The sequence below is a fragment of the Lissotriton vulgaris genome, chromosome 8 (genome assembly GCF_964263255.1).
Source record: "Lissotriton vulgaris chromosome 8, aLisVul1.2, whole genome shotgun sequence".
NCBI classification, from domain to species: domain Eukaryota; kingdom Metazoa; phylum Chordata; class Amphibia; order Caudata; family Salamandridae; genus Lissotriton; species Lissotriton vulgaris.
Genome location: NC_141696.1, coordinates 540,261,421 through 540,549,778, shown reverse-complemented (window position 1 = coordinate 540,549,778; position 288,358 = coordinate 540,261,421).

The following is a 288,358-nucleotide window of genomic DNA, read 5'->3' as shown; positions in this document are numbered from 1 at the left end:
GGAGGACACAGGAGCAGCAGGCGGCGGATGCTGTTCAACAGGGCCAGGATCGGGCAGGCGAGGGCTCCTCTGCTGGCCCCAGTAAGTTTTCATTTTAGACTAGTACCTATTTTTCCTAGCGTTCCTCATTTGACTTTTTTCAAAATTGTCTTTGCTCTTCTTGTAGACTGTATCTAAATTCTTATCCTGCCTCTACTATGACTCCCTGTGGTAATACTAGATTATTCTTATTAGTCTGTCTGTGTAGCTAACTAAGATTGCACGGTTGGCGAAACTCCCATGATTCTAGTCAGCAATAGCTCTATCAACTTAGTGCAGTCCTCTGGGATTGTCCATAATGTCTTTTGAAGTGTTCTATCTGGACTCATGCTTGCAAAAATTGCAAAACCTTTCGCTCAGTCACTCTAGTCTGGACCAAAATACACAGATTGTATTTAAGTTTAAAAGCTTTATTAAAAGTAAACACATTTATTAAAATGAAGTCATAATAAAACTAAACGTTTAACTGATAATGGAAAAGTGGTTAGTGCTGACGATTAATTGAAGACATTTCTTGTGGTCGAGCCGAGCTCTCACCTGGTTTCAACTTGATCTTGTTGTTAGAAGTCCATCTTCTGTCTGTGTGGAGAAAAATGGTGCGTGTTAAAAAAACAGCCTTCATCAGTTGTGCCAAAAAGTGCAGCAAGACAACCTTCCCTGGAAAAAGGGACATTTTTTTTAACTTTAACGTAGACAGTCACAAATTACATTGTTTTCACATGTCTTCATTCCTAGACCAAAGACTAGTGAGTGCTTTATTCTAACATTCTTAAATGTACTTTGTAGGTGGAACATCTGGTGGCGGGGCCAGTGTGGAGGTGGTGGTGCTCGACACGGAGGCGGAGGGCGATTCTTCAGGGGAGGAGGCGGCGGCTGTGAGAGTTGAGACGGTGGTGGTGGCGGCCAGAGGTAAGCTCTTATATATTCCTTACTTATTGAGATTGAAGACTAGCTGGGAAGGCAAGAATATGAGATGCATGGCTGGGTGAATGATGAAGCAATGATGGGTGGAAGGACAACAGCCTGGGTGGGTGACACAGAAACTGTATGTGTCCATATACCTGGATCATGCTACTATCTGACTCTTAGATAGCATATGTGTATCTAGAGCAGGGGTACTCATAGTACGGCCCGCGGGCCGGTGGTGGCCCGGCAAGCCTTCCTTGGCAGTGCGCAGACCTTGCAGACAATCACTGCTCCCCCGGCCCCCACAGAGCAGAGGCTTTTTTGTATTTCACCTGTTAGCGCCCCTGCATCTCCACTCTGACAATCACTGCTCCCCCGGCCCCCACAGAGCAGAGTGGAGATGCAAGGCCACAAAGAGGTGAAATAGAACAAAGCCTCTGTGGGGCCGGGCAAGCAGTGATTGTCAGGGTGGAGAAGCAGGGGCACTACAACAAACAAAGCCTCAATAATATGTTAATGGTCTTTTAAAGACCTGTTAAGTACTTTGGTGTTGTTGTCTGTGTGTGCGCGTTGAGGAAGCGGTCTCAACCCGGGCTGAAGGCTGACACAGATAGACACACACACAGTGAGATGACAGAGGGGGAGGTAGAGGGAGGGCAGGAGGGAGAGAGAGATGGAGAGGGAGGGCAGGAGGGAGAGCAGGAGGGAGAGAGATGTATGTAAATGCTGGGTCTGGTGGCTCAGTGGGTGAGGGCATATGCTGCAGGGACCTGTGTGCAACCTCATGGTCACAAGTTATCGTTTTGCTTTAGCCCCGCCCCCTATGACTCCGCCCCCACCAGTGCGGCCCTCGGCCCCAAACTACACTGTAAATGTAGCCCCTGAGAGAAAGTTTGTGAGTACCCATGATCTAGAGAGAGTAGACGGTCAGTGGATGAACTAAGTGTAACTTTGAAGAGCATGTAACACTGCACCCGCACGTCCGTTCCAGTGTAGGAAAGGCAAGGAAAAGAACTTTTAATTTTGTCCAAATACTACCATCAATAGTAGCAGTAGTTTGTATTGCAAGCACTGCATAGATCCGGTTATTACGGTGGCCACTCCCTACCTCTCTTAATAAGTTTAGTAGTACTCAGTCATTCATGTGTGGATGTATCACTGGTCACTCAATAAAAAGCAAAGCACCTAAAGTCATCCCATATATAAGCAAAAACATCCCATGTGAAGTGATAGATAATCAGATTATTTATCTTCTTCAATTTTCCATTTCTAGTACTCATTTCCACTGTAGGGTGAAAGTTAAATTAATTAAGCAGTAGCCCTTGAGTTGTAACAGAGTATTCTCAGTGCCACCCGTAATAGAAAAGTAAGAGCTTCACCACCTGCATGTACTGGACGGGTACAGTAACGCAACGCAAGTCTAGGTCACTCCTCATGGCGTGCGTCTCTTTTTCTCGGGTGCAAGTTTACTGCGCTGGCATTATGCCGGCTTGCAGAAGATAACGTACCAATTTTCCAAAACAAGAGACAAGAAGAAGAATAAGACTGGTGTACTTTCATAGTCGACTCCAATGGAAGTCCATAGTGCTCGTAGAATTTGTTCCTTAAACTCCCACTAATGTTAGAGCAAGGATGAAGAAGTGTGAGGTTAGATAGATACTGGCCTCAATAGTTATGTAATGCGTTTGCAAGTTGCTAGTTGTAGTGCAACACAAATTTCTGCTGAATGATTGAGTTAATCTTAAGGAGCATTGGTTACAGACTATGTCTTTCTTTCTTCATATAGGTTCTCCTTCCAAACGAACAAGGAGGAAGGAGCTGGCTAGAGCGGCCCGGCAACGGAGGATCGATGCCACTGTGGCCGAATATCGGCGGCTGGTGGCCCTGGAGGACGAAGAAAGTGTGCAGTCGACCACAACAACTACGTCGTCTGCATCGGCCTCCGTTCCCCCACGGGCTGCCAGTGCCACCCAGCACAGTGGTCCACCCAGACTGAGCCGGGCTGCCAAAGCCAAACGCCACCGCCGAGTAGCAAGGACAACAGCTACAGCTTCCTCTCACAGCCGTTGCACCTACAAGGCATTGAAGGCACGCCTGCGCCGCAGTACCCTGATGGTGTCCCGCCTCCAGCAGGAGCTCCACCACTTTTCCAACCAGTTGGAGGGGCTCCGCGTAGAGCACGCCTTGCTCCGCCAGGAGCATGATGCCCTGGCCCAAAAAGTTGACAGCATCCGCCCATAGTGTCCCTTGCCCCTTTTTTAGAGACTTTTGGGGGGTGGGAATTGGGAGTTGGGTTTTTGGGGACTTTTGAAGGACAATCGTTGGGGTTAGGGAGGGTCTTGCGGGAGATTATTTTGTTAGGGATATAAATATACTTTTTCAAACTTTATCTGAGCATACCCGTTTCTTACTGCTTGACTGGTGGGTGGGGGTTTAACGTTGACTTTGTTTTCCTGAAAGTTTAGTTCCATTTTCTTCCTTTAAGTGTAAATGCCCAAATGTTTTCAACACTAAGTGCCTCTCACAGACGAAGTGAATCCAAGAGTCCTAGGACTTTAGTAGTACTACCTTCAGTCTCTCGTCTCTCGTACTAATACTCCATTATACCCCCAAACCACCAAACGCTTATCTTACCTGTAATTTGTGTTTGAAAGTAGGGCTAGACCCAGGGCTGGCTCCACGGGAAACAGCGAATATGGTTGGCAATCTTGGTCAGATAAAATTTCCTCATAGCGGTGGTACTAGTGGTGTGACACAGTGGCAGTTGCATGCCTATGAAAAAAAAGAAAATGAAATCTGGTTTGTCCTCCTGAGCAATTCAACGGTACAACTGAGAATATAGCAGGTGACAGAAGTACAGTAGAACAGTGCCACATTGTAGCCTAACAAATGGTAAAGTATAACTACTAATTCGGTTGAAGTTCTTTCACATTAGCAATGGTTCTTTGTCAAGCAGAGTAAGAATATATCCTCGGATTTCTTCACCAGCCTGTTGCTATCACCTTATCCTCCCCAGCAAGTGTGTGGATTTATTGCTGTCATTTAGTCACACATCAATCAAAACCACACAGCCCGGGGGAAGAGGGTTAGGGTTTGAAAAATGGATGGGTACGGGGGTTTTTGGGAAAGGTTTTGGGAGACAAGAAAAAATAGCACAGCATAGACAAACAATTGTGAACATAAACAAATCTTTGGGTACAAACCTATCCATCAATCTTTGAAAGTGCATGCACTACTGCATACATGTCAGTGAAAAGTAAGTAGTACATTCGACAACTGTGGAAGAAAGAATGCGACAGTACAGGGCCTGTGTGGAATTATTGATAACGATATTCAACATAAGGTCTCTGTACTTAGCCAGATACCCGAGAGCCTTGCTGGTCACTATAAATCCATTCACAACAACACTCAATGGGGTTCGTCTGGAAGGTATAGTAGATAGAAAAGGAGAAATTGCTTGTTTTCTAGGTGTCCCCTCACTCACCAGGGTTGCCCCTTGGTGACATGCTTCATCATTGGGGCCATCCCAGTCCTCTACGGCCTGGGGCATGCTGCGACTTGCGAATTACGTAGGAGCACTTACAAATGACTATGTGTGGTGCAGATGTGATAGTGGAGTGGACTAAGTGATGTGTTAAGGGATCAATTTAGAAGCAGAGAGAGATCCAAGAAATGCAGTCACAGTCAGAGAAAAAGGCAAGGGATACTGTATCTATGTGGTTGTAGTGGTCCTGTTGGAAGTGGTAAGTAAGTTGCCTGCAGAAAAAAAATCCTCCTTTTAGCGGCACTCCTCCATTGCAGCCGACGCTTCGTCCATCGATGTTGGTCACCAGAAGACACCCTGTAAAAAAAAGCACAGCATAGACAAACAATGGAACATAAACAATTCTTTGGGTACAAACCTATCCATCAATCTTTGAAAGTGCATGCACTACTGCATGCATGTCAGTGAAAAGTAAGTAGTACATTCGACAACTGTGGAAGAAAGAATGCGACAGTACAGGGCCTGTGTGGAATTATTGATAACGATATTCAACATAAGGTCTCTGTACTTAGCCAGATACCCGAGAGCCTTGCTGGTCACTATAAATCCATTCACAACAACACTCAGTGGGGTTGGTCTGGAAGGTATAGTAGATAGAAAAGGAGAAATTGCTTGTTTTCTAGGTGTCCCCTCACTCACCAGGGTTGCCCCTTGGTGACATGCTTCATCATTGGGGCCATCCCAGTCCTCTACGGCCTGGGGCGTGCTGCGACTTGCGAATTACGTAGGAGCACTTACAAATGACTATGTGTGGTGCAGATGTGATAGTGGAGTGGACTAAGTGATGTGTTAAGGGATCAATTTAGAAGCAGAGAGAGATCCAAGAAATGCAGTCACAGTCAGAGAAAAAGGCAAGGGATACTGTATCTATGTGGTTGTAGTGGTCCTGTTGGAAGTGGTAAGTAAGTTGCCTGCAGAAAAAAAATCCTCCTTTTAGCGGCACTCCTCCATTGCAGCCGACGCTTCGTCCATCGATGTTGGTCACCAGAAGACACCCTGTAAAAAAAAGCACAGCATAGACAAACAATGGAACATAAACAATTCTTTGGGTACAAACCTATCCATCAATCTTTGAAAGTGCATGCACTACTGCATGCATGTCAGTGAAAAGTAAGTAGTACATTCGACAACTGTGGAAGAAAGAATGCGACAGTACAGGGCCTGTGTGGAATTATTGATAACGATATTCAACATAAGGTCTCTGTACTTAGCCAGATACCCGAGAGCCTTGCTGGTCACTATAAATCCATTCACAACAACACTCAGTGGGGTTGGTCTGGAAGGTATAGTAGATAGAAAAGGAGAAATTGCTTGTTTTCTAGGTGTCCCCTCACTCACCAGGGTTGCCCCTTGGTGACATGCTTCATCATTGGGGCCATCCCAGTCCTCTACGGCCTGGGGCGTGCTGCGACTTGCGAATTATGTAGGAGCACTTACAAATGACTATGTGTGGTGCAGATGTGATAGTGGAGTGGACTAAGTGATGTGTTAAGGGATCAATTTAGAAGCAGAGAGAGATCCAAGAAATGCAGTCACAGTCAGAGAAAAAGGCAAGGGATACTGTATCTATGTGGTTGTAGTGGTCCTGTTGGAAGTGGTAAGTAAGTTGCCTGCAGAAAAAAAATCCTCCTATTAGCGGCACTCCTCCATTGCAGCCGACGCTTCGTCCATCGATGTTGGTCACCAGAAGACACCCTGTCCACTGCCTGCCTGATGCTGAATTGTGGCTCGCTACTGTGAAGCCTGACTCCATCCTTTTTTCCCCATTGCAGAGACTGAAACCCGGCCTGTAATTATTCAACGAAAAACAGGAAGTGATATATTATTACAACACCACTGATAAATAAATATAAGGTATGTAGGCTGTGGAGTGCAAAAAGTCACAATTTGATTTTCCTAGTAGACATTACAATATTTTTGAAAGTGCGTACTCTGAGTCACCTTTTGAAGGATAAATAAGTATGGGCAAATTAATGTAGCGGATCTTGCCCCTCAAGCTAGGTGTACTGTAAACTGTGTTTTAGAACAAAATTAGATCTTCCTAGCAGTGCTCCCACCCAGACCCTTACTAAAGCCAGTCGCAAAAATGTAGAAGACCCCCAATCAAATCTCAAAAAACGAGGCCTAGCAGAAAACTGGTGACAAAACTTACTTTGAAAGTAAAAGTAGGCCGAAGTACCCCCTTCCTAATTACCCCTTACCCACCGTGGATTGCATTCAAACCACTTGCAAGCAACCAAGCAAAAGTAGCCATAGCCAGCATCGCTCCAAGACTCGAAATCCCCCCCACTCAAACACATGCAATAGAAATACTGCTAACCCTAACGAACCCTAAGTTAAGAATAGTGGCAAAGGCTTTCTTTAACTATGCCAAATCCCCCCTTTCCCACCATGGATTTTCTTCAAATGACTTGCAACCAAAATTACACATTCTCACGAGTGCTCTAAGACCCCAGAACTCAGTTGCAAAAATCTAGAACACCCCGAAACACATGCAATCCTGCTGCTAGGGCTAACCCTAACGAACCCTAAGTTACAAAAAGTGCCAAAAGGCTTTTCCGCGAGGATTTTGTCCCAACCACTTCTACCCGGTATTAGACCTTCCCAGGAATGCCCCAAGACACGCCAACCCACCCGCCAAGAAGCATAGCACCCCCAAACAGGCCAAAAGCATAATCTCTTACTTGCAATATTTCTTGGCCTTAGGTCCAAACGCGCTGCGTAGCTAGGCCATAAGTCGGGGTTGCCACGACGGATTTCCTGAAAAGCAAATGCAATCAAGATTAGAGTGTCCCAGCAGTGCTCCCAGACCACGAAAGTCACCCACAAACACCAGGAAGCCCCCCAAACAGGCCCCCGAAAACGCTACATTGAGCAAAATGTCAGAAATAGCCCAAAAAAAATCGGCCTAGATTTTGTCCCAACCACTTCCACCCGGTATTAGACCTTCCCAGGAATGCCCCAAGACACGCCTACCCACCCGCCAAGAAGCATAACACCCCCAAACAGGCCAAAAGCAAAATCTCATACTTGCAATATTTCTCGGCCTTCGGTCCAAACGCACTGCGTAGCTAGGCCATAAGTCGGGGTTGCCACGACGGATTTCCTGAAAAGCAAATGCAATCAAGATTAGAGTGTCCCAGCAGTGCTCCCAGACCACGAAACTCACCCACAAACAGACAGAACCCCCCCTAAGAGCACCTCAAAGGCAAGCAAGTCATCAAAAACACAAAAAAATTTCCGCCTGGGATTTGGTCCAAAACACTTTTATCCGGTATTAGAGCTTCCCAGCAATGGCCCCAGAGCCGTCAACCCAGGAGAAAACGAGTAGAAGACCCCCAAACAGCCAAAGAGCAAAAGTACAAAAATGGGGACTTAGTAAATGTTTCACAAATTTCACAAATCACTCCGCGCGCGCTCTGCAGCTAGGCCCTAACTCCCATCTGCCACCATGGATTTGCTTCAAACCTCTTGCAAAGTAAAGTATATATAGCCAGCAGTGCGCCCAGACCCCGAAACCCACCCACAAACACCAGGAAGCCCCCCAAACAGGCCCCCGAAAACGCTACATTGAGCAAAATGTCAGAAATAGCCAAAAAAAAATCGGCCTGGATTTTGTCCCAACCACTTCTACCCGGTATTAGACCTTCCCAGGAATGCCCCAAGACACGCCAACCCACCCGCCAAGAAGCATAACACCCCCAAACAGGCCAAAAGCAAAATCTCATACTTGCAATATTTCTCGGCCTTCGGTCCAAACGCACTGCGTAGCTAGGCCATAAGTCGGGGTTGCCACGACGGATTTCCTGAAAAGCAAATGCAATCAAGATTAGAGTGTCCCAGCAGTGCTCCCAGACCACGAAACTCACCCACAAACAGACGGAACCCCCCCTAAGAGCACCTCAAAGGCAAGCAAGTCATCAAAAACACAAAAAAAATTCCGCCTGGGATTTGGTCCAAAACACTTTTATCCGGTATTAGAGCTTCCCAGCAATGGCCCCAGAGCCGTCAACCCAGGAGAAAACGAGTAGAAGACCCCCAAACAGCCAAAGAGCAAAAGTACAAAAATGGGGACTTAGTAAATTTTTCACAAATTTCACAAATCACTCCGCGCGCGCTCTGCAGCTAGGCCCTAACTCCCCTCTGCCACAATGGATTTGCTTCAAACCTCTTGCAAAGTAAAGTATATATAGCCAGCAGTGCGCCCAGACCCCGAAACCCACCCACAAACACCAGGAAGCCCCCCAAACAGGCCCCCGAAAACGCTACATTGAGCAAAATGTCAGAAATAGCCCCCAAAAAATCGGCCTGGATTTTGTCCCAACCACTTCTACCCGGTATTAGACCTTCCCAGGAATGCCCCAAGACACGCCAACCCACCCGCCAAGAAGCATAACACCCCCAAACAGGCCAAAAGCAAAATCTCATACTTGCAATATTTCTCGGCCTTCGGTCCAAATGCACTGCGTAGCTAGGCCATAAGTCGGGGTTGCCACGACGGATTTCCTGAAAAGCAAATGCAATCAAGATTAGAGTGTCCCAGCAGTGCTCCCAGACCCCGAAACTCACCCACAAACAGACGGAACCCCCCCTAAGAGCACCTCAAAGGCAAGCAAGTCATCAAAAACACAAAAAATTTTCCGCCTGGGATTTGGTCCAAAACACTTTTATCCGGTATTAGAGCTTCCCAGCAATGGCCCCAGAGTCGTCAACCCAGGAGAAAACGAGTAGAAGACCCCCAAACAGCCAAACAGCAAAAGTACAAAAATGGGGACAGTAAATTTTTCACAAATTTCACAAATCACTCCGTGCGCGCTCTGCAGCTAGGCCCTAACTCCCCTCTGCCACCATGGATTTGCTTCAAACCTCTTGCAAAGTAAAGTATATATAGCCAGCAGTGTGCCCAGACCCCGAAACCCACCCACAAACACCAGGAAGCCCCCCAAACAGGCCCCCGAAAACGCTACATTGAGCAAAATGTCAGAAATAGCCAAAAAAAAATCGGCCTGGATTTTGTCCCAACCACTTCTACCCGGTATTAGACCTTCCCAGGAATGCCCCAAGACCCGCCAACCCACCCGCCAAGAAGCATAACACCCCCAAACAGGCCAAAAGCAAAATCTCATACTTGCAATATTTCTCGGCCTTCGGTCCAAACGCGCTGCGTAGCTAGGCCATAAGTCGGGGTTGCCACGACGGATTTCCTGAAAAGCAAATGCAATCAAGATTAGAGTGTCCCAGCAGTGCTCCCAGACCACGAAAGTCACCCACAAACACCAGGAAGCCCCCCAAACAGGCCCCCGAAAACGCTACATTGAGCAAAATGTCAGAAATAGCCAAAAAAAAATCGGCCTGGATTTTGTCCCAACCACTTCTACCCGGTATTAGACCTTCCCAGGAATGCCCCAAGACACGCCAACCCACCCGCCAAGAAGCATAACACCCCCAAACAGGCCAAAAGCAAAATCTCATACTTGCAATATTTCTCGGCCTTCGGTCCAAACGCACTGCGTAGCTAGGCCATAAGTCGGGGTTGCCACGACGGATTTCCTGAAAAGCAAATGCAATCAAGATTAGAGTGTCCCAGCAGTGCTCCCAGACCACGAAACTCACCCACAAACAGACGGAACCCCCCCTAAGAGCACCTCAAAGGCAAGCAAGTCATCAAAAACACAAAAAAATTTCCGCCTGGGATTTGGTCCAAAACACTTTTATCCGGTATTAGAGCTTCCCAACAATGGTCCCAGAGCCGTCAACTCACCTGCAAAGAGGTACAACAACACCCCCACAAGTGCTGAGTCTTTCTTCATTGGGCGTAAACCAGCCCTCTGGTTTGATGGAAATAGGAGTCTGGAGGAGGAGGATAGAGGAGCATGTTCTTCTGAACTTGTGAACCTGAGGAATGCAGACTGCGGCAACTTCAAATCAATTAGCAAACCAGCGAAGACAGTTCTGCTGATGGGCTTGATTTTGTGATTATCTGATTAAAGTTTGAAATATATTAACTGTGCACAACAAAGAAAGACAGACACACAGGAATAAAAGTGAATAGGGACGAAAAAGAAAGTTATTGATTCGTTGTCTCATTTTCAGGGCTCGGTATCACGGTCCAGGAATGAAAATAAGGCTTCGTCATCATACTCTGCAAATTCAGGCAGGGTGAGCTCAGTGTCACCTGACAGAGTAGAAATTCCCTCATCTATGTTGCAGGCCACCTCCTCTTCATCCGGCACGCTCTCTCGTACTCTGAAATCTGGTGGTATGAGGTGCTGATTCATCTTGATCATTGTTAACCTCTCCACATTTTTGGGTGAGAGGCGGCTCCGTTTGGGAGTTACAATGCCACCAGCAGCACTGAAAACCCGTTCAGAAGACACGCTTGCGAGTGGGCAAGACAATTAGTTTAAAGCCAGGTTGGTGAGCTGTGGCCACAATTCTTTTTTCCCATGCCAATACGCCAATGGGTCAGAATTAACATAGACCTCTGTTGAGTCATTCAGATAGTCCTTCACCATCGACTCAAGGTCCTCATCCAAGGTTCCTCCACTTTGCTTAGCTCTTGCTGTGCCTCTGACCTTTTGAGAACCAAACCCACGCAGAGCTAGCCAATCCTCTTCAGCCTCCAATGTTTCTGTTGTGTTTCGTGCAGATGATCCGGTTGCCGGTGTCTTTAACGGCTGAGAGGTCACTTGTGCCACAGCCACAGGTGCAGAAGTGGATTGTTTTGACTGGGGATGGCCTGCTGATGTACTGCCATTTCCTTCAATTTCCAGCCGTTCTCTTTCAAACCTCTTGGCTGACAAGGCTAGCCAACGTTTGTACTTTGGAACATGTTCATCATCAAAAGGAAAGAATGCTTGGCCTGCCAGCGCCTTTTTGTAGCGTGGATCCAGAATAGTAGCACAAATGTAATGCTGTTCTGAGTGGATCTTTTTAAGACGTTCATCACCTTGTAGGAGCTCTAATAATTGCTCAGCCAGAAGCAAAGAGTCTTGGTTTTTGTCATCTTTTTCAAACACAGAACACACCTCCTTCAGTTGGTCCTCCAGCATGTACAACAATGGGATAGCTTTTCCCAAATTAGAGTCCTCCTTGCTGACTGCACGCGTGAAGAACTCAAAAGGACGAAGCATGCGTGTCAGGCCTTGAACTATGTTCCATTGCGGCCCACCCATCCTCAGCTCCTCTGTACCCTCTGTAAGGAAATATTGATCGAGTTCCGTATACTGCTCATACAGACGCTCAAGCATGTAGAAGGTTGAGTTCCAACGTGTTACCACCTCCTGGATGAGTGCTTTCACTGGCATTTTACGTTGATATAGCAGGCTCCTCAGCTGCTTCCGGGCCTTAAAAGAATGGCTGAAATGCTTGCACATTTTTCGGCAGTTGTCCAATACACTGTACGCTGCACTGGCTTTATTAGCCAAGAATTTTTGGACAACCAGGTTTATACAGTGCGCCAAACACGGCACTCTGAAATAGTCACCGTCCCTCATGGCCTTAACTATATTGGCGCCATTGTCCGTGGAAACATAACCAACCCGGCGTTTTAGTGGGGACAGCCAGTTAAGGACCTTTGTGTTAAAGACATCCAAAATGTTTTCTGCTGTGTGACGTTTCTCCAAACCAAACATGGCTAGTGTTGCATGTTTCCGAGCAGCTTTAAAAACAATGTTCGTGTCAACACCTGTGTTTAGCTTTGCTTTAGCCCCTGAAAAAGAGACCCAGTGTGCAGTGATGCACATGTAATCAGCGCCTGCGCCACTGGTCCACATGTCTGTTGTCAGATGTATAGTGTGAACAGCACTCTTCTGCAAAGCTGCCCCAATCACCTTCAGAACATCTTCATGTAGTGCTGGAACCGCAACTCGGGCAAAATAGAACCGGCTAGGAACCTTCCATTTAGGGCAGAGCGCTGCCACTAATTCTAGAAAACCAACCCCTTCTACAAAAGAAAAAGGGAGAAGGTCCAGAGCTAGCATTTTAGCCAGCTTAGTGTTATACAGACGCGTCATTGGGTGGTTGCGTTCATATTGCGCTTCTGTAAACAACATCTTTTTAATGTTGCCCTGTACCAAGGATTTACGGGATGATGATGATATCTTCGACCCAGTTACGCTCGCTGATGAACTTTTCCGCATTGATGTCTCACTCTCTCCCACACTCTTAGTGTGGCTCACATGGGGTGTGCTGCTGACAGGGGTACTGGGTGTAAGTGAAGTGTTTGAATCGTCTTCTTCCTCCTCGTCATCATCAGATGAAAAATCAACGTTTTCATTGCGTGCAATTCGGGCTTCCTTGATCGCGTGTAGGTGCGCAAACCATTGGACATCGTGCGTTCTCCTAAGATGACCTCTCTGGCCTCCGGTACCATAGTTGGTACCAAACTTACCACGACTAACTCGAAGCTTACAAATGCTACAAATGGCTACGTTTTCCTTTTTTGGGCAAACACTAAAGAAGTCCCAAACTGGAGACTTGAAATGTCTTTGGGGGCCGGAGGAGGCGGCGATACTGGTGGTGGTGGTCCTGCTGCTAATGCCAGATGAAGTGGAGGATGTGGATTGCCGAACTTCAGTACGTTTTGCACTTTCACCACCACGAATTGAGGTCGAGGACGAGGTGGGTACCTTCTTGCGAGGAAGAAATATGGAAGCGGTAGGTTTTGGTGTACTACTTAAATCCAAATCTAATGATTCCATTTCCATTGCCTCCTCGCCGACATCATCATCACGCTCAGCAGCTTCTCGGGATAGGGTCAAAATGTCTCTTTGCTGCATGCCCGGTGGGGCTGCAGTGACCTTTGTGATGACTGGCTCGTCGTCATCGTGAGAGGCTTCATCACCAGGAGTATCTGTCACTTCTTGTTGAGCCTCATCACACTCCATAGGTTTGAGTTTTTGGACGACCTTCCTTTTACGCTTAGGTACCGGTGTCAGATCATGGTGTGCCTCACTGTCAGACCGCAGTTGTGGTTCCCAAGACAGATCACTTGCATCAGAACGAGGTGGGCTTGAAGAAGATGTAGACACCCCCCTTGATCTTTTCCTTGCTAGGGATGTGGAAGACAATGAATGTTCATCAGGAGGAGTGGCTTCCAATGATACCTCGGCTTCATTGTCGATTTCCTGATGTGCCCCTACTTCGGGAGGAACAACTATTGTGGGCACTTGTGAACCTCCATGCACCTTTGCTTGCGCATCTCCTTTTTCTGCCTCTCCTTCCACATGTACTTGGGCGTGTACTTGCACATGGTGTTGTTGTTGCGGCTGTGGTTGTTCAACACTTGTCAGATGAGTTACAACAACCTGTGTTGATTCAGGGACATTGCTGCTACTTTCTTGCGATGAGCCAACATCACTGGTCGATGGTGATTGGAGAAGTACACTGACTGCCTCTGAAGCACTCAAGGGCTTTGACTTAAGTTGGCGTGGTGGTGGAGGCACTGAACCCAATGGAGCAGGGGTGCTGCTCCCAGCTTGGTCCCCAGCAGATCCTGCTGCTGCAGGCGTACTTTTTTTTTTCTCCCAAAAAACGTGGCGGGTGGCACACCAGCCTCCTTGGTAACTTGCTTCTTCTGCTCCTTACTAGCAACTTTCTTGCTAGAGGAGCTACGGAGACCTTTCTTTGGGGCCATCTTCTTCAGAGCAGGTCAGACAGCAGGCCGCAGATGCACGAATTGTAGAGTTGTCTGAGGCCAGACGTGACGTCGCGTGACGTTATGCTGCACACAAACACCGCTGCAGGACTTCTTCCTGGCACTGGTGGTTCTCTTGAGTCTTGTGCACCTAAAAAAAATGGAAGACAGAGGAACATCAGTTCAGTTATACAGCACAAAAAAATCGAAAAACACTGCAAAATCAGCACAATCCCAATCCATCCATGCCCTCCATAATGTTTAAATTCAAGACAACCCACAGAAAGACTAGGCCCATGCAAGACTCACTACCCCTGGGCATAAATAAAGGTTGAAAAGTAGGCAAAATGGTTGGAGGCCTAACAACAAAGCCTGCATTCAAAATGGCCACTTGCCTGCCAGCACATGGCCAGTGCCTGTAGCTGCACTCAAAATGGCCACCAGCCACATGGCCTGTCCCTCCCCATGAACACCCCCAAAAATCGAAAAACACTGCAAAATCAGCACAATCCCATTCCATCCATGCCCTCCATGATGTTTAAGTTCAAGACAGCCCACAGAAAGACTAGGCCCATGCTAGACTCACTACCCCTGGGCAGAAATAAAGGTTGAAAAGTAGGCAAAATGGTTGGAGGCCTAACAACAAAGCCTGCATTCAAAATGGCCACTTGCCTGCCAGCACATGGCCAGTGCCTGTAGCTGCTCTCAAAATGGCCACCAGCCACATGGCCTGTCCCTCCCCATGAACACCCCCAAAAATCGAAAAACACTGCAAAATCAGCACAATCCCATTCCATCCATGCCTTCCATGATGTTTAAGTTCAAGACAGCCCACAGAAAGACTAGGCCCATGCTAGACTCACTACCCCTGGGCATAAATAAAGGTTGAAAAGTAGGCAAAATGGTTGGAGGCCTAACAACAAAGCCTGCATTCAAAATGGCCACTTGCCTGCCAGCACATGGCCAGTGCCTGTAGCTGCACTCAAAATGGCCACCAGCCACATGGCCTGTCCCTCCCCATGAACACCCCCAAAAATCGAAAAACACTGCAAAATCAGCACAATCCCATTCCATCCATGCCCTCCATGATGTTTAAGTTCAAGACAGCCCACAGAAAGACTAGGCCCATGCTAGACTCAAATACCCCTGGTGAAAAGGCCACAAGTACAGGCCCAAAAAACGAAAATCACTGAAAAATCAGCACAATCCCATTCCATCCATGGCCTCCATGATGTTTAAATTCAAGACAACCCACAGAAAGACTAGGCCCATGCAAGACTCACTACCCCTAGGCATAAATAAAGGTTGAAAAGTAGGAAAAATGGTTGGAGGCCTAACAACAAAGCCTGCATTCAAAATGGCCACTTGCCTGCCAGCACATGGCCAGTGCCTGTAGCTGCACTCCAAATGGCCACCAGCCACATGGCCTGTCCCTCCCCATGAACACCCCCAAAAATCGAAAAACACTGCAAAATCAGCACAATCCCATTCCATCCATGCCCTCCATGATGTTTAAGTTCAAGACAGCCCACAGAAAGACTAGGCCCATGCTAGACTCAAATACCCCTGGTGAAAAGGCCACAAGTACAGGCCCAAAAACGAAAATCACTGAAAAATCAGCACAATCCCATTCCATCCATGGCCTCCATGATGTTTAAATTCAAGACAACCCACAGAAAGACTAGGCCCATGCAAGACTCACTACCCCTGGGCATAAATAAAGGTTGAAAAGTAGGCAAAATGGTTGGAGGCCTAACAACAAAGCCTGCATTCAAAATGGCCACTTGCCTGCCAGCACATGGCCAGTGCCTGTAGCTGCACTCAAAATGGCCACCAGCCACATGGCCTGTCCCTCCCCATGAACACCCCCAAAAATCGAAAAACACTGCAAAATCAGCACAATCCCATTCCATCCATGCCCTCCATGATGTTTAAGTTCAAGACAGCCCACAGAAAGACTAGGCTCATGCTAGACTCAAATACCCCTGGTGAAAAGGCCACAAGTACAGGCCCAAAAAACGAAAATCACTGAAAAATCAGCACAATCCCATTCCATCCATGGCCTCCATGATGTTCAAATTCAAGACAACCCACAGAAAGACTAGGCCCATGCAAGACTCACTACCCCTGGGCATAAATAAAGGTTGAAAAGTAGGCAAAATGGTTGGAGGCCTAACAACAAAGCCTGCATTCAAAATGGCCACTTGCCTGCCAGCACATGGCCAGTGCCTGTAGCTGCACTCAAAATGGCCACCAGCCACATGGCCTGTCCCTCCCCATGAACACCCCCAAAAATCGAAAAACACTGCAAAATCAGCACAATCCCATTCCATCCATGGCCTCCATGATGTTTAAATTCAAGACAACCCACAGAAAGACTAGGCCCATGCAAGACTCACTACCCCTGGGCATAAATAAAGGTTGAAAAGTAGGCAAAATGGTTGGAGGCCTAACAACAAAGCCTGCATTCAAAATGGCCACTTGCCTGCCAGCACATGGCCAGTGCCTGTAGCTGCACTCAAAATGGCCACCAGCCACATGGCCTGTCCCTCCCCATGAACACCCCCAGAAATCGAAAAACACTGCAAAATCAGCACAATCCCATTCCATCCATGCCCTCCATGATGTTTAAGTTCAAGACAGCCCACAGAAAGACTAGGCCCATGGTAGACTCAAATACCCCTGGTGCAAAGGCCACAAGTACAGGCCCAAAAAACGAAAATCACTGAAAAATCAGCACAATCCCATTCCATCCGTGCCCTCCATGATGTTTAAATTCAAGACAACCTACAGAAAGACTAGGCCCATGCTAGACTCAAATACCCCTGGTGAAAAGGCCACAAGTACAGCCCCAAAAAACGAAAATCACTGAAAAATCAGCACAATCCCAATCCATCCATGGCCTCCATGATGTTTAAGTTCAAGACAACCCACAGAAAGACTCAGTCCACCCACCACTGAGTATCCCTGGGCAAAAGGCCCCAAAACAGCCCAAAAATCGAAAATTCCAAAATTTTAATTGCAGCAACTGTAATGCCCCAAACAAACTTACTTGTAAAATTTCTAATCCAACAGTGATCCAAAGAAAGTCAAAAAGGCCTCAAATCCAAATATCCAGCAGCATCCACAAAAAGTAATCCTTCCAGCTCCAGACCCAAATGAAAAGTGACCAGGAGATTGACAAAGCACTGGGAGGAGCCTGCTGAACAGGAACAGGAAGTTGAAGACTGTGGGGCACTTACTTCCTCCCACCCCCCTGCCCCCCTGCCCAAAATGGACTCCTCGCTAAAAAAGTGCAGGCAAATGTCAAACTAAGGAGTTATTCAGATAAAAATCATCATTTCTAGAAGGTTTATGCTGCTTGCTGGTGGATTTCTTGTGCAGAATTGCAAATTTTATATTTTCGCTCGCCGCATCTCAAATCTCGCAATTGCGAAGTACCGCGAGACGTGATCTCGCCGTACTCGCGTTGACAAACTATCGCTGGCAAGCCGCGATGACGTAATCGCGCTCGCCAATTCCCGCGGGATCACACAGCAAGATCCAAAATGGCGCAGCACTTGCAAACTATCGAGAAAAACAACTCGGCAAACAATGATAAACGCCGCGCGCCGCCCAAAAAATCCGCTGCGTGCGAATTTGCGGATTTTGCGGGAAATTCGCAAATCTCGCGGATTGCGAATTTCCCAAAAATCCGCAAAATCCGCGAGCGTAACGGATTTTCCGCCCATGCTTAGTTGAATCCAGTCAAGTCCAGTTAAGTTAGACCTTTCAAGATGGGCCATGTTTAGCTAGACCGGGCCTGCTATGTACCCCCGCCAATCACTGCATTCTCATTCAATAGACTTTCAGGAGGGCCAATATAACCTGAGCCTATTAGACACACTTCAGGAATATTGGTTTGTCAAGCCATATAACATCCAGGTGGACAAGTAGAATGTTACACAAGTTAAAGAGTGCACTGATGCCAGAAAAAAAGGAAAATAGGAGGAGTTCACTGATTTCCAGTGTTGATTGTGAATGGGTTGGCGGAGCTGGAGACAAAAGTGTACAAGTCAATAAATAATGCAGCAAATATAAACAGCATACCGTTGAACATGGCACAGAATTTTGTTTATCAGATTGGGCAAGTGAAGCTACACAGAGGTGTCCCCTGCTTCATCCAAACACCGTTCAAACGCCTCCAGTAAACGGACTGAGGTGGTGAAGGTGACACGATTGGTCATGCCGTAAAGGCGAGAATACCTTAAATCTATAATTGGTACTTATGTTGAGAGTGATAAGCAGCATGACAAAATATGCCACCATGCAGACCAGAACTTAAGAAACATGGAGAAGAGCTGAAGCACAAAGGCTGACAAATAGAACATGAATGGTTGCAGAATGCAAGGACAAGGCAGAGACAGAGGAAGAACAGAGTGAGAAAGGTTGGTAAATGTACCATATGTAGGGCATGTTTATACAACACAGGGACTGGCACCAAACCAAGATCATATTGGGTCAGAAAGTGAACTAAGAAGACAAAAGAGGAATAATAGATTCAGATACAATTGTGAGACAAAGTGCAGAAAGTAAGGCTGCATGCCAAGGGGAGTCCTGCAATATCTTGACAGAAGAGACAAAGAGCATAGGGTAGACAAAGAGGAAGTAAAGCTGTTAGGACAATAACCTATAAAACCCCCTGCTTTTTATGCTTTACTCCTAGTATTTTGTCCTTGGCTGGATGGGGACCCAGCCTACTAGAGTCTCACACACTATAAGCTCTGTTTAAATTTGATTATGAGCTGTAACCTGTAGGGCCTCTGTTTAATATACAACCAGCTGCCTGTCTACAGTAAAGATAAGGGACTTTGAATAGGTATCAAGGGACATGTATGGCGAGCGTGTATGCACAGTAGATGTTGCATATGGAGATTTTGGTGAGCATGGAAACCTGGGGCAGAGAAGCTAGTGTCAGGGTAACCCCCCGGACTGATGGAATGGAGAGTGGAAATAGGGTACATAACACACAAAGCTCTGTTCCCCTAATCGGACAATCACAGAGGACTGAGAAACCTCATGAACAAGTAGAGGACTCCTTGCAAGCCCCAAAGCTAGAAGTAAGGTCTGCTTAAGGCCCCTGCTTGGCATCTCTACTGGGCACTGATAGGCCCGGGCCTGGCTCTTGACACTGGCAGCTGTCATTGGCCTCTGTTAGTTGATGTCTTAGTGAGTAGAGGTTTCACCGGGCTAGGGTCAGAGGTTAACCAAGTGATGTAGGGGGCCACATCACCTTGTTGGCCATGGTGGTCCTGTTTGCCTACTGGGATGCATCTGTGTTAAACCTGTCACCTTTGGTGTGGTCTTCCCCCAAACGTTTTACATACACCCCTCCTGTTTTCTGATCTTTTTTGCTGGCATTAGGACTCTGTGCACTTTACCACTACTAACCAGTGCTAAAGTGTGATTAAAAATAGTAAAAAGTTTATTGTTTCTGATTAATTTAAACCATTACAAAAATACATTTGAGTGCACATGCCATCAATTAAAAGTTTTAAGATTAAAAAAAAAAGAGATCATGATTATTAATAGTTATACTAGTAAAACAGTGGAGTTTGGGAAGTGACCATAATTCATTAAATCTTGTCTGGAACATAATTCATTAACAGGTACATGCATCAATATTGCTTTTTGCGATTCCTTAATTGCAAAAAACAAGGAATCGCAATTAAGGAATTGCAAAATGCAATGCATCAAGAAATCGCTAAATACATTGCGATTTCTTAATATTCCTTAATTGCGACTCGAAATTTGGGAGTCGCAATTAAGGTATACCTCCCCATTCATTCCTATAGGCCTAGAGGCCCATAGGAATGAATGGGAAGACATTCTCAATTTGCGATTAGCAATTAGCGAATCGCAAATTGAGAATGCGATTTCAAGGGTGCAGGGGTGTCCAAAGGACACCCTGTTGCACCCCTGAAATCAATCTGTGCACATATGTTGTGCACACACATGCCCTAAGGGCATGTGTGTGCACAACATGAAACTTCGAAAAATGCACAAAAGTGCATTTTTCAAAGTTTTCGCAAATTACCATGAGGTTCAACCTCATGGTAATTTGCTCCCCCTAATTGCGAAATCGCAATTTTTAAAAGTTTCATGCATTGCATTTAAGCAATCGCAAAATGCTGGAATTTCACCAACTTCCCATTTAGTGACTGAAGTCCTGGATCAAAACAAGCAAGAACTGCTTGTCTGCGTGTGCGTATTCTGTGTTCGTAAAAAGACATTTTTAGCAGGGCTGCTCTTTCCTCTTTCATCCACAAGCAGGTACATAACAAATGTTCGATATCTTCATTCCCTGCGCCGCATAGCCTACATTTTGTCCCACAGTTCTTTCTCAAATTCAAATTCAAAGTTCTTTATTCGACTGTCTATAATACAGTCATAAAAGTACATAAAAATACATATATATACAGTACATATTCAAAAAAGTACAACAAGCAGTAAAAGCAGGTAATCACCGAGAAAGTAAATGATAACACGGTCAAATGAAAGTATACATATTAGAGACATAATTACTGGGGTAATACAGTTCAGCTGGGGGTCAGCCTTCCATGCTTTTTCTGAATTTCAGGGCTGTTTTTAAAAAGTTACAGGTAAAAAAAGTGCTATCACAGTGCAGCATTTGAAGATATAATAGTGCTGGCTTGATTTGCACAAAGTTCAGTTTTTTAAGCAAAGGTTTTAAAATTATATTCCGTGGTCTCGAGTAAAAAGTACATAAGAATAAAAAGTGAGCCAAGTCTTGCGGAGACTTGTTGTCGCAGCCGCAAGGTGGCAACACTTGACCTCTATGGGCTCCACTCGGTACGGCTAACAGCAGGTGATATAAACCAAAACGGAATCTGCTCAGCAGGAAACGCTCATATCTTGAGATGGGCCAAGATAAATATGGTTCAGATCGTATACAAGTCTTGGTTAAAATATGACTCATTACGCTACCCTTCTTCAATTCAAATTCTTCCCTAGCAAGCTGTCGATTTAATAGGAAAGTATCCTTTACATAGTTAGCATCTTTCTTGGATATATGCTGAGGTGTTAAATAGAGATCCAACGTGCCCAGGTCTTGGAGGCAGTGTCTAATGTATTTCAGCCAGGGTATCTTGAGTTGCCCTTCCCAGGTTAGGGCTTCAAGAAGGATATTATGGGTTAGTGGTATTGAGTCATTCAACCAGCAGTTCAACCAGCAGAGCAGAGGGTTTACAGCAATTTTATCTCCTAGGTGTGGTGTGCCAAGTTCCTCATGGATGGAGAAGTTAGCTATACTTTTTGGTAGGCACAGGACCTGTTTCAGGAAGTTATTTTCGAGAATTGTGAGGGCGTCCACTGAGGCAAAGCCCCATAGTTCGCTTCCGTAACAGGCAACCGCGATGCTTTTCGCTTGATATAGTTTCATTACGGCGGTCACTGGGGTATTACCCATTTTGCGTGCAAAGTCCATTATTCCAGCGTTGGTCCTTAGTAATTCACCTTTCTTTTTGTTTATGGCGGGGCCCCATGAGAGTTTATGATCAAACAATACTCCAAGGTATGAGAAGGTTTTTGCTGATGGTATTTTTTCCCCATTAACTGAAAAGGGGTAATGTTTTTTTGATCCTGAGCCTATCGTCATAACAAATGATTTGGAGTTGTTGATACTCAGGCCACGTAAGGTCATAAATTGAAGAAAGGAATCTAATAGTTTTTGAAGTCCGAGTGCAGTTCTGGATATGAGGACGGCGTCATCTGCGTAGAGCAGAACAGGGACGCCCTTTTTTCCAATGCGAGGGTAGTCCGTGTCAGTTTTTAAAAGGTGTTCCTCGAGACCATTTATATATAGGTTAAAAAGAAAAGGTGCTAAAATACAGCCCTGCCTAACCCCCTGGTTACTTTCAGATCTTTAGTGTAACGGACATTGGCACGTGTTTCATTGTGGAGGTCAGCCAAAAAGTTGATCAAGTTATTTTCAACGCCCATGTGCTGCAGAACTTCCCAGAGTTTACTTCTATCGACACAATCAAAGGCCGAGGAAAGGTCCATAAAGGCCATATATAATGTTCCTTTTCTGGCTTGGGTATATTTGCCACTGATTAAATATAAGTTCAGGCATTGGGTAGTTGTTGAATGCCCTGGTCTAAAGCCATATTGAACTGGAGCCATAATGTTGTTTTGTTTGGCCCACGTAGTCAGCCGGTTTAAGAGGATCCCTCCCACTACCTTTGCAACTGAATTTATCAGGGAAATTGGTCTGTAACAAGTAAGCATGGGCGGAAAATCCGTTTCGCTCGCGGATTTTGCGGATTTTCGGTAAATTCGCAATCCGCGAGATTCGCGAATCTCCCGCAAAATCCGCAAATCCGCGAGCAGCGGATTTTATGGCTTGCTCGCACTGTTCGCGTGAGTTCGCGGCTTCCCAGTACAACTTCGCGCCCCGCGAATAAGCGCAAAATTGCAGAAATACGATCTTAGCAAAACTGAAACTACTTACCAGGTTCAAAAGTTCAGGCTCATCATTAGTAGCCATTTCCTGTAGTGCTTCCTGAGGGGCCCCTCCAGAGTTCAGTTGCCAGTTGCAACTATTATGTGACCCTGCTCTGAACCTCAGAATAGTTACACATATGCCACAAAGGTCCTGAATTACAGCTAAGGGAGACAAGCAGGAGCCAGGCTGGAAGTTCAAATCCATTAATCAGCCCCTAATTCATTATTGTCAGTTGGGGCAGGGCAGGTGTTGTAACTAATTTTGCAACAATGAAAGCACTTAGCAAGTGCAAAAGATCACTAATCAGGAAGCACTAAGGAAGCAGGTGCCAGCTAAAAAAATATTCTGTGACACATTAATCAGCCCCAAATTAATTCAGGTCACTTGAGTCAGGGGAGGTGTGCTTGCTTTGCCACAATAATGTACACTGACTGGACAACCAGAGGGTGCTGTGATGAAACAGAGGGTGGCATGGGTGGGCCAGAGGGTGGCATGAGTAGTCAGAGAGTGGCAGTGGTGACAGAGAGTGGCAGTGATGAAGAAGAGTGTCCCAAACAGGCTGGACACATAGAAACAACAAGTTCGCGAAACTTGCGACCCGACAGGTAAGTTCGCATTTGCGAAATTGTACAAAACCCTCGCGAACTGGCAGAAACCCGCGCGAACACACAAAAAAAAAAATCAGCAAATTCGTGAGAATTCGCGGATTTTGCGAATTGCGAGTTCGCAAATCCTCAAAATTCGCGAACGCGAGATTCGCAAAATTCGCCCATGCTTAGTAACAAGCTGCTTTTGTTCTGTCACCCTTTTTATATACAGGGACGATAGTGGAAGCTCCCCAGGACTTAGGAGCCCCGATTTCGGCCCCAGCATTGATAACAGCTGTAAGAATTGGGGCCCAAAAGGGAATGTTAGATTTAAATAGTCCTGGAGGAAGACCGTCTGGGCCCGGGGCTTTATTACTAGTTAGACCATGGATCCCTATTTCAACTTCTTTGATAGTAAAGTGCAAAGGTGTGTTTTCAGGAAGTTTGAAAGTTTGCGTTGTCTGTGGGGCGTCACTCATAAAAATTGAACTGAAGTGAGAGATCCAATCGTTCTCAGGTATAACAGTTCCGAGGCTGACAGCATTCGGGTCATCAAAAAGTGGCTTGTTGTTTATGCTCCAGAACTTCGAGCTGTTGCCGAGAGTTGAGGGATCGAGCAGAGACTCCCAAATTTTAGTTTTTATAGTCTTTTTACGAGATACAAGGGCATTTTTATATTCTGCACGTAGGGCCTTGATATGTGCAAAGTCTCTTGGTTTGTTCTTGAGGGCAATCTTCAGTTTTCGATTAGCTGAAGAACAGACGTGATCAAACCAACGTGGTTGTTGGGCGGTTGTTCCCTGTGTAGATACGGAGAGCAATTGATCAATCCTTTTTGTCACCACTACAAATGCGGATAAAATGGATTCCGGGGGAGTGGAGTTCGAGCCACAGAGGTTGAGTTCGAATTCACAGTGCTTTACAACAGAATCGTGCAAATTATCGCTATTTATCGAGGTCCATTTCAGACGGCGATTGTTATTGACCGGCTTTAGCACTCCCGGGTCCTTGATATTTTTCCGAAGTACAAAAGGACCACGTTGTAGCTCAAGGCAAAGGGGTTTGTGGTCACTATAAGTGCTTTCGAGAATATCAAAGTTTAAAACCTGATTTACCACACCAGCTGAAAGAAGAATGTGATCTATAAAAGAACCTGACTCTGAACCTTTATAAGTTGGGTTTTTAAAGGTAAAAGAGTCGACTTTCAGAGATAGTGCCATAGTCAGGTTCAGGGCGTCTATTAAGGTGTTCATACTTGTTCCACGGTGGCAATGAGCAAAGTGAGGACCTGATTTGTTTCCACATCCCAAGGAACCCAAGGGTGTCGTAGATGGGTTTCCACAAATGTGCGTGTTGAAATCGCCAACAATTATTTTATCCTGAGACAATTTAGTCAGGTTTTCACATAGATGATTTTGAAGAGTGACAATGTTACATTCGCCTGATGATGTGACAGAGTTGTAGAAATTGACCAGGGTTATTCCTTTCTTCCCCTTTCTAAGATCCAGTATCTGGATGTTCCCACTGTCCAGCTGTATATAGTTTATCGTAGATTTAAGGGACAGACTAATAAACGTTGCTAAGCCCCCCTTAGCCCTGCCACTGGGTGAAGGGGATGCGTGGACAAAGAAGCTTTGGTATCCCTCAATAAAAACATTATTATCTACTAACCAGGTTTCCTGGAAGCACAATATAGTGCCATTTTTAACAAAAGATGCCCACATCGGGTCGTTTGTTTTGGCAGCCAGTCCTGCAATGTTCCATGACAGAATGTTAATAGGATTGGAATCATTGTGATCTGTTGATGATGCAGGGGTTGTGTTAGATGAGCGGTGCAGTAGTAAATTAACGTTATTTGCTGAGTTTATCACTTGATTTTTGGTAGTGAGTGAGGGTTGAAAGACTATAGAAGTAGAGGAGCTGCATGCTTCAAGTAAGGAAGGGGTAGGGTTGTGATCTGAGCTGAGGAAGGGCTATCTAAGTAAAGGGTTCTCGTCATTGTAACATTGTTGGCTAAATTGGCATCTGAGAGGTTAGAGGTTATTGATGGACTGACCTTACATACTGCGTTATAGTAGCCTTGGATATCCACCCAGTCAGGGCAGGAGGCGGAGGGCAAATCAGATGGCAGTCAATCAACCTCATCCAGTTGGTCATAGTTGTAGAGTACATCATATCTATTAGATGTTGGGATCCCATAGTTATTATGTTGTAAGTTAGAGTAGTTATAATCTCGATGGTGAATGGGCCCTGATCTCTCAAATGTTGCTGGGGATTGATAATTATACATTTTACTTTCCCAAGGGTGGACATATGGGTGTGGTTCAGAGCCCACTGGCAAGCCTTGAGAGGGAACAAAGGGGGCCGTCCAAGGTGGGGGATATAGTTGCGAGGTAAAGGGTCCTTCTTGGGCATAATGGTGTTTGTATTTATTCCTTTGGCTATCAGAGTGAGCGGGATAAAAGTAACTTAGACCCATTGTTCGGATCAGACTATTTGTCACAGGGCTCCTCCAGTTTGCAATAAATTTCGCCGCTCCTATGTTTTTAAAGGTGACCACAATGCAGTCACCCTCTGTGGATTTAAATTGTGTGCCCACCCACTCTACTCTCTTAACATGAGAGATGGTTCCTATTAGATTGGAGGGAAGTGGCCTGTGTGTAGTTAGCCATTGCATCACTTTGTTCTTTAATTCCACATAAGTTTCCTCCCTGTTTTCATCTGTTTTAGGGACCCCAATCATGACTATTGTGTAGGGATTAGACTGTGGTGGTAAGTTTATGTGTGAGGGTATTCGTGTTATGGTGGGTCTAGGCTGCTGTGCTCCAGTTACTTTAGTAGGGATGTTTACGTTTGGTGGAGCTAAATGTCTTGTAGTCTCAGCAGTGACTGTGTTTGTATTATAAGGGTAACCCTCTGCTGCCCACTCACTGTCATCGTCGTCCTCACGTACCTGGGTATTTTGCGCGTTATCTGTGGGTGTAACTGTAATCTTTTCAGTAGGATGAACTGTTTGAGGGTTTGACGTCAAATCAATTGTGGGAGGACCCTGATGCTGTGACTTTTTCTGATTACCTGTGTCCTTTGGCGGTTCACTTGATTTTTTTACGGTTTTTAGATTTTTAACATTGAGGGTTGTAGTGGCTGGGACAAAGGTAGGAAGTGTATTGGGTATTTTGAGTAGTTTAAGAATACTAGATGATATATCGTTTTGAGCCCTCTCGAACTTACTCAGAGCCTTTTCGATGTTAGCAATCTGTTGGCTAATAGGTTGTAAGAGTGATTTAATCAGGGTTTCGATCTCACTCATAGATGGTGTATTCGTGGTAAGTATCTTATCTATGTGGCCTGTTTCCTCGTTGACCAGAGTCCTCCCTGTGTTGTTCTTGACGTTACGGTGTGCATCATGAGCCTGTGGAGATGTTAGTGAGGGCCCCCCACAAGTTGGTTCAATAGGTTTCCCCAGGATTGTTTTCTGCCACATATCTTTAATAGAACGTTTGGGTTTGCCTAATAGGCAATGGGTTTTCCTCATAGGATGTTTTATTTTGCGTTTTTTCCGGGTACCCTTGGAAAGACTGGGTTGTTTAGAGATTTGAGTTTCTGTTAAGTCAGTAACCAATGGATGGCTCTCCACTGAATGGACGTCCGGAGCTGAAGACATAGCATTTTCATGATGTTTATTGTTTACACAGTTAGTTAGAATCAAGAGACTATTGTCCAAGTTATTCACTGTTGAGTCAGTGAACAAAGATTTAGGTGTGTTCTCTTTAACGTGCGACCTTGGTAGATCTGAAAATGATTGCATCAGTAAAGATTCCTGTGATGTGGCAGTATCATCCATATTTTGGGTATTATTAGTAGTGTGCGAGGACAAGTTTGGAAAGCATAAGTCTGGTGTCAAGGAGAGTCGCCTCTCTGTATCCTGAATGGCATCCGCCACGACACTAATAGTTTTTTGCAGCAATATGTCTATGGCGGTTATGGTGGGTAAAGGTGTACTCACGGTTTTCAGTGTGGTGGTAGATCTTGTTGCCATCAGTGTTTTCAGTGTTTTTGGTCATCCTTATGCAGTATTTGGTACTCCACGCTCCGTCTGTTATTTGTGGTGACTTTAGCTTACAAATCCTGCCGGGCGATCTTGGGGGGAGTGGCCCGACCCGGCCACTTCAGGCCTCTGAGGGCCACAAGTATATATCTGTCTAGGCTGGAGGCACATGAAACAAGACTAACGAGCCCCTTCAAGTGTACCTGAGAGGAATCTGACTCAGGATTGGCCACCCTCTAAGGGCACCTCTAACGGGCAGTTCTTTCTCAACCATGGTTGTAAATGTGGTATCACTGGTAGGATTCCTAGCCTATGTTTTGAAAAGGCTTCTTTTGTTTTCCTAGAGTCCCCCAGTCCAAAATACGCTTGTAACCCAGGTGATTTGTATGTACACAGAGTCATCCAGGCGTGACGCCGGTTGGAAAAAGTAGCTTTGCCCTCTACGTGCGAGAGTCTCTTTATGCTCTTATTTACTATGCGTTTGAATTGCGCATGCGGTAGTGGGGTTTCCCATATTTCTTCTAGTCCTGTAACAATCAAGGACTCTTCCAAGTATTTTTTCGCCGGCGTTTTGGAACAGCTGGACAGTTCTTACCAGAGCTGATGGTTCAGTGTATTCTCTGGTGAGTTCTTCATTTTGTGCCAGCACTTGATATATGATCCTCTCCTTGCTAGCATTTGGCTGATTAGTCCAAATTCTAACCCGATCTGCGCTTGTGAGGTATAAGATGGCAAGTTTAAGAGGAGTCTGTATGCTTTTGAAATGATTGTGTCCAGCAGTTTTGCGTCTGTGCCTCTTAATGCCTCACTGCCGTAGGTGATAGATGACTGTATTTTTACTTGGGCAATGTGGAGACGTGGTAAAGGAGTGGGGCCGGTCAGCTTAGTTTTTAGCTCTTTGAGTGTTGTCGCAATCAGTATACCTTTTCTCTTTGTAGCCTCATGATGATTTGAGAAGTGACCTCCTTTGTCAACTAAGATTCCAAGGTATTTATATTCAGAGCAGTTTGTAACTACCTGTGTTCCAAGGACCCAAGTGTGCGGCTTTTTATTCCCAGTTATTGACAGTACTTTGGTTTTGTCAATATTTACTTCAAGTAAATTCTCTTCGGCGTATCCATGCAGCGTGTTTATAAGATTCTGTAGTCCTACTTTAGTGTGACTAACCAGGACCACATCATCTGCGTAGGATATGCTGGGCAGGACTTTACCTCCCAGTCGGGGTGCGTGCGCATTGCAGGCTGCTAGGTCAGGTGGCAGGTCGGCTGTAAATAAATTAAAAAGGGTAGGCGCTAAGACGCACCTTTGCTTAAGGCCTTTTGTGGTCGGAATACGCCTAGAAAGGTGCGTGCCATTCCCAAGCTTTACCTGCACCTACGTGTTAGAGTGCAATTCGATCAAGAGGTTTAGTAGAGCGGCTGGGATCCCCCAGGAGGCTAGTTTTCTCCAAAGGTTGGCTCGATTGACATTGTCAAAAGCCGCCTTGAAGTTCACAAAGCAAAAGTGAAGAGTTTGTTTAGTCAGTTTTGCTTTGTCAATAATTAACGATAGTGCCAGGAGATTTGTTGTAGTTCCCGTGTCTCTACAAAATCCAGTTTGACTAGATGGAATTATGTTGCGCTTAGTTGCCCATTCGCACAGCTGTGTCAATAAAAGCCCTGCGAAGTATTTTGCCTCAATGTACAGAAGGGCTATCAGGCGGTAGTTCTTTGGTAACATTCTGTCCCCCGCCTTATAAATCGGTGAGATAACTGAACCCTTCCATGATGCAGAAAGACACCCAGAATGGCTGACAGACATGAAAAGGGGGGTCAAGGATTTTGCCCAGTATTCCGGATCAAGTTTGAAGAGGGCTGGAGAAATTCCGTTTGGCCCTGGTGCACCATCCTTCCTTCCTTTGGAGATTAATTTCCTAAGTGTAGCAGCATTAAATTCGATTTTAACTTTTTCTTGTAGTTTTATTGTTTGTCTGGGATGGCCCTCCTCGGCAACCTGAGGCTTGTTTGTCACTGCAGCATGTTGATTGAAATGAGTGTCCAAGAAGGATTCCCAGGAGCTTTTGGTTATGTACGATGTTATTCCACCATGTTAAGATTTAAAAGTTTGTTTAGCGTGGACCAAAATCGGGCGCTGTTATTTCCCTCAGAGTCATAGTGAAGTTTAGCCCAGAAATCTTCTTCATTAGATCTTTTGACCAACCATTTCAGTTTTTTGAGGTCTGCCCGGTGATTGTGAAGCTGTTTGAGAAGATCCCTTTCGCCCAGGCTTTTTCTCAATAATCTTAGGGATTTATTAATCGCTTTTTTGTGGTCTTTTAAGGCTAGTTTCTTGGTGCTTGAAATCTTCCTTGTGACCTTAGAGACAAAAGTTGGGAAGCGCCGTACTGTTGTTGAGTATGTGTTTGCAAATTGAGCCATAAAGATTTCCCATACGATTACTGGGTTACCCACAGGATAATTTAAGCTGGTTAATTGTAGTTTTGCTGCTTGAAGTACCCACATCGTGTTTGCGACTGAGGTTTTAATTTGTTTAAGATTTATGGTGTGACAGGCTTGTGGTCCTGTTGGATTGAGGAGAATTGAGTCCGGAAAGGCAAGAAAAGAGACTTTCTGGGGGCGGTAGTCGCTATCTCCCTTGTCTCCTAGGTTAAAACCCAGTATATGTTGAAAAAGTGGGAGGGAGACTAGTGTGTAGTCTATTGTAGAGGTTGCATTGCCTGAGCTGAACGAGGCCACAGATGGAGAGTCCTCGGGAAATCTTCCATTTAGGACCCTCAGGCCGATGTGCTCCAGGTCTTCCAGCAGCTCCTTCGCTGGCTTGGAGGTTTTACCTTGGCTGCTGAAGGATTGAGTTGGAATATTCCAGTAGTAGGACTGGGCCTGAATGTCACTATTTGAGGATGAGCCTAAGATGTATTGGTTGAAGTCTCCAGAAGAAATTAAATTGGGTGAAGTTTGCGAAGTCATGAAGTGGTATAAGTGGTCCATTAGAAGTTTCGACTCTTGTTTCTTCTTTTTTGGGTTGATGTAGGTGTTAATCAGTAGCTCCTCTTCTGTTTTTCCCCTAAGATTTTTATGTAATTCGAACTGTGTTAGTGGCAGGCCTTGGCAAGCGCCTTGGGACCCTCCGGGTAAGTAGTGCTCTATATAAATGCCTATACATTTACATTTACATTTACAGGAGAGTTGGTGGTAAATTCCTGCGCACTGCCGATGTTTGAGATTTTGATGTAAGTTGCTAAGCCACCCGCCAGCCGGCCGAATTTACTTTCTCTTATGGCTGGGGAGTGATAGCAGGTGTAGCCTTCTATGTGTGCTGGATCTTCCAGCCATGTTTCCTAAAGGGGGATAATATCAAATAATTTCACATATTGTAGGAATTCAGTGTCTGTTGCCTTGTCCTTGAGCCCATGTAGATTCCACGAGCATAGTTTCAAAAGTGAAGTGGCCAAATGCGAGCCTGGCTCTGTTGGGTTCCCTTGTCATTGTGGGTGACTTGGTGTGTTCCTTATTCTAAATAGCAGATGATCAACTGGATTTTCCAAGTTAGAGACCGTCGAGCTCTTTTGGGTAAATGTTGTCTGTATTTTTGTAGGAGATCGACCCAATGCGCCCCTAAGCACTGACGTTGTCATTGAGTTTCTTGTAAGTGGTCTGTACCAAAGTCTCTCGAGCAGGGGAAGCGGATATCCTATGTTATGATGGAGGGCAGGTTGAATCCCCCAGGCTTTGAGAATGTTTTGCTCATCTAGGATTTTATTTACAATTTCCGACGAATTCCAGGTCGCTTTTGTCGCTTCCTTGTCCTGTGTTGTGTCAGTTTTTATGAATTCTACAGATAGAAGGTCAGCTGAGCATAAACCATTTAATGATGGTATGGTGCTATGGAGACGAAGTAGATTACCTCTATTCAGAGTATTGAATGCACCCTTTGATTCGTAGTCTGGGGTAAAGAGGATAATAGTAGAATTCCTATTTTGAGTGCTACCGTGTGTGTGCTCTCTCACTAAAACATGTTTCAATTAGCTTATACCTGATTGCCGTATTTAATTTATCTATAGGTCCATAGTATATAGTATTGCATGAACCCATGGCCTGTAAATTAAATGATCTTAGGTGGCTTGCTGCCCTCATTGTGCCACCCACTTACGTAGCCCATTAAGACATGTCTCAGGCCTGCCATTGCAGCCTGTAGTGCAGTTTTGAAACTGCAAATCAACCTGGCAAAATAAGCCTTTTGCCAGACCTTAACTTTTCTTTAGACTTATATGTCACTCCTAAGGTAGGCGCTAAACAGCAGGGCAGATTGCACTGTATTTAAAAAGTAGAACTGGCAGTTTTAAGTTGTACATGTCCTAGTAGTAAAAAACTCTTAAATTCAATTGTCACTATAACAAGGCCTGTCTCTCCAATTGGATACCATTGGATTACTTTATTGGATGGTAGCTTTTGAATGTGTACAGATAGGAATGTTAGGTTTGGTCTCAAATGAATTGCAATTTAAAAATATCTTCACTGGTAAAGCCATGTTTTGAGTCACAATTCTGAAAATGCTACTTTTAGAAAGTTCAAAAAGTTGTGCTTCCCACTGACAAAGTGGAAGCATCCCCTGGCGCACAGCCGTTAAATCCTACTGGGAATCACCCAGAGTTCCTCAAAAGTTCAAAACAAATTTTTGAATGTTTGTATGTTTCTTTATTTTTCAAGAAATGTCATATTTGATTAAATTCATCAATTTTTTTACTTATAGATGCATTTTCGTAGTACTTAAGTCCAATGCATTTCGGTCATTTAGACCTTCATCTGGGACCACATGAGCTGAAACAAGGTATAACAAAAAACGTGTCACAAAAATAACACTACATAAAAAATAACATGATACATATTCATTAATCATAGTGACTAATTGTGAGATACACCCCAGTGCATGAACCAGCTTCTGTGTTATGGTGACAATTTATAACAAAGAACGCCTGTGTGGGCACTCACATTTGTAGTATTAGCCAGCGTCTCGTATCTTATGCTTGTGGTCGCATGGATAAAAACTGTCAAGGAGAATATGTGGATAACTTCAATACAAAGCCTACGTTCGTAATTCTACATGCTCGAAAACCGAATTTAAACTCGGTGTGTAATTGGCAAGTTATTCACTTACTTTCTCGACGCAAAAATCAGCGTCTCCTCTCTCCTAGTCTCGATTAAACAGCGCGGTTAATCTTCCGGCATCCATTAGACGCCGGGCCAATCGGTATCCATATAGCTCTCACTGCGCTAATAGTAATCCACACAGTTGCTGTGATTGGACGATTCCCGGTCATGTGATCGGGATAACGTCCAATCCTAATCTGTTTCTAGTTCAAAGGCGTGTTGACAAAACATTTCAAAACGTAAATACAAACCTAGGCAGTATGTGAATTCATCGAACAGTAAACGCTTTGATAATGTATGAACAATGTTAAATAAACAGTGGAAATAACAATAAAATGAATCATTTAGAATATTAAACAAAAATCAGAAATGGATGGCTATTGCATCCTCCAGTATGGGTAAGGCAAAGCACAGAATGTGCTTGATTCTACATATTACCAAGTTCATAAATAGCACATGAATTCTACCCGATCATTGAGTCCATAGGGCTTATGGGTATTCAACAGATACATCCAGCTATTCTCCCTCTGAAGGAGAAATCTGTTATTATCACGACCTTCTCTTTTCTCAATTACTTCCAGGATCGTAAATTGGAGTTGGGAAACATTATGTTTGGCTTCGTTGAAATGTACTGCTATTGTAGACTTGACATTGGCCGTTCTTATATTTGATTTATGTTCGTTTAGTCGTGTTTTGATTTTTCTAGTTGTTTTTCCCACATATGCCTTTCCGCATGGGCATTTAAGCATGTAGATAGCGTTGCTCGTGTCACAGGTGGCATTGACATGTAACTTTATATTGTGTCCCTTCATAGGATGTGTGATCGTGTTTCCTCTTATAATGTTATTACAGTGGCCACACTGCAAACATGGTCTTGTTCCTCGGCACATCTCGTCTTTAGAGGTCTTCTGTTTCAACAGTTCTCCTAGATTTTTGCTGCGGGTGAAGGCAAAGATTGGCTGTTGTTCGAAACTGGGTTTAAAGTCAATTTCCGCTCTAAGGATACTCCAATGTGTTCTTATGATTTTTTTGAATCTATGACTCATGGTTGAGTATTTCGATACCACTGTCATTCTTTCCTGTTTGTTCTTAGTTTGTGTTTTCAATAGTTCTGTCCTCGGTATCTTCTTCACTTTCTCAATGGATTGTTCAATAAGAGTATTGGGATATCCTCTTTTTCGAAATCTGTCACCCATCGTTTTCAAGGTAAGGTCAACTTTACTCTCCTCCGAAGTGATTCTTTTGGCTCTCATCATTTGAGATATTGGTAGATTCTTTTTTAGTGATTCTTGATGAAAGCTTTGAAAGTGAACTGTATTGTTTCTATCGGTTGATTTTCTGTGCATTTCCGTTTCGATTTTTCTTTCTTTTAGATTAACTCGCACATCCAGAAATGTTATTGTGGATTTGGAAGTTTCCCATGTCAATTGAATTCTGTCGTTTTTCTGGTTTAATTCCGTTAAGGCATGTTGTAATGTGTCTTCTGTATTTTTCCATATTAAAAATATGTCGTCTATGTATCGGACAAATATTTTTAAATTGTTTGTCCATGTTGGGTTGTTTAGTATGTGCTCTTCTTCATAAGCCTTCATGTACAGATTCGCATATACAGGGGCCGCACAATTGCCCATCGATGTTCCGACTAGTTGTTGGTACCAATCATCATTAACCTTAAAGTAACTGTGGTATAGCGTAAAGATTATCAGTTCTAGAAGAAAGATTTGCATGGATTTATCATGATCAGTTGCCAGGATAGCTTGTTCCATTGCTTCGATGCCACTTCCGTGGGGTATCGAAGTATATAAGGACTTCACATCCGCTGTACAAAGAATCAGTTCCTCATCATCTTTAAGTTCCAACTGGTTTAGCTTGGTCAAGAAGTCGGTGGAATCTCTGATGTATGTCGTCATGTTTTGAACTGAAGGTTGCATGTATTTATCTATGAATTTCCCTGTGGCTTCATGTATGCTGTTTTTTGTAGATACAATGGGACGCAGTGGAGGGTCCAATAGGTTTTTATGCACCTTAGGCATCATGTAGAACGTCGGACTGTTAGGATTTTCTTTCAACAGAAATTTCTTCGTTTTGTCATTTATAGTACCATTCTCCCTTGCTTTGTTGATTATTTCAGTCAGTTTTTTGGTATATTCTTTTGTAGGATTTGAGTTCAATTTAGAATAGGTATTAGAATCAGCTAAATGTTCTTCGACTTTTTGTTGGTACATAGTAGCTTGCATTATAACAAGGGCTCCGCCTTTATCAGCCTTGGTGCATATTATCTCTTTGTTCTCAGCAAGTTTTTTCAAAGTGTCCAAATCTTTATTGGTCAGGTTTCTGCGGGGTCTTCTTTCAAACTTTATCTTGTTCAAGTCTTGCTTCACCATGGTTTCAAATAAGTCAAGGGTTTTATGACTTGATGGTGCCATAAAAGTGCTTCTGGTTCGTAATCCTTTTAGTTGATCCTGTTCAGTTGCCAAGGGTTTATCCACTACATGGTCAAAAAAGTATCGTAACCTTAGTTTCCGCATTAATTTGAAAAAACTAATTTCCAATTCCAGTGGGTTCGTCAAAGTGGTGGGAACAAAAGAAGTACCCTTTTCCAAGACTGTGAGTTCTTGGTCTGTCAATTTATAGTTTGATATATTGATCACTAGGTGGGTTTTGGTGTAGTCTTCTTTTTCTCTTTCTCCTTTATTTTCGTTGTCATGCTTCTTGTATTTGGAGGTTCGTTTTCTCCTCCTGGATCTCCTTGTGGGTCTGGGCCTTCGGCTAAAAAATGATCCTCTGTGGTACCACCTGTTGCTGAGGTGGTAGGTTCTTCAGTGGGCCTATCTGTTCCAGTAGTTCCCTTCTTGGTGGTCCTTTCTTCATTGGATTGTGCATTCTGTGTTGTTTTCTTAGATGGATAGTTTCTGTTAGGAGGTGGTTTGTTACTGCTATCGCTTCCTGATGATGAGGTATCGGTGTATGGGGTATATGGGCGATTTCTTCTTCTTTGGGCGTACACATCTGCCCATGTGTACACCTCCCCAAGCTTGTAGTCAAGCGTGTCCCGTTTAAATTTTCTTAATTTTCTCTCATTAACTTCTTGAGTATGACGATCTATTTGTTCTTTCGCATCCTTTAAGGCTGCATCTAGTTCTTCCGTAGTCATCATTTTTGATAAGTCTTCTGTGAGTTCCTCCAGTTGTACATGTCCTAGTAGTAAAAAACTCTTAAATTCAATTGTCACTATAACAAGGCCTGTCTCTCCAATTGGATACCATTGGATTACTTTATTGGATGGTAGCTTTTGAATGTGTACAGATAGGAATGTTAGGTTTGGTCTCAAATGAATTGCAATTTAAAAATATCTTCACTGGTAAAGCCATATTTTGAGTCACAATTCTGAAAATGCTACTTTTAGAAAGTTGTCATTTTCTTGTCCTAATAATTTGGAGCCTGTTGCTTGTGACCTGTGTGACTTGAGTCTGAATAGCTTAGCAGTTAGCCCTTGTGTATTCTTTCCAGACAGTAAGACAAAGAGGGAATGGTTGTTGACAGGATGGGAGATCCTGCCAGGATGGGTGAGGCAGAGATTTCCTTGCCCCACTTACAGTTCAAAATGTTCAAAATGTTGCCTCAGCACACACGCAAATGGACCTGACACTAGTCTGTTGTCACCCCAGACTACTCGGAGCCTTGGCAAGGAAAAGGCTGGCACAGGTACAAATATTAGAACTCCTGGGCCACCTCTTCAATACACTTGTGAGCCTGTGGACTACAGAAGAAGGACTACCTTGTTCCCCAGAGGACTTCCCTGCTACTTGAGGCCTGCCTAATTCTCCAGAGTACTGACCTGCTGTTTGAGGCCTGCCTGCTCTTTGAGAAGGAAGTCTGGGCCTGCTCCCTTTACCCCAGGCTTACCTGAGTGACTCCAAAGAACAGCTAGCTGTCCTGTTCTGAGCTTCAGGGACACAACAAGCTCCAGAGGCATCCTTTCAAACTGATGTTTTGGGGTCTTCGTGATCATGAATAGGCTTGTTCATGCCGATACTCTGCTGTCATGAATCTTTGTGCTACAGCTCCCTCCAACGATGACCGGCAACACGAGATATGCAGTTCGTTCTACAACAAAGGCACCCCACAGTGACAGCCAACACAGCACTCTCGAAACTCCAGTCTGCAACACTGAGTGAATCTTTGCACTTCAACAATGACCGTCCAGGACACCAGGCCTGCTCTTCACCCTACAGCAAGGACCATCCATGTCACTGTCCCTGCTCCTCGCCGTGGCAAAGAACATGGTATCTTTTTAAGGCCATCACATAATCAGACTTAGCCTCCCCATCATATTGTTACCTCCAATGTCTATCTAAGGTTTGACAATATTTGTTTTCTGATGAGAGTTGTCAGAGAACCGGGGAGCCGGAGGGTGAATTCTGTCAGAATGTTTAATGGTAGATGTCAAGATAGTATCAAAAGCCTCATTGAGCCATTGATGTAAGACGGGTTGGTCCAGATTAGGCTGAAGTAAAAGTGTGGGCTTTGTGTTAAGAAGTTGCTTGTTTAATGTTGATATGTTAAGTTTGGACCAGTGTCTGGCATAAGATTTCAAGACAGGTCATGCTATGGGGTTGGAAGGACATTCCTTTACCACACAAGTCATGACAATGACTTACTTTAAAGGGCATGTTGTTGGACTGGTGTTGATTTTAAGTCCAACACCTTCCCTACTGATAAAATAACTAGAGTTGGTATAGTATTTTATAGTATTCCAAAGTCCAGCACCCCACTAAAGCAAGTTGTTGTAACAACTTGCATGGTAAAGGAACATGTGACAACGTGACAGTCGGGGTAGTGACTGTGGATTAAAGGCATGCACAGGAAATGTGTGCAGGGGTCAGTCATGCATCTGGAAATCAGTGCTTACCACATGAACACCCACACGTATCTGTCTGTGAGGGCGAGGTGTGGTGCAGCGGTCAGAGCGGCTGACTCCAGAGCACAGGACTCAAGGTTTGATCCCCGGCGGAACCTCAGCTCAGCACCCTGTGACTCTGGGCAATAGCTCACTTAATCTCACTGATGGCCCCCAGCGCCTTGAGACCCCTAGGGGGGATTAGTTTGTGCTTTACGAATACTGGATACAGTCTTAGCAGACAGTACCCCATGAAAATGTCAGCTGTTTGACTTTCTAACATTTACCTTTGAAAAAATATGTGAGGTGCAGTCATGACTTTTGTCAGGACTATCAGCCTTATGGTGGTCTTCCACTAAACGTTTTACCTATTTACCTCCCATTTTTGCCCGATTTTTGGTTTTGTTATACTAGGACTCTGTGCGCTTTACCACTGTTAACCAGTGCAAAAGTACTTGTGCTTACTCCTCTGAACATGGTTTGATGCATATACCTAATTGGCATATTTAATTTACTTATAAGTCCCTTGCTGGGTGCTATAAAATATAGTATGCAGTTCCTCATGGGACAGGAGGTGAAAAATAACGGGGCAAGATCCAATGGTGGCTAACGAGAGGGAGGATGGGGAATCCTTCCTTTCAGAAAGAGGTCCTTCACACAACCAGCCCGCTGGGTGTCATGCTTCATCGTCAGTGATGCTCCTCGTCGGGTTGGTGCTGCAATACCCGACGGGCACCCTCAGTCGGGGCACTTTGGCAGAGATCTTTTATTCCTTGCAGTTTGGTGCAGTGTGTAGGTTCTAGTAGACCATGTGGCTTAAAACAGGGAAATGGGAGGATCAGGGAGACTAATTTTAATGATCCTTCCTCCCACCCTGATTAAAATCAGTGTGGCGACTGTCTACAGTAATGTTGCAGGCAGTTGCATTTAAATTACTTCGGTCAACATGTTTCTTGCCTGTGTAGCCTGAAGAATACGGCAGCAATTCTTCAGGACCTTAATAAGATGATGAATCAACACTCAAATCAGTGGTAATTTGGTGTTTTGACCTAGTTTTACCAGTTTTGTTGCACCAGAGGGGTGTGGTATCCGTAGGTGCAGTAGCCAATCTAAAACAGAAAAATTAAATTGATCATGTAGTTCTAAGAGGATCACACCACCAAAATTCATGTGCACCACCCCAGTGTATTTCACGTGTCGAGTTGTATATATCACATTATTCGAACACTGATTATGCATCAATAAAGTTCAGTGCAGTAGGTAAAGTGCGTTTATAAAGCGTTAAAAAGTACTGTGGCAGCAGTGCTGTAAGAACCATAAACTCGGCGCGGTTTGACCCAATACCTCATCTAAAATATACTCAAGACTGGCCCCATTGAATTGCGGCATCGAATGGACATGTTAAAGAATCGATTGTCCTAAAGGAAGGGGCCAAAGGTGGTAAACTGTTAGAAATAACAAAGATAAAACGCATGGTTTCGGTAGATCCAGCGTTTGATGTAGCAATGGTGGAGTGCCACGCCCGGGATTAGCTATTATTCAGCGCTCCACCTCAAGGACTGTGGTCCACAGTCTAAGTGGCGTCAGGACTGCATGGAGCCAAAGGCTGAACGTGTGAAGTCCCCGGGGGGTCAAACACCTTGTCCGGACCCTCGGCTCTCATGCTGAAACTCCGTCAACACTCAGGAGGACTAATGGAGTATGTACCTTGTGGCAGTGTCCTGCTGATACCTGCGGGTGATATAAGAGCATGGTGCCTCGGGTGCTCGCCTTGTGCAACCAAAGCATTGAAGAGGTTACTTGTGTTAAGGAGAAAGCAGGGGTCCCAAGTTCTCACATTGCCTCATGCCCACTCAGCAGAGGACCTGCCCCCGAATCCAGGAGGTGACTTGAAGCCAGGTTCTGGCGGCAGATAAACCAGCAGAAATGGCACGCATTTTGGAGCTTCTACATGGGTCAATTGACACTAGGCTGTGAACCTCACACCGTCCTGTGGAGCATTGGCAGCGGCCCTGTTGGAATTCTCGTAGGGATAATAGGCACCATGTTGTAAGGTGTTAAAAGGGGCATGTAGTTCTACATGGTACAAGTGAGTGTTGCTCAGTCTTTGTGCAGACAACATATGGGATGTGGTGGTACCGCAAAGAATTGGTATGGCACAAAAGTAGGCACCATGTGCTTGAGAGTTAGTTTGTACATCGTGTGGTGCATGGTATGGTACATACTTTCCAAAGTTGGACACAATGGGGAACCAGGTATGTTGTGCAGGATCTCACACTAGGCAAGTAAGAGTTCTTCTAATGAGCATAATAAATTTCACGTTGGTGTAAAGGGGGCTGATTGTATGCATGGCCAACAGTTGGGATCTGTTGAGGGTGCTCCAGGGAATATCTTGGTTGAGAACATAGGTGTCCGTGGCCAAACAATGTACCCATCTCTGTTTGATTCTGAACAGTGCCTCTGGAGTGATGGATGTATGTGCTTCTAGAATCACCCATCTGAGGGTGTCATAGGCATGATTAATTGTTAAAAAGATGTGTGTACAGTCTTGTTTGGTCTTGTGACACCTGATATCGCCCTTGTATTCTGTAATACGCGTTTTGACTGTTCTTTTAGTCATGCCCAGGTATAAGAGGTTGCAAGGGCAGGAAAGTAGGTAAATGCAATTATTGGTATATCAGTTAGTGTGTTTTGTTATTTTCCAAGTGAAATTGTTAGCAAAGGTTACTTCTTTGGTTAGTTTTCTTTGAGGACAGACTGCACAGGATCCACGAAGTAGTGGCCGATGACGGGTGGTAGGTCCCATAAGCGTCTCTAAGTCAGCGCTATTTTGGTTTTGGTCCTGGTATGTATGAGTAGGCGTTTCAAGTTGTTAGTGCATTTGAACACAAATCTGCTTAATGGCAGTGTTAACTCACCCGTATAAAGGATGTCCCAGTGTTTACGTATAATGTTCCTAACTCTGATGGAGTCAGGTGTGTAGGAAGTTACGCATGTGATAGCCTCAGTTGGTTCTTTAAGGGTTTTTTCCAACAGAACCTCTCTTCATTGTCAATGATACTTTCTCCTGTGGGTATTCTCGTTTTTGTTAGGTCTGATGCCAGTTTTGTGGCTTCCACCTTGCAATCCTCAATTGAGTTACAATTCCTCATAATTCGGAGGAATTGGCCAAATGGTAGGTTCGTTTTGAGAGCCCTAGGGTGGTATCAAGAGCAAAAGGCTATTGCAGTCAGTAGGTTTTTTGCACAGTGTTGTGTTCAAAGAGCCTGTTCCCAGATTGATATTAAGGTCCAGGAAAGAAACAGTGTAGTCGGAGACAGTGTGGGTGAACTTGAGATATGGATTGAAGGTGTTAATCCATAAGCCTTCCTTTGCTGAACTAATTTTGTTGGCTTTTAGGACTCTCTGCACTTTACAGCTGCTAACCAGTTGTGGGTGCTTGTGCTCTCCTTAGTCCAGATAGTCCTAAAGTTAATTGGTGCAATTAATTTACTTTTAAGTCCCTAGTAAGTAGTTCTACATGTATTCAGGGCCTGTAAATTAAATGCACTAGTGGGTAGATACTCATTTGTGCCACCCACTAAAGTAGCTTTGCAAAACATGTCCTATGCCTGCCACTGCAGCCTGTAGTGCAGTCTTAAGCTGCCATTTTGAGCTGGCAAGATACACCTTTTATCAGGCCTAAACCTTCCTTTTTAAAACTTAAAAGTTACCCCTAAGGTTGTCCCTAAAGGCTCAGGGGGCAGGGTGATTGGTATTTAAAAAGTAGAACATGTGTGCTTGAGTTTTACATGTCGTGGCAGGGCAGGGAAAAACTCCTAAAGTCATTTTAATGTTTCACTGCTGTAAGTCTTTCTCTCGCATAGAATAACACTGAACTACCTGATTACACTTAATCAGTGATACTGTCAGTTTGGGACCAGATAGGAAAATGCTGTTTGCAATCAAATGAATTGCAATTTAACATCATCTTTAATGGAAAAGGCAGATTTTGAGTTACTATTCGGAAAATGCCACTTTAAGAAAGTCTGCATTTTTCGGTCCAAACCAACTGTGCCATTCTGCTAGTGTCCTGAGTTACATGCCTGTGAATGGCTCTCCTGTTGTGGGGTGTGTATTCTCTTCAGACATTATGACAAAAGAGGCCAGGTGTGAGGGAAGAGAATTGTCCTGACACAGTGGCTGGGGAGGAGTTGTGCCTGCCCTGATTATAATTCAAAGGGCCCTAAATTCAACACACAAAATGGAAGCTGACACCCGGCCTACTCTTGCCTTTGCCACCCTGACCATTTGGAGCCAGGACCAAAGGAAGGGGTAGAACTGACCAGAACCAGTTTTAGGGATAGGCCTGGGAATTTTACCACACAAAGATTGAAAGCAGGTATATAAATGAGACCTTCAGAACCTCTCCTCTGATCCTTCCTGGATCTCCGAAAGATTCATAAGAAGGACTACCCTGTTACTGAAAATAGAAAATCAGGCCTGGTTGCATTGTACCCCGGCTCCCCAGAAGTCACTCCAAGAGTCGGTTGGCTCAACTTCTGTTTGAACTTCTACAGGAACACAACACTCTTTCAGCGGTCTTCCTGCAACTGCCCAGCTGACCAGCACCAACTGGAGATGCCTGGAACAGCCGGAGCCCTGCTGTTGGCCACTGCAGGGCAGGAGTGAATTATGATCCCCGAAATGTGCCCCCCAGGTCCAGGATCATTGGCTGACATCATAGTGTACTCCTCTTGAAAAAAAGGTGAAGCTACAGACGTCTGAGCTACTCGCAACAGCAAAGCAACCTATTTATGCTGAGGAACGCCTACTCATGATGGCAGCCAACGTGAAGCTCCAGCCGGACCTGCCCTTGACTCCGACAGCAACCAACCACGACGACTGCTAATGAGAAGCTCCATCAAGACCTGCTCTTTGAAGTGAAAGTGACAGTCTACATCGACCACCAATGCATCCCTCCAGCTACAACCATCTCTTCCTGCTAGAACAGTGACAGGTCGTAATGCCTGACCTGCTCCTCTTGCAGACAACAATCACAGCCATGCCAACAGGAGTAGCAGTTCCTCACATGGACGTGAGAATGCAGCTTTTCAGTGGGACAAACCTGACCCTGTATCTGACACGTGCTCCATCACAGTCATCCTGAACTTGTGGCTTTGCCCTGGTCCAGTGCAACTGGAGAACTGAGAATGGCGCTTTGTGCTTTTTAGTGCTGTTGTCACTTAAAAATTTAAAAACTCAGATTCCATGTTCTACTGATTGAATTTTTGTCATTTTGGTATCATTTTCTTTATTAAAATGTACTCAATTTTTCAAATGTGCTTGTATATTGTATTGTGTTTTCACTTTATTGATGTTTGAGTACTGCATAAATACTTCAAACATTCCTTCTAAATTAAGCCTGACTGTTTTGTGTCAAGCTGCCAGAGATTTAGGCACAGGTTTACTTAGTGACTTTTGCAGTTCCCTCCGACAAGGATTATGTTTATTGTTTCAACCCGCTTAACTAATAACCCAATTTCTTAAAGTAGTTATATAATTCTTAAATTACCTTTCAATAGAAAGAAAAGTACTCTATTTAAAGGGCTTCCCAGTTTACGTATGAAATTAGGGTCATATCATGAACAGCTGTGCTGGCTCAACACAGAGCTGAGAACATGATTTATGTGTTTGCAATGTTCAAAACGCCTACATTCAATCAAGAATGTCTGCTAGTTACCTCATGATTTTCAAGCAGGATATCTCAGAAACAGATAGAGGCATCCCAGGTCACTGTTTTCACGCTGTGAATGCATAATCTAGCTCTGAGAAGTTTAGGGTTCCATATATGCAATTTAAACAATGCAAGTGGATACAACGAGGCTCTCCTCTGCAGAGAGCCTGCCAGTTGTTCATGATACAACCCCATATCTTTCGCTCTCTGTTAAGCTGGCACATAACAGTTCAATATTGCTTTTTACATCCTAGAAACCCAGTGGGCCAGCATCCTAGAGATGTCCCTCGAAGGAAAACCTTCATTTTGATACTTTACCTTTCATCTAAAAAGTATCTGACAAGATGTCCTAAATAGTTTCTAAATGTTTGCAAATAGTGGCAAAAGGAGTGCCTTAAAGACAACAAGTAATGTGGGCAGATCCACCATCTTTCAAGTTAACATTTTCTTCCTCAATGGTAAGTGTAATATTTGTATATCCATCTTTTTTATGCCTTTCAAAGCGGAAAATAGATACCTCTGGTGGCAGAGTGTGCTAAAGAACGGTGATGGATCAAACCCAGATCTTTTGACTGGGTGTGAGTGTTTGATTGATTCAGATGCTCCGTCCATCACCACCCCCTTTTGTACCGCTTTTGGCCGCCATAAGTGTGGCAGGGTATGCTCAGACGTGAGTCCCTTGATCACTTTGCCACTGGATTCAAGCAAGCCGGGCTGAAGACGGCTGGAATGCCAGAAACCGGTCCTCGGAAGCTTGTTTCCGGTCCAGGTAAGACATGGCTTGGCAGTTCGGCCTGGACTGTTCCCATGAGGCACAGGGTCAGACTGATTTGCATATAGCCATGTCTGAACTGGGGTGGCAGAGTGGGCTAAAGAACGGTGATGGATTAAACCCAGATCTTTTGACTGGGTGTGAGTGTTTGATTGATTCAGATGCTCCGTCCATCACCACCCCCTTTTGTATCTCCTCTGCAGAGAGCCTGCCAGTTGTTCATGATACAACCCCATATCTTTCACTCTCTGTTAAGCTGAATATTTGTTGCACATAACAGTTCAATATTGTTTTTTACATCCTAGAAACCCAGTTGGCCAGCATTCTAGAGATGTCCTTCGAAGGAAAACCTTCATTTTTATATTTTACCTTTCATCTAAAAAGTATCTGACAAAATGTCCTAAATAGTTTCTAAATATTTGCAAATAGTGGCAAAGGGAGTGCCTTAAAGACAAAAAGTAATGTCGGCAGAACCACCATCTTTCAAGTTAACATTTTCTTTCTCAATGGTAAGTGTAATATTTGTATATCCATCTTTTTTATCCCCTGCATCTCATTTCTACATTTTTGATGTTTGATCTGGTTTCCCCATCCCAAAATATCCACTCGTACACACCCAATACTATACCAACTGGAAAGTAAATCAGTCAAAAACCTAAACTGTTTTTACAACACTGCCAATACACCTTTTGTACCATGTATGCCTTCCTGTTAATGGATGGCTGCCAATAATGGTTCAGTGGCCAAATTAAATAGGAAAGGTGACATTCCTCATTCTAAGCAAAATTAACTAGTCACCATGGCTTTGACATTTTTATTTAGTGTTTACACTTTTATTTAGCCTAAATTTCACAGTGCATTCTCAAAAAGGTCCTAATGTACCACATCAAGTGTTTTTGCAATATCAGCAATTTTTTCTAATTATAACTTATGGATATAACTGCACCACAAGGGGCATGGCCGACCTCAGTGAAAGATGGCGGCGGAGAGTCTGTCTGCATCTGCCATAATCTTCTTGGGGGCCCTGTGGGTCCAGCAGTGATGGTGGAGGGCCGATGTCAGAGGGGGACCACAGAATACCCCGGAGTAGCCGCGGAGGAACTGCCCTGCACTCTGAGTGGGCAAAGAGTGAACCAAGTGCCAGGGCCAATATTCCCAAGATGGCAGCTGGGACCAGCTGAACGTAGCTGCAGGCACCAAACACACAGAGAGTCCTACAATGACTCTGCCGACGGCCATGGAGCTGCCCCACTGCCTGGGGGGGGGCCTGGGCTGGAAAACGCTGTGGGACCTTTGCAGGAGAGCAACCATAGCTGGCTGAATGTGGCTGCCCCTAATTGGAATGCTACATTCCCTCGGGTGATGATGGGGACTACCAGAGGAGGTCTGATGGGTGGCGGAGACAAGATCCTCGACCTTGAGGCGGCCAAATGGGTGGACCCACTCCCCCTGGAACCCAACTCGGCGTGGAGAGGAGCAAAACGGTCGGAGCTGCCACTGCAAGTAAGGTACGGATAGTCACTGTTGTATTTAGGGGTCCCCAAGAATACCTAAACAGTGGGGACATCCCTGCGACCCTGTGACTCTGCCTACCTGGGAGGAATGCCTAATTGATCCCAGGGATCTGAGTGGAGGTGCTGGGAAGGGGCTGCGAGTGGGTGAACAAAATAGAGATGATAGCTTATTATCAATGGGGAGGAAACAATCCATAAAGGACTTGGAAGGCACTGCTAGGCATGAGACCATGATGCCCTGAGACATTTCCCCACAGAACTGTATGCGCCTCGAATCAGCCTGACATTGAAACACGGAGGATAAGCTGGACAAGATATTGGCGGTGGTACATAGCTTCAGAGAATGCCTAGGGGCCAAGTTGATAAAGTGGTGCTTGACCTTGGCATACTAAAGGATGAGTACTGCAAACTGGTGTATAAAGCGAAAGGCCATGAGGAGGTAAAGGAGCTAGATTCATCCTACGATGGTGGAACTGCGATCCCAGGTAAGTGAATTTCATGAGTAGGGTGAAGAGCCTAGATAAGAGAGCTGATGATGCTGAGGACCGCAGCTGTTGCAATAAAATTAATTTGATGGGACTTCCAGAACAGATGGAGGGTGGAGACATGATCTCTCACTTGGAGCCATGGCTGAGGACTGAGGTCACTCCTGAGGGACTGTCAACATTCTTCTCCTTGGAAAGGGCACGCAGAGTAACAGTCCGGCCACCGCCACCATGGTCGCCATCCCGGCCGGTGTTAGCATGAGTCCAAGGACAGAGATCAGATCATTAAAAAAGCACGCACCAAGAACAACCTGCATGGGGAAAACAGCAGAGTACTCATCTACCTGGATTATACCATGGCCATGAAAAGATAAAGGTTCTCATTTATGGAGGTAAAGAGGGAGTTGCAGGATGTGGACATCTCATACATGCTACTCTTCCCCACATGGCTCAAGGTCATGGTAAATGACTGCACTCACTTCTTTGACACTTAATCAGAGGCATGGGACTGTCTGGAGCAGTAAAAAAATTGCGTAGCTGCGAATCATGAGGGAGGACTTCCCACTCCACAGTGCCAATGGCTCAGACCCAACTAGGATAGAACATGTGCATTTCCAGTGTTGCCCACCATGCTGAAGGACCGATGGTCAGTGCTTAAACTCCACATAAAGTGGGCACCAACAATCTTCTCTCCCCCCATCCCTCAGAGTTCTATTGCCTCTACTTAGCGCTTGGACGCCCTCAGGCAGCAGCCGCGCTTTACAAAACCCCTTCATTTCATTTCATTTGAAATACTTGAGGTCAAGGTCTAGCATGCGGATGGAGACATTAGAGATGGCAATTTGGGACCCCCTCCATCATTGCGGTGGACTGCAGTGACTTCCTGGCCAATGCTACACCTGCACGTAATGCCTAAAGTGATCTTAATCAAAAAAGTGAGATTTATATTTTTTTCCGGCACTACCAATTTGGATCTCGCTGATGGGGTTTAGGGCCATGAATACCCTCATGAGGAAACTCATATGGGATAGATGTCAACACAGAATGTTGTGCCCTCTCCTTCCGTGAACCACTTTAAGGTTGAAACCGATATCTGCTTTTTACAAAACATAGATTACCTCCATGTGACTGTAAAGGAGTTATCCTACAACAATTCATGAAACCCTCAAACTCTGTGATCCCTCGTTATCTGATTTATTTATGCCGTGCTTTTTACTGAATTTGTTTAAGGCTCTTAACGAGAGGGCCTTTTGAGCATACACCATGATCCCCTTGGTCCTTGGCTTGTTTTCTACTGGAGAAAGTGTGTCTTTCCATGGATTTGGCAGACCACTTAAAGATGAATGTGAGCTCCCTGTATCGCTCAATTGTTCAACTTGGATGACATTGGCCACTGTATATGTATTTTGTTTAGCACCCTGATGAAGGTTGCATAATACATCATAAGTGTGACTTGTGTACCGAAACGCGCGTCTGCACAATTTTCTTCTTTTCTTCATAATTGTGGATACAATTTTCATAATTAATAGGTTTATACATTTGTTTGTTTACAAGAAAAAAGGTGGAATAATTGTATGTTTACATCTATTGATGCAAATAGAATATTGCCCAATTGATACTACACTGGAATATACGTGGTATGTTAGAATATTGTTTTTAATGTTGTGCATGTATGGGTTGTCTTAGTTTGTGTGGGTATGATTAATTTCATTTGTCAGGATATGGCTGTTTTGGGCTGCTTGGGGATGCCCACAACGAGGGAGCACCGGAGGCCCTGATGCTGGGCAGGAAAGTTTGCACTCTTGACCCCGCGATTGTGATGAGGTGCTTAAAGGGGATAGCGTGCAGAACTGGGGATAGACCTTTCAATGCCCTGGCGCACCTGCTTATTCGGCTCCCCAATTCCAGAGTGTGAGGTTTTGAGGGTGTTAAATGGTATGGCTATGCTGCCTTACCATGGAATACATTCACAAAAACTGTCTGGAGTCACGTCAGGCTCATTTACACAACCTAATGCTCAACCCTGGGTAGCTATGGCTTCGAGCAGCAAGGCTAGAAAGAAGAAAATATTATAAAGCATTAAACAGTACCAAACAATGAAATAAAAAAGTCATGCAGCACAAAAGAAATACGACACCAATTTATAAAAATGGATTATATTTTTATGAATGTTAGAGTTCAAGGTGAGCAAAATCCACCAGAGGGCTCCAGAGATACACATTTTTAAAGGAAGCTTAATTTTTAATCCAACTGCGAACAGTCATAGGCAACCGTTAAGTTTGAAAACTTTTGAAAAGTTTGCAAAAGTTAGTTTGACTACTCTGGCCTGTCTTGTGTGACCAAAGACAACAAGAAGAATGTCTGGGGGGCCAATGGTGTAAATTTGGACAGTTACTTAGCCACCAGAGCATTTTCTAGTCCAGTTCCACACTTTACAGCACGACCACCATAGACATCAACTGAGTGGTCCTGATGTTGAGGATACCGAAGATGCTCAAGGATGCTCGGGCTGTGCTATTGGCGGGGATGCCTTTGTGGTTCATCCTCGGTCCACAGGTCAGGTGGGGCAACTATGGCCAGAGTTTTGGGTCCCTCAAATCCTCTTTGAGACTGTAGAAGTCCAGCTGTGACTGGGCTGCCGGTCTCTGTGTACAGCGATTCCAGTAAAATTGGGTGACAAATCTGGACACCAACAGCACTCCCAGGTCCGGCTGACTCAGGTACAACTTTTGGCCATCAAAGACTCGTCCCTTGAGGCACTCAGCAGCAGCTAGCTGCAAACCTTCTGTGCTGACTATCATCTTACCAGTGGGGGCTACTTCAGCTGTGCTGACCCTGGTGCAGATTCCACTGGGTCTATCCATGGTTCCTTTGAGTCACTCCTTTGGTCTGGGCCACAACTTTTCCCCAAGCTAGATGCTACAGTAATAGTCCTCTTTTCCCTAGTCCAAGGTGCAGAAGGTGCAGTCCAGCAGATGGTGCAGCCTCTCTTTATGCAGTTCAGGGGTGAGCAGGGCATTCCTTCTTCGATCCTTGTTCCAGTTCTGATGTGATATGAGGTAGAGGGTGCCAGTAGTGTCATATTCATTTCCAGAAAGTGCCTTGGTGGGATGGTGCAGTGACGAGTCAATGAACTACCAAGTCACCTCCCTCTTGGTGATGACTTTTCAGCTATGTGTGGCATCTCGCTATCCCAGAGTTCACTATTCTGTCCCCTCTCAAGATGTTGGGACCCTTCCTCAGATACCAGGAGCATGGTAGGCCAAACTAGAGGTGTGGCTGTTTGAGGGCTATAAGCCCACAAGAAAACTGGTTTGAGCACTGGGTTTCCCTCTCTGTCTCTGTCTCCAGACTGTCTACCTGAACAAAGGGCAGCCCCTCAGGACTTTGGATGCCATTTGCCCATCAAAGGCAGCTTTGCGTTTAAAGCTTACCTTTTGTGCTAACACTCTGAGTGGTTTCCTGTGAATGGGAGGTAACACCTTGCCCTTTAACAGGCTGCTATTGTTTCTAAGCCTGGGAGTCATTCACACTAAACCCCAGACAGGCAGAACGATGTCTGTAGGCCAGTACAGAGTTAGCCCACTGGACAACTGGGTCACAGAGTAGCAACTTTCTAAAAGTTACATTTCTGTAATAGTGATCTTAAATTTGACATGGGTATCAGGTTGACTTTCATGCCATGATTAATTGCATACCTTACAGTATACTTTACAATACCCAGCTAGGTTGTCCCATTCATAAGTTAGCCAGGCTGAGGGGTCAGATGGTAACCCTGTGTTACCAAATGGGGCTACTAGCCTTTCCACAGCAAAAGGGCAGCTTTTAAGCGTTGATGTTAGCACATATATATATACTACATGTCCTACTTAATAATATACAGCTCCCTGCATTAGGGCTCTATAAACCTGCCTTAGGGGAGACATATATATTGTTATGGGAAGTGGGGTCGCTGCGATTAGTTTAAAGGCAAACTCAAACTAGCAGTGTTACCACTGCCCTTCCAGTCGTTGGTGGCAGGCGGGAAGTCTTTTTGTACATTGTCACACACAGGATGGCACTTTGGCTTACATGCCCAGGTACCCTGAGTACCATACCAGGGACTTACAAATAAGTCAGTCCTTGCCAATTGGGGATAGCCAATTCGACATATACTTTGTAAAGGGTTAGAACACTGGAACCTAGGTCTGATTAGTGGCCTCAGTGCACTCTCACAGAGTTCATAAACCAGCTGAATCAGTCCAAATATTAGGTGGTGAACATGCAAAAAGAGACATTTGCTTGCACAGAGGAGGATACCTCTTGACCGGGCAGAGGGCTAAGAGGACGGAAGCTAGAATCCTCACCATAGGGGACTGTTGCATGAACCGTGAGCTGCAAGCTTTGAGGACATGATGATTGAGGAGAACTTGCCGTGGTCAGTTCCTCATGTATGGAACACTAATGGACTTTGTATAAGCTGATTGGGGGATGGGCCAAGCAGAATTTCCGTCACATGATGTTCTACAAACTCTCCTTATGTTTGGGGGTGGTAGGAAGTTGGTGTCCTGGCTATGTAAAACTATCCTCTTTATGGCAATTGCACCCATGGATGGGGTCAGGATGAAATGGGATGAAAACCTTGAACATGAATTGGTAGAGAGGGAATGGACAAGGGTTTCACAGCATATGTGCAGTGTAGAAATGGTAGTCTCTGGGGGGGGCGGAGCTTGCAGGAGCCTAAGATGGCCGCGCTTTGAGCGAGCTCCGCGAGTCATTGCTCCGATCCGACATTTATCCTACATCTATGCACTCCCTGTGAGTTGAGATTGGCGGCAGGAGGCTCCCAAGACAGCGCCATTGTTCAATGCAGTTTTAGCCATAAACTAAGCGCTTGGGGGTTTGAGGCGACTGCGGCCTCTGCTCGCGGCTCCTGCGCTGTGCTGACAGGCCGCGACACCTGCCAGGGCCTGCCTGCGTGAAGCCAGATTAGAGGGTCGAGGTGCCTCTGAGAGAACGTGCAGCCCGATCACGGCTGTGGGAGCGATATCCTGCCACATACATTGTTTTTGTCCCCTGGTAGTACACTGGTGAGCTGAGGGCACACGTCGGAGCGGCAGACCTCCGGGAAAGAGACCTGGCGGGCCGCGGCTACTGGGAAGTGTGGCGGGTGCTGGCTGACAGCCCTGAGGTCGGCTGCGAAGACTGGTACATGACTGAGGTGCGCTCGCCTGGGACCCACCGGGGAACTCGGGGTCCAAAAGTGTACTGTGCTGCCCGCCCCTGGATTGGAGACGCCATCCTGCTGCACAGAGACGCCTTGACGTACTGTGCCAGGATAGGCCTTACCGCTACGCAGCACCACTGCAGGAGATAGCCGGCGCTATCTGATTAGCGGGCCCAGCGGCTGGCACCCCACTGCACATGGCGGTGCTGATCTGGCCCTGAGAAACCCTGCTACCAGTGCAGAACAACCCGGATGGGACTCCCATTTGGCATTCAGGGGAGCACTGTCATGAGGATCATAGAGCAGGGATCTCCTGCAGTGGGTCCTGTGGTACCATCTGCTAGGAACGTGTACATAGCTCCCTAACTTGAGTGTTTTCGTGGGTGTACTTGGATTTGTAACCAACACAGCCCAGGCTCTAATCTGCATTGCTGCCCTGTAGAATCCCTGCCTGCACCCTGGATGGGTCTCCCCCCAGCTTGCCTGGGGCTCACTTCCTTGTGGCCAGCCCGGCGGAGTGCTGGTGAACACTGTGCGTCAGTTGCGCTAGAGTGGTCCACTCAACGGCATTGCCAGCAGTGAGAGCTTGGTGCGCCCGGCTAGCTGGTGTCCTCTAGTACTACATTGGGTCTCAGCCATTGAAGAGTGAAGCCCGCGTTCTTTCCCGATCCTGCGCCTGGCGCCAAGTATACTAGGACTGGGTGGTAATTGGGGGACCTCCCTCCCTGCGGCCCAGCATGGGCAAGGTGGACAGAACCCAATCCAAGTTTCAATTCGAGCAACATAAACTGAGATCCAGCGACACAAAGGGAGCCCACCCCCCTGCGGAGCAGGCCGATATGACGGAGGAGGCGACAGGGGACCTTAAGCAGAAACTCACAGCAATGCAAAAAAGCCTACAGAAAATCTTCTCAACCATAGACGATAAAATCGATACTCTTGCATATCGGATGGACAGAATGTCCGAGCGTCTTGACAAACACGAACCTATGGACATGACCAAGAGGAGTGTCTATGATGTGGAGGAGGTGCAGTCGGAGGTGGGCACAGCCCAAAAATAGCTAGCCAAAACACTAACCGCGCTGCAGAAGAACATAAATTATAATGGGGTGACCCTGTCCCCCTCAGAACCTGGGCGGGTAGTTAAACAATTAATAATGGTTCTGTTGGACAAGAATACCTAGTGATGTGGTATCCAAAATCAATTACTTCATCAATATGTCCCAATTGGGGTACATATACAGTGATATTTATACACTAAACAGAGACACCAACAACAATTGTAGAGAGTGTAATGGTTTAGTCAAATACTCTCTTATTTTCAAATATTAGTTATGCGGTCCAAGCAATAAATGATCATATACAAAACAAGACATAGGAATTGGTGAAAGACTGGTGTACATTCAAACATACATACATACATAGGTGATAAGACAAAATTTACACAATGCCAACTGTGAACACAATAGTCTAGGTAGGTCAATCAATTAGATTTTTGTTCCTAGTAAACTTTGTACAGTCTGATCTCCTAAAAGATGCGTCGACGTTTCGACCCTGGGAGGGGGGAGAATGCGGTGAGTTTGTGTATCAAAGACGGGTCTTCTTCAGGACTGAATGGATGAAGGACAGCCTATGAATGTAATAAACATGCGTGAGAGGTGTGGTCGGCGTGTGGGACAAAATGAAGATTGTTTATGTTTATTACATTCATAGACTGTCCTTCAACCATTCAGTCCTGAAGAAGACCCGTCTTTGATGCGCAAACTCACTGCATCCCCCCCCCTCCCCCCCAGGGTCGAAACGTTGACGCATCTTTTAGGAGATCAGACTGTACAAAGTCTACTAGGAATAAAAAACTAATTGATTGACCTACCTAGACTATTGTGTTCACAGTTGGCTTTGTGTAAATGTTGTCTTATCACCTATTTATGTATATATGTTTGAATTTACACCAGTCTTTCACCAATTCCTATGTCTTGTTTTGTATATGGTCATTTATTGCTTGGACAGCATAACTAATATTTGAAAATAAGAGAGTATTTGACTAAAACTTTACCCTCTCTACAATTGTGGTCGGTGTCTCTGTTTAGTGTATAAATACCACTGTATATGTACCACGATTTGGACATATTGATGAAGTAATTGATTTTGGATACCACACCACTAGGTATTCTTGTCCAACAGAACCATTATAAATTGTTTAGCGCTGCAGGAGAAGGAAGAAGATTTGGAGACGAGATTGAGGAGAAGCAATATACGTATCACGGGGCTGCCGGAATCCACCTCAGTCAGCAACATAGAGGTGTTCATTGAAAACTGCGGATCACACTACTAGGTAGTGAAACTTTCTCGGACATCTTTGTGGTGGAGCATGCACAATGCTCGCTTGGACCTAGACGTCCCCCGGGGGCCCCTCCACGCCCAGTGATTGCGAAGCTCCTAAATTACAGGGACAGGGATGCGGCCCTGAATCAGGGCAGGTCACAAGAAGCCCTGCAGTTCGAGGGTGCCACGATTTCATTGGGCCCTGACTTTACATTGAAGGTGCAGGAAGCTAGATGTCAATTTGCTCCTCTGAAACGGCACCTACGTGATCAAAACATTGATAACGCCATGCTCTACCCCGCCAGGCTGAGGGTCAATATGAAGGGACAATCCAGAATCGTCCTCGACCTTAAATCACTGCAGAAAGCCTTGAAGGGTGTTCCCAAGATGACGGAGCGCAGCAGAGAAACTGAGGGGCTGGATGAGGCATTGGTGATGTGACTTGTGAAGAGGAATAGCACGGCCTCCTATACATACCACTTGCTTAGGACTTGCAGGGGTGCCAGGTGCAATTCTGCCCTCCCCCCTCCTTAGTATCCAGCAAATAGTGACCTTAAGCCCGACTTTTTGCTCCTGTTCTTCCTGTGACATGAAGCCAGCGTATCGCAATTATTGTTTAATCAACACATTGTTTGGTGGGGTAGGGACTTGTTACACCTTCTTGGCAGTGGGCCCAGATGGCAGAAACTCAATCCTGTATGCATGGATGGTGGGCGCCGGACTATTATTGATATAAGGTCGGCTTTGTCATTAACAAGCATGGATGTACCAGCTGTGTATTCGATGACTTTACTATGTTTCTGTTCTTGTGGGGTCCTTGGTGGCAGCAAGGTAACATTTGCCCCTGTGTGTCACTCACTGTATTGTTCTGTTGGGTTTATGGTCCTTTTTTTGGGAGGATGAGGGTGGAAAGGTGTCATAAAGGCTTTGTTGGGGTTTGTATTTCGTGGGTGGCGGGTGGGTAATTCTCAGTAATTCTTGCTTTTATGTTGTTTTCTTTCAGTCACAAAGTGTACCTTGCCTTTATCCACTTCAACAGGGACTCCTCTAGGTAGGGGGGGGGTGCTGGGGGTATCCTCATCTAGATATAGATTTGGAATTCCAGCTGAAACAATCCCTTATATTGACACTGGGGCGATAGGCTAAAACTCCTAACTTGGAATATTAGGGGCCTAAACGATTTCCCGAAAACTAGGAAAGTGATTGCCTACCTCAACAGACACAGTGCAGATGTTGCACTCCTGCAGGCGACTCATTTAACCACTGACTCCCAGTTGCTGACTAATAGACGGTTGCATGGGGCCTTCCATGCTGCAGGCTATTCCATGCATGCTCGGGGGTGCTCACATGGATAAACCCTAGAAGCAGTATTTCCCTTGAGGCTTTAGAGACTGGTGGGGAGGGTAGATTTGCAATTTCCAAGACTGAGGGGAAAGGAATGGAGTTCATTTTGGTTAATGTATATGGCCCCAATTATGACAACCCACAATTTTTTAGAGAGGTTCTAGCACGCTTGTGGCGATGGGCATTGCTTCAGATGGTTTGTGGAGGCCATTTTAATTGTACCCTTAATCCAACTTTGGACCAATCCAGGGGCCCCGTGCGGCACCAATCGATATCGTCTAAAACCGGAAAGGATGCAATCACAGAACTATGTATGGTAGATGTTTGGTGCTCAAGAAATAGTGGAGCAGGGAGTTACACACACTACTCAGTCTCGCACAATCGGTATACTAGGATAGATTATTGGTTTATCTCTGGCTCCTTTGTTACTGCGGTTAGCGGGTGTGAGGTTCACCGACGCTCATACTCAGACCACTTTCCTGTACAATTAAACTTTGATACCCCATTGAAAAAGACTTCTCCTTTTACCTGGAGGTTCACGCCTTATACCCTACTAGACAATGTGTTCAAGACTGAAATGGCGGAAGCCATCAAGATCTTCTTTGACACTAATGTAGGCTCTGCTCCTCTGTTTGCCACAACATGGGAGGCCTTTAAGGTCTATATTAGAGGAATCGCTATGACCAAACATTCAGGAGTGCTCGACTCCATCAGGGACTCTCTGGTAGCGCTGGATAGGAAACTAGCCACTCTCGAGAGGGAGGTCTTAGTAGTCGGAGCTGACCAAGTAGCGAAAGAATTAAAATCTACACTGGATGAATATCACAAAACTGCCGATAGAGGCATACTTTTTGGTCTAATAAAAACCTCCCTTTGTCTCGGGAGGCTGATTAAAAATGCAAGCTTAAGCTCTAGACAGGAAAAATCCATCTTCTGTTTGAGAAGAACCTGGACCTATTTAGATTGTGTGGAAGAAAAAAGTCAGTTGGTAGCATTAATCCTCCAGAGGCTATATCAGGGGAGGTAAAAAAATTAAATTGTGAGATCAATGTCCTAATAACAGAACAATTTAAGCGGACTTCTGTGACTAGACAAAGGGAAATTAATAGATTAAAGCAGGCAAGAAAAAGGATTCAGGCATCAGAGCGTAGAGGAGTGGAAGACGCAAATTGGATTAAATTAAGAGAGGTAGCACTGTCCAGTGATTCGTGTAAATATTGGGCTTTAATAGCAAAATAATGTGATCATAGAATTAAGGCAAAAGCCATTTTAATGTCAGATGCAAAATGGACCTTATACATTTCACAGTTATATGCATTAAATCCCATGGCCAGGCCCAACACAGAACTAGTCTTGGATTCTCGTATGGGGAACAATTACGCCCCCCCTCGTGTAAGGAAATAGAGTGCGTTAGTAAAGGGGCAAGGTCTTCTGGCACGATGGGCACAGATGACTTACCATTAGCTATAATTAAACAAGCTAGCTCAGCATAGGCACAATTTCGTTGTCCCCTATTTTCTTATTGCTTTGCACATGGGACAATCCCGGCCTCTTAGAAAGGAAGTATTGTGGTTCCGTTATACAAAAAGGGTCCTGAAATGTCCCCTGCCAGCTTTAGGCAGATTGCATTATTGGATGCAACTGGAAAACTGTTTGCCAAGAGCATACTTCTCCACCTCCAGGATTGGGCTTTTGGAAATGGCTTTGTACCTGCAGATTCCATAAACATAGTGGCCCTCTAGATAATATTACTGCCCTGCAAACTCTAATCGAAAAATATCCAATGAGCAAGGTTATGGCCTTATATGCTGCCTTTATAGATTTCTCCATGGCTTTCGACTGGGTTGAACGGGGAAGACTGTGGAGGAAACTGGCTGCAATGGGGATCCCCATGCACCCGCTCAGATTATTCATCGCACTGCATTGTTCCACCAAGACTCAGGTCCTGATGGGAGGTACACAGGACCTGTTGAGTAAAGAAGAGACTCATAATGGTCTGAAACAAGTGTGCCAATCAGCTCCTCTCCTTGTCTCTCTTTATATTAATGATTTGCTGAGTAAGATGGCGCTCTGTAAAAGGGACTCCCCGAAACTAGGAACAATGAAACTGAGCTATCTGCTCTATGTGGATGACGCCATTCTGTTAGATCTAACTCCTATTGGAATACAAAGGCAACTTAATGAGTTAGCACTCTGCTCAGATGAATACATTTAAAAATAAATATCCAAAAAAGTAAAATTATGTTTTTTAGATACCGAGGATGTTAAGTTAGGAAAACATGCACTGTTTTTTGGGAAAGACAAACTTGTGGTAGTGAAGTTGCACCCGTATTTAGAAATAATTTTTACAAACATGTGCTCCAGCAGTGACCACAGTGACCAGTGCAGAAGTAAGGCAATATCTCAGGTCTCCGCAATTGGCAGGCTTTACAAACATTCCGGGCAAAGACACTTTGCACATGTCTTATCAGTTTACAAAATAAAAATTCCTCACATGCTGAGTTATGCCTGTGAATCAGTAGATGAACATCAGTGGGATTGCCTTGAGAAAGTAGAGGGGCGAATTAGGCACTAAATGTGTAATCTGAACAGCGCAGCCTCAATAGCAGCGATTCAGCTTGAATTCGGGCTACTCTGTGCTTACGTGTTTGCTATGGCTACATGCTTAGGATGGAGCAATGCACTACTGAATAGTGTCAAGAACCCCTTATGGATAGCATTGTGTGAGGAAATATTTTCTTCCCTGAAGGGGAAAAGTTTTCTCTTCAGCAATTACGAGAAAGCTGCAAATGTGTTTGAAATAAAGCACAGCGGTCCGGGCTTTCTTCTTAAACAAGTTTTGAAAACTCAAATTAAAAATATAATTTATGAAGTCTCTCGTAAAAGAGATATTGCATTGTGCTCGGCGCATTCAAATAACAATATCATAGCGGGGAGTAGCATTTATAAACAGCCCCAACCTTATGTCATATGGAATCTTCCCAATGGAGTGCGCAGAGCCGTCTTGTTCCTAAGGTTGAATTTACTTCTCTTACGAATAATAACAGGGGTATAGGAGGGTCTTCCTAGGCAGGATAGGCTATGTCACCTATATGGAAACTGGGTGCAGGAACCAAATCATGTCTTATTTGTCTGTTCCCTACCACAACCCTCACAACGTGGTTTTTTGAGACCACTATTCCTAAAAGACAACATTCTACAGCTGAGGATGCCCAGAATTGTCTTCTGGACCCCCCTCTGAACCAGTTTGCTTCAAAATCTATTGCTTTTTAAACAATTTTTAAAAATATTTTAGAGAACAACTATGGTGTTGAGCTTAGCTGTAGTTGGGAGCATAGGGCTCCTTCTGGGCAAAACCCAATGCATATTATAAGTAGAATTTCTGGGTCCTTTTGACCATATAGCTGAATTTGTTAGAGTATTTAATGGTATGATATGTTTTGCACTAAGTTAGGGTGGTACCCTAAAGGATTTATGTAATTTGTACTGTAGTCACGCTCTTGCACTTTCTACACCTTGTATGCTGCTATGAATTTTGTCAAGTACAACCGAATACATATTTGTATGTAATTTGCATAAGGCCTACCTATGGCAAAATTTACTCTTTGCCTTATTTATAGTCGTTTAAAGGATTTGTGAAATTGTTATCATACTTGAATACTTGCGCTTGATATCTTTCATGCTGCTATGTATCGTGAACTGTACATTAAAACTAGTATGCTGCTAAGAAGTTTTCACTGTACATGAAAACTTGTATGCTGCTAAGAATTTCGTATTGTACAATGAAATGTGTATCTGTTAGGCCTTTTGTATGTAATCTGTATAAGGACCATTTTGGGCCAAATGCATTCCTCACTATAATCAGAATCTCTTAAAGGATTTTGAATCTGTTATCACGTTCCATTACTTGCACTTTAGCCATCTTTTGTGCTGCTATTTACTTTGTACTGTACAACCAAATCTAGAATTGTTAAATCCCTTTGTAACATAATCATCTTTGGGTAAAATGCTTTTTTATAAATATATTTTAGGATCTTTGCATCACACAGTTGAGGTCATCAAAGAATTTAATGGTACAGCTCGATTTGCACTGGCTTAGTTAGTTTCATATTTTAAAGGACCCATGGAATTAATTTTGAGTTCGCAATTGTGCTCTTTTGTCTCCTGTATGTAACTTTGAACTTTGTATTGTTTTATGAAATCTATAAGTTGTGAGGTCTTTTGTCTTTTTTAGGTTGTTTTTAAGTGCAGGATGATTTGGTATATTGGAGTTGTCTGTGTACATTTTTATGTGGAACTCCAAATCAAAATAAAATAATTGAATTGATTATGTTTACAAATTCTTCCATACAAGTTCAACATTAGGATCTTATACAATTTAATTTTTGAATTGTCTGCGGTTTCATATTTTGGCGCAAGTGTTCAGTAGTCAGTTCAGTTCAAATAACTTTTTTTGATTCTTTAGGATCATAAAAGTTTACATATAGACATAATAAAAAAACTGTTACAATCATTTAAGAAGATTCCAAATGTTTCCTTCCATAAATTTTGGTGTACCAGTAAAAATGTATTCAGCTTTTAAAAACATCATACCCCTCCCTAACATAATTTATACAATTGACTAGTTCTAAATGATACCTACAAAGATTTAGATTCCTTTTCACAATTCGTAACGTTTTCTGATTGAGAGTGTGATTCTAATAAAACTAAGCACTGTACTTGAGATTGCAGCTGTAGACAATGACCTCAAATAGTCAAAGCCCTCCTGATAGGAACAGGGCTGAATAGCTTTCAGTATAGGCTTAATAAAGCATGCTCTTGGGTCTGCTTAGAGTGAGCAAAACAGCATAAAGTGCATTGTGCTCTATTTGGCCAGATTGTCACAAAGACAAGGGGCTAGTCTCTCACACCAGCCAGCCTGTTTAGGATAGGTCACTAAAAAGTGCAAAGTGCTCAACCGGAATCTAGTCAACAAAAAATGTGATTGTACATTTAAGATAAAAGACAGATAAAATTGCTGATGTCTTAACACCCCACCATCTAACATTCCCCGGTCCTGATTAGACATACTTAATTCAATACAGTATGCATTCTTAATAATCGTTTTCATGTTAGGTTGGATGGTATCTAGATTGTTGTAATATTCGTCTAGGCCAATTTTATAGAAAGTATCCTTAACATAACGTAGCCAAGGAAGTGACATTGCGATATCCAAGTTCATACAGTCCTTGAGGATACTCCTAGAGAAAGTGAGATCTTCTGAGGACCAGATTTTCAACCATAAGATCAGTGGTGCAATATTTATACTATCTTTCACATATTCCAGGCCCACCTCGGAATGAAAAAATAATGTTGAGGAGCTACTAGGGATCATTAATAATCTTTAAAAAAATGTATTCTCTAAATCCTGAATCTGGTAACTCTTATGGTAACTCCACACTCCGGCCCCATAGGTAGCCACTGAATATTTTGACTTGTATTAAGTTATCATTTCAGCTACCGGCTTGTGTCCTAATTTATAAGCGAAACAAAACAGCCTCTTTATAATTCTACTGGTCTGTTGGGCTCTTGTCAAGACCAGGTCATCCCACTTCAGTTTATTATTAAAAACATTACTTAAATCAGTAAAATTGGGCACCTTCTCAATAGTCTTTCCTTTCACAGTAAATTTACTAGTTTTCTTTTCCTGCCGCAGACCATGACAAAGGATTTTCTAAAATATATTTTAAGATCCAATGCTAGCATGAAATCATTGAAAGCGGTCGGGCTTTTTGTAGGCTGTTAGCCGTTTGAGTCATTAAAACGTATCATCGGCATATGATAACAGGGGGACCAATTTACCACCTTTTCTCGGAAAATCCAGTTGCTGTTTAATCAGGAATGATTCAAGGTCATTAGTATATACAAGACATAAAAAGGGGACCAGGATGCAACCCTGACGGACCCCCTCCGTAGAGGCAATAGGCCAGGTCTTCTCCCCTCCTGGGCCAAAGCGAACAGCTATGGTTGTGGGTGATGAGGGGTTATTCAAACCCTATTTCCCCCATGATCATCCATAGCTTTCCCCTACACACAGTGTCAAAAGCACTGGAAAAGTCCATGAAAGACGGGAGAATCGAAACCCCCCTGGTCTTCATGTACTTGCCCATCATCAGGGACAGGTTAAGACATTTCTCGTTTGCTCCCATCCCCTTTCTAAAATCGTATTGGTATCAGCCATCAGACCTGATGCACTAGCCCATGATTCCAGTCTGGCTAAGATCACCATCCCCATGACCTTACACGTAGAGTCTATCAGGGAAATTGGCCTTAAGCAGGTGAGGTCGTTCCTATTACCTTTTTTAAACATTGGTACCACCACACTTACCTTCCATGAAGCTGGGATATAGCCAACTATTACCGTCTTAAAAACATTAAGCAACAGGGTAAGTAGTCATCATCAGTCTGTATTCGGTGTCTTTAAAAAATCATAAAATAACATATATAGAATACAGATAAAAATATCCACAGATAAAATACAAGTTACAACAGTAACTATAACTGCTTGAGAAATGATGACATCATATCTTGTAGCAAATAAAGTCCTTCTCAAATGGACAGCTCCAGATAAGAAGAGAGCTAAATTAAAACAAGTAAACATATCCAGTAGTAACATTAAATAAAACAGTGCAGGGTGGACTTGTGCAAAATATTTAACGAGAAACAAAGGATATGACAAAAGACTTTCTTGCACTTTTGCAGAAAATGCAAAATATGATAAAGTGCATAGTGTCATGAGCTGAAGAATTATTACAACTACGTGGAATGGTGGTAGATCCTTATGCGCTCCCACAGGGAACTGCTAGCAAGTGGTGCATTACATTTAATCTAAAGCGCTTTAAAAAAATTGATAGCAGGCATGTTGTAGGTGAGATATGGTTCAATTAAAAAAGTGGTCTTGAGTGGTAAATAAGCTCTTACAGACAATTTATTCTTGGCCAATAATGCTCTCTCATTAACCTTAAGCAAAATCTCTCTTGGTACAAGAGTAATCCTCCGTAACTAACTACTCAGGATGATTACAAATTTCTAGGCGGCCCAGCTTAGTAAAACAGAGTTTAATTTAGCTAATCCATGGGATAATGGTCACTCACTCAAGGGACAAACAATCTTTTAGTATAAAGTGAATAAAATGATCAGCAGGGCATACCTACACCGAGTCCAGAGGAGCAAGGGTGGTACCCTCAGTAGGTCCTTTAGATAATCAATCCGTAGTTCATCTTGGATAATTACAAAGGATATACTTTGGGGGAGAGACAAAAGGTTTCTTAAAAACCTGTTTTTCAAGAACTTGCCATGAAGACACATTGAAATACCCCCATATGTCACTGCAATAAGCTTCTAATGCATAGATATCGATCATAGACTTGATAGACGTATGACCCAGCCTAGAGGCAAAATTGTACACAGAAGTAATGCTCCTACATATGTCCTCTGGCCATTACCAAGGAAGACCAAGATAAAGAAGAGTCAAACAGAACTCCATAACAAGGGAATATAGGAACTCAACTAAGGGGATTGCCTTTGACACAGTACGATCTAGACTTAGTGGCCCATGAACTAATTACCATAGCGTGGGACTTTGTTAAAATTGGTAATGAAATCAAGGCTGTCCATAAATCCCATGAATCGGTTGAGCAAAACTTCTAGAACCAGGCCAGTTTGTGATATAAGAAAAGCATTGTCTGTGTAAAGCAGTATAGAAGTCAAATGAGAACCAATTTTTGGCAAGTCCCTAACAACTTCTATCGTCGACTTTTCAAGGCTATTATTATATAATGTAAACAATAACGGAGCCAGAATGCAATCTTCGTGTACTCCCAGGTTAAGCTTAAAGTGCCCAGTGTATTTACCTCCATCACCAGATCTCACTGAAGCTGACAAGGTAAAATGTAGGTCATACAAAAATAAATCTAACTAGGATCATCCCCCATCTCCAACATGATGGCCCAAGGCTTCTCCCCGTTGACACTGTCGAGGGCTCTGCTAAGATCCATAAATGCACAACGTAAAGTCCCTTTTTAGCAATATTTTATTTGGCTATAATCATATACAAATTGAGACCCTGGTTGGTATTACATAGCCCTGACGGAAACCATACTGAATGCCAGATAAGATGTTCTGGTCAATGGCCCAGTCCACTAATCTGTTCAATAAGATGCGGCCTGCAATCTTGGCTGTAGAGCTAATCAGTGAAATGGGCCTATAGCACTTAGAGTCTTGATATTTGCCTTTCTTGTACATGGGAACAATCACAGAAGAGGACCATGCTTCAGGGATACACATTTTCACAACTGAATTTAAATATAATGTTAAAAGAGGAGTCCAAAAGTCTATGTTTGATTTATATAAGTTAATTGGACCCCCATCATGGCTGGGAGCCTTTCTCATTTCTATTTGCATCAAATCAGCAGTTATTCTCAATCTAATTGTAAATCTCATGGACAGTTGCCAGTCCTATTTCCAAAGGTTTGGAGAAAGAAATCCAAGCAGCACTAACCCAAAGCTAACTCTCTAACATTCCTTGAAGGGACAATAGCCAAGGTAACAATATTAAAGTAAATTTTAGACTCAAGAAAAATTGTATCATCCTACCCAAACCCGGTGTCAAGGATATCAGGCTCCCTAAACTTGATCTTAGCTTTGCAGAAGTGATGTGGAATTGACATGGCACAGCACAGGTAGAGTCAGCTAATGGGAGTAGGTCATTACTCTTGCTGACACCTGCATGGGAAAAGGAAAGGCTACTGCATATTAACTTGATTCCTTATGTTGTAGGGCAGCCAATGCCTGGACTATTTTGGGGAGAAGAATGATATCACTCTCCTTGTTGTGGTACATGTCAAACTTGGTCTAGAAAAAGAACAAGTTACAGGATGGGCAAGAAACATATACAATTAGGGTACCATAAATCAAAAACTCCATGCCTAGCATCCCTCTCACATTTACTTATAGATGCTGATGTTGCCTAGTTACAGCAACAGTGATAATAACACCCAAGCATTTTGGATTATTGTGACGGTATGTGGCTGTCGCTTCAACATGAATATGACTACTTGTTAAATGGGAGACTATAAATAAGGCACCCCATAATCTGTACCTGGAACAGTGACCTAGTAGAATTATTTTCTGGGTCCTCCTGGGAATCCATAACTATCCTGCTGCCTGGGCTAACAAAAAGAGCAATCAGGTCATGACATCATCATTGGGTGCCCGGCCTGACCTGTTTGGGGCTATGGTGCTGCTGGAACCCACCATGCTCTACACTGATGCTCACTAAATCCTCAAGTACCGCTGACCCAAGATCGCGCCGTTGGCTGGAGGGGCCGGTTAGCAGAGTGGTCCATCAGTGTTGCCTGCTGCACCCATTGCAGGTCTCCTGGAACGGTGGGGCTGTATTTAGCGGTGTGGGGAGATGCGACGGGAGCATTGCATAGCCCTGCTGCTGATGCTGCACCCAGAGACCTGCTGTGGCACTGAGACCGGGGTGGCCGCGCTCAACTGCATCCCCTGGTAGAGCTCCCGGGAGCCTGTGCCGCATCCGTTGGTGGACCCAGTCACAAATGAGGGCTTCTGCCAGGTGGCGTGCTGTGCAGCCGGGGGCCTCAGAGTGCCGCTGGCCCCCTTCTTTAGATTGCCTGACATGCAGGATTGAAGTTGTCCTCCTCTTGGGCTCGCAACCTATGCCTGATGCACTTGGGGCTGGGCCCTCTTCTCCCCCTGGCTTGGGACTGAGATGCGCTGGAGAACCATGTGCCTGGAGAAGACTGACACAAGGGACGCATTGTCGAGAGGACACCAGGAGGTAGTGGCAATATTGAGGAGTAGCTTTTTATGTTTGAAAGCTTTATTAAGGTAAATAATCAGTACAGCAAGGTGACATCAGCATAAATAAATGAGGAAGAGGAAATATGAGGTAAATAATCATAATAAAGCCGATGGCACAAATGAGGGACAAAGCATTTTGAATTTTAAGAGAGGGGGGAAGGGGGGGAGGGGGGATGAGAAAAAAAAACCTATTAATAAATCATAAATGGAAAAATTGCAATAATCATAAACAGCAATCACAATAAAGTACAGTAAATGCACAAATAACAGCAAATATGTGGCCTAAGGGCATTAGAGAAAATATGCATGAAGCTAATAAAAACAGCATAAGTGAAAGATTAAGGAATGCACTTATAAGCAGGAGTACAAATATTCAAGGGGGTTTAAAATTGGCAGAGGAGAACGTAGAGGGTTTCTTTTTGGTGGATTGATCCAAATGGAGAGTAAGGGGTAACCAGTACAAATCAACATTACGAGAGGGTTTGCAAGAGGCTGCAAAGGCAACGTCGAGCCTATGGGAGTGACAAAGTAAGTTCCACCAACATATTATGGAAAGTTTGTTTAGAGACTTCCAATTAGAAGAAATGTGTTGGAGTGCAAGGGCAAACATGAGGTCTAGGAGACCATGTGAGTGTGGAGGGAGGTCAAGAGATTCTGAAAGACTCCCCAGAAATACCAAAGAGGCTGAGAAAGGGATAGAGAGGTGAAAGATATGAGAAATACGAGTCCACACCTGTGTCCAAAAAAGACGAACTGAAGGGCAGAGAAAGAAAAGATGAAAGGAATCCACATTGGTAGCATTGCAGGTCCAGCAATTAGCACTAGAAGAGGAGAGAAAGTGAGACAGGGAGAGGGGAGAAAGGTAGAGTCTATGATAGAAGAAAAAGAGGGATTGAGTAAGAGAGGCATTGCAGGAAGTTTTCAGAGATTTAGCCCAGACTTTATCCCAAAGACAAATCGGCCATGTGGAATCTAGATATTTTTCCCAAGAGAGTTCCAGTTTTGATTTGGGGCGATCAGGGTCAGGAGCAGAGAAATATCTGTAGATAAGAGAGGCCTTAGGAACATTGGATAGAAGTGTAAGTAGGGAAGAGGATGATGAGGGTGAGATGTCCGATTCAAGAGAGTAGTACCGGTCAAGAACAGTTTCCATAAGAATGAAGTATTTCTTTGCAAAGGAGGAAGGACAGTGGAAGAAGGACTGAAATTGAGGAAAGGAACGAGGAGATAAACCATCGAAAAGATGGTGGACCCAGATAATACCCCTCGACCTCCACGTAGGCCAGGCAATGGGTCTGTTTCGTATGAGAATGAGTGAATTATACCAGATGGGTAATAACAGAAAGGATTCACGAGAAATAGGGGCAGTTGATACCAAGGGTCGTAAAAGAGAGGAAGTGTGCCTAAATAAAGGGGGGATAAGACATGGAGCTTTAGCGGTAAAATGAAGAACTTCCTGAAATGAATAAGGGAGTAACAGGTCACGTTCAACAGAAAGCCAAAGAGGTGAAAAAAGGGAAATGTCCTGTGACAACCAACGAGATGCTTGACGGAGGGAAAAGGATTTGTGGTAAAGACGGAAATCCGGGAAATTAGTTCCACCATTAATTTTGGGTTTACGAAGGAATGAGAGTGATATTCATGCTTTTTTCTGTTTCCAGAGGAACTTGGACAAGACAGAGTCAATACGACGAAAGTAAAGAGCTGGGATATGGCATGGAAAGTAAATAAATTAAGATTGGGGCAATCATCATTTTGATGGAGTCAAGACGACCCCACCAAGAAAGGAAAAGGGGATTGCAGGAGGAAAGTAGAGCGTCTATCCTAGATATAACTGCGTTCATGTTAAGCTGGACAGAAGATGAAATAGAGTTGGAAAAAAGGACACCAAGATATTTTATTTTCTTACTATTCCAAGCGAAACCAGTGGAAGAAAAGAAGTGTGGAAGGCAGAATTTAGTTAAGGGAAGAATCTCCGTCTTACCCGAATTTATTTTATAACCGGAAACCAAAGAAAAGTTCTCAAATTCAGCTAATAAGGAAGGGACCGAGGTAGTAGGGTCAGAAATAAATAGAAGTATGTCATCAGCATATGCAGATAATTTAAGTTGGTGGGGTCCGTACGGAAAGCCAGAGATGGAAGGATTATTGCGAATGGAGGTCAAAAAGGGTTCAAGAGCCAGGATAAACAAAAGAGGGGAAAGAGGACAACCCTGGCGGACACCGCGTTTAAGTGTAAAGGGTGAAGTAAGTTTACCATTGACTAAAACGGATGCTTTGGGCATAGAATAGATTAAGGAAATATAGGAAATGAATTTCGGGCCAAAACCATGCCACTTCAGTGAAGCTATCAAAAAGGACCAATCAACTCGGTCAAAAGCCTTTTCAGCATCAACTGAGATGGCTGCAAGAGGGATAGATAGGGAGGAGGCTTTACTAAGGACATTGAGGAGTAGTCTGGAGTTGTCCGAAGTGAGGCGACCTTTAACAAAGCCTCATTGCTCCTTCCCTATGAGGTGTGGCATAAGGGGATCAAGGCGAAGAGCTAGAAGTTTAGCAAACAGTTTATAATCTACGTTGACTAAAGATATTGGCCGATAATTTTTACAAAATTTAGGATCCCGTCCTTCTTTAGGGATGAGGCATATAGTAGCGTCTTGGAAGGAGCCTTGAGCCAGGCCGTCGGAACAAAAAGACTGAAAAAGGAGGAGAAGATGAGGTAAGAGAATGTCGGAAAAATGCAGATAAAATTCAACCGGGAAGCCATCGGGCCGGGGGTCTTGCCTTTGGTGAGAGACGTCAACGCAGTGGACAATTCAGAGAGGCTAAGGTCAGAGTCTAGAGTAGAAAAGTTGAGCTGGGAGGTATCAGGCGTAGGTAAACGATCAAAGTATGATTGAAGAAGATCTGGAGTAGGAGGATTTTCAGGGGAATATAAAGATTCATAGAAAGATTGAAATTGTTCCAAAATGTCTTTGTCTGTGTGTAAAAGAGTGTTAGAAGGGGAGTAAATAGAATCAATAATAGTTCGTTCTTTTCGTGATTTTAGATAGTTAGCAAGCAGTTTACCTGATTTGTTACGACCGCCATAGTAACGAGCACTACTTCGGAGGAGATAGGAAGAGGCTGAATCTGTAGTGAGTTTGTTAAAGGCAATTTTAGATCGAAGAAGTTCAGGAGACATCTGATTTGGAGAGGAGGTATAAAATTGGTGTTCTAGTGACTTAATATGTGTTAGGGTGACCTTGCGTTTTTGAAGGAATGCTTTCTTTTTTTTGGAGACAAAGTCGATAATGAAGCCGCGGGCCATGGCTTTAAAGGAATCCCAAAGGATATGCAGAGGGGTGTCAGGGGTAGAGTTGATTTGGAAAAATTCTGAGGTGAAAGAGTGAAAGGAAGAGGAGAAAAGAGGATCAGTGAGAAGAGAGGAGTTAAAACGCCAACGAGAGGATTTAGGAGCAGGAGGAAGAAGATCAAAGATAGTAATAATAGGAGCATGATCAGAAATTACAATAGGTTCAATGGAAGAGGAAAGAAGGTTTTGAGATAAGGAGGAAGAGAGGAAGATGTAATCCAAGCGGGAAAAGGAAGCATGTGGGGGAGAGAAAAAGGAAAAATCTATGGTTTCTGGGTGTGTGATCCTCCATGAGTCTACGAGATGAACCTGAGAGATAGTATCAAGGAACTGCTTGTGGGGCTTGTGAGGGGTGAAACGAACAGAAGACTTACGGTCTAAAAAGGGGTCAACAATCTGGTTACAGTCTCCGCCTAGTAAAAAGGAATCATCTTTGTATTGGATACATTTTGCTGTGATCGAGGGCCAAAAGGAAGAGTCAAAGCATGTAGGACCATAAACATTCAATAAAGTAATCGGGATAGCATTGATAAGTAATTTAACTAAAACCCAACGACCCTCTTCATCCTTCTCCTCAAGGAGTACTTTACATTTGAGACGTTTGTGAATTAGGATAGCAACACCATTCTTTTTATGAGAGGCAGGTGAAAAGAAAACATTGCCCACCCAAAGTCTTTTTAGTTTCAAAGATTCAGCATCAGAAAGATGGGTTTCTTGAATGAGGACAATAACAGGGTTGTAAGAGGAGAGGTGGGAAAGTACTCTCTGCCGCTTAATAGGATGATTAAATCCTTTCACATTCCATGAAATAACTTTAAATATGAAAACGCATAAAACTGTTCAAAAACAACAGGTGCAAAAATATACTGTACATGTAATAAGTCAAATCAGAGAGGGTAAGAACTATCACAACTATTAGAGGAGTAGAATGAAAAATAGGTGGGAGCATGAGAGAAAGGGAGAAGGGGGGAATAGAAGAAGGTAGAGAGAAGAGGTATAGCAAAGGGATGAAATGAAAGAAAATTAAGAAAGTATAGAAGACAGTACAAATCCAGAAGGATGACTGTAAAAAACATACCTGGAAGGGGGATACACAAAGGGAAGTGGGGAGGTGGTAATGCGTAACAAGACGGGTAGACCAGGGCCAGAGGTACAACCGCACCGAGACCTCACAAAGGTACAGAGGGTGAAACATGATGATGAAGGAGACGATCAAAAACAAAGCTGCATAAGGGGAGAAAAATTGCAATTAATACATTGTGATTAAAGACATGGTGAGATACATGACAAACACTACAAATAATAATGATAACAATAGTAAACAATCATAGCAGAAAGAGGGAGAAGATAAAAAGCCAAGGAGAACATGTTTCGAGAGAAGGATAAAGAAAGGGAAGAAGAATTTGCAACAGGGAGCCTGAAGTAAGCGAAGAAACATGAAAGGGAGAGAAGAAAAATGAGAAAAATTGAGAAAACAGTACAAAACAGTAATAGGTGCAAGAACATCAGTACAACAAAACAAGAAAGAGACATCTAGAGATCATATGCATGAGTAACGGAACATTGGTTAGCCACTGTTAGAAGGGGAGGATTCCATTCCATCGTTGTTGTGCAGAAGAAGGAAATTACGAAGTTCGCCAGGATCTTGAAAGGACCAGGATTTGTTTTGAAAAGTAACTCTGAAGGTGCAAGGGTGGAATAGACCATAACGAGCTCCCAGAGAACGGAGAGATGGTCGGAGAGCTAGAAATTCTTTACGTCTAGAAGCTGTGGCATTGGAAACATCTTGAGATAAGTAGACCCGTTGACCCTGCCAAGACAGTTGTCGCTTGGACCTAGCTGCAGATAGAATGGACAGTAAGTCTGTGAATTTCAAGAAAAGGATGATGACACCTCTAGGTTTCATAGAGGTGGTTGAACGTGATCCAAGTCTATGTGCTCTCTGAATGCTGATAGATGTAGAAGGTGGCATATCCAAGAGTTTCGGCAAGAAGGAGGTGAAGAAGGTAACTGGGTCATCACCTTCAATAGTTTCGGCCAAACCATAAATACGAAGGTTGTTTCTCCTATTTCGATTTTCCAAATCCTCTGTGTGATGTTGTAAAGATAGGACAGTCTTTTCTAAAGCTTCAATGCGTTGTGTGTTGGAATGGACCTCCGGAATTTGCTGTTCTATAGAGGAAATACGAGTATCCATGACCTCCCACTTGTCTTTCAAAAGTTGCATATCTCTACTTGTTTCCTCAATGAATGGGCGCAAGGCGCGGATTTCTTCTAAAATTAAGTCCATAGAAGGCGATGGAGGAGGTGATTCCGATGAGGGAGAGTCTTGCTTTGGCCTCTTGTTAGATGACGCTGCAGCAGGAGGTGATTTAGTTGATGGTGGTGATTTATTTAATGGCAGGTGGCTCGATGAAGAGCGTTGAGAGGAGGAGGTCGCCATCTCGGGGGGTTGTGGTGAGGGACCCAAGTTAGAAGAGTTCACAGAAGAAGATGCAGAAGGACGAAACACAAACTTGGGTTTGCGTAGATTCACCATAAAAGAGACCAGGGCCAGAGAAGTATAGATGACCAAAGTGCAAATGTAAAAGATATTGACCACTGAAGGTAAGAGAGCAGCGGGCCACCTACATTACGTTGAAACACTCCCTCTAGAAGGTTCTGCACAAGACCGCTAGTGCGACACTACCAGACAATAAAATTTTGAAATGCGGCACAATTTACACCAGCTTCGCCACAGCAAGCACCATCCACTCAACTGTGCTTTATAGGAGAAACTACTGCGTTGAAGGAAACATGCGAGTGACTGTGAATAACTTCAAACAAGAAAATCACCCAGAAGTATCCTGAAAGGAACTGTAGCTCTGTTCTAATGAGTCATTTTGCTGGTAGAAGCAATAAAATGGTTCACCGATGAGTTGACCTGAAAGGCTTCATTACCAGCATTGGACTGCATTCAGTTTGGAGGAGAGAGGAGGAGAAATAAAACATCATCTGCATATATTTGAATAAACCAACCAGATGACTATGCAATTCCGTCAGATGTTGACTACGACTTAATTCTGCCAGCATAAACGAGTGGAAAGCCTCAGGGGCATACACCGTAGTATTAAGCCTGGGTCAATAAAGCACGTTGCAACAGCTCCGCTCCGAAAAACAATGAGGCAGAAGGCATTGAAAGTCACAAAGAAAGCATGAGAGACTTCTAAATTGCGAAAAACAAAAAGTCGTGATCTCCACAGCAGGCGCGGGAACTCGAAAATGGTGGCTGCATATCTCCAAATAGGCAAAGCGTGAGCGCTTCAACAAGAGGCTGCAAGGCACCAATAACCTCAAAAAACGGCCTCAAAGGCTCACCTGCATGATAATGTGGCAGAAGACAGCGTTGGCGCGGTGAGCACTGTGGCAGGAATTCGGAGAGGCAAAGTTCGTCAAAGGAACCTCCAGAGCCGAGGCAGCAGACAAAATGGCGGTTCCGAGCGCCTCAGAACTTCAATCCAACAAAGAAGCGTCAGAACATGTCGGGAAAGGCTGCAGAAGGGCTCCGACTGTTCACGGCATGCTCCGGTTGTAGAAACTGCTGATATTCGTCGAAGACGGTTGAGGTAATATGAATTTTCATGGCCAGTTGTGTCCCCTATTGTAGACCCCAACGGCTCCATGTACGTGCTTCAAGTACATGTATTTTCCCTCCACTTCCAGCTATGAAGACGCAAATACATTTGCGTCCAACGTTAACATGTCCTCTTTCAGATCCACCATGAATGGGTCGAATATTCGGTTCCTAAGTGTGCCTTGCCAACGTCTTTATATGGTGCACTTTCATGTTTTTCTAGCTCTGGTGAGTTAGGCCCTGATTCCTGCCATCGAGCCTTTTCTGCCTTCTGTTTCTGAAACTACAGTCTGCTACTTCCTGACCTCTGCCTTACTCCCTGTGCGGCGAGCGGTGCCTGGCTCGGCCTGCTTGCCTGCCAAGACTGTATTCAGCCTTCAAGTTATCTGCTCCGCTCCTCGAAAATACATTCCTGTCTAGTAGTTTAGGAAAATATCCTTCCCAGCTGCAGAGCAAAGGGCCCGGCCTCACTGTCTCCAGGCAAGTAATTCATAGCTCCCGTTACCATGGTAGGCCCATGGCCCCTCGCATCTCATGTAGACACGTAGCCGCATATGCACGCACTAGCAGTCAGTATAGAATAGCCTCTGCCCGAGAGACCTTTCCTTCTAGATAATACAGTTCCTCAAACACAAGATATTAGATATGATTTGGGATTAGGTTGTTCTGACACCCCAGACTTCTGTCTCCTCATGTAGGGCTAAATGTCAAGTCCCCTTCACCCTCCAGTTCCACGTCAATCACACGTCATGCTGCTGCGCGCGCATCTCTGCCATGTATTTCTGCTGACACTGCAGGATTCTTCTATGGATCCACCCACCTGTGATACGTTTCATGTGACGTTGTCTAGCACACACCTCCGTGTACGCCCTCATGCACGCCTTCTGTTACGTACATGTGTTCTTATCTCGTTTCTCTCAGCTGTTACGCCTTCTGCATCTATCACTACTGTAATGCATTGACTATATATATGATGTTCTGTTAATAAATCATTGTACATGTCCATGTCCATTCCCTTCCTGAACCCTTGTGGTGATGGAACATGATACCTGGTTCGAACCAATTCCTTTTTAAGGAATAAAACCTGTACAAAACTCAGATACCACGGATTCTGCCTCTTATTTTTGACTGAGTTATTCTTATTGAACTTTACTGCATAAATTAAGTATAGGTAATTTAAATTTACCACATAATCGTCCCCACCGTCGGAAAATTACAGGGAGGTGCTGCGGTACGGAGGAGCTCTTCGCCTAGCCGTCCATCTTGCGCGGCACCTAAGCCACGCCCCCATTGAGGAGTAGCTTTGATAAGCAGGCGGCACCCTTGGACACCACAAGTGCACACAGTTATTACCGGGTAGCAGCACTATGAGACGACCAACATAGGGGGAGGCTGAACCCCCGGGACTAGCATCCCTAGACACTTGACTGTGGGCACCCCCCTCCGCGCCCTCTGAAGCTGCAGTGATTGATACTGAAGGGCTTCCACATGCCCTGCACGGAACAACTCCTCCTTCATGACCTCTGATCATAAGGAGGATATATTGTGGCAAAACAAACATTGGGAGTGCCTGACCTCCTGGCAGAATAACTCCCCCTGCCAAAATTCAGCTAGGCCTAAACAAGTTTATGAGTGGTCTTTTAGGTGTAAGGCAAGATACTCCGTCAGAGATTATCCATGAGGAACTGGATATGGGTTATTATGGAGCTCTACTTGGATTAAGAAGGCGCTACGTTTAAACAGAGTAATCATATGAGATTGTATAACTCTGGACAACATGTCTTATATTCCCTGGCTTCAATATATAAAGTCAAACTACCAAGCTTTAGGGTGAACAGGACAATGTATTAATCCTGATGGTATGACTAAGGCGGATACTATTCAGTGTAGGCAGGCCTTTTCTTCCCGGGTGGCAGCCAAGAGGGTGGCTTCTGCCTAAGCCAAACAGTCCATATGCCAATACTGCTTGGTAAAATCGGTTGATGGAATAGAACCTCATCTTTCATTAGAGATGTCTGTTCACCACCTGTACTTAATTATATATTTTAGATTGGGCATATTCCACCAGCTGTTGTTCATAAAAGGTGTCTGGTATAAAAAGACCGCCCTACCACCATATGCCTGTGATGAGGTTTCTAATCAAGATACCTTACATATAGTTCCTATAGCCCTAGAAATAATACTCTCCATCATCAATTTATTAGGCCATTTCTGTTATCCATGGATTTGGGAGAGGTCAGACCCTCCTATTTACAGCTTTTATCTACACCTAAAATTTGTTTTTATTTATCATGGTTCCTGCCTGGGGTTTTTAGTTCTATATATTAGTTTATTTTTAAATTGCAATGCCATCTGTTGCTGCAAGTGCTATTCACACCCTGGTTGCGATCTAGGACGAATTTTTAGAGTTCTTATACTTAGCAATATGTATTTTTTTTTGATCATCTGTTTATGGTGCTTTTTTCTTGATTTCCTGATGACATTTTTTAGACCCTATATTATATTGCTCCTTTGCATATTAGTAATATGTTATGATTATGAGGATAATGTAGATGATGATGACTCCCTCTGGCACCCACCATGACTCGAATGTTGGAGGCTAAACTGAATGCTATCCTTGCTGCCATAAAGTCCATCAAAGACACTCAACCAAATAAATGCACTGGTGATGGACCTGGTCTTACTGCGCGAGGACCACTGGAAATGCTGAATTGGGTCCGATGAGTGTAGCCCAAACTTACGGATTGAGTCCTTTTTCTAAATCACACACAGCAGAGCTTGACTCCTTGGCAAGGAAGGATAAAAAGCTGGAGGACCGAGAGTGCAGGGCCCAGTACACCAACATCAGAGTGATGAGCCTGCTGCAGCAGAGTTAGAGCAAATCAATGATCTCCTTCCTCGAATAATGGCTACAAGAGTTGGTTGCACCAATGGGACAATCAAACTCTATGCTCTTGAGTGTGGAGTGGGTGGCGGCATGCCCTCCTTCTCCTGGGGCAGCCCCCCTGTGAAGGCACACTTGCAATACTACAGAGACAGGGACTATATCCTGAGACAGGTGCACACAAATGGTCCCTTCAAGGTGGACAACATGTAAGTGTAGATGTATTCAGATTTTATATCTGCGGTGCAGCGCGAGAGGGCCTCCTTTCTGGACATCAAAAAGAGGCTGCAGGAACTGGGAGCGGCCTATGCTCTTTTATTACCGGCAAAGTTTCACATTCAGTAGGATGGCAGATCCACATTCTTCACTACCCTGGAGTACGCTTAGCAATGGATCAACATGACTCAGTTGCACCCCCCCCCCTCCCCCGATGCCGCAGTTTTAGTAAAAGGCAAAGGGAACGCCGAAACCAAGACCTGGTAGGACGCGCTGCAAGGGGACACGCAGCCTGCCTGCTCTCCTGCTCACCTGCATTAACGGACACACTGGTCTTCTTGGCACAGCTGGGTTCCTGACGCTGTGGTCTCCCCCGACGGCGAGCTGCTGACATCGCTCGGCCGTGGAGCGGGGTCGAGACTACAGCTCCCAGCCTGCCCTGGGAGATCACCGCCCACTTCCTGGTTGGCGCGAACGGAGGCGCAGAAAACCGGACAGCCCCCACAGAGGAGCGGGAACGCCGAAACCAAGACCTGGTAGGACGCGCTGCAAGGGGACACGCAGCCTGCCTGCTCTCCTGCTCACCTGCATTAACGGACACACTGGGCTTCTTGGCACAGCTGGGTTCCTGACGCTGTGGTCTCCCCCGACGGCGAGCTGCTGACATCGCTCGGCCGTGGAGCGGGGTCGAGACTACAGCTCCCAGCCTGCCCTGGGAGATCACCGCCCACTTCCTGGTTGGCGCGAACGGAGGCGCAGAAAACCGGACAGCCCCCACAGAGGAGCGGGAACGCCGAAACCAAGACCTGGTAGGACGCGCTGCAAGGGGACACGCAGCCTGCCTGCTCTCCTGCTCACCTGCATTAACGGACACACTGGGCTTCTTGGCACAGCTGTGTTCCTGACGCTGTGGTCTCCCCCGACGGCGAGCTGCTGACATCGCTCGGCCGTGGAGCGGGGTCGAGACTACATCTCCCAGCCTGCCCTGGGAGATCACCGCCCACTTCCTGGTTGGCGCGAACGGAGGCGCAGAAAACCGGACAGCTTCCTCCGCATCGCGGACGCGCGCGGGCGGCACCGGGCGGAGCCCGGGCAGAGGGCGGGCCGTCTGTGGCCGTCCGGGGACGCCGAGGGACGGGACGGGCCACCCCCCTTGGTCCCTCGCCTTTGACACCGCTCCTAGGTTCTGCACCCTGGTGATAGGGACCTTGCATAGGTCAGTGGAGCCCCTGAAAGTTTCACGCCAAAACCCCACGGCAGCACGCAACAGGTTAGGCTGAACCCAAAGCCGCACCTTGTTGTGGCGACAAGGAAAGAGACCAAGGAGGAATGATGTCCACTCACCCTAACACACGCTCGAATGGGTCCAAGCCAACCAAGAGAATAACCCCTAAGACAACAAGGGGGGAAATAAAGGAGGCTGCCCACGCAAAGGGGAACAAACCTACAGCAATCGATTTAATGTTAAAAAAAGTCACAGGGGAAATCGAACGAATGGAACGGAGTTTATCCTCCTCTCCAAATCTCAATGCCATCTCTCAAACACCCCCTTGAGACGTACATCTAATTGATAGTTTAAACACCCAGGGCAGTGTGTCACAAACAAATTATGACATAGTGGATGTCCCTTGTGCGCAAACCTCAGGGCTAGAATCCCCTGAACTTATTGACACGGCCCCCCGAAAAGCAAGGAAGCGAGTGGGGAGGAATAAGGGTCAGCAGAGGCAGAGGAAAGCGCCCCCAAGAACTAACTCCCCAATAAGCCTTCAAGAATATAATTCACAAGAAAATAATCCCGGAGTTGACACTATTCCCCCAGGGTGGATCGAGATAGTAGTATCAGATATCAAAAAACAGCTAGAATCCTTCATTGCGGCACAATTAAAACCCATCATAAGTAAGGTGGATAAAATAATGTGTGAGTTCTCCAAACAATCTAAGTCATTAGAACACGCACTTGCAAAGACTTCCGCTGACCAACCACAACCGACAGTGGAAACTATAAATGATAAGGTAAACACTAAGAGGGCCCAAAATAACAACTGTGTCAGCCATGACCAACAGGCCATAGCTCAGATTCATGAGCCCCCCAGCACTGCCCAAAACCCCATAGGGGACACAAACGGTAACCATAGAGGGAGACATCAACAAGGTGCGAATAACACACAGAGGGAAAAACCTCCCATACAACCACTAATGCAATGGAGACAAGACGAGCGCCTGCAAAGTGAAGGGAACTATAACCACTGTTACAGTTACCCTGATCCCTTTTATGACACTAGCATCCAGGCACCACACTTAGATTTACCTCCCGAGGCGAATCCCTTTGTAATAATCTTTGCAGGGGTCCCAGAAAATAGGCCTAACGAGAGAGAAACACACCCACAACTGCTCTCTAAAATTTCTAAATGGTTGAACATTCATAGACCCTTAGATAAAGGGGAAAGAGGAGAGATTCTAAGCGTAAGAAGGGTAAACTGGGTTGGGAGGAGAAAGAAAGATATCAGAGGTGACTGCATAGTCGCAAACTTCACGGACACTAGTCTGGTAGAGTATATCCTAAAGAACTCCAACAGGAACCAAACCAGTACGATTTGTGCCCTCCCACTTGGGTATTTTTACCCAAGGACACGAAACAACAATCGGGGGGAGGATGAGGGAGGATGGACGCTGGTTAGATCACAGCGCCCACACAGACCTAGACTAGCAAGCCACCTCGAACAGCCCTATCCCCAGCGTAACTACCCCCAATTGAGAAACAGATATGCCCCATTTCAATCTCCAGAGGACATAGATTGACTCGAACCCACTCCCTCCACCCAAAAGAACATAACAGGAAGCCCGGGCACTAGTAGCTATCTTGGCCCACTAGTGGGGAATACAGGGGGGAGCGTGGAGAGTATATTAACCAGGGGATTAGACCCACCCTGCCCCCAGAGGGAAAAGGAACATACAACTGAACTAGATCTCCCACTAGATGGAATAGATGGAACGGAGAGAGCAACTGAAACCCACATGGCAAGAGGCAAAGAAAAGCGGGAGGGCCTGACCATCCTATCATGGAATGTCGCAGGGTTGGAAGCCAAATTAAAAAACAAGGAATGGCTAGAATTCATCAAATGTTTTCATTTGATAGCGCTCCAGGAAACATGGGCAAGAGACTCGGGCCCATGTCAATTGGAGGGCTACAAATGTTTCTTTAAACCCGCACAGGGCGCAAACTCGGGAAGAGCTAAGGGAGGATTAGTCCTATATGCAGACTTAGACATGCAGGGTTCCTGGTCATTTCCCGACGGTCCCTCAGATAATGTACAAGCAGTTAGACTTACTCATCAGGGGGAGTGTTTACTGTTTGTGAATTTTTATAATTCCGGACCGGTGGAAGGAAATTTCCCAGTCCTAGAGCAGTTGGAGACCTGTTTAACCAAGGAATTAGATCAAAGGGTGACGGGGCTTGAACCAACTGTCCTAGTGATGGGGGACTTTAATTGCCATCTATGCCCCAAACTACTCCCCTTAACTCCTGATTGGTCAGCTTGTCCTTTAGAAAAGGGCCCACACTTCACACATACCAAAGAGGGTAGCTTACTGATGAAGCTATTAGATAACTTTGCCCTCACAAAGGTCATGGATTTATCCGCTCATAAGGCAGGTGAATCGCCAATACCAACATTCAAGGGTAAAGGCGGGGGTTCTATAATAGATTACGTTATGATATCAGCCTGGGCTAGAGAAAGAATCATAAATACCAGGACAGAGTGGAGTCCCTTTAGCGACCATAACCCCATTATAACAGAAATTAAAGGGAATGATTTCATTAAAAAAGTCCCAGGGGTGATCCAACAAGCAGAAATCCATCCAACAGATCAAGGGAGACGCCTAAGGTGGTCACTGATCAACCCCCAAGACTTTTATGTTAAATTAGTAAAGGAAGGGAAAGTTCACATAGAGACCTGTCTAGATGCCAAAATAGAGGGCAGAGGAGTAGTAGAGGCATTTGAATCCCTAACCAAAATCGTAGCGAAACTCCTGACAACCAGGAAGCCCATAAACTTGCAATCCATGCCCAGATGGTTCGATGCTAACTGTTCAAAAGCGTTAAGAGACCTAAAACAGAGCCTGAAAATGATACCAAGGGATAAAAATGAAATCACCCGTTGTAGGCAAAACTATAAAAACCAGATCAAGATCAGAAAAAGCACCCTTCAAAAAGAAACCTGGGCAGACTTACGGGAGGCCGGCGAAAACAAGGACTATACACAGTTCTGGAAAATCATAAATAAACCATGTTTTCACGATTCAAGCTCCCCAGTCATTAGCTCAAACATTCTGCCGGAACAATGGATTGCCCATTTTAAATCGTTGTATAATCAGCAGGATATAGTCATTGGTGACGGAATATGGAGGGGGCCAAGGGCGGAAAAACTCGAATTATCCTTGGATGAATTTCTAAAGGCAATACTAGGGCTAACACGAAACAAAGCCCCGGGCCCAGATGGAACCCCCCCGGATCTCTTTCTGAGTAACACGGACCTTTGGGCCCCAATGGTAACGAGAGTACTGAATGAAGCCATCAAAACGAGTCTGCCGAGATCATGGTCCACTGCGGTGATTGTCCCGATTTACAAAAAAGGCTGTAGGGACAGCCCGCAGTGTTACAGACCAATATCGCTCATTGACGTCTCTGCCAAGGTACTGGGGAGGGCACTCCTTAACCGCCTACTGGACTGGACTGACACCCATAACATTCTGGTGGACACCCAGTATGGGTTCAGCACGGGGAGATCAACCACCGATCAGTGCCTCAACCTGTACCTGCTCACTGCTAAGTACACTAAAGCGTCTGAAGGTACCATGTATATGGGGTTCATGGACTTAGCAGCGGCGTTTGACAATGTAAATAGAGCCAAACTATGGTCGATCATGTCCAACCTGGGAATTGACCCGGATCTTATCAACATCTTGAGGGAACTCCACTGGAACACCACTGCCAAGGTCCGCTACAGCGCGGGGGGGTGAGTACCGATCCCTTCCTGTGCTCGGGCGGGGTAAGGCAGGGGTGTATCCTGGCACCTTTTCTGTTCTCCCTCTACATAAACGGCCTGGAGAGCGACCTAATAGCACTAGGAACGGACTGTCCAAAGGTGGGCTCACGTCATATGCCAGTACTTCTGTATGCTGATGACGCCGTCCTCCTAGCCCGTCGGCGGTCGGACTGCAAAATCTAATTAAGGGCTTCGCCGATTTTATGCGGAAATTGGACTTATCTGTAAATATGACAAAATCCTTTATCATGACAGTGGGGAAAAAACCTCAGAAGAAATTTGTATTTAAACTAGGGGCTCATGTTCTGGACAGTGTCAAAACATTCCCATATCTGGGTCTCCTATTCGATGAGAAACTGAAGTTCGCCCCGCTGGTAGAGGAGAGGGCGAGGAGACTTGTCTCAGCAAATGGAGCCATTTCAAACTTTGCTCGCCGAATGGGAAGGTGGTCACCTGAGCAGGTGTTGACTCTGTACAGATCAGTCAGCACCTCAAAAACAATATACGGATCAGAAGTTTGGGGTTTCAGAGATGCTCAATTAATCCAAAGTGAGGAGGAGAAATTTTTCAAAAAACTGCTTAAACTTCCGCGGAGCAAACCCGCCGCAGTAACACACAATGAGCTGGGAATATCTTATATTTCAGACTTGATTAAACTGAGACCCATACTGGCCTGGATCAAAATTTGGCTTAACCCCAACGCAGAACTATCCAGACAGATTATCAAGGATTGTTTGACAAAAGAAAAATGCCTCCAAATCCCTTGGCTGAAATATATTAAAGATACCCTAGGGGAAATAGATGAACAAAGATTATTTTTTGACCCATCCCTGGTGGACATATATACCAGTCACTCGATACAAGGCCAATTGCTGGACAAATTTGGTGACAGGAGGAGGGAGCTTGATTCTATTAAATCCTCCGTAGTGGCTCACTCGTTAGTTTCGAATCAAATTGGCATGGAACCATACCTCTTTTTATTGTATAGTCAGCATGAGAGGTTTTTAATGACTCGTTTTAGGCTCAACTTGTTGCACCACAATTTAGCTCATCCATCAGGGTTTACGGCAACAGTTGAGCAGAAGGGTGCCTGCGGCTGCGACAATAGGTCTCCGCAGGACACCCTTCATTTTGTATTATTGTGTTCTTTTTTTAAAATACCTCGCCAAAGATTTCTAGTGGGGGTTTTAAAAGACTCAAAAATCACCCATGCCAAATCTGCTTTATTGTTTCTACAGAGAGCCACTGAAATGCGAACCCTATGTGCTATTATAACTTTTCTTAAAATTGCTTTTAAACTGACAAACACTATGGGCTGTTGAAACTGGTTGGCAAGGGAAATATCTATTATATGATGCGGAGCTTTTGTATCTCATCTGCACTTTGGTCCTTTTATTTGCAAAACCCCTTTTTTTTTCTTTAAAAATGAAGCCCCTTTTTCCTCCCCTTTTCTCCTTTTTTTTTCTTCTTTTAATGAAATGTTGCTAAAGAAAGTTTGTGATCATGTTTTTTTACTGTGATGTATTTTCATGATGGTTTTTAACCTTCGAAATAAATAAACAAACTGAAACTGAAACTAGTAAAAGGCATTCTGTTCTTTGCATTGTTAAATTCTAAAAGTCTGATTATGCCGTAAAACTAGGCGTTATTGCTTGAAAATCTCTACCTCACTAGCCTGCGATGTCCTCTTTTTTGTTTTCAAGTTGATGATGGTTCAAAGTGATAAGCAGGTTCATGGACTCTGACTCTACAGATGGTAGGACTGCTATAAAAAGGGACTTGATAGAAGTGGCATAAAGAATATGAGAAGAATTTGTATTGAGAATTCTCATGCACTAAGTATATAAGTGGAGAACTGAGGACCCATTTACGTATTCTGCAGCTACAGAAGCCAAGTCCATATATGCTTTTTGTGGTTACTTACACAATCCATCCACACCATAGATGGTCATTGCTTCTCTCCGGAAGCCATCTGTGCTCCTGTGAGACTTTGCAAGACTTTGTGTTGTTGAGTGGGTTATGGGACCCAAGAACACCGGAGATGCTTTGGACAACTCTATTGCAGTTGGAGTTTATGTGAACCAGGGTGATGGGTGGATCCATCACAAAGACTGCCCTAGTGGGGGCAGAAACTAATGTAGTGGTGACCACAAAGATGGATTTGTGGGCTTTAAGCCGCCTAACTGTTACGCTTGGAAAGGTAATAGTGTAAAAAAAATCTTAATATTACTTATAGCTTGGCACCTTGGGGCCTTATTTATGAAGGCCTTGCGTCAGTTTTGCGCCGCCGGTGCGTCACTTTTTGTGACACACCAGCGGTGTAAAAAATGCACCTCGTTGCGCTATATTTAAAAAGTGACGCACTCCAGCAATGCGTCACTTTTGCGCTTACTGATACGTCAGAAATACTGACGTATCTGTAACTCCTTGCGCCATGATGCGTCATACTGCAAATATGACGCATCACGAATGTCGCAAGGAGTGCGCAGTGAAAAGTGACGCATCGCTGTTTTCACGCAGCGATGCGTCACTTTTCATAAATGAGGCCCAAGGTATCTAAGCCTTCATAGAAAAATATACAGTTATTTTAGTTTTTAATTTTAGATTTGTTTGCTTTTGGTTTCCTGATGCTGCGAGTGATGAAACTTCTAGTTTTTCACTCCTATTAACCAACAAACTGACAAAGCTTCTTCCTGTTTATGAAATATATGCTTTTTGTAAAATAACTTCTTCTATATTACCTAATTCCGCAAAGGGTTTAAAATTAGATCAGCTTCAAATTTTGCATGGTCTTCATTTTTTTCCCCAGCTATTTCTGTTTCATTTGCCATCTTGGACTATTAATAATTCACCCTCTTAGAACCTTCCGGCCCAACTCAAAACAGAAACAAATCAACCGAGCCAGTATTCATTCAAAAATGAAACAAACAAACCACACATGCTTTTTCCTCTGATTAGAAATATTTACACATGCAATGACCCTTTTTGCTCCCATATTACCAGCGAACCACTTCAAGTAGAATTAGAAATGTCACCTCTGTGTGTGCCTAAAAGCTAAACAAAATCCCATTTGACATTTTCAAGAAAAGCCATTCAGGATTGAGTGTGGCACTTTGAAACTGAAAATGAGAAATCTCTGTCATCAGGATGGCAGTGACTTCAAACAGAGCCTGCAGACTTTCACTAAATTAGTCACTTTAAAAATGGCAGACGTTCTTAATTTGACCTAATTCTATCTGCCCTCATTTAAACTAATGTGTACATAAGGTTATGCTTCATAGCTTTAAAATCTGAACCTAAAATTATCCCCCTTTTTCAAAGATAACCTACCCTCTAAAAAAATATTAAATAACCCATATGCAGTGTTGGATAGAATTAACTCGGCATTTATTTTTATTAAATGTGTTGAAAACGTTCAAACACATAAAAGGACTATTGAAACCCCTCATATTCCATGATACAATAGCTAATAATGACACAATTAAAAAATGTAACAGACCCACCGAACTACGTAAAGGAAAAACAAAACTGCATTTTCATAGATAAAATATACATATAACACCTTTGTGTACACAACAAAGATATACAATGACATAAAGATAAACTATAAAATGCACCCTAGTTGGAGAACATCCCACCTCCATCTACCCTCTCTTCAGATAGCATAGCCCCAAGTGCATCACATATTTTAAAGCCAGTGTTTGTTTATTATCACATCAAAAATTAAACTTCAAGTATTGTTCCTCTACAACAATATCCAAGAGTCTGAAGTACAAACTAATTTTGTGATCGCAAAATCTGCAATTCACAAAAAACTGCGAGTTTTGCCCACTCTACGTTACCACCCCCCAGGGCCGACTCCAGCAAAGTCCTGGGGTGCCCATCCCCTAGGACATTGCTGTTTGCAATGGCGTGCTTAGCAAACTCTTCTTTGCTTCATGGAAGCAAAAGCATGAAAAGTGTTCTAGCTTCCATTAAGCAGAGCAGAGTAGAATTTCATTTGGGCAGAGGGAGCTGCATTTTTGCAGCTCCCTGTGCCCAAAAGCAATAATGGCGCCCGCAGAAAGTGGGGAGCCGTCAGGGACCATGGGGGCCTTGAGGCTTCCCCCGTGGTCCCCAATAACATGGCCAAGCGCCAGGGGATAGGATCCCTGGGACAATATCGGCCTGGGTAGGGGGGCCATGCAGGACCCTCTACCCATTTTTTTGTTTTTAAAAAGATAAGGCCTGGATAAGGAATGGGGTCCCCGGAGCCAATATTGGCCTCAAAAGGGGGGCCATGCAGGCACCCTTCCTTAAAAACACCAGCTTGGGGAGGGGGCTGCATGGCCCCCCTCCCCTTTCAAAAAAATATAAAGTAACAAAGGCCCAGCCCCGGGGTTTGGGCCTTTGTTAGTTTTGGGGGCAGAAATAGGCCTTGGGAGGAGGGCCGCGTGGCCGCACTCCAGTTTTAATAATAATAATAATAAAATTAATAATATCACTTATAAAGCACCTTGGTACACCAAATGGTGTGTACCTGAGCTGAGACCCCTCTTCCGAAAGGGGATAAGGTGCTGGGCCTGAGGAAACACAGCAAGATGGAGTGACAGAGAACTTAAAGCTGAAAAAGCCAGGTTTTTAATCCTTCCCTGAAAAGGTTCTCCGATGAGTCAACGCTGAGTAACAGAGGCAATGTATTCCAGTTTTTAGCTGCCAAATGTCCGAATGTGCGTGTGCCCATTCTTATTCTTTGGACTTTGGGTATTTTAACCAGTTAAGTTCCGGTCGATCTGAGATTACGTACTGGGTTATAAGGGACAAGTAAGTCCCAATGGTAAGTCGGGCCTTAAAAATAATTCTTTTGTTTATAGGCAGCCAATGTAAGGAATCAAGAGCTTTCCTAGAGGAAGCTTTCCTGGGTAGGTTCAGAACAAAGCAGGCGGCCGCATTCTGGATACATTGCAGTCTATGAAGACATGTTTTTTTGCTCCTATATATAGGACATTTCCGTAGTCCAATTGAGATGTTACAAGGGCGTAGACCAGGATTTTCCTGGCTGAGGTAGGGAGAATGTGCAAAGTTTTTCTTAACAATTTAAGAGTTCTAAAACACTTCCCAGCACCTTCCTGGTATGTGTCACAAAGGAGAGAGTAGGATCCAGCCATACTCCTAAGTTTTTAACCACCTTCGGGTTAGGAGCAGGACCCAAGGACCAGATGGAGGGGGATTTCCCCACTACCAGGCTCTCTGTTTCACTGCCATTCAGTCTGAGGCAGTTATTTGCCATCCAAAAAGCTAGGTCCTTCAGGCAAGATGAAAACTTACTGGCTCCTTCCAACAAATTATGGGACAGGGTGGCGACAAGCTGTGTGTAATCCGCATAGGACACAATGGTGACACCATGTTTTTCCACAATCCCTGCCTGGGGTGTGATGTAAAGATCAAAAAGAGTTGGGCTCAAAGTTTAGCCCTCAGGAACCCCCTGAGGGAGTGCAATGTTTTTTGAGATATGTAGGTGTTATGTAACTTGGAAGCTACGATCCAGCAGGAAGGAGGTCATCCCTTTTAAAGAAACTCCATCAAATCCACCTAATCCATTGTAGGAGTAGTTTGTGGGATACCATATCAAAGGCTGCATTGAGGTCCAACACGACCAGTGCAACCGTCAGGTCTTCATCCACATGCCTAGGCATTGTCTTCATGGCATGGAGCAATGCTGACTCCATAGAATACGTAGCTCTGAGGCCTGATTGCGTACAGTGAAGTAGATTGTGCTGATTAATATGTGCAACATTTGTGTATTCACTACATTTTCTGCTTTTTTAGAGAAATAAGGTAGGAGTGAAATAGGGCGCAAGTTATCCAGAAGATTTAAATCTGCTGTTGGTTTTTTCTTGAAAGAAAAGTTCCAGAAGCTGCTGCACAAATGGCAGTATTGTATCTAGCACTTCCCTCATGATTTTTTTGCATGGTTGGGTCTGTTGGGGAGCCCAATGTGATGCTCAGAGCTATCTCTTTCAGATCTTCCTAAGAAGGGAGGGTGAATTCTGAGAGGGAATTAACCCCACACTCAGGGGGCCTCTCAGTTTGACTGGAAGTGCCATTGCAAGCCTTATCAGGAATGGCGTCATATATTTTAGATACCTTTGCTGCTAAATAGTTGTCAATTTGGTTACACGACTCTAGCGAACTAGTGGCCGATGCCATAGTTCTCTAAAGAGAGGATAGGTCTTTGAGAATAACAAATAGTTCTCTAGAGGAATTATCCGCTTGCTCTATCCTGTCATTGTAATAGGCAGTGCGTGTTTTCTTAATGAGGGAATGGTAGCATTTTAAGTTTAACTTATAGGCAGCCTTATTATTATCCCAAAAGTCTGTCCTTCATTTACGCTCTGAGCGCTTACAGGATTTTTTTGCTGTCCTTAGGGCTTTTAAAAACCCTGGGGCAGATTTAGTGCATCTGGGGCAGACGCTAGAAGCCCATGGAGCAACCACATCCAATGATTCAGTAATCCACTTGTCCACTACTCTGCTTGCCACATTAATATCCTTTCCTAAAGAAGGTCGACTTTGTTGTACAGCCTGAAAAAAAGCTCTCAGAATTAAATCTGGACCATCTCCTGTGTGTGGTGCTTCATCCGGTTCTAGCTGTAGGGGGAGGCTTAGATAAGAGAATAGAAAATGCTACAAGGTGGTGGTTGGACCAAGGAACTGCAATAGGGGTTCCACTTCTAAAATCTGCACAGTTGGAAAAAATAGGCTCCAATATGTGACCTAGTTGGTCTGTCGAGTGTGTGGATTTAAGCACTAACTGGAGGAGGACAAGTTCCTGTCGTGGAAATTGGGCTTTGTCACAAGTGTGGTTGTCACAGTATAGAATTAGGTCACCCAAAATGGTCAGATTGCTGTGGCGTAGTGCTGGTTGGCCAACTAGTTCAACCAACCTTGAGATAAATCCAGTGGCCACACCAGGCGGTCGATTAATCAGAAAGCCTTTAACTGTGTTGTTGTCAGTCACCCTCATCATGAAAGAGGCTGCTTAACTTTGGTCTACATCAGCTGTGTTCATATGCATTTTAAAGATAGTTTAAAAATGATTACTATTCCTCCTCCACGTTTTTTCAGAAGATCCTGTCTAAGGATGCTGTAATCCTGCGGGAAAGCTTGCAGTATCTAAGGGGAGAAAACTCGTTCAAACATGTTTCTGTAAGAAATTAAGCATCAGGTCGTTTTTCTAAGATACTATTGTGGATTTCAATCTTGTGTTTGTTAAGAGACCTGCAGTTAATGAGTAGCAGTTTTAGCTTATGCTTTCCCCCAGGGTCCGCCTTAGGAGTGGCTGTTTTGAATGAGCAGTGCATGCTGCTCAATGGCATTGTCACCACGGATAAGGTGTGCTTACATGAATCTGGAAACGATGGTTCCAGTTTTTTAGCCGCCCCACCGAGTACTTCAGGAGCTGGTCACTTCTAAAACTTGCAGGCATTTTGGCCCCTAGCCATGGCTGGCCACGGATGGGCGCAGACGGGCTTGCCTTTGGCATGCCTCCAGCACACTTGGGGCTCGCCGTCCTGGCATGTGCTCTAAATAGGCGGAGAGCTGCCCAAAACTAGACTTCCGACTTCCCTGAGGAAAAATGTCCTGAAATAAATTGTGCTTTACTATACAATGTGCTTTACTATATAAGCGTAGTATAACTATATCATTAAAAACACATCCGCATAATTTACCCCGTTTTAAAAAGAGGTCATGTCGGCTGCTAGCAGAACCTGCCACTGTCTGCTAAACTGTGTGTCCGTCCTGGCATGTGCTCTACATAGGTGGAGAGCAGCCAAAAACTAGACTGCCGACTTCCCTAAAGAAAAATGTCCTGGCAGAAGTGAGGGAGATACTCAACCCAGCCCTCCGCTCAAAGAGCACTGCAGCCACGGCAGAACAGGGCAGGTAGTCACCGGGGGTCAAGATTTACATGAACAGGTGAGCAGGACTAACATTAGCAAAAACCAAAACTTAAAGATACAAAATGCGTTTTACTAAACAATGTGCTTTACTATACAAGCGAAGTATAACTATATCATTAAAAACACCTCAGCGTAATTTACCCTGTTTTGAAAAGAGGTCAAGTAGGATGCTAGCAGACCCTGCCACTGTCTGCTAAACTGTGAGTCCGCCCTGGCATGTGCTCTAAATAGGCAAAGAGCCGCCAAAACATTAAAAGCTAGACTGCCAACTTCCCTGAAGAAAAATGTCCTGGCGGAAGTGAGGGAGACACTTAGCCAAGCTCTCTTCTCAAACGGCACTGTAGCCGCAGTGGAACAGGGTGGGTAGTCATAGGGGGTCAAGATATACATAAACAGGTGAGCGGGACTAACATCAGCAAAAAACACAACTTAAAGATATAAAATGCGCTTTACTATACAATGTGCTTTACTATACAAGCGAAGTATAACTATATCATTAAAAACACCTCACGTAATTTACCCCGTTTTGAAAAGAGGTCAGATCGGATGCTAGCAGACCCTGCCACTGTCTGGTAAACAATTGAAACATAAAAATTGGTCAGGTCCCGGGGAATAGGATCCCCAGGGCACAAAAGGGGAAGGGGAGGGGGCCACACAGCCCCACTTTCTAAAATAAAACAAAAAACGGAAGCCGGCAACTCGCCGAAGCCTCGCCCCCTTTCTCCACTACTCTGCAAACGCACCTCCTGGCATGCTCTTGGTTGAGGTATGAAGCCCCCTTCGCTGCTGAATGTCCTTAAGGGCCAACTAGCACACCTGTTACCTCCAGTAAGCACCACACAGAGGGACTGCTGACAGGTGATTGGAGGCCATGCCCCTTTTTTCACCACTCTGCAAACGTGCCTCTCGACACACTGCTGGTGCGGCGATGAGTTCCCCTTTCCTACAGAGGGCCTCAGGAGTAAAGTGGATTTCATACCCCAAGCAGCAGTGCATCAGGAGGCATGTTTGCAGAGTAGCGTAGAAAGGGGTGTGGCCTGCGACCACCTCTTAGCAATCCCACTGTGAGGGGCTTACTGGAGGTAACAGGTGAGCTAGTTGGCCCCTAAGGACCATCAGCAGTGAAGGGGACTTTATCCCCCAAACAACAACACTCCAGGACGCACGTTTGCAGGGTGGAGGAAAAAGGGGGCATGACCTACGATCCAAACTCAGAAATACTGCTGTGTGGGATTTACTGGAGGTAATAGGATGGGTAGTTGACCCCTAGGATGTCCTTGGGGGCCAACTATCCCTCTTGTTACCTCCAGTAGGTCCCACACAGCCGGATTGCTGAGAAGTTGTCAGAGGCCACGTCCCCTGTCTCCACCACTCTGCATATGTACCTCCTGGTGCACTAATAGTTGGGGTTATAAAGTCTCCTTTGCTCCAGAGGGACCTTGGGGCCAAAAATCCCTCCTGGTACCTCCTGTGAGTCCTATGCAGTGGAATTCCGGAGAGCTGGTTGGAGGACCAGCCCCCTTTCTCCACCACGCTAGATACGTGACTGTTAGTTAATAACACCTTAGAAATTCCCTAAAAAAATACAAAAGTTACAGGGATGCTATATTTAGCAGGTAGAATTTAAAAACCTTAGAAATTCACTAAAAAAACAAAGGTTACAGGGATGTTATAGTTACGAAATTAAGTTTTAAAAACTTTAGAAATTCACAGAAAAAACAAAGGTTACAGGGACGTTATAGTTAGGGATTAGCATTTAAAAAACCTTATAAATTTACAGAAAGAAACAAAGGTGACAGAGACACTATAGTTAGGCTGACATTTCACTTGTACAAAACCAGAGAAATACAGCTGTTTTAGCTAGCTGAGCTAACATTAACCCGCGCCCCCGCAGTGCACTGCTGATGATGTCACATATTACATCACTCATGACATGGTCAGTGACATCACTGATGACAGGTCAAATGGCATCACTGAAGACATTCCTGATGACATCATCTAGTGACTGTGAGTGTTTCTAAAAATTTTAAGAATGTTATATATATGCCAAGGTGTATGGAAGAATAGGTGGGTGTATACATGTCTGTATGATTGATGTAGTGGGTGTGTGACTATTATACATGTCTCATTGAATGTATGGGTAAATGACTAATCTGTGTGAATTTCTGTATCAATCTGTCAGTTGGTGTGTAAGTGGCTGCATGGGTTGGTGAGTAGGTACATGAGTGTCTATATGGGTTAATGATTTGTTGTCTGAGGACCTGTATGGATGCCTGAGTGTCCGTTTTGGTGGGTAAGGGGGTGTGACTCCCTGCATGGATGTGTGAGTAGCAGACTCCTGGGTGTAGGGGTTCATGAGTGTGTCTGTGTGGGGCTGATGAGTGAATGAGTGTGCATATGGCTGTGTTGGTGAGTGAATGGATATCTCAGTGGTATATTGGTTAGTATGTGCATATATGAAAGGCAGTATATGTTAGTGTTAGAGTATTAAAATGGCTGTATGTGTGAGTAAGTGATTGTGAGAGTGGCTGTAAGGGTGAGTGTGTGCTTGTGTGAGTGACTGTATAAGAGAGTGGGTATGTGTTAGTAGCTGTATGAAAAGTGAGATGTTGTGTGTATAACTGTATAGGTGAGTAAGTGGCAGTGTGATTGACTCTTTGGGTGAGTGAATAGGTGTGTGAGTAGCTCTATGGTTGACTGATGGTATCTGAGTGGCTGTAGGGTTGTATGAGTAGATATATCAATGGCTGTATTGGTGAGTATCTGGGTGTATGAGTGGCTGTATAGGTGAGTGAGTGGATGTGTACGTAGACCTATAAATCAGTGAGTGGGTATGGACATGTATGTATTGGCATTTATATAGCGCACTACTTACCCGTAGGGTCCCAAGGCGCTTCGACCGCTGCGAAACCCTTCCTGGCTTCCCTGAGAGATGGTCCCTTAATGGGTATCTCCAGGGTGAGACCAGGCATCCCCGGCAGTCTGGTGGGGCCGTTAGTGAAGATGAGGCAAGCTAATGCCCAGAGTTGCCGAGTGTGATCGCTGATCAGAGTGGGCACCGAGGCGAGAGAATTATCGAGTCCGCTGACCCTGGTCCAGAAACCTGCCGCACCGGGAATCGAACCCTGGTCCCAGGCCGTCCTCTGCTCTCGGGTCTGCCGCCTCTAACCAGTGAGCCACACTGCTATTGGTGTGTCAATGGTTTCAAGAATGATAGTCTGAACTTTGGAATGTGTGTATGAAAGGTTATATTGGAATGTGTGTAGGTACATTAGCGATTATGTGTATGATATCATCGGTGATGTCATTTGAAATGTCATCAGTGATGCCATCAGTGATGTCACTGACCATGTCATGAGTGATGTAATATGTGACATAATCAGCTATGCAATTGCGGGGTTGAACTTGCGAGTTATGGTTAGCTCAGCTAACTATAACGGCTGAATTTCTCTGGTTTTGTACAAGTGAAATGTCAGCCTAACTATAACGTCTCTGTAAACTTTGTTTTTTCCATGCATTTCTAAGTTTTTTTAAACGTTAATTCCTAACTATAACGTTCCTAAACCAGTGTTTTTTCAGTGAATATAAGCATTAGTACATTCCCACCAACTGTATGACCTTGAACTGCATTCAGAATCTAAACATGCATTACGGTTCTGGGATTTCATGACATGTGTGATACCTTAAACTAATCCCTGCTTCTTCAGCATCACTAGGCATCAGTGCTTACTTAGGGCAGGTGTTTTCAGCTGATTGGTGAAAGGAGCTGTGTCAGTCCAGTAAGTGTTTTTCTGTAGCTTGTATCAATGTTGAATTGTAGATCCTCAAAATACCTTGAATATGACACCAATTGTGTTAGTGTTGTATCAGACTTGTAAGTACATCTTACTCTGAAGTGTCTGCGAAAAGTATTGTGTCCATCTGTGACGTGCTTTGAAAACAGTTTGCATGAAAGGTGTTGTGTCTATCTTTGAATGCTTGCTATTTGTGTGACTGCAGCATCTGTCAAGTGCTTTGTGGAGCTTGGGAATTAGTAGGAAAAGGGAGCTATATTTATACCAGCATTTTCCAGAGATATTGCTTTCGTTTCAGTTTATAAAATGGTCCTGCATGTGTATAGGCAGGATTTGCATTCAAAGTGTTGCATTTCTCTAAAATGCAAATTTCAGGGGGAATGGAGAATGGATGTCAGTAAACAACTAAATCAAAGAAATTGCAAACTCCAGAGAGAAACTAGCAGAAGTTTGTGAAACCTTGGTTTATGTGCATCCGTTAGGTACACCTGGTCTGTAACAGGGACAGTGCAACTACGATGGGATTAATGGTGATACTGTGCTCCCCTGGAAAATTCCAGAAACAGGGGTAAAGATTGGATCTTCCACCAGTAAAGACCATTTTCAGAAAGTAATTATAGCTCAGTACTTTTGTGCTCTCATTGAGGCCGTTTATTTGAACCCAACTTGTAGCATGCATGCTTGCACCCAAGGGAGGACACTGCCAGATCACCTGCAGGCACAGCCCTCCATGTTCATGTCTTAAATGAGCAGAAAATGTTGATTTTTGGAAGTTCTTCATTTTTTAACCCCTTCGCTGCTCATGACGAGCTCAGCTCATCATGAGGCACAGTTGAGCTGTGCTCATGACGAGCTGAGCTCGTCATGAACAATGGGAATTCAGAGAATGCAGCACAGGAGGGGAATCTCTCAAGCACCCAAGGTGTTAATGTTACAGAGGTGAGTGTTATATATTGAGTTGTGCTTTAATAGGAACAGCAGCCACTAACAAGAAAAAAGAAACACAAAAAATGAATTAAAAAATCTGGTAAACCAGGGGGCAGACTACCGACAGACGCATTTCACGGCTGGGCTGCATTTTACAGATGGGCTATCTGAATGGTGCTCTCCTTCTTAATGCCTTTTTTCTAGAAGTCCTTCAAGTCTATGAAAGAAAGTAGAAAGGAGCAAGAAACAACAAATTCGAAATCAAATAACAAATGTTATCCATTTCCTGTCCTCAAATTCATCTTCATGATGATTGTAAGACTATGTTAGTAGAGATTAAAAGATAAAATAACAACATGCTTCAAATTAATATTAAAATGAAAAAAACGCCACAGTTAACACTAATAATGGCACTCTTTTAGATTTTTGGAGCACCCCTGACAGATCGTCGGTGGCGGTTCGCCCAAGTCCAGGCCATCGGTCTGACCACCGAAATGCAATACAGGCGGTCGGGGGAATTATGTTGGGGGCAAGACTGACACCTTTGCAGGCACTTCTTTAGGGATTAGGATGACCCTTTCTGGCTGCCTTTTCATGGTGGTTCCACTGCCAGAAATGGACCTCAGGGGCCCCAAACAGGGCCCAATCTCCCGTTGGGCACATGTGGTGCCCCCCCCCCCAAAGCATCCATGCACCATGTGCTAGGTATCATGTGGTGCCTGGCACACAGTGCCCGGGTGTTTGAGAAATGCCCCTTTCTACTGCAGCTTGTGCTGCAACCCTTTTTCAGGCCGCAGCCCAAGCGCAGTAGAAAAAGGCCATTTCTGTCCCCCTGCCGTAATTAGGCCCAAAGATAGGGAATGGTAGATTAGTTCAAACAAAACCCTTTGATAAAAGTTGGCAACAGTTGTGAGCTCATACTTGCCTCTGTCTTTAGTATATTTAAGAGTTTCCTACATAAGAACTTGGAATATCCACATTTTATGAAACTTTATGAAATACTATGAATTATGCATGATCAAAGCACTTTATTAGCAGATACAAAAGCAGGAGGTATGGATTTATGATGAAAGTCTATAAGATAGAAATGAAATTAAGGATAATCTGTTATATGACAAAATATCATGAACAAAAATGTTGCAGTACACAAATATTGTGGAAAGAATATAGAGAGCAAAATATTATGTTTACATACTTTCTATGTAAACTATTGAACTTATTGACATCAAACTACCAAAGACAAAGAGTATCATCCCAAACCAGGTAAGAATATTGAGTTTACTATATATAGCATTATATTGAACTACTGACTGTAAAAAACACTCAACTCTGGAAGATAAAGATGCTAAACAAATTGTCACTTGTCAGACATTTGTCAAAATGAGATTGACATCTGATTAAGGTACCAGCTAGACCAGAGTGACCAGCAGATTTGCAAATTTTCTTGGAAACTGGGGCCCAGGCATTGTTGATGAAGGAAGCGGATTCTGTTGACAGTCATGGGCCAGAGACGAGTGCTTGGTATTGATATTACCTCAGCAATTGCTCCGTAGATGATTGTAAGATGGAAGGAGAACTTGATAGTCCACTAACATTATCAGTACGTCTTGGAACCAACTTTGAGATCTCCAATCACTGTAATAAGGCCCCCTTGTTCCCTCTGGATCTTTGAAAGTCATCTGGATATGGTTAGAAGCAGAAGGAATCAGTAGGGGAGACCGGAGACCAAGGAAGAAGAAAAGTGTCCAAAGTTAGCTTTTTGGGATCTGGCCTCCAGCTGAAACTAAAGACATTGAGTTTAGAAGCAAATACATTGTGGAATGAGACCCCACCAAATTCCGAGTCTGTGGAAGGCTGGAATGTGTAATCGTCAGTCATTGTGATCTGACAAGTGACGAGGGAGCCAATCTGCTGAGGATGTATTCCACCCACACAGAAACATGATGTTGATGAAAACATTCCCCAATTTTTTTGCGAGTTCTGATTTGATTTGGCTCCGTCAAATGGTTTATGCATTGAGTTGTTTTCAGGTAGTCCATCTTGAGGTGAACTAAACAACAGAAAACATATTTTGTAAAGGTTTAGATTGCAAAGGACCTAGCAAGCAGTTCTTAAAAAGTTGATGTGCATTAATGACTCCTTAATTGGCCATGATATGTCGGTCAAGTACTGTTCACAGTGAACACACCAACCAGACAGAATTTCATCTAAATTTAATAGAAGACCTAGGGTGGAATTGAATACTATTATGCTGTTATAGGCTTAGATGTGTTCTAAACACCAAGGGCCAAATGTAGGTGGCCAAATACCGGTCGGTAACGGCCGATTTTGAGTTTCAGATGTAGGTGGCCAAAATATTACCGATTCTGTAAATTTACCGATTCTGTAAATTTACAGATTCTGTAAATTTCCGAATCGGTAAATTTACAGAATCGGTAATATGGGATGTAGGTGGCACTGAAAACAGTGCCACAGGCCCTTAGGAATTCGTTATTTACCATGAAATACAATTGCATGGTAAATAACTAATTCCTGTGTACATGCACATCTGTGCATGTACACCTGTGCCATGTGGCATACATACATGCCCTAAGGGCATGTATGTGTGTCACATGGCACACAAGCCAGAATCAGGGGTGCAACAGGGTGTCAAAGTGACACCCTGTCCCCCTTGACAAATCGGTAATTTTACCGAATCGGTATTTACCGATTCGGTAATTGACATTGATTCCTATGGGCCTCAAGGCCCATAGGAATCAATGTCAATTACCGAATCGGTAAATACCGATTCGGGAATTACCGAATCTTACCGATTCGGTAATTGTTACCGAATAATTACTTACATGGCATTTACCGATTTGTAAATACCGAATTGGTAAAATATATGGCCCCAAATTGCGTCTTCCATTGTTTCTAAATCTAGGGGCACTAGCTCTGAATAGGTATGACTCTTGTTCAAATTATGCATTTTCAATATCTGAAGAGCTTGCTAGTGGAGATGGCCTGGGAATATTGCCTGAATGGAGGAGGATAGAAGATGCCATGCTCTGGCCAGCTGCCTCAGAGTGATATGAGGCATGGAAATAAAGAGTTAGGAGTTAGAGTTCATTCTTTATTGAGAAATCTTTGATTGAAGTAACTGGAGTTTGGAGGAAATAGAATTTACTTCAAACACTAACAATTCCAGAAAATGGATGAGAAACAGAAATAATTTCTCTTTACTGAATGCAAACCCCAGATTTTCTAGCAAAGAAATTGACATTTTTAGATGCTGGAGAAGAAGACTCCTGTCTTGAGCTAAAAACAGAATATCACCTATCTAAATGATTTGTTTGATGCCCTGAGGTCTGAGTTAAGTAACTGACGTTTGAGAAACTTGGAGAAACACCACAGAGATATTGAAAGACAAAATGAAATACTGAAGAACTGACAGAACTGACTGTAGCATTGGTAAACCAATGGGTAATGGAGGATTGCTTGAAATTTCATTCTGCTTTTGGCATACCTTGGATATCATATGTTAAAATTACTCTGGAGGAAATAGGGGTTTCTGATCTTTTCACCTCACTAACATCATGCCTCGCATTTAGTCAGATAAAGTTGAGGCAGAACGTTTTAGCCTAGGCTGTGTTAAAAAGATTTGAGTCCAATAAAAATTTAACTGCAGTTATTTCTTGTTATCTAATCCCCCCCCATATAGGCTTGCAACCCTATTTGACTGCAATTCTACACCAGCAGCACTGTTTTGTGCTAACTAGTTTCTGTCTTAACTACCTACCGTTAATGCTGGGCTACCAAGATAAATGCTACTTTGTGAAGTAGTTAGGTCCATGCCAGTGTGGTGGAATTTCCACTCAAACCAATTTGCATATCATGTTCTTCTGTTTGATGTATGAGACCCCTAGGAAAAACCTATTGTGCCCCTCCTTAAAAATATAACTTCAGACAGTGTAGACCTTCCCTGCACTTTCTGCAACAACTTGATGGTCATTTGGTCTGCCAAACTGTTGCACTTTTCATCTGGCAATGCCTAATGTTAAGAAGATGTGCTATTAAAGGATATCAGAGGGGACATCACTGTTATTGCACTTAGTATGTTTGGTACTTTAAGGACTCGTATGCACTTTACATTAATGCATCTATTATAAGTGTAGATCCTAGAATGGTCCCACGTCTTAGTGTAACAGTGGAATAACGTTTAAAGAATTTATATGTCTATTGTAGAATGTTTTTCTTATTGATGTAATCTTTTAACTCTTACAGTTTTAATTGTACTGGATGTGATGGTTAAATTCATAATTTGATATCTCATAGTGCGGTATGGGTTTCCCAAGACGTTTTCATCAATTAGGAGGACGTTATGTCATTTTCTGCGGGCAAAATGAACTTAAATTGTATTTTATTTTCTGTTTTAACGTATTGTGTACTTTTATACTGCGGAACCAAAGTGAAATAAAGTTTTGATTGATTGATTGATTTATTGACTGTAGCATCATTCCCAGCCTGGGAACCCACCAATGACTTTGCCACACATGGAACTTGGCATACCACGTCTATATTCCTCTACTTGAACCACAAACTCAACATTCTAAACCGACTTAAACTTCACTACTCTCTATCCCTTACTTCACAGTTCTACAGAGTCCACCAGGAGCAAAAAGGTTCCCATCATTGCAGACAACACTACACTGACAATACCAGGTGAATTGAAGATAACACCTGCAAGGTTGGAATATTGAAACAGTTGGTAAGATGCGGATCTTTTTCATCCAAATGAACCATCCAATTTTGGGTTGTGGCCAATCTTTCTGATGGATAATAGTCTCCATCTTGAAGTGTTGGTAAACCACAAACAAGTTGAACTAACAAAAATGTATCACCAAGCAAGGGTTTTTTTTCTTTTTAAGTTGAAAAATATTGATCAAAAAACCCTTGGTCTAATTCTGTATGTTCCACTGCTACCTTGCAAAGGAGAATATTTAGCTCTTTATCAGCGAGAAGAGGGTCCTGATGTAAAAGACAAATTAATCTGGATAAGAAATATGAATTGGTTCTTAAATATCTTAAATGCCTCATGTACTCAGCATAGATCCTTTGACATGGTGTGCAAGTTTAAAAATGTTAAAAAATGAGCAATCAGACCTCTTAAAATGGAAGGAACTAACAAACACTTACTGTTGTCAGCAGTGGCTCCTAATGGCCTCTGTTGAACTGTTATCTGAAGTTTCTACTCTACTGCAGAGAAAGTTTTTGTCTTGGGTACGGGTAATTGGCATTTCCTCTGAAGTTGTTGATGTCGGCATAGAACTATCGTGACAAGTTGTCTTAGGCAAAGTGATCAACAGAGTAGCCACTGCCACTAACAGTCCAAGCAAAAACCTGAGGGCCAAAAAGCCTTCCAAAGGGAAGGTCGAACTTTGTCTATTGAGAAAATTGGTGGAACATATTTCTAAATGTCTTTAATAAAATGCTCCACAAAAAGGAAAACCAGTGTTCAAGGTTTTTTTTGAAGGGACCCAATTCTATTAATTTGAATCTCTCTCCAATAGTAGCCCTTTGTCTCATTCCTGAGAAATAGCATCATTCATGTGCCTACAAAAAAAAGACTCTGTACCCAATTAGATCAATCTGTGGGATCAATCAGCACATTTGTTTTCTTAGCAAGTTTGGTCATTTCAAATAACCTTATTGCAAGATCCATGGCATTAAATAGCGTATCCTGACATGATAGCTATGTCCTGCCAAATAATGAACAATGAGAGAAGGTTCAAATAAGGGGTTATCCAAAGCATCCAAAATCTCCAGGTGAGCAGAATCTCTTCTATTTTAATGTTCAAATGTTGACAATCTGTGTTGTTGTTTCTTATTTAGACCAATACAATGTATCGAGGTGTGTCATCAGAGAGAGTGTGACAGGTATAAGCTTGACCGTTGATTTCTATGTTATCTTACAGTACAATATTAGATCTTTTTGTAACCTTTTGCCCTTCCTCAAGCCTAGGGGGGTCTGAATGTTTCTGGTAAACCAGAATCTGGGGGAGTCACAAAACAACCAGCCATGTTAGCATTATGTCTAAAGTATACATATATTTTTTAAATGTATATATTTATTTAATATATATAAACGAAACTGAAGAGAAGATTCTACCAGCAAATCCTTTTCACAGTAGGAAGAAGGCTAGGGGGATTGTCTCTTTAGTTGGATTGGTTGCCATGGCCCAATCCTACATCAATGCCATTCCCAATCCTAAATGTTTACCATGGCCCAATCCTACATCATTTCCTCAATTCTAAGAAAGTTATCCTGCATAGAAGGCCTAGTTTAAACTTTATTGAGTCACAGCTCTCTATTTTAAAATATACTGGACATAACTTAATCACTGTGAAAAATCAAGTGTTTAGTTTAGACAAAACACCATCGAAAAGGATAATCAAAGTCTTCACAATGTAAATTATTTTCTTAATTAATGTTGGACATTTATTTAAAGTGATTTATTGTACATGGAGTAGTTGGCATATGCAATCAAAGCAGGGCCCGTGATGTAGAACTACTACCTCCTCAACTTCAAGGTTCAAGCATTACAACTTTCAACCACCAGCAAAGAGGAGGATCCAACCCCTTTGGAGACAAACTCCGTAAACCACCAAAATACTGAGCAGAGAATGCCAAGCCCACTGTGGGGATGGTAAAATTGAACACCACCAGCCAGGCCAAAGTGGGACATGAGCTCCTCAAGAACAAGAGTTCTCAGTGGTTTCCTGAGGCACCATCATCTGGGCCTGTAACCCCCCCTTAACTCTAAAGCCCCCTTTACCGATGGACCTTCCAGCTACACCCCTGCTGTACAACCTCGTTGCCCTCCTCCAAGTTCCCACTCAGAACAGCAGCAGTCGGAAACAGAGAAACCACTCCACCTTTATGCGTTTGTCATCACCCCTCAATGACTATCAATGTCTACTCTCAAGTAGATCATAAGGCACACAATAGATGGTCAAGTAGCAATCTCGAAGGATATGTGGAGGTTGTGAGTTAATAGGTGAAGAAAGGGCACTCTGAAAGAGGCTATCTGACCATAACAGAGATCTATGCTCCCTCCTGACCATCTTTATAGTGCGTCCCTCCACAACCCACCCCATCTGCTGTTGTAACATGTCCCAGTTCATCTGTTTTAATTGTTTCACCCTTTACCCTTGTGAAGCACCTTTCCTAGGGGGTGGCCAGTCCAACCACAGCCAGCTATGTCTGCAGCCAAGGTGAAAATTAATATTCTGATTGTGAAAACGTAACCTGATTATGAGCAGACATTTTTCCCCAAGCCAGAAACTTTCTTCTGATATTGCATCTGCTGTCAGGTAGTGACTTTATTTTTGATTTGGACTATTGACTTTATTTTAGGACTTTTACCTATGACTTTTGAGATCTTAAATTGGAAATATATTTTTACAATGGTTTTTTTTTTAGACCTGATGGTACGTAGATTTGGTTCCTGATTTTCCCACCACCATCCCGGTTGAACTTTCTCCTCCAGGCAAAGTTCCTATATATTTTTTTAATTTTACCCAATCCCAGAACTTTTTACAATATTTTTGTTATATTTGAATACTTATATTTTATTTATTAATATATAACATTTTAAAGATAGTTATTTAATGTATTCTTGATCTTTTTGGAGTAAATGGTTCCAGATGTACTAATATTAAATTGCTTGACATGATGCTAGTAGGCATAAAGATGTTTTTATGATATCAGTTCATACATACTACCTGCAAAAACACGTAACATGGCAACAAACACATAAAACGTAGGTTAGGTATAATAAAACAATATTTCCAAATCTGCTCACTGGCTAGATTTTTACGGATCTGGATTAATGAAAGGTAGAATCTAAAGTAATTTTAAATGTGCATATGAGTGAGTAAGGTGTCAAGAGATTAGTAAAGTGAATTATGAAATTCACGTCCACCCATTAGTGTCTACATCATCAGTAGTGCAATACTGATTGTGTTTCTGGTTGTGGTAATGCTTGTGCTCATGGTGACTAAGGTAGAGCTGCTAAGTTTGTGAGTGTTGCAGGGGGATTTACATTAAGGTTTGTGGGTGGTGTGGGCCTGGCAGGTTGTGGTGTCTCAGTTGAATTTTCTACATGTCTTGGCCCTACGTATTGACAGTGATACTTATTTGGCATTGCCTCTGTTATCTTCATGGTTGAGGCATGTTGCTTTACATTCTCTTCCTTAAAAAAACGAAGAGGTTCACTGTGCATCTTTGCCATCTTTTGGTAACATTTAAAACGTTATCCAAGGCCCAGGCCTGCTTGTCGACCATCTCAGGAAGTCCGTTAAAATGGTCCACAATCTAAAGTACAGTTGACCCCTTGCCACAAATATCCACCCTGCACAGTGAACTGCTGATGAACAAATTCTTCCTCCCAGAGGGCAAGATTTGGCCACATCAATTCCCATGCATGTTTGGTCATTTGATATGGCCAGCAAGTTGCCCATCACGTAGAGAGTTGTCTTCTGGGAGGTCGTTGGGGGGAAATATTGATGAAGAAGAATATGCACAGGACAAGACGTGTACTAAATAGTTGGTGAATAGTCAGGGCCTGATTAGGAGTTTGAGTAAATAAAAGACCAAGGGGTAACCCAGTATCCCTCAAAACCTGTGTATAAGTTACATCAACTGCAATTGCTTCTGTCGGTTACACAATTCCTTTATAAGTCTAGTTCCATGTTATAACGTGATCAAATTGGACCCCCCTCCCTCCCCTCTCTAAAAAGATATGATATTTGTTAATATATGTACAGTATTCCATCACTAAATTGTATAGTACACTGAATCTGTCATTTTCACTGTATCCACCATGTCACTTTGAGTCACTTTTTCACTTGTGTCGTTTGAGTATTTGAATTTAACTGACAGCCATGTGATTATTTAATAATAGTTTTTGAAATGCTAAGTAAAAAGACTATTGCTTTCTGGCATATTCTGTGTTTGTGCGTTTATCTGTAAATTGTCTTTCTTGAATTTTTTTGTTCATTTGGCCTCAAACAAAATTTGGCATAATTGCAAATGAGTTGATTTAGACTTACAAAGGAATTGTGTAACCCAACAGAACCAACTGATTCGAAGTTTGGCATTGCGGCAGTACGCCCCCACGTGGGTGGCCCACACCTCCAAAGCCATGTGTGCATTGCCTGCCAGATTAGGAGTTTCCTTGTGTCTGGCAGACTTTTTATGATGGTCAAAAGGTGATGCATCCGTAAATGGCCATCGCAATGGGAACACCAAAAATAGTTCCTGCACAGCATGGACTGTAAAGTCCATGTCGTGCAGGAACTGGGGCACATGATCGCAATGGGGCACATGTTGTGCCCCCATGCACATGGGTAATGACCCCTTTGTTTCAGGACCGTCAGCCTTTTCATGGAGTAAAAACCTCCATGAAACCACTGGCGGTCCTGAAACTCGCAATGTGCATGGCGATGCTGCAGCAGCACCAACAGCGTATTGCTGAGCACCTGACCACCATGTCACCATCAGGGAACAGCTGGTGGTTGCAGCAGTGCCACAGCGGTTCGGCCACCAAAGTTGTAATTAGGCTGCCTGACAGCTGGTGTGACGACCCCGTGAGCCTGGCGGTCCTCAATCCGCCAGACTCATAATTAGGCCCTTGGTGTCTGCGGTCCCTCTTTTATACACAGGTGTGCTACTGAAATGGGGAGAAGCTTCTAGAGGTATGCCTTTGAAGTGTACAGATGTTCTGCCTTCCCTGTCCTGGCTCCACACTAACTACAGGGGGAATGAGCACTTTGGATGTAGGCAGGACATGGTCTATTCAGGTGTAAGTGGGGCAGTGCCCAGCTCGTCCCTCCTATCCTGCCTGTGATGGCCCATCCAGGCACATCTAAGCTCCTTATTGTGTGTGGCTGTCTAGGAGGAACACACAAAGCTCAACTGTCAGTTACACACAGCAGTGGCGGCTGGTGACATTTGAAAGCAGTGAGGCGTAAAATGATTGCCGTACTGCACTATGGTGAGCGAGCCTGAACAACTTAAGGGGGGTTCGGGGTCCCCCCCTATGAAAATTTTGAAATAAAGAGTAGACAAATGGTGCATTTTCCAGAAAACCTGAGGAAGCAGGAAGGTTAATAAAGCAATACGATTGCAATATTTATCAATTAAGAAATTGCCAATTTTAATGAGCTTTTACTAAATACCCTAAAGAAAGTCACATTTTCATCCTTCCCACTGGTTACCTGGAAGATTTCAGATACATAGCGCTCTGGTCAACAGCCTCAGGTAATTAATACTCCAAGGCCAGCCCATGGTACCCAGGGTACTGCGCAATTTCCAGCCCACACCTGTTTGCTATGCCAAAGGGCCAAAGTAAAGTAGTGTAAAAAGTTCATCCATGGGGGCGTGGCCGAACGGACTTAACCCGTCTCGGCTCCCGTCCACCCATAGCGGCGGTCTCAGCGATTCTTACCTGCTGCGGACGAAGGTGTGAGAGGCGCACCGATATACGGCATCAGCAAAGAGGGACAGGGTAGGTGAATTGTCCCGACAATCTCTTTATCTGTCTCTGCTGTCTGCCCAGCTCAAGATGCACCCACTCAAAATAGCAGCGCGACCGGTGTGCTGCCTCCAGATGGCGTGTCCCAGCTGAGAGTGCAGGTCCCAGCATCCGACTTACATCGCAGGCAGCAAGTGCTGCTTAATCTGGGGGCAACAGTGGCAGTTTGGTGAAGAACAGCTCAACCGACCCCAATCTCTCCTCCGCGAGTGCCTGACTCCAAGATGGCGGCCCCATGGCATTTTCTGAATGTGAATCTCCGCGCGCTGTGCCTGCTGCCTGAATCTACACGATGACTTTTGCTTAGAAAGGAATTCCGAACACTGCTACTAACCTCACTCTTTGTCTGGACACAGAAGCTTTTTGGCGGCGGTGCGCAGGGGTGGTGCGAGTGCGGTGCAGCTATCTTCATCTCTGGGCCCTGGCCCCTCCCCCACTGTGAGGATCCACGTGTGATGGTCTGGGCTCGAGGCATCACCATCGCGAGCTGTCGCCCTCTTGCCACCATAGCAGCAGTGTCCAACGAGAGTGCCTTCATAAGACCTGGCTGTATGCCTGACCCCACTGCCTCCACGTGGTGGAATGTCATCTTACTAGAGGCTACCCGGCTGAGCTCTTAAGAGGGCCCTGAGGTGTGCAATCGCATATTAAGAAGGCTGCCCCTCGATTCGCTGCCCACGGGCACTCTCTAATCCAACACAGGAGCCACGAGTTCACTCGTGCCAACGCAACTTGGGGGGGGGGGGGTGCTCTATCCCGCCTAAGAAGGCAACGGCCAAGACTCCCAACAAGGTCTCAGATTTTTTTCATCAGCAGAAATTCGATCAACGCTGCTGGGAGACACAAGCGGTGCCACAATGGCCCTAACAAAAGCGGATCTTTTATCCATGTTTTAAATATTTCAAAACCGAACTAGGCAAGGACATTGGCCAAGACATCAAGTCCTCCATTGACCAGCTACGATCTGACTTGACGGATTGTCTATCCTTCCTGTAACAAGACGTGGACTCCATAGGCAATAGGGTCCTCGAACTTGAAGCTCACCAGCAGGAACAGGAGCGACTTTCCACCGAAGTCCGAGAAGACGTGCGCTCGCTCAAGGAGCAATTACTCCAGACGCAGCTCAAGGCGGAGGAATTCAAGAACAGGGCTAGGAGAGAGAAAATACACATCATAGTCCTGGAGGAAGGTGCGCAGGGGCCAGATCTGGAGGCATTCGTTATAGGCCTCTTCTCAGAAATTCTGTCCACACAGACTGTCAAAATAAAACTGGACAGAGTCCACCCAGTGGGGTCTCTGCAACAGGGAGAGAAGAAAAGGTTGCGTGATGTCTTGGCTAAATTTCACTCATATAAGGTGAAGGAGGCGGTCCTGCAGGCGGCTAGGGCCAGAGAGTCCGTTGCATTCCAGGATCACTCCTGCACCATTTGCCAGGATGTCGCGCCATCGACTCTGGCTCGGAGACAACAGCTCAGACCCATTACCACTAAGCTAGGCAACGACAAGATTAGATACAGATGGACCTATCCCTTTGGACTCAGCTTTGACTTCCAGAACGAGCGACGCTATATCACAGACCTGCAGGAAGGCCTGTACTTAATGGGCATTTCCTCGGGAGAAGAGGCTCTGGCTCGAGGCGGGTCAGGTGAGGCTGCCAAGGGAACCTCGTCAACCTCGGCCTGGTCACGCAGGGGGAGCCGCTGATTGCTCGTGGGTACACTCACTGGTTGACATTTGTCATCTAAGACTTACTTGCAGTTCCGGCCGAGGACCTCTGCTTGGCTGAGGGTTACGTGTCAGGGGCCTGCATCTACCTGGAGAGTTGGGATTGGTGTTCCCTATGCCCCGCTGCGGTCCCTGTGTTTTCTTCATTGGACATTCCTTGATCCGGGGTGAGGTGTTGTGAGCTCTGGCGGCCTCCCACGTAAGGCTGTTGTTTTAGTCTAACCATCGGGGGTGGGCCAAGCCGAGACTCTCCTGCCTTTTGGTACGACCTGGGACTTATTCTATCGCTGTCTACTGTATTCATGAATGTGACTGTGTCTCCTCTTTCGATTGCTATGCTCCTTCAGGCATGGACCAATGCGGGGTCTGGTTTGTTGTCTTACATACCTGCATTTTTCCAATACACCGCACCATTCAGCTCTTGGTTATGCTTTGTCGAGGTGGGCATGGATGGGGTCCTCGGACCTGATGGCCCCCTTGTCTTTCGAGGGGTTACTTCGACCCCGTCGAGGGCTGATGAGCCTGTTTGAATGTTCTTTTTGTTTTTTATTTGTTGTTGTTTTTCATGGGTGTTCTGGGTGGGTTAGGGAGGGTTGAGGTGGCAGATTTTTTACTACGGCTTCTATGAGACTTGCAATGATGGGGGTTGATCATGTTTGTCGGCTCTGGTTGTGCGTTATGAAGAGGGGAGGCGAGGAGGGGGGCAATTTGGGCTAGCCTGGGATGGAGGTAGAGAATGGTCCGTTGGGTGTAACGTGATGCTGATCGTCATTGGCTCCTGGAATGTTAAGGGTCTCAACTCCCCACAAAAACACTATAAAGTGTGGGAATACATTATAGACCACCACCTTGACATTGTGGCCCTCCAAGAGACGCATCTGGCTACAGCTGAAGACTTGCGCCTTCGACACAAACACTTTCCACTAATCTACAGGTCTTCGGCTCTTATGAAGCACAGAGGGGTACCTATCCTGTTCCGCGCTTCCACACAATTCCAGCCTTTGGGGGTTCAGACTGATAAGGATGGGTGATAGATTATGATCAAGGGTTGTTTAAAGAGGAAAATCTGTACTTTTGCGCTGTTATATTCCCGAAATAATGTCCATGCGACGTTCTTGCATTAATTCCTGGGGAAACTAACCGTTTTTGCAGAAGAGCCACTGATCCTTATAGGCGACTTTAACCTAATATGGCACAAGGAACTAGACAGTACACATACACAACTGTCATCTATGAGCTCCTTCTCCGGGGAGGTACAACAACGATTACACGATTTAGGGCTTCGAGATTCCTGGCACGCGCTCCACTCACAGTCACGTGATTACACGTTTTACTTGCATGTTCTTCGTACGTACTCTCGATTCGACTACATTTTCATCACCCAATCTTTACAGGGTATCTTACAGGCCGCTAAGATTTTCCCGCTCTCAGAATCCGATCATAGCTTATACACGGTTTGTCTCAACTGGTCTGGAAACGTCTCAACTACCCCCAGATGGTACTTTCCGCCATCGCTCATTCGTGATAAAGAATACTGCACTTGGCTGCGATCCACCATCACTGAATTTTTTAAAGCTAACAACCCAGAAGATACCTTGGACTTCACTACCTGGGATACACTGAAAGCGGTCATTCGGGGGGAGTGTTTTGCCCTCAACTCTGCATTAAATAGGCAGCGGGCAGATGAGAGAGAAGAGTTGGAATCTGAGCTGACTACACTTGAACATCAACACAAAGCCCCCCAGGCAAACACTACGCAACCTTACGGCCCTTAGAGGTAAACTCCGGGCCATCTATAACAACAGGGCAGAATTTACACTTCTTAAACTTCGACACTTATCCTATACCCAGGGCAATACAATTGGTAAACATCTTGCCAGACAATTGAAGGATTAAAGGGAGAGAGAGTACATAGGAGGGATTTTGGGCCCCAGAGGAGAGGTTACAGATAACAACGAAGATAAAGCTGCACTGTTTGGGTCCTTTTATGAGGATCTATACACCGGGGACTCTTTAGATAGGGAGGCTCAGCAGAGGTACCTTCAATCACTGCCTCTGCCCCAGGTATCTGCAGCCTGGAACGACCAGCTCCCCGCACCTATCACCTTGAAGGACGTCACATGGGCCATCAAAAGCTTAAAACCTCACAAAGACCCAGGGCCAGACAGTTGCACGGCCCTTTTTTACAAGACTTTTGCCCCTGACCTTCCCCCTACCTTGTGCAGCTTTTTAATAGAATGGCGGAGGAAGGAGTTACCTCCGGCACTATGTCCGAGGCAGTGATTTCCGTGATCCCCGAGCCCGGGAAGGATCCCCAACGCTGTGACTCATACAGGCCAATAGCACTACTCAATCTCGACGCATAGCGATACTCTTCCATCCTTGCCAAACGCCTAAACGACCTCATGCCCGCCCTCATTCACCCGGACCAGTCAAGATTTATTAAGGGACATCAAACTCATGATAATACCCATAGAATCATCCACTTAATAGGCAAAAAGCCAATAGAAGCCTAATCCCTGCGGTCCTAGTAGGCTTAGAGGCCGAGAAGGCCTTTGACAGAGTGGACTGGGCTTTACTGTTTAGCACACTCTCAGCATTTTTGCTTTTCGTCCAAATTTATCAATATGGTAAGGGCTAACTATTGTCTTCCCAGCTCCAGCGTGGTGGTTAACGGGATGCAATCGCCTACCTTTCTACACTCCAGAGGCACAAGACATGGTTGTCCCCTTTCTCCTTTAATTTTTGCGCTCAGCATTGAACCCTTGGCCTTAACAGTTCGTACCAACCCAGATATTCAGGGCATTCCGTTTATGGGGGAATCCCACAAAATATCCCTCTTTGCAGATGATATTCTCCTGTCGCTGTTCAATCCTGAGACGTCCCTTCTGAATTTGCAATCGGATCTTGAACTCTTCGAACTGGTGTCGGGGTTCAAAATCAACCTAGGCAAATCATACATACTTAATCTCACTCTCTCACCCGCGGAGGCTCTAAAGCTTCAATCCCACACCCCGCTAACCTGGGCGGCCTCCTCCATACAATATCTGGGGATCCAACTTACACCGAGACTGGAGGGGTTGTACGCTGCCAACTTCCCACCCATTCTCACGCGCATTCAGGCTGCACTCACGAAATGGAAGCCTCACTTCCTTTCGTGGTTAGGGCACAGACATGCAGTAAAGATGACACTCTTTCCTAAGCTTCTCTTTTTATTTCAAGCTTTACCTATCGAGCTAGAGAGTGATTTCTTCCTGAAGGTGAAAGCTATTATATCACGCTTTATCTGGCAGGGTGAACGAGCTCGCTTCTCTTATTCTCTGCTACGCCGCTCTCGTGCTGTAGGGGGGGTTGGCCTTGTAGACATCCTTCTACACTATAAAGCGGCTCAACTGAGGGTCCTAGTAGAGTGGTCCCAGCAGGAATCCGAGAAACACTTGCTCCATATGGATCGCTGCATGACGGGATGAACCATTTGTGATTTGGTATGGCGACCTCGTAGAGATAGACCCCAGAACACATATATTAGTACCCCCACACACACCACTATTAAAGTATGGAACTCTGTTTTGAGCGACGATAGGTGGACCACATTCCCATCCCCGTTTACTCCTATCCACTTTACTCCAGCCTGCCCACCGGCTCAGCACGAGGGGGCGTTTGACGCCTGGAGAAAAGGGGGCTGGTTAGCGTTAACGCATCTGTTCCATAATTATGATCCCCTTACCTTCGATCATTGCAAAAGGGATTTTGAATTAGAGGACACAGAGAGATACCATTACACCCAATTGATGCACTGGGCCCTTGCCCCCTCGATACCGGAGGCTGCCACCCGACCTTTAACAAAATTTGAGGTCTTTCTTACCAAGTCTGCCACCATGAAAGGGGTGATCTCATTCATCTACAGCTTTCTACTTAAAACAGTGCTTTCCCCACACCCCAGATACATGTACATGTGGGAAGACTTAATATACCGTCCTATTTCCGAGGAGGAGTGGACGCATCTATGGTCTGATATGACACACTATAATCATTCTTCAGAACTCAGGGAAGCCCACATGCAAAACATGATGGACTGGTACTTACATCCTTCCAAACTTCACTGGAACTTTCCCACCTCTTCAGACAGGTGTTGGAGAGGATGCGGGCTACTGGGGGACTTCCAGCACATCTGGTGGGACTGTTCCTTTGTTTCATAACACATGTTGAGATACGTCTGTCTATGCCTTTTGTTTTTCTCTAAAACAGCACTTCCGTGGCGCACCTCGGAGAAGATATTATCACAGAAGGGCGCCACGAATCCTTTGGACTGCCTCTATGCTTCGTAAGGTTGCTTTATCATTGTTTTCTTCCCAAGCTCCTGGTCATTTAGAAGCTGGATCTACTATTGGGCTTACTTATAGCGGAGAGGGGATGTTTATGTTGTTCAATGCACTATGTATAATGGTTTTCTTCGGCTGAAGCATTTTGCTCCCCTGCGTGGGATTTAAGTGATGATGCAATTCCGTTTGTGGTTGGTATTAAAATCCAATAGACAGATTTTTGACAAAAGTCTATTCATCTTCTAAGTGCATGAGGTGGCATCATATGTACAGGTCTTTCTCGCAGCCTGCATTATTCCAGGGGTACGCGCGGGGGGATGGGGCCTTCGGGGCCTGGGGGTAGTTAAATACAATAAAAACAAATAAACCAAACTTACCAGGATGAGGCATCTCCTCAGCCTGTCCCGCGTCACATCATGTCTCCAAGTCCAACGGACAAATTATAGGACTGGGGGCGGCTACCTCGGCAGTATCATGTCATTTGACAGGGCATGGGGCGACTATACGTCATCGCCCGAGCAGGAGCCTATCTGCAGACTACTGCACTACACTAGGCATGCGCAGCATGCCTAATGTAATGTCAATGGAGTGGCGGTGCTAAATACAAAGCGCCCCTCACGGATGTGCAGTAGGAGTCCACTTCTCTGGACTCCTGCTGCTCTCGCCTGCATGCATGCACTGTGCGTTATTGTTGAATGACGCATGCGCACTTGAAGCTGTGAAGCAGCTGCCAGCACAGGCCGGAAATGTAAACAGACAAATTAATTGCGTCTGCTAATATTTCTTGCTGCCTGCCTGCCTGCCTGTCAACGTTACAGTTTGTCTTGTTGATTGTGACAAGTGGGGCGCTGCCCCTTCGCCCCTAAAGGACCAGCGGCCACTGACACACAGTCATGTGACCAGAAACAGGTTACAGCCACTAAGTGGCTAAGGCAAGAAAATGCCAACTTTCTAAACATGGAATTTTCAGAATTGCAATTTAACATCCAACTTCATCATGGGTTAGGATTTTTTAAATTGTGATTCCAGAGACACTGAGCATGGACTAGTTATCTCTTCTCATTTGGAAATTATGCTTATAAAATGTAATAAGACAATTCCAATGTTATCCGATGGGACAGGTAGGCCTTGCAGTAATTAAAAATTAATTTAAGAATTTTTCACTTCTAAGACATTTAAACATTAAAAGTATATGTAATATTTGTTAAATAACAGTGCACCCTGCCCTCTGGGATGTCTGAGGCCTAACCTAGGGGTGCCTTATATGTTTTTAAAGATATGGATTGGACCTTGTCAAATGTTTATTTTGTAGAAAATTATGAGAATTGCACACTCCTTGCATAACTTTAATAGATCCTGTTTTAAAGACACTTTCAGCAGTTTTGAGCCTGCTGAACTGGGCCGGAAAGCTGCCTGTCTCCCGTAAATGTTATATGTCTGTATGTTTCAGGTAAATATGTACCTGCATTTCTATGCGCACTGCTAGGAGTTTTTAACATTCAATGTTTAACAATGTACACACATACGGCTTGAATATTTAACAAAAAAGATTCTTCAATGTTCATAATTCTCCAATACTTCATGAATATTTAACATCCTGACACAAGTCATTAACAGTAATATTTAATAAGCATAAATATAAATACAATACCATAATTCTTGTTTTTGTGGATTCCACTTGGTTCTTGCATCGCCCGCTGCGTTTCGGGGCATTGTTTCCTTCCTCAGGGGCCTCTGTATCAGAATAAATCCAACAAAATAATCATGTCAACCAAAACTTACATTACAAAAGGAAACAAATACATCTGACAACATTGGTGATTATGTTATTTTCTTGACTAGTGGTCAGATGAATTTCACCAACATTATTCGCAACCCAGTTGGAGAATATTGTAATTACTATACCGTGTCCGGAATGTGTTGATTTCACCTCCATCATGTAGCTCCGAAGTGTCAATAAATGATGCATCCTCATGTGTGGATAGACGCAACTTCAACTGTCTAACGTGAACCATCAGACAGTTACCAGTCTCTATCACCCTATGTATATACCATCACTTATTAAAAAAAATACTCACAATTCTATTGGAACCATCTATGACTTCAAATATGAATAAACAAAACACAGTCCCTCTGTGAAGTAACACAATCCTTTAAGGCACATGTTCACAATTATCCACTTATATCAATACCATAATGAACACAACCATAGCTTAAATTGTGAGTTCATTGGAAAAACTTCTGTAGGGATATGTTTAAGCTCAACTACCTCAAATAATCTATAAAAACCCTTAAAAGAAAAATAAGCTCCAGTTATCAGCTAGTACCCAAGGATAGGCTCGCCAGTAAGCCTAGACAATCTCTGCATGAACACCCAATGGTTTTCTCAGTTAGCGTAAGCACTCCTTTTTCTCCTTCAATGACTGGCACAATAGTTAGTTCATTTCCATGCTCTATACAAAGCCTACAGAGTTGCGTGGTGTCAGTGTCTTCCATGTAAGAAACTAACTACGCACTACTGAACTACGGACTAATTCAAAGTTTTAATGTAGGCCATCTTTTCACTATACAACTAGAAAAGATGTTACCTGAAACCACATTAATCACCCTTATGTCATGCAAAGTGTTAATCAAAATTAGTTAATCACTTCATTTTGTGAAATTAATTGCCGTGTTCAAAATTCACAGTGTGATCTGTAAAATTAAAGTAGGCAACAAAAGTCATGTATCCAACCTCATATCATACTCATGGGTCAGAACCTCATCTTACACAGTCCGTCCTCAGTCTGGGTGAATGTTAATACATTTATTGATAAAAATGTCATCAACACAATTCTCACCATTGCTGCACATCTTTGTTCTTCATATCAAACATGCATGTTCAGTGTAGGTAAAATCGGCAATTCCTGTATATTTAATCAATAGATCTAATTGACATGCTATCATAATCCATCCAATTATGCAGCCTCAGGTGTACATTTTTAGTGATAAAGTTGATGTATTTGTGGATGTGAATTAACTATGTCAAGCTGTTATATGTGTGCCTCAACATTTCACAGGGTATCTTTCTGTGTTTTCTTTGTGCTATAAGAAACAATTCATGTCTATCTTGTCATTGAGTCCAAATGGACTCAAGGTGTTAAACTTTTTTATCCCGAAAATTTCTCTTTGTAGCAGTGTTTTAGCAAGATCAACACCCTCTATTGTGGTTACTGTCTCTAGTATTAGAAACCTTAACTGAGCAATATTACGCAGTTTTCCTAACCAGTGCTCCACTAGATTAGAGTTGATGTTCTTGTTGCGGATCATTCTTTTGTGTTCAGTGAACTTGATTTTTACTATCCTTTCTATTTTGGCGATATACAGCATTTCACATGGACATTTTATGCAATATTTCACGTTAGATGTGTTAAAATTTGCCGAATGTTTCAATGCCACTGACTCGCCAGTTCTCAGATGTGTTATGCCATTTCCCATGATTACTGTTTTGCAATTAATACAATTATGGATTTTTTTTGTAACTTCTGCGATTGTGTTTTGTGATTTCATTTTTGATGACAACACTTCTTTGATATTTCTTGTTCTAGTACAAGTAAAAAAAGGTCTGTGTTCAAATATTCCTCTAAAATATGTCTCTGTCTGTAATAAAAGCCACCATTTCTTGATGCATTTTGATTTTGTTGAAAACTTGAATGTAACAGTAATGTAAATACTGTTTGGTTCTATTCAGATTTCATTTGTTTGCTTAAAAATTATTTCCGTTCACGAAGCTTGATGCATTCTTCAGATTGTGCAACAGAGGTCATGGGACACCCTTGGTGTATTTACCCCAAGGGTATCTCATGACCACTGAGGCACAAACTGAACAATGCATCAATCTGAAGAACACATCAAACTTCGTGAACAGAAAGAATTGTTAAGCAGACAACTACTTAAGTGGATAGCACAATCAGTGCTGCAGTCCCATTAGTAGCATTCATTTTACAGGCCCTGGAGACTTATAGTGCCACTAGGAAATTATATGTGAATTAAATATGCAGATTCTGTATAAGCTAATATTACATGTTTATGGGAGAGAGAGCACAAGCACTCTTGCACTGGTTAGCACTGGTAAAGTGCACAGAGTCCTAAAAACTACAAACACTAATACAGCAAAATGAGAGAAGGCAGGCAAAAGGTCTGGGGATAATCCTATAGAAAGGGCCTGGTCCAACAGGTTGACACTGAACAATCCCGCGGCATATCTTTCTTCCCAAATTCAAGATGCAAGGACCTTTCTTACCTGGGACCGAGCCATCGGCACACTCCTGAGGTGTGTCAAGTCTAATTAGCCACCCCTTCTGGAAAACCTGTTCTGCAACATGTTTTCTCCCTCTAGGAAAGATGCCAGACTTTCTAACTACACAAAAGGGTGGGCAAGCTAAGGTGTGATTCACATTTGTGGTAGCCCCTTTGAAGCTGGGAAAACCTGGAAGGAATTGATCATACTTCCTTCCGTCAGCAGACCCTTTGTTCTCCCTTTCTGAGAGCCCTTTAGCGCTCACCATTTAGCAGAAGGACCGTAGGCTATCTCAGCAATAACTGCTTTAGTCAACCAGAAACTGCTGTTAAGAGTGTGGGGCAAGAAATCTATCACTTTCTAAAGTCACCTTTGCATTAAAAGTAACCTTAAACACAATATGTCAGGTTTAATGTAAGAATCGATTTGATACTGTGAATTACTATATTCAATGGCCACAAATACAAATTAGAACCTAAACTATAGGCTAACGAAACCCTATGTTAGCTGATGAGACTACCAGCCTTACTATAGTGAAAATTACATTTTTGAGTTTTCACTGTCAGGACACGTACATTTTAATTTCAGCATGTCCTCAGTTTAAATATCTGGCACCCTGCCTCATGGTCTACTAAGGCCTGCCTTAGTGGTGACTTACATATAGTAAAATAAAAGATTTGGGCATGACAAAAGGGTTATTTTGTCATATTGAGTGGTAGTTTAAAAGCTGCCTGACTAGGCTGCAATGGCGGACCTATATAAAAAAAGGTGAGAAGTTGCTCTACTGTCCCAGGGAACGGATAAGAGGGCTCTCACCAGGTTTCCCCCTTGAGTACATAATTGTTGGATCTGCTTAGATAACAGATTATATATCTGTGTCCATAGGGTTTCCTCATGAAGACTGATTTTGATGTTTTTAATTGTGTAGATTTCATGCTGTTGTATTGAATCAAATTGTATAAGGCCAATGACTGTTATCTGTTTTTAATCACTGTGCTGGAAGGGCCTGAATTTGTGCTAACTCTATCGTATAGATAACTGCTCCCTTTTTTAATTGTTTATATTGGTTGTTTTAATAAAATCATACATTTGTAAGCGCGTGCATCTGAATTTGAGGGATTTGTTGTGTGCCTCCATACTAACTTTAGGGGGTTCCCTTAAAGAAAAATCATCAATGCTCTAGTGGAATGATGGGTAATAAATGTGAGTGATCTATTTGATTGCTACAAGAGTAGAAGTTTATGTGTGTGTTTCAGGGGAATTTGGTGTGTTTTTCCATGGCAGTCCGAAAGCCATGGTTTCACTTTGTCACAGCAGTGGTGGCCCAATAAGTGCTGCAGTCCACTGGTGCTTTTTAGCTTTGGGTAAACTCTGTACATATACTAGGGACTTAGAGGTGAATGCAATATTCTGATCAGGGATTCGCCAATCACGCATACACTTTGAGGGGTCCCAGCATGTGCACTGGGTCCTGGTCAGCAGGACCCAGTGTACTCCAAGTTCAAAATCCAGCAGCATCAGCCCAAAAATTGGGTTGATCATGCAAAAAAGATCCCTTTTCTTTCAACCTTCCATTCAGAGGTCCTTACCTAGGGGACCGAGGTCCCTGCTTTCATTGCAATGTCTTCAACCCCGTGGTGGCTATCTCCATGAAATAGGTGAAATGCAAAGCTTATTTGTAATGTTACTTGCAGTAACTCTACGTACACACATTCAGTTATATGGGGCTCCACCCTCTCATTGCAGGGCATGGCAAGACATAAGTCTACACCCAGTGGTAAATCTATACTTATAAATTGTGAATAGCAGAAATGTGGAGAGTAACACCGATGTGTTGAAGTAGATTTGTGTGTGATTAGATCTACATAAGCAAACTTACCAATATGAATCAGGCCTATATTCTCTTTCCAAAATGCACACATGGCAATGCCTCATACAGGAAATGTCAATTAATTTAGTTAAATACCTTATGGATATCATATTATAGCACAACTATTAGTTCTAAGTCATCCCTGGTGCTATGTATAGTATCTAGTGACTGTTGACTATTATTGTTTCATGATGGTCCTAAACAAAACCAGATTGCTCCTCACCCACAATTTCTCTCTAACCGGTGTGCTCTCTTATTCAGTCCTTCAACTTAACGGAATGCGTTTATGCTGATGATAGACAGAATCTTCTGAAACTGGAACAACACTCAGGTCAACGCAAATCTGTGCTTGGATCCCGCCTTGTCATCTTCCAAGACTGGATGAGAAAAAGTGATACGAAACTAAGTGTCAGCAAAATAGATTTCTTAACTTAGGGATCACCAGCAGTCATAATGCCTCAATGACAGATGGTCCATGGAGTTAAGGACTCCATTGAGATTGCATCATTCTGTGAATAACGCTGCAAATATTGCTGAATTCCCAACAACCTTTACAGGGTGTTTCTCATCCTGTTAAGTTTAACCTGGAAAACCCAGCTGTAGCTATCTTTCTAGCATAATAAAGGAAATAGTTAATATGGGTTTTTGGGAAAGCAGACTTTACACTAGGAAATTGGGGAAGAAAAAAAACTACTTTTCTATATTTATGCTAAGCATACAACAGAAGATGCTCTGTTATTCAGAGAATCCCCAGTAGTATATGGACGAAAAATGACCTTACAGAACTACAGTTGTCATTGATGATTTTTATGGCACTGCTTTGTGATTCTAAGAATCCCCAAAAATGTGCATGTGTATACAGATTGTTAGAGTAAATCTACAATGTTTGAATGTGTGCATTTTATGTGGACCGATCTCCAAGTGCTCCATTTCTGCTCCTCAGAAACTATTCTGTGTTTTTTCCTATGTATATCTGGTGACAAAGGTGAAACAGAAAGGTTGCATAAAAATGTGGACTAAAGGCCTAGATCTCAAATCACTGACTTTACTGTACTGCAAGAAGACCATATATGAAAGAAAATATTTTATAGTCTAATTGCTGCTATGTTTGATAGGAGGTGAAGAAATTGTATAGAAATCTTGGATTCCTAGTGGCTAGGGCCATCTCCTAATGCCTAAAACATTTATGGAACAGGCTGCGGGAGTGTGCAAAGTTTTCCATTTTTGCCTGTTAAAATAAGCAATTTTTATTCAATGGTTAATAAAAACCGTTACAAAAGATACATATGTAAAGGGCTGATTCCCAAAGGTAAACTAACTAATTTGTGTTAGTTTACTTTTTTCGATATTCACAAAACCGCAATTTAATAGTAACTTTAAAAAGGCGGAGACACCGCTGTCGGAGCAGGAGTCTCCACACATAAAAAGATAGGACAAGGTTATATTTTTATGTGCGGAGTTATCTGCCCCGACTGCAGAGCCTCTGCCTTCGGAAAGTAACTGTTAAATTGCAGTTTTGGGAAAACTTAAAAAGAGTAAACTTACACAAAGTGTAAGTCTATTTTTGTGAATCAGCCCCAAAACAGTTCAAGTATAGGACAGTCTAAAAATAATGATGTATTTTTAAAAGAAAGGAAAAATTATTAGTTGTGAGATCTTGGAAATGTGCAATTATGTCAGAGAGGCAGTTGTAAAAGTGGTAGGCTAAAGTGACATTATAGTTAGGTATGGTAATAATATGTTACTTAATATTTAAAAAAAACTCAGAAATTCACAGAAACAATCAACTGTTAAAGTAAAGTTATGATTTGGTGAAAATATCAGATAAAAGTATTGTTAGAAATGTGGGTCTCTAGTTGGCAGTGGCTGGCACCCTGTCCAAGCAGGGGCCCGTCCTTCTAAACAGGGATAAGTGAGTTAAACACCCAGATAATCCCTGCTCACCCCCTTGGTAGCTTGGAACGAGCAGTCAGGCTTATCTCAGAGGCAATGCGTAAGGTATTTGTATATAACACAATGAAAACACTACAAATGGAAACTACCCCAGCTTAGAACATAAAGTATCTTTATCTACACCAAAGAAGACCAGAACGACAAAAATCCAACACACATAACTCAAAACATGACTTTTAAAAGGTTTCAAGCATTTCTGTCCAGAGAACTCTGTGGATGCAGTGATTTTACACAAATTGGGAAATGTCTTTAGGTTGAAGCCGGAATCACTCTGTGCATTCACAGAACAAATGCATCTTTAGCACGCAATTGTTCGGCAAGCAAGTTGCTAACATGACTTGCTTAGGGGGGCAAATAGGTGGAGTGGTGTTGGAATTAAAGTGCAACACCTTATCTACTGTTGCACAGACTGGAGTTGGAATAGTAAATTAAACTATTCCAATCTCCAGCCCGCCTCCCCCCCCCCAAGGCAAGTCATTAAAACTATTTGCATGCAGAAAAAATGAATGCTACAGATACATTTGTTCAAATGACAGAGTTCCTATGGCATGCATGAAAAACGCATGCTGAATTCCATCATGCATTCACACAAGTTACCTCAAATGTGTCAAAATCCACAATGCAAAACAGCCACAGAGGAGGGAAGCATCAGAAAGCACAGCGATGCTTCGTTTCCTGCGTCCACAGGGAGGCAATGCATCAGGTCTGCTGCAAGCAGGAGAAATGTTGCATCGATCCTGGACTGTAGGGTGAAGCGATGCATCAAATCCAAGATGGTTCTGTTCTGCAGGTGCGCTGCGTGAAAATCCAGACACGCTGGAGGTCGATGCACTGGCAAACAGGTACTACGTCAATTTCTTCAGCTGCGGTCCCACAATGCATTGATTCTTTCAGCCGCGGAACAGGGCCTGCATCCGAGTCAGTGTGGGGCTCTTGGACTTTTGAGATAGTGTGCTGAACACAAGCTGAGGCAGGTTCTTCGGCCAATGACAGGCACTGCATCAACTTCTTCAGCTGCACGGCAGAGATGTGTGGAAGCTTTTAGCAGCAGGAACAACCTCTAAGGCCCCAGAACTAGAACTGGCATCACAAGGAAGGTCAGAACTCCCAGCAGTGGAGATAAAGGATGCTATAGGTGATGTATTTGTGTCCCTGAGACTTCTTAACAGGAGACTAGCTCTACTTCAAGCCCTTGGAGAATCTTCTGAAGCAGGATACAGCAAAGTAAATGTCCAGCCCTTTCCACTGCCCACAGACAGAAGCAGCAACTGTAGGCCAACCCAGCAAAGCTACACTCAGCAAAGGGGCAGTACCCCTCCTGACAGCTCTTCAGTTCTTCTCGGCAAGGTCCTCTTGATGCAGAAGTGTTCTAAAAGTCTGGGGGTTTCGGTCCAATACTTATACCCCTTTTAACCTTCCAATTCTTTGTAGTTTACAAGTTCCCCCCTTGGCTGGCCTTGGCTCCAGACACACTCCAGTTGGGTGGAGACAGCATTGTGGGAGGACAGGCACAGCCCTATTCAGGTACAGGTGACAGCTCCTCCCACCATTCTAGCTCAGGAAGGCTCATCGGCCTGGTGATGGGTCATCAGCATATGTAGGGCACACCTCAACTCCCATTGTGTGACTTTCTAGGATGAATGCACAAACAGGCCCCTGCAAGTCTGAACCAGACGTTGATTCAACAGGCATGCAGCGGTGCAGGATGGTTAAATAAGAAAGTGCCATTTTCAAACACACAATTTAAAAAACACATTTCTAAAAGTTTTATTTTTAAATCATGAGCTCAGAGAACTCAAACCCAAACCTCTAACTTTTCCCAATTAAAAGTTACACTTGTAAAATGTACCGCATATCCCACAGTATATAAGCCTTTATTGGAATATAGATCTGCACCTACATATGTGTATTGTTTATTATAAATGTGTAATAGTTCTGCTTAACAAATGTACATATTACTTAAAGTTACATTATTCTATGTTTAACATGTATATAAGTGATTACATAAATAAAGCAGACACTCCTCAGATAGGCAAGCGCCGTCTGCCGGTCCTCTTATATGCGAACGACGCAGTCCTCCTGGCGAGGACAACAAGGGGCTTACAACTTCTTCTCAACTCTTTTGTTTCTTTTATGGGGAAGCTGGACTTATCAATGAATCATTCTAATTCATACATTGTGCAAGTGGGCCCTGGTAACGCGAAGGCAGAACAGCCCATTTTTAAAATAGGATGTTCGCCAATACCTAAAACAAATGTCTTCTACCTGGGAGTAGTGTTTGACGACTCCCTGAGCTGGTGCCCTTTGATTAACCACAAGAAAGGGGACTTAGTGAAAGCCTCTGCAGCCGTTTTTAACTTTGCCAATAGAGTGGGAGGGAAACCAATTGGGGCCCTTCTGAAGATTTACCAAGCAAAATGTATCTCTAAGGTTAGGTATGGGAGTGAGATATGGGGTCATATTGAGCTTGGGGCCGTGCAGAGCACTGAGAATTCATTCTTGTGAAGAGTTCTCTCTGTTCTGCAATGTACTCCATCTTACGTTGTTCACGAAGAAATGGGGGTGTCTTTCCTTACTGATGAGCTAGCTTTCCGCCCTTTGTCCTTGTGGCTCAAAATTTGGTCAAAGCAGAAAATACACTTAGTAAAGACAACATACGGGATTATCTCTCTCTTGATCATGCCTCACGTATCCGCTGGCGGGAGTACTTAAGAGTTGGCCTCGCCAAGCTAAGAAGAGTAGATCTTAACACTAACCCAGAGGGTATTTGTAAAAGGGACCTCGTCTGGGCCAAGGAGGGCTTTTTAAGAAATTGTAATTGTGATAGAGAGGATAAAGAGCAGTGTAAACTGAGTGTGCGAAAGTATGTCACATTGAAAACTGTGCCTACCACTGATCCTTACCTTCTAGGGCTCATTCCGCATGTGTAAATATGGGGTTTTAGATATTTCTTTTTTGTAATACACAGTGTATTACAAAAAAGAAATATCTAAACCCCATATTTACACATACAGATCTTTTTTTACCGGAATGAGTCAAGAAAAACACTTCCTGGGATAGACACCGCTTGGGTCTTCTAAAAGAAAGGCGAGTATATAATAGGAATGATGGCTGATGTGGATGTGAACGGAATGGAAAACTAAAAAGTAAGCCCAATATCTAAATCGACGATTTATACACCCAGATAGATTTAAAGTTTGAAGTATATCAGCGGAACGGATAGAAGTTAAAACCCGAATGAGATCTTTCCCTTCCCACTTTCCCCATAGAAGATGAGGAGCCAATAGAGGTGAGAATGAGTTTATCAACGGTGTGAGTTTATATCTAAAACCACCACTAAAATGTAATGGAGGAAATAGAGAGTACTCCTTAGGCTCAATAAAATGGGAACTAAGACTAATGAGAAACAATGGAAGTTAAATACAAAGAAAAAAGTATTCTTCTCTCTCAAAAAATATCAAAATGTCATTTGGATATGCATATGAATGTGATAACAAATAGGGGTGAAGTAAATAATATGTTATGGATGATGATAAGAAAAGATCATTTAAGATGTTACCCCTTTGACATTTATCTTTCTACATATACAGAAGGATATCCTCAAATTTTGGAAACGATGACCCCAAGATTTATCCTGTCCTGAAGAAGGTGTTACAATATCCATGTGTTTGACACCGAAACGCGTTGACGCACTGTTCTGTAAATAAAATCCAAATAGAGCCCAGGGAATAACAGATATCCACAAATTATTGGTACTGTACTCCCCAAAATTAGAAATAGATAGGCTTCTTTGGATCATGTAAATGTGTAGCAAGAATATTTTAAGCTACTGTGAGCAAGGGGTTCTTTACTAATGTACTGTGATTTTGTGATGATTATAATTCTTCTAAGTTTTAAACTGTGATCATTTGTTATACTGTGCTGCTGTAAAAAATTGTTCTCTTTTGTTTTTATAAAAAAGGAAAAACAAAAACAAAAATTTAAATTTGTATACGCTTGATGAGATACTGTCAATACTTTTATATAATGTCATGTCATGTATTGTCCTTTTCTTTGATGATGTTTTAATAAGGTACATTTTCAGAAACTTTCTCTGAATTTTAAAATAGGAGAGATAACGTTTCACTTCCATTTTATATGATCAAATAAAGAAGACTGTAAACGTTACATTCTAGTGTGGTTAATTAATAATTTCATTTACATTAAGGTTCAACTGTATGTATGAGATATACAATAAATGAGAGAGTGAGTACAAAGGTAGTAATTCCAGGGATTCCCCTTTGACTTTGTTGTCTACTGTACCCTGTTCCCTGGAACTAGTGGGGTCTTCTCTCTTTCCTCAACTTTTGTGAGAGTCTGCCTGATGCTGGTTTTCAGCCTCCTGTACATCTAACAATGCATTAAGACCCCCCAGGACAGACCTGGCCTCACCAGGGCTAGTCCTGGGGTGCTCTGATCTCAGAGCTAACAGCTAAGATTGCTATCAAGGGATCTGTTTAAACACATATTACTGATGCATAAATTCATAAATCATTCAGAGTGTCATTAATTGATACTGCAACTTAATTAAAGTTTATTTTCAAATGAACTGAAGAGAAAAAGAATTTCAAGAGCAGGTGTATAGATTCATAATTTTTGTATGGAAAAAGACAAATCTTCATATATACAGTAACAGAGGTTCACAAAAATAAATCTCATGACACATTAAACATGGTAATTGCTGGGTTGTATACAGATTCAAGTAACATATGACAATTAAGCCAGGGCGGAGCTGGCATAGTGTCTCTACGCGGAGTTCAACGCGCAAGACGTACAACGTAGGGGTTTCCAATGGCAAGGACAGCAAGGACGAATAAGTAGAGTGGCCATGATGAGGAGGAGGCAGCCACAGCAGGTAAGTTCCTTTTAAAAAAAATTATAATTAATTAAGGAGCGTGGAGGGTGGAGGGGCCGGCTAACTCCGCTCCGCCACAGAGACAGAGTTTTGCCTAAACTCTGCGTTCGCAACAGAGCGCGGACCAGCCAAAACTCTATAAACTTCGATGGCAGAGCAGAGTTAGCCACCCGGGGTTAATGACAATGTATAAAATATCCACTTCCTATATACAAAGGCTCTGGATGATATGTTTAACAATGACTAAGAAGGAAGTTGGATTGTGCGTCGATGTTTCGGTCTCCGTCGCTATGTATCGGTGAGACCATCATCAGTACTGTAGGTATTTCAAGATGATAAAGGGCCCCTCTCTGAGGGCCAATAGCAATAAGTTACTGGGACTGTGAATGCGTGCTAAAAGTGGCATCATGCAGTTTGAGACCACGCCAATTTATAATTTCCGTGGTGTTAAAGTTGCTCAGTTGTACATTATTTAGTGGTTTCACAAGAATAGACCATGGGCCCGATTCAGACAAAATCCCAACTTAAGTTTAACTAAAGTTAGGATTTTGCCTTACGACCAAATCCTATGACAAAATCCTAACTTTACTACTCCTAAATGCTTTTTGTGAATAACGAAAGTCGTAAAGTTAGAATTTTGTCTCAGATTACTTTTGTGAATCTAGCCCCATATGTCTTCCTCCGGGATGTAGAATTACAGTCTATGGGGCCATATGTATCAAAATGTTGTTTTGCGATTCTCAAATTGCAATTTTCAGCGGATCGCAATTTGAGAATTGCAAAATGCAATGTATGTGGGATTTGCTAATAATTTTGCGAATCCCACATATTCCTTTTTTTCGAATCGCAAATTGAGAATCGCAAACAAGGAATACCTTCCCATTCATTCCTATGGGTTAGGAAGCCCATTGGAATGAATGGGAAGGCATTCTCAATTTGCGATTAGCAATTAGAGAATGGCAAATTGAGAATGCAATTTCAAGGGTGGCAGGCTGTCAAAAGGACTCCCTGTTGTACCCCTGAAATGTGCATGTGTGCACATATGGCACACATACATGCCCTAAGGACATATATGTGGGCCACATGGCACTTTAAAAAATGCAAAATAGTGCATTTTTAAGTGAAATTGCAATTTACCACCAACTTGAAGTTTGTGGTAATTTGCAATTCCGTAAGGCCAAATCGCTCTTTCTTATGTGCTTCTTACATTGCATGTAAGGAATTTGCGATTCCTTACATGCAATGGCAAAATAGGGAATGGCAAAATTTGCGATTCCTTATTTTGCGAGGGGCGTTTTGTGTGCTACATTGCACACTGCTAATTTGCAATTGCCAATGCTGAAATTCTGCGAATTTCTTCTTTTGCGATCGCAAATTGGCTTCATACATATGGCCCTACGTCCCGCGCATTCAGTGTGAATCTGACACAGCGAAGAAGGCAGAGGCACAGGATGGTTAAACAAGAAAATGCCTACTTTCTAAAAGTGGAATTTTTTTTTTTAGAGAATGCACTCCTTCCCTTATGTAAACTCGTTCTTCAAAATTTTGGTTGTCCATTAATGCGTGCAAAACAGGTGTTGTGTACCGTCCCAAGGCATAGCCTATGTAATCAATGTATCCTGGGGCACTTGTGCGCGCCCCACCTGCCGCACTGCGAATGTGGGGAAACTTCCCTCCCTATGTCCATTTCTTCCAACGTTATCCAATGTAATCCTCTGAAACCCACAGTAATCATCATTTTTAAACACTTTTCGAATATTATTAAAACGCTGCTGAGACAGCAGCCTTTCACCTTCCATCTTTATTTTAGCGTCTTCCAATGTTTACTGAGTGCCCGTCGAGGCTTTTTCTCATCAACATATATAATGAAAGGAGAAACACAGAGTAAGCTCATCGCGTTATGTTCCCAATGCATTTCGAATCTCATGGGCACTTCGTCAGGTGTTTCTACAAGAATAAAAAACAATTCAACCAGTTGTACCCTGCTAACCTTCCCTATTAAATCACAGACTTAATAAAAACGATCATGCAACGCTCACCTTGTGCCTAAGCCTGTTGTCGCCCACTCAGCCCAAAATGCCGTTATTTCTTCAGTAATTAACCCACTTAATCAAACAGCATGCAATCCTCTCCCTCCCCTTTCCAACTCTGCCTTCCCCTCTCTCACTAAACTCCCTGAAATAACAGATACACTGATGTCTCAATCCCGATCTCCGGTGCTCAAAACCCACTTTTAGAACTTCCGCCCTGTTGTCATGACCCTAGTGCTTGCTATATAACTGCACTTATAACTGCCAGTTTAGTAGTAAAATATAGCAACATTTGGTTTTTAGTAGAGTTCTGACAACGTTTGGGTCTGGTACTACTACACCTGCTGCACGATTCAAATCATTATTCTGTTCTCTGCAAGGTAACTGCACTTGTGACTGAATGTTTAGTTGTAAAATATAGCAATTTTAGGTGTTTAGTGGGGTGCCTACAGCTTTTGGACCTGGTGGCACTGAACCATTGTAATCATGACTCTGTTGTCTGCAAGGTAAGTGCACTTGTGGTTACCTGTTTAGAAATAAAATATAGCAATATTAGCTCTTTATTGGGGCGTTGGAGGTTTTGGTTCCATTGCCACTGCACCTGCTGCACTATTGAAATCATGAACCTAGTGCTAGCTAGATACATGAAATTATGACTGCCTGTTTAATTGCAAAATATGTAACAATATTAGGTGTTTAGAGGAGTTCTGACAACTTTTGGGCCCTGTGCCCCTGCACCCGCTGCACCATTCAAATTATGACCCTAGTGCCTGAAAGACAACTGCATTTGTGACTGCCTGTTTAGTAGCAACATTACGCAATATTTGGTGCTTAGTGAAGTTAGGACAACTTTTGGCCCGGTGCCACTGCACCTGCGGCATCATTTAAATCAAGCCATTTTCAACTGCAAGGCAACTACAATTGTGACTACCTGTTTAGTAGTAAAATATAACAATATTAGGTGTTTAGAGGAGTTGTGACAAATTTTGGGCCCGGTGCGACTGCACCTGCTGCCCCCTTCAAATCATGACCCTGTTGTCTGCAAGGTAACTGCACTTGTGACTGTCTGTTTAGTAGTAAAATATAGCTATTTGAGGTGTTTAGTGGGGCGCCTAGAGCTTTTGGTCCTGGTGTCACTGCACCTGATGATTGCAGTCATGTGGCACTGGTTGTGTCCCCCACACGAGTAGCCTTATAAACCTGTCTCAGGCCTGATATTGCAGTGTCTGTAAGCACAGTTGTAAACTGCCATGTCAACCTGGCAACTTGCCTGGCCCAAACCTTCCTTTTTAATACATATATCACACCTAAGTTAAGCCCAAGGCAGCTCCAAGGGCAGGGTGCAAATATTTAAAAAGTTGGATATGTACTTTCAAAGTTTGACATGTCTAGGTAGTGAAAAACTCTTAAATTCATTTTTCACTACAGCAAAGCCTATCTCTCCCATAGGTTAATATTGGAGTTATTGTATAAGTGTAGTTTCCAATTGTGTAAAGATAGGTATTTTGAGTTTGGTGTCCCTGGACTCACAATTTAAAATCACAGCTTATGGCAAAGTTGGATTTTAAGTTGCAAGTCTGAAAATGCGGCTTTTAGAAAGTTGGTGCAGCAACAAATATTGGACAGATTGGTGAAGGAATCAAGCAGTTATCCCCAGTCAAGAGATCTGGGTTAAATCCATTGTTCTTGTGTTCGCTACACCACACCAGATCCTTATGACTGGGGGTGAATGTTTGCATTGTTCAGCATTCTGTCCATCATTTGTTCCTTTCGCTTTTGTTGCCTTAAGTGGGAAGGGTATGCCCAGACGTGGGTCCCGTGCTCACCGCACCACTGGATTCAAGATAGAATGGCTGATGAGGGGTGATGCCCTGAAACTGGTCCCATGATGCTTGGTTCCGGTCCAAGGAGGACCTGGCATGGCAGTTCGGGCTGGACTCTTCCCATGAGGAACAGGATCAAGACTGATTTGCATATTGCTGGGTCCAAACTGGAGTGGTGTGGTGAGCAAAAAAACAATGGATTAAACCCAGATCCTTATGACCAGAAGTGAATGTTTGCATTGTTCGGCATTCCACCAAGCATGTGTTTCTTTCTCTTCTGTTGCCCTAAGTGTGAAGGGTTATGCCCAGGCATGGGTCCCATGCTCATTGCACCACTGGATTCAAGCTAGCCTGGCTGATGAGCGGTGATGCCCCAAAACCAGTCCCATGATGCTTGTTTCTGGTCCAGGGAGGACTTGGCTTGGCAGTTTGGGCTGGACTTTTCCTATTAGGAACAGGGTCAAGATTGATTTGCATATGGCTGGGTCCAAACTGGGGTGTTGTGGTGAGCAAAAGAACAATGGATCAAACCCAGATCCTTATTACTGGGGTGAATATTTGCACTGTTCAGCATTCTGTCCATTATTTGTTCCTTTTACTTTTAGAAAGTTGGCATTTTCTTGCTTCAACCATTCTATGCCTTCTGTCTGTTTCTGAGTACATGCCTGGGTGGGTGACAGCTGGGCTTGGTACATTTCATCTAGACAGCTACACACAATGGGAGCTTATGTGTGAATTGATGGGCCTTAAGGGCCCATTACCTGGCTTGATGGGGGTGGATCTAAGCACTGCCTCAAGTGCATCTGGATAGGTTGTGCTCTGACCACAGACAATAGGTCTTAATGACTCTGCATTGTCACTCCAGCCAGCTTGAAGCCAGGGGAGGTAGGACATTGTGCACTTCAAAGACACTGTCTAGAAGCTCCTCTCACCTTCCAGAACCAAGGCACAAAAGCATAAATAGGGGACCTCAGACTCCACCCCTTCAATACACGTCTGTACCTATGGATCCTCTGTCAGGAAGAAGGACTGATATGCTGTTACAAGGACTGCCACTCTGCTGGATTAGTACTCTGCTGGACTCCTGCTTTGCTGTGATGATCTGCTGTTCTCTTGCCTGAGAGTGAGAAGGACTAAGCCTGCATCTCTCCACACGAGAACCAAAGTGATTCAGAGAGCTTGTCTGCTTGCCTCCTGTTCTAAAGTCTCAGAGACATCAGAACCTTTCAACCACCCTGCCACAGCTCCTCAACTCTGCCATATGTGGGTCTTGCCTTCCAAGTGGTGTCAATTCAGTCCTGGGCCATAGGAGGTTGGTATAAAGTGCTGCTCCTCTAGAACACCCTACTTCTTTGTTGACACAACCAAGATTAAGGTACTTTTTGTTCAGTGGGCCTCACTGAGTCCCTGTATTTGGCCCGTGCTCCAACACAGTCTGCTTGAACTCTTGACCTTGTCCAGTGGAACCAGATAACCCACATAAGTGCTTATTATTATTTTTATTTTTTTTGCAGAGTTTAATATAGAACCGGAGGTATCAGAGTGCTTTACATGAGGATGTAAGAGAAAATGAGTAACCCAATATACCCTTGTAGGCTTGGGCGATGAATAGTTAAGGTAAAGGGCGTCTACAAGGGATTTGATTTGTCTATTTACTAATAGTCAATTGATGAGTTAGTTGGCAAAAAATTTAAACTCTAATGTATCCAACGGATAACTACAAGACTTCACTTTGATAAAAACCATCAATGATGTTTAAAGGAAAGAAGAAGCACACAGAAAAGTAATTTTATCTGAAAAAATATATTGTATTGAATTGATCAGTGACTAAATATAAGGGGATATGATGAAACAATCAAATGCAATCAACAATGTTATGGACAGAAATGTATAAATCAGAAAATCAGTTCATAACAGCTCATCAACTCCTGTAAATCATAAGCAAAAACCAAGTCAAACAATGTACGATGGTTAATTCTTTGTGCAGCTGAATTGCTTGTGGCGATGATGGGGAGGTCGACATTTTGGTCTTGTGAGCAGATGTCTATAAGACCATCTTCAGGACGGAAATGTTTTTGCAAGAAAATGCCCTTAAGTTTAGAGGTGAAAAGGTGTTTTGGGAGGGTGAGTCACCGTAGATGAATATTAATGACGTTTTTTAATCTGTTTGCAAGGAATTGCCCAGACGTAAAGTGACGAAATAGTTCTGGCAAAGTGCGACCGGCAAGTAAGTCTGGTCAGATAAACGCACAATTATTGATTTGGCAAGCTTAGAGACGAGGTAAACGAATACCGTGCAGCAAGTAGGAAGGCATCGGTCCACAATTCCTTGCAAACAGATTAAAAAACGTTATTGATATTCATCTATGGTGACACACCCTCCCGAAACACCTTTTCACCTCTAAACTTAGGGGCATTTTCTTGCAAAAACATTTCCGTCCTGAAGATTTGGAATTAAATTAAAATTAAATTAATATTAATAAAATTATATACTTACCTATAATTACGTTGTAATGGCATGCGTTGTACTAGCATCTGCGTTGTAATGGCATGCGTTGTAATAGCATGCGTTGTAATGGATCTTGCGTTGTAAAAGTTGTGTTGTGATGGTATACATTGTGAATGTATGCGTTGTAACATCATACATTCCTACAGTTACATCAGTTACAGTTTCAGTTGCAATTACAAGTATAGGCTTAGGAGAAAAACATAAGATTACGTAGCATAGCCAAGACACGCATCTTATGGGGAACGGAAGGTAGGGGTGGAAAGGTAAACAGGGAAGAAGAAAGCAGATAGTGTCAGGTCGACAGGAAAGAGGAAAGTACTTCAGGGGGAACAAAGCAGTCAAAGAGAAAGACAGATCAACCCGTGAAGAACCGTGATAAACAATGTCCGATGTCCGGCTCGGTAGGTGACAGCTGAGGGGTGAACCAGAGCCAGACTCCTCTATAGCTGCATAGGACAGCTTCACCGGGCCACAGCCAAGGGTACTCGGGCTTCGCAGTAAGTACAAACCGTTTTGGTAACCACCCATGAGGCATCGTCATAGTTCATAGAAGGCAACGGTCCTGGACGATTCTGGTTCCATCAGGGCTCCTAAAACAGCACCACGGGGGCCCGGGCACTCGGCTTCAACAGTGCTCTAGGATGAAGCAATGCCGCAGGGCGGATTAAACCTTCAAGCCAGCAGCACATCCAGGATCTCGGCAGCTGGGAGGGGGGAGGTGAGGTGCGCTCCCTACTTTGCCAGATGATCATCACTGCAGCAGTAGGAGCTCGGGTGTGGTGAGAGGCAGGAAAGAGATTCACCCAGCTTATTACTTCTAAGCTCAATTTTGCAGTTGATTTTTACAAATTCACATCTTAAGTTCTACTTATTGGATTTCTGTTGCTTTGATTCTGCATGGTTCATTACATTAACCTCAATTATGATACCCAGGTGTGGTGCTTTTTTGTGGTGGTTTCACTGTTTTACTGTTTGAATTGTTTTGTGAATACTTTACATATTGCCTCTTAAGTTAAGCTTGACTGCTCTGTGCCACTGTGCTACTATAGGGTAAGCACAGGTTAAATTAGAGTGTGCTTCTGACTTACACTGACTAGGATTGTGGTTCCTGTTTTGACAGAGTGTATACCTCTGCCAACCTGAAACCTCATTTCTAACATTCAATTTTTTGGCATTTAAAGAATTCTGGATGTTCTAGTCCCACCCGGGACAACCACTGTTTTTTTGTTATAGCGTTTTGTTTGGCTTGCACAGGATCTGGCATTTTGTTTTTATTTAAGGGGTGCCTTGATGACCACCTAGGGCATCCCAGACTATTATTCCCATTAGTGGCTGCAGGGGAAGTCCCCCTCCTTTTTTTTAAAGTGGGGTGCCCCAGGCCCACCCAGGACACCCCACAGCTGCCCCTCATTTGTGGCAATGGTATGAGGCATAGGACCCTTGCAGCCCCACCAACTCCCTCTCCTGCATCCATACTGCTGCAGAAGGAGCCAGCATTCCTCCCAACCTGCAGGAGCAGTATATACTTTGATCCGACCAGCCAGGGACCAATTATCTCTTTTTTCCCTGTCAAAGAGCACAGGCAGGGAAAAGTTGTGTTCCTCCACTACTGGTCTGGAGCAGCTTTCAGGTACACACTGTATCTGGCCTGGTCCCCAGTGAACAGGGGCCCCGGGGCAATTGTATGCCTCTGAGAGGAGTGGCAGAGGAGTGGCACATAACTCTGCTTCCCCATCTAGTGATTTGCTTCCCTGGAGCATGGGTTCCCCAGTGTCTTGTGAGGCTCAAACAGGGGACGACCACCCCTTCATTAAAATATAGACCCTAGGGAATTGAGTCTCCACAGCTTTTTTAGCCTTGGGGCGACATGCCCCCTCCTATTTAATAATTTATCAGCCCTGGGGGATGGGGTCCCCAGGGTCTTTTAGAGGCTTGGTCAGGAAGCCCCATGCCCCCCTACCCCTAACTATCATCTATGCCGTCCCCCTGTGCCCTGGACCACCCCGTTGGGGGTTTCTTAGAAAATTATCATAGATTTGTTAATCCTCCTCGAATACTGGGTAGGCTAAAATAAAACATTTTTGGAACCTGGCAGGACTTCTCTGGGACTCCACCACCAGGCCTAGGGGTCAAGGTATTACTATCATGCCACCTTATGTTTTTTTAAATGTTTTTCTCAGAACTCTGGACCAAGTCTTAGGAGCTAAAATGGTTGCGGTTGCATCATGGTTGATGTGATGGCAACTAATCAGATCTCACCATGAGGTCTGTCGGCACCATGTATCCTCCATGGCGTGATATATGCTACCTTTTTGAGCATTATTTGCTTAAAAACTGCTGAACTGATTCACACCGAATCACAAAAAAGCACTCCTCCTCGACCAAGATCTAGCTTTCTGCTGAATTTGGTGAAAATCTTTTCAGCAGTTTGGGCTGTAGCTGTGACTAAAGTTTCCTATAGAAAAATGAAAGGGGAAAGCATGTTTTGGGATCCCTCTTTTTCTTGCCCCCCATTTGACAGAATATTCCATGCAATACTAAACAAAAAGTTGCACTTTTTGAGAAAGTTTCAGGGAGATTCGTCATACAGCACCAAAGTTATTAGGAACACAAAAAAGGCATTTCCTATGAAAATGTGGTCCTAACTATAACTACCCAGTGGCGACCACCACTGGGAAACATATATATATATAAATATTTAAAGGGCAGCAGAATCTATTAATTTCTCACTGAATATCTCATGGCATGTTATGTGCAAGTGCCTTATTTATTACCGGATTTCATTCTTCATTCTGATGTAGTAGTTTTGTGTTTTGCAAGTCTACAAATATCAGAAAGAAAAGAAAGATGAATGCCAGTAAGCAACGAAAGATAAGGCATAGATAAGCTACTTCCCCATAGACATAGAATGGGCAAAACCCTTTGATACATCTGGCCCTAAATGCTTAGGCCTCAAAAATGAGAATACACATCAGGAAACCCTTATTAAATGTCCTCCTTTTACCATTTAGCCCTGCCCCCTAACAGGCCTCAGTTAAACCTCTTTACCTCTCTCCTCCTCCACTACGTTACTGATTACGTTGGGCAGAATTGTATTCTCAGCTATGGCTCCCACACCTGGATTCCCTGAGTGCAGATACACTGGACTCAGTTATATCATCTAGAAATCCAGCTGGTAAAATCCAATGAGACTCCGCATTACAGGCCACCAGGGCTCGGCCCCCACCTGACCCCTAACTGTGGGCCCAATTCACAGAATGAACTTAAGACTCAATCCTAAACTTACCACTATTTTGGTATTCACAGAATGCACTTACTACTTTTGGTATTCACAGAAGTTAGGATTTTTTTTGTCTTAAGTTTGTCTTAAGATAAACCTAAGACAGACTTAAGACAGACTTAAGTTAGGATTTTGTCTTAAGTCTGTCTTAAGTCTGTCTTAAGTTTGTCTTAAGTGTGTCCTAAGACAAACTTAAGACAAAATCCTATCTTCTGTGAATACCAAAAGTAGTAAGTGCATTCTGTGAATACCAAAATAGTAGTAAGTTTAGGATTGAGTCTTAAGTTCATTCTGTGAATCAGGCCCTGTGACCCGAGGGGAGCAAGCAGGATTCCCCCTGCCAGCTCATTGCCTCTGTAATGCCCTGGCACCCTCAGCCTAATAATACTCACCTAACGGCGGACCGCAAGTTTAATTTACCCCACGCTCAGAGCAAGTGGTAAATGGAAGCGTGTTTGTTCCAGAAGGGGGACACTGCATGCTTATGGCAAATATGGGTACACATGTTGGTCCCCATTCTGGGGTCAGATACTCATGGTACTCAGATTTATATTCATGAATACCAACCAGAAATGTTATTTCCCATCTCATGGCACATAAACTTGGCAACTTTGTAATAAGGGCCCTGGGGTATATTTACAAGGGCTATGTGCCACCAGAGCATCACTTGTTTAATGTTCCAGTGGCGCAAAATGATGAGCCATATTAACAAGCCCACCACGCAAAGCCACCCTGAGTTTCATCCTTGCGCCACTTTAACACCTCCCCTGGGGAGGCGTTAGAATCTGAGCATTCCCAGGTTTACGAAACCTGGTACATCTGGGAATGCGTCAGAATACATGGGTGTTGCATGGGAACACCCACAGCAACATTCACGGAACGCCCCTTTCACGCAGAGTAATGTGTAAAAGGGGGCCATATTTACAAGGTCATGAAAAGCAGGGTGGCTTTGCGTGGCCTTGTAAATATGGCTAAGCATTGCGCGCCACCGGAGCATCAAAAAAGTGACACCTCGGTGGTGCAAGGGACTTGCAAATATGCCCCATGATGTTTAACTCCTTGCGTGCTCGGGACGGCCCCGAGCCGTCATGTCTCACGTTGGGCGTGTGCGGAGGACGGCCGCGGGCCGTCTGAATCCCACTCACTATTCAAATCTGATGAAGTTCAGGGGCAAAGTTAAAACTTGGCTTTTCCCTAGAGTACAGGCCGAGACTAGCAATCTGTGAGCGTGGACGTGTGATGTTGGAGTATTTGTACCGCAGCGCCAGGATGCGCGTAGGGTTACAGCGCGCTTTATAAATCTGAAATACAATACAATACAATACAAATCACCTGCATAGCGCAAAAATTCAGGCCGCATGCAAGGGATTAAAATGGGTATATTTACAAATAAAAATTGGTTCATGCAGTGCATGGCATGCAAAAAGAAAATACCTTACTTTGGTGCTTTTGTGTTCTTCTAAGGGTGGCATTCCACCAAGCATCATTTACCTCCGAGCCATACCGGCTTCATTTTTTGAATCTCAAAGGAGTGTCAAAGGAGGTTGAGATTGAGTGATTTTGAAGGGTGAAATCAAAGTAAATGAAACACATTTTGGAAACTGACGAAAGATTTAATGTGGGTGACCCACTCCCACTTGACTCCATAAGTGGCATTTTCTATATTTGGAGGTTTACAATTACTTCTAGGAGGGCGAAACTCTCACATCGAGAGTTGAGAGGTATGCCCCAATCACTTCAATGCACTTGTGGTTACATAGAGACATTTTCTCAAGCTTATTAAGCTGCTCAGGCCGGTCTCCAAGGCCTAGGAAACTCAGAGGCAACATTGAATCACTTGTAACAGGCATTGCTTGTTGTCCATAGAGTCTCAAGAACCGGATACTAGGGCAAGCTCCCAAAATGCCAAGAACCTCTCTGTTAGTCTGTGGCTCTAAGGGGACATTGATGATGCTCAGTGAATGTTTCAAGTCAAGTCAACAAAGCTTTATTTCGATATAAAATATCTTAAAAGCATTCTTACAATTAAAACACATTCCATAATAAATAAGGTTAAAGGAAAGGATTACATTAACAATCAATTTTTTACGATTGAATAATAAAAGTGCATTAAATTATAACAGCTTTGATAAGGTTTTAAAATTAATAATCATACAAATTCATCATATGAATGTTTCATCTTGAATGCTGGTGTGACTGTTGCATATTAAATATATAAGTATACAACATGTATTAATGGGTAATGTTTACATCGCAGTTTAAATGCTGTTATCTTCTTAGCCTCACAAATGGTTTAATCAGCTCTTTATTAGCAGACAATCGGACTTTCTGAGGTTAGCAGATTGAATATGTCCGAAAGCTCAGGAATAAGGGTGGTACATAGGTAAGGTCTCTGATCGGTGAGCCAAGTTCTACTGTTCTGCGTAGGAAAACATTTTAAGCGTTAATCTCCTCGCTGGTGAACACACGGGACAGGTTAAGACTTTCACAGGCCTCAAGTGCTTCTGATACATGCTGTCTCAAGGCCATAGCAACAATGCACATGTCTGATGCATGCAGTATAGTTTTCTGTGTGATTCAGCATGCAACAGTGTACATGTCTGATGCATGCAATATGGTTTCCTGTGTGATTGAGCATGCAACAATACACATGTCCGATGAATGCGGTAAGGGACGACGGTGGCAGCTTCTCCTGACCCTGCTTGGCGCCTGCAAACTACTTAGAGCGGATGCTCTGATGAATTACTGCTGAATTGTTTACTGGTTTTAAAAATACGCACTTCTTTTAAAATTGATTAATAATTTTAAAAACGATCTTTTAATTTACTCAGCACTTTGCACTTTGCACTAGCGGCGGATAGCTGTTGAAATTGATTACGAATTTTAAACTGTATTCACCTGTGTTGCCATTTGCACTCTGCCGGGGCTGCTAAGGGTCACATTGCATCTGTCAGTCGTCTGTGCTTGATAATCCAGCCTGCCCGCCCCGGTCCGACTCGGTAGCCAATACCGTAGTGCGGAGGGCGGGACAGGCAAGAGCCAGACACCCACAGGAAGTCGAGCAGTTAGCGTTCTAGCTGCTCACTTCTGAGGGCTATTTAGCCCCTCGTCGGACCTAGCGCGCAGCGGTAGCGCGCAGCGGGGCGCCTTAGTCGGCGCCTAAGACAAGCCAAAGACCTGCCCGTCTGCGCCCATCCGCGGCTGAACGGGGCCAGGGGCCGGAGGCTATGACAGGATACACAGGTACTCCACTGACATATACCTCTCAGGCATTAATAAGAATTCAAAGGCTTCTACCTAAGATATGTCTAAACAAGGTGGAATCCAACCTAGAAGGCCCTTTCTCATGCCTCCACTGTAAAGACCAGTTTGAGGCAAGCTCTGTGGTTAGTAACACCCCGCCTACCCCTTTTAAAAACTGCCTTCCTAACAATATTATAACGGACCACTACCCTCATACTACTAAAAACAATGAAAACCCCATTCCTCTGGCAACAAAAAATCTGTTATGCAACTTCAGATCTCTACCCAAACATACTGTGGAAGTATGGGATCTGATCACATCTGAAGAGCCTGATCTATGTTTCCTGACGGAAACATGGCTTAAACCTCACTCTGTCCCTGCTATAACATTGGGAATCCCCAAAGGGTATAAAATTGTTAGACTGGACCGCCTCATTAAAGTCGGCGGTGGATTAGCAATCGTCCAGAAACAAGAAATCAATGTTACGGTGTTAGATGAAATATGCACCCCTAATCTAGAGCTACTGATTTTTAAAATTCAGACTTCAAACAAACATAGTAGAAAGGGAGGATTAGTATATCTATTACCCTAATGGAAGCACTAGCACCCCACATACAAGACAACTCTGACTTCCTCTTGTTAGGTGATTTTAACATTCACAGTGAACTAGATCGCAATAATGAAGCACAGACCATTCTGTCAGACCTTGCCACCCTGGGGCTAAGGCTAATAAACAGCGAACCCACCCATCAAGCAGGCCATACGCTAGACCTTATTTTAACCAATTCCCTACAGATTGATTGCAGACCCCCGTACCAAGTAGAATGGACGGACCCTTTTATAATCAAATTTTATACCCCTGAGTCCTCCTCACATGTAATCGGAAACACTACCCTAGCACATAAAAGGAGACCTTGGCACAAACTGACTCAACAAAACTTTAACAAAAAGTTTGTAGCACCTATATTGAATACTAATGAGAGCATTGACGAGGCCCTACACAAATATGAAAAATCCTTGCTCCTAACCATAGATAGCATTATTCCACTAAAATCTTTTAAAGCAAGACCTGCACAAAAACAAGAGATCTGGTTTTCAGAGGAGCTTAGACTACTGAAACAGGCCACCAGAAAATTGGAGAAGAAATGGAGGGCTTCCCGCCAAGATAAGGACAGACAACTTTTTAAAAATTCCATGAAAATATACCATAAAGCTATACGAGCTGCAAGGAAAAATCATATTGCTTCTCAATTACTGGCAGCCGGTAATAATCCCCGGATGCTTTACCAGATTTTACAGTCCTTTATCAAACCTACAGCTTGTGAAAGCGCAGAAGTAGCCTCCCAACTACTTTGTGATAACATCTCTCAGTTTTTTAATCAAAAAATAGACGCTATCTATAACAAAATAACACTATCTGACCAAAACAATCTAAATGACAATGACCTCATTTTAGAACAGGACATCGAAAGCCCGAGTATGCGCTCCCTTTCAGTCTTCCCCCCCGTCTCTATCGAGGAGGTAGTGGGAAGCATCTCTCAGATAAAGAGTGGCTCCCCGACAGATACCATTCCTGCTAGAATTATGCCTACTCTAGCCACGGTCCTGGGGCCTATGATCCAAAAACTAATTAATCTTTCACTGAGTGCAGGCCAGGTCCCTAAAGAATGGAAAAAGGCTCTGGTAAAACCTCTTAGGAAAAACACTGGTATTCCTTGGGAAGAGCTAGCCAACCTTAGACCCATATCCCTGCTCCCGTTTCTGGGCAAAATTGCAGAAAAACATGTAAATAACAAATTGTCCAAATACATCGAGTCAGCTGGAGTGTTAGATCCATCTCAGTCTGGTTTCAGGCCCAGACATAGCACGGAGACCGCTCTGATGTCAGTCGCAGACGATCTTCACATGTACCAGGATAGGGGTTTTTCTGTTATCCTGGTACTGTTGGATCTGTCTGCGGCATTCAACACCGTCTCCCACTCCACCTTGATAGCCAGGCTAGTCAAAATTGGCCTGAAGCAGGAAGCCCTAGCATGGCTAAAGAGTTTTCTGACTGACCGTACCCAGCAAGTTGCTAGGGGCACCTACAGGTCAGAGGTGGTCGGAATCTCTAAAGGGGTGCCACAGGGCTCTTGCCTGAGCCCCACCCTTTTCAACATATATGTGGCAACCCCTGGCCAACATCATGAGAAGATATGGATTTACCCCCATATCTTATGCGGATGACACGCAGCTCCTCTTTCCTTTTAAGATCTTTACTCCTGAGGTCAGAAACTCCTTCGCCCAGGGCATGAAAGCAGTGGCACGATGGATGTCTTCAAACTATCTGCAATGTAACGTTGGGAAGACTGAAGTAATGCTGTTTGGGGAGGCAAAACTGCTCTGGACCCCAGACTGGTGGCCACAAGACCTCGGACCGGTACCCAACCCCAAACAAACTGTTAAAAACCTAGGGGTCCGGTTAGACCATGAGCTTAATCTCAAACAACATGGCAACCAGGTAGCAGGAGCCTGCTTTCACGTAATCGGCATGATGCGGAAAATCTTCCCACTATTACCTGACAATACCGGGAAGACACTAGTCCAGGCGCTTGTTTTAAGTCACCTGGACTATTGTAATGGCTTGCTCCTGTCTGCCAATGAGGGAGTTATGAACAGACTTCAGGTGGCAACACGGCTGCCCGTCTGGTTCTGAATGCCCCTCCCCGTACGCCGTCGAAACCTCTGCTGACAAAACTCCATTGGCTGTCGGTCAAACAGAGAGCAAAGTTCAAGGTATGCTGTACCATCCACAAAAGCCTGAATGGAATGGGTCCTGCATACCTGAATACTAAATGTATTCCCTATATACCATCTCGGACACTCAGATCAAGTGAACAGGGCTTCCTGTGTGTTCCTAGAGCAAAGAAGACAAGACACCGAATGAGAGCACTATCCATAGCTGGACCCTCTCTTTGGAACAGTCTCCCGATATCCCTTAGGCTATGTGCAGACAATCTTCCTTTTAGGAAAATGCTAAAAACCTTCCTGTTCAAACAGTAGCGCACATAATTTTCAGGGCACTCTCCCCTCTCAATATGTACGTAGAAGCCAAAAGCGCGGAGATACTCCTTCGGGAGTGAAGCCAGCGCGATACAAACTCTCAAATAAATAAATAAATAAATGCAGCATAGTGTCCTGTGTATTTGAGCATGAAACAATGCACATATCTGATGCATGAAGTATAGTTTCCTGTGGGATTGAGCATGCTTATGCACACGGTCAATTTTCTGTGCCGCCATGTGTGTCTCTGATGCTGACCCACTATGTGCTTCCAATGTATGTGGTGAGGTTCTTTAAAGTAGCAGGCAACATGCAGAGAGATTGCTGTTAGTGGTTGGGCTGGTCTGACATTCCCATAGCCACTGTCCTTTCAGCAGGCCTGCTATTGTTGGGTGCTGTGCAATGTGCAGCACGCCTCTGAGGCCCCAATTAGGTGCTGCAATGCAGTCCTACAGTGTGGTAGGCACACACAGCAGCTTCCTGACCTCCTGGGGGATGGACGTTTCCCTCGGGCAAGCCACACTGCAAACAAGTTTGTCCCAATGGCATATTGAGCACTTCTCTATTAGTCCTGGTGGCAGCTGGCAATAACAATGCTTCTCTTTACAAGGTCAGCTTGTGCTGGAGTGAATGGTGTCATATGTTTGAGGTCTAGGCAGCAGACAGGTTTCAAGCAGTGATCCTCACATCAGGCACTAGTCCAGCCAGGTTTTTGGTTTTTTTGAGCTGGTGAAGAAGCATCTTAGCACAGAGGATAGTTTTTCACCCTACCTCCTAAAGTCCTCGGTCATTAAATGTCTCCACTAATCTTTGATTCTGGTTATGATAAGATGGTGTCCCTGGTACAATTTTTCCCTTGCTTGATACTGAGCTTTCACTGCATATGCCAGGCCTAAACTGGGGTGGCATTGTGAGCAAAAGAATTATGGATTTAACCCAGATCTCTTGACTGGGGGTGAATGTTTTGATTTGTTCTGCATTCCGTCCATCAATTGTGTATCTTTTGCTTTCTCACCCTAAGTGAGCCGGGTATGCCCAGACGTGGTTCCTGGACTCTGTGCCACTGGATTCAAGCTATCCTGGCTGATGAGGGGTGAAACCCTGAAACCTGTCCTAGGATGCTTGTTTCCAGTCCAGGGAGGACCTGGCTTATCAGTTCGGGCTGGACTGTTCCGACGAGGCACATGGTCAATACTGATTTGTATATGGCCAGGTCTAAACTGGGGTGGCATGGTGAGCAAAATAATTATGTACTTAACCCAGATCTCTTGACTGGGGTTGGATGTTTTGATTTGTTCTGCATTCCGTCCATCAATTGTGTGTCTTTTGCTTCACTGGAAGCAAAGCTGAACATTTTCATGACTCTGAGGATCAGTTTATATCCTCAGAGGATGGCAGTTGTGGGACCCAACTACTTCAACGTTTGGAAGATTCAAGTAGATCTTGCTTAAACCTGATTTTAGTCTTGTATAAACAAGCGCCCCATAAGGTTCCGTCAGATTCCATAGTGATGGCATCTCTCAGTAGCACCCTGTTTAGCGGATTCATCTCAGTCATTCAGCCAATCCCAGGTACTTACTCTTGGCCTGAGTCCTCCTCTTCTAAGGGTTGCCTAAAGGGGGTGTGCATTAGCATTCATTACATTTCCTTGTTTCAGCTGCACCTGTGGCCTTGCCTTTGGTTTCTTCTTATGCTTTTTTCCAGGCCACAAGCTTTGTTCCTTCTCCTTTGTAACCCTGTAAAGACATCCAAGGGAGACTACAATCTGTGTAGGTCTGCCTTCTAGCCATGGCGACCTTCTTTCTTTGGGTTACAGACAGATTGGGATACCTTATCCCCTTACATACACCTCATTCATGCTACCCCTGCAATTTTTATACATGCAGATTTCCAGTCATGGAAGATTGAACAGATTTACCAGTGATATCCAGTAACCAATCTCTCAAAATGGAGTCAAAATAAGAAGGCCATTAAGCAATCACTATAGGATCGGATTCCACAGACCATTAGCCTGTCGTCGCCCGGAAGTGGGGGTGCGAGTCATTCACCCTAAAAGGACAAGTTTCCAGTTCGGTACTTAAATATGTCAGTTAACCAAGTCATGTAGGCGGTATGAGTTTCCTATGCAAGAAAAGTAGTCAGAACATCTGAAATGATGAAATAAGGAGAAGGGAAGCACATTTAAAGTGCACAGGAGCCTCACTCATTCAGCTCTTCTGAAAGGAGATAACTTCCTTAAAGGTTCATAAAGTGCACTAAATCAGTCACTAAATCACCTGTGTAGAGCTGAGCAAAAGGGTAAATGTGTACTGTTTCATATTAAAAATACGTTGCTGGCTTGGCCTGAGGCGACAAGATGGTGGTCGCACTCTAAGAGTGCTCCGGGACCCTCATCCATCATCCGCTTCGCATCCACCGCCAACAGCCACTACCCACCTCTTCTATTTGCCCATGGTGCCTTCTGATATCAGTGGCTCAGCTCCGGTCCCTTTCCCGGGCGGATTGGTGCTTCAGCGGCCCCAGGGAGGCTCCTCTTCGGCCGGCGACCTCTGCTCCACAAAATGGTGGCCCACTTTTGCCCCGATCCCGGGGCTGACAATATCTCTGGATGGCCCGTTTCCCTGCCTGCGGTGGGGCGACAGCGGTGTCTGGGGCTCCTTTGCTTACCTCCAACGTCTGAAGTCACCTGACGTGATCCTCTGGCGCGGGAGCCCCCGCGGCCATGCCGGCAACTGATGCCGCGTGTGGTGTTCCATGGATCGGGGGTCGACCGGTCTATGAAATTGATCTGCTGGCCCTCTGGGGGTTGCTGCAGAGCACCTCAGTCCTCGCCCACCATTGTTGGGTGGCAGCGAGGAGGCCTGGGCCGTCTTCAGGCCTCACCACGTGTGTCTCCCCCCTGGAATTGTTCTCTGCAGGCCGGTGGTGGATGCCCTCTGGACCCAGCGAGGGGCACTGCTTCTAGGCCTTCTTGGGGCTGCCTGGGGAGCAGTGGGTGCTGCGATGATGTGACCTCTGGCAGGGCCTCTCCTGGTCTGGGCATGTGAGCCGCCCTGGGCCTGGACCTCCGGGGCCCGGGTCTACCTTCTAGCTCATGCCAATGTGGCATCAGCAGCGACTTGCCCTGGGGGCACCTGAGACTTTCAAGCAGAGTGGCGGCGCTATACCGGTGAGTGGGGCCTGGGGTGGGGGACCTGCCATCTTATCAGGTGGCAGGGCAGAGGGACGGCCTGTTGCTCTGCCTCCCCCAACCTCCATCGCTCTCCTAACTCCCCCCACGGTCTTTGCCTACTCCACTGGGTCACCTTCACTGTCGTCCACAGGCCTGTAGTTACTGGACCGCCTAGAGTCCTGCGTGGGGCTGTGGGCCTCCCGTGGTTGTGGTCTCTGGCAGTTTCCCCTGGTAGCGGACGCTTTGGCTGCCTTGGACATGATAAACAGTTAGAATCCACTCCCTGAGATTAAGGGTGTCTCCTCCACAGTGGGGAACACCTTTATGTTTTAAGGTCCCCTCACACACCAACAGGCCCCTTGGTGTCATGCTTCATCATCTGGGTCATCGTACCCCTCTACGGGGTACGGCGTGCTGCGACCTATGGAGATGTGGGAGCACTTGTTAGACTATGTGTGGTGTTGGTGAGGGGGTGTTTGAATAAATGTGAGCGTATTGTGGGGTTTGGGAAATAGTGATAGTTAAAAAGACCCTGGCTCGTGGGGTGACTAAAAATTATTTAATAAGCCCCCGGGCTGGTGCTGTTAAAAATGAGGGTGGGAGGTCACTACGCTGACAATGTGCGTTACCTCCTTTTTGTGTGCGTCGACATGTTTCGGTGCCAGAAGCACCTTCTTCAGGACAGGGTGCACAAATCCCCACCTTACTCACGTTTCTCTAACTAATACCAGAATTTTCTAATAAAAGTGAGGAAAATTACAGTGCAGGTAAAAGTAGTGTACCTAGCAAAAAAAGACGTTGTCTATTGATCAACCTGTAAAGGAAAGAAGACAAAAAAATCTTTTCTGGTGGTCTCTCTCTCCATATCCATAGGTAAAATGTCCAGTGGTTACAGGTGACATAAAATAGCTGTATTCCAGTGCTTATAGTGGGATAAAAATATTTTACAAAAAACACACTAGACTCACTGACACACAACGTAGAGCACACACACTTAATGAGGAAATTTTTGATCAGATGTTTTTAAAGCATTACCTGGTCGTAACACTATTGTTGGTAAAGAGGAAAAGGACAAAGTTTGTGTTATATCCCTGTAAAGTGAGGAGGAAAAATTTCAATTTCATGCCATTACATATTTACAACATACTGTTTTGGAGTTGTAGATAAACCTCATGAGCCAAAACATCAGGATCTGGTGTGCTAACTAGCACCTGTTTGAGAAAGAAAGGCATATTCAGGTCTTGGTTTAACTTACATTCATGTTGTGGTGGCAGTGCTCACAATCATCAGACCTTTCTACTCACGATTTCTACGAGGAAATACCTCCCGCTCGATCCCTACGTGGCTCCGGTGATTATGCCAGAAGGAATTTTGAAACCGGGGTTTTATACCTTTTCCCGGGTTGGAGTTAATTAGTTAATTGCATGGCTAAGGTTTCCTTATGGCCATATATTGTCATTGTCGGTTTTAGTTAGTTAATTGCATGATTGTGATTTCATTATGGCCATATATGGTCATTGTCGGTTTTAGTTAGTTAATTGCATGATTGTGGTTTCCTTATGGCCATATATGGTCATTGTCGGTTTTAGTTAGTTAATTGCATAATTGTGGTTTCCTTATGGCCATATATGGTCATTGTCGGTTCCTGGCTCGCGGTCATTGTTTTCTTGCGTCTTTCCTTCACGCATGCGTCCATGCGGTGTGTTTTGTCCTGCTGCGCATGCGCTGTTATGGGTGTCTTTGTTACCCGTTATGTGCATGCGCTATCCTGCGCTTGTCTCATATCTCATGATGGTTAGTTATGGCAATACGAATGATGTTTTTCCTCCTAACGGACACAATGTGCATGGCGTTTCGTTGGAAAAAACGCCCACTTTGTTCATAATACTGCGTTTCATTGTTTTCTTGTTTTCTTTTGCCAAGGGGCACAAAATACATATTACCAGGATGAGTGGATATATATTCTAGTGATGAATGAAAGATGCAGACCCCCGGGCATATTATGGTTCGTCTGGTAGATGCTCATGTGGGGAAAGTCTGGAAATCTTCATGAGACACTCTGTTTCCATAAATTGTATTTACGCTGCGTTGAAGAGGACATTCATCAGCGCATCATCTAAGTTAACTGACCCCAGGGGATATTGTCATTTAGACCTGTAGTGTTAGTCCCCAGTCTAAAAACCCATCTCTGCTCTTTCTCAAAGAGTCCTTGTTCAGATGGGAGTTGTTCAACTACTGTCCACCTGATGTCATTCATACAATGTCCATTCTTAATGAAATGTGTGGCCATTTTTGTCATCGTCTTCTTACAACGGATATTGCTCTTATGTTCCCCGATTCGTGTTTTCACTGGTCTTTTTGGCATGCCAATATACTCCAAATTGCAAGGGCAGGTTATCATATAAATGGCATTTTTGCTGTTGCAGTTGGTTAGTTTCCGTTGTTCCCACCTCGTTCCATTAGTAAAAGTTAGATTCTTACTTTTCTGAGTCAGGTGACAGCTCGCACAGTTACCACATGGGTAGTTGCCTCCCAGTCCTTGTGGATGGAGTTGTGGCATTTGTTGCATTTTGGGTGTGTGTGCACTAGCATGTCCTTGAGATTTTTGCCTCGTTTGTGGGCAAATAAGGGTTTCTCAATGTTTAGTTTGCCACTTGTCAGGATGCGCCAATGTTTATTCAGAAGTTTGGAAACCTCATTGGTTTGGGGGGTGTAGGTAGTCAAGCAGATGGGTCTGGCTGATGCCTGATTGCTCTGGGCTTTGTTTTCCAGTAGTGCCTCCTGATGGTTATTTCTCACCCTTTTCATCTCGTTTTTGATGACCTTCTCTGGGTACTGTCTTCTCTGCAATTTGATTTTTAAATCCTTTGCTTGTGCTTTGTAGTCCTGGATTTGTGTGCAATTATGTCTCAGGCGTAGGAACTGACCATACGGCAAATTGGTGCGTAAGTGCCGTGGATGAAAGCTGTCATAGCGAAGGAGACAGTTCCTCGCCGTTGGTTTAAAGTGGGTATTGGTATGTAGTTTCCCGTCTTTTGGGAAGATGTTAAGATCCAGGAACACCAATGTTTCTCTTGACACTGTATGAGTGAACTTTAAGAAATGGTTCTGCTGGTTTAACCAAACCATAAACTCAGATACAGATTCTTGGTCCCCATGCCATATCACAAGCACATCATTGATGTACCTTCTCCATGTGTGTATGTGATGTCTGTATGGGTTGTCGGTATGTAGGATTTTTGTGCTCTCCATGTGGTGGACATACAGGCCCGCCAGGCTCGGCGCGAAAGTGCTGCCCATACTGGTGCCATGGCGTTGGAGGTAGAGGGTCCCTTCATACTCAAAAAAGTTTCTCGTTAATGCAAGTGTGATGCACTCCATTACCACACCTCTCGGTGTTTGGTATTTCCAGTCGGTACTGTATAAAACCTCTTCTATGATAGCCAAGGTTTCATCGTGAGGGAGGCTCGTGTAGAGGCTCTCTACGTCCAGGCTAAGAAGTAGTTGATTTTCTGGATCAAAAGTCAGTTCTTGTAAAAGCTGGAGGACTGCTTTTGTGTCCTTCAGGTATGTGTTCGTCCCCTGGACTAAGGGGCACAAGAAGGCATCAGAAAATTTTGACAGGGGCTCAAGGATGGAGCCTATCCCCGAGACGATGGGTCTGCCTGGTGGATTTTCTAGTCTCTTGTGAATTTTCGGGATAATGTAGAAATACAGTGTTTTTGGTGTATTCTGGGCTAGAAATTCAGCTTCTTTCTTTGACAACCAATTATTAGCCAGTACTCCCTCCACCATGGCTCCAATGGTAATTCTAATGGATTCTGTCGGGTCTTCGTTTAGGATGGTATAATTCCGTTGATCCGACAGTAGCCTAAGGCATTCCTTTCTATAGGCTGTTGTCTGGATTACCACAGCTCCCCCTTTGTCCGCTGGCTTGATTGTTAAGTCTTGGTTGTTAGCCAGGTCACGAATGGCTTCGTGTTCATAACGGTTGGTATTTTGGAATCCTGGCGATTATCCTTGTTCAGGGCTTGTAACTCAGTCATCACCGCATTTTCATAAGCCAGGACTTCTATAGGTAGTGTATTGTCTGGTGGGACAAAGGACGATTTCGGTCTTAGTCCTGTATCGGTTTCCATGGGTTTTTCCTTACCTTCAAAGAAAACCTGTAGTTTTATTTTCCGTATAAATTCATGTACTTCAGTGTGTAATTTGAATAGGTCTAGCTTGTTGGTGGGAACGAAGCCTAATCCTTTGTTCAAGACCCTCCTTTGGGTATCAGTTAGTTCATATGGGGTAATGTTTATTACTAAGTCCACCTCCGGCTGGTGGGATAAAAATATTTTACAAAAAACACACTAGACTCACTGACACACAACATAGAGCACACACACTTAATGAGGAAATTTTTGATCAGATGTTTTTAAATCATTTCCTGGTCGTAACACTATTGTTGGTAAAGAGGGAAAGGACAAAGTTTGTGTTATATCCCTGTAAAGTGAGGAGGAAAAATGTCAATTTCATGCCATTACATATTTACAACATACTGTTTTGAAGTTGTAGATAAACCTCATGAGCCAAAACGTCAGGATCTGGTGTGCTAACTAGCACCTGTTTGAGAAAGAAAGGCATATTCAGGTCTTGGTTTAAATTACATTCATGTAGTGGTGGCAGTGCTCACAATCATCAGACCTTTCTACTCACGATTTCTACGAGGAAATACCTCCCGCTCGATCCCTACGTGGCTCCGGTGATTATGCCAGAAGGAATTTTGAAACCGGGGTTTTATACCTTTTCCCGGGTTGGAGTTAATTAGTTAATTGCATGGCTAAGGTTTCCTTATGGCCATATATTGTCATTGTCGGTTTTCAGTTAGTTAATTGCATGATTGTGGTTTCCTTATGGCCATATATGGTCATTGTCGGTTTTAGTTAGTTAATTGCATGATTGTGGTTTCCTTATGGCCAAATATGAAACTACATACCAATACCCACTTTAAACCAATGGCGAGGAACTGTCTCCTTCGCTATGACAGCTTTCATCAACGGCACTTACGCACCAATTTGCCGTATGGTCAGTTCCTACGCCTGAGACGAAATTGCACACAAATCCAGGACTACAAGGCACAAGCAAAGGATTTAAAAATCAAATTGCAGAGAAGACAGTACCCAGAGAAGGTCATCAATAAAGCGATGAAAAGGGCGAGAAATAACCATCGCGAGGCACTACTGGAAAACAAACCCCAGAGCAATCAGGCATCAGCCAGACCCATCTGCGTGACTACCTACAGCCCCCAAACCAATGAGGTTTCCAAACTTCTGAATAAACATTGGCGCATCCGGACAAGTGGCAAACTAAACATTGAGAAACCCTTATTTGCCCACAAACGAGGCAAACATCTCAAGGACATGCTAGTGCACACACGCCCAAAAATGCAACAAATGCCACAACTCCATCCACAAGGACTGTTAGGCCACTGCCCATGTGGTAACTGTGCGAGCTGTCACCTGACTCAGAAAAGTAAGAATCTAACTTTTACTAACGGAATGAGGTGGGAACAATGGAAACTAACCAACTGCAACAGCAAAAATGTCATTTATATGATAACCTGCCCTTGCAATTTGGAGTATATTGGCATGACAAAAAGACCAGTGAAAACACGAATCGGGGAACATATGAGCAATATCCGTTGTAAGAAGACAACGACAAAAATGGCCACACATTTCATTGAGAATTGACATTGTGTGAATGACATCAGGTGGACAGTAGTTGAACAACTCCCATCTGAACAAGGACTCTTTGAGAAAGAGCAGAAATGGGTTTTTAAACTGGGGACTAACACTACAGGTCTAAATGATAATATCCCCTGGGGTCAGTTAACTTAGATGATGCCCTGATGAATGTCCTCTTCAACGCAGCGTAAATACAATTTATGTAAACAGAGTGTCTCATGAAGATTTCCAGACTTTCCCCACATGAGCATCTACCAGACGAACCATAATATGCCCGGGGTCTGCATGTTTCATTCCTCCCTAGAATATATATCCACTCATCCTGGTAATATGTATTCTCTGCCCCTTGGCAAAAGAAAACAAGCAAACAATGAAAAGCAGTATTATGAACAAAGTGGGCGTTTTTTCCAACGAAACACCATGCACATTGTGTCCGTTAGGAGGAAAAACATCATTAGTATTGCCATAACTAACCATCATGAGATATGAGACAAGCGCAGGATAGCGCATGCACATAACGGGTAACAAAGACACCCATAACAGTACATGCGCAGCAGGACAAAACACACCGCATGGACGCATGCGTAAAGGAAAGACGCGAGAAAACAATGACCGCGAGCAAGGAAGCAACAATGACCATATATGGCCATAAGGAAACCACAATCATGCAATTAACTAACTAAAACCGACAATGACCATATATGGCCATAAGGAAACCACAATCATGCAATTAACTAACTAAAACCGACAATGACCATATATGGCCATAAGGAAACCTTAGTCATGCAATTAACTAATTAACTCCAACCCGGGAAAAGGTATAAAACCCCGGTTTCAAAATTCCTTCTGGCATTATCACCGGAGCCACGTAGGGATTGATCGGGAGGTATTTCCTCGTGGAAATCGTGAGTAGAAAGGTCTGATGATTGTGAGCACTGCCACCACAACATGAATGTAAGTTGAACCAAGACCTGAATATGCCTTTCTTTCTCAAACAGGTGCTAGTTAGCACACCAGATCCTGACGTTTTGGCTCATGAGGTTTATCTACAACTCCAAAACAGTATGTTGTAAATATGTAATGGCATGAAATTGACATTTTACCTCCTCGCTTTACAGGGATATAACACAAACTTTGCCCTTTCCCTCTTTACCAACAATAGTGTTACGACCAGGAAATGATTTAAAAACATCTGATCAAAAATTTCCTCATTAAGTGTGTGTGCTCTATGTTGTGTGTCAGTGAGTCTAGTGTGTATTTTGTAAAATATTTTTATCCCACTATAAGCACTTGAATACAGCTATAGTATGTCACCTGTAACCACTGGACATTTTACCTATGGATATGGAGAGAGAGACCACCAGAAAAATTGTTTTTGTCTTCTTTCCTTTACAGGTTGATCAATAGACAACGTCTTTTTTTGCTAGGTACATTACTTTTACCTGCACTGTAATTTTTCCTCACTTTTATTAGAAAATTCTGGTATTAGTTAGAGAAACGTGAGTAAGGTGGGGATTTGTGCACCCCGTCCTGAAAAAGGTGCTTCTGGCACCGAAACATGTCGATGCACACAAAAAGGAGGTAACGCACATTGTCAGCGTAGTGACCTCCCACCCTCATTTTTAACAGCACCGGCCCGGGGGCTTGTTAAATAATTTTTAGTCACCCCACGAGCCAGGTTCTTTTCAACTATCACTATTTCCCAAACCCCACAATACACTCACATTTATTAAAAATACCCCCTCACCAACACCGCACATAGTCTAACAAGTGCTCCCACGTCTCCGTAGAGGGGTACGATGACCCCGATGATGAAGCATGACACCAAGGGGCCTGTTGGTGTGTGAGGGGACCTAAAAACATAAAGGTGTTCCCCACTGTGGAGGAGACACCCTTAATCTCAAGGAGTGGATTCTAACTGTTTATTTAAATATGCCCAGGGAGAATGAATCCATTCTGATTTCTCTCTCTCCCCCCTCTGATTGTTAATTATGCCTTGGACATGAACCATTCCACCAGCTACCCCTACGAGGACACACTGGCTCCACTACTGCTGTCATGTGACTGGGCCCGGGGACGGGTGAGAACCTCCTGTCGCCCCTGCCGCCAGACCACTGGTGAGTGGGGTGTGGGAGTGGGAACCGGCCACTAGGTCGGGTGGCAGCGCAGGGGACTACAGTCAGTGCCTCCGCCACCCCTCCTCCTCCCTGGTGCCTACTCTCCCCCCTTCATACACCACGCTTCTCGTCGGGGGAGTGTCTACCTTGGAACAGTTTGAGTACTTCTGTTCTGGCTGACCGGTTTCGGCGGCGGAACCCACCACAGAACTTGGCTCCTCCCTATCCCCTTTTTGTTTCAAGCTACCCTCTCTCTCTCTCTCTCTCTCTCTCTCTCTCTCTCTCTCTCTCTCTCTCTCTCTCTCTCTCTCTCTCTCTCTCTCTCTCTCTCTCTCTCTCTCTCTCTCTCTCTCTCTCTCTCTCTCTCTCTCTCTCGAGAGAGAGAGAGAGAGAGAGAGAGAGAGAGAGAGAGAGAGAGAGAGAGAGAGAGAGAGAGAGAGAGAGGCCATCTCTGCCGGACAGGGGGTCTGAGAGAAGGTTTGTTGTTGTAGATACTAACTGACCCGGCCCAGCAGCCTTCCACTGGAGTGCTCCATGCAGACCCTGCACCGGCGATGGGGCTCTGAATCCATCTCGCTGCTCACAGTGGGCTCAGGGGGATGGACCTGGGCACCCAGACTTGAGTATTGACGGCCTGGGTGACTGGGGACCCCCTCCTCCTCTGCAGGGCCGCTGTTTTTTTCCCTATGTCTGGCATGAGGTCGGATCCCATCCTTGGTGGCGATGGGCAGGAATCACACCTTACAGAATCCTGCCCCTCCAGCTCAAACCACAATGGATCAATTTACCACGTCGGACCAGGATCCTGGAGGTGGGGCATCCAAGGCCCCTACCCCCGCCGGGGACAATCTCTCCACCACCCTTCAGGTGATAGGCACCGCGTAGGCCTCCGTTGAGATTAAGATTGGCAATGTGAGGGTGGATGTGGCTCTTATCTGCCAAGACCTGCACAATGCCATGGCACAAATCACAGAGGCAGAATCCCGCATTTCCATGGCAGAGGATGACATCGGCCAGCTTAAGACACAGGTGGCCCGCCTCCAGACCCAGACCGCAAAGCTCCACTGATGGGTGGAAGACGCCGAAAACAGGTCGAGAAGATACAATCTGCGCCTGATAGGCTTTCCCGAAGGTACGGAGCAAGGTCACGCTGACACGTTTGTGGAAAACTTTGTGTGTTCCTGGATGCCCAATGAGTCCCTTTCACCCTGGATCACCGTTGAGCAGGCACATCACTCTCTGGCCCCCAAGCCTCCACCCGGGGCTCATGATAGACCCATCATCCTGAGGGTCCTTAATTTCTGGGACCAGGACGCCATCCTCAGGGCGGCTAGGGATAAGGGCCCTCAGCTGTTCCAAAACTGCAAAATCATGTACTTACCTGATTACACCAGGGAGTTATAGGCACAGCGTTGAACCTATGACGAGGGCAAGCAGAAGCTCCGCAACCTGGGTCTTCGATACTGTCTTCTCTTCCCTGCCCTGCTCAGGGTGGTTTTTCAAGACAAGGCATTCTTCTTCACTAGTCCCCAGGCGGCATGGACCTGGCTCACAGAAGAGCAGCCCCTCCTGAATCGGCCAATCTCCTCCCCTACCCGGCAGGCTCCCCCGCAGGCCCACCCAACCTTGCCTAAACCCCAAAGATGCTGGACTCAATCACGTAAGAAAAACGACCGTCGGGGGAAGGCATCCCACTCACCAGGTGCTCTGTCTCAGCACCTTCCCTCACACACTTCAACTCAGAGTTTGGCCACTCCCAGTCCAACTAACTCTCTTATTAATTTGAGCCTTGCCTCGGACCCCTCCAGGGCCTTGCGCCCCTCCCTATCTGACTCAGGCCTGTCTAGGAGCTCTGCTCTTCATGGATCCGGAGATGATGGGGGAGCTTGAACTGCTGCCTGAACAGGAACTCTCTACTATGTTTCCAATATGGCACCTAAACTCCCAACTGTTTGCCAACCTGTATAGTGGGTGCGATCCATCTTCAATGTAACCAAAGCTCGGTGAACTGTTTCCTATTCCAGTTCCTGAACTTATGTGTACTTCTCGATTCATATTAGTTTAAAAGTAATTACAGCTGTTGACAAATCTTTTATCCGGCTGTATGGAAGGGGGTCCATCTCAGCCACGTCCATGTTCAGCTAACCTTTTTAGCTTAGCATCTAAGACTCACTAGTGGGTTGTTGTTTTGAGTGTTTTCCTTTTCAGGGCAACAGATGCTTTGTCTTCAGACGTGTAGGGTGGGGGGAGTTGGGGTGTGAGGGAGGGTGGGTAGACCGTTGTCTCCCGGTTGTTTGTTGTCTTTAGTCGCCTACGGGCTCCTGTTCCTCGTTTTCCTTGGTAGCTACCCACACATGTATGCCACTGATAACAACATGAGACTTACCAGAACACACAACTTTTACCCAAAGATCCCGGCCATGCCACGCTACTTCCCTTGGGACCCGGGTCGATCTGCGCTTGCATTACTTCTTCCATGCACTTTCCACCCCGATGACGTCCACCTTATATAGACCCCTCCACATCCTGTCGTGGAACGTCAACGGCCTATTAGACCACATAAAACACACCGCTGTCCTTCGTAGCACCCAGCGACATACGTCAGATGTCTTTTTCATACAAGAAACACACCTTATGGGCACCCAATGCAATTTCCTCGCTCAGTATGGGTTTGACAGGGTCTGGCATTCAGGTTTTGCGCGGGGTTCCCAGTAACCCTGGGCGGAGGACTTCCTATGCCCACGGAGTGGGCGAAGTGCTGCCTACTCCGCCCTTTGCGAAGTAGGCGTAGCCGGCAGCACTACGCCCACTCAGTGGGCGTACTGGAGTTGGCCGCCACCCGCCTCCCTCCCGCCTTCCCCTACTACTTTATTTTTGTTACCAGAGCCATAATAAAGTCAATAAAACGTACCTACCATGTCCGCGGGTCCGGGGCTCCCTCTTCTAATCGCGTGTCACCATCTTGGATCCCAATACGCATGCGCGGCCGTCCCTCGGGCTGCAACTGAGGCATTACTTTGCGATTAATACGGACTCAGTCTCCTCGCCGTGGACGTTATGGGAGGCCAGCATGGCCACCAGGCAGGGGTGGCTGGAGGCTTGGTCCACACAAAGCTCACGGAGCAGACAACCCGACTTATTCAGTCGGAGGCCCAGGCGGCACAGTTGGAGGAGGCCCTGGCATTGACAGCGATGAATCCGATGTTCAGCTTACATTGATCCGGGAAGAGATCTGCCAGATCTCACTGGAGTCCGCTAAAATGCTCTGGCGCTCCTCTGTGGCACGCGTGTATAGCTGGGGCGATAAAAATGGCAAATTACTTCACAATTTAGTGTCCTACCCCAAAGTCAACCGCATTATCCCTGAGATCTGTGACGAGACCGGGGCTCACAACACCACCTCCGAAGCTATTGCCCGAACTTTTGCTGGCTATTATACTGCTCTTTATGCGGCTCAACCTCCCAGGACCACCCTGGCTCATTTGCTATCCGAGACTGGGACTCACCTGCCCTGCCTCTCCAAAGCTGTCTCAGAGACGCTTGATCTCTCCTTCACCCCAAAAGAAATACACGGGCCATTACACTGTTGCACTCCGGCAAAACGCCTGGGCCCGAAGGTTACCCCCAAGAAAACTTTGTGACTTACCGTGATTTACTGTTCTCACATGTAGTGGAGCTGTCAAACATATAGTAAACACGGGGTCTTTCCCACCTGAGACAGACGTGGCCATGATTGTGTCCTTCCAAAGACATAGCCGCCCTCCCTTGCCTGTGTGGACTACTGCCCCATATCCCTCATAAATACTGAGGTAATAAATTTCGCCACTACCGTGGCCCAACGATTCCACCCAAACTTACAAGATTTGGTTCACCCGGATCAATGTGGCTTAATGCCTTTGCTTTAGGGCACCCGGCACTGCAGACGTCGTCTCCACCTTGCCCTGGCACACTGTCACCACCTCACCCCGTATCTAGCTCTGCTTTTTGTTGATTTCGAAAAAGCATTTGATACGGTGGACTGGAACTACCTTGGGGACGTGTTGGAAAGGATGGGTTTCAGCTCTCTGTTTTGACGCCTTATCTGGGTCCATTACTCCTCCCCTAGGGCAAGAGTCCTCATTAACAACGTGCTTTCGGAGACGTTTCCCATTCGGAGAGGGACCTGTCAAGGCTGTCCGCTCTCACCGCTATTATTTGCCTTAGCAATGGAGCCTCTGGCCTCCCTCATCCGTCAGGATCCCCTCATCCGAGGCTGGGCCTGGGCCCCATACCAGATCGATAAGATTGCCTTGTATGCCAATGATGTCCTCCTTTTCCTGGCCGACCCAGAGACCTCAGGACCGAGATGCTTGGACACCCTCCTAGCCTTTTAATGGGTTTCTGGCCTCCAGCTCAACCCGGCGAAGTCCACATTGGTTCCCCTGCACCCATCCCGGGCGTGCTCTGACTGGCAAACTACCATCCCCCTGCGCAGGCAGTCATTTAAGTACTTAAGACCTCGAATGGGCCCTGAACATCATGCCCCTGGTCATTAAGGCCAAGGTGGACCTCAAGAAATGGCAATCCATCCCCTTAATACCCTTGGTAGGAGTGCCCTTTTAAAATGATGGTCCTACCCCGTTTTCTATACATTTTACAGAATATCACCCTTCATCTCTAAGGGGGTTGGTTCAGAGAGATAGACAGTGCCCTTACCCGGTTTCTGCGGGGTGGCGGGAGGTCACAATTGTCCCTGGAACACTGCTACATACCTCTCTATGATGGGGGCATGGGGATAACCAATCTCCACCTATACTACCTAGCCATGAAGCTCATTGTAATCCATGACTGGTTTGCGGGCGGCTGGTCCGACCCGGTGTACCGGGTGGAACTCTGCTCAATAGATTTCTCACAGCTACTAGCCTACCAATATGGGACCCCCGTGCCACAGGTCCTCCCCCACATCACCTTAGCGGCCTGGTGTACGGATTACACCAAACCAAATGGGACAGGAAGCTCACCAGGCAGATGCCTCTGTGGAGTGGTGTTTGGCTGGAAGAGGTCTTGTCCCTCCGCCAATGGGACCACATCGGGATCTCGTTGCTGGGAGGCGTCTGGGTGGGGGACCACATTAGATCATTTGCAGACTTACAACTCTGCCACTCCCTCCTCTCCTCCCAATTTTACAAATATTTACAGCTAAGGCATGCCCTCCGAACACACATTCCATCTCTCACCTCCCTCCCGGAATTCAGTCCCATGGAGGCCCAAGTGATGATGGGGAACCTAAGCAGAGGGGGGGTGTTGTGGATTTACCGCTCCCTGGTGAACAATGGCCCTGCATCTCTTGACCTGCTGGGTGCCCGCTGGGAGGGGTGGTTCGGCCCCCTAGAGGATGCGACCTGGAAGGATGCCCTTATGGCTCCCAAGACCCTGACGACCTCCTCCAAGCTGCGTCTAGTCCATCTTTACTACTTCCACACGGCATACCTCACCCCAGTACGCCTATAAAGCCCCGTATGCGGCTGTCCCCATCCTGCGCGTGATGCAACCACTTCTACCACATGACACGGTAATGCCCCGCTCTTGCACCATTCTGGGCAGGGTTAGAGCTAAAGCTTACACAGACCTTGGGATGGGAGGTTCCCTGTTAGACCTGGCATCTTTGGCGTTGTTTTCCCCTATTTTTTTGCCTCTACCTCCTGATTTTTTGATGCTGTGCTGGATTTCGTTTTTGCTGGTTTAGATGCTGTGGACACTCTGCCACTGCTGATCAGTGCCAGAGCGTAAGTGCTCCCTATGTAAACTGTTATCATGATTGGATATACATGATTGGCATATTTGTATCACCATGAAGTCCCTAGTAAAGTGCACTGGGTGTGCCAGGGCTGGTGATGATAAATGCTACTAGTGAGCCTGCAGCACTGATTGTGCCACCCACAGGAGTAGCTCTAAAATGGTGTCTCAGGCCTGCCACTGCAGTGCATATGGGCAGTTTAGAAACTGCCATGTCCTCCTGGTCAGTGTCCCCACTGACCAGGCCTAACCCTTCCCTTTTTGTGCACATCAGTCACCCCTATGGAAGGCCCAAGGTACCCCCCTGGGTAGGGTGCAGTGTATGTGAAAGGTAGAGCATGTACTGGTGCAGGTGACATGCTCTGGTAGTGAATTACAGCCATTTTCGTTTTTCACTATTGTAAGGCTATCTTGCTCCATAGATTAACATGGGGGATGCTGGCTACAGTGGTTAACATCATTTCTTCCCATTGGAACAAGATAGGACATAAGTATCTAGTATCCCTGAACTCAGAATTTAATAACACATCTTTTAGGAAACGTTGGGGCATATTATCAAGCCTGTGCGCTAAAATTATCGCCGCTTTATCGGCCGAAAACGGCCGATAAAGCGGCGATAATGGGCTTGATAATATGCTCTGTGGAATTCCAATCGAAGCCCATGTTAGATGTCTTCACATCTAACATGTGCTTCGATTGGAATTCGATAGAGCATATTATCAAGCCCATTATCGCCGCTTTATCGGCCGTTTTCGGCCGATAAAGCGGCGATAATTTTAGCGCACAGGCTTGATAATATGCCCCGTTGTTTTTAAATCCTATGTTTGAGAACAGCACTTTTAGAAAGTTGCTGTTCTCTTGTCTGACCCTTCTGTGTGCCTTGGTCTGTTTGTGTATTGACTGTCTGGTTTGAGAGTGACAGGGGCTGGTGTTTCCCCAGGAGGCTGTTTGAGTCAGCCCTAGGCTGAATGACTGCATTTGCAACCTGAGTGGTGGGAGGAGTTAGCACCTGGGCCTGAATAGGGCTGTGCCTGTCTGCCACAATGCTGGCTCCACCTCCTGCTGGGCGGCTGATGACCCTGCCCCTCACTCTGAAAGGAAAGAAGAAGCCAGCAAAACAAAGTACTCAGGAAACACCCAGAACTGGTTCAGACCGGGCTCAGGGCCCACATGCACAAAGAGACTAAAGACTTTTAGGGGTATAAGAACAGGACCCCTGACAACAGAAAATTAGATCATCCTGGAATCAAGAAGGAACATCTGCCAAGGAGAAAGCTGAATCTGAAGAAGGAAAACTGTCCTGCTGTTGCTCTGCTGGACTGACCTGTTGCTTTGCTGCCAAGGAGAGGGGAAGGACTTTGCTGTGTGCTGTGTCCCCTGACTTGAAGGAATCTCCAAGGGCCTGAGAAGAGCTGGCTCCCTGTTCTGAAGTCCCAGGAACAAAAGGACTTCACTCCCAACTTCCCTGAACTCTGCTGAGAGAGTTCTGTCCTTCATAGAGTGCTTGATCCAGTTGTGGGGCCTCTGGAAGTTGTACCTGTGCTGGGAAGCTTGAAACTAAGCTTGAGAGACTTTTGCAATTGAAACATCTCGACAGTGCGAGAAGTTTCCCGCCGCTACGAAGGTCAAGATCGTCGCAGCGCCTGATTGCGGACCGCATCACGTCACTGCGAACATCGTCGCAGAACCATCGCATTGAGGAGCTGCGAGAGAGAGGATCCCCGCTGGACCACGCATCGTCGCCCTGGAGATCGTCGCAGCCCCTACGAGATCGTCGCATCGTGCCTTTGCGAGAACAAACCTCCTACGGAACCTACGCACGGGAATCCATACAAGTGGCCTTCCTCCCCATACAGACCGGATTCGTCACAAAACGCCCGCTGCTGCAGCGGGGCTGTCGCATCGCCTCCCCAGGGTCTCAGGAGCAACGCATCGCTTGTTTTCCACCGCACCATCTTCTGCTTTCGGAACTTTGTCGCAACTAAAAGGTACTGTGAGTAAACGTGACGCAACTGTGAACTTTATACGCATCTGTGGATTATTTTATCGCAACTTAAAGAACTTTGATTACAACCTTAAGAACTCTTTTGAAACCATATTCTTGAACTGTGTATGTTGGATTTTTGTCGTTTTGGTCTTGTGTAGTTTAGAATAAATATCTTTATTCTCCTAAACTGTTGTGGAATCAGTTTGTGGTGTTTTCACTGTGTTACTGTGGGTGTTGGTACAAATACTTTACGCATTGCCTCTGGTTAGCCTACACTGCTCGGGCCAAGCTACCTAGAGGGTAAGCAGGGGTTATCTCAGAGGGTTATCTCCTTGCCCTGACTAGAAGCAAGGGTCCCTATTTGGACAGTGGTACCTATCTCTGCCAACTAGAAACCCCCAGTTCTAACATTCCCCATGACCCGCTACGCCTGATCCTGGGTGTGTTCAAGGGCCTCGATGATTCTCGGGCCGATAGGCGCTTCCTCGGAACAGCAGTGGCGAAACGCGACATTACGGTGCTTTGGTCTCAGGCCAAGCTACCTACTATGCGGAAATGGAGACGGGGAGTGGATTGGTGCGGAACTCAGGAGGAACCGCTCTTTGAGGTCCGGGTTCGCCCCGAGTTTTTTGGTAAGATTTGGGGCAAGTGGTTCAACTTGGTGCCCTGAGGGGCGCGAATGCATCTTGTATAAGAATGTCTACATGCAAGAGCTTTATTCCTTCCCAAAGTGTTGTACGAGTCTCAGTCGTCCTTCTTCCCAATGTAAGTTACCTCTATACCGTGTCTGATTGTGCTGCCATTATATTTTGTGTTTTGTTCTCAAAAATACCAATAAACTTGATTATCAAAAAAATATGAAGCAGTTGATACTGAAATAAATAATCGCAATGAACGCAAGTATTTGGTGTGTTTACAAGTTGGTAAACTTGCTATAGCATCGTGCTATGGCCTAAAGAATGAGTTAGCATTGTCTTGCATGAGTGTGGTGATTGAATCTCAGTACAATTCCCTTCCCAAACACAAAAACCCAAGGGTAACGTGCATAGTATCTGTTTTTTTCACAAACATTACACATATTACGCATACAAGCATCACACTATTTCCTTTTCACATTGTTTGAGACTGATTTCATTTGGAGCTAGTATTCCACACAAAGCTAGGTTGCATTTCTCTGTGTGCCTCCAGTTAATATGACTTTCATGGAACCCTGGAGAGTTTGAGATGTTCCACTTTGCATGATTTTGTTTGTGGTTTTGTCAAATGCAATGTGGTTAGTTCTTTCTCTCACATAATCTTTCATCACAAATATCCTTTTTGAGCACAGGTTCAGGAATAGCCCTGCCTTGCATTAAAGAGAGAGGGAAAAACTGCGACCCATCTAGTAAGATATGGCACATGTTTTCTCCCTCCCAGCATGTGGGCGTAGGTGGGTGCGTGGGAGTGCACAATGTAAAGAAAATAAATGAATAAAAATAAACACTTACCTTACCGCGTGGCCCGCTTCTCTTCTCTTGGTCCCCTCGTCGGACTCGAGGAACAGGAAGAACAGTCAGGCTCCCCTGACCAATCACAATGCTGCAATGCAGTGTTATGATTGGTAAGCACCCAGGCTCCCCTGACCAATCACAACACTGCAATGCAGCGTTGTGATTGGTCTGAGCATCTTAGTTCAACAATCAGCCAGCGAATTGGGGCCTGGTCATGTTCTTAACGCAGGCTGTAATTCAGCCTGCATGGAGAACAGGGAAAGTGAGCATAACTGTTTTGGATGGCCCAAGTGGGCCGGCCAAACAGTCATGTGTACTTAGGAGTGGTCAAAACACTCCTCCCATGCCCTGATCCGAGAGCTAAGCAGCCCTTCACCCGCCGGCCCACAAAGCAGCACAGAAACCAGTACTGACAGAAAATTAAAATGATAATAACTCAAAGTTATTATTATTTTATGTTTCCTTTACTTTGCACTGCTTAAAAGCAGTGGGGCGACACTCCTCCGCCAAACCGGAGAAGCCGCCAATGCACTTGTGCCATAGCGCAAGAGTGTTTGTGTTCTCCAAAGTATAGGTTTTATATAGGAAGAGAACCCTTCTAGTACAAAAACTAAGGAGCAATGAAAACATTGAACCTGGTAGAGGCATAAGGTTTTGGTGCAAATCACTCTCAACAAATGTTAGCATGTAGGGATTTGCGTCAAAACCCATGGGTGACTGCATGAGAATGCCCATGTAGCACCAATGTAATGCCCCTTGACGCAAATTAGCACAAAGTATCACATGGTGAAAGTTTGTGTTACTTTGCTGAAATTTGCAATACAGATACAGGTTTGCATTCAATAGTAAATCCCACCCCAATCTTTGCACCAAGCATTAGGAAATCTGCACCTTAGTGCTGCTTTGCTTAATGCAAGTTGCAGTGCGAGGCGATAGTAAATCTGAGCAAGGGAGAGCAAAGGGCAGCGTGTTGCATCTTATGCAGTAAAGAAAGTTAGGTGGTCATGCCCAGGAAAGCAATGTGAGTGGGACAGCAGTTGCAGGAAGTCTCCCTGCCGGTCAGCCCTAACTGACTGAAGCTCCTACAGGGACATTGTAATGATTTCGGGGCCCCTGGGCAAAGCGTATGTTGGAGCCCCTGTTCTGATCCGCTTTGTATTTATAGTCCAATTTTACCTATTTCATGCCCTGTTAGGCTAGGTCACTGACAGTGGTCTAAATCCTAAGGGGCAGATTTACACACCCCTTGCGCCTCATTTACTCCGCCGTTGTGTCCCTTTTGTGATGCAGCGGCGCGCAAATCCAGCGCCATGGTGCGGGGTACTTACAACGTGACGCATCTGGGATATGCATCACGTTGTAAAGCCCGGCGCCACATGTAGGCGTTCCTGCGCAGGGGGGGTGTTCCGGTGCAGGAAGGCCTCCTAAAAGTGGCTGAGTGAAATCTACAAGATTTCACTCAGTCACTTTTAGGCCCATGCTGCGTCAAAACCCTGCGCCTGCCTGAAGCAGGCGTAAGGATTGACGCAGCATTAACTAGATAGGGCCCCCAGAGCATTGCTGGAGCTGCGTCCCGCTTGCGACGCAACTCCAGCAATGCGCCACTTTTACTGCAGAGATGCCTGACACATCTGTGCCGGTTTTGCCCGATGGTGCGCCGCATTGTAAATGCGGCGCATCCATGATGGCGGAGCTGTGGCGCACAATAGCTGGCGCATCCTTGCTGATATGCAGGGATGCACCAGTTATTGTAAATATGCCCCTTAATGTGTTTACATCTAATATTCAGGGACAGAGATGTGTGATATCAATATTATAATACAGCAGCAGGTCAATAATGGTATTACAAATATTGTTTGTGACGCCTTCCCATTTCTCATATATGAAGTCCTGTTTTGATCTAAAAGAAACTTTGTTGTGGGTGCAGCAGTGTTGAAAAACATAAACATGTATCCACAAAGTATATGTAATAGATTTGCATACATCACCCACATCAAAAAAAAATTCAAGGAAAACAGTATTCAGGGGCTCAGCTTCAGGGCAGGTGTTTGGCGTGTTAAAAACCCTAATAAATGTTTTTTGTCATAAATAGTTGGGTGCAGTTGCTTTCATTCAGGTATGGTGAGGTGTCTGTCTGATTTCACAAATAATTCTTACACACACAGACAAAAAGGCACACACACTCTCACACTCTCTGGAAAGACTCAGGGGCATTTTATCAAGAATGGAGATAAAATTATCGCCGGTTTAGCAGCAGGAAACTGCAGCTAAAACGGCTATAATGGGCTCATTAATATGCCCTTGTGAATTCCCATAGCAGCCCAGGTTAACACCAGCACCTGGGCTGCTATCGGAGTTCACAAGGACATATTATCAGCACAGGTTAACACCAGAACCTGGGCTGCTATGGCAATTCACAAGGACATATTAACAGCACAGGTTAACACCAGAACCTGGGCTGCTATGGGAATTCAAAAGGACATATTATCAAGCCCATTGTCGCAGTTTTAGCGGCAGTTTCCTGCCGCTAAAGCGTCGATAATTTTATCGCCGTTCTTGATAGTATGCCCTTTATTTTTTTGCGGTGTTATTTCACAAAATAATGTGCTTTTTCTCACTTAGGGGCATATTAACAACAACTAGCGATAATTTTTGTCTCTAACTTGTTTAGATACAAAAATTATCGCCGCACATCGGCGATTTTTATCGCAGATAAACCTTGCTATTAACAAGGTTTATCGCAAATGCGATAAAAAACGGCCGAAATGCATGAATATCGCTGAAAAGTCAGCGATATTCATGCATTATCGAGCAAATGCTCTTAGCCATGTTATCCACCTCCCATTGGATAACATGGCTAAGAACTGCTCAGGGCAGGTGTTAGCTTTTGGAGATATTCCCGCTTAGCGCGAATATCTCCAAAAGTTGGTAATAGGAGATAGCGATGTTAGCGACTGTTTTCAGTCTCTAACATCTTGGCACGCCCACTTTGCATCTCATTAGTGATAAATATCACTGACATGCAAAGTGGGGCCCAAGATGGTCGCTATCTCCTACTAGCTGTCGCTAACTGGTGTTAGCGACAGCTTGGTAATAGGGAGATAATTTTATCTCCGCTTTCTTGGCTTTTAGAGCCAAAAAAGCGGAGATAAACCCCCTTGATAATATGCCCCTTAGTACCTCTACCAATATGCATTTCTCTCACTTTCCGCTGCCCTTTAACCCCTCTCGTGCACCCTGCTTGTCATATAAAGTATTTTAACATTATGTGCCAGCGTGATTGTTGAGAAATCTGAAGCTCATCCCCCACGCCCCTCGCCCCTCCCCCCTCCCAATCTTACTGACCATGCTAAGCCCCTGACAGTATTTAAAACAATCTGTTTATTAATTATTCAAGGTCATCAGGGCAAGACTGTCTGTAGAACAGAGCTGGAGTGGAAGGCGGGGGCGGGGAGGGTTGTTGTCCCGGAAAGGCTGGGGCTTGGGCCAGAGCCCACTTTGCCCATGCCTTAAAACGTCTCTTCTTACCTTTTCAAAAGTCCAGCCACTTCTTTTCAGCCATTATTTAAAATCTATTTAAATCTTTTTCTGCAGATCTGAACTACCTATCCTTCATTTGAGTTATCTTTTTACAACGTGTATTGGTGTGGATCATGAAATTCTAAATAACAAAGAAAGAATACCCTCGAGGTTTTAACTACAGAACAAATGAGAACGAAAGGCCATTGTGCTGGTTTTACAACAAAACTGCAAAGGCAGTGCGATATTGTATTGCCATTTAGCATGTAAATGCTGACATCTAGTGTACTTGTTGTGTAATAACACTCTAAAAAGTGGTCGTTTTCTATTTATATAGCTGCTAACATGCATCGTCCATAAAGTGCAGTGGCAAAGAAATAACTCACAATCACCCACACACTCCACACACCTTTGAAATTCGTTACGGGCGTTACCCTTGTGTTGTATATTTGCACGTGTAAACTCATTGCGAGGTTGTTAAAGGTACATACAGATCCAAGCAGCCAGAATGTGTAAACCATAAGTGCGAAGGCTATGAAACTTGTTCTTCAAGCTCAGCACTGTCTTCTTACTTATGCGCGCATGCGTAAAGATCAAGGGCCCTTATTTATGAGGCCTTGCGTCACTTTTGCGCCCCGGTGCGTCACTTTTTGTGACGCACCAGTGGCGTACAAAATGCGCCTTGTTGCGCCATATTTAAAAAGTGACGCATCTAGGTAGATGCGTCACTTTTTAAACCCCTGCGCCACATTATACCTGCGTCAGGTATAATGTATGCAGAGGGGGCGTTCCCCCGCAAAAAGCCTCGTAATAGTGACTTAGTGAAATCTATGAGATTTCACTGCGTCACTTTTAGGATGCTGTTGCGTCAAAATCTTGCGCCTGCCTCACAGCAGGCGTAAGACTGACGCAAGCCCTTTCACATGGGGCTTTCCCCATGTGAAAGGACGCATTGCTGGAGTTGCGTCACTTTTGTGACCCACTCCAGCAATGCGTCACTTTTGCGCTTACAGATGCGTCAGAAATACTGACGTATCTGTAAGTCCTTGCGACATGATGCGTCATACATTAAATATGACGCATCATTGGTGTCGCAAGGAGTGCGCAGTGAAAAGTGACGCATCGCTGTTTTCACACAGCGATGCGTCACTTTTCATAAATGAGGCCCCAGGTCTTCTACACCATTCATAAAGCCTACTGGGGCACTGGCCCACAACATCTACAAAGTATCTCCGTAATACCTCTCAACTGGAAAACTTTGACCACTGATTTAAACTTTGCCTAACCAATAAACTTCATAAATAAGGCCCTCAGTTGTTGAACTTGGGAGCATATTTATGACCATTGTAGCACAGGGCAGCGCAGTAAGTCACCTTGCTGCACTGCCCAGCGTGATGGGGAAAGGGCTGGAATGTGCCGTATTTATCCAATACTGTGTATCCCTATCCTTTTCCCTTGCCCCTTTGCACCATGGTGAAGGGTGCCTGTGTTGTAGGCAGGATTGTTTTTTGTGCAGGAAGGGCCACCTTCCTGCACAAAAACAAATAATGGAGCACACATAGAAAGAGGAAATTACGAGGAGAAACAAACCAATCGTTCCTCGATACGCCTCCCTTGGGGAGGCGTATCTTTTTGGCACATTCCCATGTTTACAAGGTCTTGTAAATCTACGAATGCATCAAAAACGATGGGAGTTGTGAGGGTTCGCCCTCGCAATGCTCATGGAATGCCTACCCAGGGCAGAGTAGCACAACAAAGCGATTCATGCTGCGCTACAATGCATTACTCAATATTTTTGGAGCCACTCAAAGCCACGCAAAGTGGCTTTGCATGGCTCCAAAAATCTGATTTAAGATTTAAGTCGTTCTTGCACCACGTTGCTTGGCGCAAGAGCAATGCAAACCAGGTCATAAATATGCCCTGCAGGTTTTTGATAAACCTCACATTGCTCTCTAGTACCAAATGTAATGTAAAGCATTAGACAAAATCCCAAAATAAATATATTTGATGTCCTGAAACATTGAAGAACAGTGGCAGTGGTAACTGCTTATTTCACACTGAGCTCTAATGGAATGTGATAGTTTGGCTGGAAATGTAACAACATTTGTTGAGATCTGAAAAATAAGATACTTTACATTGTAATAATAGGATGCCATACAATATAGTAATGTGACCAAAACCCAGAATGACAGAAATAAACAGAGAATGGGACACCAAAACAAGGATGTATGTTGTTACTACGCATGGTTTTACAACGCATGCCTTTACCTCGCAGGTTTGACAATGCAAGTCGTTACAACGACTTGCGTTGGGGGGCGCTGGATAGTGAATAGTTTAATTTACTATTCCAACTCCAGTCCCCGAGAATAGTAGGGAAGGTTTTGGATAGTAAATTAAACTAATCCCTAGCCTACAGCGCCCCCCAGCACAAGTCGTTGTAACGACTTGCGTTGTAAAAGTTGTGTGGTAAAGGTACTGCGTGGTAAAGGTTGCGTTGTAAACGCTGTTCCCCCCAAAAGAACCATTATACAAATAATACAAAATACACAATAAAAAATGAAAATAAAAAACACAAAACTCATCAACACTGTAACACATATTACCCCACAATCAACCAAATACACAACTCAACACAACAATGAACACTAACACAACAGGAAAATACAGCAAAACGCAACACATCCGGACACAACAAAATTGGATTAATACATTAATGTTGTGTTGGGGTATGATGTCATCAAAGATGCCTTTTAACATGTCATAAGTGATGTAATATGTGAGGTCATAAGCAATGGACGACGGGGAAACAGGTTATCTATTCAGCTTACTAAAATATAACTGGTAAATTTTAGAGAGTTTTTGTTTTTTAACCATTGGTTTTTAACTTATTTCAACACCTAACTATAACTTACCTTTAACCTTTGGAATTGTCAGTGAATTTCTAGGTTTTTTAACGAAAGCTAAAATCGTATTGCCATACTTAACTGTAATATAACTTTAACCTCTGTATTTTCAGTGAATTTCTATTTTTTGTTAGGTGTTAGTGAAGGTCATATTTACATACCCGACTATAGAGTCTATTTCACCATTGTTTTTTAGGTACATTTATATGTTTTTTTTAATACATATTCAGCCACACCTCTATTATGCACAGCCTTTTGCCATTCACAACTGGGGGCTGGCACATCCCCCGCTGGTAGCAAAACTCACCCCAGCCAACCCTCCATGGTCTGCTTGTTGCCCATGCCCCTGCCCCCTCCTGCTTGCCCTTCATTCTCCATCTTTGTGCCCCTATCCACACCTTCTGCACTGTGTGGTTAGTTTGCTGCCTCTGCCTAACACTCCTGGCAGTCCTCTGTTTTCTGTCTGTTTTCCTCATCCCCCTCCTGCCTGTCGTGACCTGTGTTTATGTGCATGAAGACTCTAGTGGTCCTCAGCAGACTCCTTTGAAGCATTACGTAACTTGATGGGTGTGGCTGGGTGTGCTAATAAAGTTTGTGACACAGTGCATTCAGTTAACTGTTGCATGCTAAAGAATAAAGACATGCAAACCAGAGCTCCATGTGTGGTGTGGTCTGTTACATGCTCCTGGGCTGGGGAGGATGCTCCACTTCCTGCCATCTATGGTCAGGTTTCTTCCCCTGGCCCTATCCCCACTACCTCCATTCTGTGAGTGCTCCTGCCCCCTCTTGCCTGCCCTCTATGCTTCATTGTGCTGCAGCCCCTGCCGTTCTGCCCTTCAGATTTCCAGCCCTGCCCCTCACCCCTACCATTTTCTTCCATATGTATGCCCCTGCCCCCTAATCCTGCCCTCCATGATCCATTGTGCTCACCCTGCCCATGCAGGCCTACTCTGTGTGACCAGATTGCTGAACCTGTCCCCCTTCCTCCTGACCTCCGTTCACCATCTGCATGCTCCTGACTCATCTCATAAGATCTCTGTTGACAGCTTACTGCCATAGCCCCTTCCAGCCTGCTTGACATGGCCAGCGTTGTGCCCCTGCTCCTTCCCCCTTCACCCTTCCTTTCATTCTCTGAGTTCAGACCCCTGCCCCCTCCCTCCTGTTCTTTATGGTCCAGTGTGCTTGCCCTTCTCATGCAGGCCTTTCCTCAGTGGTAAGCTTTGTGCTCCGGCCCTCTTCTTCCTGTCCTCTGTTGTCCAAGTCTGTATTCAGTCCCTTCCATCATGCTCTGGGTAGTCTTTTGTGCTGCCACTGCCTTTCCTGCTTGCCCTCCATTTTTAACTTGTGGCCCCTACCCACCTTCAACCTGCCTTCTGTAGTCAGTCCATCCTCCTGTACCCTCCCTTGAATATATGATGTGGTGCAATTTCTTCTCCCATTTTCCTTCCTTTGTCAGCCCGTTGTCCCTGCACCTTTCCCGTCCTACAATTTGTGCTCCATGCCCCTGTCGCCTCACTCCAGTCCAAGCTCCCCTCACCCCTGCTCTCTAATCTGTGTTGTCCAAGTCTGTGCCCTTATTCATTCTCTCCTGCCTTCCATGGTCCATTGGCAAGCCACTTCCCCCTTCATCTTGCCCACCATGGTCTGTGCTGTCGTCACTGCCCCTACTGCCTGCCCAGCATGGTCAGCTTTGTCACTGCCCTCCAGTGTCCATGTGCATACCCCTGCACCCTCCCTCCTGCTCTAAATGGTCTGTTGTACTGCCACTGCCCCTACCACCTTCCCTGTGTGGGCTGCTTGCCCCCTCCACCTGCCCTCCATTGTCTGTGGGTGTCCTCCTGCCCTCTTCCTCTTGCACTCTATGGTCCATTGTGCTTGTCTACCCTGTGTGCTCTGTTGTGCTGCCACTACCCCTGCTGCCTACCCTGCATGGTAAGCTTCATGCACTTGCCACTCCCCTCCCTTCTGACCTAACATGCCTGATGCTGTGCCCCTACCCCATCCCTCCTGCCTTCCAGGCTTCATTGTGTTGCTACAGCCTCTCTCTTCTGTCCTGCATCGCTGGTTTGCTGCCCTTGCCCACATTCTCTTTGCCCTCCAGAGTCTGTTGTTCTGCCACTTCCCCACCCTGCCTGCGTGTAGTTTGTTGTGCTGTTGCTGCTACTCTCACCTGCCCAGGATGGTCACCTTAATGATTCTGTCCCTGCTCCTTCTGCCATGCCCTCTGTTTTTCAAGGCCATGCTCCTGCACCCTCTCTACTCACAGTGTTTTAATGTTTTAATAATAAACAACTAGTGCATTAACATTCTGGATTTATGACAAAACTGTGGCACACATGAAGTGATATTGATAGAATCAAAGCTGTAAAACCTAAAGTATTTCCTTTAGAAATGAACAAAATAAGGGTTTTGCTTCTCATAGAAATTCTGATTAGTGGTCTAGAAAGCTAACAATAGGACACAGTTTCTGAGTCCTTAAATGGCACCAATGGGTTTTTAGGTCTCGCCTATGCAGCGCGCAGGCACTGCATAGGAAGAGACTTTAGAAATCGATTCATTTTTTTAGGCAAAACAGGCACGCATTGCATTGCTTTGAACGGCAACGAGTGCACGTTTGGCAATTCCCTTGCGGGAGCGAGCTTTGAAACCATCTGTTTGTAATTAACAGATGTTTCCTGCTCGCTCACCGCAAGGGAAGCAGGCGCAGGCCCCCTCCTCTCTCCCCTCCTCTCCCAGTCAAGCTTTTTTATAATTGCAGCATGCTTGTTCTTTGATGAGTTTGTCCTACTTGAGGCACGATGTGCTTTAATTGCATTCAGCATGCTGTGTGTGCGCTTTAACTTTTTGAGCTGCCGGGACAATTGCGCCCTCTTGTCTTTCTTTGTGAAGCACTCACTATTAGAGCCCAATGTTCGGCGAAGCCCGCCCGTCTCTCTCTCTCTCTCTCTCCCTGCGGGTATCTTATTCGCATTGTGCAGCCTCCCCCTCTCCCACTCTGGCTTCGACAGAGCACTGCTGGGGCAAGCTCTCATTGATTTACAATCTGCCTGCCTGCTCCAGCTCCACTGCGTCACTTGCCGCCAGCCGAGCCTCGCTGTGGACCTGTGGCTCTGCTCGCGAGAGCCGCAGCCGTGGGCGGTAAATACAGGTAGGTGGGGAGTGTTGTGTGGCATCTGCAGGGCACGGCGAACCTGGGGCGGGCATCAGACAGGAAGGGTCCAGCCAACGGACAGTGTTGGGAGCTTTATGCACTCCGGTTCTGCCCAGGCCTGCACTCTCCCTCTTCCTTAAGTCCACTGATAAGGACCACCTGGGGGATACTATTGTTCTCCGGGCCTGTCCTGCCACTGAGTCGCCCCTGCTTGAGCTGGGCTCACCATGATGATAGCCTGTATCTAGGCACTGTGCAAAGCTCCTGCCGGGATAGACGGGGACGTTTGAGTACCAAGCATGGGGTTCAAGCTCATTCTGGCAGTAGGGACAGATCCAGGGACAGATCCAGGTGTCAGTGCTTACATCTATTTCAACATTGGCGAGCGTATTCTGAGCGATGTGCAATGTTTGCAGATTTGCTGTTTTAGTCTTGCTGTCTGTCTGTACCATACCTGGCATCATTGATGGAGAAAATTCTGATTCTGGCATTTTTTGTACTAATGTGCATTGTTGCCTGAAAATTCGTAAGAGGTTTATATATTTTCATATAACGCCTTCTAAAGCAGATAAAAGTGTCAATCAAATGTGTTGATAAGCATGGTTTTCTTAAGAGCAATGCTTAAAATGGGTTGAGAAACCTGTGGGAGTCTTTGAAGGGGCCTATGAAGCACACCTAGAATTCTTTTTGAAGATGCATGGTTTTTGTAATGAAGTCTGTGTGAATTAGAAACCTGTGCATGACGCATCGTTCTGTCTGAACACGTGCCCTTTTGAGCAACACAAGTAAAAGTGCTTACAAGGCGGAATGCGGCGACATCTAAAGAGTTTTTGCTGTCCATGCGTAGCCAGCTTTGCAGTTGCTTTTTGTAGGGCAGCCTGTTCTATAAGCAACATGTCCAAAAAATGTCTCCTGTACTCGGGCAGCGCAGAGTAACCCAACCCGCAAAACTTGTCGGTCTCCGGAAAGACACACTAGCTTGGAGTTGTCTTCCATAACCTAACGTTAGATTTAGCATAGAGAGTTCTTATACATGAGGCAGTCGTCAAACACCTGTCATGGAACAAGGGGGATAAGTGCTGCATTTTTGTAATTTCTTTAGTGGGTAGCTTTTCCTCATACCCTCTCCACTTTAGCCTCCCTCAATAGGTCCCAGTGTATTCTCTTTAATTTATACCTCTTCTTCCCGTTTCTCCCCATCGGTATTGCCTGTTCCCTCTGGAATAAAATGCTGTTCTCTGCATGGTGCTTAGGAACCATAGCGCCACCTGTAATTTCACCTTCTATTATTAGATCTCCTCTATGCGTCTGTTTTTAGTAGCAGTTTGGCTCTCAGTGCCTGTAGATCATGTTAATTAATTTGCATTATTTCGCTTATTTAGCATATTGAGAGCAGTGCAACACGTTGCTGTTATACATATAAGAATGGCAGTATTATAAGTGTTGCTTATATATGTGTGTTGGCAATCGCTTGGGTACTGTCTGTGGAATTACATTTGACAGTAGACATTCATCACTTTTAGGTTGCCTCATGTAAACAAATCCTATAAATAAAAAATACCTATATATGTACATAGTAGGTGCTTTGCTACTGCCTTCTTTATTTATTGGTGTGGTCAGCACTCATTAACACTTTTGCTTCCGCCCACCACAGCATTCAACAGGGGACGGTGGGACTGCTCACATTGGCCCTTGGATCTTTCTGATCACACTTGCACACCTTTCTAACAAGCATTTGCAATGCAATAGGTCTTGCATTTGCTACAATCAAGGCTGGCAGTAAAAGAAGCCCAATACTTGCCAGCCTTGCTTTTCATAAGCAACAACTATGAGTACAAAGTATGTGTTTACGCATCGCTTGAAGGTTTAAAAAATATATAAATAAAAGGCATCGTCATTTACAACGCCACTATCTCAAAGTATTAAAAATGCGAGACCTATTGCATTGCAAATGCTTGTTATGCTAGTTGCTATTTTTATGATTCTTTTTATCTAGTTGATCACTTGATTATTTGTTGCAAATATTTCTTAGGCATATAGCACACTTCTAACACTGGACAGTATAACTAGATTTTGAGACACATCTGAAGCGCAAAGCTGTCCAAGTAAAAGCCCAAATTCAGCTCAACATCAGTCCAAAAATCAGCCCAATGTTGCATTTCTTAAATTATGCAAAAATAGTCTTCCAAAAATCTTTAAGGGATAATTCTAGATTGTATCCAATACACAGGTTATAGCAGGAGATTATTTGGGAACGTGCACTTTTCAATCATGCTTTAATTCTATTATTAACTACTAATTTTCAAGACCAGTCCCAACTGTCACCTATTGTGCACTTCAGTCACAACAGATCCAAATATGAACCTGACATTCATGAATTAAACTCTACAAGAGTATAAGGTAGTCCACCTTAATGAAGCCTGAGAACAGAAACATCAATGTATTTCAACAGGTTGGCTCAAAAAAAAATACTGAACGGATCTTTCAGAATTAACACCACTTAAGGTTACACATCGTTAGAATTAACCCTTGTATTAAAGTAGTTTCAACACAACTTGTTTGGCAAGGTTTGAATTCTATCTGGAAAGAGTTCTTCCAAGCACTCAAAAGTCTATAATAGTAATAAGTCCTCCAAACGTAATTTATCAGTTGAGTTGTTCAAGTTTATTCCTCCAAAGAAAATGTGATCCAGCAGAGTTCAATAAACAAGCACTGCCAAGCACAGCTAACACGTGTTTCGTCTAGTCAATATACGACATTTGACTTCTTCAGGGCTGCAACCCAAATGACAAGTATGAGACAAGTAAAATAATAATACATAATGTAGTGTACCATTGTACCTCAAAGTTATTCAAAAGGTCTATAAGGGATAAACCCTCAAACCACACCATGCATCGGTGCAATAGTATGAAAAGAAGGATAGAGCCACGCCAATTTCCAAAACGGGTACACCAACGTATGTGCAAAAACAATAGTAACTACTAGAAGGAAGACATCAATAGGTTCCAGAGAAGATGTATAGTGTAAGTAAATAAGTAAATAAAGTACGATACATGCTGAGAGACAACTACCAACTACCAACCTTAATAAACTACAGTTGAAGTCAAGTTAGGTAACATGTTGAAGTGAGCTGGTCCATAATCGTCAAATATATAAAAACATGTTCAAAAACCTAAATCGTATAGTAACAAGGATGCACCACTCTAGACAGAAGTAGCAATACCTCCGTTCAATATATCCTATAAATCTGAACACACCCTCTATGGCCAGTATCCCTCCCATAATTTCCATATCCCTCGTTATAAAACGATCACGAGTGACCCCGGTTAGCCAGCGTACCATGTCAAATTACACCAGTAAGTCAGTGGGGTTCCCAATTAATAACAATTCTCACCTCAGTTTAATATGTGTATCTCGTAATTAACAGAAATATCTTCCGTGTTCCAATATATGTATCTCGTAATTCCTCAGTAATGTCAATTTCTAATTTGCCCAAGGTGCATAAATGTCGCGATAGACCATCTGGGATTGGTGGGCCTACAGAGAGGCTATCCCAATATGTGGACAATTTCCTTAGATTACATGTACATAATTTGCCCTCTTTTATTGAGGATACAAAGCATGTACTCAACATAATGAATGATATGGTATGGGAAGATGGTATGATCATGGTGACACTGGACATAGTGTCACTCTACACTTACATTGATCACCGGCTAGGAGTATTTGCATTGGATTAATTCTTGAGTCATAGATCGGCTGAGTACTATGATCACACTCAGATGATTCTGAGGATGACAGAAATTGTATTGAAAAACAATGTATTTTTGTTTGATGGACACTGTTTTAGACAACGCCTTGGGACTGCTATGGGTTCCAGATTCGCTCCGTCTTTTGCCAACCTCTTTATGGGTTGGTTTGAGGCGGAGCGAATCTGGGGCCACAAGGGATAAAGATGGATACAACATATACACTACTGGGGGCGCTTCATTGATGATTGCCTATTAATATGGACTGGCTCAGTGGATGAATTAAAGGCTTTTTTGACTACCTAAATGATAATAATTATAATTTGAGGTTTACAACTCAATATGACTATGATCATATTACTTTTCTTGATATTGAATTATTTGTTGATGGAAATAGGCTAGGCAGCAGGATGTCTAGAAAACCAATGAGTTGCAATGCTGTTCTCCATGCAAGGAGCCGTCATCCCAGTAGTCAAATCAACGCCATACCATATGGGGAAATGGTACGGGCGAGACGAAATTGTACAAATGATACTGATTTTATGCATAATCTATAGGACATGTCTCGCAGATTCACCAAACGTGGATATGATCAGGATGTAATCAGGAAGGCGGGAACTAGAGCTAGGAATCTTAAACGTTCAACTACTCTTGAGGAAAAGCCACAGGGTGATGGTACTAAGGGGGTAGACAAAATACGTTTGATTACTAACTTTAGTGCGGACAGTAGTAAATTGTACTCAATTTTGAGGAAACATTGGTACCTGCTTCGGACAGACAATGATTTGCTACCGTTTCTAACCAGACAACCAGGTCTATCTTTCAAAAGGGGACTTACACTTGCCAATTTAGTCAGCCCAAGCTATCCGAGAAAACCCGAGAATGTGTAATTTTTACAGAATAGATTTAAGGGTTTTTACAAATGTGGCAGGTGTGGGTCATGTAGATGGGCAATGAATAAGGTAAACACCTTTAATTATAATGACTCAGGAGACTATGTTATCAACATGTTTATTAACTGTGAGACCACCTACGTGGTGTATGTTATAGTGTGTTCCTGCAATAAGATATATGTAGGGAGCACTATCAGAAGATTGAGGGACAGAATGATGGAGCATTTTAGAGCTCTTAAGAAAGGAGATACTCGCTACCCCATTGCATCGCACGCTGTCCAGAATTATGAGAAGAAAGACGAACATGTTTTCTTTTTCCATGGCATAGATCACGTCAGACGAGACCCCAGAGGGGGAAACAGACAACTTCCGCTCAGGAGACGTGAGGTTATGTGGCTTTTGAAATTGAGGGCCGTGGAACAGGGCATGAATATAGATAACGAATTTCAATACTTTTTGGGTCAGGATTGAATTGTTATTGTACTATCATTGTAACTATTTGTGACTGTCACGAATAACTGACTACCCGTTCAGTTTCTGTGTCCTTATGGAACATAGGGATAACAAACTATGACAATGTGTACTTCAAACAAATGAACTTTTGTCTTATTTTTACTGTTTAGCAAGATCTGTACAGATTGCTGTAAGTACTTCATATGTATATGTGCATTTTATACAAGTGAATCTGCTCTGCACATGTCCTGTTTAGTAAGATGTATACTGAGTGCTTAGAGTATTTGTTCACACTTTAATTCTCTCAGATAGGAATTTACTTTTCTCTGTTTAACTTCTTCTGTCTTCAAATTATTCTACTGTCTTGAACTTATATTTCTACTTATTACTATTACTGAGACACTACCCTATAATAATAAGCTTTGTGAATGGTGTTGATCGAATTGGGCGGAGATTACCTCATCACACTGATGGCTTGGTATCATCTCCCATAACTACCATGTGTGTTATACACAACTTTATATTGTACTACGCATATGGCATATATGATTGTGCGTACTATATCGAGTCTGTGACTGATTATGTGACATGGACAACTTTCTCTTTCTTTAACAGAATTTGGAGGTAATATACCGATTACTACCCTATCAGGTTATGTTATTAGGGCAACAATGTTTTATTATGGACTTGTTAGAGTATACATTAATTTCCTCATTTTGGCTCGCCTCAGTTTTTCGTTACAATGTGGACAATTTACGTTGCATGTCAACGAGTACTTTAGGGTTTTAACGTAGAACCTTTGCATTTGATAGGTTGTTAGCTGTCACATGCTTGACGAAATTATAATTGATACGGTTCGTAATGTTGCATACTTTTTTGACGAACTTGACAGCTGTTAGGATTATTGATAATTTCTCTGCGGTTGTCAGGTATTTCGCTTTCTTTTTGTTATTTTATTCAACTTTAGTCTGTTTATAGTTGAAATTGTGATATGGTGGCCACTACAAGATGGCGCTCATGGTTTTATACTATATATAGGATATATAGGAAGTCTTATATGGCAGCCGTGTAGAACGCCGGTTTTTACTGTCTGGATTGATACGCTTTGCGGGTAAGTTCGGTGACTCGGGGTTTGGTTCTAACTTGCGGGCGATTTATGTAAGTTACATCTACACCTGACTTACTATTATAACTATATACAATTTATTTTGTTTGCAGTAAGCGAACACGTGTTATGGCAAATTAGAAATTGACATTACTGAGGAATTACGAGATACATACATTGGAACACAGAAGATATTTCTGTTAATTACGAGATACACATATTAAACTGAGGTGAGAATTGTTATTAATTGGGAACCCCACTGACTTACTGGTGTAATTTGACATGGTACGCTGGCTAACTGGGGTCACTTGTGATCATTTTATAACGAGGGATATGGAAATTATGGGAGGGATATTGGCCATAGAGGGTGTGTTCAGATTTATAGGATATATTGAACGGAGTGATTGCTACTTCTGTCTAGAGTGGTGCATCCTTGTTACTATACGATTTAGGTTTTTGAACATGTTTTTATAGATTTGACGATTATGGACCAGCCCACTTGAACATGTTACCTAACTTGACTTCAACTGTAGTTTATTAAGGTTGGTAGTTGGTAGTTGTCTCTCAGCGTGTTTCGTACTTTATTTACTTATTCACTTATACTATACATCTTCTCTTGAACCTATTGATGTCTTGTACCCATTTTGGAAATTGGCATGGTTCTATCCTTCTTTTCATACTATTGCACCGATGCATGGTGTGGTTTGAGGGTTTATCCCTTATAGACCTTTTGAATAACTTTGAGTTACAATGGTACACTACATTATGTATTATTATTTTACTTGTCTCATACTTGTCATTTGTGTTGCAGCCCTGAGGAAGTCAAATGTCGTATATTGACTAGACGAAACACACGTTGGCTGTGCTTGGCAGTGCTTGTTTATTGAACAGAGCTGGATCACATTTTCTTTGGAAGAATAAACTTGAGCAACTCAACTGATAAATTACGTTTGGAGGACTTAATACTATTATAGACTTTTGAGTGCTTGGAAGAACTCTTTCCATATTGTTTAACTCACCGCTGTGGGTTAAGTTTGGGGTTGTGGTAACCGACCCCTACCTTCCTGGAGCACCTCATCTTACCTTCGCAAAATTGATTACCTTGATTTACTGTGCGCTCTTTGTCTATCAACTGTTACCAGTTTGTTATTTTTGAAGTCTATCTATTTGCCTAAACATTCAAACAAAAACAGTTCTACAAAGACAGTATGGGACAGTAGTAAAAATAAACATTCAGTCAATTTGAAAAACAGTTTTGTACAAAAAAGCGTACGTAAATGTGAATTAACAGTGTGAAAACTTCAAAGATTAGTGTGAGGGTTTCTGCAGTAGCACAAGAGACCCACGCGCTTTGATTAAATTGCACTGAAAAGGCCAGATAAAAGAGTCACTTACAGGGACCAGTCCCGAGACTTGGCTCCAAAGTCCTTCACCATGACAGCTTACTCTGGTAGTAAAACCTAAAAAAGGGCATTTGCCATTGCCCTCATGTTGTAGTGAAAACTTGACAAAAGCTCCCAGCCTTTGCAACCAACAGATGGGTTTGCTTGGGATCCAAATGAATGCAAGTCTGTTGGAGCAGAAAGGAAAAAGACAAATTTTCCCAGAACCTTTGGTGACAAACTTCCCCAACATCTAGATAATAACACTCTCTCATATCTGCAGATACTGTCATCACTCCTTTTGCCCCATCCCAGTCCGTTGCCTTTCATCATTAGCGCTGTCCTGCTATTACACTACTGATGACCTGGGTAATCTCAAGTGGGCTTCAAGTAGGGGTCAGCAAAATATTCTGTTTGCCCTGGAATTTGCGAATTTTGGTGACTCCGCGTTACTCTCGGAATGCTAATTTCTGGTCAAGTTCTGCCAATCTCCGTGTGGCAGAATTTATTTTCATGCGCAGCTCCAGAACAGTAACTTGGTGAACTTGAGCGAGGTTTTCATCCCATAGCGCAATATCAAGTCAATCAAAGGATATCCAGCAAGATTTTTGTAACACAGGCAGTCAAAGGGTAGAAATAGCAAAAATAGCCTTTGGTTTGTCATCAATTTATATTTTGGTGCAGTATCAGAAGTATAACTGGTATAAGGTTGAAAAGCAAAGTGTGTGTCAAAGAATGAAGGTATCATTCTAATCAAGTAATAACTTTCAACCTTAGCTGCCTTAACATATGCATGTAATTTATAACTCTCTATTTGAGCTACAACCTTTAACTCTATAGGCCTTGCAAACTGTGAGGGCTAAGGTGCACAGGTGCTCATAGAGTTATGCTAGTAGAGGGAAGGACTCTTAGAAATGGTTTGCGGGAGAGAATCTTCCATATGACTTTGGTACAAACAAAAAATACAATTGCTGTCTTAGACTAAGCACTAGAGCTAGAAGTAAATCCGATATTAATCCTCAAGGCAAAATATTACGTTTAGCAATTTCAGAAAGCTAAGTTGCAACTCATCTGAGTGGTGTTTGAGGTTATTGGGCCTACTTGGCATCTTCCAGACCTTTAAACCCATAGGAGTTTGCTAATATAAAGGTAATTATAACTATAATTTGTTTGTGGAACAGCAGTTCCTCAAATGGGCACAAATGATGTCCTGAAAACCATAAGCTCGACTGATATGTTTGAAGGTGCTCTCATGTACCGTAGAGGTAGGCTAGCCTCTGAAATCCTGAGCCAGATGAGGTCCTCGTGTAACATTGAGCTCAAAGTGAGCCAGTCTTTCAGATAGCTTCTGTCTGCCATTCATGTTCTTCCCTGATGTGCAAAGAGTTCAAATTAAAGCATTAACAATGGAGGTACAAGGGAGAGGCAAATAGATACCCATTTAGTGACTGATTTGTGCAAAGTAAAACCAAAAAACCAGGGCTCAATCTTGGCTTCATACTTAACCTAATTTTGTGATATTAGGCAAATATGTATTTGCTGATTTTCCTTTTACTTCATTAACACATATGTAAGTTCAGAATATGAGTGGTACAAATATATATTGTGTCTGATGTAAATTGATTGTAATGTTGCTCTATCTATAAGAATGTGAGCCGCATTTAGGGTGCACATGACTACTGATTAGTCTCTAAGAGGCATATTTACAAGCCCCGTTCACCACGACAACCTCACTTTTCAGGATGTTCTAGTGGCAATAGGGGCTTCGCCTTATTTACAAGACTGCGGTAAGGCACATAACATGGTATAACGCTGCCTTGTAAATGAGTTATACTTAGCTAGAAAGGGGAGGGAAATGGGTGCTGTGATGGGTGTTCCACCGCAACACCCATTGATTTTGATGCTGCCCCCTATTTGCAAGGGTGGCATAAATAGGAGGCAGCAACAAAATTAAGACCAGGGAAAACCTGGTCTTAACCTGGCGAAACGAGGAGAAATGTTTAATTTCTCCTTGTTTTTGCTGTTTTCATGTGTGCTGCTTTGTAAACAGCAAAACGCAATTGATTTGTTATGTGCAGGAAGGGAGACCTTCCTGCACATAAACAATCATTTTTTTTGTTGTTGAAATTTTGCAACTTCTATGTGCGCTGCATTAATTAGCACACATAGAAGTTACAAAATACCATTTAAAGAATGTTTATGTGCAGGAAATGCGACCTTTCTGCACATAAACTATCTTCACCTCAACAGCAGACACCCTTGGACTATTGTGCAAGGGTATCTGCGTTGGAGCTAGGCTGCTAAATTTAGTACCAGCGCAGAGGGAATCGCAGGGCTGCACCATATTGTTGTAAATATGATGCAACCCTGCATTTCAGAAGTGGCTGAGTGCAGCGTTAAGCCAGGAAGGCTAACTCTGTCACTTCCTAGTAAATATGCCCCTCAGTTCACTAATGGCACTGTCACCAGGGTGGGGGTGGGAGCATTGAGAGGTGTGATTCTACATTCATGTTTAAAACAATCACTTTAAAAAGTATCTCTCAATGTGGTGAAAGAATGTATTAAGGTCAAAGCTTCCATTTGTTATGGAAATTAACTTGTTTGAATTTTGAAGAGGCTTTTATGTGATGTTTGTCATAAACTTGGCAATCATTTGCAGGGCTCAGCTCGTGCATGAACCCTTGTTTTTGCTCTCCCTGTTAAATTGGTGGCTTACCCACCTCTAATAAACCACACTTTCAATTTAAATATTTTCTTAGGATCAGACAATTTATTCAAGCAGCATGCATCGCAGCATTTCACTGGTGCCCCACCTCTGATTGTGCAGCTGCATTTGTAAATTACTCACTCAAGACAAAGGAAGGCAGAACATTAATGTAGCAGGGCGAGCGAGTGCCTCGAGGTAATCTGTGAAGAGGAGGAGGGCTGTGTGAGTGGGAACCAGGATACAGTTAGTTAGTGTGAGAGGAAAAAGAGAAGGAAAGAGTACCCTAGTGAGACTGGCCAGAGATGGAAAACATGACAAAATATGAGAATGAAAACAAACTTAGCCTACAGCACACAGGGCCACATAAAGCCCAATTTTGTGCACCCCGCATGCAGTTATTACCCGCACAAATCTGAAAAATATCGCTCATTTGTGTGGGAAATAGCCCAATCCTACATTTGAAATCCCTGCCCCCTTGGACGGCCATCTTGGTAAACGTGTTGTTATCAAGCACCCTCATTTCAAAATGTAATGTCGTAGCCTCTGTAGGAAATTCTCTCAGTCTTACAGTCTTGATTCCATCACGATGGCATTCAGGTGTACCAAACTTTTGTCATAAACATAGAATTCAATTCTCTGGTTGGTTATTAAAACACTGTGGTAAAACTGCAGTTGAACACCAGGAAATTAACTGGGAGGCCACTGTGCTGTTGAAAGCACATGCTTCAGTCTGCCTGTCAGAATGTTTTACTGAAACCGATGAAGGAATACATTTGAAAACTCATACAGAAATTGTCCTAATTTTGTTTTCTACATCACTAATCAACATTTCTTTGAGAAAAGGAACCCTCTCATGGAATGTTTCACGTTTTACAGCTTAGATTCAATAATGATGACTTCAGGTGTGCCACATTTTTGTCATAAATAAGAATGTTAGTGTTCTAGTTGTTCATTAGAACACTATTGGAGGCTGCAGTAGAACACTGGGGAATCAACTGACAGGCTGCTGCTGTTGAAAGTGCATATTTTTCTTGGTATGTCAGACTTTATTCCAACATGAATGAGGAAGATCAGCGACATATACAGAAATAATGCTCCTATTTTAGCTTCTGAATTTCTGATGAAATCATGAGAGAAAACAGTTTTCTCTCAGTCAAGGGACATCAAATCCCAGAAGAGCATCAACATTATACACAGGTAAAATCACCTTAGAATACACCACAATTCCTAAAATGTGTATGGTACCACAAACACATACTTTATATTGTGTCTAAAATCTGTTATCACCCTTCATGTTTGCTCCATTTGGTGCCCCTCAAAAACAGGTTTTCACTACAATGCATTTTAATGGGCTCATGTCCCAGAGTTCTGTAATGGCTGCTACTTGTTGTCACTGTTGTGACCAGCCAATCAAAGGGAAATACCCCCCGCCCTACCCCCACAGGCTCTGTGGATACACGGTGTACTCACCTGGCCTCACATGTATTTTTTAAATTCATTTTCAGGACATAGGGACCATGTACCTGAGAAACAACAGCTTACAAAAAAAAACATAGAAAAAATACATATGTTAACCATAATCAACCTAGAGCAATATGGAAAGTATATGATGTATGTTACCAACCAGCTGGTCTTTTACAGCTGGCCAATATCTTAAAGGAGAAATGTATGGATCCTACCTATCCTTGATATTGTTATTATTAACCCCAATACAAGTTCAAAAATGATTGAAAACCTAATTTTCAAAGGGGATCAACACTTCATACCACATGAATATTATACATACTATGCATTTCCTTAATGGCAAGTAATCATGGCAATCTATCTAATCAACTTTTGATTGGAACCCAAGCAGACTCACATATAATCTCCTAGGTTCATATGTCTCTGTGCCAATTCTCATATGATTCTCAAGTGCTAAAGAGCATTTAGAATCATTGTAGGGCTACATAGAGCGCCAGAAAATATGGGCCTCGATCATGTGTTGGAATCCTGGTCCAATCACAATCCACTATCCATGGGTACATCATGTTGCTCCAGTGAGCTAATATATTTTGTCCCCCAGCGATGTTCATACATACCTGCTTCCCTCTACAATTAGACATAATGAGGCAAATCTTATATTTAAACCCCTACTCTTATCGGTCCTATCTACTCAACATATTAGGATATGAGAATGGCACAGAATACAATAAGGTTAGTGTAAACAAAGAAATGTTTAGTTCTCAACTCGATGAGGTACATTGACGCCATCCTTCTCAGTGTTATCTCTCGATCACCTTGTCTGACATTGGAAAGTACTCTGTCAACATAAAGAAAAGTCTGCATTTTTGTTACTGGAGCTCTCAAAGTGTCTGACAACTGGAAAGCTGTGTTTGGTGTATTTTATGGTTCTTTCTTTGAAAACCTATTTGAGAATTGGAAACATAGTGATGCCTATAAAACTTAAATTGCACAGACCTTCTAAAACATACATACAATAATCCGTACCACTTGAAATGAATTTTCCAATGCATTTCTACTTCCAATTTGGAAGAGTACATATTAGTGCTTGTTTAATAGGCTTTACATTTGCCACATTTTCTGAGTCTTTTTAAGTTGGAAGGCCAATTTTTCTGTGTTACATGCCACCAGATGGCCATGGACTTACCTGCCTCTCAGGAATTTTGCCTTTCTGAATGTAATGGAGACATTAGGAGTAACCTGCTAACCAATTAACTTATTATCTCTCACAGTCTTCCAGTGTATGGATAAGATCTTCCTGACGTAATTAAATCTGGTGAAAAATTTTGTTATACATATAATGACATTATTAGATTTGGAATTGGGTGTACAACTACTTAAGGAGCCCCAAGGTAAAGAACGCGAGATTCTTTGTATGCTATAACCTTTGGACCCCTCTTGAGGCGAAATAGCCGGGAGGTAGATTGGACTGCACATTCATTTGTGTTTTATTGCTGAAAACAAGCATTTTTAAAACGGCGTGTTTTAATTCACCTACTTGTTAGCACTAGCCTAATCATTGCACTAAACATAACGTGAGCCTGCACTTAGTCGGTGACAGCCGATTTTCGGGCTGAATACCGATCTCTCACCTGCAAGGTCTCAAAATACGGCGGACATCTTGGGTAGGGGCGTGAGCCTAACAGCGCTCTAGCCACCACTACTTAAGGACACGTAAACTCTCCGCGATAGCGGACGCGATTTGTGGACGCGCCTGCATCAGCGCCGGAGTCACGCCTGAGCCAGCCCGTCTGCGCCCGTCTGCGTCTCGGACGCGCCCAGCGGCCATGACTCCTACTCCCCAGCTAAATTTACCGGTATGTGTTAATAACCAAACAATTAGTGATACTACTGCTTCCCCTATTATAAAATATAGTGCAAAGCAACTTTTAGCTTTAAGAACATTTAGACAACCAGATTGCTGTCTCTTAGACCTAAACAGACAACATAACATATGTTACGGCTGTTCACTGACAACGAATGCTGTTAGAATTAAAAGGCTTGAGACCCAAACCAATGCTATATGCATTAAATCCAACTCTAAAATATTCACCTTCTTCAGTCTGAACTGTCGTTCTCTGCCCAGACATAAAACTGAAATTTTTAATTTCCTACTGGACGAAGCCCCTGATGCATTGTTCATCACTGAAACCTGGCTCCATGCAAGCTCTGGACCGGATGTGGCCATGGCCCTCCCAGACTCATATGCGATTATACGCCTTGACAGAATAAATAAAACTGGAGGAGGCATAGCTGTTATTTTTAAAAAAAGTCTATACCTGTGAGTTTATAAACCTCCCATGTCCTGGGTGTGAAGGTGCCACCTTCAAAATTATACTCTCACCTAATTTCACCTTTTCCGGTGCCCTTATCTACCGTCCACCTGGTGCTGCTTCAAATTGGCTAAATAACATTTCAGAATTTCTAGGCCCTTTCATCATGAATACGACCAATTTTACAGTTATTGTTGATCTGAATCTTCACCTGGATAACGAGCATTGCTCCAAGGCCACTGAACTTATTGATGACTTCATGTCCCTCAATCTAAGTCTTAAAAATTCTGGCCCTACTCATACTGCAGGTCACTTACTGGACCCAATTTTTTCTAATATTCAGAATTTAAACACTTTCCCAGCCCTACCAATCCCTTGGTCAGACCACTTTCCCATTAAATTTTCCTTTCAAATGCCAACATCCAATATCCCTCCTATGGCGCTGCCTACCATGGTGAGAAAATGGAAAAAGCTAGACATTAACATTCTTAATACCTTGCTAGAAGACACGATACCATGTACCATTTCAGGAGTACAAAATCTATCAATCTCTGTTCAATCATGGCTTTTAACAGCCATTGACTCCTGTCTTCCTCAGACTAAGCTAAAAGGCATTTACCAACGTCCACCCGCTCCGTGGTTCAATGACTCTCTAAAGTATGAAAAAACCAAATGTAAGAACGCTGAGCGTCAATGGAGAAAGTCCTACTCAGTTGAGGCTAAAAATGAATACAAAAATCAATTAAATCAATACCAAAAGCTGTGCAGTAGAGCAAAAGCCAACTTTGTCTGCTCAAAAATTACTGCAGCTTTAAATCAAGCTAAAACACTTTTCAAAACAGTTAAAGAGCTAGCCGGCTCAAATACCTCACCAACTCCACCTGATTTAAATAAAACTCAATGTAATCAACTTGCCGCATTTTTTGTCGACAAAGTCGATAAAATCTATCAGACTATCCAACTTAATCAGGACAATCATGAGGAATATCATTATGACGGTAGTGATGCTAACAGACCAGACAGTGAAGAGACCAATTATGCCACCCCTTCTGATAAAACCTCTACCCCTTCCCTGAGTGCTTGGCCAACACTCAACGTTGACACTGCCACCAAACTTCTAAGTACGATAAAATCAGGTTCACCACGAGACCCGCTACCCTGTTCCATCTTAAAATTACTTAGTAGTAGTAGTAGTAAAGCTTTATTTCGATATAGAAACATTTCATAAAAGCAAAACATGACAGCATAAAAAAAATAGTCGAAACAAAGCAATTTACAATTCATATTACCATTAAAAACATTTCATATTTACACGAGAGAATCTTAAAATTTATGGAAAATGAAAAAGGGACACTTTACTGTATCGTCAGTTGTTTAGCAGATCTTATGCGCCAAGCCCAGCCTAGGAATTTAGCCAAACAAATGGCAAAAAAGGGTCTTGTATCTGAGAGCAGTATTCTTATAGCTTCCAGATGTGAGCGAGTTCCCAGGCTCCTACAAAGAGGCTTCAACCACCTCCGTCTAGGGGCCATATACACTCGACACTCAAATAGAAAGTGTGCGAAAGATTCAATTTTTAGCTCGCAGAATGGGCAATAGGGTACAGTTTGCAGTGGTAGTTTCCAGGTAGAGGTAAACTGACATAAAGGTAAGACCCCAACCCTGAATTTAAAATATAATGCCCTATCATGTGAGCTGTGAATCAAATCCAAATATGGTTCTCTGGAGGGGATATCTTTAACCATCAAGAAATTGGCAACAGATCTTGGGTGATTTGATTTACCAAGTCTCTCGTTATCCACCCAAGACCAGTAAGTCTTCTTCAGTTCTTGTTTAGGAGGTGCTGTTTTATTTTCCCACGCAGCTCCTAGACCGAGTTTGTACAATGCCCTCTTAACCTCTCTGAGCCTGGTGATCTTATGCCAGCCAGGTAGGGACAGTACATCTTTTAGGGCGTCTGCATAGCTGTGGAGTTCGGGGATGTTCCAAATTCTAGACCATAGTAGTAAAGGGCGTAATTTAGCTTGCTCGCAGATTGGACGAGTACCTGCGTCAAGCAAGAGGGGGATTGTGGGGGTGCTCTGGGGTAGCCTCATCAGGTCTTTATGAAATTTATTTTCTAGGTGGGCCAAAGTATCCACTCTCTGGGTACCCCAAAGTTCTGCGCCATACAGTGCTGCACTCACAACCCTACCCCTATAAATATCAAGAAGTGCCCCAATAGGTTTTATGGAGGAAGCACGCTGCTCTTTAAGTAAAGCACCAACAACCCTCTTATGGGTTAGAAACACTTTTTGGTGATGGGCCTTCCAGCTCATACTATCACAAAGACGTATGCCTAGATAGTCAAATTCTTTGACCCGTTCTAATGTGACAGAGTCTAGAGTGGGGGGTTTAACAGATTTCTTAGGGGGGTTGAGGACAAGAAATTTGGTCTTGCCAATATTTATGGCCAGTCCCTTGGTGTCACAGAAGGCCTTGAAGCTGGAAAGTAGTGACTGTATGCCTGCAGGTGATTTCGAAATCAGGAGGGTGTCGTCCGCAAACAGGAGCGTCGGGATTTTCCTTCCAGCCAGGGATGGTGCATCTGCAGGATGTTGAAGAAGGTGCTCCACCACTCCATTGACGTAAAGCGAAAACAGAGTGGGGGCAAGCACACACCCCTGGCGGACGCCCCTGTCTACTGGAATACACGGGGTTTTTTCTCCCTGGGCACCCCATCTGATTTGGGCAAAGTTGTTTTCATGGAATTTTATCAACAAGGCCAACAAGTAGGGAGGTAGACCTAACTCGTCAAGGACCTTCCACAATAATGCTCTTGGAACCAGGTCGAAGGCTGTTTTTAAGTCTATAAAGACTAAGTATAAGCTGCCCCCTCCTAGCACCACTACCTTCCAATAGAGCATTAAAAGGCGGAATGTCTGCTCGACGGTGCCTGTCCCTGATCTAAAACCCGCTTGGAAATCAGACAATATCTGGTTTTCATCCACCCACTCCAGAATCCTGCCCAATACCACTTTCCCCGCTACCTTTTGCGTCGAATCCAGCAAGCTGATGGGGCGGTAATTGGCTGGGTCTTCCCTGCTACCCTTCTTGAAAATGGGGACTACTTCAGCGCCCCTCCAAGAGTCAGGGAAAGACCCCCCCAACCTAACCTCATTAAGAAGAGCAGCAATTAATCTGCTCCAAAATGGGGGATTATTTTTTATCAGGTCGCCCGGGATCCCGTCAGGTCCTGCCGCTTTGTTAGAAACAGTACACCTGATTGCCTTCTCTACTTCCAAGGTGAAAATAGGACTCCATTTGGTGGGAGATCTGTGGAACTGAGCCTTGGGAGCGGGTCTGGTTGCGGAGGCCCTGTCTGAGCCGAATACAATTTCGAAAAGTGGGCAAACCAGGCAACACCAGGGATATTACAAGTCAGTTGTTGATCAATGGGCTTGTCTCTTGATCTTAGCAAGTCCCAGAACCCCTTAGCATCTTTCCTTGTGCTCGCCTCCGTTAGGTCACGCCAAAAGTTGAAATCATATGTCCGCTTGGCCTCAGTCACGGTTTTCCTATAAAGTTTCCTTGCAGACCTGATGGTAGCTTGGTCTTTTCCTTTTACTGCAGCAACAAGATCACCCTTAGCAAGTCGACACTTTGCTGTGAACCACTTTTCACTTGTTCTCAGGGCCCCCTTTGAAGCAGTTCTAGAGCTGGGTTTGGAAATGATGAACAGCCCACTTAGTGCCGTTACAGTCTCCGTAAATAACGATAAAAACATCTTGCTATCGCTATTAGTGCTATCAAGCCTGGATTCAGCCTCTAGTAAGATGGTTTCAGCTTGTGACGTCCTAGCCTCATCCGCTGAGACTCTTGCCCATTTAAGACGTCTGCCACAGTTTGAGGGAAGAATCTCATGTGAAGCTTTCCATAGCTGGTTGGTAGTTTCTTGAGACCCAGTTTGCCAGGGGACAGAAATGGTTAAAGCGAGAGGGTTGTGGTCGCTGTCACAGGTCTCTATAACCTCCATGTCTTGATGATATGGCCAGAGGTTATAGTTAAGCATAACAAAGTCAATTCTGGATGAGTGGCCCGTCCTATTGTATGTATGGGCGCCCATGAGATCTGATTTAGAACGCCCATTCGTTGCTCTCAAGTTATACTCCATGCAAAGAGCATTTATATCGATCGCCTTTTGTGTCCATTTAGGGATCGGTTCGAGGTTCAAAATAGGGATGCCCCTCCAGTTATCCTCATCGTTGGTATCCAGAATATCTTCTTTGGCTAAAGGCTCAAAACAGCAATTAAAATCGCCAGCCAGCAGGACGAGAGAGTCGGCGTCACAGGCAGACAGGTTGTTGCTTAAGCCCAAAGAGTTTAGAGATCCTCCGTTCCTGTTGCCCCTTAAGTAGAGATTAAATAGTTCTAGTTTCCTTCCCCCTTTGTAGTGCAGTGTTAGCCATTGAAGGTCAGACGTTTCGGTGGTCCTTTGAGAAACACTGAGGTCTAGTGCTATGTTGATCCAGATAAGAAGACCACCGGATGGGCGTCCTTTAGAACCTTGGTGACATACAGCCGGAACATAGAAGGTCGAAAACCCCACTCTATGTCTAGGTTCCTGGCACCATGTTTCCTGTAACAAGCAAATGTCATAGGGTGCCAGGAAGGTGTTCCATTCCGGGTTGTCAAAGTTACGTGCAAGGCCAGCCACATTCCATCTTAAGACCCTCAGTGAGGAATCGCCTGGAGAGGCAACTCTATCAGGCCGGTCGATCTCCATTGGATTAGGTTGTACAGGAGGGGGGGGGATCGAACAGGGGCTGTCAGGCCTCGTTTCCACTCTTTTGCAATCTAAAATAGCCATTTTGATCGGTTCCATGCCCCGGGGCAAGAGAGTCAAAAGCCCGGCTTGGCTAGTTGGAGGGCCGTTGGTTGGATTTCCAACTATGTCTGTAACCTGTGGAGACGGTGCTTTTTCTAGTTGTGGGCATGCTGGGAACATAGAAAGTCAACCGACCTCCTCCAGGCCTCCAAATCTATTGTAGGTTGAAAGGCCATTCCAGTGTAAAAGAGTATTCTTTTGCCTCGTGAGATGGGTGTTCCATGGGTGGTGCTGCACCAAGGACCAGTTATCCGCTTGGGTATGCAGTTGGCGTGGGGGATAAAAATAGGATAGCGGCCTTGGTATGACTAAAGAATCTTCACTAGTTGGCCAGGAGCAGATATGGTGCGCCGTATGTGGGTCTTCAAAAGTTACAACTACACAGTCCCCTTGTTTAGATTTCTTGGTTGGGCCCACCCAGGGTATTCTACGGACCATCATTACTCGGCTTCGTTTGCCATTGGGAATCGGTCTGTTGACGTTAAGCCAGTGCATAGTTTTATTTTTCAATGACCAGTGGTTTTCGTGTTGGTCAGTGCCGATCGCAGGGACGCCTGTCAACACGACCACGTAGTCATTGGCCTCTGGTGGAAGGTCTATATAGCCTCCTCTAAAATTTTCTTTTGGACGAGGACCCTGGGTTTCGGCAGGATGGGGTCTAGCGGATGCTACCAGGTTTGGATTTACTTTTTCAGGCTTAGAGTTCCGTGTGGGAATCTGCGGTTTGGTAGCCTGAGGTTTAGCGGTTATGGAAACTTGATCCACAGCCACAGTCCTCGGCTTAGGAACAGGCCTTACAGCAACAGGTACTGGTGGGGGGTGCTGCTCAGCTTGCGAAACAGGGGCTGGCGAATGTGGGTCAGATAAGGACACGCCCTGGTTTTCAAGACTTCTCAGGCCAAGAGTGGCCAGAGCAATAATGCTCTTCTCCATCTCGAGTAGATTGTTTTCTATCCTAGACAATCTTAAGTCGAGTGGTGAGAGAAGTTTTTTTAGTGTTTCCCAGACTTGATCTATAAAGTCCTTATCATTCCTTCCCTGGTCCTGTACCTGCGCCCCCTCGTCTTCTGGGATGGTGTTGGCTGGACCCTCTCCCATACTTTGGCATACTGACTGTGTGCTCGAGGAACCCTCAGGTAAAACATTACATGCCTGAGCATTGGTCAATGTGAGCTGGTGGGAGACTGCCACCTTTGCCTTTTTACGAGAATAGGCTGAGCGTGATTGGCGTTTTCTTTTGGGTTGTGCACCACTAACACGGGAAGTAGTTGGGAATACTTGGGGAGGGGGATTAAGGGTGGGGGTCTGGGCGTGAGAAGGTGCAGGGAAACTTAGCTCTTCTGTAATGCGTGATTGTTCTAAGGGCGGAGTGAGGGTGGAAGTAATCGGGGGCTGGTGTAAATCAACCTGAGTGGTAATACTATTTGGGCGGGCGGGGCGTGCTGGAGTGACAGCAGAGGCTATATGTCCTAAGGATGATTTTTTCGAGAGGGCAATTACCTCGGACAGCCTACGTGCAGCTACCAGTTCTAGGGATACCCGGGTTTGAAGTTTAGATATTTCTTCATCGATGGCTATATTTGTGCGGGTGATGAAGTCGTCCATAGGGCCACAGATTAGTGAACCACCTTTGGAGGCTTTGCTACGTGTCATCCTAGTACTCATGGTGCTTGCGATGAGATCAGGGACGTCACTCGACTTACTAATTAGGGAGCTTCAGTTTAAGCTAACCTGTCTCAGCACGATGATACAATAACAAGCAGGTTTAGGAGCAATAAGGGGGGTGGGCCAGGGCCGTCCTCTGCCGTCCTCGAACGGCCTCAAACGGCCCGCTCTTAGCCCGGTCTTTGCTCCGGGCTGCGTCCCGCGCTGCGGGAGGAGTAACCCCAGATATAGCAGAGTCTGAGGGCAGTGGGCGGGCCGGCAGGGAGAGCGGACCGGAAGTGATCAGCGGTCTTTCAGGGACTCCTGGGAATTGGAGTCCCTGATACGCTCGCAGCCCTGCAGCCCTCTGCTAGCGTTTGTCTCCCACTCCACTCCTCCTCTACTTGGCAGGCGAAGCGGCACCCGCGGAGCGGGTGCGGCGAGCTTCAGGCAGAGTCCTCCTCCAGATATCCAGGCACAAATGGCAGGTAAGCGCGACCCAGCTATGCGCTACACAGTTAGGGTGTCCCAATGATGGTTATACTGGCGGGGCTTTAAGAATCCCTCCGGTGGGCAGTGGGCGGGCCGGCAGGGAGAGCGGACCGGAAGTGGTCAGCGGTCTCTCAGGGACTCCTGGGAATTGGAGTCCCTGATACGCTCGCAGCCCTGCAGCCCTCTGCTAGCGTTTGTCTCCCACTCCACTCCTCCTCTACTTGGCAGGCGAAGCGGCACCCGCGGAGCAGGTGCGGCGAGCTTCAGGCAGAGTCCTCCTCCAGATATCCAGGCACAAATGGCAGGTAAGCGCGACCCAGCTATGCGCTACACAGTTAGGGTGTACTTAGTAAGAAAGCCTTATCTACCATCACAGACATTCTAAATAAATCCTTGCAAGAAGAGTGTGTCCCACAGGAATGGAAGCATGCCATGATCCATCCCCTTCTAAAAAAAGCCAATGCTGACCCGAAGGTACCCGCAAACTTCCGACCAATATCTCTCCTACCTATTTTTGCAAAAATTCTAGAAAAGCATGTCCATCGCTGTCTTTCAAATTATATAACGACACATGACCTGTTACCTCCCCATCAATCTGGTTTCCGAGCAGGTTTTTCAACAGAAACCACTCTCCTAGGTGTAACAGAAAATATTCGTTCAATGATAGACAAAGGTGAAACAGTGGCACTGGTGCTTTTAGACCTCAGTGCCGCATTTGACACTGTTTCACATGCGGTACTAATAAAAACTCTTCGTTCAATGGGCATCTGTGGCCCTGCTTTAAATTGGATCACATCCTTACTCGAAAATAGAACCTTTCAAATGTTCTCAAATTCCGCGTACTCTGATACCTATACCTTTAAACATGGAGTCCCTCAAGGCTCAATTTTAAGTCCATTACTTTTTAATTTATATATGAGCCCTCTTGCCAAAATAGCTAAGGATACCGGACTGATAATGTTCTCCTATGCTGATGACTCTCAGCTTCTCTTTTCCCTTCCACCAACAGGCAATAATGATCCTTCCACCTTGAGAATAGGGCTTACAAAAATCGCTGGATGGATGAAAAATAATTTCCTAAAATTAAACTGTGAAAAAAACGAACTTATAATCCTAGGAAAAAACAAAGAACTCTGGGGACCTCAACACTGGCCCCCGGAAATGGGCTCTCCTCCTATTCCAACCAACCAGGCCCGAAACCTTGGCTTTGTTGTTGATGACACACTTAGTATGCACCAGCAGGCCATAAAAACATCAGCCACCTGCTTTGTCATCTTGAAGTGGCTAAAGAAAATCTGCTGGATGCTACCAGATCATACTAAAAGAACTGTCATTAACGCCCTAATAACATCCAGATTGGACTATGCCAATGTATTATACTTAGGGTCCAACAAAGCCACAGTCCGCAAACTACAAACTGTGCAGAATGCTGCTGCAAGACTGTTAGGTAAAATTCCTATCGATGCACCCACTACCAAACTCATACGTGAATTGCACTGGTTAAAAATTGAGAATAGAATTAAATTTAAATCACTGTGCTTTATGCATAAAATCTCAGCAAACAAAGCTCCCAAATATCTGCAAAGTCTGGTACAACGCTACTGTCCATCCAGGACCCTGAGATCTGCAACAGCGAACAAATTTGCTGTGCCTAAAATAAGACTATCACGCATGGGAGGCAGATCCTTTGCTTACCTTGGTCCCTCCCTGTGGAACTCCATGCCACAAGCTTTGCGCTCAGAGGTTAATTATATCAGATTCAGAAAAGCCATAAAAACCTGGCTGTTCAACATCTAAGTCAGCTGTCCTACTCTCTTCACTGAATCATAAGCGCCGGGAAACCCTTTGTTGGGTAGCTGTTTGCGCTATACAAACTAAATAAATAAATACAAGGTTTGAATATTAACCTCTCCCTTGTCGTAGGCCTCACTTCCTGCTTGTGACCATGGTGTCATTGAGAATCTCAGTATACTTGCTCACATAATTAATCACTCTATTACTGAATCATAGGTAAATTTCAGATTTAGGTTATTGACCTATTACTTCCTAATGAGGCCCCCTTCGTCCTCCATGCTGCCATGTCATAACAAAAAAGGTCAACTATGTACCTAATCCAAATCAGTACATGGTTTGTCATGCCTTCATTGTGTGCTGTCCAGGCCACCTGCTTCTCTCACCAGCCAATGAATACATTTCCATAGCTAGAGGTTCCCTACCTGGGTTAATTCTACCGCCAAAGGATCAACACTTTTTGGATCACATCAATTGACCCATCGATGCCAGACCAAGACTGGGCAACAAACATTTCAGCTTGCTGCAAAAGCACCCGCTAGCTCCAGTGTTTCCTGAAAGATGCCACATCATGAAACAAAGAGATCTTTGAAGAACAAGGGTGAGGGGGCTCCCAAATGGGTCCGTCAGAAGCTCCTACATCAGAGGAATTTGCACTAACAGATCTCATGAAAGATCCATCAGAGTTCGAAACCAGGACTGAGATCGTCATAGAGTGGTCATAGGGATAAGATTTGCTCCCAGGCGTCTCACCTGAGCTGCCACTCAAGGAAATATTTTGAATGGTAGAAAGGCAAACAGTAACCTGTGTCTTCAGTCTTGGAAGAAAGCATTGGTTGCTAAGGTCAGATCGTCCGGCCTCCTACTGAAGAATTGGGGATTCTGAGCATTTAAATGAGACGCAAATAAATCTATCTTGCAAGGACCTCATAGATGCTGAAGCCACTGAAAGATGGTGGGAGATAACCTTCAATCTCTGGAATCTTTCAGAAATCCAGAATTTGAGTCTGCAATCATGTTGGAGCAATCGGGCAGATGTTCTGTTATCACCGAGATCCTTACACTGCAATTATTTGGCAATCTTCGCTATCATGCCAGATCTGATCCACCCTAATTTGTTGCTATAGCAGACCACCAACACATTGTTCATACTCAGAAGGATGCAACCGGAGAACTTCTGAGGAGGCAGAGCCTTGATGGTAAAAGAACCTACCAGGAGTTTCAGACAATTGAATGGAGCTGAAGTTCGCTCTCTGACTAACACCCCCACAATCATGATGTCCAGGTGACCATTCTTTCTCTACCCTGCTTTCCTGGGAAAGGGTAACTAAGTCTACATAGGACAGCCCCTTCAAGAGATGAAGGATTTTGAGCCTGATAATGAAGGGGATCTGGAAAGATGGCTTGAAGAGAGGATGCAAGCAACCCCGCAATTTGAGCCATTGGTCTCAAAGATACCACTACCTTGGACAGAAGAGACTTCAATTCCTTCTTGACAGCCTTGACCTTCTAAAGAGGCAATAATAATTGTGCACTCTCTGAATCTATCTGAAAACCCAGGAACTCTATCAATTGTAAAGGAATAAGCCAAGGCTTCTCTGAGTTCAGAAGGAAACTGTTGGTGAAGACATTTGGTCATGTTCAGGTGTGACAGGAGGAGCTCTCTCTCCCAGGTCAAGATAAGGAGGTAGTCCAAATAAATTATACAACGTACCCCATGAGTTCATAACATTTTAAGTTGGTGAACCTCCAAGGGGCCGAAGACAGACCGAAAGGCAGAACCAAATATTTGAACCTGTATTTCTGACCATTGGAACCAGATATATCAGCAGTGAGAAGGAAAAATCGGGACCGTGAGGTAAGCGTCCTTCAGGTCGTGCTGGCCCATCCAGTCGCCTTCTCCGAGGAGGTCTCTGAGGAGGTGACTACCTTCCATACGGAAATGGCAGTAGCAAACCCAGCTGCTGAATTCTCTGAAGTTGAGCGCCAGCCTGAGCCTTCCTCCCCACTTGGGAACCAAGAAGTTGGTCCAGCAAAAATGTCTCAGAAGTTCAGACGCAAGTTAAATGGCAGAAAGTTCTACTGAGGATTTGGATATGTACAGTATAAGGCGCTCATACAGTGCAGTGAAGGTACAAATAAGTAGTGATGGATAGGAAGGACAGGAATTGGACGGTGCAACCAGTAGAGAGGGAAACCCGAAACCTCTCAGAGGCGGTCAGGCATACGATGCCTAAACACCACACAAAGTATACAACAGGTACTGGGCACACGTATGGTACAAACAACTTTAAGTAATTTGGTCGATTTGAGACAAAATAATGGACACCGGTTGTATGGTGAAGACAATATATTAGACTTTATATACGTCTTCTTTCATTGGTATGTTTACAGAACGCCAGCCGACACGTGTTTCATCAACAGGGCAGTGCCTGTGACTCATCAGGGCTGTAAAATATATCATGATACATGTATATCAGTGAAATTGCAAGACCAACAAAAAACAAAAACTGGGATTCAAGACTTAAAACAGCAGTCCTAAGAAGGTACGCGACGTGTGTCATGTGAAAGTAAAAACGGAAATGAAATACTAACGCACTTTATAGAAGCATGGGCGAAAGGTAGCAAAGGGAACACCGGCGTGAGGGATGGTGTGGTGATGGATACCGACCAAAAACGTGTTCATGCTAGGATGGGGAGAGGTGAGGACATGAAAGGTGGATATGTAGCACTGGCAGGGTCGTGGTGAAGGATCATGGCTCAGTAAGTGGATCCCCGGCCCGTATTGAAAGCCATTGATGGATAACCAGATGGCTCGTTGGTGCACGGTCCATGGCAAAAAAGAGCTGGAAAGAGCGGATCAGGATTGGTAACAGGAAATAAGGGGTGTCTAATAGAGGGAAGCGGAATTAATGTGCAAGTGTGGTGTTGCTATTGGACAGGGATAAAGGTGGTCCCGTACGGTACAGGTGGGTGAAAATTGGTGTGTATAGCGTGTATCGTGACATGGAAATAGTAGTGACAATAAAAGCCAATCCATAATAGTCAGAATATTCAGTTCAAAACACAGAATCCTGAATGTGCAAGTTGTAATTTTCCAGAAAAACACGTAATCTTATTGACAAAGTTGTTCAAAACCAACGAGCCATAAAGTGCAGGAAGGAATCTCAATTGTATTGAGGTGGTAAACAAACAGTGAAAACAAATGTGAGTAATAACACATGTGAAGAGAACATTACGGTACTGTAAGAATGGTTAAGACAAACATGCGTGAAGAGGAAAAACGCACTGGAAATTCAAGAACATTGGCTGTGAATAATATGACGGTACAAGAGTGACATCGCAAATAGTTGGTAACTGTTGAGGGGCCAGGTGGAAGCCTGTGTCATACACCGTACTATTTGCGAAAAACATTAAAAAGAGATGCAATGTTCAGTACAAATTACATTACAGATGCCGAGTCGGCCTATGGCTAAAATATGATCCCAAATCGAAGTGCCCAATGGCCGGTGAAAGTAGTAGAAGGGGGTCGGAAAGGCAAATACCTGAAATGGCGCTTGTGTTCTGATCTGTAGGGGCAGAAACGGGAGGGAATCAGAAGGGCTGTGATGGTGGTTGGCGGGAAAATAAAGACAATGGTGTAAAAATAATAACCTAGGACTGGGAGAGTCCTTATGTAACTCACCAGTCGATCCGGTGAAACAGGGCAATCTCAATAGGAAAATGATGGGCAAGGGTCATCAATCTGACGGATGACTTGCACGCACCATTGGGTATGACTGGGGCGTTGTCTCCTGGAAATGGGAGAAGGTGAAGAGTATTAGCGTCTCTTCAGTAAACACATTACCGGGCTTGAAATGAGATGAAAGGTCGGGCGGTTAATTACCTGGAAAAGTGTGGTGGCTTCACGTCTCGTAGGGTGGAACTGGAGTGGAGAGCACGGTGCTTGTTAGGTGATGGTGAAATAGCAAAAACCCGGGGGTGCGCACGCGCATTGGCGATAGAAACAGGAAGTGAGTATACGTAACAAGTGCAACTAGACTCTTTGTTCTGGTGCACTGTCGAAAGGGGAAGGGGGCTGAAAAGGGTGATAAAGAGCAATGTCCGGACGTGATCTAAAATAGATAACTATAGTATTAAGTGTGTTCAGGAGGTGCGCCAAGGGTGGGATCAATTTTTGCACAAAACGGAACTCTTGCCTAATGTAATAACAAGACAGTGGTAGGAAAAAAATATTTTTATAAATGAAAGAATTGTGAAAACATGTAACAGAAGTTGTGCCAAACAAGAAAACATGTTGAGGAATGTCAATGGTAAAAATATGATTTAAGACACAACATTATTAGACCTCCATTCCCCCTCGGACGTTGGAGTCGAGGTACCGACGGACAGAGCGGGGCCTCCCTTTTTCCCGAGTGGGTACCGGTTGAGGTGAGGCGTATTCCCACACAATGCTGGGAGATACAACAGGTTCTGGACTTCCTACAGTATTCATCTGGGCTCAGAGGAACTGGTAGGACTTATCCAATGTACATAGCGTAAATAGTCACTTTGATTTGCAGTCGCAGTTTCCCAATGGTCCTGAAGAAAGCTAAGACCAACAGTCAGTACAGCTGAAACATGTCGACCTCCACTCACTTTGCCTATATATAGTTATTATTTCAAACTACTTTTGGCAATTTTTAATCTTGACCCGAGCGCCATACTGATTAAAATTTAATTTTGGTTCTTGGAGTCAATTTTATCTTCACGTTTTTCACCTTAATTTTTCCACTTGCACTGCACCCCATTAGCACCACCAGTGAAGCCCAGTGGTCTGAACTCACATTATGATAATCCATCTCTGCACCATGACTAGGTGCACTGTTTGAGATTTGGATTGGTGACATCTCCCACATGACGACATTCCACCAAATGGGTGGGCTGATGGGAATTTCTTTACCAGACCTGGGTCATCACTTCTAGTGTTACTAATGGCCTTGGGGATATAGTTCAGTTGCGGCACACTTACAGTTTTCTGACCAGGCCACTTTTTCGTGTTTTGATAGTTATTATTAGGGCGTGAGTGGTCTTGGTCGTTAAATATAGCCCTTTTTGACCCTCCCCACATTTATCCTTTGCACAACATTATTAGACCCAGGACTGGTGCCTACATGGTTCTAAGGAGTGCACAAAATAAGTATATGATAGGAGATGCCACAGGTTTGTGTGCACGGAGTATAAGGATCTGTGGCCTAGTGTACCGAGGAGAATGATTGTGTTACACGATCATAAGAACAGATTACTATAGAAAGCAGAAAAGGGACAGCAACAAGCTACTCAGTTACATTGTATGGATATTTCATGTGTCCAAGAAATTTTCTAGCTCTGAGTCCATGTTCTGGCCGTACTTGACAGTATGCAGACGCATGATCCAAGTGGCTTCCAGTCTGCGTAGGCGGAGTTCACGGTTACCTCCGCGTACGTTCGGTTTAGCAATGTCAATGCCATAGAATCCAAATATCTTGTATGTTGATTGACTAGAGTATTGCGCAATGTGAAGGGCCATTGGATATCTGGGATCCTGTTGGTGCATGGCCCGGGCATGTTCACCAATGCGTTCTTTGAGGGGCCTGATTATACTTCCAACGTGCTGACTGTGGCATGTACATTCTACGATGTATACAACGAACTTGGTGTTGCAATTGATATTGGGGTTGATCTCATATTTCTTGTTCTGATGACCATGGGAATATTTGGTCTTGTTTCTTGCCCATTTGCACACGCCACAGCACCCACATTTGTAGAATCCTTTCATGTTGGTGGTCAGCCAGGTGTCTGGGTTGTGTGTAGGGGGTACAGTCGGGCTTAATCGTGTTCGAAGGGTCTTGCCGCGTCTGTACGTAATCTGTGGTCTGGAGTTGATGCATGGCGCAAGTGTTTTGTCCGCCAATAGTATATTCCAATGTCTGTTGATTCTTTTTCTCACCACAGGGCTAATGCTGTTGTAGTCCATGATCATCCTCGTTTGGGCTGTGTCCGCAGTTTGTTTGCTCTTGGGCAGTAACGTGTTGTTTCTGTTCAGTGTTCGAGCTTTTTTGAATGCTTTGTTGACAACCCTTTGTTTGTAACCTCGATTGAGAAAACGTTTCCGCATGTTACTGATGCAGGTCTCAAATTCAACTTTTTCGCTGCAGTTCCTGCGTGCCCTGACTAGTTCACCATAGGGTATTGAATCAATTTGATGTCTGGGGTGCGAACTGTCAGCTCTTAGAATGGCGTTAAACGAGGTTTCCTTCCGGTAAAGCCTGGTGTGTAGTGTATTGTCCGATATGTAAATCTCCAGGTCTAAAAAGGTTATTTTTTTGGTACTGTAGTAGCAGGTGAATCTCATATCCATATCGTTCGTGTTGAGATGGGCAAAAAAGGCCTCCAACTCAAGGTGTGTGCCAGACCAAATCAGTAGGCAGTCGTCGATGTATCGGCCCCAGTATACTATCGAGTCCACCCATGCTGCACCTTTGGTACTCCAAATCCAAGAGGACTCCAAAGTACCCATGTAGAGATTAGCAAACGAAGGGGAAAACCTTGAGCCCATGGCTACCCCCTTCATTTGTTTGTACCATTTCTGGTTGAACATGAAGAAGTTGTTCTTGAGGATGATGCTCATCATGGTAATAATCATGTTCATATGTTGCCATAGATTAGCTGGTCTTTTGTTGAGATATTTGGACACAGCCTCCAAACCCTTATCTGGATCTATAGAGGTGTAAAATGAGACAACATCTAAAGTTGCCATTGTCATTCCACTTTGCCATTGTATATCGTTGAGGATACTTAGGACATGTTTGGGGTCCTGGATGTGGGAAGGGAGGTTCTTAACCAGGGGGTTAAGGAAGATGTCCACATACTCCGACAGTCTCTCAGTGGGTCCCCCTATTCCAGAGACAATTGGTCTTCCTGGAGGAAAAGCGGCCGGTTTATGGATCTTGGGCAGTGTGTAGAGCCAAGGGGCCATCAGTTTATGTATTTTGAGGTAGGAAGTCTCTGTTTCATTTAGTAAGCCAGCCCCGTGCCATTCCTTTAATCGGTTGTTAATCTGGATTGTTATGGTCTCCAGTGGATTATTCTTGATGGGAATGTAGCATGTCAGGTCGTTAAGTTGGGAATGTATTTCTTCCTCATAGTTGATTTTGTCCATGACTACGACATTGCCGCCTTTGTCTGCTTCTTTTATCACTATTTCCCTGACCAGTGTGTGACTTAAGGACCAAACGTTCGCCTCTAGTGAGATTGTCATTGCTATTGTATTTACGTTGTCGGTGATTTCTGATTTCATATCTTTCAAGGTCTTCTTATACCAGCGTGTGGAAGGTGTCGATAGGATTGCCCACTGGTAAATTTGGTGTCCATTTCGACTTGCATCTAAGGTTGCTACTGAGAGTGTGGTCATCCTCTTTGCCTAGGTCTTGTAGTAGGTTTTCAGGTGTGAATGGATGGTCAGAAGCTTCATTGAGGGTCATAAGAAGGTGTATGTCCTTTATTTCTTGTATGGTATGCATGTCTTCTAAAGGACTGGCCAGCATTGTATACGTGCTTGGCGCCTCTTTTGGGTTGTGAGCAAAATGTTATCTTAGTTTAAGTCGACGTACAAATTCAAATAGATCTATTTTGATCTTGCATGGGTCGCCAATGTCTTGAGGGTTGAAGTTGAGGCCCTTGCTGAGCACGCTCATCATATCTTGAGACAAAGTCTTGCTGGACAGGTTCATCACTTGTACCTCTAGGGACTCTGTGTTTATGTCCGATTGTGTCCTGACCTCAGTATCCTCTTGTATTCTTCTTTTCCCGGATCCTTTGACTCTTCTGGTCTTTTTGCGTTGGGATTCTGACGCTGTTGAGTGCGTTTCTCGCGTCTGATGGTTAAGATTTTGCCAAAAAAATTGGAGGCGTTGGTGTTCCTTTCTGTTTCTGTTTCATTCTCGCTAGGGATGGTGTTGATAGAGGATGAACTTGATGCAGTCGAAGCTGCTCCCAATATTGGTTCAGGAGTCTTGGGTTTCTTCACTAATAGATCGTATTTTTTCGCGAACGTGAACACCCTGCCCTCTCTGTAGTCTGCTTCGTCACGTTTCAGTTGTCTACTTTTTCGTTCCTTGATTTCTTTCTGGTGTAAATTGAGAATGTCCTTGAGTATTGCGTAATTCTTTTCTGTGGCTTCCTTGAGGTTAAGATCTTTAATTTCTTCTTCCAATGTCTGGGTTTCTGCTTGTAGCTTGCACACTTTCCTTTCTCCGCTTTCAATGAGAATGTTAATTAGTGTGTTTGAGTTGATGGTTAGTGCTTCTTCCCATTTGCCTAGTAGGTCATCGTCAAGGTCGTCGAACGTCGGAAAGATTTGCGAATGGAGCCCACGGGGAACTCTGTTCAATCTGAGGTATTGCTTGAGGGTGGCGCATCCCACCACCGTGAGTTCTCCTTTTTTCAGAGTCATTCAAGTTTGATAAACTTGTCTTTCAGTGAGTTCCTGTGTGGAGGATTGCTGCTGGTGGATGGACCTGTAGTTGGTCTTCCTCTTTCAAGGTTGTCAAAAATATCTGATGCCTCTTTGTCTCTATCCATCACCTAGGACAAGAGTGTATTGCAAAGTAGATGCTGCAGGGCTGCCAAACTGTACTGGGACCGTAGAAAGTTCTACTGAGGATTTGGATATGTACAGTATAAGGCGCTCATACAGTGCAGTGAAGGTACAAATAAGTAGTGATGGATAGGAAGGACAGGAATTGGACGGTGCAACCAGTAGAGAGGGAAACCCGAAACCTCTCAGAGGCGGTCAGGCATAGGATGCCTAAACACCACACAAAGTATACAACAGGTACTGGGCACACGTATGGCACAAACAACTTTAAGTAATTTGGTCGATTTGAGACAAAATAATGGACACTGGTTGTATGGTGAAGACAATATTTTAGACTTTATATACGTCTTCTTTCTTTGGTATGTTTACAGAACGCCAGCCGACACGTGTTTCATCAACAGGGCAGTGCCTATGACTCATCAAAGCCATGATCCTTCACCACGACCCTGCCAGTGAACATATCCACCTTTCATGTCCTCACCTCTCCCCATCCTAGCATGAACACGTTATTGGTCGGTATCCATCACCACACCATCCCTCACGCCGGTGTTCCCTTTGCTACCTTTCGCCCATGCATCTATAATGTGCGTTAGTATTTCATTTCCGTTTTTACTTTCACCTGACACACGTCGCGCACCTTCTTAGGACTGCTGTTTTAAGTCTTGAATCCCAGTTTTTGTTTTTTGTTGGTCTTGCAATTTCACTGATGTACATGTATCATGATATATTTCACAGCCCTGATGAGTCACAGGCACTGCCCTGTTGATGAAACATGTGTCGGCTGGGGTTCTGTAAACATACCAAAGAAAGAAGACGTATATAAAGTCTAATATATTGTCTTCACCATACAACCAGTGTCCATTATTTTGTCTCAAATCGACCAAATTACTTAAAGTTGTTTGTGCCATACGTGTGCCCAGTACAAGTTAAATGGCACCCTTGGCAAAAAGACTCTGAATCTCCTTGTCTATGACCGCCTGGTCTGGATGGGAAATAGACAGGAGGGACCCATTGAGACAGCGTCCTAAAAAACTTTATCTGATAACCCTGCACAGTCTGGATCATCAAGGTGTCCTGAGTTATCACAGCCCAATTGTGTATGAAGAAACAAGTTCAAACCCTCAATGATACCTGAGAGGGAGAAATAAGGCTCACCTGCAATTGACAGCTGTGTTCCACTGTGTGTTCCAGATTGCGAGCTGCCCCTCCTGTGCCTGGCCCTGCAGAAGCAGGAGAGGTAGAAGGTACTGCCACTGCTGTAATCGTGCAAAGAGTTGCTCCGACGATTATTAAACCTATGTTGAAGGCCTCTGAGGAAGGCACAGTTGGGTGAGTGACCTCAGAAATGCCCGAACCTGGCAAAAAGGTAGGACAGAAACATTCTATGGAGGGAGGGTTGGACTTAGTCTAAGGTTATTAAAGTATTGACAAATTTGCCCAGGTCCTTAATGAAAGGATCACTGAAAAGGGCCCAGCTTCTGAAGAAGCAGATTTTGAAATTTTCAGGTCTTTGCACAAAAGGATTGACATTTTGCGATCTGTAAATTTGGCACAGTTAGCATTGCCCATCGGGCAAATGGCACACTGAGCCCACCCACCCAGATCATTGGGATCAATATGGTTCCCTGTTTCAATATCCATCAATTACCATCTGAAGGATCTTTGCCAGTGGTCCAGTAACATCCAGTAAGCAATCCTGGCAAGATTTCAGGCTCTATCAACACCATATTTAGTGTCTTTAGGGAACTCTTTAAGAAATGTCTTTATGTTTTTATTGACTTCAGGAGTGTCTTTCAAGGTCGGGCAGGGGCAATGTGTCCTTAGCATAGCACGCTCCTCATCGTCGAATCCCTTGCATGGGTGGGCATGCATGTATTTTGCAACTTCATGTTGTGGGGTCCTTTCACTTGATTTGGGGTGATCAATGTCCTCAGGGTCAAGGTGAAAGTCAAGGAGATCTGACTGAGACAAATCCTGCACGGGGACAATATAACTCTTCTTGGCCGGGCATCATCATCCCTGGGAAGAGGACTAGAGGAAATGGTAAAAGGGGAGTCAAAACCAGTAGGGGGTCCAATAAATGTGGTCCATCAAAAATGATTGGGAAATTCGGGCAAAAGCATCTGTGTGGGGGAATTTAGCTCCTTGTGTCTGATAGAACTCCTGGGAGGAGACTGGAGAGGGCTCGAAGAGGTGGGGCAGGATAGGAGAGGGGATAGGGATTCACTCCATGATCATGCGCAGCTGGTGAGTGAAGTGGTGAAGGGCAAGATCAAGGGGCTTGTTCACTAAGTGTTGGGCTGATGTCTTTAATGCCTCAGTTAGTTCTTCCTTCAGTCTGAACTCTGCATTATAAGGATCACCAGGGGCCTGAGATCAGGATTAATCCATAGCTGAGTAGAAGCAATGTTAATGCACACCCCAGAATATAAGAGGCAGAGAAGAGAGGGTGTACCAAAATGGTAGGAAAGACCCCAAAGCTGTGGATTGGCTACAGGTCAGCACCTCGTCCCCACAAGAGTTTGGTTATCAAAACTTAGGATATATTTAAACTAATATATCAACTTAAAATAGGGAATAGACCATCACCAGGCAAAAGATTTAGTGATTTGCCCAAGGACGGGATTGAAAGTAGGGGGGGGAGCAGGGAGTCAATGTCTGGGTGGTCACTGTTGGGCTCGTAGAACCAAAAATCCCCCACAGACAGAAATGCTCATGTCCATGTGAAATTAGGCCTAATGACGTGTCACCACCGCAGCCTAAACAAATTTCGAAAGATAATTTCACTTCTCTTCTCACACTTCACTGTCTTGGTGTACTCCCTCCAGTCTTAAGAATGTCACTAATATGTTTTCACTGTCTGTGAAAAACAACTACATATATCCAACTTCTGCACTTGAGCAGGCCAGTGGCTTAAATAATGGAAACAACAGGCCTTGTTCCTTCTGGTTCACTCACACATACTCCACATATATACGAGCATCCATGGGCTGGGATGCTATAATTGGATGTGGGTTAGCTTTTAGCAGCAGAACTTTACAGGTGGGACCAGTAGGCTCCCACTGGTGTGACACAGAGTAAAAAGATCTGGTTCAAACTAATGAATCACATAACACAATATTCTGCCACCAACACTCAAAATGCTATGTCATGAGCGGAGCGATAGTTCATTGTCACAAAGAAAAGCATGCATAGTGCACCTCTCTAGGTCATAGAGAAGCCCAGGTCCTCCCCTATGTCAACAGACAAGCCTAGCCCTTTGTGTGTACAGTAAGTTTTAGATTGAAGCTAGACCACCAAAAAACAAGATATCAAATACTTGTATTACAACAGTCCACACACAGGAAAAAAGAAAAAGACCAAAATGACACAAACTTATCACGTCATTACCCTATGCACAAATCAACATCAAATCGCTCTTTACCTTTGTGAGGTGTGAAGGTTGTAGTTCGAGGTGGACTTTTGCAGGGCGAATTTCTCTAACTATTGGGATTAATATTTTATTTGATCCTAACTTAATCCTTAACTACCTTTTCCCATAATCCCAATACAGATTTTCTGAAGCTTTTTTGGTTTTGCATTTATGGCATTGTTGATATTCATATTTAAAAACAACTGTTGGGATGGAAACGGTCTCTTCATGGTAATTGGCATGTACCCCTGCCATGAGTACCCAACTGTAGTTTTTTCTGGATCCCTAATGCAGATTTTTGTCATAGGCAAACACGTATCATGCATGTGCACTTAGACAAAGGACTGGATTACAGTCTTGTTGGACTAGGAGCAACGCCCAAAGCAATACACTCATAAAGGTGGAAGGCTACCACCTTCACCAGAACTTAAGCAGCACAAATGTGGTGGTGGCAGCATACTAAGTAGTGATCAGTAGGAGTGAACAGGTCTGTTTTAACTTGTGTTACTGAAGTGAGGCCTACAGGGTCATTGACTTTTTAAAGTTCCACTGCTGTATGGTTAACTCACCCTTTGGCCTACATCGGCCGGATGTGAAGTGCTGTGCAGCACAGGAGTGGTGACTCTGGACTGGATGTCTGTGTGTGTCTGGGAATGGGAACAATACAGGGATAGAGCAGTGCTGTGCAGTGTGTGCATGGCGAGTGCATGTGATGCGTGTATGTGCACCTGCGAGCAGTGCTACATGAAAGATGTTGTGCTGTATGCAAGGTGAGTGTATGTACTGGATGTAGGTACACCTGAGAGGAGTACAATACATGAAGGGTGTAGTGTTGTGCAGCACACACATGGACATTGGGTGTGCTGGGTGAATGTGTGACTGCAAGTGGTACAATACAGAAAGGCTGCAGCGCTGTGCAATGCATGCAGAATCAATGTGTGTGCTGAGTGTATGTTTGCCTGTGGTGGCACAATACATGGTGGTAATAGTACTGGAGAGTGTGTGTGCTGTATACATGCACTAAGTGCAAGGGTGCATGTAATGGTATATTACATGGTGGACCCTGGGTTCCATTTTGGGAGACTTAGGCTTGCATGGTGAAGACATGAAGAGATAGAGACATCCCCCAGACAACACCTGTGTATTGCAGCACTTCCCATGAGCTGAGTGGAACATAATGGGGTAGGAAGAGCTAAGCTGTACCTGTACACTTCAAATGGTGCTCTTTGAATCAGCGAAAGGTCACAAGAAAGGGACCTCGACAAATCTCAAGAAGGAGATGGGGCTGAAAAGAGATTCATAAAGAGTAGGGCAGGGTGCTTAATACACATACCACAGTGTCTGGCATCAAAGTGTGACCTCTAGTCACTTCCATTACTTGTGTTGCGGGACTTCAGAGTCTCCCCTGGCGTGACAGACAGCTTTTCAAGAGGAAGAGGGAGAGGAGAAGTATATACTTCAAAAGAATCAGAACACCAACATAAAACGTCAGGTGTGCCACATGTTTGTCATAAATAAAAATGTTAGTGTTCTAATTGTTCATTAGAACACTATGGGAGGCTTCAGTAGAACACTGGGGAATCAACTGACAGGCTGCTGCTGTTGGAAGTGCATATTTTTCTTGGTATGTCAGACTTTATTCCAACATGAATGAGGAAGATCAGCGACAGATACAGAAATAATGCTCTTATTTTAGCCTCTGAATTTCTGATGAAATCATGAGAGAAAACCATTTTCTCTAAGACATGGGTCAACAAATCCCAGAAGAGGATCAACATTATACACAGGTAAAATCACCTTAGAATACACCACAATTCCTAAAATGTGTATGGTACCACAAACACATACTTTAGATTGTGACTAAAATCTGTTATCACCCTTCATGTTTGCTCCATTTGGTGCCCCTCAAAAACAGGTTTTCACTACAATGCTTTTTAATGGGATCATGTCCCAGAGTTCTGTAATGGCTGCTACTTGTTGTCACTGTTGTGACCAGCCAATCAAAGGGAAATACCCCCCGCCCCACCCCCACAGGCTCTGTGGATACAGGGTGTACTCACCCTGGCCCCACATGTATTTTTTAAATTCATTTTCATGACATAGGGACCATGAACCTGAGAAACAACAGCTTACAAAAAACATAGAAAAAATACTTATGTTAACCATAATCAACCTAGCGCAATATGTAAAGTGTATGATGTATGTTACCAACCAGCTGGTCTTTTACAGCTGGCCAATATCTTAAAGGAGAAATGTATGGATCCTACCTATCCTTGATATTGTTATTATTAACCCCAATACAAGTTCACAAATGATTAAAACCTCATTTTCAAAGGGGATCAACACTTCATACCACATGATTATTATACATACTATGCATTTCCTTAATAGCAGATAATCATGACAATCTATCTAATCAACTTTTGATTGGAACCCAAGCAGACTCACATATAATCTCCTAGGTTGCTATGTCTCTGTGCAAATTCTCATATGATTCTCAAGTGCTAAAGAGCATTTAGAATCATTGTAGGGCTACATAGAGCGCCAGAAAACATGGGCCTCGATCATGTGTTGGAAACCTGGTCCAATCACAATCCACTATCCATGGGTACATCATGCTGCACCCGTGAGCTAATATATTTTGTCCCCCAGCCATGTTCATACATACCTGCTTCCCTCTACAATTAGACATAATGAGGCAAATCTTATATTTAAACCCCAACTCTTATCGGTCCTATCTACTCAACATATTAGGATATATGAATGGCACAGAATACAATGTGGTTAGTGTAACCAAAGAAAAGGAATTGTAGCAAATTATATTCATCCTTATTGAGTCCATTCAAATGTTTAGTTCTCAACTCGATGAGGTACATTGACGCCATCCTTCTCAGTGTTATCTCTCGATCACCTCGTCTGGCATTGGATAGTACTCTGTCACATAAAAAAAATGGCTGCATTTTTGTTATGGGAGCTCTCAAAGTGTCTGATAACTGGAAAGCTGAGTTTGGTGTATTTAATGGCTCTTGTTTGAAAACCTATTTGAGAATTGGAAACATAGTGCTGCCTATAAAACTTAAGTTGCACAGACCTTCTAAAACATACATACTATAATCCGTACCACTTGAGATGAATTGTCCAATGCACTTCTACTTCTAATTTGGAAGAGTACATATTGGTGCTTGTTTAATAGGCTTTACATTTGCCACATTTTCTGAATCTTTTTAAGTTGGAAGGCCGATTTTTCTGTGTTACATGCCACCAGATGGCTATGGATTTACCTACCTTTCAGGAATTTTGCCTTTCTGAATGTAATGGACAAATTAGGAGTAACCTGCTAACCAATTAACTGATTATCTCTCACAGTCTTCCAGTGTATGTATAAAATCTTCCTGACCTAATTAGATCTGGTGCAAAATGTTGTTATACATCTAATGACATTATTAGATTTGGAATTTGGTGTACAAGGTTTGAATATTAACCTCTCCCTTGTCGTAGGCCTCACTTTCTGCTTGTGACCATGGTGTCATTGAGAATCTCAGTATACTTGCTCAGATAATTAATCACTCTATTATTGAATCATAGGTAACACAATATTCTGCCACCATCACTTAAAATACTATGTCATGAGTGGAGCAATAGTTTATTGTCACAAAGAAAAGCATGCTTTGTGCACCTCTCTAGGTCATAGAGAAGCCCAGGTCCTCACCTATATCAAGAGACAATGCCTAGCCCTTTGTGTGTACAATAGGTTTTAGATTGAAGCTAGACAACCACAAAAACAAGATACCAAATACTTGTATTACAACAATCCACACACAGGAAAAAAGAAAAACACCAAAGTGACACAAACTTATCACGTCATTACCAAATGCACAAATCAACATCAAATCACTCTTTACCTTTGTGAGGTGTGAAGGTTGAAGTTCGAGGAGGCCTTTTGCAGGGCGAATTTCTCTAACTATTGGGATTAATTTTTTATTTGATCCTAACTTAATCCTTAACTAACTTTTCCCATAATCCCAATACAGATTTTCTGAAGGTTTTTTTGGTTTTGCATTTATGGCATTGTTGATATTCATATTTAAAAACAACTGTTGGAATGGAAACGGTCTCTTCATGGTAATTGACATGTACCCCCGCCATGAGTACCCAACTGTAGTTTTTTCTGGATCCCTAATGCAGATTTTTGTCATAGGCAAACACGTATCATGCATGTGCACTTAGACAAAGGACTGGATTACAGTCTTGTTGGACTAGGAGCAACGCCCAAAGCAATACACTCATAAAGGTGGAAGGCTACCACCTTCACCAGAACTTAAGCAGCACAAATGTGGTGGTGGCAGCATACTAAGTAGTGATCAGTAGGAGTGAACAGGTCTGTTTTTAACTTGTGTTACTGAAGTGAGGCCTACAGGGTCATTGACTTTTTAACCACATGGCTGCTGCGGGGATTTTTGCGCTGTGCTGCAAATTGCTCTTTTGCTGCTATCATGACGAGCTCAGCTCGTCATCAGCACACGACACCCGTGGGTGATGACGAGCTGAGCTCGTCATCAGCATCGAAAGGGTTAAAGTTCCACTGCTGTATGGTTAACTCACCCTTTGGCCTACATTGGCCGGATGTGAAGTGCTGTGCAGCACAGGAGTGGTGACTCTGGACTGGATGTCTGTGTGTGTCTGGGAATGGGAACAATACAGGGATAGAGCAGTGCTGTGCAGTGTGTGCATGGTGAGTGCATGTGATGCATGTAAGTGCACCTGCGAGCAGTGCTACATGAAAGATGTTGTGCTGTATGCAAGGTGAGTGTATGTACTGGATGTATGTACACCTGAGAGGAGTACAATACATGAAGGGTGTAGTGTTGTGCAGAACACACATGGACATTGGGTGTGCTGGGTGAATGTGTGACTGCAAGTGGTACAATACAGAAAGGCTGCAGCCCTGTGCAATGCATGCAGAATCAATGTGTGTGCTGAGTGTATGTGTGCCTGTGGTGGCACAATACATGGTGGTAATAGTACTGGAGAGTGTGTGTGCTGTATACATGCATTAAGTGCAAGGGTGCATGTAATGGTACATTACATGGTGGACCCTGGGTTCCCTTTTAGGAGACTTAGGCTTGCACGGTGAAGACATGAAGAGATAGAGAAATCCTCCAGACAACACCTGTGTATTGCAGCACTTCCCATGAGCTGAGTGGAACATAATGGGGTAGGGAGAGCTAAGCTGTACCTGTTCACTTTAAATGGTGCTCTTTGAATCAGTGAAATATCACAAGAAAGGGGCCTGGACGAATCTCAAGAAGGAGATGGGGCTGATAAGAGATTCATAGAGAGTGGGCAGGGTGCTTGATACACATACCACAGTGGCTGACATCAAAGTGTGACCTCGAGTCACTCCCATGGCTTGTGTTGTGGGACTTCAGAGTCTCTCCTGGTGTGACAGACAGCTTTTCAAGAGGAAGAGGGAGAGAAGTATATACTTCAAAAGAAGCAGAACACCAACATAAAACTTTAAAGACCCATACTCTAAATCACATTTGGTATCTAGAAATGGACTATAAGAAGAGGAGCTTTAGACCCTAGCCAAGAAGCCAGATGGGCTGTGTGAGATGGGGAAGCTCTGCAAGACTTCTGCCTGTGACCAAGACTGGGGGCCAAGACCTGCTAGTCTTCCTGCTGGGTGAGGGGACATCATTCAGAGAAACCAATATCACCTGTCCAGGAGCCAGGAGCACCAGGGCCTGCCTGCGTCCCAAGAGCAATGTGGCCTGTGAGAAAGGCATGAGTATAGGAGGGAACAAGGTCCAGTGGGGAGCCCCGTCCAATAGGAGAAAAGCTGTTGCACTGATTGGGTTCTTGCTCATGTGCAGAACTGACCCAGTGACCCACTGTATGCCGGGAAAGGGTCCCTGTGAAGATAGCTGTGGAAGAGATTGCAGCAACTTTATATGCCAGGTGGGGCCACCATGTTAAAGTCTGCCCTTTGATACGTTTCATTACAGGGAAAGTGGTTGACCCGATATAGTACTTATTATACAGACATACAATGACGTACACAAGGTAGTCTGTCTTTCATGTAATATGCTTCGTTATTCGACACTTTTGTATGTGTGTGCTAATGCTATCTTCTTGCACACTTTGCGCTGACCACAACATTTGCCCCCTTCCCCTGTTTCAACCGACTTGTTTGTTTAGGTGACAAAAAACAGTGAACTAAAATGTCTTTTAAAGATGTGTTCCTTTGGAAGGGCATAGCTGGATGTGTACCAACCTTATCTATCAAAATGGGATCACATGTCAGGATAATCCATCTGTGCTGCAATATCCATTTTAGTTTATTTGATTTCTGTGAGAATTTAGTAATAAAGCAAACTATGGTTATTGCCCTCTAAAAGCCTCATTCCAGTCTCGCTGCGTGAAGAAACAGAAATCTTCACAAACACTGGCTGAAGATTTCTGTTTCTTCACACAGCAAGACTGGAATGAGGCTTTTTAGAGGCCAATAACCATCATGGAGATAACCTGTCATAACAACATACAGTTAAGGGATGCTGTCTTGTGTGAAATAATGATGTTAACAGAAAAACAAGGTACTGATACAATAAATAAACAAGAGTGTGACATTTAAATTCAGCGGTGATAAAATGAATCCTACTATAGTTTTGAAACAAGGCTTACTGAACCCGGAACCTGGAAATAATGTTTACCGCGGTTTTTTCATGTAATTCCCCCTGTGCCCGGGACCTCACAGGAACAAACGAAAGCCGACCCAAAGGTGCAGGTGAGTGATTTATTCAAGTTGTCAGCAGCCTGCCCGCATTACGCGTTTCAACCTACACAGAGGCCTTGATCAAATACATATCGCAGCAAATCCTTTGTCATCAGAGGCCCCCAACCCTGCAGGGTGGCCTCAGCTAATGGGGACGAAGCTTCCCATTATTAAAAGCACACAAAAGATATGCTGAAGCCAATTCACGCTTCACTGCAATATTTATTCTACAAATGAAAAAGTAGCAGAAAAATAATGAGTCTTTTCTGATACGTTTCAGCAGTTACGCCTTAATCATAGGTTTTAAAGTGTACATAGCGCTCAGACACAGGTGCATTATATGTTCTTGACCGCGTGACCTCAAAAGAAAACCTACAAGTCCCAGAATACATCAGTTGAGTTTTTGAATGCACTCTGCGCTCAGGTGAGTATTTATATTTGCCATACTGGTGTTTTCTTTTTCCATCTAAAGTCACAGTCCATAAAACAATATTTGCAATGTATTCTGAAATAGAGTGGCCACATGCTAATTCACAAAATGTATATCATGTTCTGAGCACATTTATATGTTTACTTAAGTATATACCCCCACACCTTCCCATTTTTCAAAATTGTACTGGACCTTGGGGGATCAGGTTCCCAGGGCCTAATCTGACCTTGAAAAGCAGAGGGGCTATGCCTCCCTTCTCCTAAAAAGTGCACAGGACCCCCGGCGATAGTGTGCCCAGGGCTAAACTTGGCACAGAGAGAGGGGCCCATGCTCAACTTCCCTCCTAAAGATGCACCAGTGCCTGGGGAATAGGGTTTTCGGGGGATGGGGTCCCCGGGCCGAAATCATGGATGGGATCGGGGCCCCACTGCCCATAGTTAAAAAAATGAATGTGGCAACCTGCTATCGCTTCCAAGAAGCAAAGCAGAATTGCTTTTGGACAAGGAGAGCTGCATGTTTGCAGCTTCCCTTGCCCAAAAGCAATGCCGGCTCCCGCAGGAGGCAGGTAGCTGACAGGGACCGCGGAGGCGGTCCCCACCGTAAGGCATGGCCCCAGGGGATGGGGTCCCTGGGGCTGTATTTGGCCTCAGGAGGGGAGCGGCCCTTTCCCATTTTAAAAAATAAAAACATTTTAAATAAAATAAGTCAGGCCCTGGGGCATCGGTCCCCAGGGCCCAAAAATACTTAAAGAAGGGGGGCCATAACCCCCCCTTATAAAATACAAAAAAAGGAAAAGCCGGCATCTCATTGGAGGCCCTGCCCCCTCCCTGTACCACTCTGCAAACACACCTCCTGGCGCATTTTGTGTTGGGGGATTAAATCCCTTTGAATGCTAAGGGTCCTTAGGGGCCAACTAGCCCACCAGGTACTTTCAGTAAGCCCCAACAGTGGGATTACTGAGAGGTGGTCTGAGGCCACGCCCCTTTTTACACCACTCTGAAAACTTGCCTTTTGGCGCATTGCTGGTGGGGCAATGAGATCCTCTTGTGTCCTGAGAACCTCACTACTAAAGTGGACTTCATCCCCCAAGCAACAGCGCACCAGTCGGCGCGTTTGCAGAGTGGTGTAAAAAGGGGCGCAGCCTCGGACCACTCTCAGCAATCCAGCTTTGTGGGGCTTACTGGTGGTGCCTGGTGGGCTAGTTGGCCCCCAGGGACCCTCAGGATTCAAGGGGACTAAATATCCCCAACCCAGCACACGCCAGGAGGCGCATTTGCAGAATGGTGGAGAAAGGGGGCATGGCCTGTGTCCACCTGTCATCTATCACACATTCTGGGGCATACTGGAGGTATCAGGTATGGTAGTTGGCCTCCAAGGACCCCCAGCAACAAAGGGGACTTTAATCCCCAGCCAAGAGAGGGCCAGGAAGTGAGTTTGCAGAGTGGTGGGGATAGGGGGCATGGCCTGCTATAAGAATTTAGCAATCCTGCTGTGTGGGACTTACTGGAGGTAATAGGAGAGGTAGACCGTAGGGGCTAACTACCCCTCCTGTTACCTCCAGTAAATCCCACACTGTGGAATTGCTAAGAGGTCTTCGGAGGCCACGCTCACCTTTCTCCACCACTATGAAATCGCGCCTTCTGGCACACTACGTTCAAGTTCAAGTTGAGGAATTTGTATAGCGCACCACTCACCCGGAGGGTCTCAAGGCGCTTGAGGGATGGTGGGGCATTATTTATCGAATAGCCAGGTTTTAAGCTGCTTTCTGAAGGAGGGGTGGTTCTGTGTAAGGCGGAGGTGAGTGGGGAGAGAATTCCAGGTTTTGGCTGCTAAGTAGGAGAAGGATCTTCCTCCCATGTTGGATCTGTGGATGCGCGGAATTGCGGCGAGGGCATGATTGGATGATCGTAGTTGGCGGGTGGGTTTGTAGAAGGACAGTCGTGTGTTGAGGCATTTGGGTCCTGGGTCGTAGAGGGCCTTGTGTGCGTGGGTGAGGAGACAGAACGTTATTCTCTTGTTGATGGGGAGCCAGTGTAGTTCCTTCAGGTGACCGGAAATGTGAGCTTGACGGGGGATGTTCAGTATGAGTCTGGCTGAGGCGTTTTGGATGCGTTGGAGTTTTTTCTGTAGTTTGGCTGTGGTTCCGGCGTAAAGGGTATTTCCATAATCCAGTCGGCTGGTGACCAGTGCGTGGGTGACTGTCTTTCTTGATTCGGTGGGGATCCAACAGAAGATTTTTTTGAGCATGCGTAGGATGTTGAAGCAAGAAGATGAGACAGCATTGACTTGTCTGGTCATCGAGAGTGAGGAGTCTAGGATGAAGCCCAGGTTATGTGCGTGATCTGTAGGTATGGGTGCTGTACCCAGGGCCGGTGGCTACCATGAGTCGTCCGAGGCAGAGGTGGATGATCCTAAGATGAGGACTTCCGTTTTGTCAGAGTTTAGTTTTAAACGACTGTTCTTCATCCATTCGGCTACTTCTTTCATTCCTTCGTGTAGGTTGGTTTTAGCGGTGTTTGGGTCTTTGGTGAGGGAGAGGATCAGCTGGGTGTCGTCTGCGTAGGAGATGATGTTGAGGTTGTGTTGTCGCGCGATAGATGCGAGGGGACTCATGTAAACATTGAAGAGGGTGGGACTGAGAGATGATCCTTGTGGTACGCCGCAGATGATTTCGGTGGCCTCTGATTTGAATGGGGGGAGGCGGACTCTCTGGGTTCTTCCGGCGAGGAACGAGATGATCCAGTCCAAAGCTTTTCCTTGTATTCTGATGTTGCTGAGGCGTTGTATGAGGGTGCTATGACAGACTGTGTCGAAGGTGGCGGAGAGGTCAAGTAGGATGAGGGCAACTGTTTCTCCGTGGTCCAGTAGCGTTCGGATGTCGTCTGTAGCTGCGATGAGGGCGGTTTCGGTGCTGTGTTTGGTTCTGAAGCTGGACTGTGAGGGGTCGAGGGAGTTGTTGGATTCGAGGAAGGCGGCGAACTGATTGTTGACGGCTTTCTCAATGACTTTGGCGGGGAATGGGAGGAGTGAGATGGGGCGGTAGTTCTTTAGTTCAGAGGGGTCTGCTGTGGGTTTCTACAAGAGGGCGCTGAGTTCGGCATGTTTCCAGCTTTCCGGGAAGGTAGCGGAGTTGAAGGAGCAGTTGATGACATCGCGGAGTTGGGGTGCGATGATGGAGTCTGCTTTGTTGAAGATGTGGTGGGGACATGGGTCGGTCGGAGAACCTGAGTGGATGGAGTTAATCAGGCGGATGGTGTCTTCAGTAGTGATTGGGTTCCAGGTGCAAAGGTTGTGAGAGAGCTGTTTTGGTTCGGATGTGGGTGGAGTGGACTGTTCTTCGGACTGGTTTTTAAAGCTGTTATGTATGTCAGCGATTTTGTTGTGGAAGAAAGAGGATAAAGAGTCGCAGAGGTCTTGGAAGGGGGTGATGTCGTTGGTGCCGGTGGTGGGGTTGGTAAATTCTTTGACGATGTTGAATAGTTCTTTGCTGTTGTGGGCGTTGTTGTCGAGTCGATCCTTGAATGCTGATTTCTTGGTGGATCGGATCAATTGGTGGTGTTTGCGGGTGGCGTCCTTGAAGGTGGTCATGTTGTCAGTGGTTGGGTTTTTTCTCGAGGGTGCGACATAACTTCTTGGATTTCTTAAGGTCATCGTTGAACCAGGGGGCCTTTTTGCTACCTTGTTTGATCTGTTGGTTTTTCAAGGGTGCTAATTCGTCAGCGCTGTGGGTGATCCATTGTGTGAGTTTGGTGGCAGCTTGGTTTGGGTCCGATGAAATGGCAGGAGGGTTTCGGTTGAGTGATATGGTGAGTTGGTCGGTGGTGATTTTGTTCCCGTTTCTTCGAGGATTAGGTTGTGGGGGGATAGGTTGTGGGGGGTTGTGAGTTGTGGTCTTTTTGTAGCTGAAGTTGACGCAGCTGTGGTCCGTCCAGTGAAGAGCTGAGGTGTGATCGAAGGAGATGTGTTTGCTAGAGGTGAAGACAGGGTCGAGCGTGTGTCTGGCTAAGTGGGTGGGGGGGTCGACAAGTTGTTTGAGTCCGAGATTGGCCAGGATGTCCAGAAGTGTGGTGGTGTTGCTATCATTTTTCTTTTCCGGGTGGAAGTTGAGGTCTCCCAGTAGGATGTAGTTCTCGGAAGTGAGGGCTTGTGGGCTGATGAAGTCAGTGATGTCTTCGCAGAATTGTGTGCGGGTTCCTGGTGGTCTGTAGATGAGGGTGCCTCTAAGTGTGGTCCTGGGGTCGGTGTGGATCTGGAAGTGAAGGTGTTCGGCGGTCGCGAGGTTGTCGTCGGAGCTGGTCGTGATTTGGATGGTGTTCTTATGGACGATGGCGATGCCTCCTCCTGTTTGGATGGTGCGGTCTTTTTGGATGATCTTGTAATTGTCCGGGATGGCTATGGCGATGTCGGGTGCTGATGAGGCATTCATCCATGTTTCAGTAAGGAAGGCGACGTCCGGCGATGTAGTGTCGAGTAGATCCCAGAGTTCAGTGGCGTGTCTGTGCACCGAGCGGGTTGTCAGCAGGAAGAACTTCAGGTGGTTAGAGTCGGATCTGTGTTTGGGGGAAGTGGATTGGTGTGGGTTCTGATGCAGGTGTACTTGCAGGAGTGGCAGGCGAAAGGTCCATGGGTGTATCCTGGGGTAGCTGTGCAGCATTATGGTGTGCGTCCGGGGTTGAGGGCAAGGAGGGAAGCGGCGTTGTACGATAAGCGGGTGGAGAAGGTTTTGCGGGGGCCAGGGGGTCTGGCGCTGGGCGCGGGCCAGGCACGGACGGGCATAGACAGGCTTACCTTTGGCGCACCTTTCGAAGCATCCGCTGCGTGTGAATGCTGCGCGCCTGTTGCATTGGCATATGTAGATAGTGGAGGGGGCGGAGAGAGGGAGGGTCAGCTGGGAGGCGGGAGCGGGGTGGAGGGCCGGGCTGTGAGGCACAAAAGACAACAAAATGGCAGCAAGCCAAAGGACGAGACTGGGACCCAAATAAAAGCTGTGAGAGGGAAGCGTCACTGCAGGCACAGAATAAATAATGAAATGAAAGCGCAGCTCAGCAGTGAAGCGCTACGATAAGTTTCCACAAGCACAAAATGAATTATGGAGCAATGCGAGTGAATCGCAATTTAGCTCAGCAGTAAGGCGCTACAGTAAATTTCCACAAGCACAAAATGAATTATGGAGCAATGCGAGTGAAGCGCAATTTAGCTCAGCAGTAAGGCGCTACAGTAAATTTCCAAAAGCACAAAATTAATTATGGAGCAATGCGAGTGAAGCGCAATTCGTGATATAGGTAACAGAAGTAGTCTGGCAGTGAAGCGCTACAATACCCGGTCAAAGTAGGGAGCAGCGTGAGGAGCGACCGCTTCTGATGAGTTCAGGACGGTCACAGCGCTAGCCCTGGAGGGACGAGCCTAATCTATCTGTGTGAGGGAGGGTCAGCTGGGAGGCGGGAGCGGGGTGGAGGGCCGGGCTGTGAGGCACAAACAACAACAAAATGGCAGCAAGCCAAAGGACGAGACTGGAACTCAAACAAAAGCTGTGAGAGGGAAGCGTCACCGCAGGCACAGAATAAATAATGAAATGAAAGCGCAGCTCAGCAGTTAAGCGCTACGATAAGTTTCCACAAGCACAAAATGAATTATGGAGCAATGCGAGTGAAGCGCAATTTAGCTCAGCAGTAAGGCGCTACAGTAAATTTCCACAAGCACAAAATGAATTATGGAGCAATGCGAGTGAAGCGCAATTTGTGATATAGGTAACAGAAGTAGTCTGGCAGTGAAGCGCTAGAATACCCGGTCAAAGTAGGGAGCAGCGTGAGGAGCGACCGCTTCTGATGAGTTCAGGACGGTCACAGCGCTAGCCCTAAAGGGACGAGCCTAATCTATCTGTGTGAGGGAGGGGCAGCTGGGAGGCGGGAGCGGGGTGGAGGGCCGGGCTGTGAGGCACAAACAACAAAATGGCAGCAAGCCAAAGGACGAGACTGGGATCCAAACAAAAGCTGTGAGAGGGAAGCGTCACCGCAGGCACAGAATAAATAATGAAATGAAAGCGCAGCTCAGCAGTGAAGCGCTACGATAAGTTTCCACAAGCACAAAATGAATTATGGAGCAATGCGAGTGAAGCGCAATTTAGCTCAGCAGTAAGGCGCTACGGTAAATTTCCAAAAGCACAAAATGAATTATGGAGCAATGCGAGTGAAGCGCAATTCGTGATATAGGTAACAGAAGTAGTCTGGCAGTGAAGCGCTACAATACCCAGTCAAAGTAGGGAGCAGCGTGAGGAGCGACCGCTTCTGATGAGTTCAGGACGGTCACAGCGCAAGCCCTGGAGCGACGAGCCTAATCTATCTGTGTGAGGGAGGGGCAGCTGGGAGGCGGGAGTGAGGTCGAGGGCCGGGCTGTGAGGCACAAACAACAACACATGACAGCAAGCCAAAGGACGAGACTGGGACCCAAACAAAAGCTGTGAGAGGGAAGCGTCACCGCAGGCACAGAATAAATAATGAAATGAAAGCGCAGCTCAGCAGTGAAGCGCTATGATAAGTTTCCACAAGCACAAAATGAATTATGGAGCAATGCGAGTGAAGCGCAATTTAGCTCAGCAGTAAGGCGCTACGGTAAATTTCCACAAGCACAAAATGAATTATGGAGCAATGCGAGTGAAGCGCAATTTAGCTCAGCAGTAAGGCGCTACAGTAAATTTCCAAAAGCACAAAATGAATTATGGAGCAATGCGAGTGAAGCGCAATTCGTGATATAGGTAACAGAAGTAGTCTGGCAGTGAAGCGCTACAATACCCGGTCAAAGTAGGGAGCAGCGTGAGGAGAGACCGCTTCTGATGAGTTCAGGACGGTCACAGGGCTAGCCCCGGAGGGAGGAGCCTAATCTATCTGTGTGAGGGAGGGGCAGCTGGGAGACGGGAGCTGGGTGGAGGGCCGGGCTGTGAGGCACAAACAACAACAAAAAGGCAGCAAGCCAAAGGACGAGACTGGGACCCAAACAAAAGCTGTGAGAGGGAAGCGTCACTGCAGGCACAGAATAAATAATGAAATGAAAGCGCAGCTCAGCAGTGAAGCGCTACTATAAGTTTCCACAAGCACAAAATGAATTATGGAGCAATGCGAGTGAAGCGCAATTTAGCTCAGCAGTAAGGCGCTACGGTAAATTTCCACAAGCACAAAATGAATTATGGAGCAATGCGAGTGAAGCGCAATTTAGCTCAGCAGTAAGGCGCTACGGTAAATTTCCAAAAGCACAAAATGAATTATGGAGCAATGCGAGTGAAGCGCAATTTAGCTCAGCAGTAAGGCGCTACGGTAAATTTCCAAAAGCACAAAATGAATTATGGAGCAATGCGAGTGAAGCGCAATTCGTGATATAGGTAACAGAAGTAGTCTGGCAGTGAAGCGCTACAATACCCGGTCAAAGTAGGGAGCAGCGTGAGGAGCGACCGCTTCTGATGAGTTCAGGACGGTCACAGCGCTAGCCCTGGAGGGACGAGCCTAATCTATCTGTGTGAGGGAGGGTCAGCTGGGAGGCGGGAGCGGGGTGGAGGGCCGGGCTGTGAGGCACAAACAACAACAAAATGGCAGCAAGCCAAAGGACAAGACTGGAACTCAAACAAAAGCTGTGAGAGGGAAGCGTCACCGCAGGCACAGAATAAATAATGAAATGAAAGCGCAGCTCAGCAGTTAAGCGCTACGATAAGTTTCCACAAGCACAAAATGAATTATGGAGCAATGCGAGTGAAGCGCAATTTAGCTCAGCAGTAAGGCGCTACAGTAAATTTCCACAAGCACAAAATGAATTATGGAGCAATGCGAGTGAAGCGCAATTTGTGATATAGGTAACAGAAGTAGTCTGGCAGTGAAGCGCTAGAATACCCGGTCAAAGTAGGGAGCAGCGTGAGGAGCGACCGCTTCTGATGAGTTCAGGACGGTCACAGCGCTAGCCCTAAAGGGACGAGCCTAATCTATCTGTGTGAGGGAGGGGCAGCTGGGAGGTGGGAGCGGGGTGGAGGGCCGGGCTGTGAGGCACAAACAACAAAATGGCAGCAAGCCAAAGGACGAGACTGGGATCCAAACAAAAGCTGTGAGAGGGAAGCGTCACCGCAGGCACAGAATAAATAATGAAATGAAAGCGCAGCTCAGCAGTGAAGCGCTACGATAAGTTTCCACAAGCACAAAATGAATTATGGAGCAATGCGAGTGAAGCGCAATTTAGCTCAGCAGTAAGGCGCTACAGTACATTTCCACAAGCACAAAATGAATTAAGGAGCAATGCGAGTGAAGCGCAATTTAGCTCAGCAGTAAGGCGCTACGGTAAATTTCCAAAAGCACAAAATGAATTATGGAGCAATGCGAGTGAAGCGCAATTCGTGATATAGGTAACAGAAGTAGTCTGGCAGTGAAGCGCTACAATACCCAATCAAAGTAGGGAGCAGCGTGAGGAGCGACCGCTTCTGATGAGTTCAGGACGGTCACAGCGCAAGCCCTGGAGCGACGAGCCTAATCTATCTGTGTGAGGGAGGGGCAGCTGGGAGGCGGGAGTGAGGTCGAGGGCCGGGCTGTGAGGCACAAACAACAACACATGACAGCAAGCCAAAGGACGAGACTGGGACCCAAACAAAAGCTGTGAGAGGGAAGCGTCACCGCAGGCACAGAATAAATAATGAAATGAAAGCGCAGCTCAGCAGTGAAGCGCTACGATAAGTTTCCACAAGCACAAAATGAATTATGGAGCAATGCGAGTGAAGCGCAATTTAGCTCAGCAGTAAGGCGCTACGGTAAATTTCCACAAGCACAAATGAATTATGGAGCAATGCGAGTGAAGCGCAATTTAGCTCAGCAGTAAGGCGCTACAGTAAATTTCCAAAAGCACAAAATGAATTATGGAGCAATGCGAGTGAAGCGCAATTCGTGATATAGGTAACAGAAGTAGTCTGGCAGCGAAGCGCTACAATACCCGGTCAAAGTAGGGAGCAGCGTGAGGAGAGACCGCTTCTGATGAGTTCAGGACGGTCACAGGGCTAGCCCCGGAGGGAGGAGCCTAATCTATCTGTGTGAGGGAGGGGCAGCTGGGAGACGGGAGCTGGGTGGAGGGCCGGGCTGTGAGGCACAAACAACAACAAAAAGGCAGCAAGCCAAAGGACGAGACTGGGACCCAAACAAAAGCTGTGAGAGGGAAGCGTCACTGCAGGCACAGAATAAATAATGAAATGAAAGCGCAGCTCAGCAGTGAAGCGCTACTATAAGTTTCCACAAGCACAAAATGAATTATGGAGCAATGCGAGTGAAGCGCAATTTAGCTCAGCAGTAAGGCGCTACGGTAAATTTCCACAAGCACAAAATGAATTATGGAGCAATGCGAGTGAAGCACAATTTAGCTCAGCAGTAAGGCGCTACATTAAATTTCCAAAAGCACAAAATGAATTATGGAGCAAAGCGAGTGAAGCGCAATTCGTGATATAGGTAACAGAAGTAGTCTGGCAGTGAAGCGCTACAATACCCGGTCAAAGTAGGAAGCAGCGTGAGGAGCGACCGCTTCTGATGAGTTCAGGACGGTCACAGCACTAGCCCTGGAGGGACGAGCCTAATCTATCTGTGTGAGGGAGGGGCAGCTGGAAGGTGGGAGCGGGGTGGAGGGCCGGGCTGTGAGGCACAAACAACAACAAAATGGCAGCAAGCCAAAGGACGAGACTGGGACCCAAACAAAAGCTGTGAGAAGGAAGCTTCACCGCAGGCACAGAATAAATAATGAAATGAAAGCGCAGCTCAGCAGTGAAGCGCTACGATAAGTTTCCACAAGCACAAAATGAATTATGGAGCAATGCGAGTGAAGCGCAATGTAGCTCAGCAGTAAGGCGCTACGGTAAATTTCCACAAGCACAAAATGAATTATGGACAATGCAAGTGAAGCGCAATTTAGCTCAGCAGTAAGGCGCTACGGTAAATTTCCAAAAGCACAAAATGAATTATGGAGCAATGCGAGTGAAGCGCAAGTCGTGATATAGGTAAGAGAAGTAGTCTGGCAGTGAAGCGCTACAATACCCGGTCAAAGTAGGGAGCAGCGTGAGGAGCGACAGCTTCTGATGATTTCAGGACGGTCACTGCGCTAGCCCTGGAGGGACGAGCCTAATCTATCTGTGTGAGGGAGGGGCAGCTGGGAGGCGGTAGCTGGGTGGAGGGCCGGGCTGTGAGGCACAAACAACAACAAAATGGCAGCAAGCCAAAGGACGAGACTGGGACCCAAACGAAAGCTGTGAGAGGGAAGCGTCACCGCAGGCACAGAATAAATAATGTAATTAAAGCGCAGCTCAGCAGTGAAGCGCTACGATAAGTTTCCACAAGCACAAAACGAATTATGGAGCAATGCGAGTGAAGCGCAATTTAGCTCAGCAGTAAGGCGCTACAGTAAATTTCCACAAGCACAAAATGAATTATGGAGCAATGCGAGTGAAGCGCAATTTAGCTCAGCAGTAAGGCGCTACGGTAAATTTCCAAAAGCACAAAATGAATTATGGAGCAATGCGAGTGAAGCGCAATTTAGCTCAGCAGTAAGGCGCTACGGTAAATTTCCAAAAGCACAAAATGAATTATGGAGCAATGCGAGTGAAGCGCAATTCGTGATATAGGTAACAGAAGTAGTCTGGCAGTGAAGCGCTACAATACCCGGTCAAAGTAGGGAGCAGCGTGAGGAGCGACCGCTTCTGATGAGTTCAGGACGGTCACAGCGCTAGCCCTGGAGGGACGAGCCTAATCTATCTGTGTGAGGGAGGGTCAGCTGGGAGGCGGGAGCGGGGTGGAGGGCCGGGCTGTGAGGCACAAACAACAACAAAATGGCAGCAAGCCAAAGGACAAGACTGGAACTCAAACAAAAGCTGTGAGAGGGAAGCGTCACCGCAGGCACAGAATAAATAATGAAATGAAAGCGCAGCTCAGCAGTTAAGCGCTACGATAAGTTTCCACAAGCACAAAATGAATTATGGAGCAATGCGAGTGAAGCGCAATTTAGCTCAGCAGTAAGGCGCTACAGTAAATTTCCACAAGCACAAAATGAATTATGGAGCAATGCGAGTGAAGCGCAATTTGTGATATAGGTAACAGAAGTAGTCTGGCAGTGAAGCGCTAGAATACCCGGTCAAAGTAGGGAGCAGCGTGAGGAGCGACCGCTTCTGATGAGTTCAGGACGGTCACAGCGCTAGCCCTAAAGGGACGAGCCTAATCTATCTGTGTGAGGGAGGGGCAGCTGGGAGGTGGGAGCGGGGTGGAGGGCCGGGCTGTGAGGCACAAACAACAAAATGGCAGCAAGCCAAAGGACGAGACTGGGATCCAAACAAAAGCTGTGAGAGGGAAGCGTCACCGCAGGCACAGAATAAATAATGAAATGAAAGCGCAGCTCAGCAGTGAAGCGCTACGATAAGTTTCCACAAGCACAAAATGAATTATGGAGCAATGCGAGTGAAGCGCAATTTAGCTCAGCAGTAAGGCGCTACAGTACATTTCCACAAGCACAAAATGAATTAAGGAGCAATGCGAGTGAAGCGCAATTTAGCTCAGCAGTAAGGCGCTACGGTAAATTTCCAAAAGCACAAAATGAATTATGGAGCAATGCGAGTGAAGCGCAATTCGTGATATAGGTAACAGAAGTAGTCTGGCAGTGAAGCGCTACAATACCCAATCAAAGTAGGGAGCAGCGTGAGGAGCGACCGCTTCTGATGAGTTCAGGACGGTCACAGCGCAAGCCCTGGAGCGACGAGCCTAATCTATCTGTGTGAGGGAGGGGCAGCTGGGAGGCGGGAGTGAGGTCGAGGGCCGGGCTGTGAGGCACAAACAACAACACATGACAGCAAGCCAAAGGACGAGACTGGGACCCAAACAAAAGCTGTGAGAGGGAAGCGTCACCGCAGGCACAGAATAAATAATGAAATGAAAGCGCAGCTCAGCAGTGAAGCGCTACGATAAGTTTCCACAAGCACAAAATGAATTATGGAGCAATGCGAGTGAAGCGCAATTTAGCTCAGCAGTAAGGCGCTACGGTAAATTTCCACAAGCACAAATGAATTATGGAGCAATGCGAGTGAAGCGCAATTTAGCTCAGCAGTAAGGCGCTACAGTAAATTTCCAAAAGCACAAAATGAATTATGGAGCAATGCGAGTGAAGCGCAATTCGTGATATAGGTAACAGAAGTAGTCTGGCAGCGAAGCGCTACAATACCCGGTCAAAGTAGGGAGCAGCGTGAGGAGAGACCGCTTCTGATGAGTTCAGGACGGTCACAGGGCTAGCCCCGGAGGGAGGAGCCTAATCTATCTGTGTGAGGGAGGGGCAGCTGGGAGACGGGAGCTGGGTGGAGGGCCGGGCTGTGAGGCACAAACAACAACAAAAAGGCAGCAAGCCAAAGGACGAGACTGGGACCCAAACAAAAGCTGTGAGAGGGAAGCGTCACTGCAGGCACAGAATAAATAATGAAATGAAAGCGCAGCTCAGCAGTGAAGCGCTACTATAAGTTTCCACAAGCACAAAATGAATTATGGAGCAATGCGAGTGAAGCGCAATTTAGCTCAGCAGTAAGGCGCTACGGTAAATTTCCACAAGCACAAAATGAATTATGGAGCAATGCGAGTGAAGCACAATTTAGCTCAGCAGTAAGGCGCTACATTAAATTTCCAAAAGCACAAAATGAATTATGGAGCAAAGCGAGTGAAGCGCAATTCGTGATATAGGTAACAGAAGTAGTCTGGCAGTGAAGCGCTACAATACCCGGTCAAAGTAGGAAGCAGCGTGAGGAGCGACCGCTTCTGATGAGTTCAGGACGGTCACAGCACTAGCCCTGGAGGGACGAGCCTAATCTATCTGTGTGAGGGAGGGGCAGCTGGAAGGTGGGAGCGGGGTGGAGGGCCGGGCTGTGAGGCACAAACAACAACAAAATGGCAGCAAGCCAAAGGACGAGACTGGGACCCAAACAAAAGCTGTGAGAAGGAAGCTTCACCGCAGGCACAGAATAAATAATGAAATGAAAGCGCAGCTCAGCAGTGAAGCGCTACGATAAGTTTCCACAAGCACAAAATGAATTATGGAGCAATGCGAGTGAAGCGCAATGTAGCTCAGCAGTAAGGCGCTACGGTAAATTTCCACAAGCACAAAATGAATTATGGACAATGCAAGTGAAGCGCAATTTAGCTCAGCAGTAAGGCGCTACGGTAAATTTCCAAAAGCACAAAATGAATTATGGAGCAATGCGAGTGAAGCGCAAGTCGTGATATAGGTAAGAGAAGTAGTCTGGCAGTGAAGCGCTACAATACCCGGTCAAAGTAGGGAGCAGCGTGAGGAGCGACAGCTTCTGATGATTTCAGGACGGTCACTGCGCTAGCCCTGGAGGGACGAGCCTAATCTATCTGTGTGAGGGAGGGGCAGCTGGGAGGCGGTAGCTGGGTGGAGGGCCGGGCTGTGAGGCACAAACAACAACAAAATGGCAGCAAGCCAAAGGACGAGACTGGGACCCAAACGAAAGCTGTGAGAGGGAAGCGTCACCGCAGGCACAGAATAAATAATGTAATTAAAGCGCAGCTCAGCAGTGAAGCGCTACGATAAGTTTCCACAAGCACAAAACGAATTATGGAGCAATGCGAGTGAAGCGCAATTTAGCTCAGCAGTAAGGCGCTACAGTAAATTTCCACAAGCACAAAATGAATTATGGAGCAATGCGAGTGAAGCGCAATTTAGACCAGCAGTAAGGCGCTACGGTAAATTTCCACAAGCACAAAATGAATTATGGAGCAGTGCGAGTGAAGCGCAATTTATCTCAGCAGTAAGGCGCTACGGTAAATTTCCAAAAGCACAAAATGAATTATGGAGCAATGCGAGTGAAGCGAAATTCGTGATATAGGTAACAGAAGTAGTCTGGCAGTGAAGTGCTACAATACCCGGTCAAAGTAGGGAGCAGCGTGAGGAGAGACCGCTTCTGATGAGTTCAGGACGGTCACAGAGCTAGCCCTGGAGGGACGAGCCTAATCTATCTGTGTGAGGGAGGGGCAGCTGGGAGGCGGGAGCGGGGTAGAGGGCTGGGCTGTGAGGCACAAACAACAACAAAATGGCAGTAAGCCAAAGGACAAGACTGGCACCCAAACAAAAGCTGTGAGAGGGAAGCGTCACCGCAGGCACAGAATAAATAATGAAATGAAAGCGCAGCTCAGCAGTGAAGCACTACGATAAGTTTCCACAAGCACAAAATGAATTATGGAGCAATGCGAGTGAAGCGCAATTTAGCTCAGCAGTAAGGCGCTACGGTAAATTTCCGAAAGCACAAAATGAATTATGGAGCAATGCGACTGAAGCGCAATTTAGCTCAGCAGTAAGGCGCTACGGTAAATTTCCAAAAGCACAAAATGAATTATGGAGCAATGCGACTGAAGTGCAATTCGTGATATAGGTAACAGAAGTAGTCTGGCAGTGAAGCGCTACAATACCCGGTCAAAGTAGGGAGAAGCGTGAGGAGCGACTGGTTCTGATGAGTTCAGGACGGTCACAGCGCAAGCCCTGGAGCGACGAGCCTAATCTATCTGTGTGAGGAAGGGGCAGCTGGGAGGCGAGAGCTGGGTGGAGGGCCGGGCTGTGAGGCACAAACAACAACAAAATGGCAGCAAGCCAAAGGACGAGACTGGGACCCAAACAAAAGCTGTGAGAGGGAAGCGTCACCGCAGGCACAGAATAAATAATGAAATGAAAGCGCAGCTCAGCAGTGAAGCGCTACGATAAGTTTCCACGAGCACAAAATAAATTATGGAGCAATGCGAGTAAAGCCCAATTTAGCTCAGCAGTAAGGCACTACGGTAAATTTCCACAAGCACAAAATGAATTATGGAGCAATGCGAGTGAAGCGCAATTTAGCTCAGCAGTAAGGCGCTACGGTAAATTTCCAAAAGCACAAAATTAATTATGGAGCAAAGCGAGTGAAGCGCAATTCGTGATATAGGTAACAGAAGTAGTCTGGCAGTGAAGCGCTACAATATCCGGTCAAAGTAGGGAGCAGCGTGAGTAGCCACCGCTTCTGATGAGTTCAGGACGGTCACAGCGCTAGCCCTGGAGGGACGAGCCTAATCTATCTGTGTGAGGGAGGGGCAGCCGGGACGCGGGAGCGGGGGGAGGGCCGGGCTGTGAGGCACAAACAACAACAAAATGGCAGCAAGCCAAAGGACGAGACTCGGACCCAAACAAAAGCTGTGAGAGGGAAGCGTCACCGCAGGCACAGAATAAATAATGAAATGAAAGCGCAGCTCAGCATTGAAGTGCTACGATAAGTTTCCACAAGCACAAAATGAATTATGGAGCAATGCAAGTGAAGAGCAATTTAGCTCAGCAGTAAGGCGCTACGGTAAATTTCCACAAGCACAAAATGAATTATGGAGCAATGCGAGTGAAGCGCAATTTAGCTCAGCAGTAAGGCGCTACGGTAAATTTCCAAAAGCACAAAATGAATTATGGAGCAATGCGAGTGAAGCGCAATTCGTGATATAGGTAATAGAAGTAGTCTGGCAGTGAAGCGCTACAATACCCGGTCAAAGTAGGGAGCAGCGTGAGGAGCGACCGCTTCTGATGAGTTCAGGACGGTCACAACGCTAGCCCTGGAGGGACGAGCCTAATCTATCTGTGTGAGGGAGGGGCAGCTGGGAGGCGGGAGCGGGGTGGAGGGCCGGGCTGTGAGGCACAAACAACAACAAAATGGCAGCAAGCCAAAGGACGAGACTGGGACCCCAACAAAAGCTGTGAGAGGGACGCGTCACCGCAGGCACAGAATAAATAATGAAATGAAAGCGCAGCTCAGCAGTGAAGCGCTACGATAGGTTTCCACAAGCACAAAATGAATTATGGAGCAATGTGAGTGAAGCGCAAATTAGCTCATCACTAAGGCGCTACGGTAAATTTCCAAAAGCACAAAATGAATTATGGAGCAATGCGAGTGAAGCGCAATTCGTGATATAGGTAACAGAAGTAGTCTGGCAGTGAAGCGCTACAATACCCGGTCAAAGTAGGGAGCAGCGTGAGGAGCGACCGCTTCTGATGAGTTCAGGACGGTCACAACGCTAGCCCTGGAGGGACGAGCCTAATCTATCTGTGTGAGGGAGGGGCAGCTGGGAGGCGGGAGCGGGGTGGAGGGCCGGGCTGTGAGGCACAAACAACAACAAAATGGCAGCAAGCCAAAGGACGAGACTGGGACCCAAATGAAAGCTGTGAGAGGGAAGCGTCACCGCAGGCACAGAATAAATAATGAAATGAAAGCGCAACTCAGCAGTGAAGTGCTACGATAAGTTTCCACAAGCACAAAATGAATTATGGAGCAATGCGAGTGAAGCGCAATTTAGCTCAGCAGTAAGGCGCTACAGTAAATTTTCACAGGCACAAAATGAATTATGGAGCAATGCGAGTGAAGCGCAATTTAGCTCAGCAGTAAGGCGCTACGGTAAATTTCCAAAAGCACAAATTGAATTATGGAGCAATGCGAGTGAAGCGCAATTCGTGATATAGGTAACAGAAGTAGTCTGGCAGTGAAGCGCTAAAATACCCAGTCAAAGTAGGGAGCAGCGTGAGGAGCGACCGCTTCTGATGAGTTCAGGACGGTCACAGCGCTAGCCCTGGAGGGACGAGCCTAATCTATCTGTGTGAGGGAGGGGCAGCTGGGAGGCGGGAGCGGGGTGGAGGGCCGGGCTGTGAGGCACAAACAACAACACATGACAGCAAGCCAAAGGACGAGACTGGGACCCAAACAAAAGCTGTGAGAGGGACGCGTCACCGCAGGCACAGAATAAATAATGAAATGAAAGCGCAGCTCAGCAGTGAAGCGCTACAATAGGTTTCCACAAGCACAAAATTAATTATGGAGCAGTGCGAGTGAAGCGTAAATTAGCTCATCAGTAAGGCGCTACGGTAAATTTCCAAAAGCACAAAATGAATTATGGAGCAATGCGAGTGAAGCGCAATTCGTGATATAGGTATTAGAAGTAGTCTGGCAGTGAAGCGCTACAATACCCGGTCAAAGTAGGGAGCAGCGTGAGGAGAGACCGCTTCTGATGAGTTCAGGACGGTCACAGCGCTAGCCCTGGAGGGACGAGTCTAATCTATCTGTGTGAGGGAGGGGCAGCTGGGAGGCGGGAGCGGGGTAGAGGGCTGGGCTGTGAGGCACAAACAACAACAAAATGGCAGCAAGCCAAAGGACAAGACTGGCACCCAAACAAAAGCTGTGAGAGGGAAGCGTCACCGCAGGCACAGAATAAATAATGAAATGAAAGCGCAGCTCAGCAGTGAAGCGCTACGATAAGTTTCCACAAGCACAAAATGAATTATGGAGCAATGCGAGTGAAGCGCAATTTAGCTCAGCAGTAAGGCGCTACGGTAAATTTCCGAAAGCACAAAATGAGTTATGGAGCAATGCGACTGAAGCGCAATTTAGCTCAGCAGTAAGGCGCTACGGTAAATTTCCAAAACCACAAAATGAATTATGGAGCAATGCGACTGAAGTGCAATTCGTGATATAGGTAACAGAAGTAGTCTGGCAGTGAAGCGCTACAATACCCAGTCAAAGTAGGGAGAAGCGTGAGGAGCGACTGGTTCTGATGAGTTCAGGACGGTCACAGCGCAAGCCCTGGAGCGACGAGCCTAATCTATCTGTGTGAGGGAGGGGCAGCTGGGAGGCGGGAGTGAGGTCGAGGGCCGGGCTGTGAGGCACAAACAACAACACATGACAGCAAGCCAAAGGACGAGACTGGGACCCAAACAAAAGCTGTGAGAGGGAAGCGTCACCGCAGGCACAGAATAAATAATGAAATGAAAGTGCAGCTCAGCAGTGAAGCGCTACGATAAGTTTCCACAAGCACAAAATGAATTATGGAGCAATGCGAGTGAAGCGCAATTTAGCTCAGCAGTAAGGCGCTACGGTAAATTTCCACAAGCACAAAATGAATTATGGAGCAATGCGAGTGAAGCGCAATTTAGCTCAGCAGTAAGGCGCTACAGTAAATTTCCAAAAGCACAAAATGAATTATGGAGCAATGCGAGTGAAGCGCAATTCGTGATATAGGTAACAGAAGTAGTCTGGCAGTGAAGCGCTACAATACCCGGTCAAAGTAGGGAGCAGCGTGAGGAGAGACCGCTTCTGATGAGTTCAGGACGGTCACAGCGCTAGCCCTGGAGGGACGAGTCTAATCTATCTGTGTGAGGGAGGGGCAGCTGGGAGGCGGGAGCGGGGTAGAGGGCTGGGCTGTGAGGCACAAACAACAACAAAATGGCAGCAAGCCAAAGGACAAGACTGGCACCCAAACAAAAGCTGTGAGAGGGAAGCGTCACCGCAGGCACAGAATAAATAATGAAATGAAAGCGCAGCTCAGCAGTGAAGCGCTACGATAAGTTTCCACAAGCACAAAATGAATTATGGAGCAATGCGAGTGAAGCGCAATTTAGCTCAGCAGTAAGGCGCTACGGTAAATTTCCGAAAGCACAAAATGAATTATGGAGCAATGCGACTGAAGCGCAATTTAGCTCAGCAGTAAGGCGCTACGGTAAATTTCCAAAACCACAAAATGAATTATGGAGCAATGCGACTGAAGTGCAATTCGTGATATAGGTAACAGAAGTAGTCTGGCAGTGAAGCGCTACAATACCCAGTCAAAGTAGGGAGAAGCGTGAGGAGCGACTGGTTCTGATGAGTTCAGGACGGTCACAGCGCAAGCCCTGGAGCGACGAGCCTAATCTATCTGTGTGAGGGAGGGGCAGCTGGGAGGCGGGAGTGAGGTCGAGGGCCGGGCTGTGAGGCACAAACAACAACACATGACAGCAAGCCAAAGGACGAGACTGGGACCCAAACAAAAGCTGTGAGAGGGAAGCGTCACCGCAGGCACAGAATAAATAATGAAATGAAAGCGCAGCTCAGCAGTGAAGCGCTACGATAAGTTTCCACAAGCACAAAATGAATTATGGAGCAATGCGAGTGAAGCGCAATTTAGCTCAGCAGTAAGGCGCTACGGTAAATTTCCACAAGCACAAAATGAATTATGGAGCAATGCGAGTGAAGCGCAATTTAGCTCAGCAGTAAGGCGCTACAGTAAATTTCCAAAAGCACAAAATGAATTATGGAGCAATGCGAGTGAAGCGCAATTCGTGATATAGGTAACAGAAGTAGTCTGGCAGTGAAGCGCTACAATACCCGGTCAAAGTAGGGAGCAGCGTGAGGAGAGACCGCTTCTGATGAGTTCAGGACGGTCACAGGGCTAGCCCCGGAGGGAGGAGCCTAATCTATCTGTGTGAGGGAGGGGCAGCTGGGAGGCGGGAGCGGGGTGGAGGGCCGGGCTGTGAGGCACAAACAACAACAAAAAGGCAGCAAGCCAAAGGACGAGACTGGGACCCAAACAAAAGCTGTGAGAGGGAAGCGTCACTGCAGGCACAGAATAAATAATTAAATGAAAGCGCAGCTCAGCAGTGAAGCGCTACTATAAGTTTCCACAAGCACAAAATGAATTATGGAGCAATGCGAGTGAAGCGCAATTTAGCTCAGCAGTAAGGCGCTACGGTAAATTTCCAAAAGCACAAAATGAATTATGGAGCAAAGCGAGTGAAGCGCAATTCGTGATATAGGTAACAGAAGTAGTCTGGCAGTGAAGCGCTACAATACCCGGTCAAAGTAGGAAGCAGCGTGAGGAGTGACCGCTTCTGATGAGTTCAGGACGGTCACAGCGCTAGCCCTGGAGGGACGAGCCTAATCTATCTGTGTGAGGAAGGGGCAGCTGGGAGGCGAGAGCTGGGTGGAGGGCCGGGCTGTGAGGCACAAACAACAACAAAATGGCAGCAAGCCAAAGGACGAGACTGGGACCCAAACAAAAGCTGTGAGAAGGAAGCTTCACCGCAGGTACAGAATAAATAATGAAATGAAAGCGCAGCTCAGCAGTGAAGCGCTACGATAAGTTTCCACAAGCACAAAATGAATTATGGAGCAATGCGAGTGAAGCGCAATTTAGCTCAGCAGTAAGGCGCTACGGTAAATTTCCACAAGCACAAAATGAATTATGGACAATGCAAGTGAAGCGCAATTTAGCTCAGCAGTAAGGCGCTACGGTAAATTTCCAAAAGCACAAAATGAATTATGGAGCAATGCGAGTGAAGCGCAAGTCGTGATATAGGTAACAGAAGTAGTCTGGCAGTGAAGCGCTACAATACCCGGTCAAAGTAGGGAGAAGCGTGAGGAGCGACTGGTTCTGATGAGTTCAGGACGGTCACAGGGCTAGCCCCGGAGGGAGGAGCCTAATCTAACTGTGTGAGGGAGGGGCAGCTGGGAGACGGGAGCTGGGTGGAGGGCCGGGCTGTGAGGCACAAACAACAACAAAAAGGCAGCAAGCCAAAGGACGAGACTGGGACCCAAACAAAAGCTGTGAGAGGGAAGCGTCACTGCAGGCACAGAATAAATAATGAAATGAAAGCGCAGCTCAGCAGTGAAGCGCTACTATAAGTTTCCACAAGCACAAAATGAATTATGGAGCAATGCGAGTGAAGCGCAATTTAGCTCAGCAGTAAGGCGCTACGGTAAATTTCTACAAGCACAAAATGAATTATGGAGCAATGCGAGTGAAGCACAATTTAGCTCAGCAGTAAGGCGCTACATTAAATTTCCAAAAGCACAAAATGAATTATGGAGCAAAGCGAGTGAAGCGCAATTCGTGATATAGGTAACAGAAGTAGTCTGGCAGTGAAGCGCTACAATACCCGGTCAAAGTAGGAAGCAGCGTGAGGAGCGACCGCTTCTGATGAGTTCAGGACGGTCACAGCACTAGCCCTGGAGGGACGAGCCTAATCTATCTGTGTGAGGGAGGGGCAGCTGGAAGGTGGGAGCGGGGTGGAGGGCCGGGCTGTGAGGCACAAACAACAACAAAATGGCAGCAAGCCAAAGGACGAGACTGGGACTAAGCATGAGCGAATTTTGCGGATCTCGCGTTCGCGAATTTTGCGGATTTGCGGATTCGCAATCCGCAAAATCCGCGAATTCCCGCGAATTTGCGGATTTTTTTTTTTTTGTGTTCGCCCGTGTTTCTGCCAGTTCGCGAGGGTTTTGTACACTTTCGCAAATTGCGAACTTACCTGTCGGGTCGCAAGTTTCGCGAACTCTTTGTTTCTACGTGTCCAGCCTGTTTGGGACACTCTTCTTCATCACTGCCACTCTCTGTCACCACTGCCACTCTCTGACTACTCATGCCACCCTCTGGCCCACCCATGCCACCCTCTGTTTCATCACCACACCCTCTGGTTGTCCAGTGTACATTATTTTCGGCAAAGCAAAGCACACCTTCCCTGCCTCAAGTGACCTGAATTAATTTGGGGCTGATTCATGTGTCACAGAATATTTTTTTAGCTGGCACCTGCTTCCTTAGTGCGCCCTGATTAGTGATCTTTTGCACTTGCTAAGTGCTTTCATTGTTGCAAAATTAGTTACAACACCTGCCCTGCCCCAACTGACAATAATGAATTAGGGGCTGATTAATGGATTTTAACTTCCAGCCTGGCTCCTGCTTGTCTCCCTTAGCTGTAATTCAGGACCTTTGTGGCATATGTGTAACTATTCTGAGGTTCAGAGCAGGGTCACATACTAGTTTCAACTGGCAACTGAACTCTGGAGGGGCCCCTCAGGAAGCACTCCAGGAAATGGCTACTAATGATGAGCCTGAACTTTTGAACCTGGTAAGTAGTTACTTTCAGTTTTGCTAAGATCGTATTTCTGCAATTTTGCACTTATTCGCGGGGCGCGAACTCACGCGAACAGTGCGAGCAGTGCGAGCAAAATCCGCTGCTCGCGGATTTGCGGATTTTGCGGGAAATTTGCAAATCTCGCGGATTGCGGATTTCCCGAAAATCCGCAAAATCCGCGAGCGGAACGGATTTTCCGCCCACGCCTAACTGGGACCCAAACAAAAGCTGTGAGAAGGAAGCTTCACCGCAGGCACAGAATAAATAATGAAATGAAAGCGCAGCTCAGCAGTGAAGCGCTACGATAAGTTTCCACAAGCACAAAATGAATTATGGAGCAATGCGAGTGAAGCGCAATGTAGCTCAGCAGTAAGGCGCTACGGTAAATTTCCACAAGCACAAAATGAATTATGGACAATGCAAGTGAAGCGCAATTTAGCTCAGCAGTAAGGCGCTACGGTAAATTTCCAAAAGCACAAAATGAATTATGGAGCAATGCGAGTGAAGCGCAAGTCGTGATATAGGTAAGAGAAGTAGTCTGGCAGTGAAGCGCTACAATACCCGGTCAAAGTAGGGAGCAGCGTGAGGAGCGACAGCTTCTGATGATTTCAGGACGGTCACTGCGCTAGCCCTGGAGGGACGAGCCTAATCTATCTGTGTGAGGGAGGGGCAGCTGGGAGGCGGTAGCTGGGTGGAGGGCCGGGCTGTGAGGCACAAACAACAACAAAATGGCAGCAAGCCAAAGGACGAGACTGGGACCCAAACGAAAGCTGTGAGAGGGAAGCGTCACCGCAGGCACAGAATAAATAATGTAATTAAAGCGCAGCTCAGCAGTGAAGCGCTACGATAAGTTTCCACAAGCACAAAACGAATTATGGAGCAATGCGAGTGAAGCGCAATTTAGCTCAGCAGTAAGGCGCTACAGTAAATTTCCACAAGCACAAAATGAATTATGGAGCAATGCGAGTGAAGCGCAATTTAGACCAGCAGTAAGGCGCTACGGTAAATTTCCACAAGCACAAAATGAATTATGGAGCAGTGCGAGTGAAGCGCAATTTATCTCAGCAGTAAGGCGCTACGGTAAATTTCCAAAAGCACAAAATGAATTATGGAGCAATGCGAGTGAAGCGAAATTCGTGATATAGGTAACAGAAGTAGTCTGGCAGTGAAGTGCTACAATACCCGGTCAAAGTAGGGAGCAGCGTGAGGAGAGACCGCTTCTGATGAGTTCAGGACGGTCACAGCGCTAGCCCTGGAGGGACGAGCCTAATCTATCTGTGTGAGGGAGGGGCAGCTGGGAGGCGGGAGCGGGGTAGAGGGCTGGGCTGTGAGGCACAAACAACAACAAAATGGCAGTAAGCCAAAGGACAAGACTGGCACCCAAACAAAAGCTGTGAGAGGGAAGCGTCACCGCAGGCACAGAATAAATAATGAAATGAAAGCGCAGCTCAGCAGTGAAGCGCTACGATAAGTTTCCACAAGCACAAAATGAATTATGGAGCAATGCGAGTGAAGCGCAATTTAGCTCAGCAGTAAGGCGCTACGGTAAATTTCCGAAAGCACAAAATGAATTATGGAGCAATGCGACTGAAGCGCAATTTAGCTCAGCAGTAAGGCGCTACGGTAAATTTCCAAAAGCACAAAATGAATTATGGAGCAATGCGACTGAAGTGCAATTCGTGATATAGGTAACAGAAGTAGTCTGGCAGTGAAGCGCTACAATACCCGGTCAAAGTAGGGAGAAGCGTGAGGAGCGACTGGTTCTGATGAGTTCAGGACGGTCACAGCGCAAGCCCTGGAGCGACGAGCCTAATCTATCTGTGTGAGGAAGGGGCAGCTGGGAGGCGAGAGCTGGGTGGAGGGCCGGGCTGTGAGGCACAAACAACAACAAAATGGCAGCAAGCCAAAGGACGAGACTGGGACCCAAACAAAAGCTGTGAGAGGGAAGCGTCACCGCAGGCACAGAATAAATAATGAAATGAAAGCGCAGCTCAGCAGTGAAGCGCTACGATAAGTTTCCACGAGCACAAAATAAATTATGGAGCAATGCGAGTAAAGCCCAATTTAGCTCAGCAGTAAGGCGCTACGGTAAATTTCCACAAGCACAAAATGAATTATGGAGCAATGCGAGTGAAGCGCAATTTAGCTCAGCAGTAAGGCGCTACGGTAAATTTCCAAAAGCACAAAATTAATTATGGAGCAAAGCGAGTGAAGCGCAATTCGTGATATAGGTAACAGAAGTAGTCTGGCAGTGAAGCGCTACAATATCCGGTCAAAGTAGGGAGCAGCGTGAGTAGCCACTGCTTCTGATGAGTTCAGGACGGTCACAGCGCTAGCCCTGGAGGGACGAGCCTAATCTATCTGTGTGAGGGAGGGGCAGCCGGGACGCGGGAGCGGGGGGAGGGCCGGGCTGTGAGGCACAAACAACAACAAAATGGCAGCAAGCCAAAGGACGAGACTCGGACCCAAACAAAAGCTGTGAGAGGGAAGCGTCACCGCAGGCACAGAATAAATAATGAAATGAAAGCGCAGCTCAGCATTGAAGTGCTACGATAAGTTTCCACAAGCACAAAATGAATTATGGAGCAATGCAAGTGAAGCGCAATTTAGCTCAGCAGTAAGGCGCTACGGTAAATTTCCACAAGCACAAAATGAATTATGGAGCAATGCGAGTGAAGCGCAATTTAGCTCAGCAGTAAGGCGCTACGGTAAATTTCCAAAAGCACAAAATGAATTATGGAGCAATGCGAGTGAAGCGCAATTCGTGATATAGGTAATAGAAGTAGTCTGGCAGTGAAGCGCTACAATACCCGGTCAAAGTAGGGAGCAGCGTGAGGAGCGACCGCTTCTGATGAGTTCAGGACGGTCACAACGCTAGCCCTGGAGGGACGAGCCTAATCTATCTGTGTGAGGGAGGGGCAGCTGGGAGGCGGGAGCGGGGTGGAGGGCCGGGCTGTGAGGCACAAACAACAACAAAATGGCAGCAAGCCAAAGGACGAGACTGGGACCCCAACAAAAGCTGTGAGAGGGACGCGTCACCGCAGGCACAGAATAAATAATGAAATGAAAGCGCAGCTCAGCAGTGAAGCGCTACGATAGGTTTCCACAAGCACAAAATGAATTATGGAGCAATGTGAGTGAAGCGCAAATTAGCTCATCACTAAGGCGCTACGGTAAATTTCCAAAAGCACAAAATGAATTATGGAGCAATGCGAGTGAAGCGCAATTCGTGATATAGGTAACAGAAGTAGTCTGGCAGTGAAGCGCTACAATACCCGGTCAAAGTAGGGAGCAGCGTGAGGAGCGACCGCTTCTGATGAGTTCAGGACGGTCACAACGCTAGCCCTGGAGGGACGAGCCTAATCTATCTGTGTGAGGGAGGGGCAGCTGGGAGGCGGGAGCGGGGTGGAGGGCCGGGCTGTGAGGCACAAACAACAACAAAATGGCAGCAAGCCAAAGGACGAGACTGGGACCCAAATGAAAGCTGTGAGAGGGAAGCGTCACCGCAGGCACAGAATAAATAATGAAATGAAAGCGCAGCTCAGCAGTGAAGTGCTACGATAAGTTTCCACAAGCACAAAATGAATTATGGAGCAATGCGAGTGAAGCGCAATTTAGCTCAGCAGTAAGGCGCTACAGTAAATTTTCACAGGCACAAAATGAATTATGGAGCAATGCGAGTGAAGCGCAATTTAGCTCAGCAGTAAGGCGCTACGGTAAATTTCCAAAAGCACAAATTGAATTATGGAGCAATGCGAGTGAAGCGCAATTCGTGATATAGGTAACAGAAGTAGTCTGGCAGTGAAGCGCTAAAATACCCAGTCAAAGTAGGGAGCAGCGTGAGGAGCGACCGCTTCTGATGAGTTCAGGACGGTCACAGCGCTAGCCCTGGAGGGACGAGCCTAATCTATCTGTGTGAGGGAGGGGCAGCTGGGAGGCGGGAGCGGGGTGGAGGGCCGGGCTGTGAGGCACAAACAACAACACATGACAGCAAGCCAAAGGACGAGACTGGGACCCAAACAAAAGCTGTGAGAGGGACGCCTCACCGCAGGCACAGAATAAATAATGAAATGAAAGCGCAGCTCAGCAGTGAAGCGCTACGATAGGTTTCCACAAGCACAAAATTAATTATGGAGCAGTGCGAGTGAAGCGTAAATTAGCTCATCAGTAAGGCGCTACGGTAAATTTCCAAAAGCACAAAATGAATTATGGAGCAATGCGAGTGAAGCGCAATTCGTGATATAGGTATTAGAAGTAGTCTGGCAGTGAAGCGCTACAATACCCGGTCAAAGTAGGGAGCAGCGTGAGGAGAGACCGCTTCTGATGAGTTCAGGACGGTCACAGCGCTAGCCCTGGAGGGACGAGTCTAATCTATCTGTGTGAGGGAGGGGCAGCTGGGAGGCGGGAGCGGGGTAGAGGGCTGGGCTGTGAGGCACAAACAACAACAAAATGGCAGCAAGCCAAAGGACAAGACTGGCACCCAAACAAAAGCTGTGAGAGGGAAGCGTCACTGCAGGCACAGAATAAATAATGAAATGAAAGCGCAGCTCAGCAGTGAAGCGCTACGATAAGTTTCCACAAGCACAAAATGAATTATGGAGCAATGCGAGTGAAGCGCAATTTAGCTCAGCAGTAAGGCGCTACGGTAAATTTCCGAAAGCACAAAATGAATTATGGAGCAATGCGACTGAAGCGCAATTTAGCTCAGCAGTAAGGCGCTATGGTAAATTTCCAAAACCACAAAATGAATTATGGAGCAATGCGACTGAAGTGCAATTCGTGATATAGGTAACAGAAGTAGTCTGGCAGTGAAGCGCTACAATACCCAGTCAAAGTAGGGAGAAGCGTGAGGAGCGACTGGTTCTGATGAGTTCAGGACGGTCACAGCGCAAGCCCTGGAGCGACGAGCCTAATCTATCTGTGTGAGGGAGGGGCAGCTGGGAGGCGGGAGTGAGGTCGAGGGCCGGGCTGTGAGGCACAAACAACAACACATGACAGCAAGCCAAAGGACGAGACTGGGACCCAAACAAAAGCTGTGAGAGGGAAGCGTCACCGCAGGCACAGAATAAATAATGAAATGAAAGTGCAGCTCAGCAGTGAAGCGCTACGATAAGTTTCCACAAGCACAAAATGAATTATGGAGCAATGCGAGTGAAGCGCAATTTAGCTCAGCAGTAAGGCGCTACGGTAAATTTCCACAAGCACAAAATGAATTATGGAGCAATGCGAGTGAAGCGCAATTTAGCTCAGCAGTAAGGCGCTACAGTAAATTTCCAAAAGCACAAAATGAATTATGGAGCAATGCGAGTGAAGCGCAATTCGTGATATAGGTAACAGAAGTAGTCTGGCAGTGAAGCGCTACAATACCCGGTCAAAGTAGGGAGCAGCGTGAGGAGAGACCGCTTCTGATGAGTTCAGGACGGTCACAGCGCTAGCCCTGGAGGGACGAGTCTAATCTATCTGTGTGAGGGAGGGGCAGCTGGGAGGCGGGAGCGGGGTAGTGGGCTGGGCTGTGAGGCACAAACAACAACAAAATGGCAGCAAGCCAAAGGACAAGACTGGCACCCAAACAAAAGCTGTGAGAGGGAAGCGTCACCGCAGGCACAGAATAAATAATGAAATGAAAGCGCAGCTCAGCAGTGAAGCGCTACGATAAGTTTCCACAAGCACAAAATGAATTATGGAGCAATGCGAGTGAAGCGCAATTTAGCTCAGCAGTAAGGCGCTACGGTAAATTTCCGAAAGCACAAAATGAATTATGGAGCAATGCGACTGAAGCGCAATTTAGCTCAGCAGTAAGGCGCTACGGTAAATTTCCAAAACCACAAAATGAATTATGGAGCAATGCGACTGAAGTGCAATTCGTGATATAGGTAACAGAAGTAGTCTGGCAGTGAAGCGCTACAATACCCAGTCAAAGTAGGGAGAAGCGTGAGGAGCGACTGGTTCTGATGAGTTCAGGACGGTCACAGCGCAAGCCCTGGAGCGACGAGCCTAATCTATCTGTGTGAGGGAGGGGCAGCTGGGAGGCGGGAGTGAGGTCGAGGGCCGGGCTGTGAGGCACAAACAACAACACATGACAGCAAGCCAAAGGACGAGACTGGGACCCAAACAAAAGCTGTGAGAGGGAAGCGTCACCGCAGGCACAGAATAAATAATGAAATGAAAGTGCAGCTCAGCAGTGAAGCGCTACGATAAGTTTCCACAAGCACAAAATGAATTATGGAGCAATGCGAGTGAAGCGCAATTTAGCTCAGCAGTAAGGCGCTACGGTAAATTTCCACAAGCACAAAATGAATTATGGAGCAATGCGAGTGAAGCGCAATTTAGCTCAGCAGTAAGGCGCTACAGTAAATTTCCAAAAGCACAAAATGAATTATGGAGCAATGCGAGTGAAGCGCAATTCGTGATATAGGTAACAGAAGTAGTCTGGCAGTGAAGCGCTACAATACCCGGTCAAAGTAGGGAGCAGCGTGAGGAGAGACCGCTTCTGATGAGTTCAGGACGGTCACAGCGCTAGCCCTGGAGGGACGAGTCTAATCTATCTGTGTGAGGGAGGGGCAGCTGGGAGGCGGGAGCGGGGTAGAGGGCTGGGCTGTGAGGCACAAACAACAACAAAATGGCAGCAAGCCAAAGGACAAGACTGGCACCCAAACAAAAGCTGTGAGAGGGAAGCGTCACCGCAGGCACAGAATAAATAATGAAATGAAAGCGCAGCTCAGCAGTAAGGCGCTACGGTAAATTTCCAAAAGCACAAATTGAATTATGGAGCAATGCGAGTGAAGCGCAATTCGTGATATAGGTAACAGAAGTAGTCTGGCAGTGAAGCGCTAAAATACCCAGTCAAAGTAGGGAGCAGCGATAGGAGCGACCGCTTCTGATGAGTTCAGGACGGTCACAGCGCTAGCCCTGGAGGGACGAGCCTAATCTATCTGTGTGAGGGAGGGGCAGCTGGGAGGCGGGAGCGGGGTGGAGGGCCGGGCTGTGAGGCACAAACAACAACACATGACAGCAAGCCAAAGGACGAGACTGGGACCCAAACAAAAGCTGTGAGAGGGACGCGTCACCGCAGGCACAGAATAAATAATGAAATGAAAGCGCAGCTCAGCAGTGAAGCGCTACGATAGGTTTCCACAAGCACAAAATTAATTATGGAGCAGTGCGAGTGAAGCGTAAATTAGCTCATCAGTAAGGCGCTACGGTAAATTTCCAAAAGCACAAAATGAATTATGGAGCAATGCGACTGAAGCGCAATTTAGCTCAGCAGTAAGGCGCTACGGTAAATTTCCAAAAGCACAAAATGAATTATGGAGCAATGCGACTGAAGTGCAATTCGTGATATAGGTAACAGAAGTAGTCTGGCAGTGAAGCGCTACAATACCCAGTCAAAGTAGGGAGAAGCGTGAGGAGCGACTGGTTCTGATGAGTTCAGGACGGTCACAGCGCAAGCCCTGGAGCGACGAGCCTAATCTATCTGCGTGAGGGAGGGGCAGCTGGGAGGCGGGAGTGAGGTCGAGGGCCGGGCTGTGAGGCACAAACAACAACACATGACAGCAAGCCAAAGGACGAGACTGGGACCCAAACAAAAGCTGTGAGAGGGAAGCGTCACTGCAGGCACAGAATAAATAATTAAATGAAAGCGCAGCTCAGCAGTGAAGCGCTACTATAAGTTTCCACAAGCACAAAATGAATTATGGAGCAATGCGAGTGAAGCGCAATTTAGCTCAGCAGTAAGGCGCTACGGTAAATTTCCACAAGCACAAAATGAATTATGGAGCAATGCGAGTGAAGCGCAATTTAGCTCAGCAGTAAGGCGCTACGGTAAATTTCCAAAAGCACAAAATGAATTATGGAGCAAAGCGAGTGAAGCGCAATTCGTGATATAGGTAACAGAAGTAGTCTGGCAGTGAAGCGCTACAATACCCGGTCAAAGTAGGAAGCAGCGTGAGGAGTGACCGCTTCTGATGAGTTCAGGACGGTCACAGCGCTAGCCCTGGAGGGACGAGCCTAATCTATCTGTGTGAGGAAGGGGCAGCTGGGAGGCGAGAGCTGGGTGGAGGGCCGGGCTGTGAGGCACAAACAACAACAAAATGGCAGCAAGCCAAAGGACGAGACTGGGACCCAAACAAAAGCTGTGAGAAGGAAGCTTCACCGCAGGCACAGAATAAATAATGAAATGAAAGCGCAGCTCAGCAGTGAAGCGCTACGATAAGTTTCCACAAGCACAAAATGAATTATGGAGCAATGCGAGTGAAGCGCAATTTAGCTCAGCAGTAAGGCGCTACGGTAAATTTCCACAAGCACAAAATGAATTATGGACAATGCAAGTGAAGCGCAATTTAGCTCAGCAGTAAGGCGCTACGGTAAATTTCCAAAAGCACAAAATGAATTATGGAGCAATGCGAGTGAAGCGCAAGTCGTGATATAGGTAACAGAAGTAGTCTGGCAGTGAAGCGCTACAATACCCGGTCAAAGTAGGGAGCAGCGTGAGGAGCGACAGCTTCTGATGATTTCAGGACGGTCACAGCGCTAGCCCTGGAGGGACGAGCCTAATCTATCTGTGTGAGGGAGGGGCAGCTGGGAGGCGGTAGCTGGGTGGAGGGCCGGGCTGTGAGGCACAAACAACAACAAAATGGCAGCAAGCCAAAGGACGAGACTGGGACCCAAACGAAAGCTGTGAGAGGGAAGCGTCACCGCAGGCACAGAATAAATAATGTAATGAAAGCGCAGCTCAGCAGTGAAGCGCTACGATAAGTTTCCACAAGCACAAAACGAATTATGGAGCAATGCGAGTGAAGCGCAATTTAGCTCAGCAGTAAGGCGCTACAGTAAATTTCCACAAGCACAAAATGAATTATGGAGCAATGCGAGTGAAGCGCAATTTAGACCAGCAGTAAGGCGCTACGGTAAATTTCCACAAGCACAAAATGAATTATGGAGCAGTGCGAGTGAAGCGCAATTTATCTCAGCAGTAAGGCGCTACGGTAAATTTCCAAAAGCACAAAATGAATTATGGAGCAATGCGAGTGAAGCGAAATTCGTGATATAGGTAACAGAAGTAGTCTGGCAGTGAAGTGCTACAATACCCGGTCAAAGTAGGGAGCAGCGTGAGGAGCGACCGCTTCTGATGAGTTCAGGGCGGTCACAGCGCTAGCCCTGGAGGGACGAGCCTAATCTATCTGTGTGAGGGAGGGGCAGCTGGGAGGCGGGAGCGGGGTGGATGGTCGGGCTGTGAGGCACAAACAACAACAAAATGGCAGCAAGCAAAAGGACGAGACTGGGACCCAAACAAAAGCTGTGAGAGTGAAGCATCACCGCAGGCACAGAATAAATAATGAAATGAAAGCGCAGCTCAGCAGTGAAGCGCTACGATAAGTTTCCACAAGCACAAAATGAATTATGGAGCAATGCGAGTGAAGCGCAATTTAGCTCAGCAGTAAGGCGCTACGGTAAATTTCCACAAGCACAAAATGAATTATGGAGCAATGCGAGTGAAGCGCAATTCGTGATATAGGTATTAGAAGTAGTCTGGCAGTGAAGCGCTACAATACCCAGTCAAAGTAGGGAGCAGCGTGAGGAGAGACCGCTTCTGATGAGTTCAGGACGGTCACAGCGCTAGCCCTGGAGGGACGAGTCTAATCTATCTGTGTGAGGGAGGGGCAGCTGGGAGGCGGGAGCGGGGTAGAGGGCTGGGCTGTGAGGCACAAACAACAACAAAATGGCAGCAAGCCAAAGGACAAGACTGGCACCCAAACAAAAGCTGTGAGAGGGAAGCGTCACCGCAGGCACAGAATAAATAATGAAATGAAAGCGCAGCTCAGCAGTGAAGCGCTACGATAAGTTTCCACAAGCACAAAATGAATTATGGAGCAATGCGAGTGAAGCGCAATTTAGCTCAGCAGTAAGGCGCTACGGTAAATTTCCGAAAGCACAAAATGAATTATGGAGCAATGCGACTGAAGCGCAATTTAGCTCAGCAGTAAGGCGCTACGGTAAATTTCCAAAAGCACAAAATGAATTATGGAGCAATGCGACTGAAGTGCAATTCGTGATATAGGTAACAGAAATAGTCTGGCAGTGAAGCGCTACAATACCCGGTCAAAGTAGGGAGAAGCGTGAGGAGCGACTAGTTCTGATGAGTTCAGGACGGTCACAGCGCAAGCCCTGGAGCGACGAGCCTAATCTATCTGTGTGAGGAAGGGGCAGCTGGGAGGCGAGAGCTGGGTGGAGGGCCGGGCTGTGAGGCACAAACAACAACAAAATGGCAGCAAGCCAAAGGACGAGACTGGGACCCAAACAAAAGCTGTGAGAGGGAAGCGTCACCGCAGGCACAGAATAAATAATGAAATGAAAGCGCAGCTCAGCAGTGAAGCGCTACGATAAGTTTCCACGAGCACAAAATAAATTATGGAGCAATGCGAGTAAAGCCCAATTTAGCTCAGCAGTAAGGCGCTACGGTAAATTTCCACAAGCACAAAATGAATTATGGAGCAATGCGAGTGAAGCGCAATTTAGCTCAGCAGTAAGGCGCTACGGTAAATTTCCAAAAGCACAAAATTAATTATGGAGCAAAGCGAGTGAAGCGCAATTCGTGATATAGGTAACAGAAGTAGTCTGGCAGTGAAGCGCTACAATATCCGGTCAAAATAGGGAGCAGCGTGAGTAGCCACCGCTTCTGATGAGTTCAGGACGGTCACAGCGCTAGCCCTGGAGGGACGAGCCTAATCTATCTGTGTGAGGGAGGGGCAGCCGGGACGCGGGAGCGGGGTGGAGGGCCGGGCTGTGAGGCACAAACAACAACAAAATGGCAGCAAGCCAAAGGACGAGACTCGGACCCAAAGAAAAGCTGTGAGAGGGAAGCGTCACCGCAGGCACAGAATAAATAATGAAATGAAAGTGCAGCTCAGCATTGAAGTGCTACGATAAGTTTCCACAAGCACAAAATGAATTATGGAGCAATGCGAGTGAAGCGCAATTTAGCTCAGCAGTAAGGCGCTACGGTAAATTTCCACAAGCACAAAATGAATTATGGAGCAATGCGAGTGAAGCGCAATTTAGCTCAGCAGTAAGGCGCTACGGTAAATTTCCAAAAGCACAAAATGAATTATGGAGCAATGCGAGTGAAGCGCAATTCGTGATATAGGTAATAGAAGTAGTCTGGCAGTGAAGCGCTACAATACCCGGTCAAAGTAGGGAGCAGCGTGAGGAGCGACCGCTTCTGATGAGTTCAGGACGGTCACAGCGCTAGCCCTGGAGGGACGAGCCTAACCTATCTGTGTGAGGGAGGGGCAGCTTGGAGGCGGGAGCGGGGTGGAGGGCCGGGCTGCGAGGCACAAACAACAACAAAATGGCAGCAAGCCAAAGGACGAGACTGGGACCCAAACAAAAGCTGTGAGAGGGACGCGTCACCGCAGGCACAGAATAAATAATGAAATGAAAGCGCAGCTCAGCAGTGAAGCGCTACAATAGGTTTCCACAAGCACAAAATGAATTATGGAGCAATGTGAGTGAAGCGCAAATTAGCTCATCACTAAGGCGCTACGGTAAATTTCCAAAAGCACAAAATGAATTATGGAGCAATGCGAGTGAAGCGCAATTCGTGATATAGGTAACAGAAGTAGTCTGGCAGTGAAGCGCTACAATACCCGGTCAAAGTAGGGAGCAGCGTGAGGAGCGACCGCTTCTGATGAGTTCAGGACGGTCACAACGCTAGCCCTGGAGGGACGAGCCTAATCTATCTTTGTGAGGGAGGGGCAGCTGGGAGGCGGGAGCGGGGTGGAGGGTCGGGCTGTGAGGCACAAACAACAACAAAATGGCAGCAAGCCAAAGGACGAGACTGGGACCCAAATGAAAGCTGTGAGAGGGAAGCGTCACCGCAGGCACAGAATAAATAATGAAATGAAAGCGCAGCTCAGCAGTGAAGTGCTACGATAAGTTTCAACAAGCACAAAATGAATTATGGAGCAACGCGAGTGAAGCGCAATTTAGCTCAGCAGTAAGGCGCTACAGTAAATTTTCACAAGCACAAAATGAATTATGGAGCAATGCGAGTGAAGCGCAATTTAGCTCAGCAGTAAGGCGCTACGGTAAATTTCCAAAAGCACAAATTGAATTATGGAGCAATGCGACTGAAGTGCAATTCGTGATATAGGTAACAGAAGTAGTCTGGCAGTGAAGCGCTACAATACCCGGTCAAAGTAGGGAGAAGCGTGAGGAGCGACTGGTTCTGATGAGTTCAGGACGGTCACAGCGCAAGCCCTGGAGCGACAAGCCTAATCTATCTGTGTGAGGGAGGGGCAGCTGGGAGGAGAGAGCTGGGTGGAGGGCCGAGCTGTGAGGCACAAACAACAACAAAATGGCAGCAAGCCAAAGGACGAGACTCGGACCCAAACAAAAGCTGTGAGAGGGAAGCGTCACCGCAGGCACAGAATAAATAATGAAATGAAAGTGCAGCTCAGCATTGAAGTGCTACGATAAGTTTCCACAAGCACAAAATGAATTATGGAGCAATGCGAGTGAAGCGCAATTTAGCTCAGCAGTAAGGCGCTACGGTAAATTTGCACAAGCACAAAATGAATTATGGAGCAATGCGAGTGAAGCGCAATTTAGCTCAGCAGTAAGGCGCTACGGTAAATTTCCAAAAGCACAAAATGAATTATGGAGCAATGCGAGTGAAGCGCAATTCGTGATATAGGTAATAGAAGTAGTCTGGCAGTGAAGCGCTACAATACCCGGTCAAAGTAGGGAGCAGCGTGAGGAGCGACCGCTTCTGATGAGTTCAGGACGGTCACAGCGCTAGCCCTGGAGGGACGAGCCTAATCTATCTGTGTGAGGGAGGGGCAGCTTGGAGGCGGGAGCGGGGTGGAGGGCCGGGCTGTGAGGCACAAACAACAACAAAATGGCAGCAAGCCAAAGGACGAGACTGGGACCCAAACAAAAGCTGTGAGAGGGACGCGTCACCGCAGGCACAGAATAAATAATGAAATGAAAGCGCAGCTCAGCAGTGAAGCGCTACGATAGGTTTCCACAAGCACAAAATGAATTATGGAGCAATGTGAGTGAAGCGCAAATTAGCTCATCACTAAGGCGCTACGGTAAATTTCCAAAAGCACAAAATGAATTATGGAGCAATGCGAGTGAAGCGCAATTCGTGATATAGGTAACAGAAGTAGTCTGGCAGTGAAGCGCTACAATACCCGGTCAAAGTAGGGAGCAGCGTGAGGAGCGACCGCTTCTGATGAGTTCAGGACGGTCACAACGCTAGCCCTGGAGGGACGAGCCTAATCTATCTGTGTGAGGGAGGGGCAGCTGGGAGGCAGGAGCGGGGTGGAGGGCCGGGCTGTGAGGCACAAACAACAACAAAATGGCAGCAAGCCAAAGGACGAGACTGGGACCCAAATGAAAGCTGTGAGAGGGAAGCGTCACCGCAGGCACAGAATAAATGATGAAATGAAAGCGCAGCTCAGCAGTGAAGTGCTACGATAAGTTTCCACAAGCACAAAATGAATTATGGAGCAATGCGAGTGAAGCGCAATTTAGCTCAGCAGTAAGGTGCTACAGTAAATTTCCACAAGCACAAAATGAATTATGGAGCAATGCGAGTGAAGCGCAATTTAGCTCAGCAGTAAGGCGCTACGGTAAATTTCCAAAAGCACAAAATGAATTATGGAGCAATGCGAGTGAAGCGCAATTCGTGATATAGGTAACAGAAGTAGTCTGGCAGTGAAGGGCTACAATACCCAGTCAAAGTAGGGAGCAGCGTGAGGAGCGACCGCTTCTGATGAGTTCAGGACGGTCACAGCGCTAGCCCTGGAGGGACGAGCCTAATCTATCTGTGTGAGGGAGGGGCAGCTGGGAGGCGGGAGCGGGGTGGAGGGCCGGGCTGTGAGGCACAAACAACAACACATGACAGCAAGCCAAAGGACGAGACTGGGACCCAAACAAAAGCTGTGAGAGGGACGCGTCACCGCAGGCACAGAATAAATAATGAACGAAAGCGCAGCTCAGCAGTGAAGCGCTACGATAGGTTTCCACAAGCACAAAATGAATTATGGAGCAGTGCGAGTGAAGCGTAAATTAGCTCATCAGTAAGGCGCTACGGTAAATTTCCAAAAGCACAAAATGAATTATGGAGCAATGCGAGTGAAGCGCAATTCGTGATATAGGTATTAGAAGTAGTCTGGCAGTGAAGCGCTACAATACCCGGTCAAAGTAGGGAGCAGCGTGAGGAGAGACCGCTTCTGATGAGTTCAGGACGATCACAGCACTAGCCCTGGAGGGACGAGTCTAATCTATCTGTGTGAGGGAGGGGCAGCTGGGAGGCGGGAGCGGGGTAGAGGGCTGGGCTGTGAGGCACAAACAACAACAAAATGGCAGCAAGCCAAAGGACAAGACTGGCACCCAAACAAAAGCTGTGAGAGGAAAGCGTCACCGCAGGCACAGAATAAATAATGAAATGAAAGCGCAGCTCAGCAGTGAAGCGCTACGATAAGTTTCCACAAGCACAAAATGAATTATGGAGCAATGCGAGTGAAGCGCAATTTAGCTCAGCAGTAAGGCGCTACGGTAAATTTCCGAAAGCACAAAATGAATTATGGAGCAATGCGACTGAAGCGCAATTTAGCTCAGCAGTAAGGCGCTACGGTAAATTTCCAAAAGCACAAAATGAATTATGGAGCAATGCGACTGAAGTGCAATTCGTGATATAGGTAACAGAAGTAGTCTGGCCGTGAAGCGCTACAATACCCAGTCAAAGTAGGGAGAAGTGTGAGGAGCGACTGGTTCTGATGAGTTCAGGACGGTCACAGCGCAAGCCCTGGAGCGACGAGCCTAATCTATCTGTGTGAGGGAGGGGCAGCTTGGAGGCGGGAGTGAGGTCGAGGGCCGGGCTGTGAGGCACAAACAACAACACATGACAGCAAGCCAAAGGACGAGACTGGGACCCAAACAAAAGCTGTGAGAGGGAAGCGTCACCGCAGGCACAGAATAAATAATGAAATGAAAGCGCAGCTCAGCAGTGAAGCGCTACGATAAGTTTCCACAAGCACAAAATGAATTATGGAGCAATGCGAGTGAAGCTCAATTTAGCTCAGCAGTAAGGCGCTACGGTAAATTTCCACAAGCACAAAATGAATTATGGAGCAATGCGAGTGAAGCGCAATTTAGCTCAGCAGTAAGGCGCTACGGTAAATTTCCAAAAGCACAAAATGAATTATGGAGCAAAGCGAGTGAAGCGCAATTCGTGATATAGGTAACAGAAGTAGTCTGGCAGTGAAGCGCTACAATACCCGGTCAAAGTAGGAAGCAGCGTGAGGAGCGACCGCTTCTGATGAGTTCAGGACGGTCACAGCGCTAGCCCTGGAGGGACGAGCCTAATCTATCTGTGTGAGGGAGGGGCAGCTGGGAGGCGGGAGCGGGGTGGATGGTCGGGCTGTGAGGCACAAACAACAACAAAATGGCAGCAAGCAAAAGGACGAGACTGGGACCCAAACAAAAGCTGTGAGAGTGAAGCATCACCGCAGGCACAGAATAAATAATGAAATGAAAGCGCAGCTCAGCAGTGAAGCGCTACGATAAGTTTCCACAAGCACAAAATGAATTATGGAGCAATGCGAGTGAAGCACAATTTAGCTCAGCAGTAAGGCGCTACGGTAAATTTCCACAAGCACAAAATGAATTATGGAGCAATGCGAGTGAAGCGCAATTCGTGATATAGGTATTAGAAGTAGTCTGGCAGTGAAGCGCTACAATACCCGGTCAAAGTAGGGAGCAGCGTGAGGAGAGACCGCTTCTGATGAGTTCAGGACGGTCACAGCGCTAGCCCTGGAGGGACGAGTCTAATCTATCTGTGTGAGGGAGGGGCAGCTGGGAGGCGGGAGCGGGGTAGAGGGCTGGGCTGTGAGGCACAAACAACAACAAAATGGCAGCAAGCCAAAGGACAAGACTGGCACCCAAACAAAAGCTGTGAGAGGGAAGCGTCACCGCAGGCACAGAATAAATAAGGAAATGAAAGCGCAGCTCAGCAGTGAAGCGCTACGATAAGTTTCCACAAGCACAAAATGAATTATGGAGCAATGTGAGTGAAGCGCAATTTAGCTCAGCAGTAAGGCGCTACGGTAAATTTCCGAAAGCACAAAATGAATTATGGAGCAATGCGACTGAAGCGCAATTTAGCTCAGCAGTAAGGCGCTACGGTAAATTTCCAAAAGCACAAAATGAATTATGGAGCAATGCGACTGAAGTGCAATTCGTGATATAGGTAACAGAAGTAGTCTGGCAGTGAAGCGCTACAATACCCGGTCAAAGTAGGGAGAAGCGTGAGGAGCGACTGGTTCTGATGAGTTCAGGACGGTCACAGCGCAAGCCTTGGAGCGACGAGCCTAATCTATCTGTGTGAGGAAGGGGCAGCTGGGAGGCGAGAGCTGGGTGGAGGGCCGGGCTGTGAGGCACAAACAACAACAAAATGGCAGCAAGCCAAAGGACGAGACTGGGACCCAAACAAAAGCTGTGAGAGGGAAGCGTCACCGCATGCACAGAATAAATAATGAAATGAAAGCGCAGCTCAGCAGTGAAGCGCTACGATAAGTTTCCACGAGCACAAAATAAATTATGGAGCAATGCGAGTAAAGCCCAATTTAGCTCAGCAGTAAGGCGCTACGGTAAATTTCCACAAGCACAAAATGAATTATGGAGCAATGCGAGTGAAGCGCAATTTAGCTCAGCAGTAAGGCGCTACGGTAAATTTCCAAAAGCACAAAATTAATTATGGAGCAAAGCGAGTGAAGCGCAATTCGTGATATAGGTAACAGAAGTAGTCTGGCAGTGAAGCGCTACAATATCCGGTCAAAGTAGGGAGAAGCGTGAGTAGCCACCGCTTCTGATGAGTTCAGGACGGTCACAGCGCTAGCCCTGGAGGGACGAGCCTAATCTATCTGTGTGAGGGAGGGGCAGCCGGGACGCGGGAGCGGGGTGGAGGGCCGGGCTGTGAGGCACAAACAACAACAAAATGGCAGCAAGCCAAAGGACAAGACTCAGACCCAAACAAAAACTGTGATAGGGAAGCGTCACCGCAGGCACAGAATAAATAATGAATTGAAAGCGCAGCTCAGCATTGAAGTGCTACGATAAGTTTCCACAAGCACAAAATGAATTATGGAGCAATGCGAGTGAAGCGCAATTTTGCTCAGCAGTAAGGCGCTACGGTAAATTTCCACAAGCACAAAATGAATTATGGAGCAATGCGAGTGAAGCGCAATTTAGCTCAGCAGTAAGGCGCTACGGTAAATTTCCAAAAGCACAAAATGAATTATGGAGCAATGCGAGTGAAGCGCAATTCGTGATATAGGTAATAGAAGTAGTCTGGCAGTGAAGCGCTACAATACCCGGTCAAAGTAGGGAGCAGCGTGAGGAGCGACCGCTTCTGATGAGTTCAGGACGGTCACAGCGCTAGCCCTGGAGGGACGAGCCTAATCTATCTGTGTGAGGGAGGGGCAGCTTGGAGGCGGGAGCGGGGTGGAGGGCCGGGCTGTGAGGCACAAACAACAACAAAATGGCAGCAAGCCAAAGGACGAGACTGGGACCCAAACAAAAGCTGTGAGAGGGACGCGTCACCGCAGGCACAGAATAAATAATGAAATGAAAGCGCAGCTCAGCAGTGAAGCGCTACGATAGGTTTCCACAAGCACAAAATGAATTATGGAGCAATGTGAGTGAAGCGCAAATTAGCTCATCACTAAGGCGCTACGGTAAATTTCCAAAAGCACAAAATGAATTATGGAGCAATGCGAGTGAAGCGCAATTCGTGATATAGGTAACAGAAGTAGTCTGGCAGTGAAGCGCTACAATACCCGGTCAAAGTAGGGAGCAGCGTGAGGAGCGACCGCTTCTGATGAGTTCATGACGGTCACAACGCTAGCCCTGGAGGGACGAGTCTAATCTATCTGTGTGAGGGAGGGGCAGCTGGGAGGCGGGAGCGGGGTGGAGGGCCGGGCTGTGAGGCACAAACAACAACAAAATGGCAGCAAGCCAAAGGACGTGACTGGGACCCAAATGAAAGCTGTGAGAGGGAAGCGTCACCGCAGGCACAGAATAAATAATAAAATGAAAGCGCAGCTCAGCAGTGAAGTGCTACGATAAGTTTCCACAAGCACAAAATAAATTATGGAGCAATGCGAGTGAAGCGCAATTTAGCTCAGCAGTAAGGCGCTACAGTAAATTTTCACAAGCACAAAATGAATTATGGAGCAATGCGAGTGAAGCGCAATTTAGCTCAGCAGTAAGGCGCTACGGTAAATTTCCAAAAGCACAAATTGAATTATGGAGCAATGCGACTGAAGTGCAATTCGTGATATAGGTAACAGAAGTAGTCTGGCAGTGAAGCGCTACAATACCCGGTCAAAGTAGGGAGAAGCGTGAGGAGCGACTGGTTCTGATGAGTTCAGGACGGTCACAGCGCAAAGCCCTGGAGCGACAAGCCTAATCTATCTGTGTGAGGGAGGGGCAGCTGGGAGGCGAGAGCTGGGTGGAGGGCCGGGCTGTGAGGCACAAACAACAACAAAATGGCAGCAAGCCAAAGGACGAGACTGGGACCCAAACAAAAGCTGTGAGAGGGAAGCGTCACCGCAGGCACAGAATAAATAATGAAATGAAAGCGCAGCTCAGCAGTGAAGCGCTACGATAAGTTTCCACGAGCACAAAATAAATTATGGAGCAATGCGAGAAAAGCCCAATTTAGCTCAGCAGTAAGGCGCTACGGTAAATTTCCACAAGCACAAAATGAATTATGGAGCAATGCGAGTGAAGCGCAATTTAGCTCAGCAGTAAGGCGCTATGGTAAATTTCCAAAAGCACAAAATTAATTATGGAGCAAAGCGAGTGAAGCGCAATTCGTGATATAGGTAACAGAAGTAGTCTGGCAGTGAAGCGCTACAATATCCGGTCAAAGTAGGGAGCAGCGTGAGTAGCCACCGCTTCTGATGAGTTCAGGACGGTCACAGCGCTAGCCCTGGAGGGACGAGCCTAATCTATCTGTGTGAGGGAGGGGCAGCTGGGAGGCGGGAGCGGGGTGGAGGGCCGGGCTGTGAGGCACAAACAACAACAAAATGGCAGCAAGCCAAAGGACGAGACTCGGACCCAAACAAAAGCTGTGAGAGGGAAGCGTCACCGCAGGCACAGAATAAATAATGAAATGAAAGCGCAGCTCAGCATTGAAGTGCTACGATAAGTTTCCACAAGCACAAAATGAATTATGGAGCAATGCGAGTGAAGCGCAATTTAGCTCAGCAGTAAGGCGCTACGGTAAATTTCCACAAGCATAAAATGAATTATGGAGCAATGCGAGTGAAGCGCAATTTAGCTCAGCAGTAAGGCGCTACGGTAAATTTCCAAAAGCACAAAATGAATTATGGAGCAATGCGAGTGAAGCGCAATTCGTGATATAGGTAATAGAAGTAGTCTGGCAGTGAAGCGCTACAATACCCGGTCAAAGTAGGGAGCAGCGTGAGGAGCGACCGCTTCTTATGAGTTCAGGACGGTCACAGCGCTAGCCCTGGAGGGACGAGCCTAATCTATCTGTGTGAGGGAGGGGCAGCTTGGAGGCGGGAGCGGGGTGGAGGGCCGGGCTGTGAGGCACAAACAACAACAAAATGGCAGCAAGCCAAAGGACGAGACTGGGACCCAAACAAAAGCTGTGAGAGGGACGCGTCACCGCAGGCACAGAATAAATAATGAAATGAAAGCGCAGCTCAGCAGTGAAGCGCTACGATAGGTTTCCACAAGCACAAAATGAATTATGGAGCAATGTGAGTGAAGCGCAAATTAGCTCATCACTAAGGCGCTACGGTAAATTTCCAAAAGCACAAAATGAATTATGGAGCAATGCGAGTGAAGCGCAATTCGTGATATAGGTAACAGAAGTAGTCTGGCAGTGAAGCGCTACAATACCCGGTCAAAGTAGGGAGCAGCGTGAGGAGCGACCGCTTCTGATGAGTTCAGGACGGTCACAACGCTAGCCCTGGAGGGACGAGCCTAATCTATCTGTGTGAGGGAGGGGCAGCTGGGAGGCGGGAGCGGGGTGGAGAGCCGGGCTGTGAGGCACAAACAACAACAAAATGGCAGCAAGCCAAAGGACGAGACTGGGACCCAAACGAAAGCTGTGAGAGGGAAGCATCACCGCAGGCACAGAATAAATAATGAAATGAAAGCGCAGCTCAGCAGTGAAGTGCTACGATAAGTTTCCACAAGCACAAAATGAATTGTGGAGCAATGCGAGTGAAGCGCAATTTAGCTCAGCAGTAAGGCGCTACAGTAAATTTCCACAAGCACAAAATGAATTATGGAGCAATGCGAGTGAAGCGCAATTTAGCTCAGCAGTAAGGCGCTACGGTAAATTTCAGAAAGCACAAAATGAATTATGGAGCAATGCGAGTGAAGCGCAATTTGTGATATAGGTAACAGAAGTAGTCTGGCAGTGAAGCGCTACAATACCCAGTCAAAGTAGGGAGCAGCGTGAGGAGCGACCGCTTCTGATGAGTTCAGGACGGTCACAGCGCTAGCCCTGGAGGGACGAGCCTAATCTATCTGTGTGAGGGAGGGGCAGCTGGGAGGCGGGAGCGGGGTGGAGGGCCGGGCTGTGAGGCACAAACAACAACACATGACAGCAAGCCAAAGGACGAGACTGGGACCCAAACAAAAGCTGTGAGAGGGACGCGTCACCGCAGGCACAGAATAAATAATGAAATGAAAGCGCAGCTCAGCAGTGAAGCGCTACGATAGGTTTCCACAAGCACAAAATGAATTATGGAGCAGTGCGAGTGAAGCGCAAATTAGCTCATCAGTAAGGCGCTACGGTAAATTTCCAAAAGCACAAAATGAATTATGGAGCAATGCGAGTGAAGCGCAATTCGTGATATAGGTAACAGAAGTAGTCTGGCAGTGAAGCGCTACAATACCCAGTCAAAGTAGGGAGCAGCGTGAGGAGCGACCGCTTCTGATGAGTTCAGGACGGTCACAGCGCTAGCCCTGGAGGGACGAGCCTAATCTATCTGTGTGAGGGAGGGACAGCTGGGAGGCGGGAGCGGGGTGGAGGGCCGGGCTGTGAGGCACAAACAACAACAAAATGGCAGCAAGCCAAAGGACGAGACTGGGAATCAAACAAAAGCTGTGAGAGGGAAGCGTCACCGCAGGCACAGAATAAATAATGAAATGAAAGCGCAGCTCAGCAGTGAAGTGCTACGATAAGTTTCCACAAGCACAAAATGAATTATGGAGCAATGCGAGTGAAGCGCAATTTAGCTCAGCAGTAAGGCGCTACAGTAAATTTCCACAAGCACAAAATGAATTATGGAGCAATGCGAGTGAAGCGCAATTTAGCTCAGCAGTAAGGCGCTACGGTACATTTCCAAAAGCACAAAATGAATTATGGAGCAATGCGAGTGAAGCGTAATTCGTGATATAGGTAACAGAAGTAGTCTGGCAGTGAAGCGCCACAATACCCAGTCAAAGTAGGGAGCAGCGTGAGGAGCGACCGCTTCTGATGAGTTCAGGACGGTCACAGCGCTAGCCCTGGAGGGACGAGCCTAATCTATCTGCGTGAGGGAGGGGCAGCTGGGAGGCGGGAGCGGGGTGGAGGGCCGGACTGTGAGGGACAAACAACAACAAAATGGCAGCAAGCCAAAGGACGAGACTGGGACCCAAACAAAAGCTGTGAGAGGGACGCGTCACCGCAGGCACAGAATAAATAATGAAATGAAAGCGCAGCTCAGCAGTGAAGCGCTACGATAGGTTTCCACAAGCACAAAATGAATTATGGAGCAATGCGACTGAAGCGCAAATTAGCTCATCAGTAAGGCGCTACGGTAAATTTCCAAAAGCACAAAATGAATTATGGAGCAATGCGAGTGAAGCGCAATTCATGATATAGGTAACAGAAGTAGTCTGGCAGTGAAGCGCTACAATACCCGGTCAAAGTAGGGAGCAGCGTGAGGAGCGACCGCTTCTGATGAGTTCAGGACGGTCACAGCGCTAGCCCTGGAGGGACGAGCCTAATCTATCTGTGTGAGGGAGGGGCAGCTGGGAGGCGGGAGCGGGGTGGAGGGCCGGGCTGTGAGGCACAAAGAACAACAAAATGGCAGCAAGCCAAAGGACGAGACTGGTACCCAAACAAAAGCTGTGAGAGGGACGCGTCACCGCAGGCATGGAATAAATAATGAAATGAAAGCGCAGCTCAGCAGTGAAGCGCTACGATAAGTTTCCACAAGCACAAAATGAATTATGGAGCAATGCGAGTGAAGCGCAATTTAGCTCAGCAGTAAGGCGCTACGGTAAATTTCCAAAAGCACAAAATGAATTATGGAGCAATGCGAGTGAAGCGCAATTCGTGATATAGGTAACAGAAGTAGTCTGGCATTGAAGTGCTACAATACCCGGTCAAAGTAGGGAGCAGCGTGAGGAGCGACCGCTTCTGATGAGTTCAGGACGGTCACAGCGCTAGCCCTGGAGGGACGAGCCTAATCTATCTGTGTGAGGGAGGGGCAGCTGGGAGGCGGGAGTGAGGTCGAGGGCCGGGCTGTGAGGCACAAAGAACAACAAAATGGCAGCAAGCCAAAGGACGAGACTGGGACCTAAACAAAAGCTGTGAGAGGGAAGCGTCACCGCAGGCACAGAATAAATAATGAAATGAAAGCGCAGCTCAGCAGTGAAGCGCTTCGATAAGTTTCCACAAAATGAATTATGGAGCAATGCGAGTGAAGCGCAATTTAGCTCAGCAGTAAGGCGCTACGGTAAATTTCCACAAGCACAAAATGAATTATGGAGCAATGTGAGTGTAGCGCAATTTAGCTCAGCAGTAAGGCGCTACGGTAAATTTCCAAAAGCACAAAATGAATTATGGAGCAATGCGAGTGAAGCGCAATTCGTGATATAGGTAACAGAAGTAGTCTGGCAGTGAAGCGCTACAATACCCGGTCAATGTAGGGAGCAGCGTGAGGGGCGACCGCTTCTGATGAGTTCAGGCCGGTCACCACCACTACGGTTTGGGGGATGAAGTCCACTTTACTCCTGAGGGACTTTGGGGGCAAAGAAGCCCTCCTAGTTCCTCCTGTAAGTCCTACACAGCGAAATTCCTGAGGGCTGGTTGGAGGCCAAGCCCCCTTTCTCCACCACTCTGCACACTCGACTACCAGTTAAAGAAGCATTTGTAATGTAATAGGTCTTGCATTTTCAATAGTTAGAGCTATTAGCGTTGTAAGTCTAAAAGTGTTAAATATTCTTTGGTAGTTGTGTTCATTTTTAATTATTAATCATGTATTTTTCTGCATTTCATTTTTTACACTCAGGCATTACATTCAATATGAAAGTACTTTTTAAAAAAGGTAGTTAATGTAACTCAGGTAATAATTTTAATACTAAAGTAATTTTAATATGTGTTTAAAATATGCAATATGTCAATACGAGGATTGTATTGTTTATTTTAATACTCAGGTATTAAATTTAATACTAACATACTTTTACTATGTTGAAATATTTAAGATGTTAAAAAAGTTATTCATTGTTTATTTTACACACTTCGATATTAAATAAAATATTAAAGTATTTTTATAATAAAAATTTGATATTAATTTAGGGCGAAGGAGAGTGCTCCAGCTGGCTTGGGCTGGCCATCATGAGCACGAGTAAGCCAAAATGGTTAAGTATATAGAAAGGTGAATGCTTAAAAAATATTGAAAAATATTCGTACATTATTGTTTATAAATAAATACTACAGTATTATAAAAAAAAGTATTAGAAATAAATGTATTATGATATATTAATATTATCAGGGAGAAGAGATTTATTTGAGACATTAAAACAAATGATTGTTTACAAGATCGGTTTTAATACTCAGGTATTGAAATGAGTACTAGAGTATTTTAAAAGAAAATTGTTTAAAAGCATTTATATATAATAATATTATCATGGGGTAGTGTATTATGTTACTAGAAATAAATTAGTGAATATTTTTGTGGATATTAAAATATATATGTATTAAAATTAAAACTAGTGTTTGTTAAATTTTTTTTACAGTTAATTGGAGAAATAAAGGAAGGATACAATACATTTAACAATTAAATTAAAAAATATTGTTTACTTTTTTTAAATAATACTCAGATAGTAAACTTAATTGTAGATTACATATTTTTATAAAAAAAAAAGAAAATGTGTGAAAATAGTACTGTTTATGTGAATTATAAATTGGTAAAAAATTCATATTAAAAGTCATATTAAAATTAGAAATTTAATATTTAAATAAGTATTCTAAAATTAAAGACATTTATAAAGTTAAAACAAATAATAAAAGACATTATTGTGTAAATAATAAAAAAATTTTACTGTCTATACTAATTTAATATAATATAACATGAAGAAAGAAATACAAGATGTAATTAATAATAACATATTTTTATTAATATTTTAAATATTGTTATATTACACACATACATTTTTTAAAAATATTGAAAAAATAGTTTAAAGTCTTAAATAATTTACATTAATGAATTGACAATTTATTATGTACATTTACATTTCTTAACACATTTTTTGACAGCTTTTCCAACGCCTTTCCTTTGAAGGCAAGGGGAGAAAATGTCAGTTTTTAATTTTTACAGAAAGACATGACGTTGCCGCGTAAACATAACTTTCGTCATTACCGGGATCGTCGCGCTACAGATCAGATGCAAGGGAGAGCTTCGTCAAGGTAGGACAAATTTAAATTATTAAAATACATAGGGGGAAATTCTCAAGAACGTGGTTAATGCAACTTTTCACATCGCACTCTATCATTGGAAAATAACACTGTGTCTCAACCCGGCAGCACCATGCGATAATCTCACGAAAACGTGCAAAACAAATGCATTAAAACTAATGCGACACTGAAAAAAATGCGAAACACGAACGCGAAAAAAGTCGCGATGCCACAAATTCTTATACAAAAATCAGCAATAAACAGTGTCAGTCCTGCAATTCCCACGTGTCATGCGAGAAAATGCACTATGAAAGCAGAAAAAAAGACAACAACAAAAACAGCGTAGCACCATGAATGCACCCGGACTGAGTGCAGAGGACAACGCAACCCCCACAAGCCCCACAGTTGACCCGCAAGGAACCTCTGAGTTGGGGAAGGTCAAGGAGAAGAAGAAGAGGAAGACGCAGTTCATTCCACTGGAAAACAGGATCATCGTTATGGAGGTGACAGAACTCTACCAACAACTGTTTGTCCCCTCCAACGTGTCATTGGCAACAAAGACGCAAATATGGCAGACTATCTTGGACCATGTGAATACAGTTGCAGCATTGAGGAGGACAATGGAAGAGGTCAAGAGGTGCTGGAATGATGTGAAGGGCAAAACCAAGAAGAAACTTGATGCTAACATAAAAGCAGCAATGCAGATCGTAGGTGGGGGTCCAGCGGCACACCAGGAGCTGGATGACATGGAGAAAATGGTGGCCACAGTCATCAGTCGGGATACGGTGCCAGGAGTTGTGGAGCCGGACACTGCTCAACATGACCTGACACAACATCAAGAGGGTGAGTAACGACCAGGGACTGGGGGGACGGGGGAGATGGGCATAATGGCACACAGGCACAATTAAGTTGAGCACACTGCACACCCACGATGACTCTGGCTCATGTCCCTGATCCACGTGGCACACTGCAGCACACATACAAACACCAAGTAGGCCCCGTTCCACCATGTGCCCAAAGGGATCCCACCCCACACATCACCAATCTCACCACCAACACATGCACACGTGCGAAACCCAGCAAAAATGTGTATTTGTGAGCCACACTGAGAATGCAAGTGACACCACATGATGATTAGCATGGTTGCAGTCCACTCATCATGACATTGTGCAGGCCATAACACTGAGGTGGCCCACATTTCTGTTATGGATTGAAAAAGAAACCAAGGGGCCCATTAGGATGGCTGGCAGATCGTCTCCGCCCGTATGGCGGTGGTGATCTGCCTGCCATTCTAGATTGCCCGCCTAACATTTCCCCCCGCCATATTATGATGGCGGTGGGGACCCAGGCGAAGGGAAAGGCCGTCTACCAGTTTTCCACCATTAGGCAATCCACCCGATTGCCTACCGGGCGGAAAAGGCCTGCAATATGGTGGCAATGCCTTGCAGGCACTGCCATCTTTATTATGATGATGACGGTCTCTTGCCTTTCCATGGCAGAGTCTCCACCATGGAAAGGCATGCATTCTTTTCTTTGGGGGTCCCCAGGAGGTTGGGGGGTGGGTGGCTGCACTTGGGGGGTACCCATGGTACCCCTGACATTTGCATGTACAAGATGGCAGGCACTGCACAGCGCCTGTCACGTTGTGCATGCACATGCACAACATGCCTTCTTAACATTGTGGCGGGTGCTGAATACAGCACCTCCCACCACAATGTTAAATATACAGGATGCGACCGCCATGGTGGAGTAAATTTTGGTTTATTGTTTTTGTAATCTTACCTTTTTTGAGAGGTTTTGGTTGTGGTTTTATGCCTCCAGACCAGGTTGAATTTTATTGTGGTCTGAAATAGTGGAACAAAAATCATTGTTAGGAGTTTGTGAAAATTGTAAAATGTTTACCTAAAATAGAATAACATATTTTATTTATGGAAGAACTGGTTAATCTTTTCGCGTTTTGTCTTTTTACAGAACAAATACATGTTTTGCAATATTTATTATGTGAAGATTAACATATTTACCTTCAAAAAGTATTTTTGGGGGGGAGAAGAGCATTTTGTTCATTTAAAATATATATATTTTTTACGGTTCAAAAAATCTATTGACATAATATTTTGATGTACAAAAATACCTTGTGATGTTTCTTGTTTTGATGCTTGACTTTTAAAATTGTTTGATGTTTAAGGTTGCAAAATGTGGAAGAAACAATATATTTACATTGTTTTAAAAATGTAATTTGAATGTTATTCTATTTTTCATAATTGTTTTGTCATACAATATTTCCTTTTTCATGTAAAAAAAATTAAATAACCTTTTTAAATAATTTTCAGAAGGTCTTCTTTTGATTCTTTTTTCAAGTACATATATATTGTTCTTTTTAGCAGTTGTTGATGGAAGCTGTAGTTATCTGTAGATATATCAAAATGTAGAATAAATATTTATATTTTCTTAAAATATTTATAACCTAAAAACAAACATCCAGCACTTTCCCAGCTGCAAGCATATGTTGGAGTAGGATTAGTAATTTTGCACCCACCACTATCCAGCATTTTTTTGGAGTTATGTACTCTTCGAAGTAGGAATAGTAATTTTAACCCCACCACTATCCAGCACTTTCCCTGAGGTAAGCACCCTTAGGAGCAGGAATAGTGTTTGTGCCTCCATCACTATCCAGCACTTTCCATGAGGTATGCACCATTTGAAGTAGGAATAGAAATGTTGTACCAACCTCTATCCTGCACTTTTTCTGAGGCAAGCACCCTTTGGAGTAGGAATAGTGGGCCATATGTAGGTAGGTGTTTTGCGATCGCAAACCCTGTGATTTGCAGAATCCAGGGTGTTTGCGATCGAAAAAGTTTGTGATGCGATGTAGGTAAGTATTGTGCTACGCAAAATTGGTATTTGCAAAAATTGCGATTAGCAATTTTGCGTGTCATGGATTCTGCGAATAAAATTGCGAATTCGCAAGCTGCATCCTATTAGTTGTGAAATTCGAAAAAAGCGTCCCGCAAATTGCGAATTCGCAATTTGCTATGTAGGTAAAAATCGCAAATTGCGATTTTACGAGATTCACAAATTTGCACTTCTTAAATACCACCAACTCAGAACAGGTGGTAACCAGGTGCAACCTATTTAAACAGGCCCACAATGCCACAGTGGCTTCTCACAATGGCTGGCCTGTATGTAATAATCAGGAGGCTGCGTATCCGAGAGGCTGAAGAGAGAAGGAGACGCCAGGAGAGGATCTACAGAACACGCATCACCCTCCTCCAGCGCACTGAGGAGGACATCCATGTGCACTACAGGGTGCAGCTAGAAAGTATCCTGGAGCTGATAGAAGAGCTGACACCCATGCTGGAGCACCCCACATATAGGGCACACACCATTCCCACCCACATACGGGTGTTGTGCTCACTGCACCGCCTAGCGTCAGGGAGTTTTCAGGCGGTAATAGCCGCAACAGGAGGGGTCTCCCAGAGTGCACTTTTGCGCTTTTTTCGCACTTTCCTTAATGCTATGATGGAGAGGATGCATCACCACATCAAATTCCCAAACACACAGCAGGAACTTGACCAGACCAAACAAGATTTTTACCAAACAGCACAATTCCCCCACGTGATTGGCTGTGTAGACGGAACCCATGTCGCACTGTACCCCCATCACACAATGAGTATGTGTTCAGAAACAGAAAATCAAACCATTTTAAAACATCCAGGTAGTCTGAAATGCTAAACATGTAATCACAGATATAGCAGCAAAATTCCCAGGAAGCACTCATGATTCCTTCATTTTCCGACACTGTGGTTTACATCGCAGACTCACAAATGGCGAGTTTGGAGAGGGATACCTGCTAGTCAATTGTATGGCACACACAAACACTAGTATGAAATGTCTGAACTGGCAGTATATCACTAAACATCAACGTACTTTATCCCTGCAGGAGACAGTGCATATGCTGTGCGGGACTACATCCTCACACCCTACCTCAATCCAGCCACAGCAGCAGAGCGGAGGTACAACAGTTCCCACCGAGCCACAACATCCACCATTGAGAGAACCTTCAGAATTCTCAAAAGCTGTTTCCGGTGCCTCCATAAGAGTGGAGGTACCCTACAGTACAGCCCGGAGACGTGTTGCAAAATTGTGGTGGTCTGCGCAATGCTACACAACATCGCTAAGCATGGGCGGAAAATCCGTTCCGCTCGCGGATTTTGCGGATTTTCGGTAAATTCGCAATCCGCGAACTCTCGTGAATTTACCGAAAATCCGCAAATTCGCACGCAGCGGATTTTTTTCTTGGTGATACAATATTGCGGCGTGCGGCGTTCACTTACCGTCATTCAGTGTTTGCCGAGTTGTTTTTCTCGATATTTTGCGAGTGCTGCGCCATTTTGAATCTTGCTGCGGGATCCCGCAGGAGATTGGCGACGCATCGCGAGAGTTCGCAATTGCGAACATGTAGGTGCGGCGGGCAGCAACAATTTCGCACTCGCAAAATTACAAAATTTGCAATTCTGCACAAGAAATCCACTAGCAAGCAGCATAGACCTTCTGAAAATGATGATTTTTATCAGAATAACTCCTCAGGTTGACATTTGCCTGCTTTTTTTTGGATTTGAGGCCTTTTGACTTTCTTTGGATCACTTTTGGATTAGAAATCAACTTTCACAAGTAAGTTTGTTTGGGGCATTTCAGTTGCTGTTCTGCAGAAAAACGAGTTTTGCAAAACTGAAAGCACTCAGCAGGTGCAAAAGTTCACTCATCATTAGTAACCATTCCCTGTAGTACTTCCTGAGGAGCCCCTCCAGAGTTCAGTTGCCTATGTTTGTTTGGGGCATTACAGTTGCTGTTCTGCAGAAAAACGAGTTTTGCAAAACTGAAAGCCCTCAGCAGGTGCAAAAGTTCACTCATCATTAGTAACCATTCCCTGTAGTACTTCCTGAGGGGCCCCTCCAGAGTTCAGTTGCCTATGTTTGTTTGGGGCATTACAGTTGGTGTTCTGCAGAAAAACAAGTTTTGAAAAACTGAAAACACTCAGCAGGTGCAAAAGTTCAAACTCATCATTAGTAATAGTAAGCATTCCCTGTAGTGCTTCCTGACTGGGGCCCCTCCAGAGTTCAGTTGCAACAATTCTATGACCCTGCTCTGACCCTCACAGCAGGCTCATAGAATAGCTACAAGTAGGCCACAAAGGTCCTGAAAAAAAAAATTCCACTGCAACAGAAAGCAAATTACAGATAAGGAAGCAGGTGCCAGACTGGAATTTTAAAACAGTGACACATTAATAAATCAACCCCAAATTAATTCATGTCAGTTGAAGCAGGGCAGGTGTCTTTGCTTTTCCCCACCATAATCTACAGTGATGAACCAGAGGGTGGCATTGATGTACCAGAGGGTGGCATGGGTGAAACAGAGGGTGGCAGTGGTGAAACAGAGGGTGCTGTGAACCTGTGATGATGAAGCAGACATAGAAACAACATAGTCGCGACCTTTGCGAGCCGACAAGTAAGTTCGCAATTGCGAACTGGTACAAAACCCTCGCGAACTGGCAGAAACCCTTGCGAACACACAAAAAAAATCTGCTAATTTGCAAGAATTCGCGGATTTTGCGGATTGCGAGTTCGCAAATACACAAATTCGCGAACGCCAGATTCGCAAAATTCGCCCATGCTTAAACATCGCTACCAAGAAGGGCACCCCAATGGATCTGACAGATGCAGACACATCAGATGAAAAGGAACCAGCTCCCCAACGCAGATGTGGAAGTGGAGCTGGGGCAGCTGCCGGGCGCCTGAGACGTGATGACATCACACAGAACTACTTCTAGGTGAGAAATAAGAACACAATGCCAAATGATGATGCAAAGAAAATAGGTTTATTCCCTTAACAGCAGGATTTCTAATGTCACACAGTGTGACTGTAAGTATGTTGTTAGCACATGTTATTGTCCTCACCACAGTGCCATCATAGTTGTGGGGCAGTTAGTCCTTATGGCATGTGTTGCCTCACAAGGTGCCATATGTGCATGCTGCCCCTTCACCTCCGGCGTGCACGCTCTGTTGCCCCTCCTTCTGGCTGCGCACTTGCCTCACTGTTGTCTTCCCCTTGCTGACCTGATGCCCACTCCGGCACCTTTCAACAGTGATTGGTGAAGTCGGGGGTCTCCTGCTGGACTGGCCATCAGTGTCAAAGCTCCGTGGTGTTCCAATGCCAATGGTGACTACAGCACGTAGTTGATCTAGCGCATGTGTGACCTGCACCAGACCCCTTGCCACATCCTGGCAGCAGTGTACCATCTCATGTTGAGTGCTAATGCGTCTCCAAGCTATCATGGAGATTGCAGTAGATTGGCGGATCACAGCCCTAGTGAAGTGGTCCAGGCGGGTGTGTAGGCGATGTTGTTCCCTGCTTCTGGCCAGCCTATATCTTCTGTTCTCCCTCAAATTAGCCTCCAAAGCTTGTGCGATGGTAGTCACCCCAAGCCTCCGCTTTGACATGTGGCGGTTATGTTGTGCTAGTTGGCGCTGAATTGACATTATCCCTTTGCCTTACAGGATCTGTGCACGCAACATGTTGCCCTCCAGGCCTGCAAAGACCGAGTCTGTTCCCAAGGAGGCATTGCTAGTGGTGGCCCGTGCCCTGTGTCTTGCACCACTGGCGGTTGGGGTTGGTGCTCTGGATTGTGGTGTGCTCTGCCTTGGGATTTGGGTTGGAGCAGCCTGTGAGTCCTCATCAGTGTCCATTGGCTCTGATGCCATTGGTTGTAGTGCTGGAACGAGTCTGCCCCAATTGGGTGGCACTGATTGTGTGTCCCTTGTGGCACCCTGCCCCTCCTGACCAGGCCTCATCTGTTGCTGTCTCCTCCACTTCAGCCACTGTGTCCTGTGTTGTTGGTCCAGCTGTAAAATTAATAGCACACATGAGTTGTGTGTCATGTTTTTTTTGTTGTAACATTAAAGTTCTTGATGCTACTAATGACATGACTACTTGTCTATTTTGCACATTGCTAGTATGACTGCTCCCTATGTACCCTTTGTATGTGTCACAGGACCAAGTTTCAGTGCATGGGACTACATTTCCCATAATGCAATTCTAGGTGACCCTGAACACATGAACTGGATTTCTACTCATGCATGGGTGTTTGGGGCTGTGAGTGGGATGGGTATGTTTTGGGGATATTGGCATGCATCTTACCTTGTCTGGTGTCTCTATTTTCTGAGCTGTCTAGATCAGCCACGCATGTCACTGACTCAGGCATGAGTGTGCCCTCCACCAACTCCTCCAGGGGCATCGGCTCTGGTGCAGTTGAGGTCCCACCTCCAGTCGCCTTTGCCTCTGCCAATCTCGTGGCCACCCTCTCCTTTGATCTCTGCCTCATGTTGTACCACCTCTTCCTTAAGTCCTCAGTGGTGCGGTGGGTTACGCCTATGGCATTGACTTTTTCTTGGATGTCGCTCCGAATGTTCCTCTTCCTGGCCTCAGGAACACGGAGTGAGTGTTTCCCAAACAGGAGGTCATGTTGCCTCACAACCTCCTCTGTCAAAATCTCAAGCTCCCTCTCAGAGAACTTTTGCTTTCTCTTCCTGCTGTGTTCCTCTGCCTGCTTGTCCCCACCCTGGGAATCCATTTCAGCTTGAATGAGATGCAGAGACAAAACCACACTCCCTCCTCACAATCTCTCAGGCAGCAAATGAGTCATGAACAGGTGCAGGCAATCAGGTGCAGCATGGGCAGTCACACTTCTTGGTTGTGATGTCATCATTCTGCACCTGAATTGCTTTTTTCCGTTTTTGCGATTCCTTAATAGCAAATTTGCTAATAAGGAATCGCTATTTAAGTAATCGCTCTTAGCTTCTGCGATTTTTTGGTAATCACTATTTTTTAGCGATTGTTTATCTACATCGCGTTTTGCGATTCTGAAAGTGCGATTCGCAGGAAATCACATTTCCCGAATCACAAGATTGAAATTACTAACATATGCCCCAGTAATTTTAACCCCACCACTATCCATTACTTTCCCTGAGCCAAGCATTCTTCGAAGTTAGAATAGTATTTTTAACCCAACCACTATCAAACACTTTCGCTGAGATAAAGACAGGTTGGAGTAGGAATAGTGATTTTACCCCAAACACTATCCAGCTTCTTACCTGTGTTAAGCACACGTTGAAGTAGGAATATTAGTTTTAACCCCACCACTATCCAGCACTTTCCCTGAGGTAAGCACCCTTTAGAGTAGGAATAGTAATTTTAACCCGACCGCTATCCGGCACTTTCCCTGAGACAAGCACCCTTCAGACTAGGAGTAGTAATTTTGCCCCCACCAATATCCAGCATTTTCCCTGAGGCAAGTGCTTGTTGGAGTAGGAATAGTAATGTTATCCCCAACACTATCCAGCAGTTTCCTTGATGCAAACCCCCATTGGAGTATGAATAGCAATTTTACCCCCCACTGTATACAATAATTTCCCTGAGCTAAGCACCCGTCAGAGTAGGCAAAACGCGTGTGGTGTGTCTGGCAGTCAGTTAACCACTGTTTTTAAAATGGTGGACAGCTACTTTTATAATTTTTTGTGTAGTGTACGTCAATTGAAAACAAAATATGGTTTGCGTATATTTCTTGTCGTCTTTTTAATGCTGTGTAAAACTGACATTATATTTTTTAGATTTATAAATGTTCGTTATTTTTTTTTATATATGTTACGACCACCATTTTGGCGACCTGTGGGGAAAGGTGATTTCATTGAAAGTGTTGTAGGACTTTCGTTTTCAAATGGTGGATCATTTGTTTGGATTTTGATTAGTTTTGTTTTATTGGTGTTTTATTATGTTTAATATTTTAAATAATTATTGGTAGATATTTTCGTAAAATAAAGTGCATTATTGTTTGTTTTTCGGGGTCATCGTCCTTTTGAAAATATTTTTGAAAAATTGATGTGATGTGTATTTAATTTAAATATTGGATTAAAAATTATATTGTTAATTATTTTATTTTTATTATTCTTTTTTGTGTGGCAAATATATTTTCATTATATAAAATAAAAGTATATTTTAATAGATGTATTTTTTTATTGTCTACAATAGAAATACTGCATGAGTATTAATTTTAGTACTCGATTATTCATTTTAATGTTCAGTACTTTTTTTTCATACTGTGCATTAATACAGTAACAGACCCAAAACCCCTTTTTTCTTTGCATCCCAAACCATGTGCAAGTATAAGATTTTTGTATATTAAAAAAACACGAGTATTAATTTTTTAATCAGGGGTTTATCATACAATATAAAAAAAAATAGTGTAATAGTATGCGTTGTACTAGTATGCGTTGTAATGGTTCATTTAATGCTTTAACATAATTTTACATTGTAATGGTATGCATTGTAAAAATATGCGAAGTAATTGTTCTTGCATTGTACAAACTGTGTTGTAAAAGCATGGTTGTAATGGCTTGCGATGTAAGTCATATATTCGAAAACAGTAAAGCACACTGACTTTCCCTTAAATGTGTCTTCCCATTGTATTAAGCCTATCCCATGTCACCACCCAACTCTGCATAATTCCTGCCACACCATTCTATCTGTACCTGTTCCTCCTGGGCTGCACACAATAGGAATCTCCTCCACGCTGCCCCTACACGTGTGCACACGTATGTACACACATGTCTGCATGTAACCAGTCCGATGCCCCTTACTCCGGCTACAGCGTAGCAGCCTACTCTCACCAGGGGGACACCGGTAAAATCCACATGCGGTCTCTTTCATCATGAGTTCACTCTGGGTGAGTCCCACCTTATGAGGCTCTCCCACTGTAAAAGCTAAACAATTAGGTGTTCAAAAAGTGAAAAATCTGGGCGGCTCAGATGGTCAGAACCACCTTCTAACATGTATAATTTATTGTAAATTCATCTCATATAGCTATTTTCCAATTACTCTCCAAATGTGGGTCCCATTCTCACTATACCACTGGATTCAAGTTAAACTAGCTGGTGAGGGGTGATCCCTGAAACTGGTCCCAGGATGCTTTCCGATTCATGGAGGACCTGGCCTGGCAGGTCGGACTAGACCGGTCTCATGGGGAGAAGGGTCAAGACTGATTTGCACATTGCTGGGTCTAAACTGCAATGGCATGTTGGGCAAACAAACAGTGGATTTAGGCCCAGATCTCTGTACTGAGGGTGACTGTTTGACATTGTTCAGCATTCCACCCATCAATTGTTGTTTTTCAAAAGTAATGATCTGACACATATCCCTTGACTCACTGAATTATTGGTGAGTGACAACTTAAACTTTAATATTACAATGATGAGGATAGCAAGCTAGTAATGTCTTGTTCCACATTTCAGGAATGATTAGAAGCAGCCCTAAAGGAGTACCAGTGATTGTACGGAGCCATTTGTTTGATTACCTATTACAAGTTCTAGGTAAGAAGAACCCTAGCACATCTCCTTTTTCAGAAGACAAAATTTGTTCTGAACAAATGAGATCTGACACTATATCAAGTTAGCATACAGGGTGTACACCTACACTGTCCTGAATTTATATATATATATATATATATATATATATATACAGTACGCACTTGGTGAACAGATCAAAATATCAATGTATTTTGTCATTTTGTCTGCACCATAATAACCATTTGGACAAGGAAGTAAAGAGGATTAACTTTGCAAGTCCATTTTGAGAAACATGATTTAGAAATGGTCAGGCCATGGAATATCTTAAAAGAATTACATATTCATTTTTCATAGCAATCTTATTCACATTCTTTGATGCACAAGCACTTTTAATCACTTGTCGTGCATGGAGCACTTTATATTAGGGATGTCCTGATAAGGATATTGCAATTTGCCAAGGAGTTCCATAACCATATAGAGGAATGAGGCCTACGGCCGAGGTCCTTTTTAAGGTCATGGAACTCTGAGGTAACTTGCAATATTCTTAGCATGTACGGTAGGGGTTCTTTACCCCATATCATATATGGTCACACCATCACCTTTCCCACAAACCACTTAAAAACTTGGTGTGTAGTTCTTTTATATGAACGAGAGAGCATGTTTGCAAACATGAAGAATAAAAATAGAACCTCTAGTGCAAAAGTAAGCATATCAAAAACATGTTAGGTATTTGTTGTAAAAAGATATCAGACAAAGTTCAATACAAGTCAGGTTTTAAAGAAAAGAGCTGCATTAGCTCAGAATGAGTAGAAAACGCAAAAATACTACACATTTTTGATAATTATCTAAGGAATGCAAAAACTAACCATGTTCTTTCTGTTAGTCACTGTAACCTAGAAAATAGAGCAGAAGAAAGAAAAGGAACACTTCGTCTTTATTGTTAAACACCTGTTCTGTGATCTGACCTGCCTTTCACCTGGGCTGCAGGCTCTGACAGCAGGCATTTTGATGTCAGAACTCAACTGCAATACCTTGTTAGCTGAGTTCTGACATCTTTTCTTTATAATCAGAGACTAAGTGCATCACAAACCGCCGATTATAAAGAAATTAGAGATATGCGTTTATGTAGGGATTACAGAATCCAATATATTATAGATTAATATTGTGGCATGATATTGTGGTAAGTCATTGCTTAACAAAATCTCCTCATTATATACAAACCCATTGGCTTAGAATGATATGTTTTCTGATGCTCCATACTGATTATGTCCTGTTTTGGAAAGGGGCTGTTCAATCGCTTACCTTGAAATCAATGTTTGTTCTAAAGGGACATCTGACAGAACCAACTATACTTTGCAATTTTATTATTTTTGTAAGCTAATATATGTTGTTAAACTTACTTTGTTTGTAGTATTGAGTGTTTTAAGCGTTTAAATATTCTTTAGTAGAGTTGCAATCCAGCAGATTGACACTGCCCTATTTGTTTTACTGAAAGCATTTATTTTGCTTTTTTGTGGACTTTTATACTGTTTGTTATTGATAACATGTTTCCATTTGCTAACTATTTCAAGTTTAATTTAAAACTTTGGTTGGAGAGCAGTTCAATTATTTTAAAACTATTTATGGTAAATGCTAATTAGTGTGCTAGTTATATATTTGATGTATATTAATTTTAATCTAAGCTATGTTCATGCGCATAGATACATTTAATGTAATAATTTAGTGTTATATTTTTCATTTTGTTTTGCATTAGGTTGATTTTCCATTGTTCAATATTTTCCGTTTTGTGATGATTGTTACGTTTCCTTAGTTTTAACGTATAGATGTCATTTGATACTTCTTTTGTTTCATTTTCAATATTGCTTTATTTTACATTTGTTCTGCAATTTGTGCAGCAATATTTGTGTCTTTACTGTTTAATTATACTGGTGCGATATTTTAATTGTCCCTTTTTTTGGGCAATACTTATTTACTCAATATAGGGGCATTTGTACAAGGCCTGAACGCCACCAGAACATCACTTTTTAAGACATTCTAGTGGTGTTCATCACTTTATTTACAAGGTGGCATTAATGCAGCCTTGTAAATAAGGCCCCCTTTCACGCTACACTTAGCGTAAAAGGGGCGGCCCATGGGTAACGCAGTGAGCGCTCTGCCACAACACCCATTGATTTTGACGATGCCCCCTATTTACAAGGGTGAAGTAAATATGAGGCAGCGCCAAATATAAGACCAAAAAAAACCTGGTCTTAACATTGCGAAAGGAGGTGAAATGTTTTATTTCTCCCCTTTTTTGCTGTTTCTGTGTGTGCTGCATTGTGCAGCAAATCACCATGAATGAATGTTTACGTGTGCCTTCCTATACATAAACAATAATTCCCCCAATGCAGGCACCCTTGCACTATGGTGCAAGGGTGCCTGCGTTGGCGCTAGGCAGCTTAATTTATCGCCAGCGCTAGGGGAAACTCAGGGGTACGCTGTTTCATTGTAAACATAGCTCATCCCTGTTTTTTTTTAACTGACGGAGCACAGCATTAGCAAATTTGGAGCTAACCCGCGTTCCGCCAGTTCATTGTACATATACCCTCCTAGTGTCATACAAATGACTGGTTTCCTATCACAAGCTAGCACATTACAAATGAGCAGTCCTGCCTAGTATCACGCATCAGGTGTTAGACTAACACATTTCAGTGTGGCCATCCATATCACGGCACTGAAATGTATTGTCACGTATATGCATAGTGGTTCAGCAGCCTCACTGAAGCGCTACCTATATCAGGGAGCGACTTGGGCAGCTGGCAGCGCGCCACCGGAGGTGGGCGCACCGTTCCCATGCAGGCTTGAATCTTGCACTTAAGGCTGCTGGCTCACTGATGTGCAACAATGTTTCATTGTGAATATTTCCCATGGTGCGGTTCTTACAGCCTGACATCACGGTAGTGCCCAGTGTAATTAGACATCTGGCATCATTGGCGTCACATCCTGCTACCAAAGGCGGGGAGTTTTTTCGGAGAAAGCGGGCCGCAGCTCAGGCTGGATTTGCAGGCGCCGCCGCAATTATGGAACTCAAAGCACTGCCTGCTGCATACACCTGCCAGGGTCGCCGTCGTGTGCTGTCTCAATTATGATTACCAAGCTCACAGCATGGAGTTGGTGACCAGCAGTTGCAGTGGCCGCCCAGGACGGTGCACAGACAAAATATCGACTCCAAAATATCGAATGGATAAAATATCGAGTTAAAATATCGATAATAATAAAATATCGATAACAAAAATATCGTTGGGCAAAATATCGATTAAAATAATGATAAAAAAAATATCGAGTACAAAAATATCGACAAAATATATATAAATAGTCAAAGTAAAAAATTTCAATAATATGTAGAAAAAAGGTTAAAAAAATAAAAAAAATTATTAATAGTAATATAAATTGTAGTTAATGTTTAGGAGCGGGATGTTGGGTTGATAGGGGATAAGGGTGGGGAGTAATTTAATAATAATTAATTAATTAATATACGTTTGTAAATATTTTTAATTAATAATTAATTGGTAATTAATTAATATTAATTAGTTAAGTAATTAATATAATTTTGTACATATTTTTAATTAGTAATTAATTGGTAATTAAATAATATTAATTAGTTAATTACATTAATTAGAGTAATTTATTTATATATATAATTTTTAGTTATTGTTAATTAATTATTTGGGAAAAAATAATATTAATTATTAAATTAAATTAATTACAGCTAATGTGCTAATATATTTACTTTATTGTTAATTAATAATTAATTGGTAATTAAATAATATTAATTAATTTTGGGTAAAGGAGTATTTTTAGGGTTCAGGGTCAGTTTTCAGTTTTTGGGTAAAGGGGTATTTTTAGGGTTCAGGGTCAGTTTTCAGTTTTTGGGTAAAGGGGTATTTTTAGGGTTCAGGGTCAGTTTGGGGTTTTTGGGTAAAGGGGTATTTTTAGGGTTCAGGGTCAGTTTTCCCTACTGTTGCACCCACTGGAGTGGGAATAGTGATTTTAACCCCTACGCTATCCAACGTTTTCCCTACGCTTGCACTCTTTGGAGTGGGAATAGTATTTTTTACACTTCTGGTATCGTACGGTAATATAATAGTATCTTATTTAATTATAGTATGTTACTATATATATATGTTTTAACAAATAAGATTGTAAATTTTTTTTTATTATTTTCATTTATTATTTAATTATTATAAGTTAATGTAAGTATTTTTAAGTATATTTTAGTAATTAAATTTTAATATTAATTTAATTTAACACTGTTTTTAATAAAGTCGATATTTTTTACAACTATATTATTGTAAACGATATTTTGTACTCAATATTTTTGTACTTACCTGTTTGTAGATACAAACTCGATATTTTGACTGTCGATATTTTGTCCACGATATTTTTGCAAGTCGATATTTTGTCCCTCGATATTATTTCAGTGATCCGCCCAGGACAGTGTGTCTGTCATTTGAACAGCAAACTCTGAGGACAGCCCTTGCTTTTTGATATGCATGGTACACGTTCTTTCCAGCAGGCATATTACCCCTCTGCGCTACCTTAGGTGAGTAACACAGCCACTAGACAAAACATACTCCCATCTCTCTCCAGCAGGTACATTGATCACCAAAGTTATCTTGGCTCTTGCATTTTTGACCGAAACCTGCTGAATATACAAAGAACTTTGCAGTGTTTTTAAAACTCCTGCACTTGTACAAAACCGCCCCCCCCCCCAACTAAACTGGCCCCCTACCCTTCAAGTCGCCCTGGGAAACGCCTGATGCCTGGAACTGCCAGTCCGGCATAGTTATCTTTTTCAATGCAATACTGCAGATATGTATGCTTATTAGATATAAACATCATGGATCACTGTGTTTCCAGTTTAGAGTGCACAAGTATCCCGTTCAGTGTAGTCAGTTTGTTAAAATAAACTAGTTTGTGTGCCTCCCTGCACCACAGCATCCTCTACAAAGAGGATTTTACATTCCTTGTTCTGGAATCCACTGCTAATCAAGGGCAGATATTGCAATCTGCTCTGCTCTGTTGTGTCACCAGCTAATTCACAGTTGTCTGATGGCCCTTTCAGTGTTGCTTTGCAGGCCCATAGATAGAAGGGAAGGGGGAGGAGGTTGTGGGCACTGCAGAGTAGGGTGGCCAACTGGCATGGGCACAAATTCAGGATGGTGAGTGTAAAAGTTCCGGACAAGGGGTAAAAATTCACAACAAAAATTCAGGACAGGAGGTCAAAAGTCAGAAAAAAAATTCAGTCACCACTCCTGCCCACTCACCTCTAATTTCCTGTTGCCTCTCCTGCCCCGTCATTGCTCCTGCCCAGTCACTGCTCCTGCCCAGTCACGGCTCCTGCCCAGTCACTGCACCTGCCCCGTCACTTTTCCTGCCACGTTCCCGCTCCTCCCAGTACACCGTTCCTGCCTGTTCACTGCTCCTGCCTGTTCACTGCTCCTGCCCGATCACCGCTCCTGCCCGATCACCGCTTCTGCCCAATCACTTCTTCTGTCCCATTGCTTCTCCTGTCCCATCACTTCCCCTGCCCTGTTCACTGCTCCTATCTGTTCACTGCCCCTATCCATTCACTGCTCCTGCTCATGCCTTATCACCGCTCCTGCCTCATCACTCCTCCTGCCCCCTCACTTCTCCTTTCCTGTTGTCTTTCCTATACCGTCACTGCTCCTGTCCCGTCACTGCTCCTGTCCCGTCACCTCTCCTGCCCCATCACCTCTCCTGCCCTGTCACTTCTCCTACAATGTCACTTCTCCTGCCCTGTCACTTCTCCTACCTGGTCACTTCTCCTGCCCCATTACCTCTCCTTTCCTGTCGCCTCTTCTGTTCCGTCACTGCTCCTGCCCAGTTCACTCTGTGTACAACATTGACAAATAACATAAGGGGGCAAATTCCCCACAGTACTCTGGGGTAAGCTCCTCTGTAATCACAAACTCCGAACTCACTGGCAGATGATAAGCTAAAGGCAGAAGGCCGTGCATTGTCATTCGAAAGGGGATAATCGGCCTCAATCGGAATAACAATGGGCATGCCCGCAGTGTGTGGGAGCTCAAGGAGGGGCTGCTGCAGCCTCTGGAGTTCAACAGAGAACTACGAGCAGCCCCTGGAAGCTGAATGAAAAAGTCATAGTTTTTGTAGGACTATTCTTTCCGTCCCGTGACGATTTTTTGAGAGAAAGAATTAGGGGAACGGACTGAAATAATTTTTAAAAGTTGGGGCACTCCGTGCCCTTCCGATCCCGCCCACTTCTACAACTGAGCAGGAGCCCATCCCTGGCCGTTCCAAGGATGAGATGAGGTGGAAATGTGTGAACACCCACAAATGTTTTCATAGGTTCACATGGTATTACCGTGGATGAGAAGCCCACTTCCTTTCCAATTCTTGTACACATTCAAAAACCTTTTCCGTATTTTGACAGCACTTGTCTCTAATATTCTTTGTTGTCTGTTTTTGCACTATTATACAGTGCTCAATCATAATATAGCAAAAAGATCAACTGGTGTACAGAATGCAGAACAATGCCATACATTCACCCCAGTACAGAGATCTGGGCCTAAATCCATAGTTTTTTTGCTCACCATGCCATTCCAGTTTGGACCCAGCCATATGCAAATATGCAAATCAGTCTTGATCCTGCGCTCAATGGGAACAGTCCAGCCTGAACTGCCAGGCCATATGTATTTAAGTGTCCTTTCATTCGGGAAGTGAACACAAAGCAGTACCCACTGAACTATGCACATAAAATATTGCTCTTTGATATGCATGGTACACGTTCTTTCCCGCAGGAATTTACCCCTCTGCGCTACCTTAGGTGAGTAAAACAGCCACTAGACAAAACATACTCCCATCTCTCTCCAGCAGGTACATTGATCACCAAAGGTAACAAAAGGTAAGTTGTCCCCGAGCACATATATGCCAATTCTTATATTATTCCAAGAGAAAAGATAGCCACAATCAAATGAATGTCCTTTCAAAGTTCATCAGATCAAATTCCTTTAATTTCCATTTCTTTTCTCTTCAAACATCAAATCTCTTCACAGTCTTCATCTAGTTCATACAGAATGTAGCCACATTCTGTATGAACTAGATGAAGACTGTGAAGAGATTTGATGTTTGAAGAGAAAAGAAATGGACATTAAAGGAATTTGATCTGATGAACTTTGAAAGGACATTCATTTGATTGTGGCTATCTTTTCTCTTGGAATAATATAAGAATTGGCATATATGTGCTCGGAGACAACTTACCTTTTGTTACTGAATTCTCTGTTTTCAGAGGACTTCTTTGGGGACGCAAGTGGCCGCTTTCCCCTGTTCCCTTGAGCCTTCTTATTAGGAGAATATTAATTTAGTTGTAGTTGCGCAAGAGTTACCCAGCCACTATCTGTTTTGCTCGATCACCAAAGGTATCTTGGCACTTGTATTTTTGACCGAAACCTGCTGAATATACATAGAACTTTGCAGTGTTTTTAAAACTCCTGCACTAGTACAAAACCAGCCCCCCCCCCAAACTAAACTGGCCCCCTACCCTTTCAGTCGCCTTGGGAAACACCTGAGGCCTAGAATGGCCAGTCCGGCATAGTTACCTTTTTTAATGCAATACTGCAGATATGTATGCTTATCTATACTAATAATATAAAGAGACAGCCTAAACCTTTGAGGCGGGTAAATTCAAAAAGTACAGCACCAATCACAACACCCAATACAGCGTTGGAAAGGGCAGTTGCAGCAGAAGGACATAGGCTATGCAGACGCCCACCATATACATTTAAAAGGTAAAAGAACTGTGCCAGCAAAGTAGTCCCTTGTGGGTGTGTCTGCGTTGTGCTGTGGGCGTGTGCTGGGGGTGTGACAAACGCTTGGGGCGTGTGGTACGTTCCGCCCTTCATGCCATGTCTTTTAGCGTGTGCTAATCCCACCCTGCTCCCTTTAAATACCCCTGCACCCCATAATCATAACCCACCCTTACTCCTTAAAATACCCCAACACCCTTAAACACTAACCCATCTTAACCCTATAAATATACCCTGTACCCCAAAACCCAAACTTATCCCTAAACCCTAAAAATACCCCTGTACCCCAAAACCCAAACCTATCCCTGAACCCTATATATCCCTGTACCTCAAAACCCAAACCTACCCCTGAACCCTGATATACCCCTGTACCCCAAAACCCAAACCTAGCCCTGACCCCTTAAAATGCCCTTGTACCCCAAAACCCAAACCTACCTCTGAACCCTAAAAATACCCCTGTACCCCAAAACCCAAACCTAGCCCTGAACCCTTAAAATACCCCTGTACCCCAAAACCCAACCTTACCTCTGAACCCTAAAAATACCTCTGTACCCCAAAACCCAAACCAGCCCTGAACCATAAAAATAACCCTGTACCCCAAAACCCAAACCTACCCCTGAACCCTAAAATAGCCCTGTATCCCAAAACCCAAACCTAGCCTTGAACCCTAAAAATACCCCTGTACCCCAAAACCCAAACCTAGCCCTGAACCCTTAAAATACCCCTGTACCCAAAAACCCAAACCTACAGCTGAACCCTAAAAATACTCCTATACCCCAAAACCCAAACCTAGCCCTGAACCCTAAAAATACCCATGTACCCCAAAACCCATACCTATCTCTAAACCCTAAAACTACCCCTGTGAAGAAGTGTGGCTCAATGGTTGAGCAGGCAGACCTCAATGCAGAGCTCTGGCCAGGGACCAGGGTTCGATTCTTGCCCCGGCGGGTCTCGGGCTCATTATTTCCCCTGACCGGATATTCTCACCTCAGTGCCTATTCTGATCATGGGTCCCACGCTGCAACTCTGGGCAATAGCTTGCTTAGTCTCCACAACGGCCCCCACAACGCGAGGGATGCCTGGTCTGCACCATGGGGGTGCCCAGGAGTGGACACTTCACAGGGAAAGCCAGGAAGGGTTCCCTTGCGCTATTTGTACAAGCGCCGGGAAACCCACTGTGGGTAGCTGTGCGCTATACAAAAACAAAAAGCATTTACCCCATAACCCAAAACTATATCTGAACCCTTAAAATACCCAAACACCCCAAAACATATACCTCAGTACCCCAAAACATATACCCCTATACCCATACTTACCTTATCCAAACATTAAAAAAACATGCTTTTACCATTCATGCATTTACAACGAATTTCGTTGTAAATGTATGCGTGGTAAAAGCATGTAAAATGTAATGCCATGCGTTATAATGGCATTGCGGAGTCATGGTACTTCTGTAATGACAGTATGCGGAGTCATGGTATGCGGAAAGAAAGTTGCGGAATAATGGGTGTTTACCCTCCCCCGGTAAGTACATTGGTGGCACGGTGGCCCACATCTCCAGCAACATACTCGTATTTTTTCACCAGCGATTTGAAAAATGCACAGGTCTCTCTCATTGATGACCAGCACCGACATACACTTTTAGACACACCTCCCGCCACAAGTTCTAGAATTGCGAACTTTAGAGCTGGGGAGCTACGTTCGAAACCCAGTATAAGAATTGGCTTGGTAGTTTGGTCTGCCCTGTTCCCATGATGCACTGGGCCAGGGTCAAACTAATTTGCATATAGCCAAGTTCTGAGCTGGGATGGTGCAGTGAGCTAAAAAACGGTGATGGATCAAGCCCTGATCTTTGGACTGGGTAAGAGTGGTCTGCTTAATTCAGAAACTCTGTTCATCACCACCCCCTTTTCTGAATTACGTTCGAATCTCGGCATCAGCTCAACATCCTGTGATTCCAGGCAAATCACTTTGTCTCCCCGTGCCTACCACAAATGAATGTGTTCTTTTGTAATGTAAATTGTGCTCATGCCATGTTTTCGAGTTCGCGCTATATAATATTGCAAGGAAAAATAAAGTAGTTAAACTCGAGTTCACACACTACTGAACGCGCACTCTTAGGTGCATCAGCAGTGCACTGTAAATCGGAGCGTTTCACAGGCCTGTCACAGATAAGAAATGCTATCAAAACGAAATCCTACAAAACAATATACTACTGGCCGGCAGCAATTCATAACCGGACAACGTCGGGACGGGATGCTAGTTAGATATAAACGTCATGGATCAATGTGTTTCCAGTTCCGAACTCACTGGCAGATGATATGCTAAAGGCAGAAGGCGGCGCATTGTCATTCGAAAGGGGATAATCGGCCTCAATGACAATGGGCCTGCCCGCTGTGTGTGGGAGCTCAAGGAGGGGCTGCTGCAGCCTCTGGAGTTCAACAGAGAACTGCGAGCAGCCCCTGGAAGCTGAATGAAAAAGGTATCGTTTTTGTAGGACTATTCTTCCCGTCCCGGGACGATTTTTTGAGAGAAATAATTAGGACTGAAATAATTTTTAAAACTAGGTTCACGCCATGCTCTTCCGATCCCGCCCACTTCTACCACTGAGCAGGAGCCCATCCCTGACCGTTCCAAGGATGAGAAGAGGTGGGAATACGTGAACACCCACAAATGTTTTCATAAGTTCACATGGTATTACCGTGGTGAGAAGCCCACTTCCTTTCCAATTCTTGTAGACATTCAAAAACCTATTCCGTATTTTGACATCACTTGTCTCTAATATTCTTCGTTGTCTGTTTTTGCACTTTTATACCGTGCGAACCTGGGGCCTCATTTATGAGGCCTTGCGTCAGTTTTGCGCTGCTGATGCGTCACTTTTTGTGACGCATTGGTGGCGTAAAACATGCGCCTTGTTGCGCCATATTTAAAAAGTGACGCATCTAGGTAGATGCGTCACTTAACTTTTTAAACCCCTGCGCCACATTATACCTGCGTCAGGTATAATGTATGCAGAGGGGGCGTTCCCCCGCAAAAAGCCTCGTAATAGTGACGCAGTGAAATCTATGAGATTTCACTGCGTCACTTTTAGGACGCTGTTGCGTCAAAATCTTGCGCCTGCCTCACAGCAGGCGTAAGACCGACGCAAGCCCTTTCACATGGGGCTTTCCCCATGTGAAAGGACGCATTGCTGGAGTTGCGTCACTTTTGTGACACACTCCAGCAATGCGTCACTTTTGCGCTTACAGATACGTCAGAAATACTGACGTATCTGTAACTCCTAGCGACATGATGCGTCATACATTAAATATGACGCATCATTGGTGTCGCAAGGAGTGCACAGTGAAAAGTGACGCATCGCTGTTTTCACGCAGCGATGCGTCACTTTTCATAAATAAGGCCCCAGAACCGAAGAAGCGCATGAAAGTAGCACCAGTCACGTGGCACGGTTCACAATCAGTTTTTAGGCCTGGATAGATTAGAGTAACGGGATGATTTGGAGGTCGAATATCCTCATGGCCAGCCATGTGCGCATTATACCACATACTGTGTTATGCTAAGGCCTAAAGATCTGGGAAACATATCAGATTAAGGTGATTTACTCTGGGCTGATTGGAAGAGTCGCTGCGCAGCTACAGGTAAACAAAAAGAGGAAATGTGTAAACAGGATGGTTTTGGAGGAGCATACATTCAAGCTTCTACTAAGCAGAACTGAAGTGTTGTTTATCTATATGCTTGTTGTCGTGTTACACACAACGCCTAAAGTCGGTAATTTGTATGCTCTATTAGGCTTCAATCAGCCCGAGTTTCTGTTGCACATACCTTGCCAAGCATTTGTGGTGATTAAAATATGCACATACATAACAACTCACTCAGGCCGGGACTCCCGATTTCATAAGCCAAAAATGACTTGTAGCTGTCTCCTGCCTAAAATGCTTCCACTTCAATATGGGTGTGCTGGCTCACAGGTATTTGTGTAGATATTTAGAGATAATCCTGTGTGTGTATTGTGTTACATGGGATGTCGTGTGCAGGTGCACATTCACAAGATACAGTGAAGGTGCGTGTTTCATAGTAATCTCACATGTGAGGCAATGGCAGGAGTATGAGTGCACATTCATTGATAAACTCAGGTGTGTATAGGACGATGCACAGATTTTTGTCTCCGAGTACATATAAATTCGAGAATGTAAATTTAGGGACATATTTACAATAACTGACGCATCCCTGCAAATCAGCAGGGATACGCCAGTTATTGTGCGCCACAGCTCCGCCATCATGGATGTGCCGCATTTACAATGCGGCGCACCATGAGGCAAAAACGGCACAGGTGCGTGACGCACCTGTGCCGTAAAAGTGACGCACTGCTGGATTTGCGTCGCAAGCGTGACGCAGCTCCAGCAATGCTCTGGGGGCCCTATCTAGTTAATGCTGCGTCAATCCGTATGCCTGCTTCAGGCAGGCGCAGGGTTTTGACACAGCATGGGCCTAAAAGTGACTGAGTGAAATCTTGTAGATTTCACTCAGCCACTTTTAGGAGGCGTTCCTGCGCCGGAACGCCCTCCCCTACACAGGAACGTCTACATGTGGCGCAGGACATTACAACGTGACGCATCTCCCAGATGCGTCACGTTGTAAGTAACCCAGCACCATGAGCAGGATTTGCGCTGCCGCTACATCACAAAAGTGACACAATGGCAGTGTAAATGAGGCGCAAGGGGCTTGTAAATCTGCCCCTTAGTGATTTGCAGGCGAATGAGCACAGATTATGAGTGCAGACAGAAATTCTGCTGCTGCGAGTACCATGTACGTAGTGTTGACTAACAGTGACTCCTCCATGACTACACTTTAGTTTTCACCATATAATGCTTCACCCCCTCAGCCAGCCAACAGTGAAATGCCGCTCCCTGTGTGCTGCCAGTTTGCTGCCTGTCCAAATGGCGACAATTTTGAGAACAGAGGGGCATATTATCAAGCCTGTGCGCTAAAATTATCGCCGCTTTATCGGCCGAAAACGGCCGATAAAGCGGCGATAATGGGCTTGATAATATGCTCTATGGAATTCCAATCGAAGCACATGTTAGATGTGAAGACATCTAACATGGGCTTCGATTGGAATTCCATAGAGCATATTATCAAGCCCATTATCGCCGCTTTATCGGCCGTTTTCGGCCGATAAAGCGGCGATAATTTTAGCGCAGAGGCTTGATAATATGCCCCAGACTTTTTACAGTCATCTCTGCTAAAGCAGGATCTCAAAAGATCTGACTTCCTCCACTGCTGTGCTGAAACCCAGCAAAGTTTTAGGGGCAGATTTACAAGCCACTTCTGCGTCACTTTTAACATAGGAAAAGTGACGCAAAAGAGGCGCAAGGGGCTTGTAAAATCTGCCCCTTAGAGTTTAAAAATAGTCCCTCATGAATTACAAAGGAGGAGGGAGGGGAGTAATTTCTGATATTTATGTTTCCCTTGTCTTCAATGCTTGATTTTGCTCGAGAGAAAGTGTCACTCATGGTCATTGAAATGTCATTCATAATTACAGTGAAATCATGAAAATGTCACTCACAGAGATCTGAAACCATGGCAGCTATGAAGTAACATAAATAAGTTTAGGTGTATTGTTTTGTGTTTATTTTCAATTGTTGAAAATATGAATTGGATAAAAAGTGTTTATATCTCGTCCCTTTACATGGTGGACCATTATGTGAATTAAGTCATGACATTATGTGTACTTTTTCGAGGTGCTCATATTTTGCACCGTCATGCATTTCTTTTCTCCCTCTTGACTGTAAAACGTGAGGCGCGATACTCAAAATAGGCACTAGAGGGAGATCTCGCCCCATAAAACCTATGGGGAGCTAGTCAAGGACTTTTGTATAAATCATTCTTAAACTTTAGTTTTCAACTCGACTCTTACGGATTTGATCAGGAGATTGTATACTACGCCCGAGGCGTGGTCACGAAAGCTATTTCTTTTGTAGAACAAGTTGGAATTCGGACTTCCGTTCATGAACTTGTGTTTAATTATTTTGTTTATACCAAAACCACGTGCTAATCTTCTGAATAGTATTCATTTGGCTTGGATATGTCGCAACAGTGATGAGTCAATCCTGTTTGGCAAGCAGAGCCGGTAGTGCTGCGGTTGAACTACTTCATTATGCCAAACTGACCTTTTTCACAAGTCATTTTGACCTTCACATCCTCAGATGTGAAATTGAACATTTTAAAACGCCGTTTCCTGTTTTATGACGTTTCACTCAATTTAAAAAGATGAACGTACCCATGTATGTGAGCAGAGGCATGCCACAGCAGCTATGGCCCAGAACAGGTGAGAGGTATTTCTGCGCTCTACTTCTGACTGCATTCTGTTACCAAACCTTGCCTCAAGGGCCTGTTTGCCTTGCTTGCATTGGGGCCAATAGCACCCTTGCTACGTCTTTTATTAGAGCTTTCTTTCCCTCTCTTCCTTTTTAGGTCGAGCCGGAGCCAGTGCGCAAGCGCTGAAGATTTGTGGTAGTTCAGTACAGAGAGAAGCTTTGCCTACTCACCGCGCTTATTTTTCATTGGCTTGTGTGTTTGTCCTTTGTTGTAAATGCTGCCTTCTGATTCATTATGAGGCTTGTTAGTCCTTCCTTAGTAGGGTCATGTTGTCATTTGTATCCTCTCATGGCTACTAGTCCCTTTACTTGGTTGTTACACAGTAGGTGTACTTTTTTATTTATTGAGTGTTCCCTATGCTAGGCACCACGAGGTGCTTTGCTTACATTCAGTGGGCCACGCCCACTTTAACTTTCGAAGCCGCAGCGCCATTAGAAATGTCCGTACTATATGAATCTGCAAAAATAAATGACTATATCTTGAAAGCGAAAATAGCGTGTAACCGAAGAAGAGGAACCCAAAGGTACTTGGATATGCAGAGAAGACTAAATCCTACGCATTCCGTGTATGCTAGCAAAACATAGTAGGGACGTAGTATACAATTTAGCAATGTATGCTAATAGAGCCAGGCTAATAAAGATTGCCGGTCAAGAATTTTTCTGTCGCAACAGAGACTTGGAAACACTTCTTTCGAAGATGGCCACCACATTAGGAACGAGCTTGTTCTATGCTTCCAGGCGTGTCTGTTCTCAATGTTTATGCTCCTAGACACAATGCTGCTCTTCGTGCTAACACCAGCGGCCCGGTGCATGGCTGCCGATCCACCTACTCCAGGGTGACACTGAGCACTGGGCTTCCACCGCTGCTGGTCCTCAATGGCAGAACAAAGAGGGGCACACACCCAGTGCCTCATAGAAGCGCCTTGTGATTCCAGATCATTGTTGCTACCAGAGAATGCTACACTGGCACCCGTCCAGCGTCTCTTCGAGACCACGTGAGCATCTGCAGAAAGGCGAAAGCAGTATTGTGCTTCACTGCCGACTGCGCGTCTAAAGTTGAGCATAGAAACCCTCCCGAAGCATTGCAGCACACTGTATTATTGTACTCTTGTTGTGATGCTGTGTACATCAATCACAGGGATCCAAAGAGATTTAAAGTAACAAGGCTTACCCGGATCAGTAATCTGACCCATGACACTCTGATCACTCACCTTAAGCCTCAAGCCTTTTCGCTTTCTATGCGAAGATTACAAGCTTCAACCCACCTTTTAATCTGGTCACTCATCCCAGGCCACCAAAACTCTTGTTTAATTCTCCTGATGGTCATGCCCTGACCTAAATGCCCTTCATGAGCCACCTTAAATATGTGAGATCTCACACCACAAGGAGGTACAAAGCGATCACCTCTCATAACTAATCAGAACCACTTACAGATAATTCATCCATAACTTTCCAAAAGGTCTGACTGCAATCGACACCATTCTTTCCTGGGGAGCACCCTTCTTGATCATAACAACAACTTCCTTCAAAGTAGAGTCAGAACGCATTTCATCAATCCACTGTGATCTCGAAAATGCACCCAGACTACAATCACTAATATCACACACAAGAGCAACATCCTCCTTGGATTCAAGCTTCTTCACCACATCCTTATCAACATCCTGCCAATCCAAAGACAAGCGAGACAAGCAATCTGCTTGCGAATATTTCCAACCATGAATAAACTCTATATCATAGTGATATTCTTGTAATCTGCCTGCAAATCTGGCCAGAAGCGCAGATCCTTTACCAGCACCTCCAGCAGACAATATCTTCATCAATGGTTTGTGGTCCATCCTCAAAACAAACCTTAAGCCCCACAAATACACTATAAAATACTCGACACCCCAAGCTGCAGCACGCGCTTCCCGCTCAATCACGGAATAGTTCCTTTCAGCTTGAGTGAGGGTCCTAGAAGCAAAGGCTATCGTCCTTTCCATCCCATGTTGTTTTTGTGATAAAACAACAATCCCAGTGAGACTGGCATCCACTGTGAGAAATGTGGTATGTGGCATTTTGGGGACATCTACTAAGTATAATAGAATGCAATGACTGTGTATAAGTGGAATTTATGATTGTTTTCTATGTTTGCAGATATGGTTCGGATAACAGAATCTGTCTAAACTTATATGATGTTAAGAGGTCCTTTGATACCTTACAGGTACCACATCTTATAGTGAGATCATTTGAGAGTAGCCTTTCATGAAAGGAGTGTGTATAATTGTTTTGCTTGTGTCATTTCAGATCCTTTTTCCCTGCAGTTCCCTTCCCCTTCCTTCCCTCGCCTGATGGTTCGAACACCCTGTTATTATACTTCAGGGTGTTGGTAACATCTGGAGGTGGACCCCTATGAGCAACAACCGGATCCTGCAGAGCATAACCTGAAATACATTGCAAACATTCTCCCCCAGTCAAAAGATCTGGGTTTAATCCATTGTTCTTTTGCCCACTACGCCACCCCAGTTTGGACATAACTATATGCAAATCACTCTTGACCCTGTGCCCCATGGGAACAGTCCAGACTCAACTGCCAGGCCAGGTCCTCCCTGGACCGGAAACAAGCATCCTGGGATCGGTTTCAGGGTATGTCACCCTTCTTCAGCCAGGCTAGCTTGAATCCAGTGAATCCAGTGTAGCAAATGAGCGGCATCAATGTGTATTATGATCCCTTACTGCTGCTCCTCCCTCCCCCTGAGCCTATTTACAAGTGATCGCAGTGGGGTTGTATCACTTGCACTCCTACGGCACACCATTGTCATTCCTGTCTGTGCATGTCCACAACCCTGACAAGACACTGTGATGTTGTGCGTTGAAGGTGCGCGACCACGTGTGTGTAGGGCTATGGTAAGGATAGGGCGGACACAGATGTAGAGTTCATGGCTGGCTGAACTCGCGATGCAGTTGAGGGTAGACCTTTAGCTTATGCTGGGATAATAACGACACGCACAACAATTGGCATGTATGATCACCGACCCCAAGCAGGCTTGCCCTCCCTCATTTACCCCTTCTGCCGAGCCCTTACTCTGGAAGCATGCTACATTGCAATATTAGGCATTGCGGAACGGGTGGCGCCGACACTACAACAGAGACACACGCATTAGTTACTTCCTTGACAAGGCCAAAACTTACCCACGCCCAGAGCCCAGGGTTGATTACCCACACACCAACGATTGACTGTCGTACGCCAGTCCACTCCGCTTACGCTTACAGGGGGGTACAAGACAGCTACATGTCCCAGGTCTACCCCACTGCCTGAGGTGACATGGTTGCGTCCGCTGTACACAGCACAATGTTATGTGGTAGGGCCCAGGGCCTATATGCATACATAATGACCACACAGACACACGTAGATAGTTTGTAGAACTGGCTACGGGCATATGTGCCGGGCCCCTTTGATTGCCAGAGTCACATGTCCAGTGACACCTGTGCTGGATGGGTGTGGCGTGAGTGTAAGCCAGCCCTCAGGGAGTGGTTGGTGCTGGCAACAACTACAACAGTGATCAGACAATCAGAAGTTCAAAGTTCAAACAGCAAGGGTCCATGACCTGAGCTGCACAGAGTTAGTGGCCCCAGATGCACTGGGGCAGGCACAGGCAAAACGCCACAGGACGGTGACTTGCAGTGCACTGAGGCAGGGCCACGAGAGCTGAGCGGGTGCTGGTTGATGTCAAAGGTGAATGTCGCGGAGTGTTTCGGGGGAAAGTGGAAGGTGTTCTTCCAGGGAATGATGCAGAGGGCAGAACCAAGCAGAAACAAGCAATATGGAGGAGAATGCTACAGACTCATTTTTAACACCAAGTCAGTATCAGCTACTTGATGATGAAGACAACCTCCTGGCCATAACCTCAGATGCCACCCAGGTTTAACCAAAGAGTGTCCATGAATTCAGGGCACAGAGTTAGCGGCACCAGAGCTGAAAGGGGATGCGGTCTGCAATGAGGCCTGTACAATGATATAAACTCTGCCATAAAGAAATCAAGACTCAGTTCCAAATGTGTGACCTACTTCACTGCAGTGTAGGCCACAGGCAGGGGTCAGCAGGGGCCCACAGTCATGTGACGTTGGCTTGTGATGCACAGAGTAAATGGCACCAGAGCAGTTGTTGCTGTGTTCGATCACCTCCATAATGATGATCCTTTTTTTCCTCTGGACTGAACCGCATCTTCCTCTTACTCCTCTCCTTGCGTACAATGATATAAACTCTGCCATAAAGAAATCAAGGCTCAGTTCCAAATGTGTGACCTACTTAACCGCAGTGTAGGCCGAAGGCAGTAGCCAGCAAGGAACCAGAGACACGTGTCGTTGGAATGCTATGCACAGAGTTGGTGGCACCACATCGAAGGGAGTCCCGTGATATCAAATGTCCCATTAACTTATGAACTCTGCCATCATGATATCAAGACTCAGTTCCAAATGTGTGACCTACTAGACCGCAGTGTAGGCCGGAGACAGCGTGTGAATACGTCAATGAGAAAGGAGTGCTGCTGGCCTGTGTCGCGGAGGGTGGTGATGGTCTGAGGAGGCTGCCAAGGTCCCTGGCCTCGGGCTGGGAGTTTGCACCGACACGTGGTGGGCCCTCTTTGACACACGCCAGTGTCAGCAGGTGAGCAGTGGGGCCATGGAAGTCCAAGACATGTCCGGGGACGAGCAGCCTGGGGTGCAGCAGGTGTACAGGATCGCCGGCACCACCGCTCACACCATCGGCCTCATGGTTTGGTGAGAGGTGCCGCCCTGGCAGACACGTTGGCCATTCCAGAAGAGAACCACGCCCAGAGCAACGTGCTTTTTTTAACACCCCTAAGCTAGCCTGGCGTACGCCGGGCCGGCCTACCCTCCTCACGCTCACAGGAGGGGACGTGACAAGCTAAATATCTGTGATCTTCCCCACTGGCTGAGGGAATATGGTTGCGTCCACCGTCCACTACACTCCAAACACCAGCAGTGTATGTCGACATGGACGTGTCTGTGGTCTGCATACTGCAGTCTGGCCAGCACATCCATGCCACACTTGGCATTGTGTACATTCTCATTCATGGGCACTTGCCTCCTTCACACATGCCAGGTTCCCACCTCTCCCCACATTCAGCTTTTGTGTGGCTGTGGTGCCATGCCGTTGATGGCTTGTGTACATGGCTAGCCCAAGTTACCACAGTGAGTTGTGCTGTCATGTCTGGTAGATGGGCATGATGTTTGGCATGTTTTTATGTGAGTTTGTAACATGTGCATTCCAAGAGTTGTGACTTGCATGATTGTAGAGTTGCTGTGTGTGGTGTGTTCATTTGGTACTTACCAATGAGCAATGCATGCCCATAGGTGCCAGCCTCAAAGCCCTGGTTGATGATGGAATGTCAAAAGATGAAGGAATCATGCACACTGCCTGGGTAGTTGGCGACGACATTGGTGAAGAGTCCCAGGTGGTCCACTATTACCTGCACATTGATGGAATGTGTATGCTTCCTATTGTAGTAATTGTGTGCAGTGGCAGTAGGGAGCATGAAGAATACATGTGTGCAGTCAATTGCCTCCAACACGTGCGGGAAGCCAGCGATGGCGTAAAAGCCTTGCTTAGTCTCCAACTGTTCCTGCGTAGTGTGGGGGAAGTGAAGGTGCTGGGGTACCAAGTCGATGATGGCATCCAAGACAGGTGTGAGGGACTTTGATAGGGCTGGCTGTGAGACTCCTCCGACTCTGGCGGTTGTTGGTTGGAAGGTACCAGAGGCCAACAGGTACAGCACAGCCAACAGCTTTGTCTGTGGAGGGATGTTGGTTGTCTGCTGTGTTGGTACCATCAGCCTATGGGCAATGATGGTCAGGATGTGCAGGATGGTTGTCCTTTTGAGCCTGTAGTGGGTAATGACATTCTCTGGTGTTAAGACTGTGAAGCTGGTGTGTTATGTAAAGGTCCGCTGTCTTTGTCTGCGCTGCCTCTGTGGTAGTCTGGGCAGGTCCGGGGGGTGGGGGCCTGGGGGTGGCGGCGGTGGATGTTGTGCCCCTCTTGGGTGTCTGAGCTGCCTGAACAGTAGCTCCTTGGCACCTGTTGTTCTTCAGGTGTAGCTCTGGGCTGGGCTTCCTTTTATGGTTCAGGTTGTCATCCGACTTAACACCAGGTAAGAGCAGGTGTTAAACCCCTTCTGCTAACGCGCCATAACGCATGTTTTGTGATCTTATCACCAATCTGACTGGTCGTTGAGAATGTTGCAAAGTGGTAATTTTGCGGCTTTTTGTACGGGAACGCCTTCTCAGCATCTCATTAGCGTTAGTTGCCGGTGTCATCTGTGGGTATCGCAGGAAAACTGGCAAGATAAATCTATTGCCACTTTGGCTGCGATAAACTGCTGCTAACTCTGCGATAAGTCCTTGAGAATATTCCCCATAGTGTAGTGTTAATGTTTATTGTAAGGAGAGAGGAGGGAGGTAGATAGATGTAATAAATGTGTTTTAGAGACTTTTGTTGTGTGTTAACCAACTATTTCACTCCATTACAGGTTGCAGTAGTAGACCCACGTCGGGTCTCATTTTTCTTTTTACAACGTTTTTTTTTTTTAAATGATTTATCTTCGTCACGATTAGATGTATTTTTAATATTAATTGAAAAAAAAAGATTTTGGAAAATTGAAGATCAGATATTTGTACGTCCAGTTATTTTAGTTTTTTGGCTTTTGGATGTGCTAATTACATTTTTCGAGATGGATTTCGGTTGATGGATTATGGAACTTGCAATCAAAATGGAATTGTTTTATTATTAATGTAAAAATGTTTTTAAAAAATGCTAAATGAAGTAGTGTTATTTTATTAGGGTAAAACAGGCATGTAAGAAAATAGTTTAGGTTAGAAATGGAGGATGTGTGCCAGATTATCAAGGTAGTCTGAAGCCACCATCAACGTAAACTGTTGAATTGCACAGAATAGCCTTTCAGACATTTCCTTTGTTCTTTTAGAAATACATGGGTTCAGACTACCTGTTAATGATTGCGCCATTCTCATTTCTTGAAAGCTTTGCTCCTTCCTCAAAATTTCCAAGAAATGATGGAAATTAAGATGAGGTTTGCCAATTGATTTAGGAGTTGTGCCATCCGTATATGGCATTGTTTGTTTTTTCTCCTCCCTCTAAGCAGGTTGTGTACAGTTCCACCACTCCTCATGGAAACGTGGCTTCCTCCTGCCACCTGACCTGCTTAGATGGCCAATCCATGTGTCTTCAAAATAATTTAGAATAGGTGCCAATTTATCATCGTTTGAGGTAAAGTATTCCCATTCTGTAATTGAAGTGTAGTACGCATCTACACTGTCAGGGGGAATAAATCAAAGGGCAGTTAGTTTTTTTTATTTCACACTGTAGTTTGCTATCTGATATACACTCCTCAATTAAAGATGTTTTTTTAATTTTTCGCCAATATGCCTGTGAAAAGAGAAAAAAACATCCTTGAATTTGGGTATCCTTGTACAATTTGGTAATAGTATTAATCATAGGAAATTCAAAGTAAAT